The sequence below is a fragment of the Anopheles coustani genome, chromosome 3 (assembly GCF_943734705.1).
Source record: "Anopheles coustani chromosome 3, idAnoCousDA_361_x.2, whole genome shotgun sequence".
In the NCBI taxonomy this organism is placed as follows: domain Eukaryota; kingdom Metazoa; phylum Arthropoda; class Insecta; order Diptera; family Culicidae; genus Anopheles; species Anopheles coustani.
The window spans coordinates 62,040,345-62,328,702 of NC_071288.1; the positions used below are offsets into that span (position 1 = coordinate 62,040,345).

The 288,358-nt window shown below is 41.0% G+C and overlaps 15 protein-coding genes across 20 annotated transcripts; 8 read left to right on the forward strand and 7 right to left on the reverse strand.

Annotated features, from left to right (window-relative positions):
* Positions 1 to 1,097: 1,097 nt before the first annotated feature.
* LOC131261491 (calmodulin) lies at positions 1,098 to 35,202 on the forward strand. Of its 2 annotated transcripts, none has more exons than XM_058263539.1 (5): positions 1,098 to 1,117; positions 2,039 to 2,206; positions 10,429 to 10,603; positions 26,304 to 26,546; positions 32,167 to 32,563. In XM_058263539.1, exons 2-5 carry the CDS (start codon positions 2,204 to 2,206, stop codon positions 32,193 to 32,195), a joined length of 450 nt encoding a protein of 149 aa, XP_058119522.1. In that variant the 5' UTR covers positions 1,098 to 1,117; positions 2,039 to 2,203; the 3' UTR covers positions 32,196 to 32,563. The 2 variants fall into 2 exon arrangements, 1 of the variants encoding a protein (XP_058119522.1); XR_009178181.1 differs by lacking the exon at positions 1,098 to 1,117 and adding an exon at positions 34,014 to 35,202 and having other exon boundaries at positions 1,503 to 2,206; positions 32,167 to 32,744.
* Positions 35,203 to 45,810: 10,608 nt separating this feature from the next.
* LOC131261486 (uncharacterized) lies at positions 45,811 to 47,382 on the forward strand. Its single transcript, XM_058263531.1, has 3 exons — positions 45,811 to 46,266; positions 46,341 to 46,778; positions 46,842 to 47,382. The coding sequence occupies exons 1-3, from the start codon at positions 45,997 to 45,999 to the stop codon at positions 47,115 to 47,117; spliced, it is 984 nt and encodes a 327-aa protein (XP_058119514.1). The 5' UTR covers positions 45,811 to 45,996; the 3' UTR covers positions 47,118 to 47,382.
* Positions 47,383 to 48,656: 1,274 nt separating this feature from the next.
* Positions 48,657 to 50,966, reverse strand: LOC131261489 (protein preli-like). 4 transcript variants are annotated; one of them, XM_058263536.1, is made up of 4 exons: positions 50,699 to 50,966; positions 50,420 to 50,541; positions 49,709 to 49,922; positions 48,657 to 49,640 (listed from the first exon to the last, which is right to left on the reverse strand). In XM_058263536.1, the coding sequence occupies exons 2-4, from the start codon at positions 50,509 to 50,511 to the stop codon at positions 49,296 to 49,298; spliced, it is 651 nt and encodes a 216-aa protein (XP_058119519.1). In that variant the 5' UTR covers positions 50,512 to 50,541; positions 50,699 to 50,966; the 3' UTR covers positions 48,657 to 49,295. The 4 variants fall into 4 exon arrangements, with proteins under 4 accessions (XP_058119519.1, XP_058119518.1, XP_058119521.1 ...); XM_058263535.1 differs by having other exon boundaries at positions 50,681 to 50,966; XM_058263538.1 differs by having other exon boundaries at positions 50,667 to 50,966.
* An 833-nt stretch (positions 50,967 to 51,799) lies between these two features.
* LOC131261492 (protein LTO1 homolog) lies at positions 51,800 to 52,279 on the forward strand. The gene has a single exon (XM_058263540.1). It carries the CDS (start codon positions 51,833 to 51,835, stop codon positions 52,277 to 52,279), a length of 447 nt encoding a protein of 148 aa, XP_058119523.1. The 5' UTR covers positions 51,800 to 51,832.
* On the forward strand, positions 52,263 to 54,021 carry LOC131261483 (probable methyltransferase-like protein 25). Its single transcript, XM_058263527.1, has 2 exons — positions 52,263 to 52,895; positions 52,967 to 54,021. The coding sequence occupies exons 1-2, from the start codon at positions 52,263 to 52,265 to the stop codon at positions 53,813 to 53,815; spliced, it is 1,482 nt and encodes a 493-aa protein (XP_058119510.1). The 3' UTR covers positions 53,816 to 54,021.
* A 189-nt stretch (positions 54,022 to 54,210) lies between these two features.
* On the reverse strand, positions 54,211 to 64,446 carry LOC131264671 (uncharacterized). Its single transcript, XM_058266945.1, has 13 exons — positions 64,106 to 64,446; positions 63,865 to 64,012; positions 61,372 to 61,792; positions 61,196 to 61,302; positions 60,467 to 60,742; positions 60,118 to 60,395; positions 58,135 to 58,267; positions 57,596 to 57,948; positions 57,153 to 57,300; positions 55,888 to 56,308; positions 55,713 to 55,819; positions 54,984 to 55,259; positions 54,211 to 54,912 (listed from the first exon to the last, which is right to left on the reverse strand). Exons 1-13 carry the CDS (start codon positions 64,444 to 64,446, stop codon positions 54,631 to 54,633), a joined length of 3,291 nt encoding a protein of 1,096 aa, XP_058122928.1. The 3' UTR covers positions 54,211 to 54,630.
* Positions 64,447 to 81,367: 16,921 nt separating this feature from the next.
* Positions 81,368 to 93,461, forward strand: LOC131261488 (uncharacterized). Its single transcript, XM_058263534.1, has 5 exons — positions 81,368 to 81,510; positions 91,720 to 91,919; positions 91,995 to 92,272; positions 92,432 to 92,610; positions 92,682 to 93,461. The coding sequence occupies exons 1-5, from the start codon at positions 81,453 to 81,455 to the stop codon at positions 92,771 to 92,773; spliced, it is 807 nt and encodes a 268-aa protein (XP_058119517.1). The 5' UTR covers positions 81,368 to 81,452; the 3' UTR covers positions 92,774 to 93,461.
* Positions 93,462 to 98,326: 4,865 nt separating this feature from the next.
* Positions 98,327 to 191,096, reverse strand: LOC131261487 (protein N-terminal asparagine amidohydrolase). Of its 2 annotated transcripts, XM_058263533.1 has the most exons (8): positions 191,086 to 191,096; positions 113,304 to 113,664; positions 106,252 to 106,477; positions 106,025 to 106,154; positions 104,936 to 105,118; positions 99,233 to 99,441; positions 98,992 to 99,153; positions 98,327 to 98,905 (listed from the first exon to the last, which is right to left on the reverse strand). In XM_058263533.1, the coding sequence occupies exons 3-8, from the start codon at positions 106,372 to 106,374 to the stop codon at positions 98,780 to 98,782; spliced, it is 933 nt and encodes a 310-aa protein (XP_058119516.1). In that variant the 5' UTR covers positions 106,375 to 106,477; positions 113,304 to 113,664; positions 191,086 to 191,096; the 3' UTR covers positions 98,327 to 98,779. The 2 variants fall into 2 exon arrangements, with proteins under 2 accessions (XP_058119516.1, XP_058119515.1); XM_058263532.1 differs by lacking the exon at positions 191,086 to 191,096 and having other exon boundaries at positions 113,304 to 114,022.
* Positions 132,118 to 134,062, forward strand: LOC131261484 (probable cytochrome P450 6g2). Its single transcript, XM_058263528.1, has 7 exons — positions 132,118 to 132,344; positions 132,410 to 132,740; positions 132,812 to 132,999; positions 133,077 to 133,213; positions 133,283 to 133,377; positions 133,436 to 133,719; positions 133,780 to 134,062. The coding sequence occupies exons 1-7, from the start codon at positions 132,118 to 132,120 to the stop codon at positions 134,060 to 134,062; spliced, it is 1,545 nt and encodes a 514-aa protein (XP_058119511.1).
* LOC131264682 (pickpocket protein 28-like) lies at positions 134,570 to 136,600 on the reverse strand. Its single transcript, XM_058266956.1, has 7 exons — positions 136,574 to 136,600; positions 136,367 to 136,485; positions 136,037 to 136,294; positions 135,675 to 135,962; positions 135,533 to 135,554; positions 134,916 to 135,463; positions 134,570 to 134,840 (listed from the first exon to the last, which is right to left on the reverse strand). Exons 1-7 carry the CDS (start codon positions 136,598 to 136,600, stop codon positions 134,570 to 134,572), a joined length of 1,533 nt encoding a protein of 510 aa, XP_058122939.1.
* Positions 149,435 to 151,610, reverse strand: LOC131264693 (pickpocket protein 28-like). The gene is made up of 6 exons (XM_058266966.1): positions 151,486 to 151,610; positions 151,156 to 151,413; positions 150,748 to 151,081; positions 150,258 to 150,566; positions 149,779 to 149,789; positions 149,435 to 149,705 (listed from the first exon to the last, which is right to left on the reverse strand). The coding sequence occupies exons 1-6, from the start codon at positions 151,608 to 151,610 to the stop codon at positions 149,435 to 149,437; spliced, it is 1,308 nt and encodes a 435-aa protein (XP_058122949.1).
* On the forward strand, positions 155,208 to 158,394 carry LOC131264704 (pickpocket protein 28-like). Its single transcript, XM_058266978.1, has 5 exons — positions 155,208 to 155,311; positions 155,378 to 155,653; positions 155,737 to 156,184; positions 157,580 to 158,112; positions 158,190 to 158,394. Exons 1-5 carry the CDS (start codon positions 155,208 to 155,210, stop codon positions 158,392 to 158,394), a joined length of 1,566 nt encoding a protein of 521 aa, XP_058122961.1.
* LOC131264714 (uncharacterized) lies at positions 172,256 to 183,389 on the forward strand. The gene is made up of 2 exons (XM_058266987.1): positions 172,256 to 177,331; positions 183,330 to 183,389. Exons 1-2 carry the CDS (start codon positions 172,256 to 172,258, stop codon positions 183,387 to 183,389), a joined length of 5,136 nt encoding a protein of 1,711 aa, XP_058122970.1.
* On the reverse strand, positions 186,024 to 187,151 carry LOC131264725 (trypsin 3A1-like). Its single transcript, XM_058266998.1, has 4 exons — positions 186,894 to 187,151; positions 186,479 to 186,825; positions 186,232 to 186,416; positions 186,024 to 186,067 (listed from the first exon to the last, which is right to left on the reverse strand). Exons 1-4 carry the CDS (start codon positions 187,149 to 187,151, stop codon positions 186,024 to 186,026), a joined length of 834 nt encoding a protein of 277 aa, XP_058122981.1.
* Positions 191,097 to 215,249: 24,153 nt separating the features above from the next.
* On the reverse strand, positions 215,250 to 256,983 carry LOC131261480 (roundabout homolog 2-like). The gene is made up of 13 exons (XM_058263523.1): positions 256,911 to 256,983; positions 231,552 to 231,845; positions 231,010 to 231,128; positions 230,659 to 230,842; positions 229,031 to 229,300; positions 227,964 to 228,241; positions 227,084 to 227,297; positions 218,282 to 218,364; positions 217,729 to 218,148; positions 216,520 to 217,575; positions 216,255 to 216,417; positions 215,621 to 216,173; positions 215,250 to 215,545 (listed from the first exon to the last, which is right to left on the reverse strand). The coding sequence occupies exons 1-12, from the start codon at positions 256,981 to 256,983 to the stop codon at positions 215,998 to 216,000; spliced, it is 3,330 nt and encodes a 1,109-aa protein (XP_058119506.1). The 3' UTR covers positions 215,250 to 215,545; positions 215,621 to 215,997.
* Positions 256,984 to 288,358: the final 31,375 nt, after the last annotated feature.

Sequence of the window (288,358 nt, forward strand, 5' to 3'; positions counted from 1 at the left end):
GGGAGAAAGCTTGCAGGCGATTGCTGACGGGTTCGTTCCTCCAAAACGAGCCGAGCGAAGAATGAAATATGGACACACGGGTGACGCCATGACGCGGCGCAGTAGCAACACTACCAACAAAATAGTGTACTTGTTGTCAGTGGTAGTGGTTGGCGTAGTTCATGCTTGGATGCGCTAGTTAATACAATGATCGGAGCATGAGACTAGGAGCAATGGACGAACGAGGGGCCCAGGGAGGTGTGGTTGATGGCTGGGGACAGCAAAGGAAGCCACCCGCAGGCTAAAGACGAGCCCCAAAATTCGTTGTTTTATCGAATATGTAAAGAAGGAAGCGAACTTTTGTGTGCATTGCGACATTTCTGCGCAGTAATACGACAATCTACCGATTTCGAGGACCCGGGATACGCATACCACCTTACTAACGCAGGGCAAGTCCTTCCAGGCGCTCCACACCGACAACGATTGGCGTCGGTGTAGTACTAGGCCACCCCGTACACCGAGCACCTCAAAGGACTTCCACAGTTGATCTCTGTCTCTCTTTGGCAGCGATCCCTTTCTGGGCAATTATTTGTTCTCGTTATTATTTGCCTGTCGCATTGGAAGCTTTTCCTGTTCAAACCCATTCTCCATATCCGTTGGGGAGCGAAATGGCTAAATACGGGGATACGGAGCATGAGAAATGCGGAGATGTACTGTGAGAAAGAGAGTTCTTATTTGTTCGTGTGCACGTGTGGGTATGAAGGATATTCTGTAAAGCGGGAGGAAAATTAAAGGAAAGTTCTTGGGGTAGTCTATTGCTTCCTGCCGTATCGTCATGGCAGCAACGAACACACGCGCGTGGTCTAGGCGTGTGTAGAACACGAAACACTGCATCCTCTCTTCTAGGGCAAAAAGGTACACAAACACACCGCGAGCAGAAAACGATCTACGCAAGAGGGCTGCTAGAGGAAAGGTACCATGCGCAGGAGCCGGGCTGCGGTGTGTTTCCGCGGTGCACTAGATCTAGACCTCGAAGCGATTGAGCACTTCGAGAGCAGTTGAATTTGAGTCGTCGTGGAAAACGGTTCTGTGAAAAGTTCAAAACAGTCCTACGTCCCGTGTTTTTCGTGAGTCTTTGGTACGCAGCTGTTTGCATCCCGTGTTGTCAGTTCGTTTGTGTCCATTAGAAAGTTTGTTCGTTTCTGGCGTGTGAACAAACTGGCAACATCTTTTCATCTTTCCAAAATAAGACTTACCAGCCGGCCCAATTCAGTACGGAATAGTTTATCAGCTTCACTTTCCTTATTTATTGTACGGTTAGAGAAAGCGCAGCCCCAGAGAAATTGGTCCATGCATGAGATGTAATAATAATTGCCACAGTAGGACACAGTAGAGACAGAAATTGAAAAAAAACTGCACAAAAAACGTTTGGTAAATTTGTTTTCCATTTTTTAGTTGTCCCATCCTTACGTCCTCTTTCCCATCGTTTTGTTTCTAGTTTCTCCCGGAAAAGGCAAAGAATTCTCGTCTCGTTACTACCGTGTAGAACGCAAAAGGGATCGCTCTGGTTCCGGGAGGCGGTGTGCTCTGCTGTGTGCGGTTTTTAACGTGTTTTTCCCGTGTGCAATCCCCCGGGCTGAAGACAGTTGTGTGAGTGTGCCTCCCGTGCGCCTCACCTGTCATACCCCGTGCGCTAGCGTGTTTTCGTGTGCGTCTTCGCGTTTTCTGTGCGAAAAGAGATCGATCGCAGAGAAGATCCAAGACGGCCGAACAACGGGCCAAGAGTCGGTAATTAGAAAAGCAGCAGCAAATCGCGCTAAGTAAAAAACAAAAGGAAGAAAAAACTACAACGAGCGAGTTGAAAAACCTCGTCGTTGGTTGTGTTGGAACAAGCGAGAGAACAGATTGATTTGTGCCCGCGCATCCTTCTGAGTGTGTGGTAGAGAACCAGTGTGCGAGAGGGACGAAAGAGAGGGAGATAGAGAGAGAGTAAGAGAATTATTCTCTCTCACTATCTAAAAAAGAGAAAACATCAGTCAAGGTATTTCGCTCATCTCAGCAGCAGCAGCAGCAGCAGAAGCAGCAGCGCAAGGCAGCAGTAATTTGTAAGCCGCAGTAGTTAGCAGCAGTCGTCGCAGTTCGCAGCAAGCGCCGTAGCAGCAAAACCCCCAGTGTCAGCCAGTTTTTTCGCGCAGCCACACCACTCCACCTAAAAGCATCAAAAATGGTAATTACTACATCATTTCAACATTCCTACATTTGTTTCTGCAATGCTTTCTTCCGCTAGCGTTAAGCAAAATTTGCAGTGGGTTTTTATCAGCAACGCCCGGTGTGTGAAAGTGCCGCATACTAGATAGTCCTTAATGGCGTCCTATTCGCAAAGTGTGCTACTATCACCAGGAAGAATAGTTGGCCTTGTTGGGTTGGGAATTTTTCCGTCGAAAGACGAAGATGAAAGTGATTTCGGTTGGCTGCAGTGCAGTGTAATGTGTTAAGAGAATGGCGCGGGTGAACCGTGAGGTGAATTAACGAGTGCTACGAAATTGGCAAATATTATCCCCCCCTCCCCGACCTACCTATCTACGTCGTTTTCTTTTTCCTTGCGTTTGAGTTCGCTGGAACTATTGGATCAAACGCCCAAAGCTTTTGGGCTGTACAAAAAGCTGCCCAGTCACCCTGTTTCTCGTTCCGGAACATCGATAACGGAACGGTCGCGTTGCGGTGACGTTTGGCCCGAAACATCCCACATCGGCGTACCCCGCGGGCAGCTAGGAGAAACCGATCAAATTGTGCCAGATTGTGTGTCTTGAAAGTCGATGGGCAGCTACGTTGAGGTGTGCGGCGGAATAGCACACGGGTTGACCCGCTGCCGACGTCGTCAAACGGTTGGGAACCCTGGTGGTAGCGGCCATCTGCACGCAGTGTGTGTTTCATGGTGACGTTTACTTGTACCGGGAACAATGTCACAGCAAAAGCGGACCAATCGAATGCGTGCCGTCGTGAATCATCCCTGCTCGAGGGACTCTGCACACGGTGGCGCTGCTAACCTCACTTTTTCCCTTAATTCAAAGTGAGTCAATTCTAGCTTCTTTGGTTACACCCTTTGGCGGTTTTTTTTATAACGTGAATAAGAACGATAGTATGGTGGCCGAAGGTTCCTGGGTGTATTTTATTCAGCCCTCGACATCTTTTTTCTCCGGTACCCCAAGGAAGCCGAGCGAGAGGGCAGTCGTTACTTTTACGGTGTGTGAAACGCGCTCCGAGCTACGCGGGGTTGCGGTTTGATTGAAAATTACTCTCCCTCTCTCTGTCTCTATCTTTATTTCCCGGAGAGAATATTAAAAATTCTCACGATATTCCTTGGAACTCTGCATTGCATCACGAACACGCTGGCAAGTTGTAACCGTTTGGCGAGGGGCTTTGAAGTGTGTAAGTGCGCCACTGTGCGCAATTTGCGTACATTCTCTCTCACTCTCCCGTCGCTTGCCATCCATAAACATCGAAGTTTGTGCACTGCGGTAGAGGGAAACATGAAGGCAACGATCTCTTTTCCAACATGGCTCGCCGAGCGAGACCGGGTCGAGCAATTCGCGCGTTGTTCGGGGGCTCGTTTTACCGCATTGCGGGTTTTTTCTCGCAGCTCTTCCGCTCTCGCTCTCCTTTGGAGCATCGTAGGCAAATACTACTACAAATCGCTATGGCTCAAATGGATCGTCGATTAGTTGATAGGAATTAGAAACGGGAAGGAAAGCAACAGCACTGCGATGTTCGGTGCATTTTGTATGCAAAATTGTTGCCATTTTTGAGGTTTCAGGTTTTTTTTTAAATGGTGATCCTGGGCGTTTGAGACATATTAGTCACAGCGCGCCCTTCATTTCGTTCAAAATTGCATTGGAAATGCTTATGCTCGTATAGGTATTCCCGTCCCGACCAGCTTTGCATCATCGCCGGTGACACATGAGCACTTAAAAAGGGGTTGCCGTCACCATGATTTGAAGGCTCCATGTGTGCCTCGGTATGCGTACAGCAGATCGGCATCGGCAAGAGAAACAGTATTCAAACGCATAAGAAAGAGAAGTAGCATCTTGCATCACCGGAGGTTATCTGCCGAACTCATTTAGGAGAATTCAACAACTTTTCATCTTCATAACTATGGCAGTTTTTGGACTTACGATAAATTATTTTGATCTGGGTGTCTCCACAGCGGAGAACTTTGTAAGTACTTAGCTTCTGTGAGGCGCAATGATTCCTGGTCTAATTAATTCGAATATAGATAAGAAACTGCAATCGAATCTGTATACGGTTACCTCCCATACCAGAGGAACTGCGATAATGAAGAACAACTCCTTTGAAGTTATAGTCCCATTTTGGTATTATGTTTTGTTAACATTGATTTGTTACTTGGTATATACCGAGTTCTTATTTTATGTAGTTTGTTAATACTCCAGATCAAATATCATCGTCAAACGAATTTTTTTGTTTGCTGTTGTTGATAACTTGACTAGTGTAAATTAGATTACAATTACTTCATGTTTCCATTCTTCAGCCATTCTGCCAATTTACATGATCCGTTTGTGTCAGTCTTCGGGACCAGGAACTTTCAGCATTGCAGTATTTCCCCGTGGTTTCCACTTCTACAGGCGTGTTGTGAGGCGAAGGCTTTTCCTCTTCCCATGATTGAGTCATTCTGCTTCCGAACGAAGTGAACGAAGGTGACATTCACCAATGCGATAATTAACGACAGCAGTAGGAGGAAAGGAACACAAAGCAACGTCCGGCGAGGTCGTGGTTTCCACTCCGGTGAAACCCGACCAACTGTACGGACTGGCTGGACTTCCATTCCACGCGAGAAATACATCACAGCAGCATCGGCCTTCGAAATCCAATTAGAACGTTAGAAGAAGGCCCGGTGCTTCGTAAGCTACAAACGAGGGAGCAACACTGCTGAACGAACGGAACTCAAGTTTAAGTTTTTGATACTAATTAAAGCGAAAACGTGGAAAGAAGGGCGCTGATGTATAACACTACATCCAAAGTTAGTTTAGTGTTGACTTTCCATGTAGCTGTGGAGCATGCACTTAGTTAATGACTCGAAAAGAGTTGGGCAAAACCCGATAACGAAAGGATTTATCTGATTCTTCTATCCTGCTATAAGCCTTTCCAAATACCGTTGGTGAGTGCAGTGGAATGTGGAGGACACAGTGGTTGGAATCTGGTTGTCCAATACGGAATTTCCTGTCCTCCATGTTTGCTCCCTACCTCTGTCAAATACTGTTTATAAAATGCTGTGTTTATAAGCAATGGCGACCGGTTCCGATTTTCTTTCAAGTGGAATTTTTATGTCAAAGTGGCGATTTGTTTACTTTTTGCTCTGTTGTTCGCAACAGATTTTCTTCATTACTCTAGGATGAACAATGCTCTAAATTCAAACATGAAAATGATCAAATAATTGCAAAACCCATTTTGTGGAACTTTGCGTTATTACACGAGCGGACATCATTTTTATTTTGTTCGCGCGTAGGACGTTTTTGGGACGATATTTCGAGCTGCCTAGTGGGCAGAGTATTACAATTGACCATGGCGGATAATATCGATTATTGACCCAATCATGATGAAATTCGGGAAGAGTAAACGTTTTGGTATTGTACGGTGCGAGAGAGCTATTAGGAGGGTATTTTACTGCATTCAATTTAGGGTATGTAATGTATCTCGCAGACGAATGTCCACAGTTTTATTCAGTTATCATGCTCATGCTAGTCATGCTAGTAGAATGAAAAAGAACAACACTTCCTCCAAAAATCCATGAAAAATCAATTTCAGTATACTTCCAATGTCGATCGTATTTCAGGCGATCCTCTTGAAAATACATGCACCGGCGATATCATGTCGATAAACAGTCAAGCTAGAATGTGATTAAAACGCAATGTTCGGCAAACTCCGTTGCACCGTTATTGGATCTTTCGCTGCTCCGATGACGTCGCACGAGACAACCCGCTGCCGTCTTGATGGAAACTATTGCGACGTGTCGATGTTCACCGGTCGTCCCAATTGATGGTTTCTGAAGCGCACAAGAAGCCGCAAAACCGGCCAACCAACCAACCACCACACGCACCTTTCTTCCTAGCCAGCAGCATGCTTTGGTGCGTTTCGCTGCAGTTGGAGATGAGTTCCTCCACCTCCGATCGACTCTAAGGGAGAACGGAGTACGCGGAGAGCAGGGGTTTTGTTGTTGCATGTTTAGGACCAGGCACAAACCGCTGCTGGTGCTACTGCTGCAACGGTACCGGCAACAAACCGCCGCGCCGCTGTGTGTGATGTGTTGGAATGTTATTTTTGGGACACCTTCATCGTTCGCCGTTTCACGCTCTATGGTGCCTCCACCGGCGCACTGGCAGTGTTTTTGTGCGCGCCGCGTGGCAAGCTATCGGGAAAATACGTACGACCCGCCGGTTGTGTTTTACACTCTGCCGGTGGGTTTTTGGGAAAGGTATTTTCGATTTTTACGCCGGCGACCCCCGTCGCTGGGTGTGCACCGAGAGGAGTTTCGCACTGCAGCTGACTCACCGGGGTGTCAGCGGTGGTATATAGAGTTCTGCTGTTTCGTTGTACGCACGCTTTGATGTTACGATTTATTCGCCCGTTCGTCCGATGTGCAACGTGCAGCATGTTGAGTTTTGGACGTGCCAGTTGCTGCATGCCTGTTGCAGTTCCTGCTTCTTTGGTCTCAGCGGAAAGATTGTTCAATACCATTCTCTGTGATAATGGGCAGGAGTTATTCTTGTGCTTGCGCTACCTATGGCCACCACCACTCTAGAACGGTTTTCACCATTTCTGACGGAAACCGGGCACCCGCAGTGCAATTGATATGAGGTCAAGAACAACTCAGTTGCTGTCATGCGTGTAATATAAATAAAATAAATCATTCTGTAACATTCTGGGCTTGATTTAGGAGTACTCCGTGTGAGGTTAGTTTTATCAATAAGTGTCGACTGCGCTAATGCTTTCCATCAGCTCGCTGAAATTCATTCGTAGATCGTATTCCGGACCAATTGTAATTGGATTAGAATCACCCGAAGTGAGAACACCTGTTTGATAACTGGGCCTGTTGCCATTGGAAAACGGATTTGTAAAATATATTATCCATTATAATGCCTTGGTAAGGGTGCAGCATGGGCCAACAAATTTGCAATCGATATAGCATATTTTGGTTTGTTTAACACGTTGACTGCCATGGCTATCATTTTTGATAGCCAGTTATCATTAGTTCTAAAAGGTTGTTGTCCCATAAGTAAAAGAAAATGCAACCTATAAGTTATAGTAATATTGAAAACTAATGTATTTGCTTAGCCTTAGAATACCGTCGGTTGTATACAATGTATGAACAAATTTAATCAGAAAAGAGTGTCAGATGAATCAGATTCATGTATCTTTTAAATAGAGATTCATTAATGTTTAAAAAAAAAAACAAAATTAAAGACCAAAAATGGCTAGCAAGACCCTTTTTTTGTTTTTGGTCGAATGATATACGCCAATGAAAAAATCTTGAAAATTCGTGAAAGATTAATCAAAGTGTCATGAAGATTCATAAGGGTTTCGAAAGATTCATCAACATTTGAAGATTCGAATCCCAAATGATTCATGAACCAATCTGAATGAATCTTAGGTGAAAGGTTCATATGAATGAACCTCGCCTAAAGATTCATAAGGAACATCACCACTAATTACCACTAGGGATGTTCTATCACATAAACTGAGTTTGGAAGAATTAGTTTAGAAAGCTCTATTAATCGTGTAGTCTATATAGATCGCAGCTGGAAGAGCTTAATTTCTTGCGTGGTCTAAGTTCAATTCGTCTGTTTGGAACTTCATTTGTCCCTCCTATCATCACCATAAGCTATCCAAGTCATCTGTACGTATGGACTTATACTTTATTCAAGTTCAAGAGTATACGTTATTAGGGGTTATCATGAAATCGTCGTTTCGTTTTAGCGGTCGCTAAAGGCGCTCATTCGTCGCTAAGGGTGCTCATTTGTTCATTATAATGAACTTTTAGCGACTGAAATGAACAAATGAGCACCTTTAGCGACCGCTAAAACGAAACGACGATTTCATGATAACCCCTATTATGTTGCAACTGGACTCGCCTCTTCTGCCGCCCATATGTAATGATTCATCTTCAAGCGATGACGGCATAGTTTGAACATCGTGATGCTAACGGGTATTCCTCCGTAACACGAGCTCGTGTTGGTGTTGGTTGCGTTGGATAACATGACACCTACTTACTGTGCTGCTTAGCTTAGGTATAAGCTTTCAGATAGTAGTAAAGTGGAGGATGTTAGCTTGAACAACTTTGACAAAGATGCAGTTTTAAGTTGATGAGGTGCCTGATCGATCATTACTCATACATCTGCTGCCATAAGGTACTTGATAATACAGTTCTGGCGATGACACGATTTTTAGCTCGTTCTTAGTTTCTTAGAGGTTTTGTCCTTTCTTTATTTGTCTCTAAGCCTAGCTTCTTTTGGGTTGTTTGCTGAGTGTACCGTTGATGTTGACACATGGCTCGTTACGTTAAGAGATGAAGATCATGTTACCTGCAATGATTTTAATTATCAAGTTATGCGTTATTTAAAAAAAAACCTTACAATTCATTTTTGGCTAAAAGAACGAATGGTAAAACGGAGGATGCTGAAAAATAGCTGCTCCTTATGTTGTTGCTTCATTGGAATGGTCAATTAAATCTTCGCACTCGTTTGAATCAACATCGGACTCGCGGAGCTAACCTTAATGGCCGTTCGCAAGTGGCGCAACTGATTCGTATGTGTTGATTAAATTTCACGTCTGAATGTACGTGCAACGGTGTTCGGCTCTCGCTAGTGTTAAGATGGGGCAGGTCCATGAGAGCCTTCGATACACGACGGTGTAGCGCATGATGATGGGGTACCTCGATGGTCACGCTATGGCATGCATATAAATAATGTTTAATGATTCTCGAATAACTTGTCACCGGTAACGGTACACACCTTATGGCCGTGTTGGCATTTTGCTACTTGTTGAAGATGCCCCCGTTGCGAGTTAGAGTTTCCTTTCACCGCCTAAGACGCTTTGCACTTCTTTTTAGATGTCCAAAATTGAGGAAGCAGGGTCGACGACGGCGGTGAAGACTGGCAGGGATTGCTTTTTATGGTACACAGCGTTCCGGCGTCACGTGCGTTTACATCCATCTATTCTATTTGAACTCCAAAACAAACACACCCAACCAACTGAAAGACCATTTTCCCAACGATGGGAAAATTATGGCATTGAGGTGATTGGTGGTTGTTGTTTGTTTGATGGATGATGTCGTTTGTTAAAGCTGATTCCGAAGATGCATGATTATTTTATTGCCCTCCGCCCCGCTACCTCCGTAGACGCAAGCGTGCGCGCACCGGATTAGCGGTTGGCCATGGAGACGGTGGTTGGTGGTGGTTCGAAATAGATTTGGTTGGGGCTTTCGTACGGCAGCATATGCCGCCCGCGAGATATCTCATGGGAATGTTAGCTTTGACATGGACTGAAAAACATCACAATCCCATTCTCACGATGTTGACCACGAACCGAGCGCGCTTGAGAAAATATGTCGAAAAAAGGCAAAATGTGTGCTGGAGCGTAAACTAATGTCTTCCGAGTCAAGGTTCCAACACATTTATTATAGAATGTAAATCGCTGCCTTTGGTGATATGGTGAATCGGAAGAGTATATCCATGCTGGCGGCGCATAGATTTCCATACCATAATAAGCTCCCGTTCCTTCGCTGGTCCGCTCTTCAGGCAAACTTCAGGTGCTTGAGTGGTTGATTTTTCCTGTCCACGAATGACAGGGAGCGGGGGATTGTTTGATATCTATTCTTCCTGGCCAACTTCTTCCCCAATGGAAACGAGCCTCGCATTAGTCACGATTGATTGGTAGCTGCTGTGGCATGGACGTGTCTGCACCCCTGCTCTGGCCCAGATCGATCAGGAACGCGCGCTCGTGTGTGTGTCTGTCAATGTCTGTAAAGAGGTGAGAGAAGATTTTTCAGCACCTGTTATAAATTTGCTCCAATCAATCAACCTCAGCAGGAGCAGGAAAACAGGTTCACGAATACGCGGAAGCTGAGCGATTTGAGGATATGTTGCTTACATAGTGCGGAACAGGCGGGAGAAATTCTGCCAAGCGTGTGTTAACTTAGCATGAATGATTGCCCTGGAAGAAGCACTACATGTGGTAGCCAAAATGTTACATACTTCCGGAATGGAATGATTTTAATTTTATTGTAAGGAAGGAGTCGTTTTAAACGATGTAAGTTGGGTTACAATTAGTGGATGTATTATCTATTGCTTAACAGCTTCATATAGTTCTGATAGTGTAGCATCCAATTCATTATCAAATGACGCATTTTTAATGCTTTCTTGCCCGTTACATTTCCAGGCCGATCAACTGACGGAAGAACAAATCGCAGAGTTCAAAGAAGCGTTCTCGCTTTTCGATAAGGACGGTGACGGCACAATCACGACCAAGGAATTAGGCACCGTTATGCGATCGCTAGGCCAGAACCCCACAGAAGCAGAACTGCAAGACATGATCAACGAAGTCGACGCGGACGGTAAGTGTTTTATTTTTCGGACAGGCGTTGGCCACTTCCCAACCGACCCCACCTGAGGTTCCTTTAATTAGGGTCATTAGGAGGATTCCATTTCGATGCGATTGCATTCGTGTGGCATTACTGACACGCTGGAAATTCACGCGCCGATTTACTTCGTCGACGTTGTTCGATTACTCCTCAGCCCTGCTGTGTGGCGATGAGTTGGTGACATGTCGCGTACGTAAACAGCTGAAAATTAATGAATGTTGCCAATTTTTCTGGTCCCCTTGATATGATTAGTGGTTAAAATGTTGCACTGGGCAACGTTTCGGATTTGAAGCAGCATTTTTGAAACACGACCGGGATCTAAAGTATCACCATATGGTTACCAGCAAAGAAGAAGAAACCCGTTAAGATTAAATTCACAACATCCCCTGCTCGAATGAAGTATCGATATTAAAATTTCAGTTTTTCACCCACCGGTTGTTTCACTGCTAATTTTCACTAAATCAAAATGATAATGAACCAAAAGCAAAAATGATTGGCAGAATTTTAATGAGTGACAGGTTGCTATGCCGACTCACTTCTTTTGGTATGCAAAGCGGGTAAAAATAAATATATTTCTTAACAAAAAGAATTGAAGTTTTGTTAGGAATGCTGAATATAATTTTAATGAAGGGTTTAGCCATGGCAAGAAGAAAGAAAACATGGGCTGTCATATCTTAAGCGTTTCTACCAGCGTTTCTCAATTGTGTTTGCCAAAGAAATGGCTCTTTATGCTAAATATTTTGGGGTGGTTGTTTTGTGTACACTGTTTTCCACTGATTTCAATTTGAAAAGGTCCCGATTCTTTTGATAAGAAATCAATCAAATCATTTAAGAACAGTATGGGAAATGGGAATAGAAAAGACGTTCACTCTGATTAGACCCTTCTCCAGGGTGATTCCTTGCTTTTGTGTGCCTTACACGCCATCGTAACATTAATCATCTTCCAAGGAAATATGTATTGTTTTTTTTTTTTTCTGGGCTATGGCGCACAAATCTATTTTGCTATAAAATGTGTACTGTAATGCTCCCTTTCTGGAGGAACATGATTACCATGAGGGGTTGATGGTTGATTGTGACCTTCGATAATTTGGAAGGTGGCGAGGAAGAAATCCATTTTCGGAAATGAACGTTCGTGCCGTGGGTCATTTTGGAAAAATGGGTTGCGCGAGGGACTTTGGCTTATTGCTGTAACTACAGGATCTTTACTTGTTTAAACGGTAATGCTCATTTGCTGCTGACAATGGGGGAACTGTAATGTGTTTTTTTTTTAATTTTTCTACTCGTGTCCCTGCTCAATGTCAATTCTAGTGATTCCTGTTCGGAGAAAATACAATCGGGTTCTCAAGACACACATTCTGGTATCCCGGTAGGCTATGAGTAGTGTTGCTTTTTTCCATGTTGAGTTCAAGGTTCCCTCGGTTTAGGGTATGGGCGTGACACAAGGATGCTATTAACAGAATTGCTCTGAAATGAAGCACAGTTGCGAATGTCCTTGGTGCGAATACAAACAAATTTTCCCTGAGCTATCTAGGGTGGCGGCTACCCTGTGTTGTGTAAGAGGTGCGGAGAAATTAGATCATCCTGCTGTAGCAGTGGGCTGAATTTGGGTGAGGAAACTATTTGTCGCACGGAAGCGCTTTCATATCCTGGTAGAGAGGACCTGTGTCAAAGTGAGAGCGTGCGTGCGTGTGTGTGTCCCACGTCATCGCAAAGGGCAACGAATGGGCGTAGTAAGGATGGGGTTAACAGCATCATTACCATTTTATCCTTTACCCGAGGGAAATCGTCCGTTTTTTAACATAATGAATTATACAGTTTTTGATCGCATTTTGGGTCGAAGTATGTGGCATTTTTTTTTTTTTTTTTAGTTAGCTCTTCAGGGAAATCGTACCGAAAAACACGTGAAATACATGGATACTAGATATCTGGCACACAAAAGTTTCCTTTGAACGAAGCAACGTGTGACTTTTGTAATGTTTGTACAGGATGAAATTTGTGAGAAAACAAACAAGATGAATTCCGAACCAGCCATAAGTAACCAACCGTCGGTCAGGTAGCACGTTATAAATTAAGCCTATCCCTCATGGTGGCAAAAGGAGGGGGTAAGGGGGACCGGTCGCAGATTTACTATCGTTACCTATCGCTGCCACCCGGTTCCAATAAAATTAATGGTTTCGAATGCGAAAATGGATGGCGCCTCCGGTCATTAGGGATAACATTATTTCTTCGGGCATAAATACTGATTCGGGCAGCGAGATAAAATAAGCGAGAGAGAGTGTCCAACCCAGCGGGGGTAGGCGAACGGGGGAAATTTGCACGGAAAACCCCTTGACCCTATGTCATGGACGAAGATAAAAGAGGTTACGTTTTAGAGATAATTGCCTCCAGTTCATATCTTAATGAGGATATCATTATTCTCGGCTCGGGTTTACCAGACCCGGCAGGGAAAAGGGGTACCACCGAACCGCGAGGGAGGTAGCAGCCGGGGTCTTCGTCCCGTAAGAAGCCTCTTTCATCACGTTCTATGGGAACAGAAAATGTAACACTTGTGTGCGTGTGTGTGTATGTGAGATTTATCGCCGCTGGTAAAAGATGGTAATACTGGAGCCATTTCTATATTAAGTGGGGTTCAACACTGTCGTTGTTTTTTGAACAAAGTCCTTATTTATGGATGAGTATCTTGGATGATTGATATTTTGGACAGGACATTTTTATTCCCTTCTTTTTTGTACTACTAGTTGAATTAAACCTTTTGAAACGTGTTTATCTCGAAGAAGAAATTCGCGCACCGATTCGTGGTAGAGTCCACAAAAAAGATCAAAAAACCCCAGCTTTTGGCTTATATTATGTTGTGATAAAATAGAACAGGTATCGCTTTGTATGATATCGATGCTAACAGTAGTGATGTCAGTATTATAAGAATAGGATGAATTGAATCATCTTTTTTCTTAGCGCGCAATAATCATTGCCTTTTGCTACTGCAGTGACTTTGCGTTTCTGGAATGTTGTTTTTCGAGGCGTAATATTTTTCCTTTGGGGCAAAGCATTATGTGGCAAAACTCCAAAAGTGGTGGTACACACGCAAACGAAAAAAACGAGAAAATAAAACACTCCTGCAAGCACAGTACTAGCATTTATTTCTTCTTGGTCATGTGTTTTGTATGCATCATCGTCGTTATTATCGTTGGTTCAATGATGGATTTTTGTGACGATGGCGGCGAGTGAAGTGAATTTTCGTTTATTTTTTGAGCACCACCTGGTAATGTGCACCTCTCTGCCCTGTTTGCCATTGGAAAAACGGGTTAAAGCCACCGCCCTAGTTCGGTGCTGGCTGGGCCTCTGCCACACATGTGTATGCAAATTCTCTCTGCCACTTTCTCTCTTTCTCTGTCTCTCGTTCCCCCCATGTTTTGTACCCACACGTGCGAATCCTTCTCACAATATGTGTGTGACCATGTAGGTGTGTCACGTTTGGCTTCGTTGTTAATCCACCCAACCGTTATCAGCTTTTTTGCTGCTGCCAGCGTAACGTGCCATTGTCGGCACCCCAACATACGATGAACAAATGGCCATTTTATTTATGCATCGCGCAATCCAGTAAAATGCAAATCTTTGAACAATTTTCTTTCTAGCAAATTGAAAATGCAATAATGAATAATTGATGCATCGATTGCGTTTCTTTGCCAATGTTTTCCGATGCTAAATTACATAACTTAGAAAGACGGGCAAGAAGCGAAGTGGAAATAGATGGGTCAAACGAGATTCCATTAGAATATGGTTGGTACAGAGATACGATAATACTACTGCGAAGCAACAGTGTGTCCTTTCCGAGAGATTATGAGTTGGGTAAACGTGGGTGGACACAGGAGTAGGAGAAAGCGGAGAGTGGTAGCAGATATCGATCGCCTTGCCCAGTGCTGCTCGTCGTATACAGGTATCCGGTAGCAGTAGCAGTAGCAATAGCAGTAGCAAAAGCAGCAGCAGTCAGCAGAACATACACACCGATACAGCACCACCGCAATCGAGGAAGTATTGTGCGCACGCCCACCTGCAGACAGAGCCTCATGGTGGTAGAAACTTCCAGAGATAGCCCCCCGGGGGTAGTACTCGACTCGAACAAATCACTACAACCACCAACCATCCATAGTGGTTCTATGCTGGCTGTGAGAGTGTGTTGCTGTGCTTTTTGGTTGTTTTGTGTTATTAGTTGGCAGGCTTCAGCATTTGGGCTTCCGTTCACAGTGGGTTCACAATTTACTCACACTGTGCGGTACGACTCGTAACACATAAAAAAGTAACTGATTTTGCTTCATCAACAGTTTGCTCGAACGAAAGCGCAAACGAGGTCTTCCTGTTGGGACTATGTTGCTGGCTGGAAAGACAACTCCTGAATGTTTCCCAACGTAAAACGATACCTTGTGTTATCCACAAGGAAAAAACGTTGTTAGCTATCTCGTGCTATCCTACCGATCCTAGTCCTGTGTCTGAAAGTCCATGATGAGATGGTGTCATCGCTCCAATGGATGCCGTTCACAGCATTCCCAGGACTGGGAAACCAGCAGCAGCAGCAACAACCAAACTCACGCTGAGCATTGAGGAGCCCGTGAGGTTGTGTTCTTCTGCGCAATAACGCACACAAAGTTGCTGCATGCACCGCGGCGCCACTCACTGGGAACAAGAAGTAGGACAGGATAGAGAAAACAAACAGCTCTGACTCTTTGCCGACGACCCGCCTCTGCGCACGATTCCCATTTCGACTTCGGTGGCACCCTCGCTTTCGACCACTTTCGGCGGGTGCCAGTACAAAACGAGATGGAATTGGATGTATGAAGCACGTTCGTTCGATTAACAAATGACGTCGAAGGCTTGACGCTACAACGGTGTCGCGGTTCCCCGGGTGGTGGCGGTTCCTAAGACAAGCGACGTAAAAAAAAGCAAAGCAAAATGAAAGCCGCACCAGAACGCGTTTTAATGGTGGGTAGTTTATTTTTTCCTCCCCTGTTTTTTTTATTAATCCCGCTTTAGTCCTTGTGTCTAAAAAAGGAGACGACCGACCTGCCTACTCCCTCGATGTGTATGGAAAATGTCTTTTTGTTGATATGTACTTCCTTTGTTGTGCTGCACGACAATCGTTTCCTGGACATTAAAACATATTAGTCCGTGCTGTGTTTGTTAAAAACAGCACAAATCCTTTTGGTGCTCCATTTTTTTTGGCAAAAGAAAGGGCAGTTGTGTTCACATTACGTGAGCCACCGGGCGCCTCCATCGGGCCTTTGGTTTATGTTTCCTAACTAGCTTGACGCCCCGGCGTTGCTCGGTGACGAAGGGATTGAGAAAAGTATTATGGTTTTAACTAATACTTGAAAGATATGTTTGAATGTAATAGTTACAATAACGACATATTTAAAATGTTTGATATTTCATCAATTTCCCCGTGATGTATAAAACTGAGTTTAAACTGTAAAATTTAGATGATTTTATCAAAAATTAATGATCAAACAAACCTTCAACAACATCTGCAGTGCTTAAACTTAATGTGTGAAAAGTTTCAGAAGCGACGGTTCAGTATTGATCGAGTTTTTAGTGTACACAGAACTCCATACATAAAAAAAGCTAAAATATGTAGTAGATAAACGCTGAAGAATTGTTGAACGTGTTTACTAAATGAGCAATAGTTTTGAATGAGGATGTACAAAGGATTCAAGCGTTGTACAAAATATGAACGACTTGGAGAGGTCTATAAAATAGGCACACGGGCAATAATTTTCTTCGTCAAACCGATCTCATACAGATGAATAATTATTCCCAAGAATTCCGTACCCTTTCCCTGGGGGGCTCAGTGTCGCTGCAAGTGGCAGGGCAGGGCAGCGAGGGGGAAAGATGACGTCATTCGTGTTGCTCCATGGCGATCCAATTCTGATCGGGCTGTGGCCTCATTTCGCAGCTGAATTTCGTTTCGCTTCGTTGCTACACCCCTGAGTGGGGTATGACAAAAGGGACCTTGTTTCCGTTTGTCGACGACCCACAACCAGCCATGGTCAACCTCTAGGCTGGAAGTTTGGCTGTTGTTGTGGTGTGCATCGTCGCCAGCAACTCTCCACCATACCATCATCACCACACCAACATCGTTGCTTCGCCACTCGAAGCGAAGCGATAGTTGTTTAGGTCGATAAAAACGACGAAATTTGTACCCCAAGCCACACCGCCACCCGGTGCGAGGGACTCGAAAATGTAGGGGACGGTTCTGTGGCCCAAGAAAATGCCTAACCACATAATAGTTCTTTCAATATCTTCTTTGGGCATACTTTGCGTCCTTGTTGGTCGAAAGAATTGACCGTTGTTGGTGGAGTTTTTATGTTTCTGTACGATGTACAGCAGTTAATGAGTTTTGAAACAGTCTCTCGAACTCTTGTAGATCGGTTCAGTCACCGGAATATGCGCTAGGTAAAAGGATTTCTTGTGAAACCCGTGTCCAGATGACGTTGCTGTTCGTGTCCCCATAGAGCGCCATCACCGGCGTTTGTGTCATGCAGCAAACGTCGCTTATCTGTTTATCGCAATGCTCTGCTGTCATGAAAAATGGGAGTCTATTGATTTTTCCCCCACTTTTACCTTTCCCTAGGACAAATTTGTCAGAAGGTACTTGGTCGGTATATACGCCACTTACGAACTAACCATTTGCTCACTTCCCTTAATGGCCAAACCCATAAATGTAGTTCGGAACGGTGCCTTTCAATTTCGGAAAGTCGATTTGTCTTCCTCTCGGTGCAAGCCCTGGGGAGCTGTCAATGTGTTTGTGGCGAAGAAGTTGCCTTTTTCCTGTTTATCGTTTTAAAAAAAAGAAGAGGTACGTAATATGAAAACAAGAGAACGAGGAATATCATGGGACAACAAAGAATAGATTAAACGTTCAAATCACCATTCCATGTCCTCAAAGGACATCACGTGAAAAATAGGAAGATCTTGACGATGAGAGCGACGAGAAGCAAACGTTGTCACAGTTCGTTGAATGTTAGTTTCGTCCGCCTCTCACGTACGGCAATTTGTTGCCCCGAAAGTTTTTTTTTTAGCCTGATATTGGCATCAGGCAGCTTTATCGGCATTTGGTTTTCGCTTCCATTTTACCATGTCAAAGCGTCAATCAGCCGGGGATGGCAGCTTTGTTTAAAAAAGAAATTTTTCACACTTGCGTAAACTACAAAGTAGTAGTACAACAAGGAAATACTCAAACGTTCCTAACAAACCTGTAGTGCTGTAAAAAATACGGGAATAGAAATTAAAAGGAGCATAACAGACCGCGAGTCAACAGTTAAAAAATAATGAATATGCATTCGACAGAGAAGGAAATGTGCGGCAATTAGTTGAAGAAAATGAGTCCCTCGTCGTAATTACGACGAAATGGGTCCGCTTTAAGGTGTAGTTTGAAATAATGGTAAGAAAGCTCGTTATGATGTTATAAGTTGTTTTATTTAGGTCCTTCCCATTTTTTTTCTTTCTAACTGTTGAGCGCGATTCAATGCTTTTTGTGCACTCTGCCGTGCTAGAACTTTCTCCAAAGTGGTGGTACAATGCGAATGGTGAGTCCCCGACTCACGATCCTTGGTTCTGACGGGGGCAGAACGGGAATTTCATTATTGGTTTATCGCATGGTGGTAGTGGTGCTAGAGAAGTATCCATTTAAAATGTAAATTATGACTTGTTCTTTCAAAGCGCTTGCTGTACGTCGACGATATATCCTGCTTATTAAACAGTTTTTAATCTGGAATGCAAGGCAGGAACATGGAATGAAACTACGCAGTTGCGTGTCAGGGACGAACGTTAGATTTTTTTTTGTTTTACTCGGCGCAATTCCGCAAAGCACAATTTTAATTATAATCCAAAGCCTAGATGTAATTTTCCTAAACTAATGATCCAACCCCAACATTCATTGTAGTGAAAAAAGATCCTACTCAGTGGAATGGTGAGTGTGAAAAGGAGAAGCAAAAATAAATTAGGAATGTGCTCAATCGTAGGATCTCCTCGATAGACATGGTTCGCCAATCCTTTGAACCCCGCAGTATAAAAGGCTGACAATACTTCATACAACAACATTCGGAAGGAAAGCGACAGGCGGCGGCATGTAGGAGGCGTGTATATTTACAATGACTTGGCATCTTTATCCTTTCCTCCGTCCCCCCGTCCCCCACACTATCTACCACAACCACGGAGACAATTATGAACAACCTTTGACACTCGGGAAGAAAACGACGGCCATTACGAAACCAACCACCACGCAATGGAAAAATCAGGTTGTCCGGAACGTGTTTGCGATAAGGCCCGGCGGATGAGTAAAGGGAAGCAGGCAGGCAAGCAGCTCGAGGAAATGTCGTGTACTCTCGGGTATTTTTGTGAGTCGATGCGGCTGTAACCTGGTACCACCACCAATAACATGTCCTTTGGTGACCACAATCTTTTCTCCTCCGGGGGGTCACCCGGCGTGTCTGGGCATTTCGAATGTCGTTGTTGCTGATAGTCCGTGTCTGTACCACAGCACGTTGTCTGCGCAGGACGACGTTTTCGTCGTGTGTGGTCGTTGCTGCATGCGGGTCACGTTCCACAATAATCCTATCCGGTGGCGGTGCCTAGACCTTCGTCTGCCTGTCACTTCCGTCTTTGCGAAGGCGGTCTAGCCTTGCCTGCGTGTACTATATGTTCGTGGCAGCCGATAGGCGTTAAGTTACATTTTCGTTGAGAGCGAAATGTGCCCGTTGGCGCCCCGTTACGATACGCCTGGTGAGATCAGGACTACTAGATCCCCATGACCACGGACGGATGTTGTGACCTCAGGAGTAACGAATGGGACGTGTGACCCTGCTCTGTGCTTTCCACGCTTACGTAACACCGTAATTTGACACGCACGGCTAACGGATGTCGACGGGTGAAAAAGGATGGAAAACCTGATGTCGAGCATAATCCGAACGAATTGTGTATCATAGACGCAATAAATTTTATCGGATAAACGACCTGAACGAGGCTTGAAGTTACACCGAAAAAAACACTTTTCTCCCGGTGTCTGATGTTTGTGTGTTAACGTAATGAAAATCCTACCCGAAGAATGATGTTAATTTGAGTTATGGCAAATTAATCTGCGCAAAAAATTTAACCTAATGCTAGATGATGACTGGACCTAACATCCATCTGCGAAAGGATGTTTAAAAAGAAGTAGGTACTTTTTTGAAAAATAAAAGAAGGATGACAAACCAAATCCCTCCGCTTAATCGAGTTTGAATATATTTCAACACAAGAAAGAGCCAACCGTCAGCCAACCGGTACGCTTTCCAAGGCCGAGAAAAATAATTCTCAAGAAAGGCCTGCTTTTGGCTTCGAGTGGCTCAGTATTTTTTTAGTTTTCTACTGATTGTAATCAGAAAAATCATGTTCAACCCAAGTAGAATCATAAATTATCGGCGAAAAAAGCAATGCCAATAATGGGGGGGATGCCTGGCTGCTGACACCGTCACTTCGACTTGCCTGTAGTCAGCCTTGTCTCATTGACGACATTTTAGCCGTATTGGGCCCAGGATCTAATTCTATTGGTTTTGAAGTATCCTTATCGAGTGTGTTTTTTATTCGCTAAAAGAAAAGCATCAGAAAAATGAGTAAAAGATGAGTTGTCGGTTTCTGTCGTTTGTTGTTTTGCCCCGAGCATTTTTAGCAATGGAGGAAGAGAAATGTGTGTGCGATTGTAAATATCGCGTACTCTTCATCTTGGTGGTGACGCCTGACACTAACCATGATTTGATGATTGTTCGCTGATAGCAGAAAGGCTGACATGCGAAAACACTGAAAGCAAATTTTCTGGACGAGTGCCAGATTGGTTTGTACTCTTTGCCATAGTTCGTTCTCCATTGTCAAAATGCTGACGTAAATCTTGATCAAATAACGATAAAAGATACTAAGTTAGTAAGAAAATATATTTAATTGAACAAATGATGAATTGTACTTTCGTCGTATCAATATGAAATGTTCATTTAATAATATTAGACATGTTATGTTATACATTCCAAGCGTGTCGTTATCATCTATTCAAGCTGACTCATACTATTTGTATAGTATTCGACATAACATTATGCCTCCGGAAAATATCCAGTTCGTGATCGTTTGATTTGGTGACGTGGAGGCAGTTTTCTGATCTGTTTTCGTTTACCTGTGTAAGCCAATGCCGTTTGCGTCAATGCAAGTTCAAGGTAGCGCTTGTGGTTTAGTGGTGTCAACAAACCTTCCGCGCTCATCTGTTTGCCGTTATCTTTGACGAGTGATTATGATACCTCCGATTGTAGGGTACGTCAAACTAGTGATGAGAATAACAACTCTTTTCAAAGATTTGAATCAGAGTGAACAATCATCACGAGGGTTTGAATCCGTAAATCACTCTTTTGTAATTTGAAACGTGTAAAATGAATTATTAGTCGTTGCTGAGATTTAAATCTTTGACAGGGATTCTCGATTCCCAAATTAATGAATGAGTGAGTAAAAGGGTTACTAATCGCCAGAGAGAGTCAAATCCCAAACTGAGCAAATTTGCAAGTGCTGTCAAGAGTTTCCTACCAGTTTCCTACGAGTTTCCCGTCTGTTGCGGGAACCGAGTTTGTCAGTTTGTCAGAGGAGAGTGCGCTATGTGGAGATGAACAGTTATACTCGCTTTGGGATTCAAATCTCTATGACGGCAAACAACTCTTTTACTCACTCATTCACTCTTTTGGGATTCGAATCCTTTGAAGGATTCAAATAAAAAAGGAGTAACAACAACTATCCGTTAAGATTTAAATCAATCATTCAATAGTAAGATTCAACTCAATCACACATTCCTACTCAGTACGCACATCATTACGTAAAACCGTCGGTTGGTTAAACTTTTCCAGGTTTTTCTTAGTTTTTATGAAGTCATCACACATTGCTTCCTTTCGGGTGTAAGATGTAGTTAATTGCATCAGCTGGTTTTGGAGTTTTATAGTCATGGGTTATAGAGTGTTATAGAGTAGATTATCAATCATTTTTCGGATTTTTATTTTCAATTGTAATATATTTAACAAAAAGTTTTTCTTGTTACAAAACTCATATTATGTCATTTTGTAACAGGACATGACCAAGTTTTTCTGATCTCATTGCGTTTGCGGAGTTAAACCTCGCTTTGACATTTCGAACAAGCGATGGAACATCAACTATATGCTGTTACGTTTTCTGCTATTTGCGCAATTGTGTTCTCGATTTATGATTGTCTGGTTCGTAATGAGACCTTCTACTCCCAATCAATGTCGAAAGCATTTAGGAAAAGCGATGACTTTTTAACTCCCTATGTGTAGGTGATATCTAAATGTCAGCCATAGGTAGGACGCGAGCTCTATATCTAGATAGCAATATTGAACTCATGACGAATTCTTTCGTGCGCCTGCTTTACGTCTACGACGACTTACGGCTGGTGCTGTACGGCTATTGATTTTCTGCCTTTTATGCTGTCTGGTAACACTCTATTGCGCTCCAGAATTTCCACTAATGCAAAGCATAAATAATTCAAGAAAAAGAAAACAAAGCAGCTTGTAATGTGATGGTCAACCTTTGCTTGACAAATATTGACTATTATCACCTTTCGCAACGGATTGCAATGCTCGACTCTCGGATAGTGATATAAAGAGGTAGCCCGAATTATGCCCATAAATAATCGATGGTAGTAAATATAAGGCGGGATGGATATCGCGATGAAATTTATGGTGTAGGATTTATACCACATCATCCTTCATGAAAGCCCAGCCGTCTCGAGGGGGTGATTTTGGGCACCGTGGTGGAATATAAAAAGTTGCTTATGGCGTTTTTATCAGATCCCCTTCCCATCAAACAGCATTTCCAGCAAACATTTCTCTAGACTCGCCTCGAATGGATAACGCAAAAATTTTTTCACGCTCGCTACTGATTCCGTTTCCATTTTTTTTTGGTACGTCTGTTGGGTGATGTTATTTGAATAAAGTTTTACCTTTCACGACACGTTCGTAAATCGTGAAAGTTTTGTTTTGGATTTACGTCTATGTGTGTGTGTATGATATATTTGATGGTGCTTCATTGCGGATATCCTTGGTTGCATCTTGCTTTCGCTTTTACTTCGTGCTGACGGGGAAGATATTCATACGAAATCTGCTTTTCCCGCACCTGATTACCATATATTTGCTCGAAAGGATAATATTTATTGCCCAGAACGGGCTGCGGTACGCAAAATGGAGACGATGGTTATCTGTTTTTTTTTGTATTTCGTTTGGATTGTGTAAGAATCTTGTCTTTCTGCTCAACTTCGTTGACATTCGTTGGAGCACTACTAGGACAACGCCGCTGTGTGTATCGTTCGGCAAGAAAAAAGGCATATCTTGCGTAACTGTCTCCAAAATATCGTGGGTTTTTACGACCACCACGTAGTGGCCACATATTATTTGAGCAATTTGGATCGATGTTGGATATTTTGCTTTTCTTTTTATCCTCGGCCATCGTCGCAGTAAACAAACTTTTTATGATCACTCCTCGATGATACTTGACATTTGTGTTGTGTGGCCAAGCCCGATTTCAACACCGCCCGAAAGCTGATGATTTGAACTTTCCTTCAATCAGCTCCTTGAATCAGCACACGATGATAAGGACTGTGGAAAAATGTAACCACAAAAGGAAACACACTTCGTTTTAGCCTTGTGTTTGCTTGTATCGAATGTATTTTCTTCTTCCGTTCTTATTTGTTCGCTTCCATACATAAATACAACTGAAAGCTTATTCGTAATCACGATAGTTTGACATAACATTCCACACCCTTTCCCGAGGCGCCAAACAAATTTCCCAACTCTTTTTGACTGACTACTACTACCACCAGCGGTGGCCAAAATTTCTCGGACGCTCGACTGTGGAAAACTTCAGTTCCGTGCGGCTTGTTTATTGCCTTCGGAATGTGGCGTGGAAACAAAGGAGGAGGAAGGAAAGCTACATAATGGATTGTATGAGAAAATCAGTTCCTCTTGAATCGAAGGACATTCGCTCCAACTCCTCTCCTCTATGTGGTGTGTACTCTTCTTACTTGCAAGCAAGCTTTTGCTTTACTACTATTAGGAATAATACAGTTCCTGGGATGGGTGAAGGAACCGGTGGCAATGGTTAACGTTTGGCTGGTTGGTGGTGGACCTCGTTTGGGGATTGGGACCAACACTCAGCCAACAGTGGATGGACGAGGGTGCCTTCAAGCGTAGGGTGCGGGCCGGATAATGGTGTAAAGTTTGGTGTAAAAGAGCATGGGGACTGTTTCGGGCTTACGCCTCGTTCGTTCGTTTGGGGAGTGACCACCTTTTTTTACGGGCTCGCTTTCCGAAAACACATCGAACGCGAAAGCTTAGAAATTGTCCTTGGCCCGAAGCCATTGCCCCCCCCCCCCCAACCTAAGGACGGTTTGGATGCGGGTTGCACAAACCCGGTTGGAACACGGAGGAGGGGGGACATGAGTTAACGAGGGGTCGATTCTAGCGGCGTTCAGTGGTGTGATTGCTGCGGTTTCGCTTGTGTTCTGGCAAACCGAACACGGACGAGAGTTCGGAGAGAGATTAGAAATCTGATTAGATTCTGTTCGTTCCGATTGTGTGGTCACTTTTTAAGCGAAAACCACACCCGGGGCCACAGGAAATGGATTGGATGGTGAGTGAACCACAATCATCCAGAGGATCTAAGTCAAACAATTACATTCCCTTTGAGTATGTTGTGCACTGTTATGTCTCTGTCCTGAATTTATTTTCCTATACCAAAGGATGCTCGGCTGGTGTGTTATATTTTTCTAACTTAACAGAATATCAGAAACTGTGTTATCGAATACAATTATAAACATAAAATATTTTAAATTCTTATATCTTCCTAAGTAATGATTTATGGTATTCACAATTGCGAATGGACGGGACAAAAAAGAAGAAAATCCAACAATATCCATGAGGCGAAGGGAAAATCGGATTGAACGGTTACAACAGGACACACCTCATCGTTCCCAACGTTTGTCGGAATCTATTGAGAATATAGATAGGGTTGTAATAGCGGGTTGGTAGCGAAAGTGAGCTGGTTTTGTGTTACGCGACGGTTCAATCACGTTACCGTTTGTTCATTAATATTTGAAATGGAAAACGCCTAGGGTGTCGGGCGGAATTGATGATCGTTCCCGCGTGGAAGACCGACCAGCACGGCAAAGCAGCAAGGAATTGTAGGTTTTCCCCATCGCGTTTCGACGAGTATAAGCCTGGAGTGCAGGAGGGGAACAACGTGCGGGAGACTTGCTTTTCGGTGAGGCTACGGGAAATCGCGCCGGTTGTGTTGAAACACTGAACAACGTCCTGGTTTGGCAGGTGCAGACGATGGAGGCCACAAAGAAGCTGTTATGAATATCGATTTCGGTCCTACAAGTAAAATAACAAATAAATACTGTAGTGGGAAATATGTTGCTAGTTATCGTTCGCTGCGTACTCTAACTGGCTTTGTTTCGTTACCCACTCTCCCGCGTACGTTGCGTTGGCAGATTTAATGCTTTCAGTCCCCGGGTGTAGGGAGAAGCTATAACATATTCAATAAGCCTGTGAAAAGCTACACCCCCCCCCCCCCCCCCCCCTCCCCCTCTCCGGCTGCTATAGCCGGGCTTAAGACCTTCGAGGGAAGTAAACATGTGAGCAGGCCGCCATGAAGTAGCTTACAGTTCCCTTCTTTACTTCCTTTTACCCAACAATCGGGAAAGGGGATGGGTGGTAAGCGCAATTCCCGTGGCACTCGGAAAAATGGATCCTTTGGGATGGTGGATCCTTTAGCATTCAAAGAGCGCGTGTGTGCCCTCCGGTGTAGAAGGGGCCGAGGCGTGTTATTTGTGGTCTTGTGGCGAAATGCGTACCCAACCAAGAGCCTTCTTTCAACAGCCTATAGAAAAGCGGGTAAACTTGCTTCGAAACACAAAATAAACATTCTTTTCCTCCGGTAGGCCGGCAAACGCTTTTCGTTTGCAATGGCTTTTTGTTGTTTTCCGTGAATGATGAAAATTAATGAATTTCTCAAAATTCCATTGAGTCGAAAACATTCTCATATAAATGCTGCCCGCTTTCGGGAGCAAGCAAACCGATTGCTTTCCACAATGGAACAGGGATACAGCAATCATTCTGCACAGAGTTCGTTTTTCCTTGTTTTTATTACAGTTTATACATTTCTTTGTTTTTGAAGGTAATGAACGAAGTGTATGCGATTATGTGATATTTCCGTATCTTTATAGAAAAAAAAAATAGAACGGCATATTCCACCACGACGAGGATAAGATGGGTTCAATTTCTATATTCCTTTTTTATTATAGTCAAAGCCGTCCGTAGGGATTCTTTTAAAACGGAAAAAATCTTTTCTAAAAGGGAAAATATAATCGATAAAAGGAGGTACCAATTAAAAAATAAATCTCTTAAAGAATGGGTAGGTGTATTCATTTAACAAAATAATGGTGGTTTCATAATCCTTCTCGATGGTGTTGTGTATCATCCTGCTTTTTTTGCATCATTATCCATCGTCAGGAAATATGTTATCCCTTCCCAAAAACAAAAAATAAAATGCTACCTCGTACCATATCATATAATATTTTCTTTTTATTCGCTCCATTTCTCCCTCGCAGGCAACGGCACGATCGATTTCCCCGAGTTCCTCACAATGATGGCTCGAAAAATGAAGGACACGGATAGCGAAGAAGAAATCCGGGAGGCATTCCGAGTCTTCGATAAGGACGGCAACGGTTTTATTTCAGCAGCTGAGCTGCGCCACGTCATGACTAATCTCGGCGAAAAGCTAACAGACGAGGAAGTCGACGAGATGATCCGTGAAGCCGATATAGATGGCGATGGCCAGGTTAATTATGAAGGTACGTGTAACCGACGGTGACCGACGATATCCAGTTGCTGATTATAATTGCATGGCAGGAAATTTTCCGGGGCGAAGAAGGTTGCCTTCTTTTTACCCGCAGAAAATGTCCCCGGCCAAGAAGTGTATACACTTCATTTAGCAGAACGCGAAAGAAACCACGTAACAACAATATCGGCTTTTTTGTTTTTCGTGTGGGCCAAAGCTATCGAATCCGTGTTTGATCGATAGAGGACCAAAAAACGAAAAGAACGAAGCGTACCTTCACGGTACAGCAGTATCCTTGTTACCGATTCCCTATTGCCTATGGATGACCGCGCGACGCGGAGGAGTGCGCGGTGAGGAGTACTGCGCGTCAGCACTTGAGCTTGTCAGGGTCGTGGTTCAGGTTTTGCGTCCATGACTCCGCGCTTACTTGCGGATGACATACCAGGCTAGAAGGGATGTTTGATTGAAATTCCCGACCCATTATGTCTGCTCTCTTATGGGGTAAGGCCAGAATCAAGTTTGAAGAACCATCACTTTTTTTTCGCGAAAAAAGAGCTCTTTCGATCGAAGAATGAAAAAGGCACAAATGAAAAAAGAACGGGCTTGTCGGTAGCGCACCATCCACCAAGAGCTTTTGGGTGATACGAGTTGATGAAACTCATCGCGTGGCTCTGCAGCCGCCACCTTCCTTGAATCTCGCTCACCGTTCGTTATGACGGCTGAAAGTCGCATTTCTATCATTTGTTGACTCGGGCTCTGGTCTTTTCAAGCAGCTCCCGTTGTGAGCAGTAGTCACTGTTAAAACGCAAACATACGCCTCACGCCTTCGAGCCTTTGCACCAGCCAGTCAGCTTTGCATACATCTCGCTTTGAAGTTTACAATTGTTCGCGCATACCATATATAGTCCCACTTACACCAACCACCCACCATGCTGAGGTACTGGCGTTTCTAGAGTGGATTAAACTTCAAAAGAAAATGTATACGCCGAAGAGAGAGAGAGTGAGAGAAAGTGTGTATGTGTGGGTGTTCTGCAAGCCGAATAACTGTTTTAGGATGAAAGGTCCTTTCCGGGCCCTGTGTGTGTCCTCCCTGGTTGTCCTCCTGGGCATGGTCAGCGCAGAGGGCGTAAACTGAGCGGAAGAATAAAGTTATGCTGTCCTAAGCATGGTGCTTGCGGTATGCGAACGAGTAAAGAAAAGTTTGTCCCGCCCGATGGCCGCATCACGTCTGTCATCTGCAAGTGGAGTCGCCCCATATACCATTCGGCTGTAGAATGTCATCAAGATCATGAAAAGCATTCTTCAAACCTACATCCAGTTGGGGTCGTGTGTTCTGCACACTACTACACATTATCGACTCGTGTCAGGATCATAATGGGCGGTGGTTGGTACTTCATCGTAAGCTCCGGCTGGCAGCAACGAAGACGGCCTGAATATGATGCTTTTGTTGGTGGAGGCGCTAGTATTTTAGATTGATGAATTGCGCTCGGCTAGGGGTTTGCGTGCTGCATGCAATCTTTAGCGACTGTTGCGATAGGCACGAATGGAAAGAAAAGCGGCCGCAAATCATCCTCGTGCAAGACAGCAGCCACGCCACGCGATAAGATGGTAGGGAAAGCGCCACACGTCGTTTGCTTGGAGGGCAAGATGTGTGGCTTTTGAAGAAGGTCGGTCTTCCACCAAATACGAGTATATGAAAGGTGATTAGTAGAGAAGTAACTCCACTTCGGTAGTGTTGTTAGTCTTCTACTTCAAGCAGATCGGCATCGCACCTAGACAAGAGTAGGAGGAGGAGCATAATCATGGGGGAAATAATGGCATGGCGTTTGCAAAATATATAGCATGTGGGATGTTCCTCAAAGTTTTCATGTTTGCCGAGAAACATGTAGAGTGGTAACATGCGAACCCATAAATTCGTTTCGTAATCGGCACCCGTAAACACTAAGCAATAACTCACGACGATCATGAAAAGGAAGAACAGAAAGGTGATTGCATTCACCACCCCCGCATTGCAGTGTTGTTACTCGTTTTACACGAGAATGTACCACTGTTTGACAGCCGCTTTGGTGATTTAAAGCATGCCTTCATCCAGAACTTACTAGTGAATAGAAATGGTTAGTAGCAAACAAATACACATCGTGCTATCGATCAAACGACATCGACAGCTTCCCGAACTATGACCAAGGCCCCGTATAAAACAGATGTCTACTTGATGTTTAGTCATGCATTGCTAAGATCTAGCGATCGCGTGACCACACACGACGTGGGGGTACTTTATTAAGGGTGTTGCTTGTTCTGAAAACTAGTACTATCACACTAGGTAACTTTGTTTTTCAGCGGAAGACACTACCGAATGGGGTTTTGTGCGGTGTATTGGTGATGAAAACGTCACGCGAATGATCCGGTGATCGTTGTTTTCGCTACACTACGATGAACACACCCGATTACACTTCGGTGTAATGCGCTGATGAGTCGAAGAAATCTTCGATCGTTGACAATCCTCTCTCTTTTCCACCTTTTGGACTGTGATGTCACCGTTTTGTTGCGGTTTCATTGAACATTGCTGCCTGCAAACAATCACGATGGTGTGTTAATCACGAGATGGGTGGATATTTTTGTAACCAAATCACGGGATGATCCGTGTTTGGCTGGTTGGTGGTGTGGAGCTGTTGTTTGTTCCCAACGATGGGTGGACTACGCTACGAATGACAACGATTTTAAGTTCCTTCTAAATAGGTTACGAACCAGTTTGCGGCTGAGAGTTTAATTTATTTGTTTGTTTAGGTTGAGATATACCAAACGCGAAAGCTGTGATCGTCACATGTGCACGTTATAATTTCACTCACCAGCGATGTTGATTGCAGTTTTTGCATTGCACTTTCACGCAAACTCTGGATGCAAAGAAAAATTTAGAATCGTGCCGACAGATGACCGCAACATGAATAAATAAACTACTATTCCTCTATCCGCAACGTTAGAAGATTAATTACCGTTTCGCCTGCGGTATTCTCGACCTAACGCTGAGCCAGCCAAAATATGTATCGAAGGAGGAAGTTGCAGAGATTATGGATGCAGTTCTGGTTGGTCCTGGATCGGTTGGTCGCCAACCGGGAGATAATTATTACGTAAGCCGAAGCGCACATACTGCGTCTCAGAGCGGCGCTTACTTCCGTCTTACGATTTGTTTACGATCCCAAATCTCGTACAAATAGTCTTGTTAGTATGGCTGAAGCGGAAAACACACGACCGGTAGAACCATCGCGACATCGTCGGGGTAGAACTGGTGCTCCATTGGCTCAAACCGGTGTGTCTAATTTGCGCAAAACAGTAAACCATACAGGGTTAGACTAGACGCCGTTTAGGCTGCCGGCAACGACGACGGCGCTGTAGAGGTTTTTTTTATGCTGGGTTTATTTTGTTTACATGGTCATGTGGTGGGGCAGCCTACACCAACTCCTTCCATGTATGGTCTTCTTTTGTATATGTCCTACCGCAATCTGCATGCAAAGCAATCTAGGTGACGATCGCTTCATCGGAGCTTCTGCCTTTCGTTAAATTTGTGATAAAAATGGTCCAGTGCATACCCGTCAGTTACGGGAAACCTGTGGGATAACATCGCGTTGTTAACCGCCTCTTCTCTTGCTCATGCATACGAGGGCCTCAATTCGGAGTCTACTAAAGCAAATGGTGACGTACGCTGTGTGTACAATACCGTGCTAGCAGCGGGAGGGCTCTGCAATCAATAGATAAAAAGAAAACTTCCCGTAAGTCATCGCGAATAAACAACGGTACCATAAAGATAATGCTGCGGTTATTTGACGATGGTGTTCAGATATAAATATTTGAATAACATTTTGCGTTTGTCTGCTGGCAACCGGATTTTGGGGACACGAAAATCCGATGCCGAACGGAGTAAGAAACTATGAAGTAGTTTCATATTAATATTGCCGCCTCATATCGTCTGTATATTAACTAAAAGAATTGCAGCCAACGACGGCAATTTTTAAAATGCTTTCCAGCCAACCATATAAGGGCACGTTTTACTTCTACACAAGTGCTACAATACAAAATTTATTTATTTTACTTAACATGATATTTTTTCTGTTCCGTTAACCCCTTCACAGTTTTGCCCGGCTCGAGCCTGGCTGGGGTAATTTTTTGTCGCATATTTTGTTTCTACTTTCGTTGCGCGTCGTTTATTTCGAGTGTACCTGCTTCGAAAACATGTTCTCGCGTGTTTATAAACTTTTACTCATATGTTTGACACTAATTGACGCAATTGAAATAATTTTTTACTTATTATCAGAAAATTATTGCTGATCATAATCATAAATAACATATACAAACTGCCTATGAACTGACATCATTTAAACAATAAAATCCCAAATTTTTTAGAAAAATATAATTTTTTTCTTGAGTTCTAGACCAAAACCTATACAAAAATGTAAAAAAAACAGTGTGACAATTTTTTGAGTCATTTTCTCAACTTGGCAGGACTGTGAAGGGGTTAATGCAAATAAGGGCCGTCGGTTGTCTGTTATTTAGATTCACATTAGTCATACACTATTTTTCATTTCCAGTGTTTTACTCAATGTGGTTTACAACTATGGACTACTTTACAGTACCGTTGGTTGGTGTTAGCAAAACTTAAAATATATATTTTTATGGGGGTCCGCGACAGCCGGGCGGTATCACCGATTAGAAAATCAGCTCACGAGCGCTGAGTGTCACGACGGCGTGGGTTCGAATCCCAACCGAGACCGGACTACCCTCCCCCTGTACGATAAGCGGTCTGACTATCCACGTACTCAAACGGAATAAGTCTTGTAAGCCTCCAATGTGGCTAGCATGAGCAAATACGGTCGTTACGTCAAGTAAGAAGAAGATTTTTATGACATTGCATTTGTCAGAGATGAGGAACTCGCTCTCCATGTAGATCACAATATATTTTTTCTTATACAGTTTCACAATACGGTTCAACGGAGCAAAGCAAAGGAAGGCAAACCTGTCCAGTGACATGTTGTAATACTAGCAATCGCTCAAATTCGCACGTCTGCTAATTCACGACATGCTTCGAGCGTTTCACAACACGTATTTCGCCTCGATAATGGCATTTTTCACGCGTTTCGCGACCAATTACAATACCCTCCCTTGTGTCGTCGGCATTTGAACGGTTGTAGTGACGACAATTGTTTGAAATTTCATCACAATTGGTTCACGAACCCACGCAAACCCGACAAAGATAAACAAAATATAATTTATTCCGTCCGTGTCAAGCCAGGAATGGGGGAAACCATACCGATGGAAACCGTATAAATTGTTTGTTATTTTTTATCACGTTTATCATATGAGGAGTATGCAAATTTATGGACAAACGACAGTGTTTCTTCTACTCACTTGGTAACTCAGGAGGGTTATCGTGTATTAAGGTGTTGAATAACTGCTACTATGCAACTTTTTCTGCAATGATAAATAGTATACGTAAACTTTTTTATATAGAGTAGAGACAGCACATTTATTCATTTGAAATACTCACCTCCCTCTTTTATTTGATATTTCAGTATGTTATTTTCGTTGGTAGTTGCATTTTTAGATTTGTCTTTAATTTGTTTTATTTTCATATTCTTTTTCAGAATTCGTAACAATGATGACATCGAAGTGAGCTACAGGTCGATACATTGCGCCTTTCTATTTGTTTATTAAGAAGACTGTAGCCACGCGCAACACCAGCTGCGCAACGCTATCGCTATGGATTTAAAAGGAAGAAAATGATGAAAAGCAGCGTGGGATGCAGTGGAGACAAGAAAGCAAGATGAAGATTAAAAGAAAGGAAGGAAAAAATACAAAGAGTAAAAATACAGAAAGTAAAAAAAGATTAACATTAAATTTAACTTAAAAACAAAAGAAACAACAACACAGAGCATACAAAAACGAAAAGCGAGAATGAAGAGAACACGTACTACATTTACTGATGGCAAAAGGTGAAAAGTCAAATAAAAACACAACAGCAACAACAGCATCTTAGAAGAACATCTTCAGCAAACAGCTATTACTACAACTTCTACAACTACAGCCGCAATAAAAATAATGAAAAGAGCTACAAACAACAACCAACAACAGGACAGCCACAAATAAACTTCTTCATCATGCCACTACCATCACAAGCGACACGACACACCCTCTCCCACGCAGATGAAAGAAAGAGAACAAGGTAAAATTCTCATTTTCAAATGAAATCCTTATTGCAAACGATAAACGTAAACAATGGAAAAGGAACAACAGTCGACAGATAAAAAAAGGCAACAAGTATAACTTAAAAGAATTTTAATTGTAACAACCACAATTATAAATAAGATAAATAAAAATGGTAAAAGAAAGAAAACAAAAAACAAAACAAAAAGGGCATACAATCAACTCCTGGAATATGATATATGCGGTTTCCATCCGCGCCACCAAATTTGTTCAACCCTTACTACCTACAGCTACAGCTATAACCACCAATCACCGCGCTATTATTCCACTTCTCTTAAACAAGCAATTAGCTCTTTGACACACTTAACCAGTAACGTATCTCAAAAATGGCCTCCTCCCTACGCGCTGTAATCTTTTTCTCGCAACATTTGAGCATCACGATCAGCTTTTTGAAGAGGAAAGACAAACAGAACGAGGAAAGGAAAAATTACATTAGATTAAATTTAAATGCTATCCTTAATCTATTTGTGTAAATTTTTTGTAAAAATAAAAAAATTAAATCTTAAACAATTGATTTCGATAAATGACGCGCCTAAACGATGTTCCTCCAATGGATCAAGTCAACGTAAGAGTCAGCATTTACCTCTTCCAATGAAAACAGAAAGAAAATGTTGAAATTTTCGTCCATTTCGACACGAAAGATCATAGCGAGAAACGATACCGGTAGGAAGGGAGGGTTTTCGTTATTAAAAAATAGTAGAACTTGCCAACAACCATTGAAAAAAATATTTTCTTGTTATAACACTCTTTCAAGCAAAGTACAATACTTCGTAGGGTTAGAATAAGCGTAAAGGTAATTGAAGTTGTTCTAGTTAAGCGCAAGAAGGCATTGGTTATATTCAACTAGATAGTCTTATGATCGGTGGTGTAGCTATGTGTAGTTTTTTTTAATGATTTGTAGTCCGGAAAGAATTCTGTTGATACGGCTGCAGGTGTCGGTTTGTTAATATCTTTTACATACAACGGGACTACATGACATTAAGTACGACACATATTCGAACGCTCGCTCACAACTATGTTTCGCCAACCGTTTAGCCTGACTGGTTGTTGCAGAGGAATTTAACCCAAGACAGTCTTGGCACAAAACGGTTTTTTCTCTCCTACATCAAGCTTTGATAAAAACAGTATACAGATGTAGTAAAATATTATGTATTGTTTTGCACTGAATGTTTCAAACACTAACAGCGTAATGCAAATCTAACATCCTTCACTCCTCCACTTATTTTAGTGCGTCCAAATCAAACTAACGTTAAACTAGCAGAATTGCATCGGCGGCAACGAGATAGCAATATGGCAACTGGCAGCATATAAACGACAACATCGTGCAGAAGATGCAGCATCAATCAGCAACGAGCAGCAGGCAGCGCAACAGCACCGACGGCGGCGGCATCAGCGGCAACAGCAGTGCAGCAGCGCAAGCGACGGCTTATGTGGCAAAATACTACTTGGCAGCAATAGGGTTGTGGATCGTACGTGGTCTGGGTTTTGGGCGAAAGAAGTACGGGCAGATTTGTGTCGCTTCTATGGCACCCGTTTGCAAATCTGCGGTTAAAGAGGGGAGCTTAGTTTAGAATGGAGAAAGCGTGGAAGTGTCGGCATTGGAGAATGGCGGATGTGCATGACGTTGTATTCGATAAAAGTAACAGTAAAAGATCTAACCACCGCAAATACGGTCGAACTCCAGCCCAAACCCAAAGCATAAGAGAGGAAGGTGAAAACGAATGTGGCGTAGCAAAGTTGGTTTTTAGCTGAGCACTGTCGGAATGTAGAGCACTTAAAGATAAAGAGAACAAGAGAAAAAAAAACACACAAGGTTGAGAAAGATCATAAGAGTAGTACATACAGAAGAAGCAAAGAAAATGAGAACAATGCAGCGATAGTTATTGCAGTCAACATAATTGATAAAAATAAGAGCTTTTCACTAAGAACTACTACCAGCAGTAAGCGAGAGAGAAAGAGTAAACATAGTTTATGAAACAACTTACATGATAAAGAAACAACAAACAAACAAACAAGCAAAACAATCACAAGCACACATACACACACATACGGTACACAAACACACAAAACATTCACAAACAAACACATACACAGCCAAACGGTAAACCAACAGAAAACGAAATCCAAATGAAGGACACTTTCTTCCTTTCTTCCTTTCTTTCTTTCGTCGTCGTTGTCGTCGTCGTTGTCGCGTTTGTTAGTTGAAGAAAAAATATTTGAAACAGCAAGAACAAAATCAAGCAACCACTTACAATTAAAAAATAAAAACCGAACAAAAAAAGTCTAAACCCAAATATAAGACCCTCTCCCTCTTGTGAGGAGAGGCTATAAATAACAATCCAACAAAAGAAAAAAAAAAGATCTAGCTTGCACACCACAAAACATACACAGACAAACACACACACACATACACAAACTCTCACACAGTTACAGCAAATGGTAATATTTGATAGAAACATAATGGCATGCAAAGTTGACGGGGGATTGTTGTGTTTGGTATGCACGGTAACAAAGATGCAAGAAATGGTCACACTCGAGGAAGAAGTAACAAACAGAAGAACACTGGAGTAGGACTTAAAGGATAACAATACAAATACTAATAGTTAATACACAGAAGAGAACGAAACAAAGCAAGCAGCTAAGGACGATATAACACACATATATATACATATATATATACATTTATATATATTTGACTCAATAACCCCACCACGCCAACACACCACTTCCGCTGCTACCACCACCTCCACCACCACCCAAACCAGTCGCACAGCGAAAGTGTGTGCGGATGTTTGTAAGTGTGTGTGTGTGCGTGTACGCGCTTGTATGTGTGTGTGTGCGAGTGTTTGTGTATGTGCGTCCGTATGTGCTATATCGTACGTACATGCGTTCGAGCACCACGTGTAGGATTAGTTGGCAGTGAAGCAAACTCAACAACTACTCTAAGCATAACACAAACCAACCGAAACAACACAAAACCAAAACAACTGAAAAACGGAACTACATTCACAGTGGAAAGTGGAGAGGGCGAAAGCAAATGGATTGGGCTGGACGTATAAGATAGTAGAGAAGAGGTGCATGCACATAGGGACACGTGTGCATGCGGAGAATGTGAATGTTAGACGTGGGTAAGCTGATGTGGGAGGAGTTGTCGGGGGGACGCTGGATGTTGAGGGATTAACACGTGTATCGACAGGCGGACGAGATGAGATGAATATTAATAATAATTAATAAACAGCTGTGCAGCACTCTCTACTACTACTTCTCCCCGTATTTGTTTCTTCTGTTGCTGAATTTGATCACGCGAAGGAAGGATAATGCAAATCGACCGCTGAAAATCGCATCGATAGTTCCAGCGTTGTGTTGCGCTTGAGTCTTGCACACTTCTCTCATGATTTCCATTTTATCCCTTCTATCCTGCTCCGAACCGACTCAAACACATGTTCGGAGCTTTTGAGAGGCGTGTCAATTGGAACTTGTTGGGACATGTGAAATGGGCGAAGCGTTAAATTATAGGGATTTTTTCGACTACTTCTACTTCTACTCTTACCTACAATATTCCATTTCCACTCTGCTATTGAATCGTTTCCTTTGAAATAATATTGATTGCTAACCACTATAGTAGGTGCAAGTGATAGTACCACCATCGCCGATTTGAAAACCAGAACATAAGAGATACCCAACCCAAAACACGTGTTGGCATTAAGGGTAGTCTGTGTCTAGGTAGGAAACGATATACGCGACAAGACCGAACAACAGCATACGAATAATTGATAAACTGGACAACATACATACACCCCTTGATTTGAAACCCATGGACGGAATTTGGTACAGTTCTAGGTACCAGTTCATCCGACTCTGCCATTTTCTACATGTTGCTGTATGGAGCATTTCTACCGCAACACTAAAGGACAAACGATGCGGTATTGCTAGAGCAAATGAAAAGAAACATTCACTGTGGAACATTGGGACAACACAACCTATGCAGACACGTATGAACTCCCTAAACTCCTAAAATATTGCCCGGTCCGTTTGTCTTATATTCCTAACGATTATGTACTTAAAAAGCTGGAAACAAAAAACAAACAAAAAAGCAAAACACTATTTATTAAAATGTAATTTTTAGTCGTTTGAATCGATAGTGGCAGAAATCAAAACAAAAAAAAAACTAAGAAAAACACACTCAAACCAGCTTGTTTCTTTCTTGAACCTACGTTTATCTATTATTAGGGGTTATCATGAAATCGTCGTTTCGTTTTAGCGGTCGCTAAAGGCGCTCATTCGTCGCTAAGGGTCCCTACTACCAATTTTGAATGAACTTAGGCCTATCCCCGTGGATCGGAGCGAGACGCAGCGACTGACTTGTGCTCCGTCGCATTCGCGCTGCAGTGCCGAAATTTTTCAACCCGCTCTTGAGTGAAACTTTGCATGAAGAATGAAATAAAGCGACGGATGGAAAGCATAAACCGTTACAGTTTGAACGGAAAGTTTATTTATTACCTTTGGATGGCACCGGCGCTGCCAACAACGGTAGAACATTTTCCAATGTAAACAACATTGACGCTTTCAAATCTATTATCGATGCACAATAAAGAGAAGAAATAAAACAAAAAAAGCCCCTTAATGGTTATTCCTAGCCAAGTGCATCACTCAGAAAAAAGATAGTCCCACTAAATACCTATGCCATAATATTTATATCATCTCAATCGCCTCAGAAATGATTGTGTTTTAGATGATCAAAGATGTATGAATTCAAAAGCATTCGAAGCATTCTCGTGCGGTCTCTTCAAAGCAACACTCGATAGAATAAAGAATCCTTCGACAGAATTTCTATATGTGGGTATGTTTTCATTTACGTTATTACAAAATCGTGTAAGTGTTACATACCTATAATGACAACGAGAAAATAGACAAATATAATTCAATTTATTGATGATATTTATCAGTTAGCTCGGAACGATCTGTTTGCGCATGCACATGCACATGCATATCAGCAATTCCTGCGTTAGGAAAACAAATTACAAGTTTGCCAGTTGCTGGCTCAAGTTATGTTCTAAGAAGGGTGGATGCGATATTTTTTCTCTCCCGTATTCAATTTTTACTCTTCTCCCGCAGTTGCTACCATTGCTACCGCTGTACGTTTTACACCTGTGAATGCATATCAAAGGTAAACGAATGCATATCAAACTAACATATGTTCGGCTATTCACAAAGTGTGTCCATTATATTCAAAACATCAAAAATATATCTCAGCAATACATTGATCTTTTGAATCAATGATCTCGAATGGCAATTATTGCGAGGTGTTTGACGTTAGAGATTAATGTTCGCCATTTGATATTTGAAATATAGAATTCTTTTTTGAGTTTTATCTTCGGGCGTGAAAGATGTCCAACAGTGGGGCGTTTTATTTTTTAAATAATCGACATAGACTGTCCTTATACCGATTAAATCTTGATTAGTAACGAACGTTTGCATTTCGGGAATAACGTTGACATTTAAAAAATGAGACAAATTTTAACGACTTTTCATGAAAAAACGGAACACGTTAGAAACTTTCTGTTAAAAGCAAATTAAAGAGTAGCATTTCGTTTAAATTTAAAACAAGTTTGACAACAACCATCTACGTTTGATTGTGTGTTAAACATCCAGCTTATTAGCGGACCACGTGACCAACGATTGTTTAAAACCAGATGGCGACAAGTGGTTAAAAAGCCTAGTATTTTATATTACTTTTGAAGCTTGTTACAGTAGTTTTAAAGCCAAAATTTTATGTTTTTTTAATATAATAAATTTTAAAAGTGAAAATCAGCGAGAAGGATTTGCCCAAAGTCGCTGTTCTTCCTGTCAAGACTTCCGGCGTATGGAGAAGTGTATAGTGTGCAGTGTCTTCCGGAATAAATCCACTTTATCAGAAAACACGATAAAGACCATTCAGTGGTTTGGACATACATAGCCACAGTAAATCATGCGTAAAGAGGATCGGAGGAGTTGAATGGGTCAAATATAATTGAAATATCCCTATCAACTACAACCAATCGAAAAAAAAAAACATTTACAACAACTGAAAACATTCCTACATGGTTGGTTTGGTTGGCTACGCCAAAGTTTCGGCCAAGGCCAACTGGCCGTCGGAAGTTATTTTGAAAGTACTAAAATCTTAATCTTACAATAAAATTTACTTTATTCAATATGCTGGGTTGACTTTTTTCTTATCGTCGACGAAATTTGTCTATTTTTTAATGCAAACGTTAAGGCCGTGTTTCTCAGTTCAAAGGTTAATTACAAAGTAACGGTAATCTTTGTCCGGTAGTGGTTAATTTTCTATCCAGCTGAGCAGTTGCTACACGAGTTTATGTATTTATATTAGGGTTACCAGCATTAAAAAAACGAATGCATTTTGACTAAGGAGTGCCATTAACCTGCTCTCTTTTAAACTGTCAATACATGATTTCACCTTATGCTGAGAAACGAATATGTTTCCGGCGGAAGAAGATGTTGGAGCGCATTTTGCACACAAAACTCGCTTTTGATAAGAGCTAGATTTTTATCCGTTACTTCCGAATGCTGTCTCCAATCGGTGTATAGATCTGTGTGTAGATCTTTACTAGTTTCCAAAAGACGTAATCTCATGAAACAATCAAATGCTAAGCAATGAAAAATGCGATGCGACATCGAAATCTGAAAAAAAATCATTGCAACTTGCAGTTGGATGTAGCGGATGTGGGTAAGCTGTGCAATTAGTTTTTACCAGATTTTGGCATGGCCTATCTTTGTAAAAGTAATTTCTTATCTGTAACATATTGCAAGCTAGGTATGAACCAAAGTTCGTGGAGGAAAAAGTACATCTTTGATCATTCGTATTGTTCTTTGCTCCGTTCTTTCGTTTTGCATGTTCTTAACGTATAAAGCACATGTTACACAAAAAACATGCAACTTAGTCGCTTGGTCACTGTTAATGACGAAGGCAGTACACTGCGCCTAGCGCCAGTTTGTATTTAAATTTAAATCAAACATTTTGCGGTCATATTTTAGTACATTTTATTACATGTTAAAAATGTGACGAACAACTGTAATGATAACACAAAGAAATTCCATGCGCATATGTATATTTAATGCTGCGCGAAAATATAACAAAGATAATCATACGGTGCGATCGGTTGTCGCCACACCAGTGTGGCAAAACAAGAATCAGCTGGTTCTTGTTAGCGGTTCTATTTACAAGGTCAACGCGCGTGCGTTATACACATGTGTGTATCAAGCGACGCGTGCGTGCAAACACCAAAGCGATTAAAGAAAACCCTAGTTAAACCCGAGGGTGTACAAGAATCTCGGTGGACTACTGGAACAATTCGAGATTAACACCTCACACGCTTCGGACTGGCAGAATCAAATGGTAAGTAAAAACTTTAATAACAAAGACAAATATATACATCATTCACTCTCAGGCAACATATCCCAGCCAGCCAAAATGAACGCAATTCACCCGCATACACCCATAAAACGAAGTATCTATAAGAATTGCTATAGCAGTTGCACTAGCCTTTGCTATACACATCCGGTGTTCATGAAAATTCATCGGGAATTCATTCCAGCAAAACATGAACCTCGCTTCCCCCTTGGTGGCCCTAACTCTTCTCTCGCACTAACGCCGCCGCATGGTCTTCGTGCTAGCTATCTGCATGCTCCTCGCTGTGTCTGCGCTCCTGGTAGTTCCTTTTCGTTTGGGTCTTCAGATGTTCGTGGCTGGAGTCGAACACTAACCGGTGGCCATCGGTGAATACTGAAAGTATAATACACGATACACGCGTGGCCAAAGCCCGCGCCTGGATTGCATGGATTGTAATCGACTTTTTATCTACAGGAGTGCCCACGCCCAAAACGTTTAAAAGTCTTTACTATCACCGGAGTTGTTGGACAAGAGTTGGTGCGTGATGGATGCGCTAGTGCCCCATCAGTTTCAAATAATGGTTAAAACAATTATGGTCGGTTTTGAAATTCTTAATTTATTGTAACATATTTTTGACGGGGCCAGAGTATACTAGGGCTAGCTTGACTTAACGTTATAACGGCAAGACAAACATGTTCGCCATGTCAATCAACTTAATTTTGTTCATAACGCATTGCCTAACATTTCTACTTGATGTCGTTAAAAACATACAGCGAGTTATACCAAATATGCTAGCAATTATCAAATATCGAATTTCAGTGCAACAAATGCCAGCCAGCTACAGCGGGGACTCTTGCAAAGCATGAACCGGATTTAGCCACTCCGCACCATGAACACTTGTCTGGACAAAATTATAAAACTCAATTTCTTATTCGCGTTTGACAAAAAATGTTTGTTTGTTATACAGAAAGAAATATACAAATATGCCTTTTCAGTTGGGCACAAATGTGTCACTACAAAATGTTCAACTTTGATTCAAATGTGGAACATTTTACATCAATTGTTATTCGCGGCATATTGCATTCTGTCCGTCATGATGCCCAAAGTACGGGTCGGCGCATGCGTGGGACGGCGTGGGTTCATGAACGTCTGTCGGCGCATGCGCCGAATTAACCACTCCGCACCATGAACACTTGTCTGGACAAAATTATAAAACTCAATTTCTTATTCGCGTTTGACAAAAAATGTTTGTTTGTTATACAGAAAGAAATATACAAATATGCCTTTTCAGTTGGGCACAAATGTGTCACTACAAAATGTTCAACATTGATTCAAATGTGGAACATTTTACATCAATTGTTATTCGCGGCATATTGCATTCTGTCCGTCATGGTGCCCAAAGTTCGGGTCGGCGCATGCGTGGGCCGGTGTGGATTCATGAACGTCGGTCGGCGCATGAACGATTGGATTTACGCAGTGAACGTCCGGTCTTACAGATACTTCTTTTTATGGGTGTGTGCGTTGTTCACTGCAGTGAACGCGCGAGCGGTCTTATCGATTATTCTGTTTAAAGATGTGTGCGGGTTGTGCGCTCCCGCGTCTGCCAGAAAATGTTCACCGCAACGAATTCACCGCTGTGAGCCCGTGTACAGATACCCAATACATCCAAAGATCGAGCGATTTTGATGAATTTGAGGGTAAATCATGAATTTTTCTATTCATTTGGCTGGCTGGGTATCAACTCCCAAAGCCGAAGGAACGGCGGAACACCTGCTACCAGGCGAGCAGAACACATCAGGAGGTTACAAGAGGACCGCAGAGGGGAGCGAGGCAGCAGAACGAGAAAGGCAGAACAGAACAGAAGAAAGAGAAACAAACGGAACAAGAGTTGTGAAATGTTTTTTGAATTTTTTCACATTGTTTTGCAAAGGTTCAAAACAAAGCTTAAATTTGTTGAATTATTTCATTAATTATTTCATACGCTTCAATTATTTCATGAACTCCGGTGCTGCATCAGAAATGAACGGAGCTGCTTTAATAGGAAAAGTAGCCGAACACTTCACAGAAAAGCAGCGGTCATTTTCCATAGCGAAATGTTGGTGGGGGGTGCTCATTTGTTCATTATAATGAACTTTTAGCGACTGAAATGAACAAATGAGCACCTTTAGCGACCGCTAAAACGAAACGACGATTTCATGATAACCCCTATTAAGTGTTTTTTTCTATTATGCTTAGTTTACACGATGCGCAAAACTCTGAAAATCCAGGCGAAAATATCATTTTTTCTGTCACTTTTTTTCGCTTCGTGTAGACGTTCCTATTCGTGAGCCGATGCAGATGTAAGCGCATTCAATGATGTTTTGATTGTTTTATTGTAAAAAAACAGCACAGAAGTATTGTGTACACTGCAGTCTTATCAACAACCACTGAACATTATCAAAAACAACTATTTTCCATCCACCGGCACTCTATACCAGGTGCGCAAATCTATTTTTCACTCGCCGACCGAAAAACAGATTTTCGCTTACTTTGACAGTTGACTGGTCAACTGACAGCATTTTACCGCTAACTCACAGCATTTTACCGTTTGCAAAGGTTGCTTTGCGCTTCGTGTAGACCAAGCATTATGCTTAGTTTACACGATGCGCAAAACTCTGAAAATCCAGGCGAAAATATCATTTTTTCTGTCACTTTTTTTCGCTTCGTGTAGACGTTCCTATTCGTGAGCCGATGCAGATGTAAGCGCATTCAATGTTGATTTGATTGTTTAATTGTAAAAAAAACAGCACAGAGGTATTGTATACACCGAAATCTTATCAACAACCACTGTACATTATTAAAAACAACTATTTTCCATCCACCGGCACTCTAAACCAGGTGCGCAAATCTATTTTTCACTCGCCGACCGAAAAACAGATTTTCGCTTACTTTGACAGTTGACTGGCCAACTGACAGCATTTTACCGCTAACTCACAGCATTTTACCGTTTGCAAAGGTTGCTTTGCGCTTCGTGTAGACCAAGCATTATGCTTAGTCTACACGAAGCGCAAAGCAACCTTTGCAAACGGTAAAATGCTGTGAGTTAGCGGTAAAATGCTGTCAGATGGGCAGTCAACTGTCAGAATGTGCGCAAATGTGTTTTTCGGTCGGCGAGTGAAAAATAGCTTTGCAAAAATTTGCGCACCAGGTATAGAGTGCCGGTGGATGGAAAATAGTTGTTTGTGATGATGTACAATGGTTGTTGATAAGATTTCGGTGTGTACAATACCTCTGTGCTGTTTTTTTTACAGTTAAACAATCAAATCAACATTGAATGCGCTTACATCTGCATCGGCTCACGAATAGGAACGTCTACACGAAGCGAAAAAAAGTGGCAGCAAAATTGACATTTGCGCGTGTATTTTCAGAGTTTTGCGCCTCGTGTAAACTAAGCATTAGAACCTTCTTTGTTTACATCCATCAGAACTACTGTTTACTAATTGATATAGTAAAGAAAACAGTGGACTTGAAAGAAATTAGGTAATTGGATTGCATGATGACACGCTCTTTTTACTACCTAGTTTCTAAGACTACAGTCTGTTCCCGAGTTACGCGGATAATGGGGACCAGGGAAATCCGCGTATCTCGAATTTCCGCGTATCTCGAATATTGCTTGACACATAGTTTATACTAGGAGTTAAGAGATCGAGCTCTTGTGTACACGTATCATAGAATATTCAAAATGTTTCTTTGTTCATTAATATGAATGCAATGCAAGCGTATTAAAACAACATAAATTGCAACAAACGAAATAAAAAGCGTAAATTATGCAAATGTGTAATTTACATATTTATTCGTGTGGTTGTACATCTCAGGAATTTAAATCGATGTAATAAACCCAATCTACTGTCAAATTTTGAAAACCGCGTATCTCCGAATCCGCGTAACTCGAGAACCGCGTAACTCGAGAACAGACTGTATTGGAAATTATTTTCCACCAGCCGTTGTACAATTTTCACATTGCATCATTCAAAAGTGTTATATGTACAGTCTGTTCTCGAGTTACGCGGTTCTCGACTTACGCGGATTCGGAGATACGCGGTTTTCAAAATTTGACAGTAGATTTGGTTTATTACATCGATTTAAATTCCTGAGATGTACAACCACACGAAAAAATGTGTAAATTACACATTTGCATAACTTACGCTTTTAATTTCGTTTGTTGCAATTTATGTAGTTTGAATACGCTTGCATTGCATTCATCTTAATGGACAAAGAAAAATTTTGAATATTCGATGATACATGTACACAATAGCTCGATCTCTTAACTCCTCATATAAACTATGTGTCAAGCAATATTCGAGATACGCGGAAATTCGAGATACGCGGATTTCTGTGGAACGCAAAAACCGCGTAACTCGGGAACAGACTGTATACCACAATTAGTATGCATAATTCCGACACGAGGAACTGCACACTAGGTACAGTTGATATCCGGATAATGGGGACCAGAGAAACGGACTTCTGAAAAGAAGGGTAAAACAATTCTCTTTATACTTGCGGGACAAATGTAGATCAGGAGGATCAACACCAGCGACGTACAATTAACTCTCTCAATTTTCACTCTCGGGCCGGTTTGCGCTACTTGACGCCTTATACCGAAAACGTACCCACGCACGAAATTGAAAACATCACGATTAAATGAAACTATCACGATTAAATGCACACGATTTAATAAAGTCACAAGTGTACCACCCATGTCTCAAAGTTATTTTAATACACTAAACATCTTTCCTCGGGCCGGGTTGTATCTAATGCACGTATGAACATTATTCCTTTATACACTTTTTAATAATAACCGAACCGAAACCGGTAGTTCACAGTTCCACATAAATCACTGGCTTCACAAATTCCGTTCATTTTATAAATAAATATTGTATAAATAATTCATCACATTTGCTTTGTGATGTCGGCCATTGTTGAACTTACCTACTTCCAGGCTACCCGTTGTCGGAGATATAATCTCCATCTCCGGTTCTACTTCCTCCTCAAGCTCCGCGATATATCGAAGTGCCTTTCTGTATTTTGATGATCTTGATGCCATTTTAAGTTGAATATTCTTCGTTCTACAATTAAAAGGAAAAATTAGTTTGTTCTGCTCTGCCTTCTTGATTGCTTCTCACCGCGTCACTGAACGTGTCAAATTGCCGGCCGAAGCGTCGAGCAATTCTTGCACCAACACAAAGACAATGCACCTGTGTAAATACACGGGTAACTATTTTTCGCACACCATATTGGATCGAAGCAGAACTTTCATTACACAGAAGAGCAAGACAGAAAAAAATAGTCTGTATGAGTAACAGGGATGGCATGTTCAGTGTCTTGTGTACAAGGTGGAAAGTATAGGTCAGGGGTGGTTGCGGATGGAGGAAAGTACTCGAAATTGTCTAGCGGGACGGACGTAAATCTTGATCGTTCGGATCTCGGATTAGGTCAGATTGTTTCGAGACGAACGTTCGCACATCCTCAGTATACATGGTGGGTTCGGAACGAACTTATCAGTTCAAGGAAGACCCATGCACAATAATGGGTGCAGATCAAATGTCCCAATACTAGCCTTGGCAGAAACTGTCATTTGAGAAGCAAACGGATTGTTTTTAAGCGGCTTCGCAAAATATTCTTCTGTTTTTGCTATATCCTAGAAGGTTTTCATCAAATAACTAATAGAGAGTGTGCTTATAAAACTAAATTTTAACGCTGGTTTCCACAGACGCGTGTATTTCATTTGGTGTGGGAACACATTTTTCAGTTTGTTGCAGTGTCGGTCACAACACGTACAAACATGGATCAAATGCTACCAAGTCCGGGTGGTTTTTCGATCCCGAGTATCGGGACCCCACTGCATCAACCCGAAGAGGATCAACAGATTCTTCCTCTTGCGTACCAGCAGCAACAGTCGATGCCACACATGACGCCGATGGGTGGCCTCAGTTCGAGCAATTACAGCATGGGAATGCCGGCGATAGGCATGGGCTCGTCCTCGGGCAAAAGCATGCATACGTACGCTCCCAGCTTCTCCACACCACAAAATATGATCCAACCGCAGACCCCGGTGAGTTTACCACCGGATTAAAGACGTGTAGGAGGAGAAGTTTAGAATGATTCGCATGTGTTCTATAATTATAGCAAAGTCTCATGTCGCCCATGGTGCCGATGACGGAGTCTAAAGCGGCATCAACGCCCAGCCAAAATCAAGGGAGTGGAAGCAGCATACGCGATCCAGAAAATATAGGCAGCGTGAACATTCACCAAACGATGGGTCCAGCAACGCCGATGACGCCCATGACGCCTAGCGAACCGGCCATCCTTCCCCAGCTACAGAACATCGTCTCGACGGTCAACCTGAGCTGTAAGCTTGACCTCAAGAAAATCGCCTTGCACGCCCGTAATGCCGAGTACAACCCGAAGCGTTTTGCCGCCGTTATCATGCGAATTCGGGAGCCCCGTACGACGGCATTGATTTTTTCCTCCGGTAAAATGGTCTGTACCGGAGCCAAAAGCGAGGATGATTCACGATTGGCAGCGCGCAAGTATGCGCGTATCATACAGAAGCTAGGTTTTACGGTAAGTGCTTCTTTACCTTTAAGAAGAAGAGTTAAACTGAAATGTTTTCTATTCACTCGGTAGGCTAAATTCCTCGACTTCAAAGTACAAAACATGGTAGGCAGCTGTGATGTCCGGTTTCCGATTCGACTAGAGGGTCTGGTTCTCACTCACGGTCGGTTCAGTTCGTACGAGCCGGAGCTCTTCCCCGGCCTCATCTACCGTATGGTGAAGCCCCGTATCGTGCTGTTGATATTCGTGTCCGGCAAGGTCGTCCTAACGGGGGCCAAGGTACGGCAAGAGATCTACGACGCGTTTGAAAACATCTATCCAATTTTGAAGAGCTTCAAAAAACAGTAATAGAACTAATTTTTTGTATGGAACGTCGGATCTGTGGCGCTCGATGACTCGTTCAATTTATTTTATCCTCGAAAGCAGCGTTGTAATCTAACGCATACGCACATAACGCATTTTTGCTGATGTTTCTTCTGATTCATGTGTTGCTATCGACTTAATGCTCTAGCTTACCGTATTGTAATGTAAATATTTCTGTGGTTTGAATATTTTTTACAAATAAATCGACTACAATACATCCTATTTCGGGTGTTTTTGGTAGGAAAATGAATATGGGTGCTTCGTTTTTAAATGTATATCTAATCTTTTACCACTTTTCGAGAAGCCATATCGAAGTAACAATACTATTTCCATTTACTAACAGAAACAGTCATATTTTAAAATAGTTCAGCGTCTGCAGACAATAGTTCTGCTTTCAGCCCTTCTTCACAAATTTTATCTTAAAATCATTAATATCTAAATGGCACTATGGTTTAAGGCATCCTACTACCCTGCATTCAATTAATCGAATGTTAATTGGATAAATGGGTGTCCGCGACAGCCGAGCGGTAGCGCCGAGGCCTACCTCCTCGACGGCGTGGGTTGGAATCCTAACCGAGACCGGACCCCCTCCCCTGTACGAGAGAGGACTTGACTATTCACGTACACATAGGGTAAAATGTCTCGTAAGCCCTTAACGGGGCAGGCATGACCAACAACGTTACGCCAAAAAGAAGAATTAGATAAATGCGCTTTTTTATTAGTCTTTATCGCATTTAATGTTTGTAAGTTTTTTGTTTAAATTCCCTAAAATAACATAGTAATGACGCTGTCTTAGTCATCACGAAGTGGTATGACGATGTTCTAGCACAAAAAAGCTATCTAAAACACATTGAAAAAATGAATGATTTCACGCACTTTTACAAACTACAGTTAAATCTAAATTAAAATATAATAAAAAAAACAAAAACACATTAGTATATACGCTAAAAAGTACGTAAGTACAACGATTTTTTTTTATTCTATATCTTTTTAGTATTGTTTCAGAACAATAAAAGTATTGCCGGACATACTGGCTATGAATAATAGTTTCGTTCCGCATTGGTAGTAAACTGTGTGCAATTGACAAACCTATAAATTCAATGGTAAAGAACAGTTCGTAAAAGCACTACTCCTTACAAACATCATTATCGTATCTTTTTTACATATACTAAAGTAAAGAGCCACATGTCTATTGTATGTATTGTAGTTCACAGAAGTATTTTCTTTCAGACAGCTCGGGTAACTCACAACAAAATATAACTTACATCGCAATTTATTGTTACTTACAATTCAATATCCTAAATTAATCCACTAGATTATGCCTTCCTTGTTTTCTAATATTACATCGTTCCTTTCCCACAATTGCAAACATTCTCCAGGAATACAACCACTTGCGTCCTGTTCGATCTTCCATCTGGTGCGATGGCTCTTTCTTGACTAATTTATGTTAGCAAATAACTTGTCTTCGCTTGCTTATGCTACTACTAGCTCCCACCGCGAGTCAAATAAAAAAAAAAGACTGCGGTTCCCATGACGTCTGTGCCTCGCATTCATGTTGGTACAAAATACTAGCGCACAATTTGTATTTGGTTTTTTTTTTCATTAACTTTGTTGCGACAAGCCACGAGAGTACAGCATTCTACAAGCACTAGGAATGATCAGTAACCGTTCGCGTGAATTAAAAGTCAAAACCGTAGACGGTGAAGTTGCACTGTTTCGAACACAAATACCGTACACCATGTTTGCAAGTGCGTGTGGTATGGTCATGTTTAGCTTACCGGCGCCTTGTTTCATGAATACTGTGCTATACCGGAAAGGGAACAGGAGGTGAACGTGTCATTCGACCCGCGATCGTGAGGCTTTATACGGATTGTCTCACTAATGACTACTTACTACTTATCCTAAACTCTAGCACAGCTCTGGGATCAACAAGATGCTGTAGAAAACGGGGGGAGGAGGCGTTAATTGAATGGGCTTTATCGTTAAACGAACCAGCGCACTCGATCCGAAAGGTAAAGTAAAACTGGAATATTTGCACGATCATATCCGCCTCCGACTCAGTTAGTCGATCGATGCGTCGGGGTCGAATGGTGGGTGTTTGCCTCCCACCACCATCATCACTGGTTCCTCCTCCTGGGTTTTCCCTTCCTTTGTGCTCCTTCTCTAGCCCTTGACGGAGAGATTTTGTACCAACTGTTCGGCCTGCGCCTTCATGTGATCCGACGCATGCTTGGCTGCCTCGCGAAGCTTCTGCGCCTTGGAACCGTGGTGATCTTTGCCGGCGGCGGATGCGACCAACGCTACCGGGTTGTTAGGGAACATGTGCTGCAGAACGTGGTTGAATCCATTCACCGTCTTGGCACAGTTTTTCTTGAATCTTTCCAGCCCGAACGCCCGTATGGCCGTACCGAAACCGTACACCGACGAGTCGATCCACGCCGATCGAATTGCGATCGTTTTGCCCGGTTGATCCGGTAACGATTTGTACACGACTTGTTCCACAACGCTCTGGAAGGAAAGCAAGATAAATAATGCAAGTAGTATCCCCAAAGTTTTCGTCTATTTTTGCTACTAACCATGATTTTGTTGAAGCCAATATTTCTCGTATACGTTACGAGCGTCTTTTCCTTCGGATCCACCACCGACTCCTCGATGATATTGACCGACTTAGCTTTGAAAAAGCGTTCGCCCCACTTCGGCACGTGGTTCGTCTTCGTGAGCAGCCGCTTGCTGTGCAGCTTACCATTTCGAATCTCCCGGGTGACGGTATCCTCGGAGAGTACGTGCGTACTGCAACGTAGTCCGCAAGCCCCGGAGTGCGTGGTGTGGTGACGTGTGCGCATGTGTGTGGCGGATGCATATCCGTACCGGCATCCGATCGGGGTTTAATTGTGCGGCGTCGCACATGCAGTGATCGTAACAAAGGCCATAAGCGTGTCGGCGGTGTAGCGGCAGATAGTCCACAAAAATAGAATGAAACGAGAAATGAAACGTGTAAGTCTTACCGGCATATACCTCTGTAGGGAAAAAAGCACGACTCAGCGCATACTATGCTCAGATGGGTGATGTACATTACATAATAAATGCTGTGATGGTATTGATGGTACGCGGTATATTAGCAAGTGTGGCCGTGGGCAATGATGATTCTTCAACCTAATTACTGCGACTTTTTAGCTAACAAAAACCCAGGCCGCTGTACTTTGCTCCCGATAGTTCGACCGTCTCGAACGAACGTTTGTGGTGCAATTGCTAGGAATTGTTTGTTAAACGCAGCAACAACAACTCACCTGAACGGATTCGGGTAGCGATTCCAGAAGCCCTGCGTAACTTGTTCCCAGGAATAGTTGAAGATGGTTGTGCTTTCATGATATTTTGCCATCGTACAAACTGAACACTGTCTTTGTGGAAACTGCAGGAAGAATGCGATGGAAGGTTGAGTGTAAAGTCCCACGCAGGATGCTCCGTATCGACAACTGTTTCGCGTACTGTTCCACACGGGAACAGTATAATTTGAATAACTTATACACGACTCACTTTCAATTGATTACCTTCACTTAAATGCCAACCGTTGCTACACGGGGCGACTTTTATCAGCACCGAATGAACCGTTCACAGATAATACGGGTGCAAAACCCTTATCACATTCGACAGACTTGGGGTCGATTGGTACCTCAGGACAAATTCAGGAATGACTGATCAACCTTCTCGTACTGTGTGTTTCGTTTTACGTTTGTTGGAAGATGTGTTATTAGAATTTTCACACGGTAACTAATTTAGCGCACGAAATATGAAACATCCGCAGACGACACTATCGATTTGTGATGCGGCGAATAAAAAAATCCTCAAAACACTGCACATCTATTTTTGCCCATCAATTTTGACAGTAGATTCTGGAAGGTAGGACAGTTTTCAAACAGCTGATAGTTTTGCTCACTTTTCTGTATAACAGATGGTTTGTAGAGGATACTTCTTCAATTTAATTTTGCAAAGAAAATCCACTTGAAGTCATTTAATTGATACTAGTATATTTAATGCAACTTTTACTTTCAAACCAAATACATACAGAACAATTATTGATCTTCTATTTACAAACCGATTCAATGAGTAGCTCATTTTGCTCAGATTATTTTGACATTTATGGAAACACGCGGTACTAGTGATGGGGAAACTGAATCCCTATAGGGATTCGAATCTTTCGATTCAAATCCATTCCGAGATCCGGATCTTTGAATCCGAATCCCAATCCGAATTTTTCTAGAGCCAAACTTGCAAATCCGGCAAAAAACTCAATCTATGTCCATTGGACATTCTACCCAGCGTTCGATTTGAGTAAACTTAAATCAATTACATTGTCTCTAGATCGACTAGTTATGTAATTAATTCGACTCAAATCATTGAAAGTCGATTCAAACAGTTTAGGATCAAGTCAGAATCGAATCAAATCGAGTCCCAAACAAATCAAATCTGATTCGAATCCCAATCGAATCAAATCTTTAGAATCTGTCAGATGGGATTCGAATCTTTAGAATCCGTCAAATGGGATTCGAATCTTTAGAATCCGTCTAGGGATCGAATCTTCGAATCTTCCGAATCCCGATTCTGCCAACACTACGCGGTACATAATAAAAACGTACGGTTTATTTACATCCGTATTGGCGTGTGACACATTTTCTCGTAAATTATGAATTTGGTGGTCAGTTATGTCAAGCTTTGAGATAGAGGCACGAGTTGGTGCCGAAGAAATCGCCGGAGATGATATAAATGATGTTTTTGAGGATATTTTCCTCGCGGAGGAGCGTGTTATCGAAGAAAGTTTCCACCAGGGTCTAGAAGACGGTCGGCAGGAAGAGTCTGTGAAGGAGGCGCAAGACTACGGCTTCAAGAAGGGCTCAGAAATTGGACGTGAGCTGGGCTTCTACTTCACCATTGTAACGGACGTAGCGTCTCAGCAGGAAATCGCTACTAATGAAAAGGCACATACGATCCTTGCCGAGCTTATCGACGCCATTGAAAAGTTCCCCAGGGTCAACGAGCCTACTGTGGACTTGTTCCATTGCTTGCAACAAATTCGCAACAAGTACCGGAGGCTGTGCGCCTTGCTGAAGCTCCCCTATCGATTCGCCGAAACGAATGTCCTTTCGTTTTAAAACGATCGCGATGGAACGAATCCGCCAGCAGATTGATTCGATCTTACACTTCCTAGAGCCGAACATGGGGTTCATCAACTGCCACATGGTGGATTATCTTACGGAGCAGCATTGGCAGCAGTACGTGCCAAAGGCGATCAGGAGTGAACTGGAAACGTACGAAAACTATCTGCAAGCGAAAGAAGTCTTCTGGAGTCAGTTTAATCAAACACAATCGTACCACAAACATTTTCCCGGAGTGACGGATTTCATTACCGCAGCTAGCAGATATCGTTTGGGAGGTAGTGAAGTTCTGGGAACCTCGCTTTCACTGGAACAGTTTAAAGACGCACTGACGTGCTGCCGTAAGGAAACGCGGTTGAAAATGACCGAACTGATGAACGTAAAGAAATGTCACGAAGTCGAGATCGCAGCTGCCGTTGTTGCTTCCCTGTGTACGGCAATGGCATCGTCGATAGCGGAAGGAACGCTGGAGGATGTTGTAGTTATAGATGCTGGTGACGGAAAGGGCTACCTGTCCTCGAGGATTGCGCTAGAGCATGGTATCAAGGTGTTGGGGATTGATTGCAACGAAGAAAATACAAGCAACGCAGAGAAACGCCGCGATCGTTTAAATGTAATTTGCAGATACCTGAAGAGATACTAATAATTACTAATTCACTTATTAATTACTGTTTTTCCGTGTAGAAAAAGATCCCAAAAGCCGTCAGAAAATCGCAGCTTGAAGAAGATGAACATTTTAGTAGTCTATTGAACGAAGGGAAACTCGATACACTGTATAAAACTACGACACAGCTAATTGATTTCGATACCAATCTGATCGAGCTCGCTAGTAAACACTTCCCTGGAGGCCATCGAAGCACGTTTTGTTTATGCGGCCTACACACCTGTGGCAACTTGGGTCCGAATTGTCTACGGCTCTTCCACCAGAACTCAACCATCAAAGGCGTCTGCAATGTCGGCTGCTGCTACCATCTAATGCAGGAGGAATTCATCATCGACCAGTTCTACAATCCGACTAAAGTGTCCGACAATCCGGGATACGGTTTCCCGATGAGCTCATACCTACGAGCGCAACGGTTTGCGTTGGGACGTAATGCGCGCAATTTGGCCGCTGAGTCGATCGAAAGGGCGTGCGCAAATCGAGAGAACCCCAGCGACAAGCTGGGCCATCGGGCTCTGCTGCAGGTAATATTTGTTGAATGTGGGGAGAAAAAGTCGCACCAGGTCGGTCGACTTAAGTCCGACGGGTTTGTGGATTATGTTCGAAAGTCCGTACGACGTTTGGGACTGGCGGAGCGGGTCACGATAACGGATGAAAGTTTGCTGGAGTTGGAGGCACGTTTTCGGGTCGAGCTGGAACAGTTGAAAGTATTTTATCTTATTCGACAACAGTTTGCGCCGGTGGTTGAAACGCTCATTTTGTTGGATCGTTTGCTTTACCTGCGTGAAAGTGGCTATGAACGTAGTTTTCTTGTAAAATTATTTGAACCGGTCGTTTCTCCTAGATGCTATTCACTTATTGCAATGAAATAATAATATCGTTAAGTTTGAAAACAAAAGACATCAAAGTGGATTTATTGATATCACATATCATCTTTTACCAAGTCCGCGTGCAGCCCTCACTCACGAGCAACTCACTGGCCGGCAAAAACGATGATGTCTCCATTAATATCCATCGCTGATTGTGTCCGTCAAACTTGGGCTGTCGTGTAATCGCCTGCGGTCGTAGCGTCCCGACGAACAGAAATTCCATGAACAGAGCTCTGATGAGTAGTAGTAGTAAGTATGTTTTAGAGAGGCTTTGAGCCGGGTGGCCTCTTTCACCTCTCAGAGCTCTGATGACCAATCTGATGGAACCTATGAAAAGTGCATAAAATCGCGTGCGAAAGGTCCGCGTTGCGCTGCTACCAGTGAGTGTAGAGTGTGCGTGGATGGGAATTATCGCTGGTTCAATCTATTCACCAATACTATGTATGACTTAATTAACTTGATACTACGCATTAACTTCTATGAAAAAAAAAACAAACAGATTCAAATCTCTACTCAACTGTGCATGTAGAGTCCGTACCATAGAACATGTTTTGCTTGTTGACGTTATTTTAAAAAACAATTATGTTTTCTAACAAAGCTTGCAATTTGACTGAATAGAACAAATTACGACAAATATAACCCATACCTAATTTTAAATGACTTTTACGTCATTACGTCGATGTAAGAGGCAATGAACGCAGTTTTCTTGTAAAATTATTTGAACCGGTCGTTTCTCGGAGATGCTATTCACTTATTGTAATGAAATAATAAGAGCGTTAATTTTGAAAACAAAAGACATTAAAGTTGACTTATTGATATCACATATCATCTTCTACTAAGTCCGCGTGCAGCCCTTCGTTGGATTGTAGAGTAAACGCAATTTTCTTGTAGGTCAAAACCTCTGGAGTGGATGGTGAACGATCGATGCGATACTTGGAGAGCAACTTGACGAGTGCGATTTTTATCTGTAGCGTCGCAAAAAGGGATCCCACGCAGGTGCGCGGCCCTACACCGAACGGCATGTACGTGCAGGGCTGTATTTGATCCAGGTTTTCCTTAGCGAAGCGTTCCGGGTCAAACTTGAGTGGGTTGGGGAAGTACTGCGATTGAAAAATCAAAAGTAATAACGAAAATTAATAAAAACTGTACGCGATTACGGCATGTCGTCTACCTTCGGATCGCGATGAATGGCATGGATCGGTATCAGCACGGGCATACCGTTCGGAACGACAAACTCGTGGAACGGCTCCAGTTTGTAGCCGGATACCCCTTCCGGAAGCGTACAACGTCGTTCGAGCAATGGCAGGGCCGGGTACAAACGTGCCGTTTCAGAAATGACCATACCGAGGTAGGGCATTTCATTTGCCAACGCTTCGTAGGGGATGTTTTTACCATACTTATCAACCATGTCGCGTATTTCCTCCCGAAGACGCGCCTGTATGTCGGACTGAAAAGGTGTAAAACACACGAGTAACAGTTATGTTTTATTTCCTTTAGCTTGAAACGGTAAATTGCAAAATATGATGTAGAGGGTTCGAGACGAATGGTTATAGAATATTTAAGAAAGTTATTTCTCATTCATATTCCTTTTCGTTATTGTTTTCGTAATAACATTCAGCTAAATCCGACAGCATCTAAAAGGTTATTTTGTTGGGTATCATACAAAAATAATCAAGATTAGTAAACCTCCAGCACGAAATAAAATTACGGTTGTTGACCGATTGCTTTCTTGTTTCGACATCGACACTACGTTTTCATCTTCCTAGTTAGTATTTATTGTAGGCAGATTTATGCTAATAATAATGTTACGCAAACATGAAAAACAATGTTCTTAAATTTGCTGTAAAATTTTGTCACGCACTCAGTACTTAGTATTTAGAATTATTTCACATTAACTTACATGTTTTGTAAGCTCATATAGCGCAAAAGAAAGCACCGAAGACGTTGTTTCGAAACTGGCCATGTAAAAGGTAGCTGCTTGGGCAACAAGTAGATCTCCTTTGAGCGCTTAAATATCAAAAAAAGCATAACATTAATTAAGCATTTCGAAAACATTTTCCGTACCATCAACTTACGTATCTTCTCGTTCACACCGATGAATGCATTGTTTTTCTGTAGTGTAATCATGGAATCGATAAAGTCTCCTCTGCTTTCGCCGCTCGCCTCCCGCCGAGCGATCTCCTGCGTGACGATCGATTTAAGGAACGCTTCCGTGTCTCGCGGGAACAGTTTCAATCGAAGGTAAGGTACGATTTGCGGCATGAAGAAAAACGATGCCATCGCCATACCACGCGCCGGTCCGTAGTTGAATATTTTACGACCGTAGTAACGAAAATCGGAGGTTTCGTCCTTAAGGCAGTTCGCTTGCATGCCGAAGAACGTACTGGCGATGACGTCGGTGGTGAAGCGTGCCGACAACTCCTTGAATTCCGTCTCTCGAACACTTGATCGGATTATAGGCAGCACATTGACCGACCCGACCATATCATCGGCGACCTGAACAGAAGTGAAGGTAACATTTTTATTTTCACCTGTTAACACCTGCTTCACAATTTGTGTAGAACACCTGCTCTATTAGTGGCTGCATGCGCCTCAACTGCGCACTAGTTACGGAAGGCGATAAAAGCCCCCGGAGCTGCTTCCACAGTGGATCTTTGATCATGATCAGGTTGAAGTATCCAATCACGTCATGAAACTGATCGGCACACATTTGTCGGTTGAGAAAGTAATTCGCATCGGTGCAGGTGATTTTCTTTAACAGCTCCGGATTTCTAATCACCAATGCAAGCCGGATGAAAATATGACATTTTTATCTTGCAAAGATATTTCATAAAATACCAGGCTAAGCATGGTTTAAGTTTTATTCATCAAAAGTTGGGTCAGTGACGTTCTCGCAAGCAGCAGCATGTATTTAGTTATTGATGGTGTCAGAGGCAACGGCTTGTAGAACCATTTACTCGATTCAATAGAAACTTGTCGGAGTCTTCTTCGGAAATGAGAGTAAACCATTCGTGAAACCATTTGGACTTTAATAGTGCAATAAAAAAAATGAAAAAAATACACTTTTACGAGAAATCTGATGTTGATTGTAGATATCTGAATAGATCGTAGATCAGGTACATCGTGCTCTAACCTGTATTGTATTCTTTTTCGTTATAAATTCCTCAATTTCAATATCATTTATAAAATGCTTTCCTTTTGAAAGTATGAACGCCGAACTCCACATGACAGGCCTCGTTTTTCTAATTTTTCCGTGCTTAAAGTTCTTATGTCCGTCTTAAAGAACACGATTGAAATACGTATAATTTAAAAGGGTTTATGCTAAGAGTTTGATACATACCTGCTCAAGCAGTGGATACATCTGCTTCAATTTACTTAAACTAAGTGTCGGTGTCAAGTAGGAGCGTAGTTGCTTCCAAGCTGGATTTTGAATCATCAGAAGGTTGTAGTATCCGATCGGATCGTTATGCGGATCGGTGCATACGGTTCTGCAATAAACGTCCACCAACAACAACGGATGGTTAACTATTTTTTATCTTCTTCTTCTTCTTGGCGTAACGACCTCTTGGTCATGCCTGCCCGTTAAGGGCTTACGAGACTCGTTTCCCTGTTGTACGTGGATAGTCAGTCCTCTCGTACAAGGGAGGGTCCGGTCTCGGTTGGGATTCGAACCCACGCCGTCGAGGTGGTGAGCCCCGGCGCTCATGGGCCGATTTTCTAACCGGCACTATTTTTTATCATGAAAAATAAAATGAGATTCAATTGAGATCGAGCAGCTCCTACCGGTTCATGAAGAATGTTGCATCTTTGATAAGCATCTGTCTGATAAGCTCCGGATCGCGCACAATGATTGTAGGTGTGACCAATCTACACACGCCAAACAAGCGGCTGCCCTTGACGTGACTATCTGTATACAGTGCCTCCATCAAATCGAACATTGATTTTCGCATTAGAACGGCTTCAAGAAAATTTCCCACGACCGGCCATCCTACGATGTAGGGCAACTGGGCGTGCTTCCAGTAGCGTGTTCCATTGGTAGCGCCAAACCAGAGCAAGTACAGAACCAAGCATATCAGCACCAGCACTACATAGCTCGGCGCTGAGTCGGTATCGACAAAGATCATTGTTTCGATCTGCTACTAGTCAAGGAAACTGTCCACTATTGTACACCGAAACTGTCCACTATTCTAACCGAAACCGACACCACTGTTTCTCTGGACGTCTTGCTAAACACTGATCGCTCAGACACGCCTGGATGAGGTCAGCTAAGTTAGCTCGAATTCACTGTACAATCCGAGAGCAACTCGCTGGCCAGCAAAAACGATGATGTCTCCATTAATATCCATCGCTGATTGTGTTCGTAAAACTTGAGCTGTCGTGTAATCGCCTGCGGTCGTAGCGTCCCGATGAACAAAAGTTCCATGAACAGAGCTCTGATGACCAATCTGATGGAACCTATGAAAAGTGCATAAAATCGCGTGCAAAAGGTCCGCGTTGCGCTGGTACCAGTGAGTCTAGAGTGTGCGTGGATGGGAATTATCGCCGGTTCAATCTATTCACCAATACTATGTATGATGCGAGCTATGGAAAATGCTTCGTCATGGGTTCCATCTAGTGTTGGGTCAATTGATACTTAAGTAACACTTTTTGATGTGCCGTACTGTTGTACCACACACAGTTTACTGTGCTGTGCATTTGTGGTAGTGTCATGCAGTCATACAACGTTGATACATACAATGATATATTAATATATAATGCATAAGCAATTAGAGCCAGTGTTTAAAATATGTTCCTTATAAGACATCATTAGTTTTTAACAGCTAATCTATTCAAAAATCATGCTTTTGGAATTTTATATTTTTGGCGTGTTTATTTCAAGTATATTTGTTCCTATTCGTAGCTTTTTTTCGTATATTGCAGTTTTTTATACAAATAATAATGTAAAGATGAGGTGACAACAATGTTTAAAATTGCAAAGGATGGTTTATACACTTTATTCCTGTACTATAGTAGTTATGAATTTGGTACACTAAGGAACCAAAGAACGGTTCATACAAATTATTGGTATAACGTTATGACGGTAAAAGAGTAAATGAGGCCCCGGGCTAGATTCTCCTCTTCCTACTGATTCACATTAAGCGCCTGAAGCTATGCAAAGCGCGACACATGCATTCGTTTCGAATTTTTGAACGCTAACGGTTCGCTTAAAAGGCCATAACGGTTTAAACTAATCCCGCAGTGGAGGTTGAATGCGGGTTAATATACTTTTACATGTTAAGTTACTAGTAAGTAAACTAAACACATGATGGACAGCATGAAACAATGAGTTTAGTCGAAGAAATGAGTTGGAAACGGCGGCGCGCCCGCAGCGAGCGAAGCGAGCGGACTGCGCTAGGTCTACCGAAAAAGAGAGTTTGTTATTGTTTTGAGAAATAAGGGGGGCCCGTGGGCCCCCCTCATACCGCACCCCTAGGTTGATTGCGTAGCCGAAATTAACGGCACACACTACGGTTCAAATACTCGTAGGTTGAATTTAACGAATTAATGTATCACCAATTGCATACATTCAGTTTGAACGTCCACAAGAGGTGTAGCCACGATCGAAAACATGGCGGCCGGGGCCTCATTTACTCTTTTACCGTTATGACTGTACTTATTGGTACAACTTTACTGTGGTACCACAATTTTTTTCTGTGTCGTGTGTGGTGCCACACTTTACTGTGCTGTGTGTGTTGGGTAACACAGTAGCACACGACCCAACACTAGTTCCATCAGATATCTGTTCATACCATGATCAGAGCTCTGATCAGAGCAATTTTGTTTGTCGGGGTGCTCGACTAGAACAACATCTATCCAGGCCGACTACAACTTTGCGTTAATGCTATGGACGTAAACGTCTTTTACTTTTGTTTAAAGGCGTTCGATGAGAACCGGTTTTGCGTTTAACTTAATACTACGCATTAACTTCTATGAAAAAAAAAAACCAACAGATTCAAATCTCTACTCAACTATGCATGTAGAGTTCGTGCCATAGAACATGACTTGCTTGTTGACATTAAACAAAGTTGTTTTCTAACAAAGCTTGCAATTTGACTGAATAAAACAAATTACGACAAATATAACCCATACCTAATTTTAAATGACTTTTACGTTATTACGTCGATGTAAGTGGCAATGAACGTAGTTTTCTTGTAAAATTGTTTGAACCGGTTGTTTCTCGGAGATGCTATTCACTTATTGCAATGAAATAATAAGAGGGTTAATTTTGAAAACAAAAGACATCAAAGTGGATTTATTGATATCACATATCATCTTCTACCAAGTCAGCGTGCAGCCCTTCGTTGGATTGTAGAGTAAACGCATTTTTCTTGTAGGTCAAAACCTCTGGAGTGGATGGTGAACGATCGATGCGATACTTGGAGAGCAACTTGACGAGTGCGATTTTTATCTGTAGCGTCCCGAAATGAGATCCCAGGCAGGTGCGCGGCCCTACACCGAACGGCATGTACGTGCAGGGCTGTATTTGATCCAGGTTTTCCTTAGCGAAGCGTTCCGGGTTAAACTTGAGTGGGTTGGGGAAGTACTGCGATTGAAAAATCAAAAGTAATAACGAAAATTAATAAAAACTGTACGCGATTACGGCATGTCGTCTACCTTCGGATCGCGATGAATGGCATGGATCGGTATCAGCACGGGCATACCGTTCGGAACGACAAACTCGTGGAACGGCTCCAGTTTGTAGCCGGATACTCCTTCCGGAAGCGTACACCGTCGTTCGAGGAATGGCAGGACCGGGTACAAACGTGCCGTTTCAGAAATGACCATACCGAGGTAGGGCATTTCATTTGCCAACGCTTCGTAGGGGATGTTTTTACCATACTTATCAACCATGTCGCGTATTTCCTCCCGAAGACGCGCCTGTATGTCGGACTGAAAAGGTGTAAAACACACGAGTAACTGTTATGTTTTATTTCCTTTAGCTTGAAACGGTAAATTGCAAAATATGATGTAGAGGGTTCGAGACGACTGGTTACAGAATATTTAAGAAAATTATTTCTCATTCAAATTCCTTTTCGATATTGTTTGCGTAATAACATTCAGCTAAATCCGACAGCAACTAAAAGGTTATTTTGTTGGGTATCATACAAAAATAATCAAGATTAGTAAACCTCCAGCACGAAATAAAATTACGGTGGTTGACCGATTGCTTTCTTGTTTCGACATCGTCACTACGTTTTCATCTTCCTAGTTAGTATTTATTGTAGGCAGATTTATGCTAATAATAATGTTACGCAAACATGAAAAACAATGTTCTTAAACTTGCTGTAAAATTTTGTCACGCACTCAGTACTTAGTATTTAGAATTATTTCACACTAACTTACATGTTTTGTAAGCTCATATAGCGCAAAAGAAAGCACCGAAGACGTTGTTTCGAAACTGGCCATGTAAAAGGTAGCTGCTTGGGCAACAAGTAGATCTCCTTTGAGCGCTTAAATACCAAAAAAAAGCATAACATTAATTAAGCATTTCGAAAACATTTTCCGTACCATCAACTTACGTATCTTCTCGTTCACACCGATGAAGGCATTGTTTTTCTGTAGTGTAATCATGGAATCGATAAAGTCTCCCCTGTTTTCACCGCTCGCCTCCCGCCGAGCGATCTCCTGCGTGATGATCGATTTAAGGAACGCTTCCGTGTCTCGTGGGAACAGTTTCAATCGAAGGTAAGGTACAATTTCCGGCATGAAGAAAAACGATGCCATCGCCATGCCACGTGCCGGTCCGTAGTCGAATATTTTACGACCGTAGTAACGAAACTCGGAGGTTTCGTCCTTAAGGCAGTTCGCTTGAATGCCGAAAAACGTGCTGGCGATGACGTCGGTGGTGAAGCGTGCCGACAACTCCTTGAACTCCGTCTCTCGAACACTTGATCGGATTATAGGCAGCACATTGACCGACCCGACCATATCATCGGCGACCTGAACAGAAGTGAAGGTAACATTTTTATTTTCACCTGTTAACACCTGCTTCACAATTTGTGTAGAACACCTGCTCTATTAGTGGCTGCATGCGCCTCAACTTCGCACTAGTAACGGAAGGCGATAGAAGCCCCCGGAGCTGCTTCCACAGTGGATCTTTGATCATGATCAGGTTGAAGTATCCAATCACGTCATGAAACTGATCGGCACACATTTGTCGGTTGAGAAAGTAATTCGCATCGGTGCAGGTGATTTTCTTTATCAGCTCCGGATTTCTAATCACCAATGCCGGCCGGATGAAAATGTTTACGCCGAAAAAATCGGCCAGCCGAGTCCGTGCATGGTGATAGATGTGCTCGATGTATCCAAAGGTGGAGTGCCTTTGCAGGAAGATCGTGCTAAAGTTGCCGATCACCGGTATTTCCGGTATGTAGGGGACACCAACGCGATTCCAGTAGTTTTGCTTACGCCAACCGAAATAAGCGAATATGACCAGAAGTAATGCGAGCGAAAGGTCACTTATTGCTAGCGGCATCGTTACTGCTGTTCTAACCTTTTCTAGCAGTACAAAACCAACGAGATTCCGATTGAAACTGGTTGACAATGATGTGGAATCGGGCAAATGGATACACACATATTTTGTCACACAGCTCGATTAAGGTACTGATAATAGTGATAATGCACTTCATTTTGATGCACGGTTTAACGACGGTCGTCAAGAAGGCAGGTTGAGGTCAGATTGGCTCGATTTTGAGGATTATTTGTATAATCGATTACACGTGTACGATGTTCACCGGTATGATTGCTTATCATTTGTTCCCATTGTTCAGTTAGCCGGTTTTTCGATAAGCAATAGCATGTATTGAGAGCACGAAATAACGCATGGCTTATGAGCAACATTCCTTGATTACGGTAAAGGCGCGTATACGCTGCCGTTATGACCGTTCTGTCCGACCGTTTACGAAACTTATTCCTTTTGCGTAAGCAAATATTCAGTTCTCTCGTACAGCTCGTACCTATTTAAATAACAAATTTATAATAGTTATCCTTTTCAATAAATTTTAAAATCTTATATATCCGATTATCCGCAGCTAAGGGGTGGCACCGTCACCACAAATAAATCACAAAGTGTTAAAAATATTAACAATTTCATGCAAATCAGCTAATGGCGAAGAATTTTGTTAGAAAATATAAAATTACAAAGCTGGAGTTGGAAACGACAGTATTTAACCTGGTATATATATGCTATATTTATAACGACAGTATATAAACTTATAAAACCTGGTATATGAGGACATATTTTTAGTAGCTTGAACATTTAGTCCGTTGGCTTCTGGAAAGCAATTCAACTGCAGTTACATTTGATATGACATTTTTTCATCATTGCCGTGCGTAAATTCTTTAAAACACATACAGTAAAAAATAAAAAGATCTGGGCCAAAAAAAAACCCAAAACGAATAATCCGCTAGCGGATAATGGAGACATGCTGACTGACGAGACTGCACAAGCAAACACTAGTAAAAGCCCAAAAAAGCGACCGAATATGACATTTTTATCTTGCAAAGATATTTCATAAAATACCAGTCTAAGCATGGAGGTTTTATTCATCAAAAGTTGGGTCAGTGACGTTCTCGCAAGCAGCAGCATGTAGTTAAAGATGGTGTCAGAGGCAACGGCTTGTAGAACCATTTACTCGATTCAATAGAAACTTATGTCAGAGTCTTCTTTGGACATGAGAGTAATCCATTCGTGAAACCATTTGAACTTTAATAAAAATAAATGAAAAAAAAATACACTTTTACGAGCAATCTGATGTTGATTGTAGATATGATAGATCGTAGATAACGTACATCGTTCTCTAATCTGTATTGTATTCTTTTTCGTTATAAATTCCTCAATTTCAATATTATTCAAAAAAATGCTTTCCTTTTGAAAGTATGAACGCCGAACTCCACATGACAGGCCTCGTTTTTCTAATTTTTCCGTGCTTAAAGTTCTTATGTCCGTCTTAAAGAACACGATTGAAATACGAATAATTTAAAAGGGTTTATGCTAAGAGTTTGATACATACCTGCTCAAGCAGTGGATACATCTGTTTTATTTTACTTAAACTAAGTGTCGGTGTCAAGTAAGAGCGTAGCTGCTTCCAAGCTGGATTTTGAATCATCAGAAGGTTGTAGTATCCGATCGGATCGCTATGCGGATCGGTGCACATGGTGCTGCAATAAACGTCCACCAACAACAACGGATGGTTAACTATTTTTTATCATGAAAAATAAAATGAGATTCAATTGAGATCGAGCAGCTCCTACCGGTTGATGAAGAATGTTGCATCTTTGATAAGCATCTGTCTGATAAGCTCCGGATCGCGCACAATGACTGTAGGTGTGACCAATCTACACACGCCAAACAAGCGGCTGCCCTTGACGTGGCTATCTGTATACAGTGCCTCCATCAAATCGAACATTGATTTTCGCATTAGAACGGCTTCAAGAAAATTTCCCACCACCGGCCATCCTACGATGTAGGGCAACTGGGCGTGCTTCCAGTAGCGTGTTCCATTGGTAGCGACAAACCAGAGCAAGTACAGAACCAAGCAAATCAGCACCAGCACTACATAGCTCAGCACTGAGTCGGTATCGACAAAGATCATTGTTTCGATCTGCCGAAACTGTCCACTATTCTAACCGAAACTGACACCACTGTGTTCCTCTGAACGTCTTGCTAAACACTGATCGCTCAGAAACGCCTGGGTGAGGTCAGCTAAGTTAGCTCGAATTCACTGTACAATCCAAGAGCAACTCACTGGCCAGCAAAAACGATGATGCCTCCATTAATATCCCTCGCTGATTGTGTCCGTAAAACTTGAGCTGTCGTGTAATCGCTTGCGGTCGTAGCGTGCTCGACTAGAACAACATCTATCCAGGTCGACTACAACTTTGCATTAATGCTGCAGACGTTGAACGTCTTTTACTTTTGTTTAAAGGCTTCCGATGAGAACAGGTATTGCGTTTAACTTAATACTACGTATTAACTGCTCTGAAAAAAAAACAAACAGATTCAAATCTCAACTCAACTATGCATGTAGAGTCCGTGCCATAGAACATGTTTTGCTTGTTGACGTCATTTTACCAAACAATATTGTTTTCTAACAAAGCTTGCAATTTGACAGAATAAAAAAATTGCGATAAACACAACCCATACCTAATTTTGAATGACTTCTATGTTAATGGCGTAAATTATAACCATTACGGTTGCTTTGTTACACACACACACACACACACACACACACAATAAGGAATACAATATAGAAACGGAGTGTCTTGTGCAAGCAAAACATTACTGATGTAAGGCATGTTTACATTTTAAATACTTTTGTATTTCTTGTCAATGAATTATTTTTTATTAAACTCTATTAAATTAAAAATTTAAAAAGTTATGAATATACCGAATGACAGTAATCTGGGATTCTGTACAACATATATAAAAATATGTACAAAATATTAAAATATATAGTTTTCTTTTAGAACATGCCTCTAGGGCAGCTTTGCTTCATGTTTCTGAGTAACACAGTTGGAAGGCTTCCTAAGCATACATGGGCAGAAGAGAGATTATATTTCAGTGGTACGCATTGTACGTATGTATGCGTGAATTTTTAAACGACACACAATGAATAAATGAAAACTAATGCTTCGTTAAGTTTACGCATTGGTTTGTTCGGACATGAAGCAGACAAATGTTGCGGCAGGTACTTGCAAATCATTACCAGCTCTATCAGGAGAACGGTGCCTTGTAATCTGACACCAGATAAGGGAGAAGATGCTGATAAAAGTTTCACTCATAGGTCACCTCAGTGAAGTAACATTAAATTGCCGGTCGTTTACACTTAAAGAACGACGGAGAAGCATTGGGAATCAATTAACATTTAAAGATTCATATTCCTTCTTTTGATACTCGATTGCCAACAATTTATGTTGACTTATAACTGTTGGAGGAGGTGTTAAAATTGAAATAGTGTGAAAATATGAGTTGGTGTCATTTTGTTTTGGTTGAAAGCCGCTACACGATTCGAAATTTTGCTATGAATCTTATCAATCTTTTCATTATCACGGTGAGATATGGAGTTGGATAAGAGCAATAATTTTACATGAGAAATTATTTAAAATTTATTTAAATTAGCCACAAACATTTTATAGATTTATAAAACAATAAAAAAATTGTAATTAAAGTTGTCCTCCATACGAGGACAGAATCAATAGCATACCTTCTCAATGTATGAGTCAGTTTTCGAGATTAAGTGAGCTACTTGACGGGCATAAAAAAGATCGCCGGATCACCTTTGCCCGCTTAGTTGATAGGGAGGAATGACCGCGATCGGCTAGCGATCGTCGGTCGGGCGGGTGAGAACCGAAGGAGAAATAACATAAATAGGAGCCAAGAGGGAAGAGGGCTCCACTCTTGCCTCAGATGGGATAAAATAAAGCGAAAGCTTTTTTAACCTCCCGCATTTCTACGAGTTAGAAGAAGTCGCTTACGTTGTTGAAGTTTTTTATCCGAAATCTGCCCAAGAGGTTGCCAGAGTTGCAACACCATGCCTTGGCAATTGAAGCTGTCATGGGTTCAACGATGGTACTAGAACGTTCACAGGCTTTAACCTGAGCATGTAATCATGTTGTTTAATCCAAAGGATTCAAGTCCGGGCTGGTGGGAGTTCAAATGCAATTGCCCAAAATTCCATGTTTTTCTTCAGCCACGGTTCGGTCCTTTTTGAGGTACGTCAGGGGGATCCAACCTGTTGGAAAATGACGTGTTTTTGTACTCCAAAGTTGGCTTTTATCCATGGCAGAACGTGGTCTTTCAAAATGTTCATACTAAAGTTAACGCTTTACTATGACTCTGGACGAAAATTTTAAGTCATGTTTGATCAACCCATACATAGTAGATTTTGAAATATCGGCTTCATTTTTTTTTATAAAACATACTATTTATTTATAAAATAGTTTACTTGCTTATAAATATGGTCTTTACAATAGTATTAAAGAAACAATGTACATTTAAGGACAGCTAGATCGATCGCAGTATCATTGTTTCCAATGATATGGATGATGTAGTTCGCATACAAACGAAGCACTTTTACTCGTTGCGCAGTACTCATTCCGCGGAGTACTGGAAAACGGAGACATTGAAACGAGCATTGACACCAGTCAAATTGCACTGCTGCAGCAGGTTCCAGGCGGCAATAACGCGAGTGCAAGAGGTGAACCTATGTTCCAGGGTGTCACATTCAACACAAAACATACAGGACGATGAGGATGCGCGTCCCATCCGCATTAGCAGATCGCCATGTGGGACCTTGCCGTTCACCACAAGGTAAAGTGCCGACCGCTGCTCCGATGACAGCTTCGGGGAGTGGATGTTCTTCCATACCATCTTCGAGACAACATTTTGAGACTGTTCCTGGATTTTGGGATTTGGGAACCGTTGCACTAGCGTCTTGCGAAACGCTCTAGTGGACGGGTGTTTCTTAAGTGTGGAGGGAACGTATGCGAGTGTCTGGATAACGCTCCGAAGGCATGGGTATGTTGATGGGATCGCTGCAATGTCAGGCGGGTTGTCAGCGTATCGTATGTGGTCAGCACCAATCCGCAGGCACTCCTGTTCCACCACATACCGGTTGGACATCAGGGCTATCGTAGTCACAGCTGGGATGTGGAGGTTGAGTCCCCCACGGTTTCGGGGCAGCGCCAGTTGTTGGAGTGGGATCCGTATTCCGCCAGCACCACCCGCCAAACGCCTCTGAAGGAGGAGGATTTCCCCTTTTATACGATTAATATTCGACAGTTCACAAGGATCTGCCAAATACCGATCATATGAGGACCTCTTAATCAACGGAAAAACGAATATTAATCGATGCGATAATGATCGATTTCAGCGAATCATCCATCTCAACCAATTTAGAGCGAGTTTCGTTCTGTCGGCTTCGGGTCTTGTGTCGGGGGTTTTTGCAGCCCGGGGTTCTTCGGGGGACGGCCAGGCTTGCGCTTGGGCGGCGCCTCCGTCCGTCCTCCCGGTCCGTCTGTCTCTACCGTCTCGTCTGATCTTCTCTTACCTGTCACCAGCATGGATGATGTGGAAGGATTAGGGGAAGGGATGCGAGGGGCGAGGAAAGGCAGCGACGAAGCCTGGCACTGCTCCGTTTCCATATCTGACTCTGCTTCCGATGTTGCTGCCGATCTCGAAACTTGGTGGTTTTTGGCGCCAGATGACAAGTTCAGCGAACTTGCTCGCAGCAGACCGGAGACGGCGGGTTTAGGTTTAGCGCCCGGGGGCGTGTTAACGACGCATGGAGATCAGGGTGCCAGGACGGCCGGTGCGATCTCCGTGGCGGTCGGTGTGCGCGCCGGGACAGTCGATGTGCTCGTCGGGACTGTCGGTGCGCGGACGGCCGGTGCGCTCTCCGGGACGGTCGATGCGGGCGCCGGGATGATCGGTGTGGTCGATGGGATGTGCATTGTGCTTGCTGGAACGGTCGGTGTGCTCACCGGGTCGGTCGGAGCACGGACGGTTTGTGTGCCATTCTGCACCGCTGACGCATACGACAACCTCTCGCTGACGCTCGTCTTCTGAGCCACAAGTTTCCTGCCTTGGGTGCAGGTCATCCCATGGTGTGCAGCAAGCCGGCATGTTCGACACGTTTTCTGCTGTCCCCGGTATGTTATCAGCGTCTCTTCCCCTCCAATCGAGACGTATGACGCACCGGCTTAGACAAGACCGCTGTGACGTAGCGGTATCCGTCAGGGATTCCGGCACACGGGTATGGCTTCGCCCATACTCCGGCTCGGATTGACCGGACTTCTCCGTAGCGAACAAAGAATTCCGTAATGCATCTGTCCGTGATGTCCTCGGACAGGTCGTGGATTTTGATGACCACTGAATTGTCGACCATTGTGATCGGAATCGGGAATTTTTTCCCGTCGCATTCGAGAGAATGCTTGCCGTCGTTCTCCTCGACGGTTCTTAGAGCAAGGCTCTGGTCCTTCACTCGGATGTGAAGGAAGTGGGATGCCGGCTTCGTCCGGATTGATACGATTGAAGAGCTGCTTAGACCCAGCTTGGTCATGGAGAAGGTTGTGGCCTCCATCAAGGACGGCCTTTTGGGGAGCTTCGAGAAATCCACCCGCAGGGTGCTTCTCGAAGCAGCCATGGTGTGGCTTGCTCTTGCACTTTTTTTTAACACTCTGTTTTGTAAAAAAGTGCGTCCGATCGCAATGAGTCTCGGAGAGGAACTAGCCATTTCCAGATCGATCTGACACGATTTTGCCTCACTTAACCTCTCATTGATCTGATGAGCTTCAGCGTGCAAGTGGACCGTGGATGGCCACTTCCTGACTTCGTGGAATGTGGTCCATCAAGCAGTGATCGTTGGATACGGTAAACAATAGCCAGGTGGCATCCTGCGATCGATACAATATGTTTTACGGGCTTTTTTACATCATCTTATAGTATACTACCAGATGATAACATACACACACACACACCCAAAAATAAGCATTGAAAATTTTCGCATTTTTTTATGGGACATATTGTATAGTACAGTACATGTTTGTTTTTTCATTGCAAAAGCTCTTGTAGTTCATCAGATTTGTTCGCTTATCCAAAAAAATCTATGTAAAAACCCTTGTTCATATTCACCGCCATATACAGTGACCGGCAGGAAAAAGTGCCCACTTCAGTTATTCATTATTATACATAAAAATAAGAAATAATAAATGCATTTTGATATTTTATGTGTTCTCTTTTAGCTTTTACAACCTGCTGAAGGCGCTTTGGCATGCTTTCTACTAGGATTTTTAGTTTTTGGGGACTTTATTCTTCTCAAGCGCGCATTAGAGCTTCAAAATTGTCGTTTTTATTCGATACATCAGTTTTGTCCACCCTGGCATCGAAAACTGCCCACAAATTCTTAATCTCCGGGCTCTGAGGAGACAATTTCAACAGTTTTGTCCGACAAGACGGGAAGAAAGCCTTCGTCTTCTTGGCAGTATGTCGAACTTGGCCCCGCCGGGCTGCGTCGAACTTGCCCCCGCCGGGAGAACGAACTTCTCTTCAAGGCCCGTCAGGATCAGTGAAATCTCCAGATTTTGTTGCAGGATGTGTATGTTTATGTTGTAATCTGCAATCTTAACACCGTTAATGTTCCCAAGGCTCCCCACTCTACTGGACGAAAAACAACACCAGACCACCATATTGCCTCCTTCATGGCATACTGTGCCCTGGATGTGGCGAACCTGCAGCATTGCCTCCTTCGATCTGCACTGTATACGTTCATGCCATCTTCGATTAAAAAGTTCAAATTTTGATTCGTATGACCACAGAACCGTTATCCAGTAGTCTAGAGGCACAGCAGCATGTTCCTCAGCGAGCTTAAGACGCTTGGCCTTATTGGCCTTGCTGATATAAGGGCGCCTCCTATCAAATCTGCTCTTGAACTCGTATGCAACAAGCCGGCGACGAATAATTCTTTCAAAAACTGATGGCTGAATTATTTCCAAGATCTCCCTGACAGTTACTTTTGAATTTTTCTTGACCTCACGAATGATCTTAGCGTCCATGCGCGCATCTGTTTTGCGCTTGTCTCCTCTACGAGGGCGATCCTCCACCGATCGGTGCGTTTAAAATGTAACTATGAATTTTCCTACCGCTGCGTTGTGGATTTCGTGCTTTGAATAAGTTACTTTAATGTAGATAAATGCCATAAAACATATTTTATGCTATTTAATTTCTTGTAACACTCAAATTAATGAGATACCTAAACCTAATATAAAAAAAATGTATATTTACAACCAACATGAGTTAAACACGTGATCATACGTGTATAAATGTCAGAAATAGTGCTAACAAACCTGAAAAATATGAAAACGCAATAAATTGGTTACCCCTCAATGCAAAACTTTATGCAAAACTCGAAATTTCAAAGTGGGCACTTTTCCTTGTCACTGTTTTTTTAGATACTTTTTTTTAATTATTTTTTTCTCAAAATCAAAATATGTTTGTTTTCGCTTACTCATTAGTGGATCTTATATGAAAAATGTAAATCAATATACAAAAAATACTTGCAGTATATTTAGTTGGATTGAGAAAAAAATATTGAGCGAAAATCAACAAAATTCGAAGCGGGCACTTTTCCCTGCCGGTCACTGTATGTCGGCGTGATGTGGATCAATGATACGTCCCAACTGACTGCGACATGCAACATTGCCCCGTTTCCACAGATTCCTACCCCCGCGAGTCCAGAACTGTCAGCTTTCTCTTGCACTCCTTGTCTTCCTACTCGTTCTAATGATGAACCGGCGTGCTAGGGGAGAAGTCACATCTGCCCTTTCACATCTTCCCTTTCAGGCTGACACATTGCAATAGCGGAACCGATCGTGTAGCATTCCCACACTGCACAGCGACACGCAAATGTGTTCGTGCACTTTATGTCGGTCAATCATGTACAGAATAAAAAGTACGTTTGTATGAATGCCATCACGCACCAACTGCCAATAGCGGCGCGGTGAAGTTTTCAGTCTTCGAAACATCCAGCGCCAGAACAGTCGTGTTGAAAAGTGTAAAGTGTTTTTCCAAAGTTCATGGTGCCCAATGGGAAACTTATAGAAGAAAAAGTGCATCCATCAACAAGTCCGCGACGGCGTCAGCTCATGAACGATCTGGTCCTTAAAACGGATGAGAAGTTTGATCGTTTAGAAGCATCATGGAATCGGTAAGTAAACAGTGTGATAGAGCAACATCATGCCCGTTTATAACAGCGATTCGTTAATTCATTTCCTTTGTTTGTTTCGTTCAACAGAAATTACACCGGAGGAAGAAGCCGCATTTAGTGTTCCGGGAGAGCAGAGTGTAGAAGTAGAGTCCAAATTTAATGAAGAATATAAATTTCCGCGTCGACGGATTGCGCAGAACACAACACTGTTTTCTCATTTGATATCCGAAACGCATTATATAAATGTGTGCATGCCAATCTGGTGAAATAACACGCACACCATCATAACCCCCTGTTTGGCACTAACACCACCACAAAATAACCGGTTTAATGTTGCTCCCCCACCCCTTTTTTGGTGCAACACTTTGTCTTGTTATCCGCCCCGAAAATTAACTAACAACATGGTAACAATATGATAACAAGACAAAATCTGCCAGTTGGGGTGTGACTTTCGTTATAGAAATCGTTATAATTGACGGTGATTCAGTGCTCATGGTCGTATGAAATTCACAGTTCGTGGAACCACATTCACAACCAATTTTTGCCATTCAAAGAAAAAGCCAATACTCAAGGTTTAAAATTTTAAATCTCTTGACATATCTGTTCAACATGGTTTTCAACCTGTGGTCACAGCTTTCCGCAACCGCATGCGGTTGCGTTTTTGATCTGTCAAACGAGCACAGCTTTTTGCCAAAAATAATACTTTAATGTTTGAATATACCACTTATATGATCATACAATCTCATTAAAGTCTACTAGGAACAATATTTACTGTTGACATATAAAAACGCAAGAGTCTGCGGCAAGAATCAAACTCGTTTGATTTTTTAGTACAGAAACCGCAAGGTCTTGCGTCTGCGGTGACAGCCCATGACAGCTCCTATCTCTCCCATGGGAAAAAACGCAACCGCATGCGGTTGCGCAAAGCTGTGACCAGGGGTTCAGCGATTTGAAGCCGCATAATGTTTGGGATGTAATCCAGCCCATTCCTCGTTCTACTGAGGCATCCTATGAGTTCGTCGATATACTATTTCGACACAAATCAAACGGTGTCACAGTCCGCTTCGTAAAACCTTGAGTCGGGATTTGTTTATTATTTTAAATTTCTTCATAGATTCGAATCCGGCCGTTGCGTGGTCATAAACATTGGCATGGGATTTTTATTCCAGATGTTTAAAAAAATTCGATTAAATTTCGAAACTACTCAATGTTTCTTCTATCAATCATATTCAGCAGTAGGTAATGTTTAGACCGGAAAAAGATGCGAAACAAACCAGCAGTGAAGTGAATGTTTATTGACGCTACAACTTTCAACACGCCGTAGCACAAAAATTCCAACGTTGGTTGGGGGTGAAAAAGTATGCACCAGTTTTCCCAAACCATCCTAGCCACCACGGCATTCCGTTTGTGATTTACGATCTATCAATATTTTCCGCACGAGCAAAGAGCAAGCCGGTAGAAGGCAGCAAACCGTTTTCACCACCTCTTTTCGATCGATGGGCTTAGCAATTAAAACATATCAACAAGTTGCCATTGCGAGTTTTGCTGTTGGAGTGCAATGGACAGTGGAAGCGAAAGTTTAAGAAATTGTTACGAAGATAGCGGCAACGCAATAACGATTGGCTAGGAAGTAACCGCTTGAGTTGCTGAGTATTTGAATCTTTTATACCCGATTTTTTTTACTTTATTGCTGGCCGTTAGAACTGATTTTGTGTGTGTGTATGTGGTAATTAGAAGTTTATTTGAAATGAGTATTTTTCAAAACGGCAAAAATTGCGCACAAATGAGACGTGCAGCCATGTGGTATAGGAATCACTCGATCGGTGAGCACACGAATACGAAACGTTCGTGCTCGATGCTGTATCTGACAGTAAACTATGACGCAAACGCATGGACGCGCATTTATTATTCAAACTGGCATCATAAACTATGCTCTTGGACCGCCAAGGACTCGATGCTGCGCTTCTCGCGCTGGGAATGATGGTGGCGTACAGTTTTATCGATTACGTCGTCGACGCAGCTGTGTCTATCCGGTTAGGGCGGATCATTGGTAGTTCTAAAAACGAATATTTTTAGCTAACCATTTGCAACACAAGTGTTCCATGGTGCGCTCAAGCTAGCCCACCACAACAATAATGAAGCGCCGCAAAACGCGGCCCGAACGATGAAAACATTTGCCTTGGCCGCAGTTTTGCATGGCTGCTTTAGCGATCGCTGATAAACGCAAAAAAAAAAAACACAAACACAAACGCCAATGGGCAAAATATTTCCACCAACCTAAGCGCCATTGACTTTGACATTGAGAAAATTGTGCAAACCAGCCTCCTTCGCCCGATGACCATCCCGTGCTGGGCCGTGTCCGCGTTGGTAAGGATAGGGAAGAAATGTTATTTTGAGACATCATGGGCCAAAGTCATGGCATACAGCTCTCCATGTATGTCGGAAGGTGTGTTTTTGGGTGGGTTCTTCTTTTTTTCTCTCTCTCTATTTTGGCTACAGACCAACCGTCGAAAGAATGCTGGTGGAAATGAGAAATAGAGCATCCGTCGTTTCTGCTCGCGTTCGATGGTTGTTACAATTTGCATCGTCAAATTCGTCCTTTTCTCCGAGCAACAGTTTCTTGAATCTTACAATCATCGCCAAAAGTGTAGACCGAATGATGTCATCGAGCTTGAATTTTGGTTAATGGTGTTTTCGAAAAGCGTTTGATTTGACGTTATAGATGGGTTAGAGCGCACTTAAAAAATTGATTACCTACATCGGAGCAAAGGTTCACTGCTCAAACATACTTTTGACCTCCAGCGCTCAGCTCATTATTACAACACACTACTGTTCAACAACAAGAGAGTGAAAATGACCAAAACATCCTTGAATTGGTACTGATAAGAAAATTTGCTATAACAAGCGTTACAGATTTGTTTGGCAAAGATTGTCATGCTATAGTGTAACATTTACTGGGGTTTCGTTATAAAGTGACCGGCACAGAAAAGTGCACACCTCGAAGTTGTTTGATTTTCGCTTAATATTTTTTCCCAATTCGACTAAATATACACATACTGTCAGGGATATCCTGGAAACACTTCAGCCATCAGATTAAGGATGAACTATCCGTCGCCGACTTGTTGCAGGAGGCGCCCTTATATCTGCAAGGCTAATATGGTCAAAAGTCTTAAGTTCGAATAGGAGTATGATGCTAACTCTCTAGAGTGCTGGAAAAAGATTATGTGGTCTGACCAACTCTCTTCATTTTAACTGGAGTCGATCTTCATTTTAACTGGTTAAGATATATTATGGTTATTCCTGCGTTGAAAGTATAGGTCATGTATACATAGTTGATCATCGACTTCAACAAAACAGAATAATTCCAAATTTTGTATAGTAACTCATTGATTAGAATCGATTTTGTTTTTTTTAAGTCACGAAAATGTTTTTATCACCCTGTAGTATACCTATTGGGGGTCCGCGACAGCCGAGCGGTAGCGCCGGTTAGAAAATCGGCCCATGAGCGCCGGGGCTCACCACCTCGACGGCGTGGGTTCGAATCCCAACTGAGATCGGACCCTCCCCTGTACGAGAGGACTGACTATCCATGTACAACAGGGAAACAAGTCTCGTAAGCCCTTAACGGGCAGGCATGACCAAACAATGTCGTTACGCCAAGAAGAAGAAGAAGAAGAAGTATACCTATATCCTTTTTCGTTAGAACAAAAAAACTTTTACAATATTTTACAACACGACGCATTCGGCATTCTGTTGATGTTTAATGCAGCATCTACGCTATGGTGTAAACAAATCGGATTTTCGCCATTGTTAGTAAATCCATGACCCACGAAGAAAGGAAACTTCAATATTACTGAATTTATCCGTACAGAATAGTATCCTAATAGTAAAATAAAATGTATAAAATACAGTATAAAATAATATTTGCTTAACTTATGATCATACAACACTTTAGAAAGAGTAGAGGTAGCGATTGAATAATGTAAATAGGAAAAGGACAAGAAATTGCACCGCGGGCAACAATTCAAAATGAGTAATGGCACAACTTCTGGGGTCCGTGACAGCCGGTTAGAAAATCGGGCCATAAGCGCCGGGGGTCACCACCTCAACGGGGTGGGTTCGAATCCCAAAAGAGACCGGGCCCTCCCCTGTACTAGAGGACTGACTATCCACGTACAACAGGGAAACAAGTCTCGTAAGCCCTTAACGGTCAGACATGACTAAGAGGTCGTTACGCCAAGAAGAAGAAGAAGAAGAAGAAGAAGAAGAAGAAGAAGAAGAAGAAAAAGAAGAAGAAGAAGAAGAAGAATGACATAACCTTGTGGTAACCTGTACGGCACTGAAAATGCTTCTAATAACATGGACGTTGTTCTTTTCAGTTTTAGTATTTTAGTATTTGATGGAAGAATTCATTTGCTTAGCGTATTGATGTAATGAACATGTGTTGATCGATGCCAAAAAATGTTGACATGATATTTATATAGACATTGGCCTTTATTTAAGCTGAAGCAAAGATTCTCTCGTGTTGTTTATTTACGTGCTCTTGCGATATATCACAACACACATTACCTAAATTAACCTATTCCCAATCCTCGTCCGTTCGCGAAGAATGTTGAGCACGAAGCAAATCATACGAATTTGTTGATTTATTTAATCATTGAACGTGAGCTCGGCACCTAATCCAAACAGTTTAAACCACTGGCATCTGTAGCTGTATTTTTCTTCCTTCAAACATCCACTAATTCAATATGTGTGAGTTGTTTAGACTCAGGGTAAAGCGAACGAATGAAATTACGGGCACAAAAAAGCAAGCAAAAAGTCAATCAGCTCGCGACGGTCGGGTCGTAAGGAAGGAACGAAGGTGTTGCTAGGTCATGAATTCATTATGAAGTATGTGAAACAGGTGCGCAGCAATGGCACGCATAATTGTCAACGCGAGGGACATCTTATCGAAATTTAAATTTTGCCTTTAGCTTCAAACTTCAGTGCGGAAAGGCGTTTAAAAAAAGGCAGTGCGGAATGGCGGGGGCTCCTATACGCCCTACGTTAAACAAACAGGTGATCTAGACGTGACATCATTGTTTGAAGCCATTTTGGTTTTGGAGCATTGTTTGGGCAGTGGGTCATGTTGCGCTAGCTGTTTGTTCTGTAAAAACCTAGTACCGAGGTCGCGTGCCATCTCCACGAGTCTGACGCAACCGACGAACGTTTGTGTAGAACGCGGCAAATATCATCCGAACAGCTTTTTCCGCCGAGGGGCCGAGATTTACTTCCTTGCCGTACCGTTGGCGAGCAAAGAAAACCAACCATGGTGAGCTGAGTGTGATGTATGAATATATGTGCACACAACAGACAGTCGGAGATCAGGGGTGTATGGTAGGATGGCCACGCGAAAGCGACGGTCCGTGACGCTGCTGCTGCTGCTTCACTTTACGGACTACGGTTTTTGTGTGTTCCGGATCGAATGCATCGTTGATTTCAAAAGACTTTTCCCTCGTAACGGGTGGCCGCCCGGGAGAGGCGTCCCGCGTACTTATCCGTCGATGCGGGCCGCTTTTCTGAGCTGGCGGTATCGAGAGTGTTCGTGTTTGTTAGATTGAAGATTTCTCAGAAGATCAGATCCCAATCCTGTACTATACCGACAGTGATGATTCTTTTTAAAATTAGGGAAAAGTGTGCAAATATACACTCCCTATTTTAAAAGTATCAATTTCTCCACACTTGAACCTTCGAAACACTTTATCCATGCCGAAAATCAATTCTGCTCAAACTAGAGGAGGTGCTGCATTATTAAGTAGTCGACAAATATCTCAGCAAATCGTGACAATGATGAAGAAATTGTGGAGTTTTATAGTTTTATAAACGTTATATTTCCTGGCAAGGCAATGTAAACTGATTATGAAAACCTCACTCAAAGACTAATTCTCAGAACGAGTCTTGAGTTATGTAATGGTATAGTGATTGAACTATCCTGATAATACCAAATTTAGGCATTTAGTAGTCCAATAAAATAAGAATGAGGTATGATTGTGGTGTATTTTGCTACAACTTGCCCTACTGCCTGCCTCAGAATCACAAAAGATTTTGTAACATTTAGTTTCAACACGGTCGAAAATGCTGAGTGTGGGTTGGCTCATTTAGTTTATACTTTTGTTTAAAAACTGCTAGAAACAAAAAAGCTCTTTGCCACCTAGGTACATAAGTTTGTCACCTTTCGTAAAATCGACTTCTTTAAACTGATTATCACTAATTTGTACAACTATCATCGTGGTTAATTGACTCTTCTAACTATAGACAAGGGGGTGCCCATGGCGCAGCGGTAGCGCGATGAAACACCACACCACAGGTATGGGATCGAATCTCGAGTCTGGCACCCCCCGGTATTACGAACGGCTGACCACCGATCTATAATATACCGACTTTTCGGTCACACAAACTCTCTTCGGAGAGAGGCCTTGTCCCACTAGGGGATGTCGTGCCACATAAAAAAAAAAAACTATAGACAAATTTATATATTATTGGACGATGAACTGCCGAAATCAATTGGACGATGTCTTGATGTAACAGGCAAAAGATTGTAATCTCTCGTCATGGTCCAGTAACAGTCCTCATTGTTTACTGGCACATGCTCGCGTTCTCCAGCGCAGAAGGTCACCCTTATGCCCCTTTTTTCGGGTCCATTTTCACGTTCACGATCACCTCAGGCGATCAACCTAGTGAGCATGGGCTCAACGGTGTTATTAAACGCTGGCACGTGCTTCCCGACAGGAAGACCCTTCAATCATACCTAACCCAAACACGACGTGGCGTCTGCTAAGCAACAAGTGTTTCGTCTCGTCCAATAAAGTTTACACTCCCGAGGGTTGCTTGAATCAAGGTAGAAAGTTTATAGCAATAGAATAGAATAATATTGTGGCATGGTTCAGTGTAAAGTATGTTTCTTTACTCTTTGAAAGAATATAGAATTGTGTCTCTTTTTAAATTAAGTAATTAGATATTTTTTTTATTTACAACACTACGTAAACTATTTACTCTCTTTTTCTCTTTTTGGTTTTGTGGTTAAAAGAGTTTTTTATATTGTTGAGCTATTTTTAATTTTTGTTCTTATAACCTTTTCTGTATTATGACTCATCTTGTTACTCTTCTCTGTTTCACTCAACGCATTCTATCTTAAGTTTTCATGTTTCCCTTTTTCTCAATTTCTCTCTATTCTTACTCTTGCTCCATATTCTCTTGCCGTGTGCTTAAATGTGTCTTGTAATTTGCTTATTTTTCTGATTTTTCCTTCTTGCCCCCACCTTTGCTTCTCTGCTACTCCTCCGGGGGAAAATGTGCAGTTGATGTGTGGCAGGAAAATTTTCCCTTCACTCCTTCCATACGGGCCTTCCCATCCTCGCTTCAAAGCAACACCGTCGGTTTGGGGTGTTGCGCGGGAGAAATTGTATACCATTTTTACCAGTTGCTTATTCCTCTTTTTTTTGTGAGCGAATCGCGTATGATTGCGACCGTCACTATCAACCGGAACGGTAGCGGGGGACGCCACGGGGATGGTGGCCGGGGGGCCGCTTGTCCGGAAGGAAGGAAGGAAGAAGTGCTACCGTGGCCGGGCCGTGGAAAGGGTGGAGGGAAAGAAAAGTCAAGTGTAGTGTTGGTGCGATGCTCGGACTTGGGCGGCCGTCTTTATCTGTGGGATGCGGCTTTGTAGCTTCTGCCTTCATGGCTGAGCTCACGACGATGATGAGGTGGACTGGTGCGGCTCACGGTGCTTGATTTCCGTCGGCGGGAAATATAAAACCCATACTTCACCCTCGGCCGTGCCTTACCAAACACAGCCGGTGGTGTCGCTGTGTTGGTGTGTCGGATAGTATGAAACCGTCGGCAAGAGTCTCCAATGGGGCCGCTTGGTGTTGCTTCCTGCGCCAGCCAGTTTCTTGTCGGAGTTCGTACGGATCAGTCCTACCGTGACCGTTTGCGTAAGTGGCGTTTATACTGGGTCGTTAAAAAGGGATTTTGCTGTTCTTGCGATCTGTGACTGTCGAACGATTCTAATCTACACAAATAAACCCCGTAAGAGGAGTTATAACAATCATAGTGCGTGATCCTTACCACTCGAAACGTCGATCGTTTGCTACTTCCCGACGACTTGAGGACGATTCCTCGGGGGTGGTATAGAACGTGAAGCTGGTGAAACTGGCAGTGATCATCTTTCTATAGTGTGCACTGGGTCGGCATCGCAATTTGGAAGACCGTGAGCCAACCGACCCCTCGTACCAGATCCTCCCCAGGTCCTTGCGAAATAAAGTGTGAAAAATAATATACAACCAATTCAGTCCACCGCGGCGACACGATCTTGCGGCCGCTTTCCTTCGGAGATTTCCCGATCTTTCGGTGGCAGAAATTTTGCACACCATGCGAATGCTGGCATACGCGTGAACGTTTGCCAGGAAAAGTTTAGGGGTCTCTCTTGGGAAAACAAACAAGTGGTGGTTGCCGTTGCACTGCACGTCGGGATGTACTAAAAATATCGGAGATTTGTGAAGCAACTTTACGGGGTACGCCGTCGGTGTTGGAATAGGCAGTTTAATTCGTAATTCTAGTATTTGTCCAGTTTGTTATCGTTTATAGTCAGTAAGTTTATTTTCAATTAAGAATTTTTTACGTGGTCTAATAGATTGCGTTTTCTTAAATTTAACATCGGTTTAGTGAATTTAAGTCAATATGCCTTTTCCAAACTATTATGATTGAAGTACATTTTCTAAGTAGTTTTACATTAAAATACCACGAAGATTTTGCTAGCGCATTTTTTTTAACGTACTGTGCATTTTTCTATTGAGGAAAAACTTGAGTAATCCTTTGAGTTCTGTGTGTGTGTGTGTGTGTTTATACTAGGCCTTGATTTGTGATGTTGTGTCGCCGTGCATAACGGGAAGCGGAAGTGAAAAAGAAAGCGAAAAGAGCAGCGGAGGAAAGGCAAGTGTCCTCGGACGGAGGGACGAAGATTGAACGTATAGTAAATAAAAGTTTCACGTTTCCCGAGGGTGCAGAGGTGATACCCCGGAGGGGGGGCTGGGACGAACATCATAAGGCGACCGAGCGTGATGGTTTATTGATGTGTTATTTTGGGAATGCCGAACACCGGACGTGGACTCAGTGAGCGAGCGCGCGCGAAAAACCGACCGCATCATCCGAGAGTTGTGCCATCATCAACATCACCATCATCACCATCACTGTCATCAACAACATCATCGTACCACGTGCGTCATTATGGTGTAGTCACAGCGTCGTAAAAGCAGAAGGAAATCAGAGTGCAAAGCCAGTATCGGTTGCCCGGAGCCAGGCCGGAACTGGTGGGGATCGACATATTTGTTAGTTGCTGGTGTCAACCGGAGTCCTTTCCTGGTCCGTTGTGTCGATACGCGCTAATTGGCACGATTGGTGAGAACACGGATTTAGTTGCGGGGGGAAAGAAACGATCCCGACGAGTGTAAACACACACACACACACAGAATATAACACCTCGAGCGCAAAACTCAGAGGAACGTCGCCCGGTGTTCGAGTAAACAAAATTAAACAAAATAAAACCATTAAAATACGCTATCGTAAGGGAGATTAGTGGTGTCCATCGGGTCTATCTCTAAGGTCTTCGCACTACAGGAGCGGTTAATGTGAGCGTGATCTGTTTTGTGTGTGTGTGTGTGTGCGTGTGTGTGCACGTGCGCGTGTGTTTGACATTAACGTCGGGTGCACAAACAGCCTATCATCTTCGTCGCAGGGTCGAGTTTCGTCCGCCCTGACATTGTCCCGCAGCGAAGGAAAACCGCCCAAGGAAAACCCTACCCGGCTAATCGGACGTAACGTTTATAGGATCACCGGGGATAACCGGACACGTCTCGACGATGGATAAACAGCGGGGACTTATTTTCGTAACCGGATTAACGCTTCTTTTCCTGCAAGGTAATTTTAACGCCGATGAAACCGACTTCACGCTCTAGGAATTCAGCGGATAGTTTCAGGGGTGAAAGGGCGAAAGCAACCTTACATTCCTTGGGAAGTGTGGATTTTTTTTTCAACAAATCGGGGGTGACTGAACCGACCAAGCCACGTCCGTGAAAAACTTATCGGTTTTTTTCTGATAGTTTTTTAATTAGACCTTGAACCACAAATTAATTTGTTTTCGACCAAAACGTGTCACAGCTGAATGTTGGTACGATAAATCAGAAAATGAGTTTCATGTATTTGGGAAAGCATATTGTATGGCTTATTTGCGTCATTTTTCAACCTTGAATTTTTTTTTTGTTTTATTTATCACATTTGTTCAGCTCAAGTTTATTGAATGTTTTCTTATTTCGATCTGAAGCATTGGAATGCCTCTGATGTGTTTTTAAAGAAGAAATCTAATACTTTTGGCGTTTATGCTCTGTTATGCAAAGTGATAAAAAGTTAGCTGTAGATAACACTAGACTAGATTGCAAACAACGTCCAATTTGACCGCGACGAAATTTACGACTTTAATATCTCGAAACGGCTGAATATTTAAACAAAGCTATTCTTTAAATCCATAGCTACATCTAAAACATTTCCTGTTCGATCAGTTCCCGAGAACCAGAGTGCTTTTTATCGGTCATTTTGACTGATTATTACACGTTATAGCTTCGCTGTTTTTTAGATTTTTCAAATCTGTAAAAGGGTACTTTTTAGTATGTTTATTGAATATTGTTGGCGTTATTTATTTTTGGATGGCCTCTCTATTATTCCGCTAGCTGCTGATGTGAAGCAAAACAGAGAACTTTATTTCTTTTATACATTTATTTTATTTTATTTTATACATTTATTAAAATAAATCCGTAAAAAGTGTGCGTATATTTATTGTATGATATAGATCCATAAAAATATACGAATCAACATTTAAATAATAAAAACGTGTTTTTGCAACTACACGACCTAAATTCGACCTCAAAGATCCATAGTCATGCTTATCGCATAACCCATCGAAACACTCGCGTGCGGAATAATGGAACAAAGCGCAAAACAGGAACCAATCTATGGAAAATTTAATTCACAACTTCAAGCGCCATAATTTGTGGCGCTATTTGTCATCTTAACAATATCAAATTATGTTTTACAGGTGACTTTATGTATGAACTTTTTAGCACACACTTTTTATTTTATATTTTGAAAATATAAAAGTTGAAAAAGAATTCAAATTCGGTTCATTTCGATCTTTTTTGCTTTACACCGACCTACAGGAATGACCAAGAGGTGTACCAAAAAATCAAAACTGCCAACCGATAACCAACAAATATACTTAAAAGTAGCCGTTTACGGATTTGAAATACCGCAGTTATAGCGTGGTAAAAGAGTGTTCAAAATGACAGCAAAAATGCATTTTGTCATGATTTCAAAGCAATGTATTCTAGTATGCAGAAAGATAAGTTCACCTCGGTTATGATGTTTGAAATTTATGTATGATAAACAGTTTTGTGTTTGTTTTCGTGTGTATTCAACAGCTTGTGATGGAAGCAACATTTAAGGGAATGCTAATTTTTGCATTGCAAAAAATTGGTTTAGAAGTATTCTTCGTAAATAGAAACAAGGCTCTGTTTCTCTCTACTTGGAATTTGTTAACCCATTTTCTCGTTACACATCTGGTATAAGTTAGTTTGATGCATGTTAGAAGGAAATTGTAATAATGTAACTGTAATGTAATGATTGTAACTCAAGCCGATGGCGATTTATAGTTTATGTTTATGAACATCCGAATGAAATACTCCGAATCCGAATGAAAAAAAAACGGTGTTGGAGCTCAAACGACTATTCAATGAGAGTTGGTTGCAAGTGCTAATTAGTTCAGCTATGGTTTTGTAGCTTGAATGTTGGCAAGTTCAACGGTGTGATAATTAACATTTACCTTTGAACATCTAGTTGTTCTGTTCACGTTGGAAGATTTTCCAGGATGAAGTCATGGTAGAACAATCGACCCGTGTCTTGTGTTGAGTAAAATGTTAAACAAAAAATCTATTTTTATCTTTCAACGTCACCTTTAAATTAGTCCCTCCACACGGGTACAACCGCAGAATATAATTTAATTTTCAAATTTGTAATTACATATTACATTTTATGAGAACTTATACAATAATCAATGGAACAATTCAAAGAACTGTTTGCATCAAGTTCGAATCATATATTGTCTTTTTTATTTATACTTATATACAAAAACTAGGACCAAAAAGAATAAAAAACTAAGATCCAATCAAAAGGTATCTTGGTGTTGCATTGACACATCAACGAAATCCCCGAAGGCTAAAATTAAAATATTTCACAACAATTTTCATACAAAACTATCAAATATTTATGCTAATTGCTTAACTTTTCCTTGAATTTGAATCACTTTATTTTTCCGGAATCGCTGTTGCAAAAAAAAAAAACCTAGTATAAATAACAGGTTACACGCTCCTGTCAAAGGCAAGATGAAATGTTTGCTCTGGAATAAACTTGAAGTCAATTTTGTCTTCATCTATGAGAAAAACCCTCTGATATACAGATTCCAAATCTGACCTGCCCTCAGAATCCTTCGATATGGTACGATGGTACGGAACGGATTTTGTTTCTACCTAAAAATAACACGCCAAAGTTGGTTTTGAACCCACGTTTAAGAGTAAGAAGTTATTTATTTGAACAATTTTCATACCTAGACTTGCTTAATGTTTCGTTGAAAGTTACATAAATATACATACGGATGCCATTTGGAGGCAAAATAGATTCCTTCACAATGTTAGTCCATTTGTTTGTCTTGTAAACAAACATACAACCATTAAATATTTTCCTCGAGTGTTGTTAGTTAAAATGTGCCACATTAAAGGCATATACATTTTTCGAAGAGCCACTATAGAATTCTAATTGTATACCATAAAAATAAATGCGGTTTACGAGAATCTTTGTACATTCGATGATTCTACTACTAAACCGAGCAATTTGACTGTGATCATAAAATTATGAAATAAATTATGCAAGAAACGGGCTACTTCTTTAAATGATTAACATAATTTCCATCATCACGTATGTTTATTTTTCATACTATTTCCATCCTCACGGAATTAAACGCGTTCAGCAAAAAGAAGTGGAAATTTTGCTCTATTTCTCGAAAAAAATTTGCACACACTTTTCACAAACTGCCCCCCCTGTTTTCTTGACTTTACATTTGCTGTAGAAGCGTGCGTTCTTCGAGTGTGTTTGACCGGAAGATGGTTTGGAATTGTCGTTTGCGAAGCTTATTTTTAGAAAATTCCCCGCACTGTGAACTGTGCTACGATCGGTAGATTCGCCCGATCAGGGCATGGAGAACTCCAACGGCATTGAGGCCTCCCTAAATGGCCTCTCGAAGCAGCTCAATTTATTCATTGGACTGGTATGCTGTTCACTCCCGATTCGAGACTACTTTTGCGACAAATGCGACTCCCACGAGGTAAATCGATTCCGCATGCACTCGTATTTGTAGATTGCATCGGGGATCTGGCAAATCTTGAGCCGCGCGATGCAGTCGGGTGGATGAGTTGCCCTTCGATCTAGGAAGTGATAAATTACCTTTGCTTCGCCAGCACTCCCGGTCATCATTGTTGGCAAACGTATATTTACATGTAACGCATTGCATGTAATTGCATGAGCCGAACCCATTTTTCTCGCCGAGCGCTTTTCCAATCGCCCCTTTTGCATCGGTACAAAGCCCGTGGAAAATTGTTCAAACGTGCCATAATAACTCATCGTCACCTTGAGGCGTTACGTAAAGTCGCTAAATGTTCCTGCCTCAGCTACACAAACTTAATGTTGTGTGTACTATTGCCTTTGTGTGCGAGTTGATGACTTTTCGAACAGAAGCAACAGATCCTCGGTATGGCCGTTGGAGAAGCGTTGGAAAACGATGTACACTTGAACACCGGCCAACGGCGTAGTCGTTTTCCCGTCAGAGCGACCGGAAAATTCGCTCAAACCATCTGCTAGCCAGTGATTGCTCACTTTTCCTTCGCCCTCGCTAAGTTCCCGCCGACCGCAAGGAAACGAGGGTTGGTCCGATCGGTAAAAACCAACCGTTCTACGTCAATCATTTTCGATGTGAAATTTATTACACTTTCCGTTTATCTTGCTGTCGTTGTAGGATTGAACATGTGGCCTGGATGTGCTGGAACATAATTAAAGAGGGTGTGCGTTCGCGTGACCTTAATATACCGACCGACGAAGGAGCGAATTGTTGCCGGAAGAAACCCCTTTGCCGTTCCATTAGCGATATTTTGCTCACTTCGCCCATTTTATGGTGTCATTTCCGTATCCACCTGCATTTGGCGCTGAATATTGTAGGCTGTAAAAATATCTTGCCCTTTTCTAGCCCGAGCTGGATATTTCTGAAGCGACGAATGCAGAGCACAAAATAGTACCTGAAGCGAAATGGAAACTGTTGGCCAACATTTGCTTCAAGCGTGTCTTTTTATGGCATCGTCCTAGTTTTAGATTTCCTCGTTAGCAATAAGCATCTGAATCATTGTATGAAACGGTCCACGAGCTGTTTGTTCTTATACGATAATTATAATCTATATTGATAAGAAAATTTAATTTTGAAACTCAAAATAGCTAAAATTTGCCTTCATGGAAGAAGATATATCATCTTAATGGAGCTACCTGGTCTTTTACTATCTTTCTTGTTAATGTTAATTGTTGACCAAATTTTTAACATTTGAATTCTGAAAATTTTGGAAAAATTTGATAAATAGGATATTCAATCTCATTCAACAGTGGATTTGATCTTGTTTGCGATTCGAACCCACGCTTTTGAGAGAGTAACACATTAATCTAACGATTATTGATTTATTCAAACGGTAATCCCTGTCGAGGGGAATGTTAAATTTTCATGAACCTAACGTCGAAACCATGTTTATTCCCCTTTTTGATGTGACGATACGGCGATATAATATTGAAAACGATTTCGATCGACCGTGTGTAATAATTTCTCTTTCTAAAGTTGTTGCGTACTCTTCTGCCACTACCTAGCGAAACTTTTCACTTCGTATCAACTCGACGTGTTATTGCGTTTGATTTATGGTTCGCTCGTAACACTCGGTTGATTATTTGTCCATCCATTAGTAGCTCTCTATCCGGATGTTGTTGGCTTGCTGAATAATACCGTTCGTAGGCACTCTTTTGGTGTCAGAGAGGGGGTAATGTTTTTACAACTATTCTAACCAAAGTTCACAGCTTGGCCAGTTGCGCGATGCTTACCGATTTGGTTTGAATAGTTGTTACGCTATTTTCGTCTGCTGCAGCGGCTCCGACTCAGTGTCAGTCTTCAAACCGGTTATGAGGCAACACATTTTTAATGGATATGAATTTCTAGACATACATCGTTAGGGATAGTTGTTGAATCATTTGACATGAGTTCTATTTGATTTATTATTGAAATTATGTCATTATGAAAATGCTATAATTGAGATCATTTATACATCAAATATTTTTCTAGAATAAGATACCGAGTATCTTTAGTTTTGTTTATTTAGAGTGTAAACTCAACGGACAGACAAAGTCCCAATGAGTAATTAAATCTATCTTAAACGCGACAAAACAAAATACATACTTCTTATACAAAATTTGGGTCCGTTGTCAGGCGCATCTTAAAAGTATTAATGTTATCACAAAAATTGAAGGCGTAGTAAGCTCTATTGAAAGTGTAGCTCATAGCGGTCATTGGAGCGAACTGGCCATAGCGCGTACTATTGGCGGTTGTTCTTAGGACTTCCGAGGTGCGGAGCTGTCTAGAGGGAGCATTAAAGTTAATTAGTTCCAGAAGATTGGGGGCGTCAATCTCACCCTGAATCAGTTTGCCAATAAAAAATCCTGGAAAAACTTACTCATTGTTTTTTCCACAATTTTTTTTTGAAGTGTAGGTGCTTTATAGATGGCGCGCAACATATTTGTTTATTCAACTGATTGGGATTTTTCAATTGACTATGATGTTTGAGCATATAAATCTATGGTAGGCCATTTAATTTACATGCTTTTTGACCACACTTGCTGTAGCCAGGCGATAGTTCTTTTCACTAGTGTCTGAGCTGAAGGATTACTAGAATCTTCCTCTAATGGTGCTGTGTTGCATCCTGTTCCTAGCCTCCACAGTATCATAGTGAAGCATATATTCCGTATTTTTCCGTGTATTACGACCCCCTTTTAGTTCAAGAATGTTAAAAGTTCGTTTAAGGGGGTCGTTATACACGGGTAGTAACTTTTCGATTCGATCATAGAGTGGAGGTTAAAACACGTATAACATTGTTACAACTGTAGAAAATTAGAAAAAAAATCAATTTGTTTCATAAACATTGAATATATTTTTTTGGAGGGTCGTTAACGGACGGAAAAATACGGTACTATGAGCATATAACTTTCGGTGTAGTTTCGTAGTATGGAAAAGATAATTGTACTAAAAACTTGAGTATTGCATATCTTTGTTTTCTTATTATTAATTTACGATTGATTATTGGAACTATCCAATCCATTTTCTTCATTACAAACTGCACATTTTCTAGCCAAAATAGATTGTTCAAGTATTGTTGCTACACCTAAACAATACTTGTATAATATGTAAATTACGTCCAATGTTTTTTTCATACACTTTTTTCATCGAGCTGTAGTGAATACGCCTTCTCTGCATATTTTAAAAATAATCTATGTACCGTAGATGTACCATATTTGGCGCAGTTAAGGAAATTCTGCATAAAAAAATTAATAACAAAAGCAATGTTCCGTCAAATCATACCATTTTTTGCACAGTGCTGGCCTAACTACCATAGAATATAAGAAAAATAAGTGAGAAACTCTTAAATTAATATTTCTTCATGTTTCAGAAACTCTTTGTGTGGTACATTATGTTCCTAACTTGGCGCACGATTTTTTCAATGTTCCTTATTTGGCGCGATGTGTTCCTAACTTGGCGCACTCAAAACAAATTGGATGTAGGTTCATGACATACAACAATTTTATTCAAAAGTCAACTTAAAACAATAGAAACACATTTGAACAGCAATTAAAAAATCAAATTGGCTTTTTTTGCCGGGGACTTTGGCTTATCTCGCGCAAATGAAACTATCTCTTCCCTAGCTTTTACAGTCTATCAAGAAAGTATCCGTACAGTCATCAATTTCAACTTTAAGCCTAGTTATCTCAGCGACTACGTGACCTAGGACAATTATTTAAACGACATCCCGTAGATAAACTTCTATTCTATCCAATGAGGTCTTAACATTTCAAAAAAGTTACTTGTAGGTCACTTTGCTCTAACGAAACCCCAAAAAAGGATCAAAATCGATGACAAAAAAGTATCCGTACATGACGAGTATTGATGATGTGCCATCCGTACATGATGTGCCAATATGGTGCAATCAATGCCACTTGCCTCAATAATAGCCTGTAAGTGCCAAGAAATAATTTCTACCAGTTTTCTTTTCGAAATATGCTGGAAATTTGACCCGATTCCATAATAGTTCTAAAGATGTCTACTAAGATCAGGATAATGTTCCGTTGATGGTAGATCTAGGCATCTTTCGACAAATGTTGTATAGAGATCGATTCCGGACACTTTTCGACTATCGTCAACACTTGTATGATCTCATAAAGTGGTCACTCTTGGACAATACATGACCTATTCTTAGGATCGTTATTTTACTCAGAGAGAACATTGTAGAACATCTAAACTTTTACCAAGGGTTGGCTTGTCCAAAGAATAAAATGGGCGAAGTAGACCATGTCCTACAGATGATTTATAATTAGTTCAATGTTTCCAGTTTGATTAATGGCCTCCGAGCACCATAACACATACTCTCAACTACTGTGTTTTATAGTTGGAACAACGTTGCTCATATTGATGATTGAGTTCGACGTTACGTCTCTATTGTTGTTCGTTTTTTTGGCCAAAATTGCTTAATTTTGTATGTATGAAGTCTGTATATAGTGTATAAAACACTGTGCCGACACGCCAATGGTATCAAAAGAAACGAAATCTTAGAAACGAATAATTTGCAACATACAATTATGCAATGTTATTGTTATTTCCAAAAATCCTTCTTAAGAGTTGTAATCCAAATCATATGATTGGTGATCTAGACACTTCGTTCGTCATGTTTGAGAACTCTAAGTATGGAGGACTTCATAGCTTTTCGAGCAATCACCCCCTCATAGCGATTGACTAACCACGAAAGATGTCTGTTTGCAGGGTTTAGTCTAGTTGTACCCTGGTTAATTCGACAAATTATAAGTTCCTGAGACTTAGCATGAGATTTGCCACAGAGTTCATCAACTTGCCATGTTAGGTTCCCTTGACATCACATGAAAAAGATAGCTCTCTATTGGTTGCAGCTGTATGCCAAGTTTCACTGGCCATTTCACGTTGAATGATGATATAAAATTGATGCCGCCATTCTTTTAGACCCTTAATAACTCGAAATAATAGCTAGGTTGATACTTTGACTACTAGAACCTCACCAAACCGGTGTTTTTGGTCAAGAAAGCCGGGTGTACGAATACTTTTTTGTCATCGATTTTGGGCCTTTTTTGGGGTTTCGTTAGAGCAAAGTGACCTACAAGTAACTTTTTTGAAATGTTAAGACCTCATTGGATAGAATAGAAGTTTATCTACGACATGTCGTTTAAATATTTGTGCTAGGTCACGTAGTCACTGAGATAACTAGGCTTAAAGTTGAAATTGATGACTGTACGGATACTTTCTTGTCAGACTGTATAATCTACATTCATCAAAGCCTTCTATGATTCAAAAATATCTAGCAGCGCAAACATTCATATTCTCCACGGAGAATAATTAGGAACATTGTGTGCCAAACTTGGCGCAAAATGTTGTCGCTTCAAATTAGCATAAATATCTCAAAAAGCACCGAATCTAACCACGATTCAGTGGAAATACTTACATTTTAACAGTTTCGGTTAAAAAAAACATTGATAATATTTGTTTTGCCTTTAAATTATTGGAAACAGTTGAACACACTCCTTAGCAGCGTTGCTAACGCGGGTAAAAAATGGCGCGCTTGTAGGATGGAATTTTTCATTTAATTAAATTTACATTCAATAACCAAAAATCAATCACATGTTTTGATGCGGAAGTATTGTACAAACATAAACAAATATTTGACTACATATTTTAGGCTGAAATGTTTTGGAAATAGTCTAATATCGAAGAAAATATTAGAAAGTGCGCCAAGTTTGGACCCGCGCCAAGTATGGTGCTTCTACGGTAGTTGCCATTCATTATTCAAATTTAATAAAAGATCAAAAGTTCCGCGATGAGGTGAAACACGTTTTTATGACTTTCTGAAAGAGCGTTTGTCTTTTTCTATGATAGATATTTGCCCTGTAGCAGCAGTTCCAGAATGTTCAAAATAGGCGGTTGCATAGGTGTAAACATATTCCTTATTTTAATAATAAAATTACCATGAACTTACGCAGGTATATTTAAAAACAGCCAACACCGCTTGTTGTTACCCAAATATGGTAAGCACAACGCTTTTAATTCCATAATGGTTTTTACAGCAAAAGAACATTGAAAAAATTAAGAGGAAAAATGATAAGGTGCTTAAACACCTTATAACACATTTCATTTGCTCCTGATAACTGATAATGGGCGAATTTGTCTGACTTTTATCTAGAAAGATAGGCTTCTCAACTTTCCAGATCTAAACCCAACTATTTTGATACTTGGTGCTATTAAATGTAAAAAAAACAGCAAAACGTGTCTATTTTCGCACAGGTCAATGCCGGATTCCCAATTTGAGAACAAATAGCGATGGAAGTCATGCTTGCCGCATAAATCGGGTTTGGAAAACATTGGAAGCTGTTAAAAATAAATAAAAACAGCATTAATAAAATAGTGCTATAATTGATTTGTAAAATATGGAAAAAATAAATCAATTCAGACTTAGTGTTATAAAATTACTGGTGCTTGAATTTGCAGGAGAATATATTGAATATCGTGTATAGTTGAAAGTCATTTGATATTATTATGTTTTTTAAACCAAAGTTATTAATGTTCCCTTCTGTTACATTGTTTTATATTGTACATTTCATTATTATGTTGTAATTCAATTAAACATGAATCTTGTTTTTCTTCGTTTTGTTTTTCAGTCGCTACCTGCCTTCAAATCAGCGACCTACGGGTACCGGCTTCCTTCATTGTGAATCGGGAAAATAGTGAAAGCAATCCACTAATCCTGGGCTGCGATTACGAAGTCGACGAAAGCGAAACGAAGGGTTTCGTGCTGAAATGGAAGCACAACGATCTGACGATCTACCAGTGGATCCCGACGAGGAACCCCGTTGTGTTTGTGAGTGAAGCTACTTTGACAACGGTGTAATTGTATTTATGAGTGATTGTGATTTTTTTTATTGGATCATTTCAGAGCTCTTTCAAAGGACACATTGACATAAACTACTCGGAGTCGGACGATCGGTTGCACAAATACAGCTCCCTGAAGATCATCAATCCCATGGCGAACTATACCGGAAACTACACCTGTCAGGTCCAAACGTACGCCGGTCTCGACACCAAGACGGCCCATCTGAACATCATCGTCCCCGAGACCGACTTTTCGTTGGGCTACCAGCGGGAAACCAATGGCAGCACGGTGGTGTTCTGCAATGTTGGAGAAATATATCCCCTGCCGGATGTTTCCTTGTTGTAAGTATGAAAATGACGGGATTGCTCTGAACATAGAAGCATAAAGATTTATTCCACTATTTGGATAATTTTTCAGCAATAGAACGGCATCTTAAAGGCCCTTCGTAATGAAAACTTTGCGTTGCGAAATAGCTTATTCTATTGTTTGAATCATTTCAGGATCGATGAACAAAAGGTATCGGACGTCGTTGTGAGCGAACAGGTTCAGGATTATACCGGTTACTACAACGTTAGTGTGCAGTACATACTGCCGGATCAGAACAAGAATATGGACATCGAGTGCGTGGTGACGATACCGACGACCGACTATAAGCTACAAACCAGTATGCCTTACGTTGGTAAGTCCGGCTCGAACTTTCACGTGTTTGATCATTTTCTGATTCCAATCCAAAATATTTCTTTCGCTTAGGTGGGGCCTTCCGTGTGAATGCGGCCATGCTCCAAGTGTTCGTGTTCACCATTACCACTGCAGTATTTGCGCGAATGCTGAGCATGTTCTAATAATGGCAGATAGAAGAAAGGCGCCGCTAGCCCTCTCTGGGACCCACCTTAAAGAATGCCTTTTAGCGTCAAGTAGATGAAACGTTTAGCCTAAATTTGTCTTCCCGTTACTTTCTCCCAAGCGATGCTACGACAGCGAGGACTGTTGCCATGTTGTTTTTCGCTCCTTGCAAGATCAACTGTTTACACTGTTCCATCTCATGGTACCGTCTAAGGATTGGCGATCCGTTCACGTCATGGGTCGTTTTGGTGATTTTTGCTTCTTATTGCGCTTATAGTATGTTTCGTCAAACGAAAAGCTGTGTGCCTTGGGCCGGTTGTTTTAGCACAACGAGATCCCGGAATGGAAGCGTGAATGCATGATTCAAATGTAAATGTATTTAAAGTATATTTTTAAAAAGTTTAAATTATTAACCTCTGTGGCACAAAACGGAACGTGGCCAAAAGAGCTATGTGAGCGGGAAAACCATTTGTTACAGCATAATTACGGTGAAATCTGGAATATAGGAATTAAGGAGAAAACCGTGTCATCGATCGGACTAGGTGTAAACGAATGCGACAGTACTGCGCTCGTGATGACAGATTGTGTTTGTAGTTAAATCTATTATCGTAATTACGACAGTGCGATGATAATTTTGTTGTACATTACATGTTACCGATTACAATAAACTAATCTATAACGAGACAAGAGTCATAAATTTGTATTTATTTCTCAGCCTATATATACCGCCTCAGCAATCCTCAGCGCCTTTGTCCCCTACTAGGCGCCTCCATTATGAAAGGCTATGCGTTGTATAACGTAATTTTTTTATTAATATACAGTGCGATGCAAATGTTTGGCCGCATTTATAAACTTTGTCGTGATCGTAACAGTTCGGTGCAACAAATCAAATATTATATGCATGCAGTAGTGAGATCCGTTGCCTTGCTTACACACACTAATAACAGTTTTCTAGCGTTGTTTACTTGGTAGTAGAATTATGATCATATTTCCTGCTTTAGTTGCTTTGCAATCGTTTAGACGCAGTCATTTTTATTGAGATTTTCTTTGAAAGCTCGCAAGATGGCTGAATATGTTATGCTTTTATATACCTCACCTGGTATTTATGTTGTATGCTGTGTTTCCTGGATTTCGCAAAAACAGTTAATTTGTCATGGTATGGGAAAGGCAAAACGCTTGAACGAGCTGCAGAATATCCAAATCCAAGTTTTGGTGGATACTGGTCTCAGTAATTGTGATTTTGCCCTGAAAATCAATAGATCTGAAAATGCTGTTTGGAATTATCTAAACAATCCGTAGCAGTATGGGATTAAGAAGCGAACAAAAGGGAATTGAACGAAACTAAAAGTTCAGGAAAAAGGACAAATTCGAGAGGAAACTACCAACAACCACATGAGTGGTCGCCAGATTATTGTCGAACTCGATCTTGCAGTGCACAAAAGTATCGTTGGTGGCGTTCTGAATGTGTGTCTAAACATGAAATGGACAAAACAAAAACCTAGAGTTACGCCAAAGCACAAATTAAACCAAATATGTCTTAGGACTGACAGCCTTCGATCTCGTGGTGGTGGTGTCCTCATCGCCTGTTCGTCCAATTACGTATCCTCATTGGTGCTGCACTCGTTCAACTCACTCGAACTCCTGTGGGTGCGTTTAAAGCTTGGGCGATCCTCGCTTTACGTTGGGGTTGTTTATATCCCCCCCACCATCAGATCCTCAGAAGCCGTTTGGGATGATCTGAATAGCTGCATCGAGCATATCCAAGCAACGATGGTAGATCGCGATATGCTGCTGCTGTTCGGTGATTTTAACTGCCCATCACTAGGCTGGCGCATTGCCCCATCCTCACCGACCTCCTACGTACCGCACCGCGTCACTTCCGGCAACTTCCGGCTTGCCGACGATATGGCTCAGAACGATCTGCTGCAGTTATCGGGCATCTCAAACCTGGAAGGCCGGCAGTTGGACCTGATCTTTGCTAACGCAAACGCAGCCGCTGTTTACTCACCCGTTACCCCCGCACCGCTCCCGCTTGTCCCTGAGGACCGCTACCACCCGGCCCTCGATGTTACATTGCTGATTCCGCCCGCTACCATAGCGAGACGTGCGTCCACTCGCCGTCGTGAGCCACGATCGCTTTGCTTCCAAAAGCTGGACAAAGCGAAGATTAACCGTTTACTCCTCAACACCGACTGGTCTTTCCTGGATGATGCTGCAACGTTCGATGATGCTGTCTCCACCTTTAACTCTGTATTAACATCGCTGTTTCCTCTATGTTGCCCGCCTCTAGTCCTTTGTGGTCAGATAGACATCTTCGTGTGTTGAAGGCCGACATGAAGCGTGCTCAACGCGTTTATCACGCTTATCATACCCCGTTCCGTCGTGAAGTGTTTAAATACGCCGCCTCTGCTTACCGGTCATACAACCGCATCCGTTACGGGTTGCACCTTTGTCGGTTGCAGGCTCGCTTCACGTCTAACGCCTGGTCGTTCTGGCGCCATGTAAACTCCCGTCGGGGTAACTCCCAAATCCCCCCTTCCTTATCCTCTGGCTCATCTACTGCCTCCACCCCTTCCAGCATTTGTGAGCTGTTCGCAACACACTTCTCGCAGGGTGTTCGTCGATCCCGCATGCTCTACGGCGTCCCTCTCATTGGGACTTGCTCGGATACCTTACTCCGACATGTCCCTAAATCACATTACAATTTCTGAGGAGTCCGTGCTGACTGCCCTAACTAAGTTGAAGACATCTTTTGCTCCTGGTCCTGATGGCATCCCTTCGTATGTGTTAAAGAGCTGCAAGACTGCTTTCGTCCCGATTTTGGTTCGCCTTTTCTCGCGATCTTTGCGAGAAGGGGTGTTTCCGGTGATGTGGATGGCAGCTTGGTTAGTTCCGACCCATAAGAAAGGATGTCGATCAACTCCTTCCAACTATCGAGGTATCTCCCTCCTATCTTCCGTTTCCAAAGTCCTCGAGTCTGTTGTTCATTCCTTCCTGCTCCCTTGCATCCATTCCTTTTTATCCTCTCACCAGCATGGTTTTATGCCCCGCCGTTCTACCACCGCAAATCTTATGTCGCTCATGGTTCGGTTGTACCCGGCCATCTCCTCTGGACGCCAGGTAGATGTGGTCTATACAGATTTTAAGTCTGCATTTGACTGCCTACCTCATAACCTTTAGTTGGCAAAACTCGAGCGACACGGTGTGGGCGATCCATTGCTTTCGTGGTTCAAATCCTTCCTCACATATCGCTCCTATAGGGTTAGAGTGGCGAATCATCTCTCTCTTCCCTTTGCGGGTCCTTCTGGGGTCCCTCAGAGGAGCGTCCTAAGTCCTCTCCTGCTTTCCATCTTCATCAATGACTGCGGGTGTCCTTCCTGGTGGGTGGGTGTCCTTCCTGGTGAGGGGCACTTACTATACGCCGATGATGTTAAGATTTTCCTCCCTATTTCCTCCCTCCAAGACTGCCATTCCCTCCAAAGATCCCTTGACGATTTCTCAGCTTGGTGCATCGTGAACGGCCTGGTGCTCTGCCCGTCCAAGTGTAACGTTGTGTTGTTTGGCCGCATCCGAGATCCGATCCGTTTTGATTACGCTCTTTGTGGCACTCCACTTCCGAGAGTATCTGTGGTGAAGGATCTCGGGGTGTGGCTGGATGACCGACTCACTTTCACTGACCACATTAACTCCGTTGTGGACAGAGCGAGCAGGGCACTTGGCCTAATAACGCGCATGTCAGTGGAAATACGGGACCCCTCTTGTCTGAGGGCGCTGTACTGCTGCTTCCTGTGTTGTGTGGACCCCTGCGGGACTTACAGCAATGAACAGGCTGGAAGGTGTGCAGCGTAAGTTTACGCGCCTTGCTGTGCGACGTTTCGTAAACGACCCCACAGCTCCAATTCCCCCCTACCCTTCGCGCTGTCATTTGCTTGGGCTCCAAACCATTCAGCAACGACACGGGGCCTCCCAGTCCTTGTTTATTGCAAACCTCCTTCTCCATAACATTGATGCCCCTCTCCTCCTATCGTCCTTACCCTTCTACATCCCTTCGCGTCACCTTCGCGATAGACCTCCTTTCCTACTTCCCACTCGCCGGACTACGTGTGGCCAGAACGACCCATTGCTTCGCTCGCTGTCGGCCTTCAATGCAGTGAGTGACCTGTTTGATTTCAACATCTCCATCTCCCAATTCCGTTCCCGTATCCTCTCCCATGTCCCTCAATCCTCCTAAGCTAGTGTTAAGCCATGTTTTGTAAAGCCCTAGCGGCAAACAATTGTTTAAATAAAAATGTAAATGTAAAAAATGGCGTCAGGTTATATTTTCTGATGAGAAGTTGAGTCTCGACGGCCCAGACCTATTCATCACCGTGAATGAGTTGAAGGCATGCATCAAGGATTGCTGGGAACAAATTGGCTAAGAAACTATCAAAAAGCTGGTTCATAGATGCTCAACAGAATCTTTGAAGTTATCAAAAACAAAGGAGGAGCTACCAAGTACTAAATCCACTATAATTTGGAAATGCTTGGATTTTTACTGAAGAGAACTTGGTGCGGTCAAACGAATGCAACCCTTTGTTCTTATATTTTTCTTATTTTAACAATTTAAGACCAACTATTTTTGAAGAAATCGGCATACATAAAATGATTGAAAAATGAAACGATTCAACGAATGTTGTTTTACATAAAACTTTAAAAATCCATCATATTCACCTAAGCAATCTAAACAAGTTGAAAAAAGTTCCTAAACTATCCGAAATTTACTGTTCCTTATGGACCCCAAATCACTAACCGAGCTAACATAACCTTGTTTAAAACTGCTTTTTGTAATATTTTTTCTCGATAATTTCATTTTTTTTCTTTTTCTTTTGACGCATTAACATCCATTCTTTTGTTGATAGAGTATATTTAATGTAAAGTGCAAATAATTACCATTGATTTTTTTATTTTTTTATGGTCGCGCAATTAATTCCGTTTCGTTTCGAAATCGTTTTCCAACGATAATAAAAATAATTTGCATGGGTAACAATACAAGCCGTTGCTCTGGTTGTACTGTAGTACAACTGTACTTGTATTGCTCTTACTTGTTTAAATATTCATGCAATGATGTAAATTCATGGTGTATTATGTGAAGGGGCCTCATTTACTCTTTTAACGAATTTGTTAATATTGATGATGTCAAGCTAAATAATAAATTATTCTTAAAACATGCAATAATTTGCATAAACCCAATAAGATGTACGCTCAAGTACGAATAATGTGTAATACATAAATAAAGCGAAGTTCTTATTACAATATTATTTCACTTATTCAAACCAATGTTTGAAACAATCAATTGAAAATTGGAGCTATGAAAAATTCTTTTTAAGACTGCAGCAGCAACAGTGCATGTATTTTTTACTATCTATCTTGAAAATGGTGATTTTTCTACTACAACGTTTTACTACATACACTACTATTTCTTATGCTAGTGCGATCACGTAATGTTCACAAATAATGGTAAGCAAACTGCCGCTCAATAATGTGATATTGATTGAAACTACCAGTACCTTCGGTAATGGGAAATATGTTTAATTTATTTACGATCTGTTAAATAATTTGCAAATGATTAGGCATCTGCATAGCATACAATACCGATCGTGGACACGTGTGGACAGTCAACCAATCGGCCCTAGCCGCAAAACATGTTTACTCCTACCTTATTTAATTCTTTTTTTCTTTTGCTAGGAAATAACAGATACAATCTATCTGTTGCATAAACCAAACGAGTTCTTATTTGTCACTCAGTTTAGTATTCGCGTTGTGCATTTATTACACTAGCGAACGAAAAGAGAAGAAATTAACAAAAGGCACAATTTACAGAGGCAGCAAAGAAAAACATCTAACGAGGAGTTGTGTGATTAATTAGGAAAAATAGCAATGAAGTAGGTCCAACGTCAAGTGGGATTAAGAATCGTAGACATCATTCAGAGTGAATCCTTCAGTGACAAATCTTGCTAATTATATCTTCAATATCGCACCGGTGACCAGCAACCCGTTGTCTCATCCCGCCGGAAGTAATGCGGATTATTATTGCGGAAGACGGTGACGGCCGGAAACTGGTTGTCTTGAATGTATCTAAGAGTGGCACGAACCTGTGGTGAGAAATGAAAAACAGGGATAAGTATAAAAATTGAAACGTCCAGTATTTCAGCCTGATTCGAAGCAATCTTTTTGTCACCTGCATGGCAAAGTGTGGTGGTTCCACATCCGGACTGGTCGAAAGATGTTTCAAAATAAACTCATCACTTTGCGCCAGCCAAAGATCAACTCCCCGCAATGGGTCGTAATTGAATGGCCCAATCCGAAGCATCCCGACTGCAGAGTCATAAATATCGAGCACCTGCAAAAGTACGGTGGATTATTAATCATCGATAAATTTGATAGGATCTCATAACACATGGTGTGGCTTTTCCTCCTACCTGATGACTGCCGGTAAAGTGCCGCGCCATCCGAAGAGGAAGGTCAGGACCTTTGTCGGGAAATGTGGCTGGAAAAATTTCGCCCGTTTTGATGTTCACGCCGACGCCGTAGATAATTGGCCAGTTGATTTCCTCGCGTACAATTGTGTTCAGCTCTCCAACACACGACTGAGTAAGGTCTATCTCTAGCGGATGCTTGTGGAAAGATTCTATAATGGAAAATGAAAATAATTAAAAATTGCTTTCAAATATCAGGGAATGGTTTTAATGAAAGAAAAAACAACGTTTCTGTTAACGATAGGGAAAATCATAATTTTAACACACCCCGGTAAACTTTAGACGCAACCTAGGAAAGTCAATATTTGTAATAACTTTTATACTTGTATGTTGACTGTTGATTGCCTTTATTTTGAATTCTGTGTTTGCATTCTTCGAACGATAATGGTTTTACGGAGAAAGCATAAAAATTTAACGGCCTATAATTTTCTGATAAACAGACATTAGAAAAAATGGTCGTATCAACATGTACAAAACGACGTATATTTGCTCATATGATTTCATTAATGAAAGCAATTGATTTACAGATCCAGATAGTTTGCATGCTCGCTACTTTGTTAATCTGGAAACGTATTTTGAAGCAGTATTGTATTAAATTTCCTCTCAAATGATTGGAAACATGAATAATGATTGGCAAGACGATAGAAAAGAGTTTGGTTTGAAATACACTGATTTATTGAAACGTTATTGTGCTAAATAGGGTCAACATACTCCAAAACGTTAGATACACTGGTGTAATTAATTTATTATTACTTCTTTATGTAGCTTGACATCCCTTAGTGGAACAAGGCCTCTCTCCGAAGAAGGTTTCTGTGACCGAAAAACGGTATATTATAGATCGGTGGTCAACCGTTCGTAATACCGGACTCCAGATTCGAGATTCGATCCCACACCTGATTTTAATTTATTTATAGAAGGCATTAAACCGGTGCCTTCATTAGATTCGAACGATTTTAAATGTTTTGGCATGAATGATTTGGTTCATGATATCGAACAAATAACTAATGTATACATTACTTAAAAACATTTAACAACATGTACTTACATGAAGAAGTACAAGTACATTTCTTATAACGAAACACCCTAAAATGTTGTCAATCGATATTTTTGCGTGTATTTTCATTTTTTGTGCTTCACGCAAACTAAGCATACAGCCAAGTCTAAGCCAAAGGGATATTGGTTTCGACGATGCATTATGCCCTGATGTTGATGGTTTGAAAACGATATGCATCATTGCGAAACGTTATGCATGAATGCGATATGCATCGTTTTGGCCTCACGCACAAAGGTGCATATTGTCTTAAGCGTAACAATCAAATCATCTAACTTATTTGGTACGACGAATTGTCTGCAGTATAAACAAACATCTGCATGGCATGCGCGACGATGATATCTGGCAACGAATATTAATCGAAATATCTACAATATTGATTATCAGTGAAATTCCAGGATGTTCAAACACATTTACGAAGTACACAGCACTGAGCACAAGCACGCCGTTCAGGCTGCTGCGTTGTTTCGCTAACTAGATTATCGACATTGTTGGCAAAAAAGATAGTGTAAATGATCTGAATATGCTCACATGTGCCTTTTCGTCGTAAACTCACACTCTCACGCCAATACTGTTTTCCTTACTCATGGTTTTAAACAACGGATACTTAACTAACAAACCCATTTAAAAAAAGGTCAAAATACATATTAAGAGCACGGGACGATAGTAGGCTAAAAAATAAATAAAAACATATTTTCATGATTTACTTACTACTAAAGCTGGCTGTAGACGTCACATATTAATCTGTGCAGATCTTTGACGTCTACAGATTTCCTTTGTTCTCTCGTACCCATCGTCTGTCAAACATCCCTCCAGATATCCCGAATATCTCGAGGGATGTTGGAAATAGCTAAGGAAAGGCTGTAGACGTCAAACATCTGTGCAGATTAATATGTAACGTCTACGGCTTGCTTAAGTCTTGTTTGGAAAGGAATCAAACCTCGATGACAGAGATTCGAGACAACAAATGCTGTGTAGTGCCATCGACTTTTTTCCATCTTATGTGGCGTTATCTCGGAACGCAAACAGTTAAGATGTAAGTAATTGATGTTCTTCTTATTCTTGGCGTAACGACATTGTTTGGTCATGTCTGGCCCGTTAAGAGCTTACGAGACTTTTTTACCCTATGTGTACGTGGATAGTCAGCCCTCTCGTACAGGGGAGGGTCCGGTCTCGGTTGGGATTCGAACCCACGCCGTCGAGATGGTAAGCCTCTGTCGCTCATGGGCCGATTTTTCTAACCGGCGCTACCGCTCGGCTGTCGCGGACCCCCATAGTAATTGATGTTGTAATCTACAATTTCCTATCGTTGAAAAAAATCGTTCATAATGCCTTTCCAAAACAAAACAAAACTCATACCACCCATATTCACCAATTTCCGAGTGCCGTTTGCACTAGAACCAGTTTGTACGATTCTCTGATTGCCAGCGACAACCCTCAACATGTAGCACTGGCCTGTAGTAAAGTTGCTTGATTGGTGTCAATTTTTTGATTTAATTATTTTCTAATTGACCTTTTCTCAACCCTCGTCTACGGTTGCTGCTGACCGCATCTCCTTTCGGTTGCTCTTTTTCCGAGCGGCCACGGTGGTTGGCAGTTAATTGAATTAAGTGGCCATTAGAATAAAAAGCCTACCAGCAGTCTGTATTTGAATGAGAAGATGCCGCTGCCTGCTATTGCTGTACTTGAAAACCAAAGTGGCAGACGCATGATAACCAATGTCCGTACTTGTTTTTCATTCACTTTTCTTGGGCAGTACATCGGAGGAGTGCATTATTTTTCATTCAATTAAAACCGAAGCGGAGAAAGGGCGGATGAAAACGCCGACTAATGCCCGTGGAGTGGGACTCTAGGAGTGGATAAAGAGGATCGTTCGATGAGAGGATGATTAACACTTCTCAAGAACATCTCCCTCCTGTTCGAGTGATACAAAAATGACGCGCACGATGGTTATGAATGAGCAGCCGGGTGCTTAACTGTTGCGTGGCACAGACCAGCATACTGAGAACGGTCCCCCCGGCTGGCTGCCTGGCTCGGCGTTCCGGTGGTCAATTATAATTTACGGGACGCTACAATCACCATAATTAAATTTCTTACCACACCCGGGGTGGACAGGGTCATGCATGTGACGATGTAAGGCTCGCGGTGGTCGCGGATCTCGCTCTGGGTGGCGATGGCAGCATTCGCAGCCCGCCGGAATGATGAATGATAATCAAGAAATTGTACACCCCCGGCATTGGCCATTTCTCGGTGCTGCGTGAAGGATTCGCTTGTGTAATAAATATCTTGTCGGAACACCTCGTACACCATTTCTATGTATGTACGATCGGTGATTATTGGGTGCTTACGTGTTGAATTTTAAATGACCGCAAAGCACACATTAATTGTGGTATTATTGATTTATTAGACAAATGGACACCTTGGGCGAAAAAAAATACAATAGAATTTAATCGGTACATTATTTTTCATAATAAAAAATAATACTTAATCTTCTGTCGATTTCAAAATTTTTTTTCATAAAGACGTACTTTCAATAGATAAATTCCGCCCAAACAAATAAGACTTGCAATGAATTCATAATCTGTCTTACATTCTAGATAAGGCCAATGAAACATCTCTTCAAAATAGTTATAATCGATTGAATATCACATCGACGGACTTTAATCTGTTGGTATGTTAATTAAGTAAACTCCATTTGTTTAGCAAAGAAATATTTTTTTATGTTTTATAGATATTACTGTTTCAAATCCTACACCGAATGAAATCAGTTGCATTTCAATAAATTTAAGTTCCGAGTAATTATCTGCCACACCCTGTACACCATATGTTTTATTTGAAAATCGTATGAGCATCAAAAGCGTATAAACGAAAGTAAAAATAAAACACTACACTAACACAATTTTGGAAACTGTTAAAATTGATAAAAAATAACGGAGACAGCAAGAGCACCATCGGCTCACTTTCAGCAGTAATTACTTAGCCGAAAAGGATGAGCTCAGGAGTGAGAAGTAAAGTGGTGTGGTTTGCACACTTATTCACCTTTTCTAATCCATGTTCACAGGAGCACCTAAAAACCACCTATATACACATACAGGATCCACTTCATTCCCTATGACATGGTTAAAAATAAAGGTGATACTAATGGTGTTATCTAATCTCCCCCTATCATCAATTTGCGAAGGATCGTTTTCCCACAGGAGGCGTTGGAGGAGGATGGCCAGTTTTTCGATAAAATTCGTATCGGTGAAGCAGTTTGGTCCTTTCTCAGATTGCGGCCGCACCGGATCTTTGCATCATCATTAAATTTTGACCATCTTTTATGGATGATTATGGATTTTTCATACGAGTGCAATGTGAACGATTCGGGTCGTATGATCATTTTTCTTATATCGATATTTAATTAAATGATAAAAATACTCACACAAAACACAATACAGCTATTCTAACACCACTGTTGTTCTATGCATTTGCTAGGAGTATGAAAAGCAGCAACGCTTCACGATTGCTATCCATTAAGCACATCAATATCAATGAGCTAGGGTTAAATCTTACGGGAAAAAACTTATTATTCTTTTCAGGAACGACAAGACTCTCAAAGTACATCTAGTGCCGTTTGTTTCATTTAAGTTAACATCTATCAGAAACAGAGCATTGAACAAAACCTAATAAAACATTTAAGAAGTTTCCATTTTTGTAATTCAACTCAATTATATCATTGGATAAATGTTATTGAGTTATATGTTGAGTGTTATATTCATTGTTATATATATATATATTGAGTTGAGTCTTATATTCAAGTTGAATAAAAATAATCGGTTGAGGATCACGTATTACCAAAACTATTAAAGAAACGAGTCAAACTTAGGGACATAAATATTAAACGTTAATATCATCGAACGATGCCGATGCTCTCGTTCCATCCGTACTTCTACTATTGGATCACTTGATGAAGAATGGTCAGCACGTTTATGGAACTGGCGGCCCCTTTTTGTAGGACGATCGTGCCCTACGGAAAGGTTTTGGACGGTATTAAATTTCACCCAGCACCCATCGCTCTTCTACTCTTCCTTCCCTTTGCCCACTCTTGTCCGATGGTAGACGAGTGTTTAAATAGGTTTCGATTCCTCAATTGTGCCACGGGGGATCGCTAATGTACGAATAATGAATCACCGTGCTAGTGATTCACCATTTCCCCTCTCGCTAGGAGCCGTCGTTCGTAAAAGGTGCCGTTTCTTTTTATGGTTACTTTAAGCTCATCCTGCGAAAGTCAAGCACAGGCCACCTCTGACCGACAAACGATAAGTTTCGCGAGGCGGCACGTCGCGATCGCGGTTTTCGTGATGAAAGATTTCGCAACGTATTGAATTAGAGAAATTCCACACCCTTCACAATACTGTACTGCCATCTCAAATGCTCACACGAACGGCGAAGGAAGATGATTATGTGCGATACCGAATGCCATTTGCTTTGACCGGGGTGCTTGGGCGGGTTAATGGCATAAGCGGAACCGCCATTCGATTCAATCGTTGCAGCTGCTATAAAACACTAAAGAGACTCTCGGGGTTCCTATAGCTGTCGGCGCACGAAACACTTACGCATTATATTACTGAACAGGTCTTCCGCGTAGCCCTGCGGGTCGTTGAAGCCACCGATCAGCTGTAGCTCGATGCGCCCTTCGGGGTAGCCAAAGGCGAGCTCCTGTACGCGTGCCACCATCGCGGACACTGCCTCATCTGTACCGCTTCCATCCAGATGGGCCAACGCTATTGCTCCGGATCCTGAAAAAATGAAAACGAGAAACAAATCATTCTGAGTTTTAATCGAATACAACAAAACAAATTGCAGTTTGTAAGGGACTTCCCAAGTGGGAAGTAGTTCCCAAAACTATGATTCTTCTTCTTGGCGTAAGGACCTCTTGGTTATGCCTGCCCGTTAAGGGCTTGCGAGACTTGTTTCCCTGTTGTACGTGGATGGTCAGTTCTCTCGTAGAGGGGAGGGCCCGCTCATGGGCCGATTTTTCTAACAGGTGCTACCGCTCGGCTATCGCGGACCCGAAACTATGATTACGCATCCCTTTACGAAGAAGAGTACTTTTGAATGAACACTGTAACACACAACCCCCGCAGGACTCAATTGGAAGGAACTTAGATTGGTGGAAGATTCCAAGATAATTTTATAACAATCTAGTAGAAGTTACAGTAAATGAACCAAAAGAAAACCATACTAATTAGTAAATCAATCAAAACAGGAAGAAATTGATCATGCTCCGAAATTTTAATGAAATCAGTGTAGGATTTTCTTTTTAAAAAATTAATACACAAGAATCTTTACGAATATTTAAAGGACACATTGCAAAAAAAACAGCAATTTGTCTTTAATTTTACGTTTATATTTTTGTTCTGGGATATGTAACAAGCCTTTTTGTCGAAATTGGTGACAGTGTTGATTGTTCATCATTCCACTTATGTATGTATAGTAGAACATAGAAATTCAAACAAATCCTGCTATTATACATTCATTGCTCAAGCTCAATAAGGAGAATTTTTGAATAATTTCTTTGTATTTTCAGAGGAATGTAAAAACTTATACTATAAATCTTTGTAAATATAGAGGACGGTAATCGCTAGTGTAATCGTGAATTACGTTGGTCTATCAATTTTATTATTAAACAATATTCGTCTCACCTGAGTGCCGCACCACCACGATAATACATGTGGTTGCATCGTCCGAGCCGATAATGTTGACATTCCTGTCGTGGGGTGCAACGGCGGCCATCTCTCGCTGACACACGTACAGTAATCCTTGTGCGCCAACCTACTCGCGAGGAGAAAAGAAGGACACACGGGTGGGTAAATAAAACGACTCCTATAATAAGATGTACATTCGGATTGGGCCTAAACCATGAACTAACCGTTTTCGTCGGTATCGAGAGCAGCTGTGTGGCCGTTTCACGGTAGACGGGATGCTCCAAGAACAGCGCGTGGGTATTGATCGGACGCTCGTCCTGTATGACGCCGTTCAGCACCAGCACCATGGTGGTGAAAAATGGGTCCTTCTTTCCCGACTGGTGACTGTTTAACTGATTGGCTGTTGTGGTTTTCTCCACGCTTCCGGAAAGGGATACTCCCGGGAGGGATCTGAAATCAAGAAAAGGAAACGAAAAACGCGAATGAATACAAGAGAAAGCTTTTTCAAGATACCGATCTTTGACGAATTACGTTGACGCTTTTCATTCGACGCTGTATGCCAACTATCGGCCCGAGCTAGGGGCGAAGTGGAGATGGAGGAGGAGGAGAAGGGAGAGGAGGTCCTCTGTATGTAAACGTTGAAAATCATAGTCTCCAGGTGGTTTGATTTGATGTTTTGATTAATCATTCATGCTGCTTTGGGATGTGGTGCGTACTCAAACACCACGGTGTGAACGATGTAGATTAAGAAGATGGCGATCATGTAGCTGATGATGATGATGATGATGCAAACGAGTCACCTGCGAGGTCGTCGCATCAATCTGGCCGCATCCCGGCATGGTTAGGTGAAGCCACAGCCACACACATGCACGCATCGAGTTTTGTCCCTCCCGATCGGGTTTTGACATTTATGCCACAAAACCAGCGAAACCAAGCTGGAAAGTCTGCTGGTGTACCACTGTGGAGGTGTTCTCCGGGAAGAAAAAAGAAGGAGAATGGTTGAATCGATGGGTTCGCCTTGAAAGTAAGCAGCGCACCGGGCGCACCCTTGCTCGGTTCGAGCTGTCATATTGCGTTTTGATGGTTGATTAAATTATAGAGATTACACGGTGGACTGCGATTCAGTGAATTTTACCGCCGCCTCTAGTCAATCTTGGAGCCCGGCTTGAGAGAGGCCTCCTCTATATCCCGGTACGGTACCGATGATGGCCGCTGTTGCGGTATGCTATATAATAGCGCAACGTGTGCCCACCTTCGTCTTGGGCCACCGGACCTTTTTTCGTCAAACCCGGCGATGATTAATGATGGAAAAAACCAACTCCATGCAGGAACCCAAGCATCAGCAGACGCACTCTCAAACATTGGCTCGTTTTGGAAGATCCTAGGAGTTCCCTCGATCGGTGCCTGTCATCTCTTCGTTGTAGTGTGATCGGTCTTTTTCTCTCTATCTCTTTCCTCCTTCTGTCATGTTTAAATTTTCTACGCGGAGTTCGATTTCCCCATGATTTGATACCTCACGTGGACGGTATTATCTTAAGATGAGAACAGTGAACGTACATATATCTTATGAATGAGAGGCTGAAGATGGCTAAATGGTGAATGCCACGGCAAACCATAATTCACTGAGCGCGACTATCCCCGCCAAAGATTCAGCAGCACTCTGGCGTACCGACTTAAAAACAGGATAAACACTGTAACAGCTAGACATCGGAAGCCTTTTGATCGTTTGAGCGGAATTCAAGCCATGAAAAGTGCAGAAAAGAGGTGCAGCAGCAACTTAAGGGTTTTGCAATATATTTTTTTCTAATGATAGTTGGCCGAACGAGGGAAGGCAAGGACTTGAAAACTTCACCATAAGACGGATAGATACAAATCATTACGGTGTCGTCTGTTGTCATGCGGAGAGGAAACGATTAGATGAGTGCATTGTTGGTTTGTCGACGCAATCAACCGTGCTTCTATTGGTTGTGCTGATGATGGATTGCAATCGCCTTTGTACACTCGGAAGTGCGAGATAGCAGCAACATTGTAGTTAAGGCAAACTAAACAAAATAAAATTCTTCATGTCGTTAAAGAATAGGAATTTTATTCAATCAACAACGAAAAATAAGATATATCAGCAAGTGCTGACATTCAAACAGGGTTTTAGGTAATATTCTTATTTACCTACTATGTAGTTTAAAAAATCTATTTCTCACTTAAGGGATAAGTAACTCCCGCATCTTAAGGTGTAGAAGAAGATGCCCGTCTAACACAATTTGAATTTGCAGTTAAACTAAGCGCTTAACGCACCAATATTCTAGGCTTTGAACAAGTGTCCTTATGGAATATTTTTAAGGAATAAACAAGAACAAATAAAGAGCACTGTATCTATACCTTTTCAGGAAGTTGTTAGTGTCCACTTTTATGTTATGAATTTTCTCTTCCCATGTCCTTGCAACTAAAAATTGTTATTGCAAAAAACGAAAGTAGTTTGATAAAGTACGTGAATATGGCATAAATAAATGAGTTTCCAATCTAAGCTAACTTATACAACAGCTAAAACGTAATTAGTTTTAATGTTTTAATAATGGCTATCCTACAAAACCAGGATCCGGTCATAGGAAGAACTGAAAAACAATTTCGAACGAATCGCCCGTTTGTCGCTTCGGCTTGGCTACCAATTAAGTCCATATTTGATAAACTGATGCCATTTATTCCATCATTGGTTTCATGAACCGAAGATTGTGCGATTTAGCCACAAATGGCAGTGGCTAAATTAAAAATGTTTTCGCAACATAGCAAACGGCGTAACAAAAAAGAAACCGGAGGCCACCAGAGTTCGCCGGTAATTATTTAATTAAAATTCTGGCTTGTGTGGAGCTGCTGTGGAACAATATCTAAGAGTTCATCAAGTAACAAATGAAAAAATAAGAAAAATGTGTTCCCGATGATGGTTGTCATCCATCGTGCGATAACTTTAAATTTTTTAATTTGATATTGTAGAGATAATTGTGGATTGGTAAAACCAACATGTCATTGATACGCGAACTTTAATTTTCCATGAGTCGACTAGGATACGTATCAATCAGGATTTAACGGGAATAAAATGACTTTCAATAAATAAGTTGCAATAACAAATTAACTAATTGTGCTACTAATTGTGCTGTTCAAGAATCCAACTCTCATTTTCTACAAATCTTCAATAAGACAAAACTCCCTAGTGCATTGATATTTGTAACCATTGAATCTTCGAGTTATTCGGTTTGGTGCTGCTCGTATGTCGTCAACTTGAAAATTGAAATTGGGGTTCAAATTTATGTGAGTAGGTGTGTCAAAAATTCAATTTTATGTTAAACATGTAACGCAAACGACAGCCTGATGATGATTCCTCCGGACGCTCAAAAGCGACAGTTTTCGTCAGTGCAACGATGCATCAGCATTTTCAATTAGCCCCGATATGTCCGGTGCGCCCGGTGGGCTAATCATGTCATGTCGTCATAAAGTATCAATGCTAGAGAATGCTAATTATAGAGTGAGGGTCTGAGTAAGCCATTATCTAAATCTTCGTTGCAATCGTTATCCCCCGCCGCTCGCACCAAGCGTCCCTGGCCGCATCGCCCACCATCCGCTTTGTGGGAGATGCAGTTGCATTAATCCACTGTCATCTTGGCTCCATCGTTTGCCGTTTGTCTTGCCTTTCGCGTCCCGGAGCATTATTGTGTAAATTTACCCACTGACCCTAACCTGTCAAGCCATTGTTAGTACACCGATGTGGCGCAAGAGCAGCCTCGGTGTGGTGGAGGTGACGGTGGCCCGTAATGAAATGCACTCAAATCAAATATCTCACCGTTGTTGTCTATTTTATGCAAGACGTCGCGCTGAGCCGAGGTTTATCCGCTGGGCGGAGATGCCAAGAGGTGCGCTGTTATCATTAATTCCAGCCGATTTTCCCTTCCTTGAAACGACACCCCAAGCCTCTGTCCCTGCACTTTCCTTTCCTCCACTGCTTCATGCACCTTTGCGAATCGGAAAGGGATCCGTCTATCCCTAATTGCTATATCGACATCGACTCGGAGTGATGGGCGGAGGATCATAACGAATCGGTTGCGTTTGGGAGGAGCAGTTCTTTTGGTGTACGGCAGCGGGTAACCCCGTGTGCGACATCAACTTGACGACGAAGGTAGAATAAACAGACGTTCATTGCAGATTGGGTGATGGGAGGAAGTCGGACGGTCGTGCGCGGCCAAGACGGTGATGTCGATGAGGTGTGCAAATTATATGTTGTTGAGACGTCAACAACCGAAACACGCTGGGAGCGGGGGATTGAATGGGACAATTGACAAATACGATGGAGAACAGTTTGATATGTGTAGACGAGGTTTCGTCAAAAATTGTAGGCGATAATTTATGATGAGTGCAAGTTAAGATTATAAATGAGAAGGATTTTTATTTACTGAATAAATCAGCATGCGCGTTTATTTGATTAGATGCTGGTAATTTGAAATCTCGTTATATTCGAGCAAATTTTAAATTTATAATGCAGTTCATTTTTAACGGCACACCATTTGGTATATTTGTTTTGCTAAAAGGCTAAATTTATAAAATAAAGGCTAAATTTTATTAAAGATAATAATTTGTCGTATGAAATCGATTGAAATTTGTCGTTTGGGCTAAACTAACTATATGTGGCTTTTTGATAAAACAGATCAATATTATTTGTCTGAACATATTATTTTCAAAGTAGCTCAAACATAGCTTAAAGACAAAACATCTAATAGAGTGGAAAAAGATTTGCCTTTTTGTAAAACTCGAACATAGTTCGAAGACAAAACATACACTAGAAAGAAAATGACGAACCGAGAGTGATCAACAACTTTGAATAAGCATGGAATTGTATAAAAATGGAATTCGACAACAAAAGCGTGCAAAAACAAATCGAATGAAAAATGTTTTCCAAATTTCATTTATTTTTAAAAATCCCTTTTGTGTGGATTACATTTGGTAATGTCTTTTTCTTTCATGAATTTATTACACATGCATGACACGAAATTTTGTTTTAAAAATAGGAAAAAAACACGATCACGTCAGTTGCGTAAGAAATATAAACAAACATAACATTGGCAGCAATGATTAGAAACATCAGCCCTACTCGAAATGTAGGTGAACATACAGGGCCTCCCGTCATGTAGTTTCTCAGGTTTGATTCCGGGTGATTGAGGTTGCAGAGGGAAACGTCCAGTATTAAAAACGAATATAAACAGTCAAGTAGCTTTTCGTAGTCAAAACATACGAACAAGACGAAGATTAACACTACAATTCTCTCCTTTTTATAGATTGAATTTAGGTAAATTTAGGTAAATCAATGCTGATAATGTTCGCATTCACACCGGAGACATCGTCATTAGAAAAATTGTATTTAACGAAGTCTATGCGACCACCTGCAGCTCATCATCGTAACCAGGCCAAAGAACCGCCCATGAACTCGTCACGGAATAAGCCTTCCTTTCTGTCTGTTTGCAGTGTGAAAGTCCAGTAAACAGTAACATACCAACCATAAATCATTGATTCAACTCGAACGACACGACTGCTCGTCTGTAATTCGATGTGAGAGGAAAAACTAAAGGTGTGTATAGGTTGCGCTGGGACTTGATCCGTAAGATGTTAACAAACCGCAAATATTAAATAACTATGTAAATGGTTATGTAAATATACTTTTGCGAATTTTGGTCCAAGGTTAAATTTTCTATGCGCATCGCTACTTATCCAGTATAGTTTGGGATTAAATATTTATTTGCAAAGATGATTAATTGTAAGGATCTGTGAACTGATGCTCATCGTAAAAGAAATTGATTGCGTAAATAAACAAGGATTGAAAAGGTTTCAAATGGTCCCACAAACAACTAGCACTTTGTATGATCTCTCGCAATATCCCACCGTGAAGCCGACGGTGATAGACTTGGGATGGTTGCCTTGTTAATAAACATCTTCCGAGAGGAAAATCTAGTTGGAAAAGTTTTGACTGAGACCACTCACGCGCGCACGAGTAACGAATCTGTGCTAACGTTCTCATCTCAAAGGTGATCTTCGTTAGATAAGCTTTGTTTTTTGCGCACGGTATGGTAATTATTCATTTCCTGAGCATCTACAATCGAACCACGGGTACTGCCCGACCGATGGCAAAAGGCTCATCAATCTACCTCCACGGGTTGAGTTCTCGCTGGTACGATCATCTTAGGTCCCAGGTATCGCACTCTTCCAACTACCGATCACCGTGACCAAACCGCTCGACCCAGATTCTGCTTCTGCACGGGCGGGCGAAACTAATTAAACGGTTCGAATCGAACAGTTTAAATCTATTTCATTAATCAGTCCCGCCTGGACTGGACTTTCTCGAGCGCCGTTCCAGTGTCGTAGGTCTTGCTTTGGGGCGCTCGCTTCGTCGCCTGCAGCGGAAATAGGTTGAGCGTTGTGGCGACACGAGCTGCAATGAAGATCGACTGCCGCCGTGGTGGAGATACTCCCTGGCCATTGGAGTTGGTGGTATACTGGTCCTAGACCCAAGAACTGGCGATCACGATCCCGGAAGAGTTTTCTAAAGAAAAGCAGCCCCCATCGGCCAACCTTGCGGATGTGGCGATCTGGAATCTGGAGCTTTGTGGCCTCCAAAACATGTCGTTCTACAAGTACTGATCGTCTGGTCGTTAGAAAAATAGCTTAGTCAACGTAGCTTTGCTTTAAGCCTGGCGTTAACTTAAATCTAATCTAATCGATTACACTCTGCAACAAGGGATTTTTAAAGTTGCTTGAGTGGTATGTAGTTCTATTAAACTGTTCGTCGATTATTATTTTACAACTATGTTTTCAGCAACCAACTTCTTTAACCTTTTATTCTCCAACATACCCTTCTTTTTGGCGTGACGACCGTCTTGGTCATGGTTGTCCTGTAAGGGTTTACAAGACTTTTTCCCTTTGTGTACGTGGATAGTCAGTCCTCTATTAGTCAAACAAGTGAAATAAACTCGCACAAGCTGTTTTAAATGACTGTTTTTTAAAACAAGAATAATGACGTTCACAAACGGAGTGACTTAATAATACATTTTATATTCACCTTCAATCTATGATGGAGGTGTGGAATTGAATTGAAGCTACTATCAATGGCATTCAGATATTTTGTTTGTATATCAGCCGTTCGAGATTCTCTTATAACACGAATCAAACGGTAACCGCGAACTAGGTGAAACTGCATCGTCGATTGAACTATACTAAATATTTAACAAAAGCAAAAAATACTTACATGATATGTATGACGTGTTCGACTGTATCAGTACAACTTTTCAATTGAACAGGAAAAATAAAAACTGCCAGCAAGCTAGTTTAACCAGGAAACACTTCGAAACACTTGATTATATTTACAAACACTGATTATTCGATTTAACTAATACACCCACTAACACCAGCTTGCTTATCACCACTGATTAGTTTACTATTAATCGCGCGGACTGTTTCTTATTACTGATTATTTTAAAAATCATAGAATACGCTATCACAACACACGATCGATCGGCACTTCACTTTCGTTACAAGAATAGTAGTTACGAGACTGACGCGACAGGTTATTAAAGCTTCAAACTGGCGGACACTTTTTTAAATCTACTCTAGATCTACTCGTACACGATCACTTCCATGCAGTACACTTGATGCTCCTTTTTGCTAGAAACTACGATGCATCGCAATTCAACATTCTCGTTGCTATATGGAGGGTGAATAAAAACGCCAACTAAGTGTTCCGGGAACGATGCTCATTCGATCGCGAGCGTGGGTTGACTGCGAGCTGCTGCTGATGCTGTGTGAAGATGAAGCTCGCCCTCGGCCGGTCGTTTCTTCGTCGTCGTCGTGGACCGCGTGTGTCGATGAAACTCACACACAGCTGACCGTTCGTCCGTCGGCGATTCGGACGCGGCGACGCAGCACTGTTCGGTAATATCACGGGGCGTTCACGGATGCGATATGGCGCGCCTGCTGCAACGAAACGAAAAACTTCAATTAATGCGAGATAATGTATATGAGTAAGATCAGTCCAAGAGGAAACATAGTAAGGTGCACTTTTAGATGTTACTTTTTTAGAATTTCGATGTAAATGCTTGACTGGTAAGACTGATTTTTGTTTGGTTTATGTTATTTCGCAAATATCAAAAAGCATTTTGATATCAAGTTATGATGAAATAGGAAATATATTAAAATTTGTTACGCTTGTTTTCTTCAATATGTTATTATGGTTATTGTCTATTTTCTAATTTTGAGCCATCCACTTTTCTCTTCGACAATTACTTTTCAAACTTTGGAGGTTGATAACCAAAACTCATTTGCAACATGTACTTTGGTTTTAATTCTAAATTTGTTAGGAGTTCTCTGATCCTTACTTGCCTGCGCATAATGTTCCACGTTATACGCATATATTTTTTTGTTCACTGAGCAGTTGCTAATTTTTATTGTTGAAAACAAATTCAATGAAGATTGCTTCGTTCGATTTATAACTTTTATAGTTTTTTTATAATTTTATGTATTATTTTTATCAACTTTAATGAATTAACTAAGAATGAAATGATTGTCACATATTTTTAATATAGACACATAGGATGTATTTACAACTCTCCATATGCCCTTAAGCACCAGCACTTATACGTTTTAATGAAAAATGGTACGAGTTTGGTTGTCTTATATTTATTAATTATTAATTTAGTTTAGATCAATGTTGTGTTCAATCGTGGTTTTCAATCATCCTTAGAACTAAGAACGAAAATACTCTTACACCCTATGGACTTTACTCATTGACTTTTACAACTCGAATTTATGATCAAGTGATTGTTGTATTTGATGACAATTTTTTTTAATTTATTTAAATTTAACAACAACAGAGTTGACCATGTTACTTGTTTCACACTGTTGCAGTCCAGTTTTTAACGTTCGTCATCACGCAGAGCGTTGACGGCATATTAATCATTGTTTGCGAAAGTCGCCCAAACGGCAATCAGCGAAAGTATAATCAGCAAAGCCATTTTCTTCGCGATATGGGACTGCATGTGTTTTGAAAATTGTATTTACAGCCAACAGAAATATCATAAACGGGCCTATTTGCTGCCCGCTATTGATTACTGTTCTACCTCATTGCCATTTTGTTTGTGGGAACGAACGGATGCCCAGCGTGGCGAGATATGCTCTGCTCCCCTTGGATCCGGAGCTTCCCGCGAATACCAAAACAAAGGTCTTATCAAAGACAAACGTAATCATCGTGCTGCTAGAGGCCGAGGAGAAGCCAATCAGTAGACCCAGGAACGATTGGCTGTTCCTCTATTTTTTTTTTTTGTTACATGACAGTCCTATCTGGTTGTTTGGAATAACCGAAAGAAGCTGTCAAACTTCCTTGCGGTCGATAACACGTGTGTGTTTTTCGATCAAGCGAGCGGTGGATTTGATTCGCCTTACAAAGTGTTTGAATGTCTACGGGAGGTTTGTTATCTTATCACAGAGCGCTTCGGCGTGCTAAGATTGGGGCGAGCGGGTTGTCCAATCAAGCGAGGTGCCGTATGATCAGGTTTATGAAAAAAAAGTTGGGCGCCACCACTCCCCATCTGGCGATGGATGGGATGCTCAAAGACGAACGATAAAGGATTCAAATTTAACTCGAAAGAGCGTACCAGAGATAACGTACCATCGTAAAGCGAATGTTGGTGCAGTTGATAACATTAATATGTTATTCTGTCTAATCCCCAACGGTCTCCATCCTTCCGACTACAGTCAAAGGCCAGGAGCGTTAGGTGGCGAGAGGAAAATTGAGAATTGAACATGTCAACCGAACCAGGTGGTTTCGCTCAACTGGTCTTCTGATTTGCGGTGGTGATGGTGGTCAATCTTTCCATTGCCCGAATGTATGTACCCACTCTTCTGCTCGTTCTTCTTTGGCCCATCAGGAGAACAGACAATACCATCCTTCCCTTCATGACATGGCCATCCTGGACGAACGTAAGACGAGTGACCGGAACCGGACCAATGACCACCATTTCGAGGCGCTCGTGAGCGGTACATATTTGATTAATATATTCCCTCCGGCGAAGGGCGGTGGTTCCGAGTCTTAAGTTACACACTTCGAGTTGGAGTTAATTAAACATTACGGCGGTGCAACTCCAAATGGAATTCATTAGAATACATTATCAGGTTTCGCTAGGATCGACTTCAATCGATGTCCAGAGCCGGCGCCAGCGGCGGGAAAAGGTAGGTATTTATCAGGGGGATGGTCTCGAAAAAAAAAAAAACCCATCGGCGGCCGGACACGGGCGCTTTGCATTTCATTTGCAAAATCATGTGGCCCGTGTTCTATGTATGCTGTCAGCTGATGTCCATTCGATTTGGTCAGCACGATGCGAGGGCATGGGTAGAAAAACGAAATCGGTGCCGTCGAATGACGTCGAAGATGTTTACACTGCGTTAAACGCATTATCGTTGGGTGAAAGTTGAATCACTTGCTTCGTAAGCTTTCGAAGTGAAACATATGCCGGGATTCTACTGAATGTGCTGAGATAATGTTATCTACTGCACAAACATCAATTTGGGATTGGTACTATCAAAACAGACAAAATGGAATATTTTGTGCAAAATGTTTGCATATGAAAGAAATGGTTCATTTGAAGGAAACGACTGATGCATTTTTGTGAAAATAATCATTTTTCAAATAAATAAATTCTACATGAACAACTATCTAACTATTATTATTATTATTATTATTATTGCTAACGCATTTGCTTTCCTAGGTAATCAAACAAACTTTTAAAGCTTGCTTTTCAAAAAAAAAATATCTCCAATATATTACCAACTCCAAAGAATTTTTTTCCATTGATGAACAAAACACTAAAAAACGCGTTGAGACTGAGTGCATCCTTGTTATGCAAGAATTTTGATCTACAATAAAATCAAAGCCAATTTACATTAATAGCATATCGGATTTATATGTGTAGGCGAGTCGACATGATACTTCTTCTGGCAAATAGTGCTTAAATTATCTAACTGTACTTGGCGCATTAGAACTAGACGCGTCTAATGAACGCCTCGTATTTGAACGCAATCGAAAGCCCGTGGGCATAGAGAATGTTTGAAAAAAAAAACCCGACTGCATGTAAGCTGAAGATAAAAAAAACTGATCCAACATCATCTTCTCTTAAAATACACCCTTAACAGCTCGGGAAACCAAGCAATTACGGACGTGGGACGAAGGTAGGGATCGGTCCGAGCGAACGTACCGTCGCGGACCGAGCACAAGTTGTTTGCTTCTCATGTTTGTAATTTTATGATTTCACGTAATAATAGTAATGATTATTAAAAAAATGATCCCTACGCCGAGCTAATGCCTCAAGCCATCGCCAAGCCTCGGTGAGCACACCGGGGCGGCTCTCCGGCATCGTGGTGCTACGAGACACACGGTGGTATGACAGACGGCCGGTTTTACGACCATGCGAAATATGAAGCGAGGCCCATAGTGGCCGCACCGGCAATGAAATATCATTTACTTTGCGCGCATTATTATCGTCTGCCGTACTTTTGTCTGTGCGCTGTTGTGCGCCTTTCTCACTGCTTCTGCTACGCCTTGGCACGTTCTCCACCGGTGTGAAGTGCATCGAATGCACCGGATCGTCGGGTCGTTCGGTTTTATGCGTCTTCGCTGGCGCAGGGGCTTGCTTCGCATCCCATTTCCGTGGGATACCTGCTGGAACGTCCGGGATTGGATGCCTGGGAGAGGCATTCGGCCGACCCCGTTTCGTTGCAAACGTTTCTTCACACCGGGCCGGTAAAACACGTGCGCATTCGGAAAAAGGATTATCGCAGTGAGGAAATCACAGCCGTTCGCTCGTGGATAGCGAAAATGGCCAGCGAAAGAAGCGAGCGCTCCGAGCGCGTATGGGAAACGCTGAACTGGATAAGAAGAGGAAAAAAATTAACACAAAATTAAAACACATACGTCGCGAAAGAAAGCACAAACTGTTACCGTGGCTTTGGCCGAAGATGTACGTCATCGTCACCAACGACGTTCATTTGAAATTTAAAGGAGCTAGTACTTTCCAGGCCACGGTTGCATCATTGCAGAGGAGTTTAAACAACTGACATTTTGTCTTCGCTAGTAAGGGAAAAAGGTTTGCTGGTTCCAGAATTGCCAAAGGCCTGGATTTACTGGTTGGAAAAATAATCATTTTCAATACAGAGCATGTATATTGATTAATTTTATAATTAAGCAAAAATACTAACAACCCGTTGCACTTTAATGAAATGCCTGTATAGGTACTTATTAAAGTACTTTTTTGCAAACAAAAATAAAGTAAAGTCAACGTAAAGTGATAATCGTTTGGTAGAATACATTTGCATTGAAGTTTTGAAATTTATGATCCTATTTACTTTTCGATTATTATACATTGTTGAAAAATCATATGGACCTTTTTTTATAGTTTAGCTTGCAAAGCACTTCACTATTCCTTAATTTTATCACAATTATTCCTGAGAAATGCGTGCTCCGACTCGATTAATAACCCTCACGCCAAATGGTCACCGAATCGCCGGTTTAACCTTTTTATTAAAATGTTTAAATTAAATAAAACATAAGGCATGGTCAATTCCAAACGATAGTCAATTAAACCACGAAAAGATGTGTTGTTTTATGGCAGTCTCGAAGTTAAAAGAAATGCATTCAAAACAAAACAAACACATTATACGGAATGATGGAAACACCAAAATTAAATATTTTCTTATCATAAGATTCATTTGCTTTGTGGTTTATAATGGTTCGTTTTACTCATCAATCTAACATTCAACAGATTATACCTAAAAAATGAAGTATGCAAGAGCGCTTTTTAGGTTTGGTTTATAATGATACCCATCAAATGTATGCAAAAAATCTCAAAATTCCGTGTTCTCAACAGCAGAGTAGAATATTTCAACTAGAGTTTCTTCATCAATATCAGTGAAATAATATTAAATAAGCCATGACCGTGTACCACAAGCAGCTCAATATCGTTTGAACAAGCGCTTCCTCAAGCGAAGAGCAGTTCAACGGGAATGGTACAAGTGTCGTGGGAACTACCGGAAAACCTAATCGGGCGTAGCAGCACGTACATCTTTGCCAGCGTCTTTGGTACACAGGCGAAGCTTTTGAACCATAATCTCCACATAACCACTGTCTAGGTAAAGTCTTGTGTTGAGAAATCGATTTAAATATATCGTTAGGTGAGAGGGTAGAGGAAAACGCATACACCACCCTTACAAATTGCGTCGTCACATCCGATTTTACTGGGAAAATTTGTCTATTTAACGATGACCATCGATGACCATTTTGGAAAAATACTGTTCGATCTCGCCTCTCAAACGACAAGTGCTGGTTCATTGGGTACTGTGACGTGAAAAATTAACGATTGAGTGGAAAGCAGAATGTAGAATTGAAGGATATTCATGAACCATTTAGAATATCTGATAAGAGTTTTCGATAAGCATCAAGAGCAGAGTTCATTTTATTGCATTTAGCCGTAGGAAAGAACAGGAAGCACTACAGCTAAGATAAACCTTTGCAGACTAGTACACATTCTTCCATTTTTTATTATTAAATTGACAGTTCTAATCATAGAAATACGATGACTATATTCTAAAAAATTATAAGCTTCAGCTTATGACGGTGTCATATTTTGTCATTTTCAAGACATTCATATAATTTTATGAACAATGACTCTTTTTAACAACATACAAATGATGAAAATGAAGATAAAGTTTAGAATAAACAAAATTATCATTTCACCGTGTATTGGAATTGCGCTTGTTACATATCCATATGGCGACCCCATTCATTGAATAAAGGGAAACGGTAACTATCCGTGCTTCATCTCTTCCAACTATTACAGCCATTTCGGAATGTATGCTACCAGAACAACTGGAGCCTCATAAATATCCCGTTGCTTTAGATTTACTAAAAAAACGTTTTTCCTTAACACGGTCAGCGCGACGTGGTATCATCCACTGTGGAATGTCATATATAGCTCCAGTAAAACATCATCCAAGCAGGGTGGAGCTTTGGCTCTCCCAGGACCATCAAATGAACTTTACTATCCGGTGCACCAGGGCACAACAATGCATCCGCGATCGGGTGCTAGCGGCCAGTGCTCGAGGAAAAGGTCAGCGCAGAAGTCGCTAGGGAAGGCGTTCGATTTGGAGGAAGTAAACGATCGCACTGGAATGACGGCATATACAGCTAAACGGAATGAAACGGATCCAACCCACCACCGGTCGCTCGATCAGCTCGGCTGGTTGGTTAACATCTTCGGCATCGGCGGGAAGCGCAATGACCAGCGGCGCTTGCGGATAGCTCGATCCTGTGAGAAAAAGAAGGTGGTTGCTCCGTACTATTAAAACCCTTCTGCCCTTTGAGGCTCTTCGCAAAAGTGCACCATAAAAACCGCGACGGTGGGTCAAGAGTGCAGGAGAAGGTTGTGGTGGCTGTGGGTTCGCAACTGATCTGTTCCGATAGCAACGCAGGAATACGCCGTACCCGAACGGTTGTACGAGGGCAGAAAAGCCAGAGCATCGAATGGGTACACAGCCACGTCCGCAAGGAACACGAACGTTCCGCCAATACGGGATTTAGACGCGATAAAGTATCGCACGGGAAGTCCTATGCGTCTAGGCGACGCTAGACGTTCAACTGCGACATGGGTGTCGAACTTTCAATCACTACATGAAGTTGAACGCGAAAAAAATTGATTTTTATTACAGCGTTAGAATGATGTATTGTACTTTAGTTGCCCTTTTTCTTGGGCTAAAATATAAATAAAGGGGTTGAGAGGATAAGGGTCAATTGAGATTTAATCAATTTCCTAAGGATATCTAAACACTCGAAGGGTATGAAAAGCCAGGGAGATTCCGAAATTACTTTCTCAGTTGATATCGGATATCGGTTGATAGTCTAACCCAAATCATCTAATAGACAAGTGAAGTTATAGCTCTTAAAGTAAACATACATTCAGACTTTTGAACTAGCAATTTTGGCTTAATTTTTACACAAGTCTTTTTGGCTGGGAAGTCAGTTATTTTAATATGAAAAAAGAATAATTAACTTGCCTTACTTTTGTCATTAGTTTAAAATGTTTTCTTTGGATCGAGCAATTTTTTTTTATCGAAATGGTGAAAGATTTTTTAGTTCGTGGTTGAGAAAATGAATCGATTCGAATCAATATGCTTGAAGATAAAAAAAATTCTAATGTAGTAAATGACAATGAGAAAATAGTTATATTAATAGCAATATAAATACATGAAATTGGTTTGAAAACCATTGAGGATGAATATTACTGTTCATGATAAAAAGAACGTTTTACATTATTTTTTTATTATCTCGAAGAACCAAAAACAAAAAAAAACAAACTAGGGATCATTAGAATTCCTCTTATTAGTGGCCTATGTTTTTTTATTCGTTTTGTTTACGTTAACATATGTACCCAAAAGTTTGCCACCACTGACTAGCGGTGTTCTACGCTCAAAACCACGGTTTACGCGAGTATTGGAAAACTTCTTTCGGGCTCGAGGGCGTACTGAGCATTGGCTGAAGGCAAGTAAGCAAAAATAGGAGCCGTGTTTTTTTGTCTTATCGCACAAGACGCGTCCCGGCATAGGTTGGTAACGCGACTGGTCAGAAGATCGTCCGGGATCCGCGATCAGCCGGCACGAAGAAACCACACTCTCGCGCAGAACGACGTTGGGAGCAGCTAGCTGCGCAACAGCGTACGACGATACAAGATTGCCAACCAAAGATTAATTGCGAATATATATTTCATTGCACGCCGCCGGTAGACGCTAGCGTCAGAAAGAATTCCCCCTCGCGGCAGTGGGTTGCGCTCCACTCCCCGGTCGGGCAGGAAGGGTGTGTTGCAGGGAACCGGCTTGACTAATTTTTATAATACTATTAGCTGTTTTCATTACTTTTTCTTGCCGACCACGGGACGTTTCCAGGTGGCTTCTTGTTTCTAGCAGACGATGCCGATGGCAAGAAAGGGAAGCGGTTCCCTTCAGACTTTTTTCCGGTTTGGCATTATAAATTATCAAATTAACTGACTAGCTCGCGTTTGGCGCGTTTAATCAAACTTTTCCAAGTCAAACGTCCAGCCAACCGGTAACTTGGATAGACTTGTGTGTTGCCGACTCGGTCCTCCAGAGGCTTTGTACTATGAGCAGTTGCAGTTGAGACAAAAAGATCGAGCAACAACCGACTAGAAATGCAGAAAAATGCTACCTAGATGCAGCATTCCCATCCCATTAATCTTTTCTCCCGGCAGTGGGTCGAGGGAAGAGGGTCGAATCGAAGCCATTTGTGGTCACCGGGTGAAATTACCGCCGAGGCGGGGAAGAGTTAGCGAGTTGCTCGCCGTTAGCGTTTTTCTTCCCTGATGATTCTTCCTTTCTTCAGCCTCCGGGGATGCACCCGCAGTGGCATCGTGCATAAATACGTTCGCGCAAGCGACCCAGCGGGCCCAAACTTCGGCCCAAGTGAAGGTAGCGCACTCGCGTCACCGTGCCGGGGCTGTTGTGTTTTATTTTATGGCCACTCATCTCAACCCATTCCGGTTATGCGACAACACACACCGTTTGACGACCCGCTCTCAAGTGTCTTTCAAGAATGGTCATTCCTCGACGGCTTCCGCTGGGGAGACGTGTGCATGGCAGTGTGTTATATCGGAGCTGAGGGAATTAAAAAAGAAGCAAAAGCCAGAAAAACCAACGATGATCTTTCCTGCAAGTGCCGCCCCGATTGTATACTCCAACGAGTCAACGATATGGAGAGGGAAAATAAAATGTAAGGCTTTTCCCGCTTGGCGCCGCGTTGAAATTTCCCAGCAAAGATACGGTGTGTTATGCTCACTCTAATGTATGCGTCCAGAAAATACTAGATATCAATTTGTTTTTTATAGATCAATGATTTTTTCTTGACACTTTATATTTTTTTTAAATAAAACTAAGAAGCTTTACCCTTATCGGGATCTATGAAACAGGCATATACTAGATAATAAATTTGGTTGTTTTGCATTTACACTGATTCAAGACAATATTAAGAATAGTTGTATAAACATTGGGAATTTTGTTGCATTAAATGGTATGATTCACCCTTGAATGCAGGTTTAAAATGTGACTAAGACGTAATTATATCAACGGAGAAACCCTTTTAATGAGATTGAAAGAATTGAAATATTGAGACATAGCTTTTAAATAAAATTGAACTATATGCTCGTCTGTATGTCTTTATGTGGGTTGACTAGAGTGAAAATGAAATTAGCAGGAAAAGATCTCGATTTTTATATTAAGCATTGTATTGGAATTTATGACATGCATGACAAAATCAATAATGCTAAGATAAAGAGCAAACGTTTGTTATGCCAAAAATCATAAAAAATACAAAAAATAAGTTAAGAATACAGATATTTTTGCAACGGCAAAAGTATGCGAGAAAGGGGATCGTTTTGCAGTTCGCACAGTATCACAATTTTCCATTAATGACAATTACTACATTTCTAGTACGGATAGCATAATTTCCTTCGGGCAGCGAAGCAGATGAGTTCTCGGTTGAATTATTACTGCACCAAACCGCGGCATCACCGGTACAACAGTGCAATTAGCGATACCGAAAGCAGCAAAACAAAAACATCAAAAGAAAAAAACCCTCAGCTGACGAGCCGTCAAAAGTGATCGCTATAAACTCCGCGCACAAATCATTCCCGCTCGTCTTTCACATCGAAAACGAGTGCGGCCGGGTGCGATAACAGTCCGTGGCTTTTGGGAGGACGACACGCCAGGAAGAAGAACAAACTGAAGCGATGCCAAGAGATCGGTTCGCCCCGGAGGGTTGATAGAGATGGTGCGCAAAAGCAGAGCCATTCCCTGTGGCCGCTCTTAATGCCTTTGCCCCAAGCATGGCGGCACAGCCCGTACGTGGAAACTCGGCTGATCCTGGTGTGAATTGTGTTTCGTTCTCTTCAAACTGTTCAACCCCACGATGCTGTGCGCAGCTTTTACAACCCACCGCTCGATTCTGCTCCAAAGCTGACCCTCCCTGATGGGTTCCTTCTTCCATTCCAGCGGATCCCGGCAACCAAGGAACATTACCGTCGGCTGCAAAGCATTTCGTTTTCTTCTCGATCGTCTTGTGGCTTGAGGCTCGGCCTGACTCAGATCCCGCAGATCACTACGTGCAACATTGCTAGCCACAATTCTAGCGAAGACGCGACAAATAGGCATGGCAGCATCAACAACACACCGTCTCAGATCAACGCCATCCGCAACTGAAGAAGAAGAGATAAAACAAAAACCAAACCGAACATATAACTCGCTGGAAGAGCAGCAGAGCGAAAATATGTTAAATATTATTTACTCTGCGTCCAAACCAGCCGCAAGCCGACAGGGCAAAACCACGAGTACACCATTGTGCATACTCGGGGAAAAATGGGCAACGTAAGATGATTATCGTCCACCGCGGAGCGACAACGCCCGGCGTCTTGCCTTCACCGTCGGGGAGGTGTGGAGTTTAGTACCGCGTTGGCCATGTCTTATTTTTCCACTTCCTTCGTTTGGTGGGCTTTTGTTTTGCCCTTCTTCTTCCGTGCCGATCCAACACGACTAGACCGCCAAGGTAGCCACAAGTCCTATATCCCGCGGAACCCCGAGATGGTGCATTACAATGTTCAATGGGGGTTCGTACTTGCAGTAGGGAGTCAGAGTGATAAAGCTTGCTTAAAGTCTTTCGCGAGGAGTAGTTTTCGAAAAAAAATCATCCGTTGTAGGGTAAGTAAACGACACTTAATTCTAATGGTTTGTTGATCCATTTAATGTTTTTAGATTCACCAGAATCCATTTATTGTTGAACCAACACAACCTCTATTCAAGATATAAATAGTTTTGCAAAACAAGCTTGTACGAGAAAAGTAGGTGCACACTCATCAAAAAACAAAATTATTTTCCGGTCTACCATCCCTTCAAAATAAAGTGTATAAACCCACTGAATGGAAAGAAAACGTTAAAAACTAGTCTCAGCAGCTTAGTTATAAAACAGCTTTTGGTGATCTGAAAAAGCTAGCAAGTGTTAGCCATGCAATGTGCGTAAATATTTATAACCATACACTGAGCAGCAGCAGACGTCAGATCGCTGATCTACGAATCTCGTCGACGCAACAGTCACGATCACGATCAATTCGAAAAACACTTAAACTTTCGATAATAGCCACAACAGCACGTATGACAAAAGGGTGTACGTTTGTATCGAGCGATTGGTAAATGTAGTGCACTTTATGAAACACGATACCATTTCCCGATGGTTTGCAACATATACGACTGCACAGTGGATGAACTGCCGGGATAACAGAAACGATTCCTGCGCGGTACAGAGTGCCAAGATCGACGACCGTAACGCAAGCACTTCTCGTGAAAAGGCCTCCGGTTAGCAGCAGTATCGGACAGCAACTGACGAACGAACGAATCCGTCGCACGGAACCGCGCCGTGGTCCGGATCGTTTTCTTCTTCGTGCTGTACGGCGCATTCACGACTACAAGGCCAGTTCCGGGCGGCGCTATGGCGATGTACGGCGCGGAGCTTTGAGACTGCGCGGACACACACAAAGGCATGCGGCGAGCGTTCGCGTTCCTACCGGCGCTGAACTGACCACCGGCTGGATGTTTATTCCTATCGTGGCAGAATCAGATCGACCAGTGCCGCTTATCGGCATCGAAGCAACGTTCCTCGTTGATGGGAGCGTGTCCCTGGAAGCTGTGAAAATAGCCCCGTTCAAACCAAGTATATGCAATTGAAGACAAATATGAGCAATCATTTTGTTAACCAACAGATACAATTTTTAAAGTGCAGGAAATAAAGTAGGAATTTTAAAGATCGCATGTAGAAATTTCGCATTCCGCATGGCTTCCATTTTTATAACATAATGTATTGCCCAACTCGAGGCCCATGCTATCCTATTAAAGGAAGACAGGAAAAGTTCATATAAGGTTTTACACTATTTGCGAAAAAATACTGTTTTAAAACCAGGAAATTGTATTATTTTGCTTTTTTATGACACAAAAAGCACACTATTCTTCAATCAACTCTGCGTGCAGACTATAAAAGGATTTTACACATTTCGATTAACTTTCAACAAGACCAATCCTATACAACAGACTTCAAGATCAAATGATTTTGATAAATATTGACACACTGAATTATAAAATTAAAAGTTTCAAATTAAGATTATATTACATTATTTCAATTTTTTAATGTTTTTCATATTTTCCTAAGATTCGGACAAATTACAAAAAAGGAAACCTTTTTATCATGAAATCTAAGTAAATACACTGCTTTGCTTGCCATTCATTCGAAATGCAAAAAGACATAGGCCGAGTTATGCGAAATGAAAGTGAACACCTGCTCTAATAAATACGTAAAATAATGTGTTAAGTTAAACATGTAGGCAGAAGTTGGGCAACGGTTCAGTCGATGGTAAATGTAAATGCAAGGTAATGTGAGGTACGATACACCCCTTAAGCGAATAACATTACTTTTTTGCTGTCCATTCAAGCAAAATACTCCAAAGTTTCACAGAACTCTTGTACTACCAATAAATAAAAAAGTCGTGGCAACTCTCAGATTGTTATTAAAACGATTAAGATTTTTGAGAGCATGAAATTTAAAATTGTGAGGCAACATGATTTGAACTATTTATGTATCGTGATTTGATATTTTTTTCTGTTTTGCCTAACATTGACAGCACTGAAGAGGTTGGTTTAATTTTTGTTTCTACAACTAGAATGTAATGATTATGACACCAATTCTATTCAGTATTCGTTAAGTGACTTGACGTGTGATGTTGAGGTACTTGATCAATGTCTGCTTGATTGTAATATTTTATGTTAACACTTGCAATAGCTTAACCTATTATAGGGAAATCTTACAAAAATGACTTAACCCCTTCCCAGTCTCAGTATTTTTTTTAGATTTTTGTGATTTAGATCAATACTGTCTTAAATTTTGTTCAATTTCATTGATTAGTATCGCATGAATGAGTTAAAATGTACAAACATTCAATGACATGTTTTTGAAGCAGGTGCACTTAGAATCAACCACGCACAACGAAAATAGAAACAACAAGAAACTGTGAAGGGCTTAATTCAGTTTGAAAAAAGTGCACTCGGTGCATTTGACCCTACACAGGGCATTTTTCAACACATTCCCATACAAAACAGTCTTGTCTAAACACGCTATCGGTGTGTGTAAATTTATTAAAGTATAATGTGCCACGATCATTCGATTAGTCCTCGCAGGCGAAACGTACCTGTTTGAATATATTCGCAATATTACTATACAACAGGTAAACAAATAAATAATAAAAAAAAGAACAAATGTAAAAGATACCTCCATATGCACATATACACTAAAAAGAGTAATAGTACAAGTAGCGCAGCAGTGATGGTACGCATGGCTAGAGTAAAGTAAACATCAAAATAACAAATGTTGTTTTAACTCTTAAGGCTCCCAGTTTGCCATATTCCAAATAACCATCCTCGATGGGTTCTCCAATTACAATCAGAAAAGTGACACTCATCAAGCGAACCAAAAATAAATATCAAGGTAAACAATCACTATGATCTTTTCGCTAAGCGTAGGATGAAAGACAATTCGTTTTTTAAGGACAAACAATAACGGAAGGAAATAGTAAAAGCTGGAAAGATAATTTGACCACCAAGCGCTAAGCGAATTCCGAAGCGCAGGTCGAGCGAACATGCAAATCATTGTTCCACTGTAAATGAGGTGATAATTTTACGTTCGCCAGCAAATGGAGAAGTGAACATAATTTACCAGAAGATGCATTCGATCGGTACCGAATGATTTACGAACAAGTTCGATCTGATTGTTCGAGTTGGGAAGGAGTAAGCGGTAGAACCGAAATTGCTTCACTGAACGAACGAATGTAAACTTTAGCCCTTCATGGCCTTGGCGTGAGCAGTTTCCTTCATGGATCCGACCGTCAATGGGGTTTTGCGGTGAAAAATCTTACACCCTGACCAGCTGCAATCAGCAGCTCTGAGCGCATGGAGGTGCAGCACACTTTGCCCATTGACCGCGAATCGCCTGGAATCGCTGGAAATGCTGGATGTTTATCATTTAGTGTAATCTTCGGGAACATATTTGGAGTACCGTCGGCGTTTCTAGTGCCTCACGTGAAGTGGAGACTTACGGTCTCCGCTTTGCTCAGGTTCGAGAGGAAGCGGCCGTACGTGAAGAGCGCACAGTTCGAGCGATATCTTGAACTGGGATACGGCTCATCACCATACGCCACACTACAGATCGAAAAGGCTCCTTTCAAGAGGCACCATTCTACGGCAAGTGAACAAGGTCACTCCGGGCCAAAGTCTAGAAGTCGTGTAGGTGGCGAAGGCAAAATGGTGGACACCGCAGGCCAAATCAAATTACTTTCAGTCAACCCAAGGCGGCGAAGTGCAACTGCTCTAGGAGCGGCTACTATTTGCTCATCTACACTGCTGAGTATGACTGCATCCGTAAGTACGTTCGAATGATATCGAACATGAAAATCAATCTTATCCCAAGGGCTGTAAAACCACATATTGCAGTTTACGATAGCGTGACGCTGCAATTGTACGGCAATTGTACTCGGTAATGATGCATAATCTTAATTATATTTCTAATCTATTGCAAAGTGTTTCTTTTACATCACTTGTAACACAAATTTAAAAAAACATGCATATTCCTTGAGCTGGAGTAGAGGGCTGTTTTTAAGGAATCTTTTCCGATGGACATTTTTTTGTTTAACACATTTTAAAATATCTGGAAGTTTTATAATTTCATCGTTGATTTTTCGTTTCAAAGCATGATATTAAAATAAAAAACATTTTTTTGTGTAAGAAAGAGACACCGAAAGTATACCAATTACAAACGTGTGCTAAAAAGAATCAATCTATTTTGAATAGCTAATGTTTTCATTACTATTCCAGTAGGTTAGTTAACAAACCATCTTCTATCTTTAACATTTTCTATACTATTTCGTATACCTCCGACCATAGCTTTGTGAAAGCAAACCAATAGCCCAGATTCCGTAAAAATAGCAGGAAAATAAACCTTTATAAATTAGTTATGAAAAGATATTTTAATTTTGAGTACTTTTAATTTTGCTATTATGCTTTTTAGTCATCTGAAATACTGAATTCCAAATCACAAAAGCTACATTGCTAAATTTCAATTTCAAACCTAATCCTGATGAAATTTTTACTCTCGAAAGCGATGAACAACGGAACGGAATAATCCTAGTGTTTTCATGCTGGCACATGAGTAGAGTTTATAAGAAAAAAAAGGAAATCACAAAATTGATAGTCCGCATGATTTGAAATAACTATTTTAATATTAATTTTCACATACCTTTGTGCTTCGTACAAACTTTTCGTGAAATAGTCTTACTTGCTGAAAGGTTTTTTGTGATAATTTTATGACAAAAATACATAAAAAAAACCGAGCAATTTATATTAAAAAATACCCACTAACCTGAAAATGGCGAAAATGAACACTCAAATTGACATGTCAATTTAAAAACACACCTTTGTCGAATATTGATAAAAAAATTGCGGCGTTCCATAAATATTTGACACAATTGGTGGATCAACTGATTGTTGATTGTTTTCTGATAATTAATACTTGGTTTCCACCACGAATTAATTAATTTAGTGCGTACTATTTTCTTCTTTTTATGGGGCACAACATCCCTCAGTGGGACATAGCCTCTCTCCAAAGAGATTGACTGTGACCGAATGACGATATATTATACATCGGTGGTCAGCCGTTGGTGATACCGGAGGGTGCCAGACTTCGATCCCACATCGTGGTGTTTCCTCGCTAACTCTGTGCCATGGGCTCCACCACGGGAAATCCATGGGTTTTCGTACAATACGAATGTATTAATCACAAACATCAAATTTTAGAATCTTGTCTTATGTCAACGCAAGGCGCAACAGAATAATGAGGAATGTACAGTACCATTTCCAACAGCTTAAATTTTAAACAAACTTTGTGACATATCATGACAGCCGCCACCGTCGTCGCGGTCACTTCCGGTGCAATGCCGACGGATTCAAACAGAACCCATTTATCGAACGTTCCCAATTTTATTGACCGTCCATTTCCTGTCCGTTATCTTAGTTCCTTGCAGCTGGACGTCGGTCAGAGGAAGAAAAAAACAGATATGCATCCCGATCAGTCGAAAACAACACATAGAAACAAAAAACGGTTGCATGCTTCAGATCAATGCACTTTTAACGGTATTCGTTTCGGTGTTTGTCGTTTACTTCTTGTGCTGGAATTTCGGCATCGAGGTCGCACATCGAAAACAGTATAATACCATGCGTGAAGGAACGGTCGAAATGGATTTTACTTTTGTGTCCACCTTTCCGATCGATAAGACTGATCGAAGGGAATGATGAACTGTAGAGGGCAATCGCCAGGTAACCGAATCGAAGGATCATTACCACGATAAGTGTGGTTTACGCTTTCCTTAATGTATTGGAAATCAACATCCCGTCATCAAGTTAAACTTCCAGGGTTCTTTTTTTTCAGAACAGGGCATTCTTACGGAGCAACTGTCGGTAATTTATGGGAACGAGTTCATCCGAAGTAGTCTTGGGGTTTTCCACCAACTAACGATTGTATTGTTGAACATAACTTTCCTAGTCATAGATTATGTAGGCAGCGGTTATTTGCTAAGATTAAAGAGGAAAAAGACCGCTATCCTGGTTAGCTGGATTCTTATGGAATACTCTGATGAAGACACACTATTTCGCAAGACGTTTGTTTGCAGAGTGATTACATCCACCTTGTAACTTCTCTGCGATACGAACACATAATAAAAATAACTAAAACAATACCTTTAAGTAGGACCATTACAGTTTCATTACCTGAGGGTTTTGAATCACTTCATCTACTTCAAACAACACTAGAAATTACAGAAATAACATTAATCACACAAAATTAAAAGGAAACTTGCAAATATGAAACGTAAACAAAAACAATCTGATTTGTCTTTGCGTAGAGATGTAAAGTCGGAGCTGGATTGATTTGCTCCCTACGGGAAGCTTTGCAATTCACTGACTATCTAGAACATTTCAAACAATTTGGTTTGCTTTAGTGCTTCGGAGAATAATTATTTTGTTTTTATTTATCAATGTTTTTATGTAAAAGGAAAAAAGTCCGTAATAAAGGGGCAACTTTAAGTGTGAAGGTAGTGACAGGATGTACACCTCTACCGCAAATGTGATCCGATCCATGAGCTACAACTCCCATCACTTTTCAACTTTTCACCTTTCTGACAGCGGTATGTATATTAACCTTTTGATCAAGGTTACTTGAACAAAATTCAACCATGAAGCGTTACAAACTGGCTCCAAATCATAACTCTCTATTTTTTCAATCAATTCAAACAAAAAAAAAACCCTTGTAATATGCTCTTATCGAGATAAAAACTTTGCAGAAAGGCTCGGTTCCTTTGACGTATTATGCATCGGTTGTGGGATATTCTTGGGCCAATGCAGCGGTCATTGGACCGATTCGTATACCGGCTCACCAACCAGATTGTTTGCAACAATGCATACAAGTTTAACGGATTCTTGTAATTGTAGCGATTTGAAAGCTTTTAAAAAAAGGTGAAAACATAAAAACTGTTTAAAAATTACATGTTTCTCAAATGAAATAGTTAAATTTATGTAAAGCACATTTAATAAAATATTCTTTTCTTCTAACGCCAATCTACGTTCGTTAGTATTCATTGTTTTCATTATTCCAGTAAACAGATTTTGCACAGCTTATCAGCTGGAATTTAAACTTTCATTTTTTCCGATAACGGTAATTATCTTAATCAGCATTATATCAGCCACATTCTATTTTTAACATTTCAACCTTAAAGTGCCATAATCTTATCTATTCCTGCTTTTATGCACAGCAAATCGGTCCCGACGCCGAAGCTACTGACCGTTTCGTTCAGTTCAATTTTAGCGCTCGCCTCGAGATGATCGTTAGTGCTCTACTAGTCGTGGGCCTTTTCTACCACAATCCGCTGACCGCAGTGCCGGTGGTGTTTGTGTTGGGACTTTTGTACTGGACGGTGAAATACAACTACCGCTTTTGGGAAATCGATGGAGTCCCACATCCGAAACCATCGATGCTCACAGGTAATTTGGCGCCAGTACTCCTGATGAAAAAACACATCTGTCAGCTGGCTAGCGACTGGTACAAGTATGTATAGCTTAAAAAGCATCTCATGAACGAGTTTTTAGTAATAGCTACCCTATCGCTTACAGTGCATACCCAAATGCAATGTTCGTAGGTTATTTTAAACAATTCACACCCGCAATAATGGTCCGAGATCCGGAACTGGTGAAAAACATTCTTACCCGCGATTTTGAGTGTTTTGCTTCGAACGACTTTGTGGTGGATACCGCACAAGATCCGCTGCTCGCTCACGATGCGTTCTTTGCAACCGGCTCACAGTGGAAACGGGCACGGACGCTGCTTACGCCGTCGTTTACGGGGGCGAAAATCAAACAACTATTCCCAATCATGAACTCGGTGGCGGACGCGTTCGAGGCATACGTTGGACAGCACGTGGCCAAAGAACTGGAGGCCAAGGAGGTAAGCTTTACCCGATTAGATTATCTGTCCATTAGCTCTGTGTCCTAATCCATAGCGCCCGTTTACTAAAGCTAGCCGCACGCTTCACTACCCAAAACGTGGTGGCATGTACATTCGGCATCGATGGCGAATGTTTTGCTGAGTCAGAGAGCGAATTCCGGCGCATGGGGAAAAGAGTGTTTGAGACGTCACTGCTGGCGACTATCAGACTGATTCTGAGTCTGTTCCTGCCAGCGATAGCGCAACTAATACCCGTCCCGTGAGCAGACACAGTTCCAAGTGGAAAAATCAAGCGTTTAATCAAAAGCAATCTTTTCTTCCTTCCTTTATTATTAGATTTCTTCTAAAGGATGTGGATCAATGGATAAGATCGCTGGTGGCTACTCAGGTGCAGACACGATCTAAATTGGAGAGTGAAGGCGCATCAAATAATGACTTGCTACAATCACTCATCAACAACAGGGAGAAACATAGTACGGCAAAACACGTTATATGCGTTGAAATACGAGTTGTGTTGTAATTTTATTTGAAACACATTTTAGACATCTCTCAAACGGAGTTAACTGGACACGCATTAGCAATATTTCTCGAAGGATTCGAAACGTCAAGCGCGGTAATTGGTTGTGCGCTCTACCAGGTATGTAATATAGAAGTAACACAACGATAAAAGTTGAAACATTTATGTTTTCGTTTAGCTGGCAATAAATCCCGAGGTGCAAGAAAAGCTATTTCATGACATTAAAAAGCAACTGGACGCCAACGATGGCAAGCTGGACTTTGATGTGCTGCAGAACATTGAATATTTAGAATGGACGATGCTGGAAACACTTCGTATGTATCCGCCGGCTGCCACCATGCACAAACTGTCGACAAAAAAGTACATCATGCGAAGAGGACATCGTGACAGTCAAGGGCACGATATGGGTGTCTACGTTCGGGTGGGAACACCGATATTGATACCTATTCTTGCAATTCACATGTATGTGGAATGTACTAGCAATGTACAAGGATGCTCATACAATTTCTTACTCCATTTCAGGGATCCAAAATATCATCCTGAACCGCAAAAGTTCGATCCTGAACGATTCAGCCCCGACCGGAAGGTAGAACACCGGGGTACGGTCTATTTACCCTTTGGAGAAGGTCCTCGAATGTGTCTGGGTATGAGATTCGCGCAGGCACAGGTGAAGCTGGCCCTAATGAAGCTGATCCTAAGCTATCGCGTAAGAACTGGTCCAAATCATAAGCCGTTCACTGTCGATCCGCGATCCATCATCTACCAGTCGAAGGATGGTTTACGACTGGTGTTTGAAAAACGATAAATCAAGGAAATCGGCATAATGTGCATGTTACTGCTTCTGAAATAATAAGCTTCTTTTTCGAATGTTACAAAAGACTCATAATAAAACTCCTTGAGCTGTAAGCACACATTTAGAGCGTTATGCGAAATCGATTTAATTATCACAAGCATACCAACCAGTTTACTAAAAAAGCTAGCTGCGGACATTCGCCTTTAAACTTAGTATAAGAGTTTAATGTTTTTTTTTAATTTTCGAAAAATAGAGCTTAGACAATGCTGATTTCAATGTAAACTTCTACTTCACCTCTACTCTACTCTTTTTAAATGGCAAATACATTAAATTACTCTTTAGGATACTTTGGTTATCTTCTTCTTTGAAAATGAAATATGGATGTCTTTACATTAACACCAATATTTTCCAATATCAATAGAAACCTTCTTCGTTTTTGATCAACATACTTGGGCTAAATATAACAATTTAATTTTTTATTAGAAAATTTGATTGAATTAGCTTCTGAATGAATCTTTCCTAGTCAAGCTTTGCTGTAACAGATGGAAGTTTGTTGTTTCTGTTCCTATCCTCGGAACCGTAACCTTGTTTTCTCTTTTTCTTTAGGGAAAACGGGTGAATCGTAATGTAGTAGCATATTTCCAGCAGGCTGAGAATGCTAACGCCCATAAAGAGACCCAGCAGACCTCCACAATTTGCCAGAAAATCGACCATTCCGTACAGCTCCGACCGTCGCGATGTGATGAAGTGCGATTCTTTGAAGTAAATTTCCAATTTTGAGACGATGATGCTATATTCGATGTTACAACATTGGATTAGTTGTTTAAAATGTATCCGATTGCATTACATATTTGAAATGAGGTACCTTTCAGCTTCTTTGTCAAAAATGCGATTGGCTTCCAAGTATTTTATCATATCCATCGCGGACTGCGTGACTTCCAAGTCATACTGTATTGAGCTGCAGGCCGGAAGGCAGATGCACTCCGTAGCCACATTTCCTCCATCGTTTGTTCCGTGTTGAAGGGATGCATCGGAATGATTGAAACTTTCCCTGAAAAAAGCTCGTGCTTGATGCATACAGAACCACATCTCAAGGGAACATACATCTACACCGGGTGCCCGTGGCATTGAGAATCGAACACAACCGCACACGGCCAGTGTTATGTTCGCCAGACATTCTAGCTCACAGTTTTCCTGGTTGTAGATCTGGAAAAATCTGAGACGACGCTCGTTGTCGAAGAAACATTGTCGTTTGCTCCAATGGTAATCGGCGGCGGACTTTGACGTGGTCATCATCTGAGGCTTCATGGCAATGGACATCTCGTGGCCCAATGGAATGCGAATGTGACGTTTGGAAACTTGTGGATACTCGCTGGATTCGTGCAGCATAAGCTTATAGCCTTGCGTCTCACCCTAAACGGTAGATAATGGCGTAGGCGTAATATCTGTAATGACGTCTCGTAGCCAAACTCATAAACCTACCGTACACAAATATTCAATATTCCTTTTATCCGTTAAAAGATGAATCGTCAATCCTGCCTGCAATCCTGCGCCAGTAGCATGAAAAGGATATCTGACAGCTTCCTCGTCGTCATCGGTGTTATCGTATCAATCCTCCATGTACGTATGCTCGTTGTGTAAGGCATTCTTACGAAATATTTCTTCCTCGGGCAACATGTTGAATGAGTAGCAGAGACCATTTTCGGTGACTGTCTCCTTCATATATCGTTTGCACGATCGTGGGACATCGTTGAAGCGACACGATGAGACAACTCTGTCACGATCGAGCGATAGATTCCTCAGTATGTTTACTGCGTTTTTTTCATAGGTTCCATTCAAATGGGATGGGTCGTAATTTTTGTCTTGAACAATCGTATTACACACCTGAGCGACAACCTTGAGCTTACCCACACTGTGGAAAACAGAACTAAATAAAATTTGGCGCGAAACTTCGGAGATAACATGAAGGAAAGCTATAACACTCACGTGTCGGCATTGTGAGTAATATTCCAATTATCACTGTTCTCATACAATGCATTAATTTCAGCGGTTACATTTAGTTTGGCTGCCTGCACCTTGGTTTCCGGGCAGATGGTGACGGCTGGAAACTGTATTTCCCAAACAGGCGTAGTTTTCTCAGAAAAGGAAACTATAATTGGAGCCTGGTTCCATTTGATGTAGGTCTTGAAAATCATCGTTCCACAACCGGCCATCGACAGAAGAAACACAATGATCCACCAGAACCTTGACGGGACAAGACACGAGACATCGAGGTTAGTTTTACCCATAAACGTCTTGCAGAACCGTCACATGCACCTTTCGCAAGACGTTCGTTCTGTCCGGTCAAAGTAACGTACGCCATGGATGGAGCTTCCGGCACAGTACTCGCGAAACACTTCCACTTTAAGGGCATTTTTTGACTTCTTTGCTGCAGACTTTATTGTTGCAAATCTATGTTCTTACTGCTTGAATACTGGGTAATGACTAAAGGACTGTTTGATTTCACTGGCCTCGCATAGCCACAAATGCGTACAAGTCTGCGTCCGACATTGCGTGACCGTAATGTGAGTCAGGAGTATATTGTTGCGCGGTTACTTATTTTGATACACTAGAGGCCATGGGCGGTTCTACTTAATTGTTGTACAATTTGCACATATACAGTATGTCCCATAAAAAAATGCGAAAATTTTCAATGCTTATTTTTGGGAAGCTTTAAACGTTATTTTTGCCATGGTAATGTGTGTGTGTAATCATCTGGTAAAGTGTCATCTGGTAGTATACTATGAGATGATGTAATCAAAAAAGTGATTCTCGAGTATTAACTTTAAGAAAACTGTCCGTTAAGGAGATTGTAACTGGTTTACTGATCACCCAAAAGCCCGTAAAACAAATTGTATCGATCGCGGGATACCACCTGGCTACTGTTTACCGTATCCAACGATCACTACTTGATGGACCACATTCCACGAAGTCAGGAAATGGCCATCCACGGTCCACCCGAACGCCGAAGGTCATCAGATCAATGCTCTCATTGAGTGTTAAGTTAAGTGAGACAAAATTGTAGCAGATCGATCCGGAAATTGTCTAAGGAAGCCGATATTTCAAAATTTACCATGCATGGGTTGATCAAACATGACTTGAAATGTTCGTCCAGAGTCAGAGTAAAGCGTCTCCTTGTAACAGACCGAATCAAACAGCTAGGGCTGGAGTTCTCGACACGTTTGGTGTTTAGTACAGAGGTTAATATGAACATTTTGAAGGACCACGTTCTGCCATCGATAAAATTCAACTTTGGAGCACAAAAACACGTTATTTTCCAATAGGATGGATGGAGCCCCGTGACGTACCTCAAAAAGTACTCAACCGTGGCTGAAGAAAAACATGGAATTTTGGGCAACTTCATTTGATCTCCCACCAGCCCGGACTTGAACCCTTTGGCTGAAACAACATGGGCACATGCTCAGGTTAAGGCCTATGAACGTTCTAGCACCATTGTTGGATCCCTGTTAGCTTAAATTTCCGTGGCATGGATCTCGAAAAATGATTCATACATAGAGAAGTTATGCTCTCGATTCTGTCCCCGTATGGAGGAGGCGATCGAGAAAAATGGTATTCCTAATTATTAATGTAATCACTAAAGGCTTAAAAAACGATTACTATTTGTTTTATTATTTTGTTTGAAAAAAATTATTTGAATCTAAGGTACTGATTTTCGCATTTTTTTTATGGGACATACTGTAGAACCATGACTTCATGTATGAGCTCAAGGTTTACTTGACTTTGCTCATTAGCGAAAAGCGAAAAGGAGCAAAGGATGTGACAAATGTTAGACGATTAACAGGATCTCACCAATGATTGCCACACATCTGTTTGACTGCCTCTGTTGAATTTAGAAACCTTTCTTGACTTTCAAACGAAATATAATAGTTTTTCGTGTTAAGTAAAGTGTGGTAAATAGCTCTCCTTAACACTTTGTTAACTCGTGTGCACCGTACTACAAAGCATGTGCTAAAACATAGCTTCGCTATCGAACAAAAACGACTATTTTGAAGCTCTAGTGCACGCTTCGGAAGAATTAGATCTCCAAAAACTAAAAATCCTAGTGGAGAGCATGCCAAAGCGCCTTCAGCAGGTTTTAAAAGCTAAAAGAGGACACATTACATATTAAAATACATTTATCATTGCTTATTTTTATGAATACTAATGAATAACTGAAGTGGGAACTTTATCTTATCTTGCCATTTTATAATAAATATATGTTTTTATTATTTTTTTCTCAAAATTAAAATTTGTTTGTTTTCTCTAACTCATAAGTGAATCTCTTAAGGCATATGTAAAACAAGATACAAAAACTATTTGCAGCATATTTAGATGGATAAAAAGAAAAAAAACTGAGTGAAAATAAAAAAATGTCGAGGTGGGCACTTTTCCGTGCTGGTCACTGTACATATTTTCACTATTGCCATCAAATTTTTATTTTTATCAAAAGGAATAAATTTAAACAGTATTCTGTTTTTTTTCTACCACGGAAAAATATCAAATATCAAATTTTAATTGATCTTAATGCGATCAGGAAATAAACTTTGAAATTATGCAATATAGGTGAACGTCGATTATCCGGGGATGTCGGGACCGGGAGGTCCCCGGATAATCGAATTCCACGGATAATTGAACATATACTAAAAAAAGTTTAAAATACCTTGTTTAAGTCTCGGCTAGTTCACTTTTGATTAGTTCCAGTTAGTTGATTAATCATAAAAAAGTGTTTGAATTTTTTTTTATGGTAATTTTTATTGCTACTTTCGATCCGACAAAATTTATTTGACACATTATTGCTAAAAAAATTTGTGAACCAACCTGATATTGATGAACACATTTTAACCCGGGTTGTTAGTTGCAAGACTCCCGAATAATCCGCCCCCGGATAATCGTCGTCCGACTGTAGTTTGAAACTGTTTAGTTACAACTTCAACAATCTAGTAGTCCGTAACGCGCGCTTCTTGGCGTAACGACCTTGTTGGTCATGCCTACCTGTTATACCCTTATTAGACGAGGGCTTTTACTGTCATCTTGGCCCAGGATTTACTGCCAAAATAGGCTTTTGACATAAAAATGAACCCCGCTCGTGTAATAACGCAAATTTGCTTAAGTTCCACAAAGTGGGTTTTCCAGTTAATTGATCATTTGTATGTTTGAATTTAGCGTATTGTTCCGGCTTCTCATTCTCGATTTTCTGACAGCAATATTGCAGTCAATGGCCGTTTGACACTATCTTTCAAAATCGACGGACAGAAATATTCCTCGTCTAATAAGGGTATTAAGGGCTTACGAAACTTTTACCCTATGTGTACGTGGATAGTCAGCCCTCTCGTATTGGGGTGGGTCGGGTCTCGGTTGGTAATCGAACCCACGCCAACGAGGTGGTGAAGCCCCGGCGCTCATGGGCCGATTTTCTAACTGGCACTACAGCACAGCTATCGCGGACCCCCTGATCATTTTGGTTCAAAAACGAAGTAAATTTGTTATCAACCAGTTGAACTGATTGACACGTTTACATTTTATGTCATAAAACCACAGAGAACCACAAAAAAAACAAAGAAATAGCAAATTACAATACAAAACAAGATGAAATATTGTGCTGTGTACTAACTTTTTTTGGTGGATGTTTAAGGTGCGACGGCACAATTTTGAGCATATCTCGGGAACCTAATCTCGTGTCGGTTCCAAATTACATCAAAATGAAGAGGATAGTGCCAAGAACCATAATTCATTTTTACTTTTATAAAATAATTGTTTCTCACAAGGCTAATGCCATTTGTTTTTATTTTATCCTGCTATGTACTAACTTTATTGGTGTAGTGTATAACTAACAGGTTATTGACCCAGAATCGGGAGCATGACAATGATAGACCAGAATATCTCGATTCAAAATTTGAATGATTTTAATTATGAAACCTGGCGATTTCGACTGGAGCTGTTGCTGACCAAGGAATGATTGAGCGACTTCGTGAAGAATGAGAAGCCGGATATCCATGATGCTACCTAGATCGTTATAAATGGTAAGGCTCGTGCTCTCATTTGTTTCCATCCACGTTCCTCATTGAAGGTCCATCGATGACAACCAAGCATGCCACGTACTCCGTTCCGCAACGTTGGGAAAAATGTGGGAAGCTCTACGGAAACATCTCGAACGATCGACGCTATCATCCAAAACCCACTGTCCGAAAATAGCAACATGGCTGAACATCTCGCCGGAATTACGCAGTTGTCCAATCGTCTCTCGGGAATTTTGGTGTTATTTTGGTGTAAAAGAATTCTCTTCACAACTGCCCGCTCTGCTTTTCAGAATTCTTTTACCCCTTCTTTTGCAGCAGATTTCCTACGCAATCTAGGTGTAAACAGAATTCTGAAAAGAAGTGTAAAAACAATACTGTTTACACATGCGGTACACCTCAAAAAAGAATTCTTTTGACAACGTGACGGTGCGTTTATAACACATGTTTCTGACTATACGTGGCAACAAACGTATACCCATTCGCAGAAGTTTGTATGAGCTGGGTTCAGGATATCCTATAGGGTCGTCGTCTCTTCCTGTTTCCTTTCCTGCCCTTTTCCTTCCTTGTTTCATGATGTTTTTTAAAACATTATTCAATAAACTTCACTCCGATTCCGACACAAAAACCCGTAAAAGCGTTCGATTTTATTAAAAACAAAACAAATTTTGTCAATCGAAGGCACATGACGTTTTGTACGGCGATTGTGCCAAATACGCAATGAGGTCTACATGCCTACCAAAAATACACCTTTGGTAGGTGTAAATGTCAAAAAAAGCCTAGCAAAAATACACTTGGCAAGGTTTTTTTTTGTAGACATGTCCACCTTTGATAGGAAAGTGCAGCACGGTTCTCCTTGGGTAGCCATTATTTTATCCAGCCTCTAACATGGCTGAAAAATATCATACGACGTGTTGATCACCGCTCTAGAAAGCCGACCAGATGAGGACTTGAACTCGCAGTTCGTGAAAGAGATGGAATTGGACATGTTTTACAATTTTAGTTGTTACTGTGTGTTGGCGCAAAAGTCAGAAGCAACCTAAAAGATAGAAGAGTAGGTACGTCCAAATGATGAAGAACCAGTTCAACAGATCGCCAAAAGTTATTTGTGCAGATCATGGAGGATAATACTCTTTCGCTCGCCTTAAGAGTTTTTTGAGCAGAATGGAATCTTTCTACAACAGACAGCTATAGTCCACAAAAAAATGGCCGAGAGGAAGAAGAAGAAAGAATAGTTCGTAAACCAAAATAATCCTATGCATTTTTCTGAATCAGGGCTGACCAAGAAATATTGGGGCGAGGCAATATCATCGGCAAATTTACTGTAGAATATTCTTCCAACATCAGCGGTAAGTTTTACACCATTCAAAATTTGGTGCCCCAAAAGAAATCGTTGTCTCGAATAATAATTGTTATGATCCAATCAGCATGAATGGCTGTCGGGAATTCGAAGAGCAACATTTGAATTTCTCTGGAGAATATGACTCAGCTTCAGAAGGCAAACATATCAATAGCCCTCCGCTTGTGAAAAACTTTCGTCGTTCGGAAAGATCAGCCAAGGCTATGCCGCCTAAACCGTTACTAGAAGCGAGCAAGTATGTACAAGCTGACATGGATGTACCAAGAAATTTTAAGGAAGCTTTGTCTAGTCCGTCGGAATTCGAATGGTACCAAGCGATACAGAATGAGTTGAAATCTCACGCTGAAAATAGCACCTGGGAATTAATAAAGTTACCTATGAGGAAGAAAACAATCGGAAGCAAATGGGTATTTAACCAAAATCTTCTTCGCCATTTGGATGTGAAGACCGCCAATCTGTATGGAGCCTAGTGTTGGGTCGTGTGTTACTGTGCTACCCAACACACACAGCACAGTAAAGAGTGGCACCACACACGCAAAGACAATCAACAGACAAGTCGGGTCAAAGCTGTTTTTTGCTCCGCCATAATAGGTTATATTGCATAAGGATTTGTTGAATTTTAACCATGGTTTAAAATAAGCGATCGCCCATTTTTATAGACCTAGGAACTAGAAATTATCCTGGGAGAGTAAATATCGTTTATACACAAACATACGGCCCGCCTGCCACATGCGGCTCGCAAGAACATTGGATGCGGCCCGCGACCGCTCTGAAACAATACATCGAAAGTTTGGATCCTTGAGTATTGGCTTTCTTTTGAATACTATTTTTTTGTTTGAATGGTTTCACGAACTGCGAATTCCAAAAGAACTGAACAAACGTCAATTTAACCAATTTCTATAAGCCATTGACATACAACTTTAATCTACATCACGCCAATATTGACAAGAGCAATAGTTTTACACAGATTTTTCAAGACAAGCGAATAAATAGCGTTCATAGAAAACAAACGTGATGAACTAGGGTAACTATACCAATAGTGGTGCACTTAGTACTGTAAATACCAAATAGGTGTAATTTATGAGTGTTAAGAACACAAAATTCTACATATTTGAATCAATTATGATCGAAACATGACTTTTCTTCTCAAAAACATCTATTTTCACCGTAAACCATACAAAATACACGAAAAAAAGCGTATTTTTCTTCCTAGTCGGTTGCTCCTATTATGGTGGTATGGTTCCTATAGTTGTGGTATCGTGTTCCTATAATGGTGGTAGTACGAAAAACTTGAATATATTTTGATTATAACTTATTTTTGAAGCATATTTCAAACAGAACGGTAAAATACTTCTTCACCAATGCGTTGTCATTGAAAAGACTGTATTGTTTTACCGAAATATGTCCAATTTTAATTCATAAAAAATGCTCTGAATATTGCAGCTAAAACTATAGTATATGCTTTATAGCGTATCCTTCGCCCGCTTTCTTTTTTCTTTCCTCTGCTTCTTCTGCTGAGCCTTCTCTCCAGTTCAGCTTTGTTTAGTTTGTAGAAACAGAATAAAATCACTAAATTTACCTGATTATATTGACCAAAACCGGAATAAAACTAAAATATACTTGTATAAAAATCTATGGCTATTATAGGAACAACTTGGGTTTTTGTGCCTATGGTGGCACTATAGTAAAAAGTATGAAAATATAATAAAATTATGCTAAAATGAACTAAGTTCGTATAAATCAATTATATTGGAGTATGTACGTGGCGAAATCATATGGTTTTAATGATTTTGTAGTGATTTATAGCCTTAAGGAAATCATGACATTCGTTATAGATTCTTAAGGAATGCAGCATGTTGGTACAACCTGTGTAGAAACTATGAATTTTGGAGCTTATATGTTACGGAATGAGATGGTTCATCTTTTTAACACTCCGCAGAAGATCAAAGAACATTTCATAGAAGAACAAATAACTCCATTGTATATATATCTGCGTAGAGCTAGGATTTTATTCTACTACAACCACTATTGGTACTAGCTCCACTATGGGTGCACTTACCCTACACGAGCATTCTAAATAAAATAACAGTTGTTAAGCAAAAAGTTGGCTGTAGTTATAGGGTAAGTGCTCCTATAGTGGTGCTAGTACCAATAGTGGTTGTAGTGGAACAAAATTCCAGCTCTACGACGAAAGAAATACAATGGAGATATTTGTTCTTCTATGAAATGTTCTTTGATCTTCTGCGAAGTGTTTAAACGATAAACCTTCCCATTTCGTAATAAATTAAGGCTCCAAAATTAATATTTTCCAAACAGGTTGTACTAATATGCTGGATTTCTTAAGAATTTATCAAGTATGCCATGATTTACCTTAAGGCTATAAATCGCTGCAAAATGCATTGGTTTATAAGAGGTCTATGAGGCCAATCCATTGGTCTGTGACCTAGAAAATGCATTGGCCTAAATAATTTGACCATTCTGTTTTAAATTTGCTTCAAAAATAAGTCACAGTCAAAATATATTCAGTCATTTCCAAGTACTACCAGCACTATAGGAACACGATACCACAACTATAGGAACCATTCCACCATTATAGAAGCAACCAACTCGGAAGAGATATACGCTTTTTTTCGTCTATTTTTAATGTTTTACGGTGAAAGCAGATGTTTTCCAGAAGAAAAGTCGTGTTTCGATCATGATTGGTACAAATATACAAAATATTGTGGTCTTAACATTGATAAATAACATCATATTGTTAATTACATTACTAAGTGCACCACTATTGGTACCGTTACCCTAATGCACCTTTACTTTTCTAAATATTTACCAAAAAGCACAATGGCACTACTTGATTTTAATATGTTAAAATTTTGAAAACGGTTGATCAAGGAACCTTCGCTTGTACTCGAAATTGTAAATTTTAAAAGAAGTAACATAATATAAAAAATGTGAAAGTGTAAAACATGATTGTCTATTAAGATCAAACCACACTGACATATTTTCATCAATCCAATCAATTATACGTTTTAGCCCGCAAACCTGTTTTGGGTGAAAATGTGGCCCTCGAGGTCGAACGAGTTTGACATCACTGGTTTATACTGATTATAACGACTATTTATTTTGACGAAAACGATTGACAAATACATCCAATTCATCAAAAATGAACTCTAGATGGCAAATTAAACAATTTTATACCAATAATTTGTATGAATCGTTCTTTGGTTCCTTGGTGTACCAATTCCATAACTACCATAGTATACGAAAAAAGTGTATAGACCAGCCTTTGGAATTTTGAACATTGTTATCTCATAATCTTAACATTATTATTTGTATTAAAAACTGCTACTAAACGAAAAAGGCTACGATTGAAGCGCAAAAAAACAAATAGGAACAAATTTTCTTGAAATAAAAACGCCAAGAACCTTCAAAATTTCAAAAGCAGGATTTTTGAATAGATTAGCTTTCAACGACTAATGACATAACGACTAATTTAAACACTAGCTCGAACTGCTTATGGATTATACATTACACGTATGGAAGTGTAAAGGGCTACAGTCCTTATCGAGCATGCATAATAGCAAGCAAAATTATGCACCTTACTCTTGTTGTTCCTTAGAAACTGTGTACCAATTTGGTATTGTTCAATTCTGGGATACTTTTGCATCCTTTTGTGATTTTTTATTTTGCTCACACTGACCATTTTGAATTGAAAAGGAGTCGCTGAATAAATAGAGACGTTGTATGACCGTACGACACTTTACTGTGCTACCACAAATGCACAGCACAGTAAATTGTTGGTGGTACCACAGTAGCCACATGGTTTCGTGGAGAAAGGAAAGGAAGGCTACGTTTGCAGGCTAAAACGAAGCATATATGGCCTAAAGCAATTGGCAAGATGTTGGAACTAGTATTGTTTTTTTATGAACCTTTTGACGAGATTCAATGATATGAATCATTCATATCAAGCGTTTATGAATCTTTCGAAACCTGAATGAATTTTCATGAATCATTCATGGATCTTTCACGAATCTCCGAACTTTCTAAATTGTAAAGATACTACTACTAGATACTTATAAAGAGGCAAAGTTTAACATATCTGAAATTTTATATTTGAACTTTCTTGAACAATTTCATTATTATTGTTGAATTTTGATTTGTTTTTTCAACATATAACAAAAACACCTTGTCCAACAATTTTATACTTCATATTTGGCAAGAAAACAAACCAAACATCGTAAACAAATCCGATAAAAATTAAGATTGGTTTTTTGTATGAAGCACTACTACTTTCTTACGCGCCGGATAAAGTCAGTTGACTTCTTATTCTTTCAATCGATTTAACACGTTGACTGCCAAGCGTTTTTAGCACACATTTTTAGAACAATATTTTTTAATGAAATTTGTTTAAAACATTTATTAACACGTTGACTGCCATGTCACCCAAAAGTGGGTGACAGCAGAAATCAGTTCTAAAAAGTTTTTGACCCATAAATAAATGAAAAAGCAATAATAAAATTATACCCATAATTTGTTTATAAAATTTATTAAACCAACGGGTTTTGAAGGCTAAGCAAAAACTTAGCTTCTCAAAGAATTGACATAAAATATTACTATGATTTTTATGTTGCATTTTCATTTATTTATGGATAAAAAACTTTTTTGAACTTTTTAGAACTATCACCCACTTTTGCGTGATATGGCAGTAAACGTGTTAAACAAAACAGTATGCTCTGATGAATATAAAAGGATTGCAGAAAGTTAAATTATTCTAGCTTTTGATGAAATGTCGTTTGGGACGAGTCAGCACTATTCGGGAAAAAATTAGAGACACCTTGCTGTATAAATTATTTGAAAATTGCTCCTTAATTTTGGATGTACCGTGGACGGCTGACACAATTATGCTATACTACTGCTAAGGGCAAATCTCCACGGTCCACGGGGGGAACACCGATATTGATACCTATTCTTGCCATACACTCGTAAGAGGATTGTCCTAGCAATGTACAAGGATGCTCATACAATTAGTGTACTCCATTGATCCAAAATACCATCCTGAACCGCAAAAGTTCGATTTTGACCGATTTAGCTCCGACCGGAAGGTAGAACACCGGGGCACGGTCTATTTATCCTTTGGAGAAGGACCTCGAATGTGTCTGGGAATGAGATTCGCGCAGGCACAAGTGAAGCTGGCCCTAATGAAGCTGATCCTAAGCTATCGCGTAAGAACTGGTCCCAATCATAAGCCGTTCACTGTCGATCCGCGATCCATCATCTACCAGTCGAAAGATGGTTTACGACTGGTGTTTGAAAAACGATAAATCAAGGAAATAGGCATAATGTGCATGTTACTGCTTCTGAAATAATAAGCTTCTTTTTCGAATGTTACAAAAGACTCATAATAAAAACTCCTTGAGCTGTAAGCACACATTTAGAGCGTTATGCGACATCGATTTAATTATCACAAGCATATCACCAGTTAACTAAAAAATCTAGCTGCGAACATTCGTCCTAAAATTAAATGAAATATTTTAACGTTTTCTTTACATTTTTAGAAAAATAGAGCTTTGACAATGCTTATTTCAATGTAAACTTCTACTTCCCCTTTTATTTCTACTCTGTTTCTTTCAAACGACAAATAAATTAAATTGCTCCTTTCGATACTTAGATTATCTTCTTCTTTGAAAATGAAATATGCTTTCATATTAACACTAGAATACATTGCTTTGGAAACTTGCCCGAATGCTTTTTAGGGGTCATTTCGACCCCTATTCTGAAAACGCTATAACTTCACAATGTTTGAAGATTTTTCAAATCCGTAAACTGTTACGTTTTAGTATTTTATTTGACTAACTTTTGGCGCTTTTAATTCTTTGATGTACCTCTTCACCATTCCGCTAGCTCGGTGTATAGCAAAAAAGATCGAGATGAGGCGAATTTCAATCCTTTTCAACTTTTATATTCTTTCAAAATCTTCTTCTTCTTGGCGTAAACGACCTTGTTAGTCATGCCCTGTTGTACATGGATAGTCAGTCCTCTCGTACAGGGGAGGGTCCGGTCTCGGTTGGGATTCGAACCCACGCCGTCGAGGTGGTGAGCCCCGGCGCTCATGGGCCGATTTTCTAATGGGCGCTACCACTCGGCTGTCGCGGACCCCTTTTGATTCTTTCAAAATGTATCATGTAAATTCAGGAAAAAAGTGTGTGCTGTGATGTTGATATATTAGGCCACCTTTGAAAACTAATTTCATATTTTTAAATTAACAAATAACGCCACCAATTCCCCTTGAAGATGTGGATTTTAACATTTTGCATAGGTACCATATTTGGCGCAGTTAAGGAAATTCTGCATAAAAAGTTGAATAACAAAATCAATGTTCGGTCAAATCATACCATTTTCTGCACAGTGCTAGCCTAACTACCATAGAATATAAGAAAAATAAGTGAGAAATTGTTATTTCTTCAAGTTTCAGAAACTCTTTGTGTGGCACATTATGTTCCTAACTTGGCGCATGGTTTTTGCAATGTTCCTTACTTGGCGCGATGTGTTCCTAACTTGGCGCACTTAAAACAAAATGGATGTAGTTCATTGAATTCAACTGCTATATTCAAAAGTCAACCTAAAACAATAGAAACACGTTTCAACAGAAATTCAAAAAACAATTTAGCTTTTTTTGCAGCGGACTTTGGCTTCTCTCGTGGAAATAAAACTATCTCATCGCTAACTTTTAAAATCTGATTCATCAAAGCCTTCTACGATTCAAAAATATCTAGCAGCGCAAACAGTCATATTCTCCAAGGTGAATAATTAGGAACACTGTGAGCCAAACTTGGCGCAAAATTGTTCGCTTCAAAATTAGCATAAAAATCTCAAAAAGCGACGAATCTAACCATGATTCATTGAAAATACTTACTTTTAACAGTTTCTGATAAATAAAATCCCTAATAATTTTTCCTTTGCGTATTAATTATTGGAAACAGTTCAACCCACTCCTTAGCAGCGTTGCTAACGCGGGTAAAAAATGGCGCACTTGTGAGATGGAATTTTTCATTTAATTATATATACATTCAATAACTTAAAACCAATAACATGTTTTGATGCGGATGTATTGTACAAACATAAACAAATATTTGACTGCATATTTTAGGCTGAAATGATTTAGAAATAGACTAATATCGAAGAAAATATTGGAAAGTGCGCCAAGTTTGGACCCGCGCCAAGTATGGTGCTTCCACGGTAGTTTCCGTTCTGCACTTTGTTCCGTTATTCCGTACGCGAGCGTTTCGAAGCGTTATGCGCGATGCGTTACTATGGGAATTGGCATTATTTTTAATCTTTGAGGTCAATTTGTGGAGTCATTTGTAATGGCAAAAATATGATTTCATTTTTGAAATGTTGCTCAACATTCTAACTTTCTAGCACACACTTTTTTTTCTAGATTTGCATAATAGATTTTGAATGAATAAAAGCTGAAGAAACGCAATTTCGACCGTTTTTGCTATACACCGAGCTAGCAGAATTGAAGAAATGCATCGAAAAACCAAAAACGTTAAAAGATAGTCAACAAATAAACAAAAAAGTAACAGTTTACAGATTTGATTTTTTTTTCAAAAATAGTGAAGTTATAGCGTTTTACAAGTAGGGGTCAAAATTACCCCTAAAAAGCATTCTAGGTATAGTCAAGTTGGTTTTTTCAAATCTGAAATTTTTGTTTTAGATATAGCTTAGGATTTTAAGAAAAGCCTTATTTTGTTTTTGTAAAAATATTCAGCCGCTTTCGAGTTATTAACGAAAACTGCGTTGGGATCAAAATGACCCCAATTTGGATTCTAGTGTTAATACCAATATTTCCCAATATCAATACAAATCTTCTTCTCTTCTTGCATTTCCGGGCCAAACATACCCTGGGAAAAATTCACTAATTTAATTTTATATTAGAAAATTTGATTGAATTAGCTTCTGAATAAATTTTTCCTAGTCAAGCTTTGTAATAACAGATAGAAGTTTGTTGTTTTCGTTCCTTTCCTCGGAACCGTAACCTTGGTTTCGCTTTTTCTTCAGGGAAAACGGGCGAATCGTAATGTAGTAGCATATTTCCAGCAGACTGAGAATGCTAACGCCCATAAAGAGACCTAGTAGACCTCCACAGTTTGCTAGAAAGTCGACCATTCCGTACAGCTCCGACCGTCGCGATGTGATGAAGTGCGATTCTTTGAAGTAAATTTCCAACTTTGAGACGGTGTAGCTATAATCGGGCGATGTTAGAATATTCGATTAGTTGTTTAGAACATATCCGATATTGCTTATTTATATATCACATTGCTTGCCTCTAGGGCAATGCAAATACAGCTTAAGATTAACACAGGTATAAAATTTAACTACATTGACGTAGGCAGAATGAAGTCGGCTAGAATGGAGCTAGATTTGACATAGTGGATCAGAACATGAATGAGGCGTGGGCAATAAAAGAGAAGGAAACCCTTTCAGGATGGAAGTGCATGTGCTGCAAGGAAAGAACGGAAGACAGAAATGCAGTGCAGGAAATCGAAATGTGGTACCTTTCAGCTTCTTTGTCATAAATGCGATTGGCTTCCAAGTATTTTATCAAATCCATCGTGGACTGCGTGACTTCCACGTCATACTGTATTGAGCTGCAAGCTGGAAGGCAGTTGCACCCCGTAGCCACATTTCCTCCATCGTACGTTCCGTGTTGAAGGGGAGCATCGGAATAATTGAAACTTTCCCTGAAAAACAGCCGTGCTTGATGCATACAGAACCACATCTCAAGGGAACATACATCTACGTCTGGTGCCCGTGGCATTGAGAATCGAACACAACCACACACGGCCAGTGTTATGTTCGCCAGACATTCTAGCTCACAGTTTTCCTGGTTGTAGATCTGGAAAAATTTGAGGCGGCGCTCGTTGTCGAAGAAACATTGTCGTTTGCTCCAATGGTAATCGGCGGCGGACTTTGACGTGGTCATCATCTGTGGCTTCATGGCAATGGACATCTCGTGACCCAATGGAATGCGAATGTGACGTTTGGAAACTTGTGGATACTCGCTGGATTCATGCAGCATAAGTTTATAGCCTTGCGTCAATCCCTAAACGGTAGATAATGGCGTAACCGTAATATCTGTAATGACGTCTCATAGCCAAACTTACGTACAAAGCTACTCATGCACCTACCGTACACAAATATTCAATATTCCTTTTATCTGAAAAAAGGTAAACCGTCAATCCTGCCTGCAATCCTGCTCCAGTAGCATGAAAAGGATATCTGACAGCTTCCTCGTCGTCATCGGTGTTATCGTACCAATCCTCCATGTACGTATGCTCGTTGTGTAAGGCATTCTTATGAAATATTTCTTCCTCGGGCAACATGTTGAACGAGTAGCAGAGACCATTTTCGGTGACCGTCTCCTTCATATATCGTTTGCACGATCGTGGGACATCGTTGAAGCGACATGATGGGATAACTCTGTCACGATCGAGCGATAGATTCCTCAGCATGTTCACCACGTTCTTTTCATCGGTTCCATTCAAATAGGATAGGTCGTAATTTGTGTCTTGAAACATCGCATTACACACCTGCGCGACAGCCTTGAGCTTACCCACACTGTGGAAAACGGAACCAAATAAACTTTGGCGCAAAACTTCGGAGATAACATGAAGGAAAGCTATAAAACTCACGTGTCGGCATTGTGAGTAATATTCCAATTATCACTGTTATCATACAATGCATTAATTTCTGCGGTTAAATTTAGCTTGGCTGCCTGCACCTTGGTTTCCGGGCAGATGGTGACGGCTGGAAACTGTATTTCCCAAACAGGCGTAGTTTTCTCAGAAAAGGAAACTATAATTGGAGCCTGGTTCCATTTGATGTAGGTCTTGAAAATCATCGTTCCACAACCGGCCATCGACAGAAGAAACACAATGATCCACCAGAACCTTGACGAGACAAGACACGAGACACCGAGGTTAGTTTTACTCATAAACGTCTTGCAGAACCTTCACATGCACCTTTCGCAAGATGTTCGTTCCGTCCGGTCAAAGTAACGTACGCCGTGGATGGAGCTTCCGGCACAGTACTCGCGAAACACTTCCACTTTAAGGGCATTTTTTGACTTCTTTGCTGCAGACTGCATTGTTGCAAATCTATGTACTTACTGCTTGAATGCTGGGCAAAGACTGAAAACGCTGTATGATTCCACTGTCCTCGGATGGACTCAAATGCGTACCAGTCTGCTGACATTGCGTGACCGTAATGTGAGTCAGCAGTGAGTTGTTGCGCATTTTTTTTATTTTGATACACTAGAGGCCATGGGCGGCTCTACTTAATTGTTGCATAAAATTTGCATATATAGAACCATGACTTCATATGTGATTTAAAGATGTACATGTGTTCATTGGTCTGGCCAGGATATGAAAAATTTTTGACAGGATATCATCATAAATTCATTCAACATTATCGATAAAAATTCGATTGATTCAACCCCTGGTCACAGCTTTACGCAAGGTCATGCGTTTGCGTTTTTAATCTTTCAAAAGAGCACAGTTTTCAGCCGCAAATAATGCTTTAATTTTAGACTATACTGCTTACAGCATTTTCCGGCTGATCAGCATTTTCGGGCTGAAACATGTTAGATATTGAATGTGGCTTTATAGAACGATAATGTTCCCCATGAAATGCCATCGATGATGCGTTGTTGCCATTATAGAGCGCAACTTGTCAGATGAAACCTGAAACTTGTTAGTGTTTTGATGGGACTTTGAAATAAAAGGCCGGAAAATGCTGAATATGAGTATACAATCGTACTAATATAGTTTCCGTTTTCTCTGGGCATACAAAAGGAAATGAAACGTTTTCGTGATTTTGGGGACAATTTCGAATCGAACATTGCATTTACTCTTGGGAAAAGTGGTGCTTCAACGTGATGAAAATAACCAACGCAGAATAAAATTAATAATAAAATTACATCCATAAGGTTTGGCCCGCTAGCCGGGACCTGTAAATTGGCCGTATTACCGGGCCCTGTAAACGGGCCGTGTTACCAGGCCATGTAAACGGGTCCTGTAACTGGGCCGTGTAACCGGGCCGTTTTACCTAGTCCCGTATACAAACTCCAGTAACTGAGTGGTTCCATTAGATAGCACGATTGAGCGATAGTACCGTTGAACGAGCGAAGCGAGAGCGAAAGCGAGATGCACTGTGCTAACGCGTCAGCCTCCCCTATAACGCTATACTGTTGCTAAGGATACCAAGGATGCACGATGGAAGGGGAAATTTTCCATGCGCTCTGATTGGTTGCACGCGCTGTTTAACGATTTTTTGGTAATCGATGGTTACTTTGATGATCGATGGTTACTTTGCTAGAAAATAAAACAAAGCAAAGCGGAAATCTGCTACACAGTTTCATTCAAAGTTAGTAATAGGAAGAAAATGAAACTTTTTGATTTGGGGGACAATTTTTTCGAACATTGCAGTTACTCTTGGGAAAGGTGGTGCTCCAACGTGATGAAAATAACCAACGCAGAATAAAATCAACAATAAAACTACATCCATAAGGTTGGGCCCAGTAAACGGGCCTTTTACCGGGCCCTGTAAACGGGCCGTGTTACCGAGCCGTGTAACGGGGTCCTGTAAATTGCCCGTGTTACCAGGCCACGTAGGCGGGTCCTGTTAACGGGCCGTGTCACCGGGCCATGGCCAAACGAGTTCTGTAAATGGGCAATGTAATCGGGCCCTGTAAACGAGCCCTGTTACCGGTCCACGTGAACGGGTCCTGTAAACGGGCACTGTCACCGGGCCGTGCTACCGGGCCCTGTAACCGGGACCTGTCAACGGGCCCTGCAAGCAGTTTCATTTAAAGTTTGTAATAGGATGGAAATGAAACGTTTTCGTAAATATGGAAATAATTTTTTCGAACATTGCAATTACTCTTGGGAAAGGTGGTGCTCCAACATGATGGAAATAACCATCGCAGAATAAAATTAATAATAAAACTACATCCATAAGGTTAGGCCCTGTAAACGGGCCCTGTAAACGGGTCCTGTAAACGGGTCCTGTAAACAGGTCCTGTAAACGGGCTCTGTAAACGGGCACTGTAACCTGACCTTGTAAACGAATCCTGTTACCGAGCTCTGTTACCAAGCCCTGTAAACGGGCACTGTAACCGGGCCCTGTAACTTGGCCGTTTTACCTAGCCCTGTAACCGGATCCTGTAAACGGACACTGTAACCGGGTCCTGTAACTGGGTCCTGTAACTGGGTCGTGTAACCGGGCCGTTCTACCTAGTCTACTACAAACAATATTTATCACTGATACACGTAAGAGTCTGTGGCAAGAATCAAATTCGTTTGATTTTGTACAGAAAACGGTACGTATGCTTTCGCCGGTGACAGTCCCTATCTCACCCACAGGAAAAAACGCAAACACATGACCTTGCGTATGACCAGGGGTTTACTTGGCTAACGATTTTAGATCATATTTTAGTACAATCAGTTTTGATTAAATTTGGTTATAAAACAAAAACTAAGATTTGTTTGTTATCCAATCACAAATAGACTAAGCTTCTTTAAGCCTTATTTTTTCTAACTGTTATAGCCCTCTACTATGTTAGTGGGGGGTGCCCATGGCGCAGCGGTAGCGCGAGGAAACACCACGCCATAGGTGCGAGGAAATACCACGCCATAGGGTATCGAATCTCGAGTCTGGCACCCTTCGGTATTACGAACGGCTGACCACCGATGTATAAGATACAGTCTTTCGGTAACAGAGACTCTCTTCGGATAGAGCCCTTGTCCGACTAGGGGATGTTAAAAAAGCCACATAAAAAAAAAACTATGTTACTTTATGAGTTTCGTGACCAGTGCCAAATTGCCTGTCACCCAATTTTTCGGTCATCGGCAAGGCAACGTGTCTGAATCTTATAAACATAAAGCTGAGGTTGGCAAACAATTCCTAAAAACGGCCAGATGATTTAAATAAAACAGAAAGCGCTTGCCGAATACCTTAAACGATGCGTTAATGTTTGTAAACTTTAAACAAAGTAGAACCCTTTTGAATGGAGTATCAACTTTCTACATAGTAAAGCTACATAAAAAGTGACAAAAGATAACATATTTGAAATTTTATCGTTAAGCTGTTTTATACAACTGCGTACTGGTTTTCTTTGAATTTTGATTTATTTTTTTAAGATATAACAATAACACCTTGTCCAACAATTTTAATCTTTAGTTTTTGGAAGAAACAAACCTGACATCTTTAACAAATCTGATAAAAATTGAGATGGGTTTTTTGTACGAAGCACTAAAATTTTCTTATGGGCCGGACTTTGCTGACTCCTGGCATAAAGCATTTAGATAGCGAAGCAAAATGTGTCAAACTATAAAATGTGAATTCTGTTTAAAGAAAATTAAATATTTTTTTAAAATATCGTTTAAGTATTTAAGTATTTAAAAAAATAATTGTTAGTATTTAACAAACTACTGCTCCAAGCAAACAAAGTGTTTGGCAAAGTAGACACTGATGAACAATATGCTCCCATTTATGACACGTTGGGAATTTCAGTTGCATGGTGAGTTCGGTAGACATACCACACCTCAGGAGAGCTGACCATCGATCACGAACATTACCGATACACATTTGGATAAACCAGCGAAAGTCAAAAGCATATTAGTTGGCTTCATGCAGTAGGAACGGACACTCCGTCTGAATAAAGTGTGTTGTTACAGATCTGAACATGGATTCCAAACGGGTCAGTGAATTATTTGAAGAATATTGTTCCGGAAGTTCCATCCATGGAGTGCGTTTTTTTGTGGGAAGTGAAAGAAGTGTTTTGGTAAAGTGAGTCCAAGAAAAGCCTTTTGCTTAACTATACACTAAAACTTGTTTTTCTTGTGTTGGTCATAGAATTGCGTGGCTTGCTGTATTCGTACTATCCCTCGTCGGATGTGGAATCATGATACAGCAGGCATACAACAAATGGGACCGAACCCCGGTTATTGTGACGCTATCGGAGGTGCCAACGCCCGTCTGGGACTTGACTTTTCCGGCCGTAACTATCTGCCCCGAAATTAAGGTGTCAAAAGAGCGCTTCAACTTTACGGCGAACTTCAAGACCCTTTTCGGAGACTGGTACCGAGATAAAAATAATTCAAAATTTTCAACCAATGTTACGGATGAAAAGTGCGTGAGCTTTCTACAATCTCATCACAAAGGAACAATCGTTAAACATTGCCTATCTCTTTACCAAACCTGTTTCTCTTCAGTATTGGGAAAGTTAAAGCTATCATCCATCATTGTTCGGGAATTTACAAGAACAGCAAGAACTTCATTTTTAATTTGAATCATATTCACGAGCCTGCATTGGTGGAGTTTCTGAAAAATGTATCACTTGATCGAAGGAACGTGTTAACCTTATGCGGCTCTACGAGCGACAACAAATGCACGAACTACATGCAGGTGTCCTTGACCGACGAAGGTGTTTGCTACTCATTCAACATGGTTTCACAGAACGAGATGTTCCGCGACGATGTCCTGCATGGGGAGTACAAGCATTTGGAACGCTGGGACGAAGATGGCAAGGGGATGAAGGGCGAGGATCAGGTGGACACGGTGCGTCCAACGGAGCTGTTGCGTGTAGCTGGGTCTGGGTTGGACGCAGCCATTGGATTTAATATGGTACACTTTCCACTGAAAATCGATACCTCGTGTGTGGTAAGTTCAGACGGTCGTGCTAGTTGGTACTACTACTGCTAGTAGTAGATGTTTTTAAAGAATATTTGACAATAAACCAATATTATTTGGATTTTTGTTTAAGTTATGTTTCAAAAATGATTTTCAAAGTATGAGCGCATAAACGTCCGCACAGAAAACCCAAACTGCTTCTCTGGATGTTAAGGATTAAGGAATACGGTGAACGTGTTCGAAAGTGGTTCATTAATCCGTTTTTGAAATAATGTAGAAGTGGACTCATTTAGTAGTAGGCTATCATAATTACTTTCAGAGTGCACAGCAGCGGTAGCGCGAGTTTAGCACCCTCAAATATTACGAACGGCTGACCACCGATCTATAATATTTCGTCTTTTGGTCACAGAAACTCTCTTCGGAACGAGGCCTTGCTCCACTTTGGAATATTGGCCACATAAGAAAACAAAAATAATAATCGGAAACCGTTCGTTTAATAAATTTGATAGCCAAATATTGACAAAATTGAATGTGCAAAAAATATATACTTAACACGTTGACTGCCAAGCCTTTTTAGTACACTTTTTTAGAACAATCTTTTTTAATCAAATTTGTTTATAACATTCATTAAACCGACGATTTTTGAAGTCTGAACAAAAACTTGGCTTCCCAGAGAATTGATATTAAATATTACTATAATTTTTAAATTACATTTTCATGTATTTATCGGACGAAAACTTTTTAGAACTAATGACAGCTGGCTATCAAAAATGATAGCCATGGCAGTCAACGTGTTAAACAACGTTCCAGTAAACCTGTTAAGACGTTGACTGCCAAGCGTTTTTAGAACACATTTTTTAATACAATCTGTTTTAATAAAAATCTTTTATAACATTTTTGAAACCAACGATTTGAAGGCTAACCAATAACTTAGATTTCCAAAGAATTGATATTAAATATTACTTCTTCTTCTTGGCGTAACGACCTCTTGGTCATGCCTGCCCGCTAAGGGCTTACGAGAGTTGTTTCCCTGTTGTACGTGGATAGTCAGTCCTCTCGTACAGGGGAGGGTCCGGTCTCGGTTGGGATTCGAACCCACGCCGTCGAGGTGGTGAGCCCCGGCGCTCATAGGCCGATTTTCTAACGGGCGCTACCGTTCGGCTGTCACGGACCCCCCCATTAAATATTACTATAATTTTTATTTTGCATTTTCATGCATTTATGGGCAGAAACTCTTTAGAACTAATGACAGCAGACTATCAAAAATGATATCCATGGCGGTTATCGTGCTAAATTGTACGATCACAATTGTTGTCATTTTAAAACTCTTGAAATGAACTAGTAACTGTTATTTGAGCTGACAAATGTAAGGGACCTTGAGGACCTCTATTATTTGGTTTACTTCATCTTTTTTCCTGGTGACAGCGTGGCCGAGGATATAAAGTTCTCCTGCACGAGTCGACCACATATCCCGACCTGGCTAAGCGTCACATTCGGTTGCCTGTATCGCACTCTCTCACGATTGCGGTCAAGCCCAACATCATGTTGACATCACCGGAGCTGACGAAGTACAGTCCCAGCAAGCGCCAATGCTACTTCGAACATGAGCGTCCCCTGCGATACTTCCGCCGTTACAACCAAGATAACTGTGAGTTGGAGTGCCTCACCAATTACACCGAGAAGGAATGCGGCTGCGTCCATTTCTCCATGCCTCACACGAACGAAACACGAGTGTGCACGCTACCGGAGGCTCGTTGTCCCTCCAATGCACGGGCACTCTTATTTATCCGGAAGCAGAAGAAGAATACTACCGAAGACTACTTACAGCTGTGCGACTGTCTGCCGTCCTGTGCCTCGGTGCGTTACGATTTGCAGATCACGCAGAACGCGAACGACGAGGAGAAGGACTTCCGCTCATCTTTGATGTCCGAGGAGGAACTTCAAGCCAATTTGAAACTGTATGTTTTACATGGGTTGAAGAATCTATGAATTGGACTTATACTACGTTGAAATTATCGATATATTTTCCCTTCAGCCCGGTTTACTCGGTGCTGCAAATTTACTTCCAGGATACGCACTTCATTCCGGCGCAAAGATCCGAGTTGCACGGACTCGTCGACTTCTTGGCCAACTGTGGGGGATTACTGGGTCTTTTCATAGGCGTCAGTCTTTTGAGCATCGTGGAACTGGCATACTACATCGCTGTTCGTCCTTTATCTTGCCGTAACCAAAAGTTTTAACTGATAGACAATTTTATATTACTAGAGAGTCACGTTCATACAGTTTTAAGAAAGATTATAACCATGCGCCATGGACAGGGACTTTGAATTTCTGTGAAACACCGTCGTTTACCAATTGAACCAGGAGGTGACCCATTTTTTCCTAAAAATGATTCCTCCCAGTTTACTCTCACAAACTCATAGGTTTACTCTGTAGAATAGGGTACACGGGCTGTAATCAATATAAATGGAAAACATCTTTTTCCCTCAGATGTTCGAAAAAATGAAAACAAAAAACTTCAAAAAGGATTCCACTTGGCGTCTTCCAAGTTTTAAGCGCACAAATGTTTTATTATATGCTAAAACAACCCGATAAAAATTATAGAACACTGAAAAAATCAGATTACCTATCAAACACACGAATCACAAATCGAGTTGAAACGAAAATGTTTTGAAAAATTCAAAAGATCACTAGTACCCGAACTAAATTTTTTCTTACGTTGTTAGATTAAGCCAAATTACATGCCAAAAGAGACAACACTCATAAACCCTTTTTTAAATTATTTCTACAAGCGGTTTTTTAGTTAAATGCGTTTGACTTCATTTATATACAAACAGATAAAACAAAATGATAAATGTATTAAACATATGAAAAAATAATTACTACCAATAATAAACAGCTCAGCATGCTACAAAATGCTCCTGGTGTGAGAGACCAGGCGCCTCCTTCAAAGTATTTCTGTGGACATTGATCGTCTTACTTCTTCAGAATCAATATTATCGCAGTGAAAGACAGACGTTAAATGAAGGTCGTTCAGTTAGCAGTACCAATTTTGACAATGCAGTTGGTTTTGACGGTATTTCTTTTATGAAACATTACTTATTATTCAAATAAATTTATTCTCTTGAAGTGAAAGATAAAATGGTTAAATCGTTGGACAAAAATCGAAAATATAAAATAATGTACTATGAGCACAATGTCTCTATATCACTGAAATTTATTGCTTCTTTTGTTGAATTTGTTCATATTTAACTGCTATTAGTTACCGAAAATTGCCTGAAAGAAGGATTCCAAAGTGAAATTTAAACTACCGTGGTGATCAATTATAGTATGCGCTTCGTAACAAGGTTCTATGTACGTGGCACGGTTCTTCTATGAAAAGAAAAATAAAACCAAATTTTAATTCCCACGGGTGTACAAGGAAAATTGGTTTCAAACGCTTCCCAGCCCGTCTACTTTCTGTGGATGGAACGAATAATGCACGTGCGGGAGCTAATTGTGTTCAGGTAATTTATTACCAATCTCACGGTTCCGTAATTTTCTGCTCAAGGCAATCTTCCCACACGTTTCGCGATGGTACTCCCCTCTGGGGCAAAGTTCTCAGCTTTATGCTGAACAAGGATTCCTTGCGAGAGAGGGTAGTAAATCTATCAAACACCGAGAAAGTTGTTAGCACATAGTTGAGTAGCAAAGTGCAATAATGCTTAAATTGGTTACGATTGAGTCAAAAATGAATATTAAAGCTCAACACAACTGATCATTTAGGACATAAATGAGAAGAGAATGTTTAAATATATTCAATTGAGCCCATCCCAAATTTAATGATTTAATTTGTTTGTTTAGTGGAATAGACAGAAGAATACAGAATACTCTGGAAGAATATAAAAATGTTAAACAAAGAAATATGTTCAAAGATTTTGAAAAATTTCATTCCTCAATTGATCCATTCCACTCAAACAAAATTGTATTCTATTTGATGCAAATGAAAAACTATTAGACTCTTTGGCGATTCGCAAAGCATTTGAAGATTTTCTGCTTGGGAAAGTCACGGTTCGCAAGAACATTTTCTTTCAAAACTAAATTTCCATTTTCCCACGAGACGTGAATTATTTCGCATTCCCAGGAAATGAAGCTGCACTGCATCTTTGGTGCAAATGGAAAATCTGAGCACAAATTAAGTCAAGATACCCCTGGGGGGTGAGGATGCTACCGAACGATCGGAATGGAACGGAATGTGAGAGTAGGGAAAGCCAAGGGATTTGCTGTGGAGCTTTGACTACGGAAGCAAAGTTGTATGATGACCGTTTTGAATACAAAATTAGTTCGTAAGCGGTGGTCTCCAGTACCGTTGCAGAGGATGAAGGTTGAATAAATATAATCCCTTCTTGATGCAGAAGAAAGTGGAAAGTAGCATTTAAGTTTTGGAACGACACGCACTGGAAAATTTAACGGGTATCAACAAACGTTCTCTAAGGAATGGTGTTGAACGGTCCTGATTTTGCACGTTGTTTAAATGCGATATAGAAGGATGATTGAACACTTGTTAAGTTGAGAACATTGCGCTTTTTTTAAAGAAATAAGGGAAAAGTATGTTCTTAAATTCGGCGAATGTAAATTATTCTTGGGTAAGTAGTTCAATCTGTACGATTTTTTTTACGTTTGGTAATGCTAATATCGCGAGGACACTCCAATGCCGTGCCGTCAAAGAAGAAGACATTTTTGCTAGAAAATATTTGTCTCAAAACTATTGAAATGGTAAAATAAGAAGTTAAATAGTATTACTGTATCTTTTTCTCCGAGTATCGCTTGTACATGTGTTTTTTCCGTGTTGTTAATCATGGTGAGATTAAGCGCTGATCTGTTCACTGAAAAGAGTTAAATGACCTCCTTTATTTCAATATTTAGCACTTTTTATCACTATAATATAATATTTCTATTCTATTCTATTTCCTTAATCTTAGACATGGTTGCGAGCCGTTTCTTTACAAAATCACTAGTATTTCAAATAATCTGTTTTGGTTTTTCTTACGTGCAGTTGATGGACCACAATTTATCTTTTAGTGTTTTCACCGAATTATTCCCGAAGTATTCCAAATATTGGTTTCCTGTTGGTCATGAACAGCGCCTACTTTGTTCTCCCTGTACAGTCGACCACAGCTTGGTTGTGCTTGGCGAGCATTTGCTCTGTTTGGCTGTATTAAATTAATGAGCCTAATTTGTGCCAGTTCTGATTTTCCCTAAACCCCGATACTGTACACAAAGATCGATGAAATCAACGCTCCTACCAAAGTAGGATTGCTTTCGACGGCAGTAAGAACCGTTTTGTTTCCAAATTCCGATAATTATGTTTACTTTTGATTAACGAACTTCATGCTCTCGATCGATCGCAAAACTTTCATCGGAAACAGCGCTACATAAATATTCTGTGTTAGTTCGGGGCTCGAGGTCTAGGCTACCGTAGCAAACTAAACCGGAGCCGCCTGGCCCAGTTTGCGAAGCTCAAATTTGCCGCACGTTGAGCTTGCGGTCAACCGGCACGGCGTCGTACGTTGTGCTGGTTAATTAAAGAGTTTTGATTGATAGCACGGCGTATTGAATTGATAGAGGGAAGGAAGGATTGAAATATGAGCTCTTTCGGCCGTAGAGAATTAAGCTAGCAAGTGGCAAAACATTTAGAGTGGCTCTTTGCAAGAAATAATGTTAAAATGTGTATATGTTTAATTTATCCAAGCAATGATGTGAATAGTATTTTTGACAGGAGTTGTTTTCTCATGCGTACAAAAAGAAGTTTCCTTGTAGTTTAAAGCATTTTTTATTTGAATAATAATAAAATGATTTCTTTAGTTGAAAAGAAACAAATCAGTTTTGCAACACATGTATTTTACATTCCACGATCTCATTCCTTGAGTACAAAACATTGCAAAATAACAATACGATACACAGATGAAGTGCAGTGTTATAGCATTTGCGAGTCTTCTCTTGGGAATAGTAAATTAAAAAAAACCCCAACCCACTACATTTCCTCTTCGGAATGTCTTCCTTGAGCGCGGCTCCAACTTCCACACCGCGCTTCTGAAATCCCCCCTGGAGGACGCTCATTCCCAGACACCGAAAACTACCAACGAAAGGCCCACCGGGAAAGGCTCATTAATCAGCGGCAGAAAAATGACAGGCTCATGAATAACGGAAACGGAAACGCGAAAGTGCTGAATAATTTATCAGCCCTATTGAATCCCGGTTTATCGGCGCGGCCGAACAGCGTGTCCTCCTGGTGCGGGCGTCTGATGGCAATGGGAAAAGTAAAATTGGTTCCAACTCCGGCAACGTTCAGGGTGTTCGAAATCGGTGTGAAAAAATCAATGCCTGTTGACAGCAGCGCATTTTTCCCCCCGTTTGTCAAAGTGCCAGATTTTGTATTAGTTTTTTTGAAAAGTATATTTGTCGCATACAATACGTTCGTTACTTAAAATGGTTTTAATTAATCAAATTGCCCGACGGCTAAGAAGCAGTCGGACATGTGATTCCTAATTAATGTTTCACGAGAGTCATATGCTCTTTTGTTTTGTTTGTAATTGAATAATTGGCAAAATGTATCAATATTTGATGAATAATTATTTTTTCTGGTTCATGGGGATATGCAATCGATCAAATGGCATAGGAAGGTACTAACTATATAAAAGAAAATTTTATTCAACATCCAAAAAAACACCCCACTTTTCATACAAATAATGTTCATAAATTAAAATAAATTTATACAATGTATCACACTTTGTGAGTTCTCTGTTTTTTAAATGTAATGTTGACATGGGCACAAATATACGAGGTACAAAAGTAATCATTTATCTGCAATTTGCTCCGGAGAAATTGGAAAATTGCGTGGATTAACCGTAAAATAAAGTACGGGGTAAGTACCAACCGGTATCTCACAGTTCAGGCATGGAGCTCAACACATATTTACGACTCGGTTCCAGATCGGTCTACTCTTAGGGTAGCTGTTCGGTAAATTAGTAAACACTCCATGTTCGCGTTTCCCATAGCCAAGCGTTCCATTTCCATACTTCCTTGTCTGTCGGCGAGCCAGAATGCTACGAGTAGGTGATTGGCGGTGGGATGGCTAGAAATTTCGATACGCTTATCGACAGCATCGATAAATTGGCAGTGTGCCCCGTGCTCGAAGCTTGCCATATAATTGATATTTATTCGCTTTTGCTTTTAGCGCTTGCCAGTTTCACAAGAGACTGTTGGCGAAAACGCAGAATCCACCCGCGTGTTCGGATGAGGTGATGAACGTAGTCTGGTATTCTTAATTTAATTACAAATTTTACGTACGATCGACCTCACCGTCGGCCCCACCGTCGATGATTAGGGCGTGGATCTTGGCGTGCGCGTGGCGCTTTTTAATGTTTCGTGTTCGTGAACTGTCGATGCTTTGAAAACTCACGCTTTTGGCGGTCCCAGGAGCATCTGCGATGAATATGGTTCCTACTCCACCTCACTTCGTCGAGCGATTGACACACCCAAACGTGGTGGTTGGGAGGCAGAGTGATAAATCAATTAACGAAATTGGGTTTCCACACTGGGCGGTTTAGGCGACTTCTCGCACAACGTGTCGCGCATCATCGCATCATTATGGTGGTAAATTAGTGGCAGCAAACGCACGCCCGGCTTTGCTACCTGACGCAAGTGAGGCCAACTTTGAGGTAATGGTTTAATATATCATTAAATACCGCACCAGACTAATTCAATTGGTGGTCGAATTTTGAGTTTTCATTGGATTTCATCCCGATGAACTGGTCAAAAATCCAGCTACAAACTCAATTGATCTGAAAGATTGCATGGTACGTATGTTTAGTCAAGGACGTTAACTTTTTCTTTACTTATTTTGTGTTAAATTGATACAAACATACGATGAGAGGAAAAGAATCTTTTTTCAGTTCCATCTTTTCACTTGCCCATAGATCGAACAAAATCATCGGATTAAAGCGAGCAAAATATGCGTCAGATTTACCAACCAATTGGTTCCACTCGAGCCGGCTGTCACGCATTTCACGGATCATTTAGGGCTCAGCACGATTTATGTCATTTTAATTCAGTCTTATTTTGGCATCTATCTTGAACGACGAGATAAATGATGTTGAAAGCTGAAGGCACTACGGCGGAGTTAGCAAAAGAAAGAAGACAATGTTTGAGAACATCCATAAGCAGACTTTCCTCAGTATCAAAAACTCTCGCAACCTCGAAGACAAGACAAACTATTATGTTAGCCCAATTTCAGTTAAATTTAAAAATTGTTCAACATTGAAACGAAATTTCCCAAGCTCCTACCAAATCGTTTTGATATTTCTATCAAAGGTAACGTAAATGTTACAAAATAGCGGAATTATTTTCACAACCACATTCAAAGGTTATGGATAATGTGAATGTAGCAACTACAATCGCTAAACCGTAAATTGTTCCGAATTTATGACACAACTGCCCAAAATTACCTAACATTAAATGCTTTATGGTGAATCGTGCTTAAATAGCTTTTTCCTTAATTTTTTCTGCCACGTTTCTGTAACGTACTCGTTTCTATCCAAACGATTCGGCCAAGGAATTTTGGATGCTGTGAAACGGTATTCTGGTAAGCATATGTCGTATTAAAATGCAATCATCATCAGCACATTAGAACGAGAACGCAAGGGGAAAGTCACATTGCAAAGCAGACTCTGAGAAGAACACCCCGCAATCATATGCTAAATCTTTAGTCCACATCCTTCCATATCCGGAAAGCGGAAATGGATTTTTCATATCACCGAACCAGAATAAACCGTTAGCGTGTAGCTGAGAAATTGCAAGAGAGAAAATTCCCAGAATCTCGTAGTTCCAGGCTTTGTACAGGGTAAGACTTACATAAAAATAAATATTTGGTAATGTTAATCAAAACACGTCTGAAAACAGCAGTAGAGACATTTATTTCATGAGATTAAAGCATTGAATAATGCTTCGTAATTATTACAGTAACAGAACAGCTTATTTTATTATTTTGATCACTTTATTTTATCATTAAACTCTTTAGGTTTAAATACAATAAAAAATAAACATTAATAGAACAATGTAGCATTCAATTCAACATATTCGAAAATCTACACAGTTTAACATGTTTCTAACCAATATAGTTTTAGTTTAACTCAAACTGTTATCGAATTTTCTAAACAAAAGAAAACTTAATTTGGATAAAAATAAATCCAGTTTGTCGCAATAAACAAAACAATCCTTTACGGTATCTCAAGAGTATTTAGATGCCAGATTATTCAGATTATTCATTGACGGACACTTTCTTCCAATTGTGTACGAACGAAACGAAGTTTAAAAAACATCAACATAAGCAGAAACTCGATAATCTCGTCACATGAAACAACCTCCATGATGTACTGTAGTCCAGCACATAGCTTTAATTTCGTTGCTGCTTGTTACTGGTAATACCCGTCACATTGATGACTGGACTTCTTCACCAACGGTGATTGTTTCAAACACACCTTCTCTGCTACTGCTGCAACCCATTTCTTGTTCAAAAGACGTATCAGCTATTTCTGCCAAACTTTTGATTTCCCGTCTTGCCAGATAAGGGCTTTTTTCAATTCCTGAACAAAAGAAGGTCGATAAGTAGCAAAGCTTTCCAAAATAAAGAAGACCCCGATTGTTCGTTCGACTGCATTTTCCCCCCTTTGTTTTGCAGAAGTTTCGAGGAGTTCAAAAGGTGAACCAAGATTTTAACAGTTTTAACAAACATTTTTGTTGAGAACCCTGCTTAACAGTTCTCTTTAATATGATTATAAATTACTTAAACTCATACAAAAAAATGTAAACTCAAACAAATGAATTTGAAAATTTTGATTTCAATAAAGTTAAAATAGATTTTCACTTATTATAAGAATTAAACATTTGGCCCAGTGCAATGTTACTAATTGATTAATTTACACCATAATGAAGTTTTGTATAAATAAAAATCACTAATACCAGCTGAATAAAGGTTCATGTTTTCAGTTGTGGTTTAAATGGATTAGGACAATTGAGATCAGTTTCAAAATTGAATAAGTCCTACTCTCAATCAAATCAAAATACACTTCTAAATAAAAGATAGATTCGCTGAAAAAGGTTTATCCATCCAGACGAATAGAAGCTAAGCCGGAAGCTTTCAAAAATTAAGAAAGCGAGCGAAGTGAAATTATATGCTTAAATCCCGCGAGGTAATTTCTGCGACAAAAGCAACTCTTGAAACGTGTCTTTTGTTAGAAAAAAGGTACATTTGCCTGAAGGTGCTCGCAACATCTTACTAAAACTATTATCCCCACCGAAGCCAAGGACAGGTCTTTCGCGCAAGTGCTCCTTTCCGTCGCGTTAGCAAACGGAGGAATCCGACCCGGTAAATATTTATTTAATCACATCTCTTTCGAATGCGCCATCCTGTGAGGAGGTAGAAAGTGCCGTCCTCTTTAAGCGTACTTCTCCCACCGGAAGGCGAATGGAAAACGTGCAAATTCCCCACGTGTCCACGACCGGGTGGAAACTATCGTTACATTGCGCGGGGGGGCGAAGTATAGAAAATCCGAAAGAAAAGGTACGAACCCTTGGCGCTAAAAGAGCTCCATTAAACATATGTCGCAGTTCCTGCTTCGTCCTGTGTGCGTTTGCTTTGTGTAATCCGCCATGAATTCCAAGTACGTAATAAATTGTAACGATTTTCCCCTGACGGTACGCGTTGTTCGCTTTGTCGCAGCGAAATTTTCTCAAGAAAACTGTCGATGCCAAAAGGTCGGTGAATGAAAACTCCCCCCCTCACCCCGCTTCCATGCACCTTTGCTACCCGTGTGGTGGTGTGATGCGGCAGTCGCGTCCCCTTCTCGTAGGATGTAGCTTTGAACTTTCCACGTGATAACACAACACCGTCCCACCGTCATACTGGTTTTAGTTTTGGGAAAGTGGAGGTTGCCGGCTCTTGGTATGATATTTCTTTGCCCATCGTGCCCGCCGAGATGGATGTTTACAGATATAAAGCGAAACTAAACTGTAGCAGGACGACGATTGCCCAAGACACGTGACACGTGGAGTAAAACTAACGCACAAAAGGTTCCACTTGCATATAGCGACTCTTTTCCGCCTTCAAATGCTCATCAGCAACCGGCAAGGATTTTCTTTACCCCAAAGGACATGCACCAGTTTGACTGGCAGCTTTTTTTCTGTCACTAATAAAACGAACCTGGGGAAAAATAGTTCGCTTCGTATGCGTCCCCTTTACGCCCAAGGAAACCGACTTCATCCATCCGGCGACTGCATAGTTGTTCTTGTGGTGTTTGAAGAAACCGAGAGAAAGACTGAAGGTGCAAAGGGATGCTGGTGGCTCACGTAGCTAAAGAAAACTGCCAGACGGTCATTGCGAGGATGCGACCCCATGCCTCCCCCGAATGTCCCATTAGCTATTAGATTATTATTATCGTTCGGACGTGCTAGTAACGTTAATATAAGATGACATTTTCTGTCAACTCGCCAGGGATTGAAGGGCGAATAACTTTGTTCGCCGAGGAAGTGGTAAACCAGTGGTCAGTTTTATCAAAAGGCATGCGTTGCGGGCATTTGTGTTCTTTTGCGATGTGTTTCGTTAGTCATTTTGTTTGAGGCAAGATTTAGAAAAGGTGTATTAAAGACAGTTTTGTGAATCCAAATTAAATAGTGGATGTATATTTTTCCCATAGTTGATACACAAACCTCACATCAAAAAAAAGCTTTTGAACGTCGTTTTTATTGCTCAAAACACTTTGAAACACTGTTTCAAAACACTTTACTTATTTCCCAGTCACGTAGTAAATGCTGGAGATTAATGTATGGAGCTCAAAGAATCGAAAGAATAAATGCAAATCAACGGCACAAAACTTTTTTCTTCAACTGTTGGTGGTGTGCTGAAAAAGAATAAAAAATAGCGACACCCCGGAGGTTTGAAAAGCGAAAAGATAAACCTTTTCTTTTCGGGAAAGTGTCACGGCGGAAGAAAAATTGTCACCCTGACGTAATTCGATTCGTCAATCGGGCGTGAATTATCGACCCGCAAATCGAGTTCACGCCTTCGCCCGTATTTTCCATTCCGACGCGCTGTTCGGTTGCGGTGAAATAATGTCGTTTCTTTGCGGTATAAGATGACGAATGCTAAATTGTTCCCCGGTTTGTACCTTTTCGTTCGGCAAAAAGGCAGCCTTCCTTCACTCTCAATCAAGCGCCCACTGATTGAAAGCATGTCAGATCGGAAAATTAAATTCGGAAAATGAGTCCTCGCATTAGAGACGCGTAGTACGAGAAGGTCGAACGGCCCCAAAAGGAAGGCCCGAGCGAGACGCCGCCAATCGATGCACCGGAATTCAAATCAACGCATTCCGTGGATCCAGATGGCTTCCGGCGCTGGCCAAGATTCGCGTCGTTTTTTTTTTCCTCTATTGTTTCGGACGAAAGACAGACCAAGCTTCCGCTTGGGTGGTTGGAAAAGGCGACGGACGCCCGGGTGAAAAATGAACACCGATCCAATGTCGGCTGAAAACGAGCTTGAGTGGTATGCCAAGTAGTAGAAACGGGTGGATTTCGACGGATGTGAAAAATTCAATTGATTGATTGAGAGGATTTTACGATCGTTTTCATGCTTAACAGTAATTTTTGGATCTACGCTTAAGAATTTCGTATAGACAGAGAAAGAAAATAAAAAAGTAGAACTAAAACAAACCAGCTACTGGCTGGATAGAGAGTATCGCAGACACTCTGATTGAAAAATGAGAAAGATTTTGCATCCTTGCTTTCATCAAACTTCATAGTTGATAAAAACATCCGAATGTTAAGTTGAAAAATTGGAAAAAAACTTATTCTCTTTAATTTTATACTATAAAAAATAGCATTCTAATAAGCATTCTTATTTTAATGACATGGTTATGTTGCATGGCCTAGCTCAAAATGGTTATGATTTGATTCTTCACCCTTAAAGTTTGTGATGAAAAAAACTTTTGTTTATCCCTCAAACGAACTAAAAACTAAAAACTAATGCATGTTAAGTGACTTTTACTTTTACTTTTTCGTTAAGTGACGTATGTATTTTACTTTTTAGTATGTATCTGTTTTTCGTCTTTGTCGTTTTTCGCATAGCATCGTAGATAGCGATCGAACTGAATAACTATTTCATTTTATTTCATCATCGCAAAAATTGGCGTACAGCTCTACGTACGTCACTTCTTCTTAGCGTAAGGCCTTGTTGATCTTGGATGCCGGTTAAGGGCTTACGAGACTTTTACCCTATCTCTATACGTGGATAGTCAGTAATCTTATACGCGTATCTCGAGGAGGGTCCGCGGTCTCGATTGAGATTAGAACCAACACCGTCGAGATGGTGAGCCCCGGCGCTCATGGGCCGATTTTTCTAACCAATGCTACCGCTCGGCTGTCGCGGACCCTCACAAAATTGGGATTGTACGCCACAATCTAAGGACCAAATTGGGATCAAATTAAAAAAAAACACATTTAGTTCGTATTTTGTATGGCTTTCTTTAGAACCCAATACTGCCTTCATCCGTTTTGGCATCGATTCCAATTTTTGGACAGCAAAGACAGCATTTGAACAGGTGTTTAAAAGGGTAAAGATTATTATAATTTTCATAGTATAGCATTAGTTTGTAATTCTCGAAAATAGCCATTATTTTGTTTTCCGATTGTATGACTCATGCAGAAAACGTTCTGGTCAACTCTACTACTTTAGACCATCCTACACCATCTTTGCATTTTAATTACACAGAGACATTTGTAGCAAAAATATCGAGAAGATTCAACTGCCTTCCGTCCTGCACATCGATACAATATGACGTGTAAGTCACGCAAAGCAAGTCCGATTGGAATAAATTGAATAATCTAGGCTTCTTTGAACGCTGGGCAACATTTTTGACAACTGAAATTGGTAGGAAATACGAACAGTATAACATGAACATTCGTTTACGATTATCTCTTTCAGGATCTACATTTTTTTATATGGCACGACATCCCCAAGTGGGACAAGGCCTCTCTCCGAAAAGAGTTTTCGGTGACCGAAAGACGGTATATTATAGATCGGTGGTCAGCCGTTCGTAATACCGGAGGGTGCCAGATTCGAGATTCGATCCTACGCCTGTGGCGTTTTGTTTCCTTGCGCTACCGCTGCGCCATGGGCACCCCAAGGATCTACATTTACTTCCAAGTACACTGCGTCCCAAAATGATAGCCTCACCCAGTTTTTTCATTCATATGCTATTTTAAATGATCGCAAGGTAAAATAAACGACAGAAACATATTTCTTGATCTAAAATAAATGTGTTTCACTTCTAATTTATCAGAATTTAATTATAACATTTTGGTCAAAAATTTAAAAAATGGAGTGTCCAATAATGATAGCCTCACTTCAAAAATCATTCAAATTAACAAAGCAACCCAGTTCCTAGCCACGTCATCAGTTGCCAAAAGTAATTTTTAAGTTCTCTTACTTTAATTTGTAATTTAATTTGAACATTGGAAGCGGACAACAACTCTAGGAACGAGAAAAAAGGCAAATTGATGCTTATCGCTTTAATGGCAAGTCAAATCATGAGATTGGTGTGCTAATAAATAGATCCACAAACGTCATTAACGATTATGTAATAGATTCCAGTTAATATGGGCTTCAGAAGTCTCCTGATCGTCTTCAAAATCTTTCCTCGCGTGATAATCGGAGGATTTTTTAAGTTGCTTTCAATTCAACCAAAGCTTGCCGTAGGACAAAAAACGATTTCTGGTTGAATGTGCACAAAAATGCTGTGTTGCGAGCTTTGAATTCATGTTCTGATATTGTAAAAGAGTCCATGAAGAAAGATTCTGCCCTCAAACTTCACCAAAAAGTCGCTAGATTGGAGTTTGCTACAGAACATATGAAATGGAAGAATGAGTGGAGAAACGTAAATTGTCACTTTGTAGTCTTGTTCAAATTTGAAATTAATAATTCATGTTAGGTGGATTATAATGATGAAAAAAAGTTCATTATTGATGGATCGAATGGAAACATCCATTACTGGCGAGATGTGAGACGATAGCATGATTTTTCTATCGTCGCAATTTTGAAGTGATTCCGTCATAATTTGGGCTGCGTTCAGTGATCTTAGTAGGAGTGAATTGGCGATTAAACCAACACGTATGAACAACGATATGTTTATTGACATCCTGGAAAATCATTTGAAGCCTTACCTGGAAAATCACAACACTCAACAGCTCATTTTTAAGCAAGAAAATGCTGCCGGGCACGCACGCAAGACAACAAGAACTCACCTTGCACGGTCGGGCATCAAAACAATGTCTTAGCCAGCCGTTCCCCCAGACCTTAATCCAATGGAAAATGTTTGTGGGAGGCTAGTTCAAGAGATTTATGAAGATGGGAGACATTACGAGACCATATAGGAGCTTAAACTTGCTATCCGAACTGCTTGGCGTTCCTTATCAGTAAATACGTTAGAAAAATTATGGGAGAGCATACCATCAAGCATTTTCCAAGAAATAAATCGTAATAGAGAACCAACTGATAACTAAATCATGACTTTTTAATCCATTTATGCTATTTTTGTTGATAATTGGATCAAAATCCTAAGTGAGGCTATCATTTTGGGACACCACCGATTTTAGTTTCTTGGTACGAAAGGGATTGTTGAGTGACTAACAGAAGAAAAGTTAGAAAATGGCCAAACGCCGAGAATACGTCACTCACAACTAGTTTAGAAAGAGATGGATAGGACACTCAATAAGTTAGGGTAGAAATTTGCGAACTCGCCTAACTATGTATAAAAAGAGTGTTTCACTTAGAAGTGACACACAACGTAGGAAACCTTCGACCAGTGAACATCGCGATCCAGAGATAGAAGAAAATAAACACCAGTTCTTTTCAGAACTTCCAATACGGAATTATTTCTCTTCTTTGCCATCCAGCGCCGTAGCTCTGCGCATCCGCTTCACTGCGTTTGACGATCACCCAACATTTTGGTGCCGTGACCAGGATTAGGGAGAGTCTAGTTCCAACCAAGCGAACTATCTACGTGTCTCACCATGGCTGAGACAAAAGTGTTACAAGCGAAGCAGGCTAAGCTTCAGTCGTCGATTGTAGGAATGCAACGAGTGCAACTATTCGTCGATTCCTACACTGCGGACCAAAGCAACCAAGCCGAGCATCGCCTTCAAAGGTTTGAAGCATTCTTTGAGTCGTATACTCAAAGCTTCGACGACATCCTCGAGCTAGGGGTTTCACCCGAAACCATCGCATCGCTTGAGAACATCCGGACGCAAGTAGAGGAGCTCTACTGCGTAACCAAAGGAAAGCTCATGGACATACTGAGCGAATCTGCGAAGATAACGGTGAAACAGGAGGCAGCTACCACATCATCGCTTGCCGCGGTAAAGCTGCCAACCATTTCTCTGCCGAGCTTCAACGGAGATTATGACACTTGGCTCACGTTCCACGACACGTTCGAGTCCCTGGTGCATAAATCGAAGGAACTATCGGCAATCCAGAAGTTCCACTACCTTCGCGCCGCGCTGGAAGGAGAAGCCGCTAGCCAAATCCAGGTGCTAAGCATCACGTCGGAGAACTACGACATCGCCTGGACGACACTGGTTGAGCGGTACTCCAACAAAGTTCTTCTGAGGAAGAAACAAGTGCGCTCCCTTTTGGGCTTGCCAAAAATTACAAAGGGAAGCGTTCAAGCCCTACGCAACATCGTCGACAAGTTTGTGCTACACCTGCAAGTGCTGCAACAGCTCGGTGAACCGATTGACCCGAACAGCACAATCATCGTAGGCCTGCTAGCAGACAAGCTCGACGATGCTACAGTAACTGCTTGGGAAGAATCGCTCGATCCCAAACAGCAGCCCACCTACGCTCAGATGGTTCAATTTCTTCGAAGGAGAATACAAACCATGGAGAGCATCGAAGTAAACCGTTCGACATCTTCGTCAAACGTCGAACGAAGGAAGCAGACACCACGCTCTCACATGAACGCCGCAGCTTCAGCCGCAGTGCAGCAGCAGCAGCACCAGAACGAAGCAGTGTGTAGTGTGTGTCGACAAAACCATTCCGTAAACCAGTGCACAAACTTTACAACCGCTAACCATCAGCAGCGACTTCAAATAGTGCGCGATAAAAAACTGTGTGCAAACTGTTTACGAGAAAACCATACGGCAGCACAATGCACCAGCAAGTTTGTGTGTCGCCAGTGCTCCGGACGTCATCACACGTTAATACATCCGGGATTATTTCAACCACAGCAGCAGCCATCGAACAGCTCAGCTCCGTCGTCCAGCATGTTGGCAGCATCAACAACACACCCATCGGTGCAAGGTACGAATTTCGATCGTGCGATCCTCACAACTGTGCTATTGGTGGTTGTGGATGCCAACGGCGGCGAGCACCTAGCGCGTGCTCTTCTGGACTCCGGATCGCAACCCAACGCAATGAGTGAAAAGCTGTGCCAGCAACTTCGTTTGCGCCGGAAAGTGGTTGATTTGGAGATAACTGGAGTTGACAACACAACCACCTCCGCAAAGCACATGGTGTCAGCAGAAATCCGATCCAGGATCGGAGAGTTCAACAAAACCGTGGATTTCATCGTTCTCCGTAAGGTGACCCACGACATTCCCGCTACACCATTCGGCACGACAGACTGGAACATACCAGCAGATGCAGACCTCGCTGATCCGCACTTCAACACCGTGGGACGGATCGACATGATCATCGGGGTGGCAAACTTCTACACCTTCCTGAAGGAAGGACGAATTCGTCTGCACGAGAACGGACCGTTGCTCGTAGAAACCGTCTTCGGCTGGGTAGTTACCGGAAGCCCACCGCCACCGGAGCAAAAGATGGCAATGAGATGCCATTTTAACATCATCACTCCAAGCCTCGAAGACCAGATCGAACGATTCTGGAAAGCGGAAGAAATCGAGACCACGCAGACAGCAGATGAAAGGTACTGCGAAGAATACTTCAAGGATACGGTTTCCCGAGATACGACGGGTCGATACATCGTGAAGCTACCGAAGCATCAACAACACGACAAGTTAATCGGTGCTTCAAAGGCAACCGCCTTACGACGATTCGGAGCCCTCGAGCGGAAATTGAGTAAAAACGACGAGCTTCGCCATCAATACCACGACTTCATGGCGGAGTACATTGCGTTACATCACATGACACCTGTGGAAGACGACGCAGCAGATGGTCCCGCAGCGTGTTATCTACCGCATCATCCCGTCTTCAAGGACACCAGCACCACCACCAAAGTAAGAGTCGTGTTTGATGGTTCCGCAGCAACATCAACAGGACACTCTCTGAACGATGCTTTGATGGTGGGACCTGTCGTACAAGATGACTTGCTTAGTCTGGTCATCCGGTTCCGGAAATTCAAGATCGCAGTGGTAGCAGACCTCGAGAAAATGTACCGGCAAGTGTTGGTTCATCCAGTGGATCGCCCTCTGCAACGCATCATCTGGCGATTCGACAGCAGCCAACCAGTGCAAATCTACGAGCTCGACACCATCACGTACGGCTTGGCCCCGTCATCGTTCTTAGCGACAAGAACACTTCTGCAGCTAGTAGAGGACGAAGGAACTTCATACCCGCTGGCAAGCAATGCCATCAAGCATCACCTGTACATGGACGACCTCATCGCCGGCGCCGACAGCATTGAAGGTGCCATCAGTCTGCGAGAAGAACTGGCCACCCTTGTCAGCAAGGGTGGATTCACGTTCCGCAAGTGGTGTTCCAACGCTCTTCCAGTACTGGAAGGAGTCCCACCAGCACTACTTGGAACGAAATCAGCGTTCAACTTCGACATCGAGGAAAACATCAAAACGCTCGGCATTCGATGGGATCCAGAAGCCGATGTTTCGATCGTCATCAAACCATCGCCACACTCCAAACGCAGCATACTCTCTTCAATCGCGCAGCTGTACGACCCACTCGGTTTAATTTCACCGGTCATCGTGCAAGCGAAATTGATCATGCAGTTGCTTTGGCTATTGGGACTGCATTGGGACGACAAGGTACCGGACGACCTACAACGAAAATGGGACATCTTCTGCGAGCAGCTTGCCAAACTTCAGAACTTCACCATCACGAGGTTCGCATTCATAGCCGGTTATCACCAAGCAGAGCTTCATTGTTTCACCGACGCGTCGGAAGCAGCTTACGGAGCTTGTATCTACATCCGGTCGGAAACGTCTGACGGATCAGTGCAAGTGAGCTTGCTGACATCGAAATCCAAAGTTGCTCCGCTGAAACCCGTCACCATCCCTCGTCTAGAACTTTGTGCAGCACTGCTAGGAGCGAGACTCTACACCAAAGTGAAGGATGCACTGGACATGCAGTTTTCAGCGCGTCACTTCTGGTCGGATTCAACCGTCGTTCTCCAATGGCTACAGGCTCCCGCACGTACATGGAAAACGTACGTGGCAAATCGTGTCGCAAAGATACAGGACGCCACCCAAGGTTCACGCTGGCGACATGTCTCCGGAAGCGACAACCCGGCGGACATTGTATCACGCGGCTGTTCAGTGGACGAACTGATTAGCGATCAACGATGGCAAAACGGTCCAGCTTGGCTACGAGCGCCAAAATCTACATGGCCATCGGAAATCATCTGCACAAACAAAATCGCCGAAGAAGAGCTACGGAAGGACGTCATAACTCTGCCAGTCCAGGTGGTGAAACCAAATGAAATCTTCGAGAGATTTTCTTCATACTCAATGCTTCTGCGAGCCGTCGGCTACTGTCTCCGGTTCTGCAACAACACCCGGAACAAAACTCGACGCATAACCAGCAGAACTCTTCTCGTCAGTGAGCTGACGAAAGCAACTACCTGTCTTGTAAAAATCGTCCAGACAGAAGCATTTCCTGATGAAATTCAACGCTTCAAAAGGCATCAACCCGTATCTACACGGTCATCTCTTCGACTACTGAATCCGTTCGTTGACGGTGACGGAGTGATCCGCGTTGGTGGCCGGCTACAGCAATCGGATGCAGCATACGAGGTACGTCATCCAATTGTCATCCCTGGGTTTCATCCGTTTACGCAGATGCTTCTGGTACACCAACACCGTAAACTACTACACGGCGGCATCTCGCATACACTGTCTGCAGTGCGCGATGGATTCTGGCCATTGAATGGACGCAAGGCAGTCAGAAGCGCCATACGAAAATGTCACGAGTGTTGCAGAGCCAATCCTCATCCAATAGAACAACCAGAGGGTCAACTACCGGTCGACAGAGTGACAGCAAACGACGCGTTCATCTGTACCGGAATCGATTATTGTGGGCCTATCTACCTGAAGCCGATTCATCGGAAAGCCGCGGCTCGTAAGGCTTACATCTGCATTTTTGTTTGCCTCAGCACCAAGGCTGTCCATTTGGAGCTGGTCAGCGATCTCAGCACGGCAGCATTCCTGATGGCTCTTGACCGGTTTGTGTACAGGAAAGGCAGGCCGACCCATATCTACTCGGACAATGGTACCAATTTCATTGGTGCTAAAAACGCCCTTCACGCCATCTACGCCATGCTGAATCACACGAAGAGCAAGGAGCAGATCGACAAACATTTGGCAGACGACGCGATTCAATGGCACCTCATCCCTCCACGAGCACCCAACTTCGGCGGTCTATGGGAGGCCGCGGTCAAGGTGGCCAAAACTCACTTGGTTCGTCAACTCGGCGCAGCATCACTCTCCGAAGAGGAAATGGCGACCGTGCTGGCTAAAATCGAAGGATGCATGAACTCCCGTCCTTTGACACCACTCTCCAGTGACCCGAACGATTTGGAAGCACTGACCCCGGCCCACTTCCTCATCAAGCGCCCGCTGCAGCCACTGCCGGAATTCAACGCCAGCTGTGCTTCCCAGAACCAGCTGGCCAAGTATCAACGTCTGCAAAGGTTCACACAAAGCTTTTGGGATCGTTGGTGCAACGAATACCGCAAGGAGCTTAACATTGCCCACCGACGACAACGCAAAGGATACCAGCTTGCTGAAGGGGATCTGATCATCCTGAAGGACGACCAACTACCGCCAACCCGATGGCCTTTAGCTCGAGTTCTTGAACTACATCCAGGACCTGACGGCATTTCCAGAGTGGCGACGGTGCGGACAAGCTCTGGAATATTCAAACGTGCAGTTAACAAACTATGCCGATTAGAATGTTTAAGTTGAAAAAAATCAATTTTTCAAGGTGGCCGGTATGTTGAGTGACTAACAGAAGAAAAGTTAGAAAATGGCCAAACGCCGAGAATACGTCACTCACAACTAGTTTAGAAAGAGAAGGATAGGACACTCAATAAGTTAGGGTAGAAATTTGCGAACTCGCCTAACTATGTATAAAAAGAGTGTTTCACTTAGAAGTGACACACAACGTAGGAAACCTTCGACCAGTGAACATCGCGATCCAGAGATAGAAGAAAATAAACACCAGTTCTTTTCAGAACTTCCAACACGGAATTATTTCTCTTCTTTGCCATCCAGCGCCGTAGCTCTGCGCATCCGCTTCACTGCGTTTGACGATCACCCAACAGGGATTGTTCATTCGTTTTCTTCAACAATATTTATGCAAAGTAGTCAGTGTATACTTACAAATATTTGTATATTTTTTGAAAAAAATTACATGCTCGATATTCGCCCTGCATAGAAAAAACTAGGTGAGGCTATCATTTTTGGACGCAGTGTATAATTTAAGAAATCACAATTTATCACGTCGCATCGATCGAAGCTTTACGGAGTGATGGACTTTCAAGCAAATTGTAGAGGTCTGCTTGGCCTGTTCACGGGTTTAAGCATTTTTTGGCATTTTGCATTGGAAATATGCTGCTTCATAATAATTCGCCCATTTTCCCTGAGCAAGTAACAAATGAATCCGGCCTCGAAGAAAAGAAAGGACAAATCACTTTGTTCGCGTTGTTACTAAACGTTGACTAAAAAGTTTCATCCAACTATAAAATTAACTTCCTACGGTCAAGCCTCAAATATTTGGTAAATTTTAAAAGAATTAATTGTAAAATTTGCCTTCAATTCAGGATAAACACATTAAATCACAAACAGTGTGTGAAATATTTTAACAAAGCCTCAAATATTGGTAAATTTTAAAAGATGCGTTGTAAAATTGCCTTCAATTCAGGATAAACACACTAAATCACAAACAGTGTGTGAAATATTTTATTAAATTTGTTTCTATAAAAAAAAATTGTTACAAAAATGGTTGTCATTACCATCACAAAGCAAGATACTGTTTAAATCAACTATAGATGAATATTAAGCACAACAAATTTGCAGTGCATTTAACTAAATTAATAGATCGAAATGATTCCAGTTTTTATTGTATCAACTTTCTGTCAAACCTTTTCATATATTATCGTTCAATGCAGCAAAGCATGTAACGTATCTATTTTGTATTCACGCTATCCGTAGCACCAATGGGAATTTATATTTTCGGCAACGACCAAATAAAACTGACCAAATTGGCTTGCAAACATGGGCAAGCCCATCTACTGGAATAAATAATGGAATTCTTTCTTTCTCACTCATATGTACAATGCAGTCACATTAAAGTCACGCAAAAATAGCGAGCTATTACGCACTTTTTCATCATCGGGTTACAGTACCACCATTCGATGCTTTTAGTCTCTGAAAAGCTTTTGATCGAAGCGGTAATAGAACTGTACAGTTGCTCTAATGGCGCCTGGAACTAAAAACCAATTAAAAACCCTTAAGAATGAAATAATTCGTGAATTTTGCGCCAGTAGCTCTATCCATGGTGTACGTTACTTGGACAGCGCTGAGAGAACATCTTGTGAAAGGTACACACGCAGTTCATAAAGACGTCGTATTTGTGGTTGGCTTTAGTAATTGTAGGTTTCTTTATTTTTTTCGTATTTATAGGTTCTGGTGGATCATGGTGTTTCTTCTATCGATAGCCGGCTGCGGTACAATGATATTTCAAGCGTACACCAAATGGGACCAGAACCCAATCATAGTTACGTTTGCTGAGCAAACCACACCAATTCGGAAAATCTCGTTTCCAGCCGTCACCATATGCCCAACAACAAAAGTATCAATGCAAAAGCTAAACACCACCGCAGAAATCTCTAATTTGGAACTTAATAGTACTTATAATTCTTATATGTAAGTATCCCCAGCGAGCTATTTCCCACAGGCATATGTTTCGTTCTAATCGCATTCTCTAATATATTCCAAAGTGTAGATCAGTTAAAAGCTGTTTATCAAGTATGCGGATTCAAACCTTACGTGGACTACTTAAATATGTTTAACACCAGCTATAATGTTAATAACGTAGTGAATGTGTTGAAGAATATATCGCTCGATCGTGACTCAGTTTTATCATATTGTTTGTATGGTGAACTTTGGTGTAAACAGTACATGAAAGAGACGGTCACAGATACTGGCCTCTGTTATTCGTTCAACATGTTTCCTGAGGATAAAATATTTCGAAAGGATTTTCTTCACAACGATCACGCGTACATTGAAAATTGGGAAGAAACTAATTCCGCGAATGATCAAATGCCTTTTAATGCACTTGGTCCTGGTGAACCGAACGGTTTGATTCTAAGTCTCGTAACAAATAAATCAGACATCGATGTTGCATGTGCGGTATGTGACTGTTTGTGGGTTCAATCGTGGTGGAACACGATAGTATCTTTCAGTGCTATGAAAAGAAATTCTCTCGTTTTAATTGCACTGATGTCGTCTACCAGTGACGTAAAAATGCCACTTATCTTATCCGGATGCTTAAGTAACGAAATGTTGCAATGAAATAAAATTTGTGACATCAATTAGAGGCCTGAAAGTAATAAATGTTGAATTGACAGTTAATAGCAACTTTGCTATCGTGTAAAAGTTGTTGTTTGTTTCAAATGGAAGTTGCATTCGTGTTCCAGCACTATGAGATTGGCATAAAAACGTCATCAAAAGCATATCTGCAATCCCTTGTTCATAGTGGATTCAAATCAAAGATTATTTCAAATTCAAGGAATTATTGTTTAAATCTCCACACTTATTACTGTCATTCAGATTTTAACGTCAGATAGTGTCTATAGTACCAGATACGTAAAAGAAAAAGTATAATAAGCCCCTTATACCCTTATTAGACGAAAACGACGGAAATATTTCTGTACGTCGATTTTGGAAGATAGTGTCAAATGGCCATTGACAGCATATTGCTGTCAGAAAATCGAACCGATTTTCTTTCGACTACAATTTTTATGTCACAGTAGCGATTTATTTTCTTTTTGCTCTGTTGTTTGCAACAGATTTTGTTCGTTACTCTAGGTTGAACAATACGCTAAGTTCAAACGTGAAAATGATCAATTAACTGCAAAACCCCGTTTTGTGGAACTTTGCTTTATTACACGAGCGGACAGCATTTTTATATCAAAAGCCTATTTTGGCAGTAAAATTCTGGGCAAAGATGACAGTGAAAGCCCTGGTCTAATAAGGGTATTATAAGGGTATTTATGGTTGAAAACGGTCTTTACGTCAAAAGGAGTGTCAAAAGTGTACATTAGTTTTAGATCAGCACAGACATTATATTGAAATGAAATGAAAATAAACTATGATTTTTGATGGCGGTTTTAGAAATGCCAAAAGAAAATAATGAGGTCTCCCAGTCATAGAACAATCGAGAGTAACATCGGGTTTAATGTCCTATGCATTTTGCTTTCAGATGGACATGCAAGGCTTTTTAATAACATTACATGAATCCAGCGAGTTCCCCACAATGTTCAAGCGTAGCTTCTTTGTACCTTTGGACCACCGAGTACGGATTGCCGTGAAGCCACAGATTACTACAACATCGCCGTCCGCCGCTGGATATCATTGGAGCAAACGACAATGCTTCTTCGACCACGAACGCCATCTACAGTTTTTTAAGATATACAACCAGGAAAATTGTGAAACTGAATGTCTCACCAACGTAACTTTGGCCGTGTGTGGTTGTGTTCGATATTCCATGCCACATGGTCCCGGGATGGATGTGTGTTCTCTCGACAAGTTAAGTTGCATGGCTCATGCAGGAAACGTTCTGATAAACTCTACTGCATTCAACATTTCTCTATTCTCTGAAATCTTCCAATACGACGAGGAACATGTAGTAGATACAACGTCAAGATGCAACTGCCTTCCATCCTGCACATCGATTCAATATGAGGTACAAGTCACGCAAAGCACTTATGACTTAGAAAAATTTGGTAAAGCCAACAATTTCACTCCACGAGATAGGTAATTTATGTTATCATCAAACTATACCACCATCTTATTTTCAACTCTTTCAGGTTCGTCGCAATAATCAGCATTTTCTTTATAGAATCGCAGTACGTTACATCGCGTCGATCAGAACTATACGGAATGGTCGACTTTCTAGCCAACTGCGGAGGTCTACTTGGCCTGTTTATGGGCTTTAGCATTCTAAGTTTGGTGGAAATATGTTACTACATTACGATTCGTCCATTTTTGTATCGAAAACATGCGAAAGGATGGTCTGGACTTGAAGCAAAGAAAGAAGACAACACTTTACTGGCTGTTATAACTAAAATCGATTAAAAAGTTTCATCATACACAGTTTGTAAACATCAGTTAGACAGTTGAGATAATCCTACTTAACACTAAAATACATTGCTTTGAAAACTTGCCTGAATGCTTTTTAGGGGTCATTTTGACCCATATTTTTAAAACGGTATAACTTCACTATTTTTGAAGATTTTTTAAATCCGTAAATTGTTACTTTTTAGTATATTTGTTGACTACCTTTTGGCGTTTTTAATTTTTTGATGTACCACCATTACCATTTCGCTAGCTCGGTGTAAAGCAAAAAAGATCGATGTGAATCGAATTTTAATCCTTGTCATCATTTATTTTTTCTTTATGTACCATGTAAATTTAAAAAAAAAATATGTGCGCTACAATGTATATATATATTAGGCCCGCTTTGAAAAATAATTTCATATTTTTAAGAATACAAATAACGTCACAAATTGACCTTCAAAATGTGGATTTTAACATTTTCCATAGGTTGTTTCCGTCTTGCGCTTTGTTCCGTTATTCCGTTATTCCGTATGCGAGCGTTTCGAAGCGTTATGCGCGATACGTTACTATGGGAATTGGCGTTTTTTGATCTTTGAGGTCAATTTATGACGTCATTTGGAATGGCAAAAATATGATTTTATTTTTAAAAAAATGTCCCTCAACATACTATCTTTCTAGCGCACACTTTTTTTTGTAGATCTGCATGATCGATTTTGAATAAATAAAAGCTAAAAAAACTCAATTACGACCATTTTTGCTTTACACCGAACTAGCGGAATGATGAAGAAATGCATCAAAAACTGAAAAACTTCAAATCTTCAAAAATAGTGCATTGGGCTTCAAATTTTATTTGTTGTTGATGGTTTTTTTACAAGCAAATGTTGTCTTTACAAATACAATGGATCTTGTTTTATTTTGCATAGTAAAGTTGGATAAAAAACTAAGTGAGAGATGGAAGATGCAGGGTTTCTAATCATATAATGTAACGCTTGAATTAGTTAGTGGAATAATTCAAATGGGTATTGGAAAACTACATGCCAGCTCTTCCCGAAGGTATGCAATTATTCGCTGGAGCATTTCAATGAGAGATGTGAAGTTTTATGTAGGATTCCGTTGAAGAATTAACAATTAACGATAAGTGAAATAAGCAAAAGATTGTGCCATATGTTAGAAGTAGTTTGGTTTATGATAGAGTACGTTAGTTAGTTGGATAGAAAGTGTCATATGTGTACACCATAATCGTCAATCATAGATGATGATGATAATTTAGAATTTAACTTACAGAAATTTTTACTTTTGATTGTTTTCTTTTGTAAGAGGCTGCACAGAAATGAGACACGCGAGCGTCAAATGGAGTTGTCTGTCACTCACCTTGTAAGGATTTGTTTTGAGTTGATCTCTACAGGCGGGCAACCTTACGAGGACTGAGTAGTGTGATTCTGAAATCATCCGTTCGTAGTACGTTATTTTGATTTTATAATAAATTTTAGATAGTTTTTTGTTTAATACTATACATGTTCAAGATAATCCGTCTCATCTCAATCCTGTGCAGTGGTATGAGGTGGGCCATCATCATCATCATCATAATTGTCCAAATCAGCTTTTAGATTAACAGATCAAGTTTTCATACTTCAATCTATTCTAGTAATGATTATTGATATAAACATAGTATTTTTACAGTATTTACATTGAATACCACATCGTTTAACCCATTAATCGTACCACTAAAATATAAAATTATATTGATGAGCCTTTCAAATAAAAAATAATCTCGTCGATGCAGTTCAGTTGTTTCATCTCTAAGATTGATAATGATAAATGAAATACTTTTGAAAATGGGTGAAAGAGAGAGCTTTTCGTTTAAACCTGAGGCCAAATGATTGATATATAACCGCCGAACACAAACTTGCTCTTTTTTCTGCTTGTATTTTACATAATTTATCTTAAATGAAATGAAAACTTGCTCCATCCTGCCGAACCAAAAAGCAATGAACTACACGACACCGAAGCCTAGATAATTTCCGTATGATATTAAATTCGATAATCAAAACCCGGAGCTTGTGCCAGGCCATTGTATTCTGGCGGAATTTGATCGAGTCCTGAAACGAGTCCATCAAAGCTATGGTATAATCCAAAGCAGATTGCGAGTCGTTCCGGTGCTGGTCGGACCTGCAAATCGCTGGACCATGCCTACCGAGCCCAACCGTGCTCTAACCAAGGGACATAATCAAATTGTACGCTCGTGTCAATTTGCATAGACAATTTTATCGTCGGGGAGGGAGTTGAAATTTTAATCAGTTTAACAACCATCGGAAAACAAATCACTCAGCAATTACCGGCCCGTCGATTGAGTCGGAAATGGGATTATGACAAACCGCGGACCGAGGCGCCATGTTTCGGCTGGGAATCGTCCACCATAGACGTTAATAGCGGCTAGCGCAAGGATAGGTTGGAGAGGCTGTGTGATGTGGTTGGAAGGAAAGTTCCACCTGATCCCGAAGTTGTCGCCGGTTTGCTCGCCAAAGCATCGCATTCGGGCCAGTTGGATTTCGATAAATCAATCGATTTCCCTGGTGAGTGGATTGCCCCCCCCAGGCGGTGTCTTTGACCCTTTTGCTGCACTGCAGGCGATGTTCCACGAGTGAACTGCCTTTAACAGCGAGCCTGAGTGCGCTTTGCCAAGGGAATCGAAAGATATTTCTCGAGCCAACACTTTTTTCCTAGATCGGCCACAAAGGGAGGAATCGGTCTGACTTATCGAAAAGCGGTGCTTTGGATTGGAGACCGACGGAATCAATTTCCAGCCAAACTGATGTCGCGCATGAAAACCGATGCCGTCCGATCGTCGATGGAAGCACATCCATGGTGCACTTACTGCAAAAAGATGTGGTGTGGAAACTTTCGGTCGCTGGATTGAAAGCATTTTAAGTGAAGCATACAGCAAAATCTACTCCCAAACTATTTCCAACGTCGCGGTTGAAGTGGGAGCCGATGCACCAGTCGCACCCGGACAGCAGCACAGGAAGAGATGGAACCAGGCGGATTTCTGTTTCAGGTCATGTAGACACCGTTTGCATCCGTACGGCGTTTTCGCGTAGCTTAGGCGCTCCTAACCGAAGGCGAGTGCAGCAAGTGGCGCTTTAACTGATGTCGCAATAAATCTTGCCTCGGTCGGAAACTGTGTTCCATTGTCACAATAAATTAAACTAAATGGTCTTAAATACCTTCTCCGAAAAGGGGATTTTCTCGTTTTCTGCTCTTCGCACAGGTGAGTTAAAGAAGGGAATCAGAAGGAGTCAAGTAAAACGTTCCATGAATTCAAAGATCCCTTCTTTTAAAGTTGAAAAAGTAGTCAATTAAAATGGATGTTAGCTAGAAGATGCGCCCGTAAACGAGTTTTGTAAGTAACACTTCCAACACCAACGAGGAACGATTAGGCAAGTAGTGCCATACTAGCTTTACATTTAGGTTTATAAAAAAACATTGAACACAACAAAAGCTTTATTGAAGTAACTGTTGAAATCGCAATGAAAACGTAACGATCACAATAAAAATAAAAGCTGGGGTATTCAACCCTCAAGCTTATTTATAAAACTGCACCTTGGTATTAGACCCTTGTATGCCAATGACCTGCGTAGTAGATGATAGGCGATTCTGAACTTGTTCAGAAACAAATATATTATTGCTCTAATATAGTATCTAGAAAGCTATGGTAAGTGTACAAATTTATTCTAAATCTATTTGTTATGTGCTGGAAAACAAGTCTTAGTATTTGTTTTACAAACACATTTTATCAAAATGATTCTACTTAAAACAATTCTTGGTAGACAAAGAGCCGTATCTCTAAAGTCGTATCTATAAATGACTCACGCAAACATAGGAAATTATCCTTTAAGATGATTCGCACACCTTCTTCAAATTTTGCATAATTGGTTTTAATAGCGCTTAAAACAAGATGTAGATAAAAGATTTTTTATGTAAAAAAAACTCATGCTTGTCAGAGGAAAATGGAAAGGTTTACATTTACATAATGTATAAGAGCTAATAAAAATTAGGTGCAATATGGCAGTAAGAAAGAAAACTATTATTCGTTCGTTTTCATTAATTTTCATCCTCGTTGCGTTGGCCGCGAAATTGTGTGCAAACTCAATAAAACAACAAAAAATGAATTTGGCTAAAATTTTTACGAAAACGAGAGGAATTCTCATAATTTTTCATTCATATACTTTCGATATACACTATAAACTTAACTACCTATGTGGTTCTCCTTGAAAATGTTGCCTGTTGAAGCTGCAGTTTGTTACAAAAAACGAAAGTGAATGTGAAGCGTTTGCAGTTTGTGCAGAATTAAAACAAATCAATCAATTTTCTTGCGGTTTGCATTTTATTTGACTGCTTTCCGTTTTTTCATAGAAGCAACTCTCCTATTATTCCTCTTCAGTCAAATTGCATACCAGTAACAATACTAATAAATTCGCGAACACTATTTGAGTCCACTCTTGTAAATATTGAAGGCAATCTTCCGGTGCAGTACAAATCACCAAGCGAAACGATTCCAGTCAACTGTCCATTGCACACGAGCGGTCCGCCACTGTCGCCTCTACATGAAGTCATGTTTTGAAGCTTGGCACAGATCATTCTGGAAATAAAATAGCTCGTTAGTTTCATTTGCTCACCAAACTTTGGATATGATTCGCTTACTGTGGTGTTATAGTTACTCTACGACCCCACATTTGTTGACAACTGTATTGCGAAACCAAAGGTGTCCATCCGAGTTGTAAGGTTTGTGAAGGAGATACTACTTTTCCATTAGTGTATCCCCAGCCAGCCACAAAGCACCAGGTAGGATTATTGGATGAGTAGCGTAGCTCCGTTGTTTGCAGGGGTATAGCGGCAATATTACGGTGATCGGCGAACGTACCAACGATGGTTACTATAGCCGCATCATTGTTGGCATTTTCGTATTTAAACTGCGGGTGAATAGAGTAACTGCTGACGGAAAATGTGGTACCGTTGCTAGCATCTGAACTGCCACCGAACAACTCCAACTGAAATAGATTAAACCAATGTGTTTTGATTTTGTGTGGAACAATCTTCAAACGGCTGCCAAACTTACGTCTGCAGCATCTGGCTCGAAAAATAAACAGTGAGCGGCAGTTAGAGCATGCTTTGAAGTAATAACGCTAGCTCCACAGAAGAAACGGCCTGCATACCGCAATCTCACAAGAAATGGATAGTCCTCAATCGACACTGTAGTGCCGTTGACAACTCTTCCAGATGCAAATCCTCTTTTACTATCCGATTCCGACTGGCTCTGGGCGAGTGCACAGCCGAAAAGATATACCAAACAAACGGTACCAATTGCTTGCTTCATCGTGATGCAAAAATGTACTACTTCAATGAGAGAGTTTGTGTGGGTTCTTAAATCTCTTCACGTTCAATCGCTTCGAGTATCGTTTTGTTTGCTCAGGTGGCCCACGACCGTACCGGGCGTTCTAGAATGGAAAGGAAGGTCGTTTATATTTACCGATACGTTCGAAAGGACAGCAGTGTCGACTAATGAAGAGAAGACGAGTTCAACAACACGGCAAAAATAGAATGGAGGTTAGCAGTTCAAATCTGTAGAATACTTTCTAGTGTCGTTGACGTCGCGGTTTCTTTTTGAAATGTTTGCAGCTAACTGATTCTATAAAATTTTGCTTTGATCTAACTCATCTCATTTCAAGTGTTTCTAGCATTTGAGGGTATTATGATCCAGTTCCGCGTTATTGCTCGAAAGTTTCTGCATATTTCCTCGAATAGCAACCTGGGTATTTATACAAGTACAAGCTGACCCGACGAACTTCGTCCCGTCAAATAATTATGCAGTTTCTAATATTCTAAAATTTGAAACTTACTACCTGTGAGATATGTTAATTTTTGTTTTAAAAAACTGTATAGAGAAGAAATTTGAATTCATTATATTGGAAATCATTTTATTGTGATTTTTTTATTGCTTTTATTGTAACGCACCTTGAAAGACTGCATTTTTAGTCTTTTGTTCGGGTGCGTAAATGTACAATGATGCCAGTTTTCCAACGCGTGAACATGCAACATATAGCTGGCCATGAGAAAACCAAAGCATTTCTAGATTTAAGCCACACACTTCCAGCGACTGCCCTTGTGACTTGTTGATTGTCATCGCAAATGCAAGATTAACTGGAAATTGAATTCGCTTGAACTGAAATAGCATATCGTTCGATTTCAAGGGAATTCTAGGAACTAAACATTCGGTCCCCTTATAAGCCCCTTTTAAAATTCTTGCCTCTATGATATTGTTCATAAGCTGCGTCACAATCAATCGTGTTCCTTTACAAAGTTTCGGCGTATGAAGGTTTCGAAGCATAATAATTACAAATGATGCTGCGGCATACCAGGCAAATCCTAAGAATTCAGAAATTCCACTGGATAATTCACGGCTTCGTCTTCATTTTCAACACGATCAATTGATTTGTATGATCGCAAATCTCCCTGAATTTGGTTTAGAATTGTCCAGTTGAGGTCATTGACATCTATATTTTTCCACAGCTAATATTGCACGTGAACTCATCCAATCGTTAGCATAATTTTGGGTGATATTTGGATACACATTAGTTATGAGCTAAAGAGGATAGCTGAAGTGAATTGGCAAATGGTAGTCGGAATTGATATTAATCCACTGGATATATTAACCGGAATCTGTCCGTTTCCAATTCTTAGAAGCTCTTTGGAGAAAACTCTTGCGCTTCTATCCTGTTGTAAGTGCACTCGCATATTCATAGTCAATCATATAGTTTTTACGTATTGCCACAAATACGATGATTTGAGACATGCATTTACTTCATCTGCCGGTGTTGATTTTGGAATAACGGGAAGTGTTTGTCTAAAATCGCCTGCTAACAGTACCGTTGCGCCACCAAAACGACCGTTATTGTTCCGAAGATCTTGGAATGTTCTGTCAAGTGCTTTGAGGGGCCGTTTGTGAGCCATTGTGCACTCATCCCACACAATTAGTTTACAATTTTTCAATACTTGGGCCATAGCTGATTGCTATGAAATGTTGCAAACAGGAATTTCACTGAGTTGCTTGTTTAACGGTAATTTTAGTGCGGAGTGTGCCGTTCTTCCACCTTCCAGTAGCGTTTCAGCAATTCCCATGGATGCGAGAGCCAACGCAATACGATTTTGAGATCGTGTTGCCGCCAGAATCAAGGATATTAAGAACGTTTTCCCAGTTCCGCCGGGCGCATCCAGGAAGTATAGTCCACCGTTTCCATCATCGATAACCTTCACCAATGGATCATACGCACTCTTTTGCTGCTTGTTTCAAAGTGGGACATTTCTTAGAACTTGTTGTTCCAACGCCTTTATGTCGTATGCGCACTCACGATTCAATACGTCTTGGATTTGGCGATTTGCCGCTGGCATATGAATTTCTGTCAATAATTTGCCACTTATACGCAAACACTAATCTTCAATCAACGCCAATTCTTCATTGTAGATCTTATCGTTCATTTGTAACTCGAAATCTCCTGTTGTTACTCGAATGCGATGTAAAATGACTTCGGCGATGTCATTTTTGTACGTTTTCCATAGTTGGCGCGGATTTGAAGGCTGACATGTCGAAATGATCTTAGCGAAAAGTGTACGAACTTCAGTGGCATGTGAATCAGCTGCAGCTGCATGGCATCGTCCATTGTTTGATTCCACTGATTATCATGTTCCAATAATTCTAACTGCTGGCATGCTTCTCGAAAAGTTGAACATACGATACGATTCACGGTACGCAATGACTCAAACGATGTTGAACCAACAACAACCGAAGATAGAAGCAATCATCGTTTTTTGGGTGGATTGTGTATATTCTTCCTAATGCATTAGTTGAAAACACAACTGGATTACCGTCTACTGGTTAGCCTCGCTTTCTACGTAACCATTTCTTTGACGATGCATTCCATGAGTAATATCGAGGCATTTCCGAATAAACCAATGTTCTTGCAAAAGGATCGCTGGCGCAGGTAAAACAAAACTCGTCAAAGTTGTTGCTGGTTGTGTTTCGGCTCGTTGTACTGCATTTTCTAGGTTGAAATACACTCTTTGACCATTCTCCAAATGAACTGCGAGATGCACAACAATAGGTAATCGCTCATGAATTGCAAAAGAAAATATTCTCCATAGCGCTTCATTGACAGTTAACGTATCGTCCCATTTGATACTTGCTGATCTCATCTCGCTCAAGATGTAGGTAATGTATGTAAGATAAGATTCGTATTTCAAAATTATTAATTTGAATACTACTTTATGAACAAAAGCCTTTTTTCGAGTTTTCTGATGTTTTTGCTTGTTCTTTAAAATTTTCAAACTTTTCATTTTTCTAAAACCTTAAAATGACCAAAAGGAAGAAATCGGCAAAAGATTTCATTGGAATAAGTTCAGCCATTTTGTATTTTCGTTAAAAATGGAAGGTTTTTTTTACTTTTTATATGGAAAAAAGCCGTTTTTACCGAATTTTCCCATTTTCCGGCTTTTCCTTAGGAATTTTCAAATTCTCTTTTTTCCTAAACCTTCTTTGGGCAAAAAGGTACAAATCATACGAAGACGTCATCAAGATTGGTTCAGCCGATTTTGAGTTTTAGCATCACGAACATACAAACATCCATTTTTTATTTATACAAGTATTTCTTCTTGGCGTAACGACCTCTTGGTTATGCCTGCCCGTTTAAGGGCTTACGAGACTTGTTTCCCTGTTGTACGTGGATAGTCAGTCCTCTCGTACAGGGGAGGGTTCGGTCTCGGTTGGGATTCGAACCCACGCCGTCGAGGTGGTGAGCCCCGGCGCTCATGGGCCGATTTTCTAACCGGCGTTACCGCTCGGCTGTCGCGGACCCGGACAAGTAATCCAAGGTATATAAATATATAGTTTTTAACAATTTTCGAGCACTTTGATTTTTAATCAATTTTCAAAACGATCGAGTTATTGGTGTGTTTTATGCTATGGCTAAATGGCTAAATAAATCAAACTGGCTTGTCAAATCACAACGTTGACCCGCTAGGTAGCTCGAAATATCGTCCTAAAAACGTCCTATGCACTAACAAACGTCTTACTTTTTTGTATGGGCATGAAACAAATGTAGAACGTTTTTCGAGCAATCGTCCTACTTCATCCTACTCACCATACAAAACTGCTCGATGTTTGTGTTACGTAGGACGTTTCTTAGGACGATTTGCTCGAAATCGCCTAGCGGGAATATGAAAAGTGCATCCCGAATTATCATGTTCTTGGTAAATACCAAGATCTATAGAACCCACATATGCCTCGGAAACGTACGGTCTATGGAGATCCATCGACCAGGAGGTGCTTGAAACTGCTCGACGATAACGACGCGCGTCGTTTCGTATCCGCGCATCGTCTCGACACGTAGGTGGCGTCGTTTTGGATCGTCGAGACGGCCAGCCATTTTTTCGCTTTTTTCAAAGTGTTGTTTACCTTTTGTATGGGCCAGCGTCGAGAAGTTTGTCGTTTCCGCGCTCCCAATCGTAATACCCTCAATTGTTTCAGTTAATACTAGCATTAGGGCTTATTACGATACTCTAATAACTCTCTCATCACACGGAAACCGCCGACTCGAACGTTAAGCTGGATTTAAACGTTACATATTAATCTGTGCAGATCTTTGACGTCTACAGATTTCCTTTGTTCTCTCGTACCCATCGTCTGTCAAACATCCCTCGAGATATCCCGAATATCTCGGGGATGTTGGAAATAGCTAAGGAAAGGCTGTAGACGTCAAACATCTGTGCAGATTAATATGTTACGTCTACGGCTTGCTTTAGAGAAAATTGCATTAATGTCACTTGTTCGAGTCGATGAAAGTTTCATCGATTTTTTTCCAAGCGCAACTGTCAAACTGGTGTGAATTGACTGTTACATTTTGTAACAGTAATTTAAAGCGAAAAGATATCTTCGTATGATGAAAACTCTATATTTTACTTCAAATGTATCCTATGTATCAGAATTTACTATTGGAACTCCCGTGAGGTCTATTTGATTGAACTTTTTGGCACTTTCCGTAGCACTAGACCACTACGGATAAAAATTTGTCGAATTCGAGATCCCGTTCGAGAACCGTAATACAATTTTTCCCAAATTGTTCGACAGATTACTTTGATCGACAAAAAATTTCTCGAACGGGAGCCGAACGGAAACTCGAAGATGAGGCATAATGCAAATGCGACGTTCGAGTCGGAAATTCTCGAACGTTCGAGTCTCGTAATAGGCCCTATTATCATGAGACATATCTGACGCTTTCCGCAATGATGGTGATAGTTTTATTATGCTTATTAGTGTTTATGTACCCATTTACTTGTTCTGCATAGAGGATTGTCTTCTAATGTTTATTAACATATTTTCAGTAACATTACAAAATCCATGCATCAACTGCGATTGGAAGGTATCAGACCAGCCAAAACAACTGTTCCGGGAGTTCTAGTGTTCATAATAATATTACAGTTCATCTTAGCTAAGCATTCGTACTACACGCCATGTTTTGTTAATTTCAATTGATAGATTTTTAAGGCAGTGGAAACTTTTCAGAATTAGTATCAAATTCGACTCACATTTCTGCATAGTTATTAGAGCTGATTTTCATTGATAACGCCACACTTATGTATGATTTCAACTTCTACAGCAGGAGCAAAAGCGAACGGATATAATGAAGTGATAAATTATTTTGTGACAAACTACCGTGACCTATCATTTTCGTGGGAAGTTCGCAGTGTGGATTATATTGATAGAGTCTCCAGAGAAATGCTGTAATTACTCACACAGAATGTGACAAATGTTTCTGTGAGTATTTTTGTACTATTACTTAGCTACTTCCTCAACCACTCTCTGAATGTAACTCAATTTTAACTTCCCTGATCATTCTTTGTATGCACATTTCTACTATCATGTGGATGATGATTTAAACGCCTACTTCCTTTTTACATTCACCTCACATTTTTTTATTGTTAATCTCTCTTAGCACTTTGTTGGCAGGCATTTTTTGCAAAAAAATATAGAATGTTTCTTGATCAATTTCAAATTTCCAAATTTGAAGAATAATTAATTCTAATTAAACAAACAGAAGTGCAGCAAAAAGGTAGCTCTAGTAATAATGCACCTTTACTTTTCTAAAATCTTTACTAAAGAATTAAGTTTATTTGAATATAACAAATATCTTCAACACTATTGTCCTTTTTGGTAAAGATTTTAGAAAAGTAAAGGTGCATTATTACTAGAGCTACCTTTATGCTGCACTTCTGTTATTTTATTTAGAATGCTCTTGTAGTTCATCACATTTGTTTTCCATGGACACTATTTATTCGCTAGTCTAGAAAAATCTGTGTAACAGCTTTGCTCGTGTCAACCGCCATATTACGCCGTGATGTTGGTTTGAAGTGATGTTCGTTCAGTTTTCTTGCAATTCGCAGTTCGTGAAACCATTCACAAAAGACATTTTGCTATTCAAATGAAAGCCAATACTCAATGATCCAAACTTTCGATGTATTGTTTCAAAGCGGTCGCGGGCCGCATCCAATGTTCTTGCAGGCCGCATGTTAGACATCCCTGATTTAAGGTATCAAGGCATTCAAAAAACTTGTTTACCTAAAGAACGATGTATTTTAGAAATTATTAGAAATATCACGAAAACTATTGTCATAGAAAAATGGGTCAAATAATTTGACCTATCAATTATTATAAACACATTTCAATGGTGAGTATACAAAAAACGAAACTAGAAATTTTCAAATTCTTGTCTTACTTCAGACAAAATATGGTAAATTGTTGTAGGATTGATTGATACTTTAGGATTGATTTAGCAAGTGTTGAATTATTGAAAAAGATCATCGCCGTAGCAAAATAAGATGGTACCTAAGTTTTGCAAACTAAAATCGTTCACCTTTCACCAACCGGAGGTGCCAAAACGAGGTGAAACTGAACGGAAAATGCAATTTATTTTCCTCAACCCTTTGTACAATCCGCAAATTTATTCCAAAATCAGAGCGAAACCCTGGTTGATGGGGGAGGGACCAAAAAAATCCAACTGTGGTCGCCCATCTTTTCCGTTTTCGGAGCCCCTGGGAATTCTCGGAGCCAAACCGCCGGTGGTGCTTGGGTGTAGCCGCAAAGTTTGCCATTCTCGAGTCCCGGAGCCATTATTTTTCAATTTAGTTTTTCTGACCCGCGCGAGCCACCTGCACTCCGCCATCGTTGTCGTTTTGCCCGGGATAAAATGCTGACATCGGCTTCGGCAAGTGCGACGAAACTGCCTGCTAGTGGTGTTTTAAGGGCCCGGTCGAAGCCAGGGGCAGTGGCAATAGCAAGGGCCACACATTTTGTGGCCACTTTTTCCGGTTCTGGGCCAAGACGTAAGCTTTCTAGAGTCACTCGGCTCGTCGCAATAAAAGTGCAACTTTTAAATTGAATTTGGAGGCAGAATAAATAGCAACTATCGTACCTTTTTTTGTAAGTTACGCTCCCGGTTTCTTTTGGGTTGGTCAGAAGATTGTTGCGGGTTTTTCGTATGGCAAATGAACTGCATTTTCATTGCATTAAGTCAGGCACTTGCAGCACTTGGCTCTTAACATTTATCAACATTCATCAATAACTATCATTTATCTCTAAATCAGGTTACGCAATACTCAGTTTTAGTATGCATTTCAGTACCCTGTATCCTTCAGTAAAATAATATATAGGTAACAATTCTTTATCTACTGTTAACAATTTTTCATCAACCCCAACGAAACGAAAAATCAAAAGGTCAAAATGCATGTGTTTGTGTGTATTTTTTAGTTTTTCCTTCACCGATCCCAACTCGACTGGCAAGGCAGCGAGAGGAAGTAGGATAGAGAAAATTTAGCACTCGAGAGTGTCCAATTTAAATTTCAGCGGTAAGTAGGTACTTCCGGCATGAGTGCTAACTTTCGCCCAGCAAATCTGCTTAAGTGAAATTACTTTTTTTTGTTGACACTCTTTTGCGATGATTCTTGTTTTCGCTGCGAACCGCCATCCGAAACCAGGATGAATTATGTTTTATTTTTGACTTTTGATAAAACTTTCCACAATGTAGTCCACCGTTTTGCGATCGCGGTAGTTGTTGGAAATATGGAAACTTTTTCTATATGCAAAGAGGATAGTTTAGGGAAAATGCTACTAGCGTATGGTATTGAATAGCATCGATGGATTGAAAACTATTTAAAACGATAAAAAAATAAATAAAAATGCTACCCATATTCGCTTCCTTACAAAACCTTACCTTTTATTTTCTGGAGTGAAAATAATTCAAAATTTATCAGTATAATACAGTAGGTCCCTGGAGTACGCTAATGTTTGGGTCCGCACGCTATCGCGTATATCTAGTTTTAGCGTATTGCGGATTTCCTCTGCCATATCGTTAATACCTCAAGTTTATTGAAGATTTAACACTGAGAGGGAACCGCCTATTTAGCATGTCTTCTATTCAAATCACTAATAAGTGTTCCATTCCTTCTATTATCGCATTAAGTTTCCAAGAGGTCTTTTTATTATCTGATGCCATATTAATCGTTTCAAGATTTTACAGCTTAACACGTTCCGTACCGCGTCACCCAAATATGGGTGACAGCAGTTCTAGTTCTAAAATGTTTTAGCTTCCCAAAAATTTATATAAAATATTACAATAATTTTTATGTTGCCTTTTTATTTATTTATGGGTCAAACGCTTTTTAGAACTAAAACTGCTGTCACCCATATTTGGGTGACGCGGTACGGAACGTGTTAATGAAACAAGAACCAACGTGTATTGATTCAGGCTGTTGCAGTCATGGCTGTTAAACGGCTATTTAAAACTGCGTAAAAACTTCATTCTACCAAAACAAAGCAAAATTGACTAATCAGAATTCAAGCAACAACAGTAAACGCTATGAGCTGTCATTTGTAAAAAAAATCGCGTATTGCGAATTTGCGTATATCGAGTATAGCGTACTGCTGGGACCTACTGTAAATAATGCAGTCTTCAGCAAGTTAAATGTAACGTCAAAACGAAACGAAAAAAAGTGACAGCAAAATTGATATTTTGGGGCGTATTTTCAGTCTATTGCGCTTCATATAAACTAAGCATCACGTGTATTTTTAGTCTTGAACAAAAGCAAAAAACTTAAACATGTTTATTATGATCAGTAATATGGGCCCAAGGTGGAAGTAAACTGCCTACGAGGAACGCAGAATAGAATTGGATAATATAACGAAAAATTAAAAGTCAGTTTGACCTTGGGTTTAACCGAATCAATTGTGCATAACATATTGACCCACTTTGAAACATGGAAAGATAAGTTAATAAAGTTAGAAAACAACGATTCGCGAATATCACTAAAAATATGGTAGTATAACCTATTACCATTACAAAAACTTTTTAAATAATTCAAAATCATACAGCAACAACGTGCGTTTCTTGATGTTTCATTTGAGTATCTTTAAACTTACTTAAAGTGCATGAAACAATAAAGATCCGCCTTTAGAAGATAGGGTGACCCAACAACGCTGCAGGTTGAGACCCCGAGTTTATTAGGGACATGTTCTTTTGGGCCACATTTTTTAAGCCTTAATGTTGTTTTATCAAATGCGGAGTGAATTTGTGAATTTATTTTTAAATGAAAGTAAATTAAGAATATGACAATGGCGGTATGATCCAGTTTGTCTAAAATGAGTTTTGATGCAAAAAAAAGTGCCGTGTTTTTGGGTTGAAATATGAGATGATGCACTAAAGTAAATTAAAGAGATCAGTGTACATATTCCATTGAACAACAGGAAACTTCCCACAAAAAAATAAGTATAATTGACATAGATCAGCAAAAGTAATGTCTTGCACATTTTCAAACATAGTCATTTTGCTTTACATTATTCTTACTTTTCTTTTTCAAAATTTCACGATTGTTAATTTTACATCGAATAGAAATATATTCAACTAAAAAATAAAAAATATAAGTTACTTGTTAATTTGGTTCTTGGAAAATGATATTCGTGGAAAATAAAAGAAAAATAAATGCATACTTTGAAGGTCAGTATTCGGTTCCGGGTATGCTGTAGGCTTGTAATAGACAACAGATCGTCTGATTTTATGAGTGTCCCATTTTTATTTATTCCAACTGAAAGTTTCTACAAAACTCTGCCACCCAGCAAGATTCTACAATTCATAAATTAAACGACTTTAAATTCGTAATAAATTAAAATATAATAGTTGACATGAAATGAAAAGTTTCGTATGAATGCTCTCGATAATGAAATCGCTGGTCAAGCAAACATTGGGCCCACATTAAAACTAAACGATATCCATCAGCATCAATAATACTGTTGAAAACCCATGAAAAAGGTTTCTGGCATTATTAACGAATTCTTCCATTATCGCACCTTGGTTAAACATTCGCTGGCAAGATGAATGATGAATGGCTCACTGTATTGCATGTTGTAAATGGTGAACAATTCACTTTACTGCAAGGTTAAGAAAACATAAACACACACACAAAGAGCGATCGTTGACATGAATGATCATCATGATTGTTCGATGATTTCTCCTGCTGCAACGCTGCACTTAACTGCCGACTCAGTAAGTCGGGATGAGGTCAACCCATCTCTGCACTCTTCTTTCTGGGTTTTCGTTGGTTCAGCACTTTTACTCGAATGTTACAGATAAAAGTAACCTTTCATCAATGCTCCCTGGCGCGCGAGTGAGCGACGTGTGGCACCTTTTAATATTCCGCGACCTTTCGGATTTGTGTTTCTCCCTTGATTTTGACTCTGCAGGAGCACCTCACACATTCACATATGCCTGACAGGGTGGTCGGTCAGAAGGCGGCCGAAGAAACATTATCGTTTTGGAATGGATTTCCCAACATTCCTAGGGGAATATTTTAATGAGATCTTATCGGTCAAGAGAACACACTTCGTCGTAACTCTATCGCAACGGATGGTTGAACGGATTAATAAAGATCGTACATCAGTTTCATGGCAGAAGTTGATAAATCCTTTCCATCATCGGTGGTAACTACCATCGATCGATCGAAATTTAAACACATGACTCAAAACCGGCCACTAACTCAGTCCCTTGTAAGCGTATCGAAGGCTCGAAGGTGTAATTCAATATTGTGCAGCCATTTCAACGACTCCGTGCCGGAGTCACGGTCAACAAATCTTCTCCCCGAGGTCCCGAACCGAGCCGCTAAAACATCTGTGTGATCTGTGAGACTCCGAGACCTTTTCCGTCCACACAACGCCCTCCTCCATCGACGGCGATGATGCGGTTGCTTTGCATGGCTGGTATCCCGTTTCATGTAGAGCCCCCCTTAGATGATGATCAACAGCGGCATTGCGTTCGGTAGACTGGTGGACCCACACAACCCACACACACTCTCTGCTATCTGCTGAGTACCCGCCGAGTACCACCCGCTGACAATTCAGCCGCCCGGCTGATGCTTTTCGCGATTCCTCGCGCTCAGACCCTAGCAATGAGCTCATTTTTCCTTCCGAGATCCTCTCTCTCTCAGGTTCGTTGGGGGAGGAAGGGTTGGGGATTAGTTTAACGGAGTTTCATCGCAAATCCACATTCCACAGAGATGGAGGAACCTTCTGGGGGCGGCGAATTCGAAGTTCGCTTCCCTCGTTGCCGTTTCGGCTGCATCCATTTTTCTCCTTCTAATTCCGTTTTCCCGCAAGACGTCGACGTCGACCACCTTCAAGTTTGTTGCCCGTGGGCCCAAGCACGAGATCTGTGGCCGAATGCTTCGGTTGTGGAGTAAAAGCGAGCTCTCAAGTTGTAATTTAGATACACATCGCCAAGATGTCCAAAGCTGTGGCTCGGGACGGGGAAGGAGGAGGCTCACAGGCCGTGTCCTCGTATGGCGTGCAGTGCCGAAACCCGGACCCATTCGCCCGCATGATTCATGCACTTTGCGGCACGGTTCGCGGGCCCGCGAAAATGGGCGGAAGGCGGATATAAAACTCGCGACAAGGTTAAGGTGGTGTCCGGGTGGGTATTTTCGCCATCCTGCTTTCTTCGAATATCTTTCGCCGCGGGTTAAGAGAACCATTGAAATGTCAGCTGAATGCACCCGTACCCGTTGTCGTCCGAGTGCAGTGTGGCTCTTCTTCTTTTTCATCTTTTTCTTGGACCGCCCTTTGGAGCGGGTAGCGCACCGTTGTTCTACTGCCCACCGCCATTGCATGGTAGCAGATAAAGATGTTGACCGTTGCGATACGAAACACGGGGAAAATAAAACAAAATTCAAGTTTGCGTTTTCCTGCTTCCCATACAACACACTTTCTTTGCTTTCATGTCAGATTCGGGCTATAGGGAAAGGTTAACCTTTACGCGAATCATTAGATATTGTGCTGTACTGTCGTTACAATGTTTTAAAGAAGAACCCGTTTTAGATATTTGTCTTGGGTTTGTGAGTTGCACAATTGAAAATAACAAAACTAAACCAAAACATTATTTTTCAGTTCTGTTTAGTTTTGATACATAATAGACCATAGATAATGGAGTTGTGTTTGTATGAATCTTTCAGCCAATTTTCATCTGAATAGATTTACGGACCATTAAAAGTGCTATTTTCAAAACATGGATCTATCTTTCATGAACATCACGAAGATCTTAGTAAATCTTTGATGTGTAAGGATTCAACGAGCAACAAGGTGTTTTCCGTCATACATTTTTGGGCTTCACAATTCTGTTATTGAACCCAAAAATTCATTATTTTCTCAACTGAAACCGATCTCTTACGGATAATTAATTATCTTAACCGATAATTAATTATCTTATCTGAAAGAATCTTTATTCTAATTCATGAATCTGATTTTAAATAACTCAACTTTGATACATAGCATAATAGAAATTTTATAAATTGGGTTAGATAATTGTAAGAAACTAAGAGTATTATTGGCAGATAGATTTTGTAATCATCAGCCCATCGCATTGTCAGTTTGTCCTTTCATTTTTATTCAGTTCTTTCATTCAAGTCCGGCCCGAGAAACAAATCCGACCCGCCAATTGATTTTATCTCGTCCGTAAGAAACATTTAGAACAACCTACAAAAAATCACATCTGAATTCTTAACAGATATCATACTTTTTTTCTAACAATTTACGTTCAACCTGTTGAAGAACATGTCCCAATACCAAGGAACTTTTTCGTTTACTTTTATTAGGCTTTTTCAATCATATTTTTACTATTGATCATTCTTAATAATTACTTTGCATCCACAATAACTACATTCACAGAATAAAAGTCATCACCATTAGGATACATAATACGGTTCATAATATTATAACTACCCCAAAGCTGAGTTATTTTAATTATTATTATTGTAATTCGTTTAAAATGCAACGAACGAAAAATAGGTTCAAAATGCGAAAAAATATGTAAACAAATAATTGAGGGTATTACAATTGGGAGCGCGGAAACGATACACTTCTCGACACTGCCCCATACAAAAGGTAAACAACACTTTGAAAAAAGCGAAAAAATGGCTGGCCGTCTCGACGATCCAAAACGACGCCACCTATGTGTCGAGACGATGCGCGGAAACGAAACGACGCGGCTAGCCATTTTTTCGCTTTTTTCAAAGGTGTTGTTTACCTTTTGTATGGGACCGCGACGAGAAATCTGACAGTTCGTATCGTTTCCGCGATCCCAATTAAAATACCCTCAAATGTTATATTATTTTTATGTTATTTTCCAATTTGAAAAAATAAAAATCAATTTAAAAAGGGTTTGAAATCACTTTCAAAACATGAAAACATTGGTCTTCTAACTCTTGGTTTAGAACTACTTAGTACTTAGTACAGAAAACAAGAAAAGCAGCAACAATTCAATCACCAACAATTATAAGGCACCAAATTCACATGTGAAAATCGTCGCTCTGGTTAAATGCCATTACAGCTTGTTGACTCTTTAACCAGGAACCGCTTTGAAAAATATGCTCATTTCTTTTACTGCTTTAAATAAATTCTAAATCTTAAAATCTAAAACTTTTTCCTCACTATTGAATAATCATGCTGTTAGCAATGCTAGCGATTTATTGAAATACATTTGAGAGCAAACACCAGCTTGTAGTCGTTAAACGTTGCTAAATGACTTGAAAAATGTGTTTATACACTGACTGCACTTCTTTGGATATTGTTTGTTAGTATTTGTAACATTGGTAACAGATATAAAACAGTGAATTAAATAGACTCGATGTTCTTCGCCTTAGTAAGCTGCATCCTAGACCACTGATGGTTGTTTGCAAAAAACGTCTTTGGAAAATTAAAATTTGTTTTATTCCTCAATAAATTTGTATTCTTTGTAGCATTTGTAATTACAAGATAAAATTTTGCCAAACTAGAACAATTTTGCAGCTACCAGCAACAAAGGATGTTTATAATTTAAATATGAAATTTAAACTTCAAACAAGCACATGCTGTTTTTGCACCGGCACCATCGTAACTTAACTCCTCACACATTTCCCTACCCCCACCCCAAGCGTTTCACGGTTGCGTTTCATGTCGTTTACTTGTAATCTTCCGCAAGTTGCTTCTGCCGTCATTACTGCCCTTCGGAGCCGCTGGAAACATACTGTTCCAATAAATCAGCCGTGCTGGCTGGTAGCCACCCCGACGTGGGCAACATCACGCGACAAAACAAAACCAAAACAACTACGGGACCAAAACACACTACGCCACTACGCCGAGGGAGGTCGCTGTTTTCGCAGTTGTTTTGCGCTTGTTTTACGCGCTCGGTCAGTAGCTACTGCCGGCGGAGCACGACTTGGCGTGCTCCAACATATTCCTGAACGTCTACCTAATCTTTACTTTACGCTGGGCGACTCCTGGCGCCTTTCCACGCGCGCCGCGACGACATTCGCATGTATGCATTTATATTTTTACTTTTTTGTTGGTTAGCTTTTACGACAGGAACGACACGGAGAGAATTTTTCGCGTAGGATTAGCTATTCAAACCTGTTTTAGGTTAGCAAAAACATGCTCTGACTCAAAGAAAAAATATAAGAAACATCTACACTGGGCCCAAAGTTAATCCGGACGCTCAAAAAATGAGCATGCGTCCGACTTTGTGGTCGATTTTAGAGTACTTAGAATTGATAACAATGATTTTTGTTCATTGCATCTTCTTGGTGCACCTTCCTACGAAGTACGTGCAAAAAAAATGGTGAAAAAAATCGTACCCAAGCGGCGCAATAAACAATTGAGTGGAAAAAGTCAGAATTTTGACGGCCAATCGCAAAGTCGGACAGTTATATTTCATCGTACTTTTGTTAACTAAAGTGGTGTGTAAGTTAGTTTCGACACTTAATATTTGTTATTTTCGATGCAGGCGACTCTTGGGCATCGTTAGAAGCACTCGGATGATTCGATTTATTATATTATTGAAGTTTTTATTGAAATATTTGTCACACTACATGGTTGGAACGAAACATCATCATTTATCCATCATAACGATTGAAAAAGTTTTTAAAAACATATAAAATTAGACTAACATTAGCAAACTAACAATTTCAGACATCATTAAAAAGTATAAAACTTCAAAAAGTATCGTAAAATCACCAAAGAACTGCTTTTTGCAGCACACATTTCGGGAAAGGGAAGGTAGAATGATTCGATAAACCATTTAATGTAACCCATTTACTATTGTCCGTCTACTAATTCTCATCTACTACCCCTAATATTATGTAATTTTCCAACTCCTTTAGCCTACATGCACTCTCATATTATTAAGGAACCTTCAACAACTCGGACAGTTTTGGTTAAACCCTTTCCCTCGAACGCGCCATATGTATCGCCATCTATCTGAGAAAAAAATGCGAATTTTTGTGTCAACTGTAAACAGGACTTGCACAAAATATCATGATTGTTTAACTTTAACTATCTTTTCGACGTAGAATGATATAATTTGTTCCTAAAACCATTTTATTTATCGACATCAGTTCTAGCAACAGAATCGTAGTTTTCAATTTTTCTCCGATATTAATGATTTCTTTCCCGGGGTTCTGGCGTGCAGCCCATTCCAGTGTAAATAGTTCCAAATAGTTAGAGCACTTAACAAACACTTTTAGTAAAGTTTCTTTTAGATCTACGGCAGTAGTAAAAGGGTTGAATCGATTGGTTCTTCCTCCCATTCCCCGAATTGTGTGCTGCAAAGAGCAGTTCTTTAGTGATTTTACGATACTTTTTGATGTTTTATACTTTTTAATGTTGTCTGAATCTGTTAATTTGCTATTGTAAGTCTAATTTCATATGTTTTGAAATCTTTTTCCATCGTTATGATGGATAAATGATGACGTTTCGCTCCAACAATGTAGTGTGACGCATATTTCAATAAAAACTTCAATAATATAATAAATCGAATCATCCGAGTGCTTCTAACGATGCCCAAGAGTCGTCTGCATCGATAATAACAAATATCAAGTGTTGAAACTAACTTTCACACCACTTTAGCTAACAAAAATACGATGAAATATAACTGTCCGACTTTGCGATTGGCCGTCAAAATTCTGACTTTTTCCATTCTATTGTTTATTGCGCCGCTTGGGTACGATTTTTTTCACCGTTCTTTTTGCACGTACTTCGTAGGAAGGTACACCAAGAAGATGCAATGAACAAAAATCATTGTTATCAATTCTAAGTACTCTAAAATCGACCACAAAGTCAGACGCATGCTCATTTTTTGAGCGTCCGGATTAACTTTGGGCCCAGTGTATGCATCGGTAGCACGGGTATGTTATTTTATTACGGGAACAAGCATTTGCGAAGTTCAATCCAAGAGTTAAAAGGAAAAGTGGAGTTTTTTATTATATTTGCATTTGGATTTTGATGCAAATGATGCAAAAGTTTAACTAAAAACCACAAAAATATAAATAAATAATTGCATAATTCGAACAATCGAGTAATTTTGAGATTGTTTGAGAAGTTATACATTTAGGAGGGAGAGACGCAGAAACAAATGGAAAGCATAATAACCAGAACCATCTGCCATGTTTTAATTAGATTTAAAGCAACAATATGGTTTGAATAAGAAAATGCTATCTAACCTTAAACAAAACATTTTGTTCACAAAAACCAAATACGTTTGTACTGTGCATATGTTTGTACTGTGCGTTTGTACTGTGCCAAAAAGGCGTCGTTTATTTATGTATTCATACAGCATATTGCATTTGATGCAAAATCGTACTGAAACACGATTTACACCCTGCACTAACCCGCAGTAATAAAGTTTACAAGCTGTGTAATCATGTCTCTTAAAACCCCACTCCGGCCTTTAACTAATAGACTTCATTCGGCAAGCAATAAATGGACGAATCGACGTGAAGTTTGCCCTTGCCAATAAACTACAGCCAAAGACGCACTCTCCTATAGACATGCCAGAACCCGGAGAGAAGTTAAAGGCAACGAAGCGCGTTGGCGACAGTGAAGCTGGTACAGCAGAAGACCGAGATCTTGTCATCGGTCGTAGTTTTACGACTTTGCTTTTATCTCTCCACCACTCAGCTAGTTTTGCGCCAGTCTCGAACGCATGCTGGAACAAATTTTTACGGTGTTCCATTAAAGGCTGCGTACTCGTCGTACGCGCCAGATTTCACCAAAGCCGTTAACCCCCTTTAACAAGCAATTACAGCCATTTAATAGTGCTCGTAGAGAAATAATTCCTGTCCAATTGAGCACCATCAGACCAGGAAGCGAAAACGGAAAAGGGTTGAAGAAGTCACCAGCCGCATAATACTTCGAGACTTCAGCAAACGGGAGCAATCACGGTGTCTGATCAATTGCCGATACAGTTCGATAGCTTTAATTTGCAAAAAGCACCTCCCAGGGTGTGATTTAATTGGCCATCAAGGATGGCTGATAGAATGCTTCTGCAAATGGCGACGAGAAGTACTGGACCGGGTATCAAATCGGTTAAGCTTCAACTTTCGCTTTGCGTTAATGAAACACTCAAATATGATGTGATGGCAGAGAGTGGAACTGATTGCCATTTGCTTGATTTACCATCGAACTAACGTAGAGGCTCAATCATATGGTTTGGTCCGTGTTTGCTTATATTTGCCGCTGTTAGGCATCGTATATTTTTATGTGCATAATTCAAATGTGTGAAAATTGATTTACAATATATTATTATTTATGGATGCATCAATTAAATTGGAAACTAGAACATTAATTTTGATCGTGTTCCAATAATTATTCGTGTTCCATTGTCCAGAACCTTTGAGTTCTTAAGCAGCGTTGACCATCACAAACGGTTTTCTCAGTATTAAAAATCATACTCGATTGGAGATATACTTTAAAAAGTATAAAACTTACTAACCATATAATTTTAAAATTTCTCAATTCAAATCATTTTCAATTGTCAAATCAAATTTTCTGTAGCTGACAAATAAATATAATGAATAAAGCACACTCGGGTATCTCGCGATCTTCATTTACATTAACACGTTGACTGCCATGTCACCCAACAGTGAATGACAGCAGAAATCATTAATAAAAAGTTTTTGACCCATAAATAAATGAAAATGCAATATATAAATTATAGTAATATTTAAAATCAATTATTTGGTAAGCTAAGTTTTTGCTTTAATTGTTTTGTGATTTAACAAATGTTTATTTGTATTTATTGAAAAAGTGTGCTGAAAAGGCTTGGCAGTCAACGTGTTAAACCACCTGGTGTCATTTTTAATAAACGGATGAGTTTATGTGAGCAAACATTGCCAAAATTACATATTTCACATTTTAGTTTTCTCAATATTTTAATGAAACTGAAGAATAAAACGGTGTATAACATAGCGATACTTTGAGAAAACTATGATACTTATTTTTAGGAATTAAAAATAAAGAATTAATTGAGTAACTTAATAGAAAATTGAAAGAAACCAATTGAAAATTACATACTTTGAACGTAAGGTAAGCTAACGTCAAAATAACATCATTAAAGTTGCGAACTAGGCTATAAGTTTTCAACACAGTATCACTCCAACAGTTGGTAACTGACTTGCTAATTGAACATTGACCCGAAGAGCAACACAGTTCCAAGCAGTTCATTGCAATTTGTTTGTCTTTCATTACAAACTAGAAAAGCGTGCCCCGTTGAGTGGTGAAAAATGGAGGTAAAAACTGGTTGCAACATTTGTTAGCTAAGGTTCTCACGAAAAAAGGCTACTGCATGCGCGAGTGCCCATTGGAGGCCCGTTTATCTGGGAATCAAATAGCCCGTCGGTTAGGTTTGGTTGCCGAGCACACCGGTCCGGTTGTTGCTGATGAGGCCGGGAATTGAATTCCGGTGGTAGCCAGGAATGTTCCCGCGGGAATGCCGGCGGGGAGATGTCCAATTTATTTTAATTTTTTTATGTCCATGTCCATGTCCACCGCACGACACGCGTGTGGGTTGAACGATGATTTACGGTGCCACACTAATCTCCGATCGCTAGCAGTAATTATTACGAATCAGATTTGTTGAACGTTTCAGTTTTTCAAAGGCCCTGTGTCCCAGGTCTAGGGGAAGCGATATCACAGCTTCGCTTATCACCCAATTAAAATTGAACGTTTCCACATTTCCACGGAGCAGGCGAAAGTGTGACGCTGGGGCGTTGGAGAAATACAGGTGTCAGACGGCCCACGTGAGCCGTCCAAGATTGTCAGACCGGGACGGGATCCCAGCCGTTATCGGTTGGATTTCATCAAACGTATTTTTTATTTACGAGATCAACAGATCAGACAACCAACAACGGCATTACGCCTGTGACAAAAGGTTATGATTCAATCTTGTTTACCAACTCTAACAGCGATTCTGATGCTGAACAAATTCTAGGAAAACGATGTCGTTTATTCTAGTCGGCTGAGTTTCTATCATAAAAATCCCAAGAACACCTAGAAAAGACATATAATAAAAATTGATTGTATGTGAACAAGGCAACCCTTTCCTCTTACGGTAGGATAAGAAAGAAAGAACAGTACAATAACAATTAAAAAAATGCCTTCGATATCTTAAGCTGATTAATGTTGATTTGTATAGATGTTCCACTCAACCCGCCCAAAAGAGATAAGAATGTCAGTGACTGAACAGTCGAAATCTTTAGTTTTCTTTTCCAGTGCAAGTTAAATCAATTTCTTTTTAATCACCTTAAATAAAATAAAGAGAATATTTATCATTTAACTCGGGAAACTTTTTATAATTTTATTGAAAACATAATCGATTTATTATTGTACAACCTCATAACATGTTATATACAATTTGCTCTTCTAAAAACATTCGATGATCATTTTTTTGTGATTTAAATTAATTCAATCAAACCAATTTTTTCATTGACTGGTTCAATTACCAAATGTTCTTCTCTAAATCCGATCGTTAATGACTGCGTTCATCTATTATTGCTTATTGCTTTCAATAACAAGAGCACAAGATTTTGCTCTAAAGTTTCTTTGTTAGTTTACCATATTTTTTATTTATTTATTTATTTATTTATAGAGAATTGGCTTACGTAGGTGAAAGGAATTTTTCCAGCTAAGAATTTCAGTTTGTGATTTATATTTCTTTTCCGAGAATTTCCTAAAGCGTAAGTCTAGAATAGGTTAGATAATCGTTACTTTATTATGTACATTCATTTATTACAATTGTGCAGAAAACTAGCAGGAGGACTAAAAACCTTCAACCATTTCATTTCAAGAATAAGGAATACAAGTGGCTATACAATGGAAAACAACTGGAGAGCTAGATTTTCAAGACAAAAATTGGTTATATTTACTAGTAAATTTCACACACTCAGATTCAATCGTTCAAAACGTAAACGAGAATACAATTTGCAATTGGCTGAAATTAAATCTTGATTTTAGTGATAATGTTTTATACGCATCCGAAGCAGATCAATAAACAACTCCATTCGCGGTATGGCTAAATAGCCCATCGACGTGTTTTGCTGTAGTCGAAATTAGATTTCCATCTACGGTATAATTAAAACATCAAAAGGATCTTATCGTGCCGCATCATTGACGGGGCAAATGAGGCTCGCATTACAAACAAAGCAAACGCCTGTAAACTCAATTTCATCCCATCAATCCAATTTCATCGACAAAATTGTGCCAGCATTCCGAAAATACTGACTGCGGAATAGCGCGACCATTAGAACATGTTTGATGGTGTTCGTTTCACAGGGGGTAGAAATGCATACTTAAAGGAGGAAAGATACGCGAAGTGCGGATACCGGAACCGGGTTGCGCTGAAACTCACTCCTCACACGATACCGGCGATTCCTACCCGCATGCTGGCTCCCGTAATGTGGTGGATAATTAAATTTCGCTTCGACTACGCAACAGGTGCGTGGACTGAGCAATGCGCAACATTCGCCATGGCGCGTCCTACGCCGACTGATTGCGTTTGGGTTCCGATTTTACGACTATGACGACGGAAAATGGGTCCCGGGAAATGGGTCCTCCCCGGGCGTTGTGGCTCTAATGCGAATGAAAGTGTTGCGTGACGCAGACAGGCCACGCCGAGTGCATAAATGCAGTCGCGTTTACGAGCCCCGGTTACGGAGCTTAGCTGCAAATTTGTCGACGAAGCCGTCAGGAGGATGTTCCAAACCCCCCACTTGATGCTGCCTTCTTCCCATGCCCCCGGACAGACCTTTGCTTTCTGGCATGTTGCAGCTCAAGCGACCCGCCGCAGCTTTCCCCGGGGGCCGTCGTTTCGCTAGTCGTTTGCCAGCCGGCGTCTAATTTAAAGTGCAATAAAATACCGTGCAAATACAGCCCGAATAATACACGGGCGATTTCACGCAGTTGTATTTTAATTAAAAATCGAAACAAAACGAGCCAAGCGAAGCCCGGGGCTATGCTTTAATTATGATCGGCCGTTTGTCGGGATGCTAACCGGATTCTCGTCGGTTCCCCGCCGTAAAACATTCCTCCCGAACGGGCTTCCCCGCCCGCGGACCTGTCGACAAACAAGCAACGGTTGTTAGAACTGTGAACACGGTCGGGTCGGGGATGAATTTGGGGTGTAGAATTTGTTGTTTCACCTCAGACCCCGGGGAGAACCCAAGCCGGGAACATGGCCAGCCGACGACGAGAACGACGACTCGAACGAACGCGGATCTCGAATGCGGAAAACTCCACCCCTGGAGCACGCCGTATCATCCGGTGCATCTTCCACAATGAACTGTGTGAATGTGCGTGTGCAGCATTATAATGCAACCCATGGATACAATTACAATATGCCTCCGGGTAATGATCATTAAAATCGAAATAGTCTGCAATTAAATACTGCACGCTCATGATAACAACACATTTGCACATCGGGCACATCGGAATCCATCGCAGTGCGCGATACCGAACATTGTGTGCGCTAATGGAAACATGAGATTCTGGCACCGTTTGGCAATTGCGGGAAAAATAATATAGCGCTATGCAGATAATGGCACGGCCGGGCGTTGGTATGGGACGCACACTCGCGTACATCCGAAGCGTCAAAACATCTCTTTATCGTACTAGATTTGCAGCGAAGCGATCCTTTACCCTTTGTATTAAGCCATATCCAGGAGCTATGCCATGAGGTAAGCTTGTGTGAGTTTGTGCCTGGAAATGTTATACACTTTTAAAATTTTCCTGTTTTGAAGTATTGATTTTGACCATACAATAATCCTGGCAATGCAAAGCCTAAGCGATGTTATAAACTTTTGAGAACCCATCGAAAGACATTTTATGAACAAAAAAACATTTTAGCTCAAAGGAAGCATCATGAAAGGTTTTGGCTTGAACTTCGTAAGATCAAGACCGTTGTGCGGTTGTATCGCAGCTAAAGTATTCAGATAATTGCGCGACAGTAGTATTGATAAAATATATTCTTCTTCTTCTTCTTTTTCTTCTTCTTCTTCTTCTTTTTCTTCTTCTTCTTCTTTTTCTTCTTCTGCTTCATCTTCTTGGCGTAACGACCTCTTGGTCATACCTGTCCGTTAAGAGCTTAAGAGACTTGTTTCCCTGTTGTATGTGGATAGTCACACAGATAAAACATGATAAAATATTAAAATAATAAATTTAAATTGGTTGTAGCTTATTCTGTATTCCTATCAGGAAAAAAGTCGTCGTATAGGATTTTTAAATGGATATGTGTAAAAAAAACATGAAACTTGATTTTGTCTAACAACAACGTGACACGAAATGTTACAAAGTGTTGAATTAAATTGTCTGAAAATAAAAAAAAGTTAAATCAAAACTTGTTGGAGTTGAAAGAGAATTTAGAAGCTCATTGTGATGATGAGTGCGAAAGAATAGTTAGAGCAACTAACGTTGATAAACATGATAAGCCTTTTTTTTTGTTTTCACTTAATATTTTTTTATAAATTAACCTTCATATCAAAACAGCATCTTGAAAGAGTACAAATTAAAAAATAATGGTTTTAGTATTAGTAGTAAAAAGTAAGAAAAAGTAAGAATGCTATGAGAAATATTTTTTTGTTATTGGAGGTATATTATACTGCATAGGAATATTTAATATTCAAAAAGGTTTCAAAAGTATATCCATTTTCAACAACTGATCTTTTTCCACTCCTCAGATCAAACTAAGGTTCAGCAAAGTGATAGGTCATTTCAATACCAGAATAAGGACGAACGTACAATTCGTTAAATCACTTTCAAAATGCCGTTCCCAGAATTGTAAACGATGACCTACAGACTTCATTTACATCCACCCGTTTTCTTAAGCATTCAAGGGAGGAATTGTGTTTCGCAAGTGCTTTAGAAACCCGGAAAACCATCTGAACATCTGATTATGCTTTGGATCTGATAGAAGATAAAGAAGCACGATTTATGACCACGGTCGTCTCGTGAGATAACGACGAAACGGGGAAACAAAACGCTACAGTGAACTGCCCAAATATGCATAAAATCGTTCCTTTCCGCCCGACACACATATTGCCTCTGAATATCAATCCACCCAAACACAGGCCGCCCGCAGGAAAACTTGCCGTACTGCAAGCACAATGCGTCGGATCTGTCAGGACGAAGTCGTGTCAAAATTCAACAACCCACCACGGACTCTTGGCAAACCTCAACACCACGGACGAAAGCGACTATCACGCACAACATGTACGGGTGCGCGGTTCTTAGCCACGACCGAAATCAGTTCCATCTCCAGATTGAACCAGCCCGGACGGGGGTAGTACCCTCGCTTCGTACACCGCGTCCAATATGTCCTACCGGGACGTGCCTGACACCTCGGAGACCGGGCGGCGGCGCACAACAACATGGCCGACGTAATTGCCGTCGAGAATTTCTCGCCATCATCGTCGGAAATTGGATGCAGACGTGGTTCGCATCAGCAATGGCATTCCCATACTCTTCGCAAGCTCTCACCGGGTCGCCGGGACCGACTAATTGAAGAAGATGATTGCTGCCAATGTCGATGTGAAGAGACACAGTACTAGGGTGCATGGGAAGGGTGCCCGAAAAGGGCGAGGAAGCAACGGGGATGGAGAGTGCTTTTCACCCAGAGAGTGTATGTGTGTTATACCGGTTTCACTGGAGTGTATGCAAATTTTTTAATGCAAAAAACTTGTCGTCCAAGCTAACTTTCATCTTCAATCGGGTGAAAATGTTAGCCGGCCAGAGAAACATCAGCCCTCGTTGCAGTGCCGCATCGAGGATCGAAACCATTTGCAGCCTCTAAACATGGAAAAGACATTCCATTGCATTGCAAAAGTCTAACTAGCACCATTTGCTCTTTGGCATCGTCGCTGCTATTCTTAGACCCCTGGCAAATTAACTGAACTTGTTCATAGTTTCGAACGAACGAATTTTCGAACGATGTGTATCTGTTATTTTGTACGTGGCTCTATCTTAGAAGCGTTGTCTGTCTTTATTGTGTGCAATTTGCATATTGAAAATATCGTTCTAGTGTTTATTAGATTTTTCCTTTCACGGCCTGTGTAACAACTGTATGTTCCTTAGAAATTATTTAAACAACTAGCATTGTGTATTTCTACACCTCCAGCTGTTTTAGGCGCAGTTAATTTATCATTATCCGCGTGGTAAACAGCATCATTGTGAGGACCCATTAAACCCATTGCCAGTGCTCAGATGCAGACCTCATCGCATTAATTTTATTCACGTAAAACCGCAAAACAATAAGCGTTTGAATGGGTATGTTTTTCATTCCCGGCGCTTGTTTCTGTATCCAACCGTGAGCATTAACGTTGAATTGTACTCATGTAATTTTATGTTGATAAATCACCAAAAGAAACTGCAGCAGCTAAACGAATGAACCATTTCTATGACAAACTGACTGTTTATAAATAAGGGCTTACAGCGTTACTTTCGACTGCGATATCTAATAAATATTTTCTCAATACATTGGAATACATTCATCGAATTTCCAACACTCAACAACAAATAACAGAACGGACCAAACAGAGAACAACAAAAAGTGTGCTTGTATTGAATGCATGAATGGTTTAATCCTTTTTGGTTAAGTATGTTCGTAAATAATTTGTTGTTGAACTGCCATAATATTCTACACGCATACGAAACAATCGATGACTGCATGGAACCGTAGTTGGTTGTTTTGATCATTTCGCAGTTCATTTGTCACCGCATATCAAACGTAATGGCGACAAGACGTAGCTTTAAATCCGTCAACAAATGGCGTGACTTTCTGGATTACAGCGACAAGTGAATACGACAGCATTTCCGTACCTTTGAATCGACCATTGCTTTGATGTACGAAACGACCGGCGGATATGTCTACTGGATCGCTTCGGAAACGTACATTACTCCATTGCCTAAAAATACATAACATGTGCAGGGGCAAACTGAAACAACTTCTTCAAACATTCTGGTGGTATTGAAATACGCCAATGCGGTGTTAAAAATATGTTCAAATAAAGTGCAGGAAAAATAAGGAAGAAAGCTAAGCGATCTTATTTCTCTTGGTTCTGTTTAGTGATATTCTAAGTGATACAAGGTATATCCTTTTTACTAATGTTTTATAAATTCGTACCAAATAGCTTAACTTATCGAGTTTGTCGAAAATCGTTGGTAGGCCAAGCTCAGATAAATATGAAATTATCCCCAAAAATTTTAAATGAGTAATTGTAATAACAATTCAGAATATTTTTCGTGAATGTTTTGGTATGCAACATTCTTTTCTATATTTAACACTTATTTTACATTTATATTTCGACGATTTGCATATGTTTTAACAATCATATTCTAAAGATTATGTTGACGATATTTTTCATTATACCACGTTTGATGGATACTGGTACGTAACATCCGTGTCTGTTAGATGTTTTAAAATGTTGCTACCATTCATGTTCTCTCAATTCTCATCCCCCTCCAGCAGGGTTATGAAACCATAGCATATGTGCATCTAATGGAATAAAGGTAAATGTGCCTTGGTTACGTAAACCTGCACATTGTGCAATTGGTTTGCATGATTCGAAAGTTAAACCTCTGCGGGATTTGCATGTTTACCTGTTGGAGAACGGAAGGAATGAATAAATGATGTAATATGCTAAATCTATGCTAAATCTATGTAATGTGTAAGACACTATCTTGCTTCTGTAGAACAACGCCTATTAATTTAAATAGATGCATTTTAAGGAATAAAAGCATGCATTCATCTTTCAATTTCAGATATTTTTAACATTATCTATAACAGGTAGAGTATAGAAGTTAATTGATAAAGTTTCATTACTGCCTTTTATAATTATTAAGCCTTAGTACTAATTCAATAGTAAAGTATTAGCTTATTGTGTTAAAATTCTTTAAATATTATTGCAGACCACTGTTTATGATATTTTTCTTAACACAAACGATTTCATTATCATCGGACGCGTTCCAAGTGTATGCGAACGCATTTAATTAATTGCTCTTACAAAAGTCGTTCGATATGGTTTCCTATGTCTTGGGATTCTCCTTCAGAGATATTTCCCTTAAATATTCATGATTGTTGATGAGTTCTAACCCTCTTCCCACAAAAAGGGCAATGGTAGAATAACCTATGAACTGTCGCCGCCAAGTCTGCTGTAGGCAATTCGAACAAGTTTCACGTATTTGTTTGTCGGGATTATGTGTCACCGAAACTCATTCATTCCTCACGAGGAAAAACAGTTTCTCTATCTGCTTGCGGACAAAATAGGCTCATTTCGAAAAGAAACAAATGAGGACCACTACTTTGCAAACTTATAGCACTTTGTCATTCGTGGATTGTTACGCTTACGTTGGATGTTGAGCGACAACGTATGACTTGTAGAGGCAAGGAACATTGGCACTAAAAATAATTGTCTGTACCCAGATATCAACATAATTAATGATGGCATTGGTTTAGGTTTTGAATGCTGATTTTTTAAATTTTGTGTTGAATCGAAAATATTTTTTAATTAGCAAAACCAAGTGCCCCAAGTCATTTCCAATATTAAGTTGATTTAGTTAGAGGAACCTTCTTTTAATTTAATTTAAGGAACCTTTTTTTTAATTCTCGTGTAGGATAATAATTTCCCATACAGACTGCATCAAACGGAACGTAAAAAAACATATTTTGAACTTTAATTATATCATAATTTACCAATAATCACTATTATTTGTACAAATTATTTGTGGACTATTATTTGTGTACAATGAATATCCATTGAAACATGTGGTAGTAAAATGACCCGCCACAAACACAAACTCCATTGTGATGTACAGCAAAACTGCACAACACAAACAAACCACAATTGCACCCTTTCTCGTTAAAATTATGCTATCGGATTTATGACTACACCTGAACAGAATTTGTTTACACCACTATGAGGTTTAATAATGGTTGCGGTTTACGAGGACACGCATTATTTACCGACAGGGATGCTTGTTAAGTTTAAGCACAAATGTACGTAATACAAAAACAAAAAACAGAAAACTGAAAATTAACGACTTATATCGAAACAAGGGATTTAAACAGGTTTATATAGGGCATACATGTTACATTGGATTGAGGGATAACAACATCACTTTATGTTTGGTTTAACGTAGGAAACCGAAATAGGTTTCGATAATTAACGATAATAGAACGATAATTCAACATCTGGTTGGACGAAAAAAGTCCACCAGTATAAACGATAACTCATTTTATGAGGAGTAATAATAATATTTTATCTTAGAACTTATTTTATTTTAGAACTTAAATAATGGCACCAAATTCTTTGTATAGAAGTTTTTACTACAATCTCGACATTACTTCGATCACACTCGACTTTTATAATTTTGCAAGGATAGTAAGAAACAATTACACAAAAAGTAAAAACACCTTTAAGAATATTACGATTAAAACAAACAACCCATCACCTTTTGAAAATGATAATAGAACTTACCACTCGCTCCAATTTCGGATAACTTTCAACGTATTGCACATCGTTGTTATTTTTTCATAGAAAAAATATAATTTATATTCATCACTACCATCTAAAAACTACGAAGTCGTGTCCGGATACACGTCTACATTAGCGTCTCGCGGGATGTGATAAACTTATTTTGTTCACTGATATCTCTTCCACGTCGAAGCAGTTTCTTTTGGCGGCTTGACTCCGAAATCTTTGTCCACCAGAGGTCGTCGTCGTGGCCAGAATTGATAAGAGCCAGTTGCACTACCTTCTTCGAAGGATAAATTCCCGTTCGGACGGGAATACACCAATCCGGAGAAGTTCTACATTGAACGATAAATCCTAAATGGTGTAAAATAAAACAAAATAATAGATTGTCTTTTCCTTTGGCGTTTTCGAACTCTTGGAAATACGTACCCATGAGGATCTTCTATCGTCGGTCGTCTGGGACACGGGAACGCGCCCGGGGTGAAACCGTCCACAAAAATTGAACACTTTTGCGTCTTCCTATATCTGAACGGTGTCATCGCCAGGACGGCCATGATTGGATGTGCCCCAGGCCCGCCGTACCCACTACTGTACGGCGGGGCCACCGTGATATGGCGAGAGGTGGCGCCCGAGTGTGGACTCGATCGCGTCAGCGTGCCACCGTCCGAAACACGTTCGGTTGGTGACAGCGATCGCGTCGTCCTGAGGTGTGGTGTGGTTTCGTATTTGTTTTGCATTTTTGTTCGTTAGTTGGTTTGTTTTGGTGGTATTGGTACTGCCTACCAGCCAAAGCGTGGCACCGGATCTCACTTGTACCCGCTGGTCCGGCGGGAACAGTAGCTCGAGGTTTGCGAACTGTTCAGCGTCCCAACCAGCTCGGACGGGTAGACGTGGCTGAGATGATGATTGATATCCAGCGGCTGCGGTACCGGGGGAGGATGCTCCGGCGGTGGCGGAAGATAGTCGACCCAGTTCGGTGGAACTGCTAAAGAAAGAGTGGATGAAAAGAGAAGCGATTAAAAACTGACGGGATGGGATCGCTAGATTATAATCCCGATCGTACCATTGTTAGCGTTCGGTGGCCTTGGATAGCCGTAGAATGATCGGAAGCTGGATGATGTAGATGAGAAGGTATCGTGACCCTGATAGCCGAGATCGCCGTTTTCGCTGCGCGGTATACCATTGATGATCATCGTGGTTGCGTACGGCGTCGGGCTTTCCGGGGACTGTTGTGCAAAGAGTAGAAACAAAAACGACAAGCTACGAGTTAATTTCTGGCCCCAGGTAGGAAAGGGGGGCCCACCAAACCGAACTTGGGCCCAACTTACCTTTCGATTGTAGAAAGATGTCAGACCGCGAGGATCTACCTCCGCGTAGTCGGTACCGCCGTCCGGCAGAGGATACGTGTGATGCGTCTGGGTGCCCTCCAACAGCTTGATCGAGCTGAGACCGGAGTCTTTGTCCGTATCGCACGTCCGCCAGCCACGATCGATCCAGATACCGTCCTTGCGCGACATGCTGAGGCTCGCTATGTCCCCCCGGCGGGCACCGAGTGTCGGCACGGTAACGACCGGTTTGCCGAGGCTTTGCCGGCGCCGGAAGATCATCACCCCCGCAACGATAGTTACGATGAGTACGACCAACAGCGTAAACACGACAAAGATCATAAACCACGTCTCGTGCAGGAAGCTTTGACCGTGCTGCGGATGCTGTGGATGCCGCCGGTCGCTCAGGTCGTAGTCGCCGAAATGATGGTTGCTGTTGTGCACGCCCTGCGGCACGATCACGAACGACGGGTCCATAACGAGGAAGAGCGGCTTGGAGAACGGGCCCATGCCGAGCCGGTTGAACATGGCCACGCGAATCGTGTAGCTCGCGCCGGTCGTCAGGTTGTTCAGCATCACCGAGGTGGTCGTCGCGTTCAGCGTCATCTGGGCCAGCAGCTTCGAGGCGTTGTTACCCGACTTCACCTGGATCTTGTACCCGACTACTGCCCCGTGCTGGTGCTCGCGAAGCGGCGCACTCCATCGCACCCAGCCGGCCGTTAGGTTCAACATGCCGGCCTGAATGCTCGTCGGCGGCCCCGTCGGCATGTCCTCGAGCGTGCGTACGATCCGCGCGTTGCTCGGCTGCCCTTCCAGATTTTTGAAGTACGGCGTCAGGAAGAACTCGTACCGGGTGTACTTGTTGAGGTTCGTTATGATGTGGCTCTCGGTCTCGCTGTTCGGTATCGGCAGCATGCTGTACCGCTGGACGTCGCTGTCCAGATCGCGGTAGCGCACGTAGAACCCTTCGATGTACTCCTCCGAGCCGCCAATCTGCAGCTGCCACTCGAGCCGCACCGACGTCGACGTGAGTGCGATGATATCGATCAGTTCCAAAATCTGTGAAACCACACAACATAAACACAGCCGTCGGCGCGGCGAGCGATAATGATACGTTCCGGTGAAATATGAGTAAAACCCGCGCATCGGATCTACAAGCCCGAACCACTACACCAACAAGGAAGCCGATGCCCACGGCGGATAAGAACCTACCTTTCCACTCAGCACCATCCGCGCCGTTTCCATCTCCTCCGGAATGGTGACCCGATCGTCCGACGATAGCGTGCGGATCAGTGTCGAGACGGGCGAGGGCGCCGAGAAGCCCATACCGTTTTCCGCACGCACCGAGAAGATGTATCCGGTTTCCGGCGACAGGCCGGTCACCGTGGCCGTGTTGCCGGCAATCTGCCGCAATGCGATCTTCCAACCGGCGTCTACCTCACGATCCTCCGTGCTGTGATACTCGATCGTGTAGCTGGCGATCGCATTCGTACGCAGCTTGTCCTGCCCGCGGGCCCATATGAGCGTCACGTTTGTGTTGGTGATGTTGGCCGCTTTCGGTTGACCGGGGGCCGAGGGTAAGAGCTCCGGATTGAATAGCTGTTGCGATTGCGGCGGTAGATTGTTATCAACCTATTTACGAATGAAACGAGATTAAAATGATTGTGGATAAAGCATACCATTAATTTCAGAAATATCCGTAAAAGCTCATTAATTTTATTTTATTACCAGTATACCTTCTAACGAACAAACAATTTACACTTACGTTTAAAAACGCTGACCAAGAGTACTCATGGTCATCCAGCTTTACCATGCATTTATACCAGCCGCTGTCCTCAGTTTGCAAGTCTGGAAAAGTGAAAACATACCATAATGTGTAAGTAATAATAATCATAGCTAAGGGAATGCAAAATAAAAAAAAAAATATCTCAAAATGAATTAAAGAATTACAGGGTGTCCAATATATTCCCATAACTTTTTTCCATGGAGCCGTAGTAGAGACACTACAGGACATCAACTTTCTACATTTTTTTTACAAAAAGGAGAAACACTAGTTCTTCAGACCTGAATCTAATGAACTATTGTGGGTGGTTTTAGCAAATATGCCAAATATGTATAAACAAGCAAAACATGTTTACTTTGGTGTTGTTCAATGCAGTAATCCTGCCAAATGGAGAGAAAAAAGCGTTGGAATCGTGCGTGCCGTGAAAAGGGTTTGAAGCTGGTAAACAATGGAAGTGATATTATTCCTAACCAAATGTCTATCTTTACAAATATAGCTTTCAATTAAAAAAATCGCAAGAAAAAATTACTTATTGTAATAAATTGAAAGTGAAATAATTGATGAATGAATGTATATGAGAATATATTGGACACAGCGCAAACTGCATCAATGCAGGTCATACAGAAATTGGAAATGAATGTTGTTTAACAGTAGCATGATTATTAGATTAGGGAAATCTATAGTCTGGAGCAAAAAACAATAATACTAGTAAAAAAATTATTCATTGCATTGTTCGACTGTTATGCTTCCAATTATGACTGAAACAAAACATTGCATAACGAAGTAAAAACAGTCAATGATACGTTATTTGATGTTAACAATGTTTAAGCTGATGCATCTTGTCAGTTACAACCGCGCTCGGCATTCAGTGCCTTTTCCAAACAATGGTTGTTCAGCATACCGCCGAGCAGCAAAGACAAGTATCAATAAGTCGTAAGAAACGCCCACCAAGAAATACGACGACAACGACGAACCTTCCCAGCAGTGAACCTTTCCAAGGACAGTGCCCGTGTTTGGTCAAACCATGAATTTGCGTCTGATAATGATACGGTACGTGCCGCAAAAGACGTCGTAAAAGAGTTATGATTAACCTTGGCATGGAAAATGGTGTCTGAAAATGCGACCGCGGGAAGAAGAGAAGCATGGACGGTGAAGATGATTTTTTTACTGTAATTCAACAAACAGACAAATTAACTAGTCAGTGGCGCGAAGTTTGAAACGGAAAAGGTGTTGTTTTGTAAAAAGACAGCAAATGGTCAACAACGATTGAGGTTACTTTTAATTATTGTACGGTTTAAAGGTTAAGCAAATACATTTATTGACATGATACGATTAGGAGTCGTGTCTGATTGAAGTTCCGTTTTAATGTTTTCCCCTCATTTATAAAACCGCCACCAATGTATCAAAACGATTGTTTATTTTTGTCCACAAAAAAATAAGGATTTTGTTCAACACCCATGGATTGTCATTGTCTAAACACTGCTAAAATAAACACACGGTAGCGTAGTATAAATAATCCAGAATTCCTTTAAACACGAGACCGCAAATGTTGCTGCCCAAACACACAATGTAAACATGAGGAAACTTTTAAAAGCATCCGAAAGGCGTCACCATTGTACGTCGGTAAAAAACGACCCATAGAATTGCTAAAAATACATAAAGTACGGTGCTTTAATATGTCGCAGAAAGCCTGCCTTCCCGTGGATCCCTGCCATTTCTCCTAACCTGCCGGCGGAAGTGGGTTGGTCCTGTAGCGCACTCACACTTCAACACCGGGGGATTCTGGAGCACTAAAATCCCGGAAAAAGTACAAACCCCCTGGGGACACACAAATGGTGCAGAGCATGTTTAGAACTGGCCCCGCTTTCCACACGATCCGCCGTCAGTGTTCTTTTTTACTCTGGTTCTCGGATATAAAATCTTTCCAGGTGATACCGCAAACAACATCCTTGAACGAAGTAGAACCTCCATTGTACAACGGCGAAAGGACAAACGGAAACGGAAGGAAAAAATAAAACCACCCGTTCTGAAAGCACAAGGGAGGAAAAAAAAGCATCCTGAAGAGCTACAGAAAATAACACCGAAGTAGCACCTAATACCGTACGAAGTGAAAAGCGCCCACCGCTTTCATTAGGGCAAGTATGTTCGAAAGCATTAAACCACATACAATATGCATATGAGGTGTTCCATTTTCCACCACGTCCCGAAGGCTTTCACGTCTTTTATTTTTTTGTTCCTTGCTTTAGATGAAACAATTGCTAGGCATTGGAACCACTTACTTCCATTCTTACGTCCTTCTGTACGAGTTTTCCGTTCTATAGTTTTCTATGACTAAGTCTAGAAGGAAAAGTTTAGTGCGACAAAATAGAAAAGCCCCTGAAAGAGAGTGTTGTGTATTTTCAATGCATCGAAAAACTTCTCTGGTTGTACTAGCGTTTATAGCGTTCGTGAATCCACTAAGAACCTTGAAGCATACTATTTCAAGCCAAGTAAACGCCATGTTTTGTTTATTGATATTGAGCTCCATACCAGCTCGAGAAAAGTATGTTTAAAGCGAATATGTCCATACCGTACTGTATGGAGTATTGCAACGGGCACAACATTCCCGTCGGAGTTTAATGACTTCTTTAAAGACTGGCAAAAGCTTCGTCTAAAACGAATCTTTGTAAGAAAATTCTTGCATCTTTATCGAAAAAGTAATAAATGATCATTAATTCCCGGTAGCGTGCTAAGAAAGACTGCCACAATGAATTGAATCCGTCTTAAATAAGATCCGCGAACAGTTGGCCCATTAAAACCATTAATTCCGGGACCCCGAGGAAGTGTAAAGCGCGCGGCGAAACGAAGTAATCCTCCGAGGAGCTCATTAAGCTTCCAATTTCACCGCACCACGGAAGATGGGGTAAAAGTTCAAATACCATTATCGTAGCATTTACAATGTCTCGTCCCCACAACAAACACTTTCCGTTCGCCTCTCGTGCCCCTTCCTGCCCTGCTGCAACGCCATCCATGGACGACGATGGACGACAATGAGCCTCATTACCATATTGGAGAGAAAGGACATAAAGCTGTCGGGAATGGGACGGGCAGTACGAGGGTAGTTAACGGTAAAATTGGTCAATTAGTGGTTCAGAAACAAAGTCACAAATATAAAAAAACACACGCACACACACACAGCGGAATTGATTGCAAAGCTTCAACCCGCGCGCGGAGGTGCGAATCTACAATAAGCGATAATTATTGGCCTTAAAACTGGACCATGGAAAGGAGACACTGTAACGATGGGAACAAAACCGATTATTCGTTGGCATCTAATGGCAGAAATATATTCAAGAGAACGTCATGTTCAGGTTGAAAAATGAGTACGCACCAAAACGGCACACCGAGGCCGATATTTTCGACAGCTTTTCACGTTACGTTAAAGTGCGTTCGAGAAGTCGTTGATGAGCGGTAGTCGCTCTTACCGCCGGTAAGCTAGTACTTAAAGCCATCTGTTTTCGGTGGAGGCTACTGTTTGAGGTCTGTTTTTTTTTGGAAATCAGCAGTAGGTACAGCAGCCCAAAACGGCAACTTCTTTTACTGCTGGAGCTACTTCGTAGGCTCCTTTTGACAACCTGTGGTCTATGACGACCCGTACTGTTGATTGGTTAGAGTGCCACTTCGCTTTGAGTTGAGTTAATGGCACGAGACGAGTGCGAGAGCCCTTTGGAACACAACCGTAAATAGTCACCAGAAGGTTTGGATGGAATGAAGGCATTCAAGGACACCTTTCGCTCTCTCTGTCCGACAAGGAGATGGCAAGAAGCGCAGAGACTGACTTCATGCTTCTTAAAGTATGGCAAAAAAAAATAGTGTTGACGAAAGTGCTTTAGAAAACACAAGGCGACGCACTTTCCGATGCTTCGAAATAAAAACAAATACCATTTGTTTCGATCCGCATGTCGTACGCGAGGTTTACGCTGGCTTTTACGAGGGTTTAGGAACACGTCAAGTCAATTTGGAGAGTACCTTTTTGCACTGCCAGTGTCTTACCATTCGATCGACTCGCGGTAGAGGCCTTTACCTGCGCTATCGACCGATCGATAACTCCTAACCCACGTCGGGAGGATAACACGCTGACAAGGCACGAATTATTCATCTTTTGCACAACGCCAAGGAAACGAGTGGTGGTATTTTCGGAAATGATGCTTCCATGCCTGGTGGTGTCGGTTCAGGTTTTCCGTACCCTTATCGGCCCCTCTGACGAACACATTTTTGAATAATCAAATCACGAGTTTGAATAAGCATAATTGAATCAAAAGAACCACAAAATTCTCTCGGTGTACGTGACGAACGAATTTTCACACCCAAAAACCACATAATCCGAGATAAGGTGGAGCGCGCGTATGCCGAGACGATGCTCCCGAAGTAATCGATAAAATCTATGAAACGTTGTCGTACGGCGTTGTTATAGTTTCTTGAGTCAATTTTAATCTAAAACTCATCGCCTCACTACACGAAATGTTTGAAACCAATTATTGAATTAAGCTTCGAATTGATTTAGTTATAAAGTACCCTCTGTTTTTGGAAAAATGAGAGTACATGCAAATATTGGTTGTAAATTTAAAACAGCTTGAAAATCAATCAGAATGGAAAATATATACTTCAGTAGATCTAAGTGATTGCTTCGCAGTGCTTTAAATGTGATTAAGAAACATTCTGAATGATTCATACCCGCGCACGAAGGGACGCTAAAAACCAGCCAATAATATATTTCAATGTCCCTTTATATGCCATCGAAGCACTTCCATCCAAAGCCACCTTCAGAGTCAACGGAGGACAAAGTTTCGCTACCTGTAGCATCAGATAGAAACCATACCGGAAATGATATTCCCCAATGTGCGGCAAAACGCGTGTGCCCGGAAACTTGTACGCTTCGCATCGAAGCGCGAAGGAATTTGCATTTTCAGCAGGAATCATCGGAAACCATACCAATCGATGCCGGGCGCGGAGGATTCATTCCAGTCAAATTTATTCACTCTTTACTGGTGCGCCTTTGCGTTGTGTGGTGCGGTGGATTTCACACATCGTGACGGCGGAGGCACATCGCCATTAGCTCCACGTTGGGCGCAAAATGTGGGCCAAAGGCAGGGCGCACATATTATCGGTGCCCGATTTCGTTTCCACCACCCTTCAGGCGGGGGCAGAAATCGTCGCAAAAACAAACCTTTTCTCGAGTGCCACGCCACTTGCCGGGAACACCTACGCGCGCGCTTGTGAAGAAGCGAACGTGGCACGAATTCGAGAACACTTTCTGGCAGGAAATTTATACGTAAAATTTACGACTTCCCAATCCCGTACAAGTTTTCTTGCGGGAAAAGTTTCGTCGAGTAACGCACTTATCGATACGTCCGTACAGCACGAACTTTGGAGGGTCGATTTTCATCTCAGCCCGTTCCATTGCATTTGTAAGAGTTCCTGTCAAAGATTGCAGCACAGTTTTATATTATGGTTAGTACTTTAAAAAGCTTCTACAGCGATGACACGTTTAAGTTAAGGTCAATTATAAAATGTCTAACTAAAATATGGTTGTTCTATGTTACAAGCGATATTGTCTACTTAATAAATGTAATAATTCAAAATAGTATGAAATGCGACATTGATAATTCAAACCAGAAAATATATAGTAAACTCGCGAATAATATAAATTCGTACATAACTGGTGTGTAACTAAATGTTACAAAAGGGTCACACAATAAAGAAAGCATTTCGTTCGCCAAAGCAATAATCACGTACGGGTCAGTTTCAACAAGGAGATGAGGGCCAAATAAGAACAGATGAGACCAAATTGAAAAAGTTTTTTGATGAACCTTCTGTATTGCTCGCACTTGTGGAGTGTGGCCCGAAAAAGCATATATGCTTGAAACTGAAGTACCCTTACTTTCAATAAGGGAAACACGACATGAAGAGCGCTGCTCGTGGGATTGAGAAGATACACAAAAAAACAACGAACATACGATACCGGACACATTATAGAAAACTTTTGCAATAAGAGTAAGTAATTCACCGAAAGTCTTTCAATAAACAAGCAATCGAATGGAAAATGGGAACGAGGATGAAAAATAACTTGCATGCCAAGATTTGATTGGTCCTTCACATAATCCAACACGAACAGCAACTGGCAAAGGTTATCGTAAAACACCTTTTTTAACTTCCATAAATGATATGTAAAAGAACGGACAGATTTATCGTTTAAATCCATTTTTGACAGCGTTAATTCACCATCGGTTCGTTTAGAAGTTCATCATTTAAGTGTAATTAAAAATGCACGTGCAAAACATGCCGTCCCGTCATAGACAGAGTAAATACGGCGACAGCTTTCACTTTATGTCTCGGCATCTCTACGTCGTTTTGGCACGCTTCAATTTTTTTCTGAATGCATCCACAACGTAAAAGATGCTGGAAGCATATGGGGTAAAAGGTGGTAACAAAGAGCAGATAAACGATGGAACCTCAAGGGCACCAGTTGATTCACTGACAATACAAAAGCTCAATCAACCCTTAAGCATCATTAGCTTATCTCTCTATTGGATCTTTATTTTCCCTACACTCTTCAGCTTTTCTGGTTCCATCGCACGGAATGTCTGCTATCTTGTTTTTTTTTTCGTTCTTTCCAGCCATCTTTTAACTAACTGCGCCATCGACCAAGAGGTATACCAAGAGGTACCCAAAGGAACAGTGATGGTTTCCACTCTTTACCTCTTTCGAGCGGAAAGATACGTTCTAGCCGGTCTTTATGGCTCGTCCAACGGTGATTTTCCGAGCGTCGGTCCTACGAAGAGCGCCAAAGAAAGATCATTTACATAATGACATTTAATTGAAAAGTCTTTTTCAACGCCAAGCGAGAAGGCTGGGCTGGATGTTCTATGCCAATGTCGAAGAGGCTCCGTGACATTGAGTCGTGGCTCGTTCCGTTGAAGCATCTTCTTTGCCGTCACTTTCCGTCTGATGTGTTATACTATGCGCGGTCAAAAGGTGGTTCGAACCCACCATGAAAATGCCGTTAGGCGACGGTCGATTGGGATGACACCACTTCTATATCGCACACCGCCTTTGGTTGATATCTTACCGAGCGAATCTCGAGATTAAAGCATATTTCAGTTGGACTTTCTCGCTCGCGAAGAGACTTACACAATACGGAATAAGTCAAGTCACGCTTGTGTCAGACTGGAACCCGAAGAAATTGACCTTCGTTGTTTGGCCAGTAACACAACGCACACGGTTCTCCAATCAAAACCATAATATCTGGACGCACCGTATGACCTCCGGCTTCGCTGATGAATGGTCCGTTCTCTTTGTGTGAATCAATTAGGTAAGCATTTGCAAAAGCTTGCTGTTCCTTTTGCTTTTTAGCAACAATCACACGATGGGATGAAGTTGGTGATGGCTATCGGAGTGAGCACCCCCTATTGCGGATGGAAAAATAAACTCCATTCGCTTATCCCATGAGGGTACAATTACCGAGAACATAATCTTTCACCGTGTCACTTTTAAGCGTGTCGAAGGGAATGAATATTGTAGTATCCTTATCGGCGAAAGGCGTCCTGGGAAGTGGTTCCATACAGAATACGAAAAGATTCGCTGCAAGCACGTCATGCCATTCGTACGATTGATTGATGATGCAACGAGTGTGTGTGCACTGAAGTGTGCTTTATGGCTGCAGAAAGGAATGTATACTTCTGGCGTGTATCGGGCACGCATTCGACGTCTGGCAATGGGGTAAAAATCCAGTTGGCTCATGCTTTTCAACAAATTAAACACAAAATTGTTCAACTAATTCATCAATCATCTGTGTCCTGATGAAGATCACGGTATGGCGGGCAAGATTACCACGGGCTCCTTGGTTGGGGATTTCCTTTTCGCTCTTTTGTTTAAACCGACACAAGGCTGCGTCGTGCACTTCATGTAATGAAACCGGATATCCTCTCTCTGTCTCATCATTTGCCATTGCATTTACACGATACCATTTGCACAAGATCTCTGTTAAATCGTTGCGTTCTGAAATCTGTAGAGCGCTCTACACGTCTATTATTCCCCGTTCAATGGACGCGTACCAACATCCACTCGTCAATAATTAAGCTTTTGAAGTGCAGAGCGTGAAGGCGTGCTGCTGTTGCATTGCTAGGCTCTTATATTGGTTTTCTGATTTCCAGACGGCACACGTGCATCGTCGGCAGCACAAACTTTTCAAATATTTAATGGTTTCCTAGCTGCTACGGGTCTTTCGTTACTCGCCCGGGGAGTCGGTTTTGCTACCGAGGGGATTGTCGCCGGTTTCTAAGCAAGTCCTTCAAATGGAAGCAACAAAGAAAGAGGTAAACTAGGGGGAGAGGGTTCCAGGGTACATTCAACTCTTCAAAGCTAAGCCAACTGGTATACCCCACTGGGTAGCGTAAGTAGAAATGAAATTGTTTTTAGATGATTGTTAATGCATCAATTAAATCATTCAATGGGATATTACAACCCCAAACCATTCCTGTATGAACCCCTCCACAGTGAGCAGTGATGCTCAAAAAAGGTCCATTTTAAGCAATTGGGATATGATCGGTTTTCGGCATTTAAATTCTAAAATTACTTTAAAACTCTTGATAGAACTAAAAAACAAGTAAGATCAACTCTGTTATAAAATTTTCATATTTAGGTTTATGTTCGTCGTATTGATCAATCCTATAAAATTGTCTTGCTATGCGAAAGTTTGGATGAATAACACAAAGGTTGAATATTTTGTCTGTTAACAAAACTCACCATCTATCCTCAGTGTTCCGCCGGGTAAAAGTTTATAACGCTTTCCCAATCCAGTCTGAAGGGTGCTTCCGTCACGTTCCCATTTTGGCACTGTCGTAGTATCCGATGGGGTAGTTCGGCAGGGAAGAGTTGCCTTGGTACCCGCCGGTAGGCTTTGATTCGATGGAACTTGCTGAAGCACCGGTGGCGGAATACTGTCAATCGGTGAAGTAACCTGTAAACAGTACAGTGAAAGATTTTTATGAACACGTCTCAAAAGAATTTTAAGATTAAAAAAAAGTATGCTGAATGAAAAATCCCTGCAGAAGTTGGTACAATACGGACCGGTAACGGAAGTTAATGTTTATATCAACAATTGCTGGGTTATACAAATAGAAGACTGAAGATTTTGCATGGTGGAAATATAACCGTCGATGAGCAAGAATTTTAAATAAGCTGACCCGACAACAATTCACAAAATTGGAAATTAAAAGATGTATATAGTAGGATAAATTGACACATGGTTTAGTATTGGTGAGGCCCCTGTGGGTGTCATGCAATAGAACAGAAATAAAAATAGTTTATTTTTACACAAAATTAAGAAACATAAACATATTTTTTTTATCCTAACATTTCTTCTAAAACTCCTGCAAACATTACAGCTATGCTGTAAATTCCCAATAAATTAAATTTATATAAGTGTTAGGAATGGCCAGAAGTAATTGTATACCCCTTGAATCTCTATGATACCCAAAGGTTCGATTGTATTTGGATGTAAATGGTCGTTTTACATGAGCCGTGATATTGCTCACCAATTTTGCTAAATTAAACTTCATGGCTACAATAAAACCCGAATCGAATGCAATGCCCATTTGCTAGCCGATTGAGCCCGCTCACTCACCTGCAAATAAACTCGACTCGTAACCGATCCCGCCACGCTGAGTGCGGAGCAGACAAAGTAACCGTCGTCCTCGCGCTGCACACCGTGGATTTGCAGCGAGCCCTGCCCAGTTACGGCCATATTGCCGTAGCTGTTGTTCGGGAACATTAGCGTCTGCGAGCCCTCGCGCGTCCAGAACACCGACGGCAGCGGGCTACCGGCAGCCGAACACTTGAACGTCACGACACTGTTGACGACGACTTTCTGATCCTGTGGTCGGACGGTGAACACGGGTGGAGCTGGGGAGAAGCGTAAAGAGTGAACATCAAAATTGAGTTTATATTATAGGTGCGACGTACACTCGAAGACGTACACAGGAAAGGACGCAGAATTGGGTTGGGGAAAAAAGAATAAACATTGATCCAGTATAAATCTAAGTTACGGCGAGGAAGCGATTTTCGACCACTCATAAACAAGCAGCAAAGAGCAATGGGATTTTTGTGACTCATTGCCGAGGGTTGCGGCCGGATGATCGACGAGCAAGCGAAAAACAACGACCAAAAGTTACACAACTCTTCTTTGCCACAGAAACAACCACTGTATGCAGCATTGGAAAAGCTCATCCGAAAGCGACGGGGTGCCAAAACGATCGCAATAAAATGCCTTAAACTTGCAAATGTGTTCTAAAAATCCTTCACGAAAAAAAAACGAAACAACTGAAATAAAGTCAGCCGAATGTCTCGCCAAAAACCGGCCGCCACCAAGTGAGAGGTGGGTTGTAAAAATACGATCGGAAATTCGTACCGCAATAAAACCCAATAAAGTTGCCGCGGCTCGGAATAGTTAAAAGCTAAATTGTGTGTTATTGCATGCAGTCCTCCGCGTGGTGCAGCACCACAGTAGTGGAGCTATTTCGAAACCACTCGTAGGTTGTGGGATCAGCCCCGACGACGGCTCCACGGATGAGAAAGATAATCCCTACATTGTCATTCGATATTGGATGTTGAGGTGAAACTTTTCCCGCTTCCCCCGTTGAATGTGATTCGGCGCCATAATCGAACGAGCGGCCGTGGCACTCCAATACTCACTGTTGACGGTGAGGCTGGCGCGGGCACTGATGACACCGACGGAGTTTCGTGCCTCGCAGATGTACTGCCCGTGGTCGTCTGCGGTCACGTTGCGGATGATGAGACTCTTGTCCTCCTCGGAAATTTCGGCCCGCCCGACCGGTATGTGGCCGTTCTGTTTGATCCAAAGTATCTGCGGCGCGGGATCGCCACCGACGGCGCACTGGAACTGGACCCGGTGGCCCTCGAGCACCGTCGCATCGACCGGCTCGGCCACGAAGTATGGTTTGACTGTGGGCGAGAGCGACAAACGGGGCATCGAGAACGGTTAGAGCATTAGGTTGGAACGTTATAAATCATACATCGGTGATACCTTAAGACGACAAAGTTGATTAAAAATGTCATAAATTATGCGCCCAAAGAGGTACTGACTAAAGGTGGGTGGCTTTCGGTGGCGAGTGAGCAACTAGTGAAAATTGAAATATTTTGTCCTTGTCATCTAATTAATAAGGAAACAAATCACATACGAATCAGCATTCAAACCTACCATTCCACTATCAATAAAGACCAAGCAAAAAGTCAAATTTAAAAGTCGAAACAGGAGATTTCAACACTGATTAGTCACGCTGACACTTCTCCTATAAATCATTGATTTAAATACTTAAATTTTCCGACTAACTTTACGTTTCGCAAGTATTTTTAGACTCATGAATCTGAATATCTCGTTAGATTGAATATATTTAACTGAACCTTTGAATTTCATGAATATTTGAATTCAACATACACTCCGCGAAGCAAGAATACCATCATCCTGTTTTTGGCCAAAATGTTTGTGATTTCCTTGTGTGAATTTAAGCCTTGTCCATTTGAGAATGTTATTACAATCAGATTTACTATTTTTCAGTCCACAGTTACGATTTTATTGATGTAGTCTATTTAAATTTAACTCGAAAAATTCATAAAAAGGGGGTGAAATAAAAATAGCACCACTGTAAGCTTTTATTCAGAAATTGCTGATATTTCAACAAATAACAAATTGAAATGCTTTGTTAAGATTCTAATGGTGCGCATAGGATTCAAACGTTAGAAACTGAATTTTATTATCATGCTTCGTAAAGTGTAGATTCGACATTGCATTCAAGACTAACAATATTTAAATAAAATATCGGGCCGTCCGCCTGAGCTTAATTTATAACTGGCGTTTCGCGCAATACTTGAACAACATTAGCAAATTTCTCAAACATACATATCCTGGATCGATGATGTTGTTTAATAAAAAGAAAATAATCCTCCGATTCAAGAAAGGACCGTTAGTCCATCGGTGAAATCTCAAAGCATAGAGTTGACAAATCGATTGTAAGGGAATGGACAAAATCACAATAGACCTTTCCTTATCTAGTAACATCAATCATGTGCTTTGTATGACCATCCCAAAAAAAGGCCGGTCAACGAAATGGATCCCTTCGAAACACATTGATCTTCATTTACGTTTACGTCAAACGCGCAGAGATAACTGGATGGAAGACAAAGCCCACTCAAACTTTACAAAACAAAACAAAACAAAAGCTCGCCACCGTAAATCATCGAACATCAAGCGAAAACCCTTTTTTGCTCGATGGAGAAGCCTTTTTCCCGAACCGGACACTTACCCTGCACAGTTAATTTGGCGAGCCCACTCTCCCTGGAGCCAACCATATTTTGTGCGATGCACTGGTAACGCCCTTCGTCCGCGGGCCGAACGTCGCTGATCAGAAGATTCCCACTGTCAACGATCCGTATCCTGGCCAGCTCCTTCGAAGGGCGATAATCGTCCAGCTCCAGAAAAACGTCGTTCTGTGGCAAGCGTTTTGGGCAGCAGCGGTCAAACAGTGGAGTGGAAGTGCGAGAACGACAGAACGAAAAAAGCAACATCAAAAGGGTCAGTCCGTGATAAATTGTGATTCGGTGGATGATAACGAGAGCGCGGCGGGCCCTCGGGTGTGCTCGAGATTCATGCGTACCTTTTTCCAGCTGACGCTGGGTTCCGGATTGCCACGGGGTGGACTGCATTCCAGCAGGGCAGTTTCGCCCGCTGCCACTCGTGTGTTTTTCGGTTCCACACGGAAATCGTCTCGAAGTGCTAAAAGGAAGGAGAGTGAGAGAGAACGAAAAGAGGCATTAAAATCGATACCATCATAAACAGAAGGTTCTGTATGACGGTTATTTTACATCCACGACGATAATTCGCCATTCGGGGATACACAAAAAGTGGTTCATGTATCCGAATGTGTATGGATAAGAGGTGATTACGTGTATTCTGTCCTCAGCTTACATAAATTAAAGAAGGTATCATTTAAAAGGAATCGATCTGGGTGTACCTTATATCTACATTATTTGGTTTGGAAACAGTTTAATAGATACTTAGGGCCTACTTGTATGTATAAAAAAGGATTTTAAAGTGTTACTTCGATTCCTGAGAGACATATGAATTAATGAAACAATTAAATAACTTTGAAAACTTGCAACTGGTAAAGATGCCACCGCAAGATAATCGGACACTTACTTGCCACCTGCAGTGTTGCATTCCGGCTGTATACTTTGCCGGCCGGATTGCTGGCGACGCACCAGTAGACCCCGTCGTCCTGCTCCTTCTTGCTGTGGACGGTGCGCAGGAAGAACAACGATCCCGCCGGTAGCAGGACGTGGTTCGCGTCCAGCTTAACCTCGTCGCCGTCTTTGTACCATTGGATGACCGGCTGCGGTTTGCCCTCGGCCTTGCAGTTCAGCGTCACGGGATCGTTTTTCGGGACGATTGTGTCACTCGGGTTTTCGATTATTCGCGGCGAGCGGAATTGAGCTAAGGAAGACAAAAGAAACCATATTAAGAAAAATGTAGATTTGAAGTAGATGTTATTTTGAATGTTGAAGAGAAAATAAAAATTTAAATATTTTCTTTTCGGTGCTCTTCGGGGATGAAGTGCTTTCACTGTCTAGTACTCTTTGTGATGTTTTATGATAAAGTTAGCCGCTTCCGTAAGGCGCCTTTGGCATTAGCTTCTCGCTGGTTGTCAGCCACAATATGATTTTCTTTTAGCATTTAGGATTTCCAAAACATTTAGGCCAATTTAGGAGATGATCAAGCCAATTTTCTTTCTGTCGCTTTGTGCTATGTTGCACATCGCACTGTATGCTCCGAGACAGAAACCAGGCTTCCAAATGAACTTTTAGCGTTGCTCCATAAATTACTGAAGTCTTTAAAAATCTACATAAGCTTAGTATGGCAGTTAAGAAGAGTTGCATAACATCAAACATGTCGACTCCAACTGTTCAGAACACAAGCGAAATGCTACTCTTTATGATACTGTCGTATGAAAATTACTAGCGTTCTTCGTTTTTACATGAAATTGTTGAAATTGTAGTCACATTTCATAATGTTTTCGTCACTTTAACCACATTATGGCCAACTTTTAATATAACCAGTTAGGAACGATGTGAGAAAACGATTTTCACACCTTATACCACCAGCTCGCTAGCAATACCAACGATCAACAATACGCTCTATTCACGACGGCGAAATGACACCATAATCGCTTTGAATCAGCTCCGAAGAGCCACGACAAGTCGAGCACAAATTAGTCACCAAAAATGTGCAGCCGAGCGGAAAAGGGAGATCATCTCGTGTAAGAAATGAAAAAGAAAAACAAACCAAACAAAACAAAAAAATCCCTTCGGCCTGGTAAAACATGCGATACGATGAGTTGCCGAACCGCGTGTGAACAAACTGGATGGATACAAAACAGCGCGAGCGTACGAAAGTAATTTTTCATGTCACCCACGCCCTGTGGCTGCACCTCCGATGACGATAAAGTCGCTTCCGAAACGAGAGGAAACCGTGAGGGAGGGAGCAGAAAAAAGAAGGAAGAGACACGACGGACGGAAAAGGAAATCGTTCACCCGCAAGAAGTCGTCAGCGGTTGTGTATTAAGGTTTGGTACAAAAATCTCGGTAGTAAGCCTCACAGCCGGGATCTGTGCGCGTTGGTGAGGTATTTGTCTCTCTATAAGAGAGTTTATGTGTTTTTTTCCCATTCTGCTCACAGTCCTTCGGTCGCGGCAAAAGCGGTAGGCATTGACAAATTATGCTACATGCCGGTTGGTTCCTGGCAGGAAGCAATGCCCTGCCCCTGCGGGACAAATAGCAGTCGCTCGATATTAAAAGTTGAAGGTGCATCGTTCTCGAACAAGATTGATTCCAAGGTAAACCGCAGACGAAGCGAACCCTGGGTAATAGGAAGCTGAAGAGCCACTTTTGGGAGCGACGTTGTGTACGAGAAAGTGATGGAAGAATTTTAATCACAGAAGATTATCCTTCCACACAGTAGTGTTGTGACGGCTTCTATGGTTTGTCCCGAATGGTACCTTATCCCCTATAGACGGGACACTTTGTTAGATTTCCCATGGAAAGCTCAGGGATTTTGACAATGTTCTTGCGAACCTCGACATAACCCCAATACAGAATCAAGTAGCTACAAAAATTGTCGTATAAGCACTAAAGGACGTTCTGTTACAAAGTAGTAAATAATAGATGAGTGTGCACCAGACCGAGGTTCGCCGTGATGCAATCAAATGGACCCATTTGAATGACATTTTCAACACTCGACAGGCATCCCGCGGCCAATCTGTCAGCATTAAACGACCATCGAGACGCTCGGCTTTGCATTGATATTGGGGTCTATTCGTAATGGCGCGCCGTTGAAATCACCGTGAGCGTATAAGCAGACGTCGGGAGTCACTTCTCGAGCGCCACCATTCCGTTTGGTGGCACTTTTGATCATCCACCACACTACACTATCTTCTTGTCCACCCACAGAGAGACAGAGATATGCAATTTCAACACGATCGGTGGTGGCGCCCCGGCAGCCTGGCGTCAGCCACATCTTGCACGCCTAGAGCTCAGAAGAAAAAGGGCGGGAGAATGGCGGGGCATGGCAAGAGGTACATGCGATTATCGTGCGAACACCCAGCGCCACCTCTCACAGAATGTCCAAAAAAGGTAGTTTGCGAAGGCCGCTCACGGTCGGTTAGTCGCCCTCCCTCCAGCGATAAGTTCGATCCAGGCTGTCCAAAGCTAGGAACCACAACTGGGGATGCTAATGTCGATTGCACACGATCAGGTCCGGGTTTGCATTGTAAGATTCATGGTTCAACTTCAGCGCGTTAAATTGACGCCCTAAATTGGAGCAATCGACACACTGTATGAGTGATAGGCAGGAGACATACAAAATGAGGCTGTATATCTCGTCGTTTGCGTGTAGGATGTAGACACGGAACACCTGAAGCTTGAACTTAAGTTTACACTCGTTTACAAATAATAAAGCTAAGAAAAATTTAAATGGATGTAAAATCAAACATAAAATAAAGGTGCTTTTGCAAACACCATTACTGTTGACTTCTTTCTTCCGCGAGACATTCATAGTTCAATCAATCCCATGTGCCGGCACAGCGTAATATACGAGAAATTAATGGCGAATCGCAGGAAAACATCAAAAACCACTTCGCAGCAGAATTTACGGCGTACAGATATCGCCAGTGCATGTAATGCTGAGAGAAAAAAAGGGATAGTGGGCGCTTTTAGCACCATTCCGCGATTCAAATAAATCATACCCAACAGCATATACGCCCTGGCAAGAGGCAAGGCGTAGTCAGTCTCCTCCGGCACACCGGGAGAATAAAGAGTGCCCTGCGTCTCGTGCGAAGATATTCTGTTTTGCTTCCTTTGTGGCGCAAAATCTGCACGCGAAAAACAAAAAAACGACCAGGCGTACACCCATAGGGAGGGGCTGGACCCTTTGCCAGTAGGGGGTTGTAGTAGTTTATTGCAGCTGCGTTTTAGCGCCAACCAGCGACCACGATGGATCCAGATCCGTACCACGATCCGGGACTTAATTTATGATTGACACATGGACTCCCCGACGTCTTCGGCGGAGGTCAAGTCAAGTTCTCTTGTTTGCGCAAAGGATTGGATAAACATCGAGGCGAGCGAAAGATGGCCGCATGTCTAGCTTCCTCGTGCGCCGCCGCCGACGGACATTGTGTCATTTGCGTCGGTGCGGCACGCGGTCTTTGTTCTTCCTGCCTGTTGAAAGGCGGAATATGTATATTTAGCAATCAGACCCCCTCAACTCCTTACCGAGGGTGTGGTTGTTTAGATGGACTCCTCCAGAGACCCAAAGCGCCCCCCAATATACCTAAACCCTTTCGAGCGGTGAATCATGCCGTGTGTTGGAGGTGTGAAAAACAGGAAGTGGCGCGTCGTCGGCTCGATATCCCGTGATGCAACTGTTTTGCATACCGAGTGTGATGAGTGCGGATGTCACTTCCCAAGGTTGAGCCATGCCAGTACCATTCGCTGTCAACCAAATTCTATGACTAGACTTCGAAGAACAGTTGTTATATGAACAATTGATCCATCGTAAGGGTCGGCGGGTCGACTCGCCCTTACAAGGAACGGGTTGTTTCCGCCCGCATCATGGACCAGTTATGCATAGAAATGTTTAGATTTATTTTCTCGTGTTCACTCAGCGCAGAACAAACATTTTATCTATTAAATATTCCAGTTGTTTTGTATGAAGTTTTGTGTACACTAAACACACGTCCAATACACCGTTGCTTCTGACACTTTCCATACATCCACACTACTTTAAGCTGTTGTTTGAGATTTGTTTGATCACTGTTTCTTAAAATTTTGGCTTATACAAATATGCTGATAAAACACAACAAATCATAATAATGTGTTCGCATCAATAAAAATGTGTCGCAACCAAAACAAACCGTGGTTGTTTACATCGCCGGTAGGATAGAGTTATACTCCAACATGATGCTAGCGGCAGGTTCCTATACGAGTTTTCGACACCGTACGGCATTCCCGGATAACAAAGTGATACTAAAATCATCTAAATTTTGCATTGTAACTCAAAAGCTTCATGACAAAAAAAACAGTGCCCTATAAAAACGCATCTCGTTACTTTTGTTGCACAAACTAAAAATTATAAAAAAAATTTTACGTTCTATAGTAGTGATTCGTAAAAATCTCGTGTTAAAATTACCCAAATTTTGTATGTATGCATCGCTGGAGTGACATATGTCAAGGTGTATTCATCGATGGTTATACATTTGAGATTCTACAGTAAGAGGGAATCGGTTAAACAACAATCGTTTATATGCTCTAATTCTAACTAATAAATAATTATCACGGAGCATCATTAATGATAAAACACTTGCCACGTTTTTTTAATATTTACTAACATTACCACTTTTTGTTCATTAAAATGTTTTGTCACAAAAGAACTTTCTCAGATATCTCCTGTTACTAGATTGAAGCGAATATTATGGTTTCTGACGAATCATCATTTTACATAATTTCAGCGAATAGTGGGAAAACGAAATTTAACCCAAGTTACGACCATATCATAGTCGACTTTCGGTCGTTTGTAATATACATATTCCATTCGTGTTGGTGGAAAAATCAATTAAGAAGAAAAGCAATCAACTCAATTCAGCATAAAAATGTAATGGCAGATCGGATTCATAATTACATGGCAGAATAAACTAACGTGTAATATGAAAATACCTAAACATGCATGCACCAGATAATTTTCCTAGTTTCTTCCATTTTATTGTTGATTTTCAAAAAAGTGCTAACAGCACATGAATATTATGCATCGATTTTTGACTACATTTTTTAAATACTGTCCACAATTTGCGTGGAATTGGTACTTATTTGATTATTTACAGCACTGGTGGTTAATGACAAATTTTTCTCGATTCGATCTTCTATATGAGACATACGAGTCTCGTTCCATAACAATGGTTATGCAAGATAGGCTTGTCTCATAACTTTCCATGCGAGAGCTCCAGTCCGCCAAGTGGCCTAGCAAAAGCTTGAACTAGGATCCATGTATGTTCTTTGCAGACTGTTCTCGATCACAGCGACACTGGTCAAATGTAATCACACCGATCATAAGTAAAATAAACACATTTATGGCACAGCCCATCTTTAACAAATTTTAATTTTAACCAAAAATGCTCCCGTAGAGGCAACCTGCTCCATGCTGTTTGCATGTAAAAAGCAAGCTAATCATCGTCACGAAATTGTGTTGATAAGCGGGCCAACTATCTGTGTACAATAACAGAATCTTTCCGATAAAACAAGTCTTATCGCAGAGACCGGAAAAAGCTCCAATTGGTAGAGTTTTTTAAAACAATATTTTAAATATCCGAACTTTCACATTTGTATTCGATTTAATTACTAAAATAGCAAAAAAAGATCATTTTTATAGTAGTAAAATTGATGAAATGAATAGTACAGTTCTTTTGTCATAACACATTATTTGATGTATTCATTCGTTAAACAACCTATCCTTGCAGGAAATTGAGGCTGTTTTTAGCTGACGTTATATTTGCATATTGAAAAACTTCTTAATGAAGTCACTACAGTTGTTAATTTGACGCAATTTGGAAACCCTTTTAATATAATTTATTTTATTAATTACGTTCTTCATGTTACAAGTTGATTGAAATAATTTTATGCTGAACGCAAAAAGCGCAAAAGCTTTCTGCTTCTCAAAGCTGAACAAATGGCAATAAACCACTATAATTTGACATTAACTAAGTGAAGAAAATGCGCACCCCGCTACCCGATGTCGTCTGTCTTTCTTGGGCGAGCAATATATTTCTTGGGAAAAACGATAAACATCTCCGCCGTTCTGGAATTTCGTCCGAATTTGCTCGACCGTGCGAGCGTAATGAAGAGATAATTCTTTATTATGCTACCCACGATCTGGTGCGCGCTGTTCACGGTTAAAATATGGCAGCAGCCGACTCGCATCGACAGACGGATCCGGGCAGAATAGGATGCTCGATTGCTACTTGATTACTACTACGAGGGTGATACAGTTCCGCTCCGTGTGTGTAACGGTTTATCCTAATGGAGGCTCGAATTTACGAACGAGAAAGAGAGAGAACCGTGTCGCTGGGCCGTGATCACAATCTATGCTAATCGAAGCTGCTTCCGTAAGAACACTCTATGGACCTTCGCCGAACTGGTTGAAGATTGATGGAAACTTGCGTGATCTCGTTTTTTTGGAAAAGGCTTCCAAAGCCCAATAGAATAATGGAAATTAGTGGGCGATAAGGGAAATTGTGTAACGCAATTTTCGAATTTAACGTGACATTAGTTCTTCCCGGAGCAAAAAAGAAATTGATTAATATTTTCAACGATATTATCTTTATAATTAGAGCAAATCTGTTGGCCATATTCGGAAATATCAATTAAGAAGCAAGATAAACAAACCAACCGAAATAATTGGCCACCTGGAATAAATCTGCATGGCTTTCCAGATATAACATCGACCTAACTAGCAGAATTGTTATTCTTTTGCACATGTGGTTTTTGACCCGACTGTCTTTCTCGTCGGGATGAACTCTACCATCCTTCGAATATTTTTCAGGTCCGGCTAGAATGCTTTTAAAATGAAGATGTTCGGACGAACGAAACTCAATTTTCAGTTCACTAGTTCGTTACGTTAACGTCCGTTTGTATGAGGATGGGCACCAATAGAAAACCCCCGAAGACGCCAAACTACGGGTTCAATTTAACTCCTCAAAGACAAATCTTTGCAGGATACCACGTGTCAACAAAGACAGCGACAGACAAAGTTTAAACAATGAAACGTCTTTGTTTAAATAACATTAGCTGGCAGTCTCGTCTCCTTTGGGCGCAAAAGGAACCGCGACAAGTAGAAGACGCAGACAAGTTAAATGACGCTGCTGAAAACGCCATCGAATGCAGGGCGCACAGCAGGAACGACCGGCATCGTTGGTGGCCCCCGCTTCCAGAGCAGAAAATTGCTGCTCCGCCTCCCCAACTACTCCCCTGTCTCGTTTTGTTTATAGTTCCTTGACTTTCTACTCTCGAATGGTGTGAAAGTGTGAAAAAGTAAATGCATAACAAAAAATGTGGTGGGTTCTTACGAGCAATAAATGTCATCTTCCACATGTGTGTGTTATTCTAATAAAATGTTACTTTAATGAGGCAGACCAAAAATGTGAACAAAAAATTCTTCGATTCACATTTCCTGAATAAGAATTTGTTTAATTGCTGTCAAATAGACAAGGAATGAAAAACAAATGACTTGATTAAAAGTGAAGTTGAAATTAAAAACGATCACAGTGCTTGATACGTTAATTTGCGTGATCTCTTCAGTATTAAGCATATAGGACTTGTGTTAACGATAGCTAAATATTTACAAGTACCTGTATCGGTAGATTAAAACGTGTGTGAATTTTAAATTGCAGTTAAAAATGTTATATTCTGGTTTTCTTAATATTAATAACAATTATTCCTTATAGTTTTTAAAAAAGGTGTACACCTTATGTGTCGTTTGCTTTTATTTAGTGGTATGGTAACTTACACAACCACTTCTGGATGGTTTTAGAAATTCTACAATTCTTGACACAATCATTTCTACAGAAACAAATTTTGTTTAACCACGGCCGCAAAAATAAGACGTAAGTGTTTGGCTGACAAGTGATTGAAATATATTTTTAACAAACCAACAAAAAGTTGAGTGTTTCTTTTGCAAAGAGAAAACAAACTCAGTAAGGTTCTTTATTCGAACCAAACAATATAAAGAAAACAAAACAATTTTTGTTCATCGCGTACATGAGTTACTAATCATATCACCAAATTTGTACGAAAAAAAACACTTAATTTAATTGTTTTATAACAACATGGAAGGGGAAAGTGGCCCAAACAAAATATACACGTCAATTGCCCGCTGGATTTTTTGAACGGACTGGACCGCGTATGTGTGTTTCACTTTCATCCCGCCCGATATCGTTTTCACTTCGCTGTCACAGATCTTGTTTGGGGATGGTGGTTTTATTAATCTTTCTTCTTTTGCTATGACGGCGAATTAACCAGCATCTGCCTCACAAATGTCCCCCCGCCGTCAACCCATGTCGTTTGATTTAATACGCGTTGGAGTACCCACGCGTGTTTGTGTGCGTGCAGGGGGTGGGTGGGCAATGACAAGCCATATCCATAGCTCACGCGTAATTGGTTCAACAAATTATTAAATTGATTTATTTAACTCGCCTCAGTGACCGCTCGTGCACACACATACACACACACGCGCGTGAGCATACGCTCTTTCCGACACGTCCTACGGATGTTCCGCCTTCGGTTTCGTCTTAACACCGGCTCCCCAAAGCTGGCCCCGCAGGATTCTGCCGGAGCTGACCGAAACAAACCGCGGCACTTGTCCACATAACCCATGTGTCCACGGTGTACACGCGCGCTCGGTTTCCGCCGAATGATTGGTAGCAGCGATACACTTGTTTACGGGAACCCAGCCGATGCACAATTGTGCATTTCACCGACGGCACTGGATTGATCAACAATCGCGACCGGGGACAGAAACAAAACTGCCCGACAGTGACGTGAGGGTAATTGAATTTTATAATTTCATAGCGTGCGCTCCCGCGTGGATGCGTCTGTTTTTTTTTTTTGTTTTAGATTGCCTTCTCCAACATGGCAGCCTGCACTGGCCAGCTGACGACAGCCGACCATGATGTATGATGCCGGTTGGACATTTTTATTATTGCACACGTGAAGCAACAAAGAGGCGAAAACTGATCAAGATAAACGATTATATCGACGAACCATAACGCTCGCTTTCTAGTGAAGCTCGCCTGGTCGATGGTGAGGCCTTCGTATAGCTGTAACTTGTTTTTAGGGACGGTTCGTGATGATGAAAGAAAGTTGTCAATTATGACCGGTTTTTACTATAATTGAACGTTATTAAAAGACACCGAACGATACGGGATAGTGATAATGAAATGTCGCTTTCATTTTTGAACGTCTCCATGTATCAAGCAAGAAGTAAACAATGGTTAAGCAATCCATGATTGTCCTCAGAAGATGTCAGCAACATGACAACAATCTATCACTCAAAAAAAAAAAAAAATTCGGAAAACGCTTAAATTTTGTAAATAGTAACAACTTTTGTAAATAAAATTTTCCAAATAGATAAAACAAATGCAGTATTTGTGAAAGGTGAGGCAAAAATAGGTGTAACTGCTTGTGGTGTAAAGCAGCCTGTTAGAGACGATTGTCTTTAACGATGCTCTTCGCGGGAATAAATGAAAGGCACCAGCTTTTCTTGCCTTTTGAAACTAACTTTATTAAATAGTTCGATACGCCAAAAAATTGTCCGGCTTCTCACTGTTTCGCCTTGCAAAGAGATCGAAGGCGCGTCCTTCGATCCTTTTTATGCTTATCTAAAAAACATCGCCGTCGCGGCGACGTTTCTGTTCGGCTAGCTTCGTTGGACCGAAACGTTTCCAACATTCTCCCTCCTAGTGTGACAACGGCTTAAATTTAATTTATGGATCAATCACGATCGTTATGGACCGTGTGGAAACGCATCTTAATCACCTGTCAAAGGGTTCTGTCACCTGCCACCGTTGTCTCACTCTACCTAGCTGCCGAACTTATTTGTTTTGATTAGCTTCTAACATGTGCATTTTCGAACCTATCTAATTGCGGTTTTCTCAGGTAAGTTTAACATATTTCTTACACTTAACGTAGCAATTTCAGTTCCAGGTCGAAACTAATTCCCCTACCGTAACCTGCACGCTAAACATTTAGGTACGTAAAGGTAACCCAAACTTATGCGATCGTGTACGCCTAATATTCTATCGCTAATAACCTTGCCCGATCTTCCTTTAAGGCTATCTAATACGGTCGGAAACTGGAGATCCCTACGATAATATTGAACACCGACCAGCAACTAACCGCACCGCCAACCGCTACTACCTCGCCACCGTTGGTGATCTGTACCGCGTTGATCGGTTCACCGATGCCCTTACTCCACACGAGCGAATGAGACGGGAAGTCCCACAGCTGTAACCGCCTGCCCTTGCTGTCGGTAACAAATAGAGCCACCTGGTGATACGTTGCCAGTGACCTCATGACCTCCGGATTACCGATAATGATCGTGGTCACCCTCATGAGGTCGTCAAAAAGTAACAACCACAGCAGTCCATCCTTGGCGCCTATCACAAATGTACCGTTTCGCAGCGTGGCCAGTGAAACAGAGCTCCAAACGGGAATGCGGGGCAGCGACTCGTGGCCTTTCGTGGCACCGCACTGAGCACTCGCTAGCGGCAGAAAATTACTCCGAGCCTTCTTTCCGTCCACCTGAACGTTCATTGTTACGTAGGTGAGTGACCTAAAATAGAGGGTAAGTTTATTATCGGCGTTTTTTATCTTGATTATCGGCCAACACGATAAGTCAAACAGTTGCAAAGCCCGCTTCCCCGAGGCTATCGATAGCTGCTGACATCCTCTGAACTGCGGCACTTCCGTTAGGCCACAGGCCTTTTTCGTGCCTGTTGCAGGAATCTCGGCCAGCAACTGCTGCTCCTGCTGCACACCACGCTGATGTTTCTCAGCAGCATCATACTGCGTCACGGTACTCCCAAGACGATCCGCCCTGCGTACAATTCCTTGGGTAGATGCGCTTTTACAAGTGTGCAGCAAGTCTTGGACGCAAGTGCAAGCTGCTGGCGACTTCGTGTCCACGAATGGTGTACCGGGATAGAGCTGAACCCCGATGACTGATCCAGAACCGACATGTTTTTTAGCTCGTTCCGCATACTCAAATATTTCACCGGAATCGACGATGCCGCTGGACAATGGAAAAGGGTGTTTCATAAACCCTCGAGCAACCTCAACACACGTATTCGCCGCATTTATCACCAATCCTGGCATACTCCACGAATCCGGACGCTGCACACACGGAGGGTCTAAGTTGTTCCGATACCGGCGGTAGTGCGCCTGTATGAGCCGGATGCCGTTAACCTTTCTCAGATAGGCCGACTGCTGTCTCCGCATCACGAGCGTTGCCTTCCAACGAGCCTGGATTGTTGTAGCTGCTTTCCGTACTCGTTCGTAGTGCCGCCGTTCTTCCACCATAGCAAGGAAGGATCGATATCGACGCTGAATCACAAGCACTGCTTGGCGCAGTGCAATAAAACCCTCGCGCTCCTGTGCCATGGCCCGATGAGTGCGAAACCAGCACTGGACACGTACCGCAGCAAGTTTCGTTCGGATGTAGTCATCCCGCTGCAGCTTCATTATCCGCGTCGCTCGGAACCGTCGCTGGACCCAAACGGTCACTTCGATCAGCCGCGCCAACTCGCGATCAACCCTCGTCATTTCCTGGGTGCATGATGACAACGCTGTGATCAACGTGGTGCTGTTCTGTGGTGACCCGAAAGTGTGTGTTGTGTCGAAAGGGTGTGCGGTTCGAAGCTTCGTGGAATCGTAACCCCTTGGTGACGTTTTACTCCCCGGTCTGCACGTCGCCGAAAATTCTGTTGGTATCCTTTGCCAACCAACCACTTTGTTTTGGATCGGAACCGTGGTGCAGCAAATGTGTGTAGAAGTGTTTGGTGCGCGTGTGGTAGTGTTGATGGCATAAAATGGTGTCGAGAAAGTCTGCGGGGGTTGACCCCATGCGAGGCAAATGATTTTTTCCCCGTCAACTCCCGCGCCGTACTCCTTCGCGTGGCCAAACATCCAAGATTGATGACCTCCCGTCGGGTCATCTACTGTCATTTCTTCTTGTTGGAGTTGTATTGCCATGGTCCGAAACCATTCGCGATACTCCTTTTCGCGCGTCCGTTGATGATCAATCCCGGCCGACGGGTTATCCGTGCTCGCATCGAACACGGTCGCGTTCTTTAACCGGGTCGCGTCGCGGTGATCTTGTGTCTCAACGAACGTTTTAATTGTGTTGGATCGATCCTGTACTTTCCTCCTTTCGACCTCCGCTTTTCTCGCGTCGGCTATTTGGAGATCTAACAGCGCCAAGTCAAGGAGCATTTTCCGTCTCCTTTCTGCTATACGAGCAATTTGACTCATCCGATCATCCGTTCTAGCATCGGCGGTCGCGTCGCTTTTCGTAGATGTGCCGGAAGATTTGCACTGGACAGTAAACTGCTGCCAGGGCCCCGAACTCGCAGGAATCGCGTCACGCACCGTGACGCTCCCGGCGTTGCCCTCCTGTAGCTGTATAGTTAGCTGTGCAGTTGCATTAAATGGCCCCGGGCCAAATGAAGCATTACGGACGCCATCGCGCCGGATTGTTGGACTCATCGTGGGCGAAACATTCTGACCCCACGCCAAACTGTAAGCTTCTTTCACCGGAGTGTCCTGGATCATCTTCTCGAACACTTTCTCACTTGATCGCGATATCGACGTGCTAAACACGGAACTATCGTCACTTGAAAACGAACGTCGTTTTCTTTTCAACGCGCGCGTACTTTACGAATATTACCGCGCGCGGTCAAACCAACAATTTTTTGGAATGTTAGAGACGATTGTCTTTAACGATGCTCTTCGCGGGAATAAATGAAAGGCACCAGCTTTTCTTGCCTTTTGAAACTAACTTTATTAAATAGTTCGATACGCCAAAAAATTGTCCGGCTTCTCACTGTTTCGCCTTGCAAAGAGATCGAAGGCGCGTCCTTCGATCCTTTTTATGCTTATCTAAAAAACATCGCCGTCGCGGCGACGTTTCTGTTCGGCTAGCTTCGTTGGACCGAAACGTTTCCAACACAGCCTTAAGCTGATCTAGATTATAAGTGACTAGATCATAAGTATAGATAAGAATAAAAGTCAGTCTGATACGAACCACGATCAGGTGTGGACGCTTACATTGTACATGGCGACCGTGACAGAGTTGGAGTAACGATCGATCCAACGAGACACAAAGGACGAAAAACGGAGGCCACGAGACTCAACATAACTGCCGCAGTAAAGAAACGATCCGGTAAAAACAAAAAAAAAAGAAAAGAGGACAACGGAGACAACGAGACATCCACAGTGCAGCAGCTTCGAACAATACCGGCACCGATCCAGCTAGTAAAAGCAATTAGTGCACTCCGTTACTACGCACACATACACCACATACATAAAAAGTAAAAAAAAAAAGGTCGAGTGAATATTAAGATAATAGTGCCAACAAGACAGATTCTAATCAAAAATGCGTGTGCAAAATGGAAAGTAAATCTAAATACGTTTTGCGAAGTGATAGTTTAGACAGAAAGGAGGCTGAAAAGAAATTTGAGGTTGGAAGTAATCAGACAAAAGAAGAAACGCACCACGTGGTAAACAAGATGGCGACCTCCATAGTGGATATCAAATTAGGAGCCAGTTTAATAGCTCAATATGATGGTAATTATGATGCGCTAGACAATTTTATAGATTCAGTGAACCTATTCGAATCATATACAAAAGAAAATCTCAAAACGGAAGAATCCTCTAAAAAGGAGGCAGCAGATAGGTTAGTGCATCAATTCCTAATGACCCGACTGACTGGCAAAGCGAGAATGGCGGCGCACAATACAAAAAACACTTTGGAATTAGTTGAAGCAGTGAAGATAAAATGCGGAAGCAAAGAAACGGCAGACTCACTCGTAGCAAAATTGAGATCGTTAAGGCAGACGGATGATTTGAACTCATTTTGTGAAAAAACTGACCACTTAACATCACGATTGAAAAATGCCTATCTGCGAGATGGCATACCTGAGACAATAGCGCACAAAATGGCAACCAAAAACGGTGTAGATACGCTTGCACACGGAGTGCATGATAACGAAGCAAGAATTATACTTAAAGCAGGCTGTTTTCAAACAATAGATGATGCAATTCAAAAACTATGCGAATTAAATATTAATTCACAAAATCTGACAGATACACAAATGTTTCATGTCAATCAATCTGGATCTCGCTTTAACCACACAAATTACAATGGACGTGCACAACGAACAAATCGAGGGTACTATAATGGCTTCAGAAACAAAGGAACGTACAATAGAAGGGCACAATCCTCTTCCCAAAGGGGACGTTTCAACAACTCGAGAAATCGAGGAGGTTTCAGAGGAAATGTGACATCTTATCATGCAGAAACAGAAAATGAATTTCAACATGAAACAAATGATTTAGTGCAAAATAATGATTTTTTAGAAGTGACACCACAATCTATACAATAAATATGCAAGCAGGGAACTACGTATCCTTGATAACTGAACTAACAGATAAACCGTTAACGTTTATGGTAGATTGTGGGTCGGACATATCAATTATAAAGAGTAGCGCAGTTAGAGGAAATTATAATGCCCGAGATACATGCCTCATAAATGGGATTGGCAAAGGTCCGGTAGGAACAATTGGTTCAATAAATTCGAAAATTATGTTAGAAAAATACAAAATATTGCACAAATTCCATCTAGTACAGGACAACTTTCCTATTTCAACAAATGGAATTTTAGGTCGAGATTTTTTAGCATCTCATAAATGTAGCATAGACTACGATTCCTGGCTACTTAATATTAAAATAAACTTTGAAATCCTCAGCGTTCCAATCGTTAAGAAAAATTTTATTAATAACAATATAATCCCCGCAAGATGCGAAGTGTTAAGAAAAATAAATAGTAAATACATTAAAGAAGATAGTTTAGTTATGTCAGAAGAAATTTGTCCTGGAGTATTTTGCGCAAACTCTTTAGTAAATTCACTTAATAGTTACGTCAGAATAATTAATACGAATAACGAAGATGCCGTTATACCTTCTAGTTTTAAACCAACATTAGATTCATTAAATAATTATAACATTGTAAAACCTCCTGATAAATCGTGCCCAAAACAAACATCCTTAGACCGTGTAAGAAAGCTTATGAAAGAGCTTCGAATAGAAAACCCTGATCCAGAGGCAAACGAGTTAATACATAAACTTTGCAGCGAATTTGATGATATATTTACGCTTCCGGGGGACAGTCTAACCCACAACAATTTTTATACGCAAAATATCACGCTTAGCCAAAACAAACCAATTTACATAAAAAACTATAGAATTCCACAATCTCAGAAAAATGAAATTAATACACAAATATCCAACATGCTCGAAGAAGGAATTATACAAAATTCCACATCTCCTTTTAATTCACCCATATTATTAGTCCCTAAAAAATCAACTAATGATAAAAAGTGGCGTTTGGTGATTGATTACAGACAGTTGAACAAAAACATTACACCAGATAAATTCCCACTCCCTCGCATAGATGATATATTAGATCAGTTAGGCCGAGCAAAATATTTTTCAACGTTAGATTTGATGTCTGGTTTTCACCAGATACCCTTAGACAAAATTTCCAAAAAATTCACTGCGTTCTCAAATGACAATGGACACTATGAATTCAACCGCCTGCCATTTGGCCTCAATATAAGCACCAACTCATTCCAGAGAATGATGTCAATAGCCTTAAGTGGGCTTCCTCCACAATGTGCTTTCTTATATGTAGATGATGTAATTGTGACAGGCTGTTCCAAAAATCATCACATCTCGAATTTGCGAAATGTGTTTCATAACTTACGCAAATACAATTTAAAATTAAATCCAACAAAATGCCAATTTTTCAAGAATGAGGTCACGTTTCTTGGACACAGTGTATCCAAAGATGGCATAAAACCAGACGACTCAAAATATGCCACAATACTTAATTACCCGATTCCCAAAAACCCGGATGAGCTGAAGCGATTTATAGCATTTTGCAACTACTACCGTCGGTTTATCAAAAATTTTGCTGATATAACACTGCCCTTAAACAAATTATTAAGAAAAAATAGCACGTTTGAATGGACTAATGAATGTCAGCGAGCATTCGAAAAGTTGCGAAATGAGCTACTTTCGCCACATATCTTGCAATTTCCAGACTACTCTAAAGAATTCACTATTACCACGGATGCGTCAAAGCAAGCTTGTGGCGCAGTTCTTACACAGAAGAAAAATGGATGTGAACTACCTATAGCATATGCGAGTAAAGCTTTTACAAAGGGTGAAGCCAATAAGTCTACAATAGAACAAGAACTCACTGCCATTCACTGGGCAGTTAATCATTTCAGGCCTTATGTTTACGGAAAAAAATTTAAGATAAGAACGGATCACAGACCGCTAATCTACCTATTCTCACTTAAGAATCCATCATCAAAATTAACTCGAATGAGATGGGACCTCGAAGAGTACAATTTCGAAATAGAGTATATAAAAGGTAAACAAAATGTATTGTCAGACGCCTTATCGAGAATTCAAGTTACATCAGAATCACTAAAAAATATGTTCGCCATCACACGATCAATGTCAAACCGCCCCCAAGTAACAGCGGAAAACAAAAACTGTCAAAAAACAGAAAAGATTCTTGTTCATGATGCCGTTAGTAATCTCGATGCGTTCGAATTGCACAAACTGAGTTTCCACCAAAAAGATCCATTAAAAATAGAGATGATTGTATACGATAAAAAGTTTAAAAAGAGGCTAGTTCCAGCAACAACCCTCGCAGTAAACAAAAACTTTTCATCAGAACTAAAAAACGGATTCACAACAATTGAAAAGTATCTCTCGCAAATGAAATGTGGTATCCCAAAAGCACTAGCAATTCAAAGTAATGATGAAATATTCGCATACATCAGCAAAGAACAATTCAAATCAATAGGCAACGTATCTCTTGAGAAAACAGCCGTATTAATTTATGATAAACCTATGCGTATCGACTCTAACGAACAAAGACAAGCCATTATTCAGGAACACCATGATTCCCCTACAGGAGGACATGGAGGTATAAATAAAACGTACAAAAAAATTAAATCTTTGTACCAATGGCCAGAAATGAAAAAAATGATCAGTGACTATATAAATGGTTGTAAATTATGCAAATCAAATAAGCATTTTCCGTCACTTAAGACTAAAGCCGTACGAACAACCACACCGCAAAAGCCATTCGATGTGATCTCAATAGACACAATTGGTCCGTTTGCCCTTTCAAAATCCGGTAATAGATACGCAGTCACTATACAATGTGACTTGTCAAAATATGTAGCCGCCATTCCTGTAACTGATAAGTCAGCAAAAACCATAGCAAAAGCGATATTCGAGAAATGCATTCTTTTATTTGGGCCTGCGAAAGCCATTAAAACCGATCAAGGAACAGAGTACAAAGGGGTATTTGAGGAAGTTTGTAAGCTACTAAAGATCGAACACAAGTGCTCAACCGCATACCATCCCCAAACGATAGGAGCATTAGAGAGGAACCAAAATGTGTCAATGCCTACCTTCGAATTTTTGCAAACGAATGCAAGGACGACTGGGATGAATGGCTTCCCTACTATTGTTTTAACTATAACACAATGCCCAATCTGGCACATAACTACACGCCATTCGAATTATTATTTGGCAGAAAAATCGAAGCATTCGAGCTTTGCAGCAAAACGATAATAGAACCGGTATATAACATAGAGGCATACGAAAAGGAACTAAAATACAGGCTACAAGTAACACATAAAATGGCAGTAGACGCAATACTGAAGGAAAAGACAAAAAGAACCACATTAGCTAACAAAAATGTGAAGGAAACTAAGCTAAACACTGGCGACCTAGTTTATCTAAAAATAGAAAATAGATCTAAATTAGACCCTACCGTTAAGGGTCCCTTTATTATAACTCAAATAGATTTACCCAACGTAACCATAAGCAATAAGGATAAGCAAAAACAAGTTGTACATAAATCTAGATTAATTAAATAATGCAATGCATTTTCTTGAGGGGGTAGGTGTGGTGTAAAGCAGCCTTAAGCTGATCAAGATTATAAGTGACTAGATCATAAGTATAGATAAGAATAAAAGTCAGTCTGATACGAACCACGATCAGGTGTGGACGCTTACATTGTACACTGCTATACAACCTACATACATAATACACACATTCTTTCACGGATGGAATCAAATGTAAACATTCAAATACATTGTGTAAGACAAAAGCAAATTGGAGAAAACATTGTGTAGAAATGGTAAAATCACAAATGAGGCCCCCTAGTCGCCGTAGGAATTCTTCTGAAAAAGCGGGAAAAGCTTAAAAAATCACTTTCTATATTCATGAATATTTAAAATAGGCAAAATCTTGTCGGTCGATATTGAGCAAAACAGCTCTTTTCACAAAGTGAAAAATCGCTTTGCAAACATACAAAAACATACCACAAATAAACGAAACGATATCTACACTATCTATTCAATAAGCATAGAGCTTCGTTAGAGAAATTTTTGATTCAAAATGTTACCTTCTTTTTGGTAGCTTATCAAATTTCGTAAATATTTTGATAAAAATCATTGTCGCGACTCTCTTTTCAGTTATTTCGTTCAAAAATACAAATTGTAAAATATAGTACATATTATAAAATAGCATCGTACATCAAACTGGTCGTCTCACTTTTTCAATACCACGTCCTGGGCCGAACAATCCAGCTAGTTTTATCACCGTAACATTTTGCAAATTTACCAAAACAATGTAAAGTTTCATGAAAAACACTTCGATGTATAAGAATCTTTTCAAAGAGTACGTAAAAAAGCATACAACAACAAAACAAAAACAAAAGAAGCAAGGTCATAATGGAAAATAGAAAAGGATACAATAGCTTGAGGTTGAATAGGAACAAATGTCTGGGAGTGATGTATCCGATGAAAAGAATGAGGTCAGCTTCCTGACCATCAAGGGAGTATACCAAAAGACGGTTTGATAAACCTTACGCCTGTATGTATGCCTATTCCCTCCCATCGACCTATTTTTATCCTTAGTCACCACGCGGCTGATGGCCAATCTATGGAGGTTGGCAACGCTTTAGCAGGGAATATTTTCACGTCCATTCGAGTTGCTCGGTTTGATTACCCTGATTAATGTTTGCCTAGTGACCCACACACACACACACACTCACGCTGCTCCTGCTTCCATGACTCGTTAAATTGGGGACCACTACATCCCAACGGTGCCCACATCCAGGAGCTTTAGCATACATCACTCGACCCCTCCGACCCTACCTCGACCTATTATGTACATCATCGTCGTCGTAATCGCCACCATCGGGCTCCGGCGAAAATCAGCTCCTTCCGAGAACGGATCCGGTAGGGAGCGTTTGCCACTCGACCATCATTATTATCGTAACACCAGCAGCATATAACCAATTATTTTTACATGCTCCAAGATTGCATCATTAATATTCCAATAACCGAAAGCTGATTAATTCTTTACGAGGTCGCCTCATGAAGGCGCAATCATGCGCAATTGTTTCTTCTCGTTATATTCTGCTTATGCTAAGGTCCAGTTTAACGCCCTCAAACGACCAACACATATCGTCTCTCCGATACGGTGCGAGGCGGCCCAAACAGCTTGTGCATTTCGACGACGCAAAACCGATTCCCAAACCCAGAGTGTTCCATCGATTGTTGGCCGGGGTTCGAACAGTCGATTTGCCCGTCCTCAACACATACTTATACCATATCACATCGGCCCCGTATTAACAAATACTCAATGTATCACAATAGAGCCGACGGCCATATCTTAACCGTTCAACGGCAAAGTGTTTCGGAGAGAAAAATAGGAGAAAAGCCCCAACACCTAATAGCACAAAAAAAAAACGATGAGTTTGCAGCAAGCGTAGAGACGTGTTGCGAATATTTCGACCAACACACGCAGGAGATGCTGCAGTCCATGTCCTGTCCGAAGGGACACAATAGTTTTCCCATACCTATCACTTCCACCCAGTTTCCATAAACGGGGCCATACGAGCAAATATTTCCTCTTATCTGGCTTCCCAAGTACAAAGGGATCGAATGGGCTGTTCTCTATTGGCCATAAATTTTCTTGAAATGCCTTTGGACCTTCTGTCGGCACGCACTGAGGAATTGGATATTGCTGTGCTTTTTTTTCGTCCTTCGCAAAGTTTTCCGTAACAAGCTGGTCATTTTATGACAGTTTTTGCTTATGGGCAGATTTTCAAATGGTAAAATGTATCCGCAATCGGCATGTGACAGGAATTGGTTTCGATATGCCAAGAGCAAAAACAGACAAACAGGCAGTGTTGGCAATTCATAGATCAAATATTAATATAACATATTTTCTGGAACGCATTTTACTACCGAATCATCAGATCATACTTGCTTTCATCAGTATGTATCTGAAATAATGGTTTGGATTCAAACCGGCTTTTCAATGAATTAGATTAATGGGTCAGCGCAATTTATACACGAAGAAAGGCAAACTAGTCAACTTTCCACTAAACTGTTATCAAGATTAATTTTTAAGTGCCACAAAATATAGATGACAAATGTGCTTGGAACTTCGTTTAAATGACTGAATTTATGAACTAATTGTAATCAAGCTCAAAGACAAAACTTGATAATTGATCGAAAATAATTTCTGCTATTTTTGTGACGAAAATTTAAATAATGTTCACAAGCGTTTAGATTAAATAAAACAAATGTTTCTTTTCCTATTTTTATGAATGCCATCATCATGCCCCTGCATATTGAGAACACATTGCGTGTACGACTCGAGGAGAGGGTGCCCGATGGAACCGTCTATAGAATTAAGCTACCAATAGCTGCTCATAAACAATCAAACATCCCCACACACTGCCTCGATCCTAAACATCTTCATTCAGAAGCAGCGCGCACAAGCGATATTCCAACGTATAAAATATTCATTATACAGCTTGCATCTTTCGGGGGGAACCCGACAAAAGCGGATTCGAACGTGATTTGAATAATCCACACCGGAGCTGAGGTAAATCAATTGATTGAACAAAGTTACACAAGTGGAACAAAAATTGCATGAGAATCGGATAAAAATACGTCTGAAATTTAATAAACCACACGCCTTATCCAGGGTTGCCAGTCAACATTAACCCTGTTATCGAAACATCCAAACCCACCCACAAAAGAGAAAGGAAATTGATAAGTTAATGGAAATGCTGGCCCTAATCCTGCCCGCCTTTGAAGAAACAAGCTTACAAATCAAGATAATGAATGAAAGCATCCAATTAATTAGAACCGCGGAAAAGCTGAGCCGTTGGAAAAATGCTGGCGCTCTTTTCCGGATAATGCGATTAATTTTACTGGTCGAAAAAAGTTAGTTACTAGGGAGAAATGGGGCTCTTTGTACAAGGTATTAAAGCATGGAAATGGTTTCCAAGGGTTGAATAGTAGAACGTAAGTTCAGCGAAAACGTAGCAGACCGCTCTGTTCTACGAAACCAAATTAATAATTAACAAAGAAATATAATTTGGAACAGAGCGGTCTCGTTTTTCATTCATAAGAATATTACTTGTACTTTAGCTTCTTTGTACCTGAATCCGCAGTTTAATTGCTGCATAGGCTGTTTTAGAGAGCAGTGAAAGTGACTTAAAACCATTTATCCAAGCAGTAGCACTTTTTGGAAACCTTCTCTGCGGTCGTAAATCATAATTTGATGAAAATAGAAAACAATTCACCAGCAAGCGGTCTATTTTATTACCATAGAACGATGAATTCGGTTCTCGTTTTAGAAATAGCCAAATGAACCATTCTATAACATTCGGAATCCCTAGCAGAGCTCAGCTAAACGAACAAGAGTTCATACTGTCTATAAGATGACTTTTCAACGCTACTCCTCCTTGTGTTCGAAGGGTTTGTGACCATTTCATGGACGCAAAATGAGACATCAAATCAAACCGAATCAAACCGCATGTGTTGAAATCAATACAGTTGCCATAAACGAAGTGTTTTACAACTAAGAAAAGTTTTATGATACCGTGTTTGGAAGTTTCATTTTGATATGGAAACAATGTATAGAAAATAAGCAATGACCAATGGAAAACACTCTTCAAAAGCATAGGTTTTATACAATTGCTTCATTGATCATACCTAAATTAGAATACTGTTCAGTTAGTTTAGAAGAATGCCTTGACGCAATTTGCTTCAGAGCACATATTATTTTCTCACAATGTAATATTTCGCCTTGTGTCTTATTTTTTTTATTAACCTGCACGCCATTTACTCAATTAACAACTTCATGCATAACCACAAAAGTCTTGCTTCAAAATAAACAAACACCATCCGGGTGGTTCGTGATACAAGCATGATGAACCTATGCTTTGACGTGCACAATATTTAGTACCGTTGGCAAATTCCCACGAGTTTTCGTCACGTTTTTTTGAAAGAATCACTCTCATTGGAATAAAATATGAGCCGCAGTCAAAACAACGAGAAGAGTGAGAGCGGCAAAAACTAGCGTGGATATTTATCTTCCAGCCGGTTAATGTTTTCTGTATGTCTGTACCGCCGACAAACGAGGCGACTCGACATGTTGACTAACGTGGTGGTGTTGCCGGGTTGGTGCCCAAAAATGGCGGATGCTCCGCAGTGAGTGTTTCCGCAGCGCCCTCTGAAATGATTTCATAATTGGCAGGCACGTTTAGCATTGGATAGCACACGAAAGCCGGCGGTAAACCACAAGTGCCGCAAAACACGCACCGAATTGGGAAAACGGTGGGAAATGGCGCAACCTGGGCCGGAATGGGCTTTCTAGTTGCGCGCACCACACAACTACTACCACCACCACTACCACCAACCGTACGTACCAGAGGTTGAGGCTGGCCTGTGACCCGGCAGGAAATGTGTTTCCACCAGGCGCCCCTTAAAAGCGCAAACGTGAACAACGTGAAAACGTTCCGATGATTTTTTGCGTGCAAATGTTTGAGTTAGGTTCGTTCAGTGTGTGGCATTCGTTGGCTCCGGCATTACGTCACCGTACAGATGCAATTCTATGCTTGTATATTTTTTAGCTATGTGCACATGATGGCGTTAGGAGGGGCGCATGCAAATATAGCCAACAAAAGGACCCCGGAAAGAATTTGTTTAAATTGGGCAAAAAATGGAGGGACCAAACAAGACGTTACACGCTCCAGTAAACATGGTATTTAATTTTATAATTTCGCCAAAAAATGCACCGGCAATTCAGACCGACCAACTTCCGGTGGGTCAAGTCGGCCATAGGGCACGCGATCTCGTTTCGATGCCTGCTGTTGTTAGCAGCTGTTTATATTTGACGGCATATGTGGGGGTCTGTTGGCGATTTTGCATCGACATACATAATTGGCAATTTAAATGATTTTTTTTTTAATATTTGCTAGCATACTAAAGTGGAACGATTAAACCGATTTAATTATTACAAGCTGACATTCTGTTCATCCACTTTATATTTCTAAATAAAAATGCTACGAGATGGAATCATGCATGAAGGCCCTTAGCTGAGTTCTTGATACAATATCAACAAAATGAATTGAAGGTTGATGCAGCCCGTTAGCAAACCTTACTTCTCAACGCCCATATCGTCCACAGAAAGCACAGTTCAGTTCATGTTACTTCGATTTCCGACAATCTCGCCTCATAATCGCAAGCTTAATCATGGTTGCTCGTTAATCCTCAGTATCAATTCCACAGATAGCATTCCCCAACAAAACTCATCCGCCCGTGAAGAGCATCTCTTCGCAGTGTCCTAACGAAGGCCGGCATACCTGGCGTACAAGTTGACATTATCAGCCCTTCGATCTACATTTCCTCTTCATTGGTCCACGGCAAGAGCTCGTAATGAATCTGAACCCCGGCATCAAGCGTGCATCGGAGTACGATCCATATCCGATGACTTGTTAAATTTCAATCCCTTTTTCTTATCAAACCTGTCAGGTTTACGTATAGATGTTCCACGACACGGTAATGCGAAGGTGACTCGTAAATGGAAAATAACCGGACACGGGCCAACATGATTCATTCTTCTATTTTGTATAGAATAATCATCCACGTCTCTGGAATAAAACATTGCTTTATCGTTTACATGGCTCAGATATTATAAAAATGATGTAAAATATAAAGAAAACTAACATTCGTTTTGTCGTTCTATCTATTGATCCGAAGTTCTAAGGATACAGTCGTTGCCACTTATCTCGCCTCTAACCTCTAACCGTGATTGAAATAGCGCATCAACTTTTGTCTCTAAACATCTCATTTTGAAAAAGCTCATACACTTCTGCCTCAAATTCGTCTGGGCTTGTCTCAGCTTTTGTCTGGTAAGCATCTGGTTTTGCCTCCTGATTTCAATTTTGTCGTTATCCCAAAAATTGAAAAGAACTGTAAAGCGAATTGTAAAGAATAAATGTAAAGATTCAACATGAAGATTAATGTTTGTACTAAGAATTATACAATAAAGTGATACAAAATAGAACGGGAGCGCATGCAAACAAACAAAGCCAATGACGTTTGGCACCTATGGAAATACGCTTATATTTACAAATGCATGTGGATTTTGGAAAGCGTAAACAAAAATGATAATTAGCGAAGTTTCGAGGCATAAATTTTGATGTTAAAGTATAATTATCTAGGAAAATCACAATTCCTGTACTATTTTCTTGTTTTTGGTTAGACACAAAAGTAGATGACTACGACGGAAAACCAGATGCGTTAGAGACAAAAGTTGGTGAGATATTTCAAAACATGGGGCCTGTGAGAGACAACACTACCTGCTACCAAGATGAACTTTGGTGGCATGCATTGTAACAAGAAATACCAACAGTTTAATCTCTGAACTGAAAATGAAATAACCGTCGAAAAGTAAACATGAAATTAACATGATAAACAAATCTTCATCTGTTCGTTCTTCTGTACACTTGAAACGTGTAACTTAGGTATCTTGGTCATGATCTTGGCAATGCAATGCACCTCAATGAGTCAAGAAGTTTTAAGGGAAAAAGCACACAATCACGCACTGCTGTGAACACAGTGTGTCGACAGAACGATCGTATTGTTTACAGCCAAGGTTTAAGCCATGCGCATCACACAAAGTGTCGTCATCGTGTAGCACTTCGCTTGGTTCCGTTGCATTAAGCGAAGAGTTAATTAAATCCAGCTCTAGGGAAACGGAAAAGTGTGAAACGCTTACCATTTGCTAGATGTAGTGCAGTCAACGCTATCGCGAACCAAAGCATCCATCGCATGTTACCGTTGTGCTCCATTGTTGCTCGATTCTTAATGATAATCTCAACAGACGAAGACAACAAAGCCACTTCCGCACTTGCTTTCAGTTTTCTCACGTGATTATCAAGACGAACCTCCGGTTGGGGTTTCGATGTTGCGATGCCTTAAAGCGAGTCTATCTCTAGAAGCAGATGATTTCTTAATAGTTGCTACACAATCTTGAGCTTAAGATCTGAAGAGCAATGCATACGAGATGTACCACTGTGTCGATAACTGTGCGTCGTTAGCGGCGATTGATTTTATGATATGTTTCGACCTTCTTCGGAAGCACCTTTCACTTCTTTTCGCACTCCTGCGATGTCACACGTCAGTTCGGCGTGATTGCGTGTCGACGATTCGTGTATGTCAAGCTTTGGATTGATCTCGTCTCGTAGCCATTATTTATTTCCTAGTAACATCCCACACCCGACGGTTGCTTCTTCATGGAATCTCGGGTGCTATAGTATCACAGTGACAATGCTGCTTCAGTCGTAGCTGAGAGGAACAGGATCGGAAACCGTTCGCCCAACGACACACACACACACGGATCCGTGTCGGGCCCAAAGTTACGTTGCCCTAGTAAATGTTTCCTGAATGGCGAGGCTAATTGCTGTTGAATGATGAATATGTGCCTCCTTCGGCGAAGGTGTTTTTCTTTGGTCGATTGTCGTCGTTAGTTCAGCTGCGCGACCCTTCAACCATCTACCTGGCCCTCCACAAGCTGCGTTTTTCTATTCACTGAACCATCAAATCATAGGTTGGGAGGTGGTCCTTCCCGAAAGGTTTGGTTTCCAAAGCGTCGTCGTCAGCTGGTCGAGGTGTCCTCCACCGGAAAAAAAGGTGTTCAACCGGGGGTATGCCTTTATTGTCTTCTGGATCTTTTCTCTTCTCGCCAGGTTTTGCAGGTCTTTTCGTAATACCAGGTTGGGATGGTAGACGATTGGCGGGAATGGTTGCAGTAACGATGAAATTAACAGCTAGCAGGAACCTTGACGCCCTTTCTCATAATACTCCAACAGTAGGGTTTTACGATTTCACAGGTTTTGGGATGCCTTGAACCGAAAATAGTTGAGCCTCTGAAAATGAAAAGAAAGAAAAGGAAACAAACATATCATTAGAGGCTGAGTCAATAGTACTATGTCTTGTATTTAAATATATTCGACCGGAGAGGTCATGCTTCATATTTTGATTACGTTTTCGTCACTTCAGTTCAGTTCACATAAGCTGTCAATTTAGATTTAAATTAGTTACCGTAACGATGCTAGGAAATTACACACCAAGGTTACGTGCGAAACCGAGGCTGCAGTGGAAACGAAAGATCTTAGCGAAAATATTATATTCTGCCCGAAGAAACTTCCAATTCATGCTGAAGCTACTTCCAGCGTCCAGTGTACCGACGAAGAAGAGTAGGGCAATTAAAACATTAAACTCGGTCCATCTCAAATCGGAGACCTCAAGAAATATCATTCGCCATGAGTATGGAAGAGAGTGCTTTTTAGAAACCATCGTTCCGAAATGGAAGCGGAAAAAATCCCAAAGAAATAGAATAGAACCCCATCCTCAGCCGTGGTGAGCATGAAATTTTATTTTCTTTTAATTTCCAGATTTCCACTGCGAAGACAGGAAACTCTCGCTGCTGACGGCGACTTTTTTAATTGCTTTAACCACCACCATTCAGTCCCTCCCCGGATGGGTCATTTTATTTTTTTTCTGCTTTTGAATAGCAAGTTTTTCTACCACCCAAATAAGTGTCTGCATTATCGTCTTCATATAAAATTCTTTTGTGAACCGCAGATTAGAAGCACCGCATGAAACTCCTTCTAGCCGATAGAGCCACCGGAGGAGGAGGTTCTGTGTGGAATTGATTACCATTTTTAATCACAACCCCGCACACACACTCAATCTTGGAGGCTACCGAAAAAGCTGCACAGTTTGGAACATACCGCCGATAGTTGGAGCAGCGGGGGCAGCAAGGTCTCGTCCCCGGCTTTGAGGTTCGGTGTCATAACATTATTCTATCGCTTTTTACTCGGACATCGACCGAAAAATCTCCGTCTTTGATGTAGTGCGGCACCCGAACCGACTGCACCGATAATAATGCTGGTCTATGCGCAGTAGCCGCGATAAGTTCACGCCGGCTGAGCAGAAGGAATGTTCGGGAATCATAAACATTTTTCCACCGAAACCGGAGCGCTCCAGATTCGTCAAAAAGTAGACGCATGGTCGGAAAGAACAGCCTCCGCATCTATTCTCGTACTTCGTTCGAACAAAAACGGTGCAGAGTTTATTGAATTTTGGCTACGGCCACATGACATTAAACGTAACAAAACAACATAACATCTGCTTTCGGTGTCTGTGTCGGCTGTTTTTGAAGATTTTATGCCCCACCATAGAAGAGCATAGAAAAAAGGAAATGATAATCAAATGCAGTTTTTACATCAATATCAAGCTACATCAAACAAACGAGTCTACCAGGGTTGATGATGGTTTGATTGATTATTATAACAACACGTTTGATTCATTAAACATAAGCAAGATAACATACGGGTGGGTAAATCAGTATTTCACACCCGGTCTATAAAATTTGTAAAAACATAGCTTAATCACATTTTGAAACAAAATATACGTATTCTGATAAACAACTTAATCGCAAAAAGAAATACCCACCCATAGCTGGACCATCTTCTATCTAAACCATTATACAAATGGTTGAAATATCCACAAGCAATTTCTTCTACACGCTATCATTCTTCCTATTTAGCCCAACTACCTTTTTTTCTCAGCCTTTTCGCTTTTATCCTGATCAGATCCCTTTTCCAATTCAATACACCGCATCGCATCTGCCACGATCCTTTTCGAAAAACTATCTGCGAAAGACCCGACCACCATTTACAACTTCCGGAAGTTTTTTTCGTCCGATAAAGGTATTAAAAAGGGCGGAAAGCTTAATTGGGTATCGTGGGGAGAAAAATAACACATTTTTTATAGTTTCTTGAAAATCGAAAGTATTAAAGCCGTTAAAAATTTATAACATTTCACTTTTCGATGTTTTTTTTTTTTGTGGAAAACTATGTTCAGTCCAAAGAAGAATTGATTAAAAACACATAGTAAAATGTTTTCACAAAACCGAGAACCAAACGAAAAAAAAAACAAAATATAATAGCGCAGAATATTCTTCACAAAGACGCTACTACACAGGAACAACAAAGTTGTTCGATCGATGCCCGATTTTCACCGATAACGTTGCCATGATGGCTTTTCCCGATTTGGATCCTTGTCCATTTCCTGGTGGTTCCTTCGTAAACAGCACTGCGCGATTGGTTCCCCAATCATCATCAGGCTACCCCAATAACCATTTTCCATCCATTTCCACACTTCACTGACTTCCCTTTGCCACCGGCGTTCGGGGTTCTCGGATTTGCCCCGGCAGCACCACCAGCAGCAGCATGTGATGGCTTTTATAGGGTTTCCTCTCCATTTCACTGATTGTATTTGACATTTCGATTTTATCAGTAGGAATGTTAACCCGTTTCTTTGCGATTCCTTCGCTTTCCTCTGGCTTGGATATCGATGCACTAGTAAGCATATAGCCGGATAGTTCAGCGCATTGCGAGGCGTCTATCCTTCCTCCTCCTGCTCCATGATGGTCCTGGACTTCGACCCCTGTGAGCATTATCACGAATATGGTTTGCTCTGACCGGAGCTACAGCAGCGTGGGTGAAGCGGACGTTCGCCCAGCGAGGCGTACAAAACGTGAAGTCACCAACTGGCCGGCCAATCCTAGATCTTCCCAAACGCTCGGCTGCCACTTTTCTATCCCAGAACGAAGCAAAGGAGAGAGTATTAACGCTAGAATAAGCTTTGATTTCGCTACGTTGGTTCTTGCCTCGCGTTACTCCACAGCACGATGGGCTGTAGAAGTTTCGCTGACAAAACCCGGAGCTTTGCTCACTATCCGCTTCATTTCCAGGAATAGGAGCCCATTTTCTGTTAGTGACGGTTCGTTGGTTGACGTCCGCTCCACAAAGGAGCAGGAATCGAACAAAGAGGCCTGGCGAGCTCGATGAGGATGACTTAAGGAAAAGGCAAACGCAAGCACATCCTCCTGGCGACGGATAATCTTTGGATATCTTATCACAATAATATTCTGCTCGTAACAAAGCCTTCAACCGAAGCTAGTCCGTTCGTCCGCTCGCTAAGTAAGGTAAGGGGATTTGACCATTCCGGATTGATCATACATTTTCTCTGAATGATTAGGTATTTTCAGTGGAATACTAAATTAAGGCTGTTAAACAAGGGAACGAAAGAGGGTTACCCAAGTAAAATAACGTGAGACAAGATGCACACCTTAACCGAATAACATACATTTGTTGCTATCCTTGTACGAAAAATACCCCAAATTTTCACAGATCGGCTCTCTATTTCCATTTCTATTACCAAAAAATAATAATAGACGTCGAAAATCTCAAACTGCTGTCAAAACGAAGATTCAAAACGAAGAGCACTAGGCGATATTGGGACCAGATAATGAGGCGGCAGAACGCGAATTCCGGTAAGTTTTTCCTAATTAGATCTGTTTACCGCGACTTGATATATTTTGAGCATCAACTCCGAATAAAAATATATTATATATACTGCGTATTGCCCCTCCTGATGGGATTGTTATGATTTGTGTCACCACAATTCTGGTTGTAAGGATTATTATGAAGTTCTTTTCAGTATTCGCTAAATAATATATCGAGGTACATGACGATAGTGTGCTAGATTGCAGTATTTTATTTTAACACTTAAACTTGTAGCTTAACCTGCTGTGTGCAAATCTTAGGCGATTTCAGGTATAATTAATTGTATCCTATCTCCGCTTTGAAATCTTATTGTTAAGTCATAAAATTCTCACAGCATGTATTTGACATCGGCGTGTCAAATAAGTGAACAAACATATTCTATTACTTCATTTTGTTTTAAATAACATAATTCGGTTAATATAGTACCGGTTCATATTACCCTACCGAAGCATCTTTACCATACTTTCCTCTATATGTTTCAAAATAAAACATAAGATAAAAAGTCAAAGTTTAAAAAGACTGAGTTTATTTTAATAAAAAGGATTGCTATGAGAACATAATCATCCGTAGAAATTGTTTGGAAACTGTTGATTAAATATTCTTCAAGATCAAATCAAGAAAGTGTCAACATAATTTGACACTTGTGCCACACCTATACTTAGTGGTATACTAGAAAGCCTAGATATAAGTGACAGTGCAACTACTTTGCGGAAAGCTGCACATTATCGGAGGATGATCCAATTAATGGAAGCAAAATCAAAGGGTGGCACCATTTAGCCGCCCAGGCTCGAAGCAAGGGAAACAGGTGCATGATTTATCGGCGTTAGAAACACTTTTAGGACTTCACGCGACCCGACCACTCAGACTCTCGATTTTGCCAGCGGACACATGCACATGGCTTCCAAAGCGGGCCCACCGGTTAACCTTTTAGCACTTTCAAACTGCGCTCTCTTGGCGCGGCCGGTGAAGCCCAGGGGCGTTTCGAATAATTATAAACCTACCGTGAATTGATGTAGCGCACGCCCGGAGTGTGGAAATTGACCGTCGGGTAGGCCGGATTTTTCCAAGTGACCCTTGCTTTAAGCCTCACAAATTACGCTTCCCTGAGGCGGTTAAATCCGAACGATTGGCGAAATAGATTTTTTAATTATGTCTCACTCCTTTTCCTCCATCGAAAAGTTGACACGGCCTTGAAGAAACTCAGATAAACCTTTAACCTACATGTTGATGTTGACCTTAAAGAAGTTGAGGTGAATGCAAAAACAAACTAGGAGGGCAAAGATGAAAACAGAAAGTGTTTTTTACGTTTAGTAGCAGCGACACGCGTTCTTTCCAGGTATATTAGTTTATCCATAAACAGCTGCATCTGATTGTGTGAAGATTATTTGCAGAGTTTTTCTTCTTCTTGAGACAGAGTTTCTCTAGTTCTAGGAATTATTCTAGTGTTGTTAAGTATAAAATAAAGGCATGTATAAATTAAAATGGAAGATTTAGTATTACATATTGAGCAATAGAAAATACCAAACTTGAAAAGAGATGTTAACTCTCCTTTATCGAAATGAGTTGAGGATCCTTGAGTTATAATCAATGCCTTAATATCACTTGGTTGACGGTCGCTAGCCAACTTATATTTTTCAAACTTATTTTTTACATTGAATTCTGACGAAATCGGATGTCAACATCATTTTTATCGTCGGTTACTATTCTATCGGCATCATATCCTAAATTGTGCCCAAAATGGTCGAGAAGTTTATCTGTAACCATTTAAATTTGCTAGTCAACATATTTTGGTTTTTTTTTACATTTTCAGTTTAAATTGTTGATAAACCGATCAGCAATGTGTAATATTTGAAAAACGTTTGTTGATAGCCATTGTACGGAGATGATAGTTCTTTTATGTGGATTTTTATTTCGCGCCTAAATCATGGCTAAATGCTGCAATTGTAATTACATAATTTCCTTAAAAAGATGTTCTGAACAAGCTTCTTCTCATTTTACAAAATTTCTCCGTTACACGGAGATCAAGAGTATTCACATCAACCTTAGGGCCAAGATATTATCAAGACTGCTTCTGAAAGAAAATAAAAATACACAGACCTCTGTCAACATTGTTCCGTCAAACCATTTCTCCAGATCTAAAATCGCTTGTGGATAAAACGAAAAAGGGAGGCAACACTATCACTTACACGTCCGAATTGGCCTAGCCCCACGTCACGCTATAAACGAATCTTTAGACATCCCCCAAGTTTCTCAGGCTCTTTTGATTTCGTCGGAAACCCAAATGTTTCTATTCAAACGCATTTAATAGCTTCACTCTTGACAATTTGGCATGCAAAGCCGACGTTCAGACACACGAGGCGGGGCTGGTGTTTAGTTGGCTCCCACATGGTCTGAGAGCTGCCTGTCCAACATCTGGAGTTCGGTTGGAACGATGCCATAACGCCACCAGAAGGTAGGCAGCTGGCACACCAACTAGCACACAGACATCCGCGCACCGCAGGATCTCGAAACCGATATATCGCAGCGTGAAATGTCAGAAAGATTGGATCAACCATCGCTCCCATCGCCGATGGAGCGCGATATAGCAGCAGCTCGATGGCGCTCATCCGATGAGGCCTTCCAACGATCGATAAAAACCCCCATTTTACAGTGGATCCTTTACCCGTTTAGTCTAGGGTGCTTTTTTCTTATATCTCCTCCGACAACCCAACGGAGCCGGCGGGATGGACCATCCCCCTTGTTAGGTCAAGCGTCAGGTTGTTGTGTGTTCGGTCAGCAATTAACATGTTCCAGGGCCCCGTCAGCGACCAAACGCCGTCGCCGCCGGCTGCTGTCAGAGTTATTGTTTAGCGTTTCAAGCTGGGTATATGTTTTTTATTCCTTTCCTCTCGTCAGGACATCAATTTCTCGTTAAGCCGAACGGCTTCATTCGGGACGGGAAAAGCGTCGGTTGACGTGTGAGGCGAGCCATCACTCAATGGTTCATCTGGACATCGTTTAAATTCCGTTAGGTCGGGCGTTAGCGCTAAAAGTTCACCATAAAGAGTTGCCCCATTTATCATGGGAGCGATTAAAAACGGCGAGATTTTTGCCTTCCAACATGCCAAGTATGACGTGTTTTTGGATGTTATGTTTTGTATCACTGAGAGGCTGCTTTGCAGATGACATCGAATTTCCAGATCGAAATGTAGGTCGGCCACATCCTAATGTAATCACAGCACACGCCATCATACATGTTGCATTGGATGGTAATGCGCTTCCGGAAGACGAAGTGACATCAATCACTTCCGAATAAATAAATAAAATCATTTTCCGGCTCGAAGAGTGTCTGTCAGCCGACGCACTTGTCATGGGAGGGAGATGGTGGTACGGCTCCACGCACCGTGACACATCACTTGCATCAACCACCAACAACACAACTCTCAGCGCCCGGAAATCGATCAATCAATCATCAAACGGCCGGCCCAAGCTCCGCTCTTGGGCGGTGATGGAAATTTTCCGGAAATGTGGGTCATCCTTAAGATCCATTGATGTATTGCGTGACCGATCGGAACAGATTCACAAACTGATGGCCCACACGCACGCCAAGTCGGAGATGTTCTGGCAGATGACCATTAGCGGTGGTGTACGAAAACCCACATCTGTCGAAGAATACAAGAACGATGGAGTGTAGTATTTGAGTATTGGGTTTCACAGTTTGTACAACATTCTCTCCTTTTGCCATTAGGTGGATGATTATGGTCCATTTGAATAAACGTGTCTAGAAATTTTTCTTCTGTCAATTTCTTTAAAGTACAAAATTTTGTCATCCAACCTTAGAGTGCTTAAAAAAAATTAGAGTTGAAATAAATTCTTATTTTGATATAATATTTCATCGCAGTGTTTCAATACTTCATCACCTCCCTTCTTTTATGAGTGAAATGAAATTATTGTAATATTTATAACGAAAGCACATTACGACAAGCACGAAAATGATAAACTTTATTTCATTTCAGTGATGTATTGTCCGAATATTTATGAATAGTTTTCTTTGGAGCCAAATCAATGGCAGCGTACGAGCGTAAGAAAACTACCAACTTATTCCTTAACGGTAAACGAAATCATCAGAATCACAGAGAAAAACAATTGGTGAAACCTGTAAAACGGAAGTACTATGTGATGAAATCAGTTGTAGACCAATAAAACTAATAATATTAACAAAAAATAACCAGTGAAGTATTGCATCCTAGCACCTTAGTGTATTTCGAGGATTATAATACTAGGAGATTATTTTTTGACTAATTGACTTGAAGAAGTAAAAAACAGTTTGATCAAAATCAACTTAAGAGACCGAAACCACAATGCTGAACAATCAATTTTACGAGTAAAAGAAAATGCAAAACAACAACATCGAGGGTAAAAGACACTAGAAAATCGAGAAGAAAATTGAAACGACGGTATCAATAAACCATTAAAATGAGATTGGAAAAAAGTACACCCTTCAAAATAGAACTGTTTTCAACTTTTCGTTAACTTTTTTGTTCCATCCAGATTGCGTAGCGATGAGAATAGAATCCAAAACTCTCAAGGGTGACACTTTGATGTCCGATGACAGGTTACTGAAACAGATAGGCGAGTCGGTAGCGGTGACAGCAAGGCACAAGAATCACGCACTGACGCACTGCACACGTGCTTCAAGCCCCTCCGGGCGCTTGCGGCACGTACAATGTGCGTTATCAGTTCGCGCCACTGGTGGGTGAAGAGAAAAATCAACTATCAAGTTGACAAAAAAAACCCACCTCCTCCCCTTTCGACTGTTGCCAACAAAAAACGTTGTCTTTCGGAAGCCACAATCAATCATAATCGTCCCTCGGAACTGCCGCTACGAGTACTTTGCCGTGAAACACGAACCGTCGGAGGGAAGAAAAGATAATCGAAACGCTGGCAACCGTCTTGCGACGGGGTGTCGCTCTTTTCCCCCTGGAATGGATTTTATAACATTGAAGAATCTACTTTCTGATAGAATAAAACGTTTGACGGATGCTGAGATAACTCCATCCTTTTTGTTTTTGTTGATTCGGGTATATGTTTTATATAAAATCTATCGAATCGAAAAAATTATTTTAGTATTTTTTTGAAACTATAATAAACAAACCCACTAATTCAATTTCTATTTATTGCTTTTTTTATTTTCCTTTACCCCCAAGTTGTCAACTCCTCTCAACATAAATTTAATCTAAACTCTAGTCCTCCCGACATACAAACCAAAAAAAAATCTACAAAACTAGAAAAGCGAGTTGAAAATGCGGTGAATTCCAGCTGGGACAAAGTGAAATATGCAAATTGCATCCGGAAAACCCGTTGCATTCCATTGCTAGCTCGCCCGGGAGAAAAACCTGACGCAGCTTCCGAAACACACCTGACACAGCAAAGCGGTACCCGGGAAAGGACCGGAAAGGATCGACCCGAAAGAGGATACCAGAACAAGGACCGCTTTAACGCTCAGCAGCAGCAGCTGAACATGCTCCCACCGAAGCATACCCAGGTTGAAAGGCTACCGCCGGCAAACGATGCTTAATTTCTATCATCGTTACGCCAGGTGGTCGGAATGAGTTTAAATATGCAGAGTCAGTGCAGACTTGAGAGGAAAAAGCACCCGAGACCAGCAGCTACCAGAAGAAAGCTTCGTAAAGGTGTGTATTCTATGGCTTTATAGTGATTGCGTCTTTTCAGAGTGCAACAAAAGAAGTACCACAATTCGGAAGCTTAGAAGCTGCTTACTGTAAGGTGTTTTAGAGAGTTCCGCAAGGTGCAAAACTACAAGAAAGAAGCATAACTTCCTGTTGAAGATGGGATTCAAGATAGTTGTAAAGCGTTGAGCAGCATTTACAATATGGTCTGTGCATTATCTAACATGAAAAGTGCAAAAATGAAACTTGAACTATGAATTGAAACATTTTAGTTTCAATAAAGTCATGTAAATCATGAATCTAATCTGAGTATAAATCTTTAAATTGGGTGAATAATGAATCTTCATGAAGTTTTATGAATCGCAAAAGATTCATGATTGTTTTTTAAAATAATATAAATCATGACTCTTGAAAAATCTATTTCAATTCACAGCAATTATGTTTCTAAAAAAGATGTCCCATCGCATTTTAAGGCATTGTTTGATCTATAAGCAAACCCTTTTCGTCAAAACAAAAACAAAAACAAATTAAAACAAGTAATGTTTTTCACCTTCTAATAAATAATCATTGGTGAAATTGTTAGACAAAGGCCAACGAAAAAGTGAATGTACAACCTGATAAAAACGTTACGTTTTACCTTCGAAAATCAAAATACCAATTTCACGCAAATTTTCTGTGCAACCAAACGAAAAAAAGCAGCATAACACGGTGTGTTTGGTAGACGCTAGCGCCAGATCCGCACAAAAACGTAATGTTTTGCTTGTGAAAGCGAGTAATTAAACAACACCCTACAGCCGGTGGCGATATATGTTCGACAACGATAGGCCTACAAAACTAAGTGCTAAAAACACCTTTCTCCATACAAATCATGCGCTTTACACCGGGGAAGAGACAATGCAGCATCCAGGCGCTTTGTCAAAACACCGACGATTAAACAGCGAACGGTCGTGGTGGTTTGGAGTGGTTTACATAATCAATAGATTGGGTGGTTCGCAAGCCTAAAATGTAGCTGACGGTGGGGTGTGGGGCAGCGAAAGAAAAGCGTTTTAGCAGGTGCTGTGTCGCCACGGACACATAAATAAAGTGGTTTTCCTTCCGGACGCCGTTAAGCACGGTCAGGGGGTTGCTCCTCCAGTCCGGTCTATGAATAAATGGTTAAGAGAAAGCAGACAAACATGCTGGTGCTGCTGCTGCTGCATCACGAATCGAATCCCGTGGGCGTGAGTTTTGAACTGGCATTCGATCAATCCGAAAGGAGTTAACGTTCCCTATATTGAGCCCAAAGGGGAAAATATAACCAGCTTGAAATGAAACCAGATCCAACTCATTAGTTTTCGACCAACTTTCAAAACTGATGGTGATGGTGGTAAAATTTAAAATACTTTCAGAGGCAAAAATATAAAACAGTAATTTCCTCCAGCACAACATGTTCATTAAAAAGTGAAGCAAAGTAAATCATGTTTCTCGAAAATAATTGGCCATTTATGTTCACCGGGAAAAAAGCAAGGGCAGTCATTTGCAGGTTGACAAACGGTTATTTTATGCAATCAAACTGCCTTTGCCCCCTGCACTGCATGACAAACAGGTGCCTAGCGAGTAATCTCATCAAATGGCAACGGCGTAACTCTTCTCCGTGAAAACGGACGACCGAAAAAAAAAAAACATTGCACTTCGGCAAACATTTGTTCCTGCATAAATTTTGAGGTAAACAAAAGGGCGCGCACAACGAGGGATTCGTATCGGCATCACGATCCAGGGCCAGGGCTGCCGCCCGGCTCTGCCGGACTGTCCCCGTTCTCTCATATCGTGGTCCGCGAGCGCCATTCATTGACCATGAAAGCTCCAGGTTGGCCGGCTGGATAAGCTGCTGGCCGGCTACGACGGATGATGATGACTGGCCAGACACGGCCTTCTCCGATCGCGCTGGCTCCCGGAACATGGTGTGGAATTAATTGAGTTTTCACCCGATAGGGATCTCGGCTAGACGGCGGAATGAGAGTCCCATAGCTGCCGTTCGCTGTCCACCGGGTTCGAAAGGGATGGACTAGCGGATTCCTACCGACCAGCGAAGTCCTGGACTGCAGCTTACAGTATGTACAATGTCATGCTCGTTGGGACCTTGACAAAATGTTGAGAGAGATGTTCAATTAGCACCGACACCATGACCGGGCGTTTGGTGTGGGAGTAAACTACGGAAGTAATTCAGTACTTCGTGTGAAAATGTTCATGAAAATGTATGCGGATTTCCATACGGTAAAGCAAAGGAAGCTACCATATTTCTCCGTGTATAAGATTGTCTTTGGTATAAGATGCACATTCGATTGTGGGTATGTAATTTTAAGAAAAATTGTTTGGTACTAAAGTCAAGGCTGACGGATAAGTTATTAATAGAAACAAATAATTTTGTCCTTTATCATTCCCATCATTTTTGAGAATGATACTGCTTAGTCTTTTCTAAATTTAAGCGTTTTTGAAAATGATAGACGAATCGCTTTGACCAACAGAAGATCCACTCTTCTCATAAACAAAGTTCAGCAGCAGCCAGTACAATCGGACAATCCTTAAATTTGGTTATTTTCACCTCTACAACAGGTTATCTTTACAGGAGACCCTACTTTTCCTCTTTACTAAAATGGATGGATATAATACGGGGTCCGCGACAGCCGAGCGGTAGCGCCGGTTAGAAAATCGGCCCATGAGCGCCGGGGCTCACCACCTCGACGGCGTGGGTTCGAATCCCAACCGAGACCGGACCCTCCCCTGTACGAGAGGACGACTATCCACGTACAACAGGGAAACAAGTCTCGTAAGCCCTTAACGGGCAGGCATGACCAAGAGGTCGTTACGCCAAGAAGAAGAAGAAGAATAGGAAGAGAACGAATGGCAACTTATTTCTTGTATCGTTTCAAAGTTTTGTTTGGAATTATTTCAATGTTTGTCATTGGATGCCTAATTCAAAATAAAGACTTGTTTCACTCGTGAGGGGTGAGGGGGGACAACTTCGTGGAATGATATAACCTCACCCAATGTCAAAAAATTGTCCGATTTTTAAGTGTCCGAATTTGATAGTCTATCACTGTATGAGATGGGCCAGACCTCGGATACTGAAGGAGAAATTTCGGCTTACTGTGTTTGTGTTTCATGAAGAACCTTCGGTAATATAAAATGGTTATAAAATAGTAGGAAAAAAAGAGAGGACAGTTAAAATCACTCAAAATTGATGCTGTATTGGTGGACCAATGAGAGCTTATCTTTTTATTTCGATAGCCTGTCCTTGATAGCAGCTCGACAAAAAGAGAACTCATAAATAACTAGAATCACATTATTTTGACAATCGTTTCAGCGAAAGAAACAGATAGCTGGTGCCCAAGGCATTCAAAATTCAATTGATTTCAAGTATGTAGTTACCATCACACCACACAAGTCTACCGAAAAGCAAACAAAAATACAAAAAAAACAAGTAATAAAAATAATCAGGTTATGTTTGCTTGAGAGGAAAAAAAAGGTAGAATCTTTCGAATCGTAAAAATAAATGTTCCTTTATGATAACAATGTTTCACCGGCTGTTGCCGGAGCGAAGCGAAATAATAAATCACCGGCACAAAATCGTCCGAGTGTGCCTATCGGACACCGGAATGGGTTTGCAGAAAAACCCATTTTCCGAAATTGATTTACGCCTAGCTTTGTCTACTTTTGGGTTCCTTCCTCCAAGGCCGATTGAAGGAACACGAACAATTTTGCGTACGCAAAGTAGAGAGTTTATGGGGGCTATTTTCGCCGAAAGAAAAAATCTTGCGACAATAAACTGTTATTAAAAGGAGGTTTTTAAAAATGTTTAATCTAGTACACTGTAACAGGCATGACGTGGTGCGTTGTGTTTCTTTTCTCGTACGGGTTTGAATAAAATTTATCCAATTGGTGAACTTTGTAACTTACCAAAGAAAATCTTTCGGTGCCGAGGGTAACAGCACGGAACCTCGTTGGTATCGTTTGACAAAATAAGATTATTATCTCCCGTGTTGACTAGAATGTGGCGACTTTGGCGGACATAAATCCCCGGGGGCGATGGGCCGACGTGCAAATTTATTCGACAGCTTGCGGGCGGACCATAGGAAAAATCAGTTTAATGATGGCAGCACCGCCGCCTCCTCCGATTCAAACTGTTGCCGCCGTTTAATGCTTAATTTGTGCTTCGACAATTAAATCTCACTCGTCTTCCCCACTCCTGGCGGGTACTTTCTAAACTCCCTTCCGTCTCCGGAGGGCCAGAGGCGGTGTCGAGGCCTGGCGGGGGGGTAAGGATCAACGGACGTGTTACCCGGGGAGTTTCGGTCCGGACAGATCACCCACTCACACACAATTTACCCCTCACCACCGCCCGCACCAAACACCTCACGACTGGCAGCGGCAGTCGATCTTCAAACACCGAGGCGTAAATTGCCGGCGATTATTCATTCGCGGTACAGAAATAACTCACGCTGGCACCCCGAATCCCGTCTCCCCCTCCCTCCTCTCCGCGCTTTCGATGGGTCGGGGTGTAGAACACTACTGACAGGTCAGGAACGTCACGGTACAGGCCAGAGAAATCACGCAGGAAACGCACGCCAGCAACTGGTCGTGCACGATTGAACGGCGATGACGATGATGGTAACGTCTTCACTTGCACTTCGCAGTCACTTCTTCTCTGCACACACTACTTTCCACACACTTTCCTCAGACCATCAACACACACAGGCACACACGCGCACACTGGGGACGAGAGGATGCTGGCTCGCCGGTCGCAATTAAATTATTAACTGCGTATCATCGATAAATCTATTAATATCGTCGGGAAAAGGAAATGCACCGGGCACACACACAAACATACACGCCCTCTGCCGTGCACCCACAACTACGCGCATCTTCGCTAACGCGCATGCACGGATGCACGACGAATGCACCGCATCCTCGTCGGATGCTGCAGCCTGGAGACCTGAAAATCTCACTGCACCGAAGAAAATGCAGCGACCTTTCGTCCGGTCAACATTCAGCCTCTCCTGTCACTCATAGTCGTCGCCCCTTTCCCTCTCGAAAGATTGTGGTTGTCACAACCCGCGGCCAAGGGGATGGGATGATGGAGGGAGAAAGAAAAGCCACAACTGCGCTGCAGCCCAAAACGATCACTCTGGCGGATGGATGCAGGCGCAACTGGAGGACAAGACGGGATAGCCCTGCCGGAAGAACGGGACGATCGGGGCAAATGATATGAAAAAAAATACCCCGAAATACACACACACGTATACGCACAGAACTACACCAAAAAGAGCTTGGTTTCAAGAAAAAAAAAGCCGCCTAATAACGATGCACACACTCTGTTGTATGATACCTTTTTGGTTTTTCCCTCCGTCCTGCGTTCGAATGTACTGCGTTCAACCGCTTCTTGCTTGCTTTCTTTCACTCTCCTGTTGACAATAGGAATGCAACAGTAGGCTGGTGGTGATGGTGGTGTGAAGCGTTACGACGATTGACTCTTCACCCCGGTTTCGTAAAAAACACGTCCTAAAACGGACCTTTGACACTGACCGTGCGAGTCGATATGCGTTGTGGGAAGAATGTGCTATCACGCACGTTTCGGAACTTCCGTTTCCGTACCTCGTACTGCTCCGATGGTTTTGTTTGTTCCCGGGAAAGCTGCTGCAGCGGCCGGGCACACGCGCAAAAACACACACACACACACCAAGCACCCAACGATGGGCTGGTGCGGAGGGGCAGGGCAACACGCGTTTCGGAACGGTACTCGAACGCCAAAATAAACAACGTCTACGCCATGACCAGCAGTCTTGCGAGCTAGCCGTCACGCACTGAACTGAGCGGCTGCCGGTTTGCGATTCGGCAGTTTGCCGAAGATTTCTTTCGTTAAGTTTTCTCTCGGAGAGTTTCTCTCCTGAAATGAGAAATGAAAATAAAATGAGAAATCGGCTCTCTGTCGCGAGTCTGTGAATCGGTGGTCTACTGTTGCACCACGAATACGATGTCGCATATGTGACGGACTAGATGTAGCTGCGTGCACAGGAATGTTTAAATTTTACCCATACCTGAAGGTGCAGAGGTGTTGAAGAAAAATTGAATGTTGCTGAATTATTTTGAAAATTAATGAAATTTCCTCAATTTCTTGAATAAATTCAACAACATTCTTATGGAGGAAAACAAATTATTGTTTTATCACTTGTGCGTTTCTTCGTCTCAGTTAAAATTTAAATAACCATCCATCAGTTCGATTAAGAGATCCTTTAAATTTGCCATAAATCTGTCTAGATATCTAATTATGTAAATATCTCTACAATACAATACCAAACCATTTTTTTGTCTATTTAACCGAGTAATAAACCATGTGCAGTTAATTGTTTTAATGGCAAACATATTTGTTTGTTCATTTTCGCAGGTATTATCTGCAGACTCACCACCTCGACGGCGTTGGTTTGAATCCCAACTAAGAACGGACCATCCCCTGTACGAGAGGACTGACTATCCACATGCACATAGGGTAAAAGTCTCGTAAGCCCTAAACGGGGCAGGCATGACCAACAAGGTCGTTTGCGTCAAGAAGAAGAAGAAGAAGATCTTTAGATTTGGTTACCTTTTTCAATTGATTAATTGATTTTCCATATTTTTTATCATCGATTATTGCTTCTTAACACGTTGACTGCCACGTTATCTCGCGGGTGACAACACCAATCCTCATCAGCCCTTTGCACTGATAAAGTAGCACAATAACTTTCGATTTGACTATAGTTATTCAAAAAAATGGTTATCTGTACGAACAATGTACAAAAAACTTTACTTTTGCTTGGTTTTCTTAAACCGTTGGTTTAATTAGTTTTCTGAAAACATTTTTTTTTTTAAAAGATTATACTTAAAACATGTTTAAACGTGGGAACTAGCCGAACTGTTTTATTGTTTTTGTTATTGTTTGAAAATTGCAACTTGTGTGATTTCGTATTTAAATACAAGGAATTTCTAGACATTTACCATCAAGGAAAAAACTATAAAATTACATCTTTTATTTGATCTTTCAATTTCTACTGATCGTGCCACCTCTGTGGCTCCCCTGTATATCATGAAGTTTTTTTTTTTGCGAAAAAATGCAAAATATTAAGGTGTTTGTATTGTAGGGTGTTATTAAACTCACGATAATACCTTAATTATATGCTGCACATACCCTCTGCGATTTCCCGGAACAAACTTAAAATCTTCTTCTATCTTCTATCTATCTTCTATTCTATCTATTCTATTCTATATCTTCTATCTATAAATTATAAAATTTAGCAAAGTGTGCTTACAAGTTGTACAGTCTCATGTTGCACGCAATCTCAAGTTGCATGCAAGTGTGCTATGCAACCAGTAACCTCCCAAGGAGAGAAAAAATGGCGTTTCGACCCGAACCCATGAAAGTTCCATACAAAAAAACCCCTCCACAACGGGAGAGTTACCCCGCAACCACTCTTCCACCGTTTGTCATACCCCTCACTTCCTGATGACAATCCAAATGCTGTCTGCTCTATCGTTCCGTCCTTTTCTCTCTCGTTATGTTCCCAACAGCATAGACTTGTGCGTGTGAGCAACAGCCCGTTGAGGAATTGTTTACATTTTGAAACAAACGGTCGTGCAGTGTGTTTAAAATACTTGGTGTATATTTTATTCCATAAATCCTTTGAAAATGTGGCGGCAACCCGAATTAAAACGTTTGCGAAATAGTGGCGTTTTCTATCGGCGATCCGACAATCGTGAAAAAATGTTCGCATCGTAGCAATCTGCAGCAAATATCGAAGCTGTAGCTGTAGCTGCTGTACCTGTGGAAGCAATTTCTGCCAGTTGAAAATCGAGATGGAGTTTATGTGGATCAAATGGGGCTTTCAACACTACTTGATATCGTAGATAATAATTTGGAGCGCAAGCGCAAGAACATTATTAGGAACCAACCGTAAGCCATCGATCGAAATAATGGAAATAAGCAGCCGCCCGTATTGGTATCATGGAATAGAAATTTTTTTATCTGTCCAACTATGGTAAGTTTGTTTCAAACAGTGCATTTTTGAAGCATTATAATTGTGAGTATAAATAGCAAATTTTTATTTTTTGTTTTTTTTTAGCAATGCAACACTTATTCATGCCAACATATATCAATGGATGGATTACCATTGCATGGACGTGGCAGCATGGAGTTTTGGCCAATATTATGTAATATCCATGAGATGCCGAAAGTACCAGTGATTACGAGAACTATTTTCTGTTGTAGGAGGAAGCCGACGAACGTTGAGGCATCTTACGTCTCATGGTCACGGAGATGAACAACCTCGTGGAATATGGAGTAAACATCAACGGGAAACATGTGTCGATACATCTATGGGCCATTATTGCAGACACTCTAGCAAGAGTATTCATAACAGGTTGACTACATAACTTATCGGTAGTCAATTTCACATGTATTTAATTTTTCTTTCATTTAATTTTCACAGGTCACAGCAGTTGCCAGAAATGTACCGTCGTAGGCCAATACGTCAGCATTGCTCGCACCATTGTATTTTCTGGGACACAAGCAACACAATGAACTGATGGAGGATTCAGGCAAGGCGCCTATCCAGGACACCAAAGAACGATGACACCTCTTTGAAATTTAATTTTTTTTACATAGTCCAGGATGTCGTGGTAGCGGATCGTTTGCATCTTATCGATCTTAGCATCATAAAGCGACTGCTGGTGGGCTGGCGAAACGAAACAGTGGTAAAGTAATAATGCAAGCCTTGCAGACTACAAAACTCATGCAACTCATGAAAGAAGAGTTGTTCTCTGATTCACTTACCAGAAATCGATGGCTGAGATGCTGTATGATATGTAATCGTTTTGAAGGTTACCGTTGAAAGCTCCTGCTAAAAATAAATGATACACAGTATATGTCTTATAAATGGCACAAACAAAAAGTTTTATCTTTCTAACATGATTTCAATAATTACCGTTATTTGTCAATGCTGGCGGAATTTGAAAAAGTACACTGTGACGATGGAATGTCCTGAGCCGGTTTTCAGTTGTTTCGGTTGGTTTCTCATGGATTGTCCCGGTGGATGCCGTAGCATGAATACTTTCACTCGTAACACTTTATTGGCGGGTGCTTTCTGAGCAAAACATGCTGCAGTCACTGTCAATCAAGTGTTAAAACCTAAAAAACAGCACAATGGAAAAATCAAGCACATTATTAAAATGCACAAACTTCGTCAAATTTTTCAACTACCAACCTCTAGTTTCATGATTTCATACTGCCTACTTTATTCCGCGCGTTCAATTTTGAGAAAATGTATCCATCGTTACGTAAAATAAAACAGACAATCAACAAGACACTTTCCAACATCGCCGATAGATCAACCTTTCTGCGCATCGTATGGTATGTATAACGATAAGTGTTCAATCCTCATTAACCAAACAATAAAAATTTCTCTTCAACAGCTTCCACCAATGTAATCACTACCACTGTGTTAACCACGACCGTGACAGTAAAAAAACGAAAGAATATCGAATCAAGTGTGCATTACAGGTAGAGGCTAGGAGAGGGAAGAGGAAAGATAGCGGAATGAGGAGGGAAAACAGACCTAGAGAGGATATTATATTTGAACCTAGATTGATAATTTTTTTCGAACCCACTATTTTGAATTTGAACCCACCATCAAATTTGAATCTGACAGCCCGTCAACATCGCTGTCAAATCGGGTCGAAATTTACTGCGCATCGTGCCCTGGACCGACCCGTTTTCGACGCGAAAACGGGTCGGATCAGGCGCCGGAAATATTTCAAAAATCCCCTTGGGGCTGCTGCTGGAATAGGGAAAACTATCCAAACCAACAGTCCCGCAACAGAATAACTGAATTAGCGTCTTCATGATCGGTCCTGATGCGCTTGGTTCTCAGTTTGAAGTCACTAACTTGCCACGTACGTTTAGTATTTTCAGTTTGTCCACAAATATGAAGCATGAACAAAAATATCGAAGCGTATTTTCTTTTGACAAAAAGTATCGACAGTTACATTGCATTGATTGCTATAGCAACCAGCTTGATTTGAGAAAGAGTAAAGATACTTGAATTAACAAAAAACTTTTCATGTTGAAATTTTGCTTTCAGCCAATTAAAAATTTTCGCGCGGCACCGGGCCCGGGCCTTGAAATACGTTCAATAGAGTCAAGTAAAAAAATACTCGACACCGGGTAACTAGAAACGGTCTTCGTATCGTATAAACAAAAAGCACCACCAACAGAAGTGATGGCGAATTTCCTTTAAACTGTTTTCTCCAATACACGAGTCTTTAAGTGCTTCGAAACACACACAAAACACAAATTCTTATAAAATACAGTCACAGACAACACAAAAATATCGCCATGATTTACAGATCAACCAGAACGAAATCCAGAGCTCACTCCGATGGACAAACACGAGGAAACTGAAGGATTTAATTGATCCACATTTCTTAGCAATAAATATTTCAAAGCTTCCTAAAATTAATATGACGTCGTACAATACCGATTTAAATGGTTCGACAAGTAACTTGGACGACAAGTGTACAAGTGATAACTGGACTTGGAATAAAATGTTGAATGTTATATTTAACTAAAATTTCATATTCCACCTCCTAGAAGATAGCTTTCACATAAAAAAAATTCATAGTGCCCGTGTAACCGGGCAAATAAGCTAGTTAAAATAAAAGCTGCGTCGGATACTACCACATTTGTCCCAAATTTGAAAACCATATCAAGTTTATCGATAAAATCCTTAAACAACCCTTGATATTTTTAAAAATAAAATTTTTCTGTTATTTTCTAATATGCTCCTGACAAATGATATCTCTTTTTTGTAAGACAATTGAGACAAACACAGGTACTAAATAATATTAATTTAGTTTGAGAGTATGCGTGTTGTGAATCGTTTTATTCATTACGAAGGCAAACAATGCCAAAGCGATAGTTTCTATACTATTTGTCAACTCGCGGAAGGAGAAATATTAAATTGGCAAACTTTTCCAATCGTGCCGTCGTTCTATCCCTCCACGCCATTGGTGTCTACTCAACCGTCCAGGACCAGTTGGTTTTTGTGATCTCAATGAAGCAAGGCAAAGTGAGGAAAGTAAGTTTCCTGCTGCTTATTATCTTTCACGATCTGCTGGCACTGCTTAACGTTCACTCTTTTCCAAAGTCGTATGAATATCAAACTGCATCCGTGTCATCCACGAAGGATTCCAATTCCACCATTTCGAACCATTTGGATGGAAAACTTACCCCCCTGTGAGGACAATACGCCGCGTTTGATGGTAGTGCAGTAAGAAAATTAACTTCAATTGATGCTTCCCCGTCAACGATGATTGCGTAAGAGAAAGTTTTGGGCTTAAGGAACCCACCGTTTAACGATTTCTCAATTATCGCTCTTTGCGTACGATAGGTTCTTGCAAGATGGTTTGTAACTGACAGGAAGGATTTCGAGAATGTCAAACCGGATTACAAAGTCAAAGCGCGCGAAGTTTCCAACACTTTGTTACCCGTCTTGTGGAAGATGTTCCCTTTTTCCCCTACGGAGAAGAGCGTTTTTCCAATCACTGATAAAGATATAATCTTGTTTCGAAAATTAGCACACCTCCTCTCGGAAAATCGTGGCCCGTTCGAGTTCGCTGTTCAACGTCGCCGTACCGTGTCTTCCCGGCACCGCGAGAAGTCCGAATGTTTTCCGAGGCGTAATGGTCAATAAATTGCGCTGCTCATAACAACTGCCACAACTTACGCTTCCTGTGTATGCTACTGGTGTTGTGTCTCGGTCGTCGGTGTTATGTTTTTTCGCGCGTGCAGGCGCGTGTACTTCGCGGCCAAGAGCATTCCCCGTGGTCCGGTAAACCACCACAGCCGTTGACGAAGTTTTGCTCGATGAAGACAAATAGTAAGACACTTTTTCAAACCAGAAAGATCTTTCTTCTGAAAGAGAAAGATTAGGTGTTTGTTCTAAATTGAAATCAGATGAGGGTTTTCTTTTGATAATTCTTTGAAAAAATTCACTAAAACTCGAATTTCCAAACGCTATTAACTTGCGCAATAGTGTTCCCACAATATTCCCCTGGTGCGCTGCGGACTTTGGAACATGGAATTGGTTAATGCTTCCAGCGCCGTGCTCACAGAAAGCACAAAAACCCAACTTGAGCATGAGGGCAGCCTCGGGAAATGAAGTGAGATGCAGTCGGGACTGGGCCAACCGCTCGTTTTCAACCAGACGCCATGCAGCCGGTAATGCACCCCCGGTGCATCGATGCATCTCGCTGCCCGCATCCTGCTCTTGGCAGAGAGAAGAGCGAAGGCCCTTTTAATGAAAATTGGTTACCTCTGAGTGGCGTGCGTGAGTGTGTGCGTTACGATGCGAACGTTGTTGCCGTATCGTAAATAGTTTACCCACCCATTTCCCATTCTGTCCCACGCCGTTTGCTGGTGGGAGATAATTTTCCCGCCCCCACAACCCGACACATAATGCGTGCCGAAAAGGTGTAGGTCTCGTGTGTTTCGTGCTGTTTCGTTGTCGAGGATACGTGTAAATCGCAGCGAGTTTGTTTGTTTACATTTTTTGCAATTTCGTTACCTTCTATTATGATGCAAATGTAGCAAAACTCAACCTCCAAGAGCCAGGCGACGGGAAAAAGATTTCTTACGGGTTCTGCCGGATGGTTCTCCGTGCGGAAATCCACAGTCAAACGGCACACGCAAGACTAATCCTTAACAATTTCACTTTAAAACACCACTTCCGCACCCTTTCCGTCTTGCGAAAGTGCACCTGAGCCGGGCGGAAAACTTTACTCCTCTCTCTAGACGGTACGTTTGTTGGTTGTAATAAATTTACAACTTTTCGCAAACCTTGCAAAACTTTTTGCCGCCCCATCAAGCCGCGGAGCCATGCCGAAGTCCGCAGCCGCACGAGATGATGGGCCTCGTTTCGGGTTTCGGACTTGCTGCCGGTGTTTTATGTGCAATTAATTATGGAGATTTCGTTCGTGGTCGTGGTGGCTGTAGTCACGATTTCATAGCTATCGTGAAAGAACTTCCTTGAGGGAAGGGCATGTCTCCAAGATCCAAGGGGGCAAGCGAGTAAATTATCATATTGTTTATATTGCATCGCAGACACGAGATAAAATATGCACTTCAAAACTTTTCTTAAAGGGAATGATTTGAATTTGTGTCGATGTAGTTTTGGTCTGTTTAAGACGGTTGATTTATTTGAGGACATAAACTGCTTAACAACAAGAGATTGGCTGAGAACGTGTATGTTTGTAGATGTCTTCTGATCTTCTGATTCTTGTTGAGGTTCGTCGTCACCAAGATCATGAACATTAGTTACCGTTCTCTAACACGATCCGGAACCTTCCCGAATCATTTACCGGTCGATAAAGTGGTCAGCTTTATTTGAATCTAGCCGTTGTGTGTGGTCTTGGTGGGAGCGTGGGGTGGGAAAAGCATGTCAGGTCAATTTTCACATAAACACTGTCGCCTACAGAGCAAGTGTCAACTGAATGCCCTTTGTAACCGGGTAAGGAAACAAGACGCTGATTGTCTTGGTTTGAGGAGTGGCGGTTTGAGTTAATAGTGCCTCAATTAGATTTGCGTGGTTAACAACCAGACACTACCCGGAAAATATATTTTATGTAATGTTTGAAATTGAATTATAAAACGAGCGTTGTGGAAACTCGTTTGTAGAAATTACATTTTGAGTTTAAATTAATTTGAATGGGTATGCTCCACGAGGTGCTCTTTTTCACTTCTATATAACACGATTTTTTTTAAGAAGTACAACAACATCTGTTCAACAACGTTATTTGCTCCTGTTATTTGGCGTGCTTTTTGTCCAATATGTTAATCAAGCCGAATGCATCCCTGTGAGTGTTTGAGCGCAAAGTTTACCAGCGTTTCACAGGAACATCGACACGATTCTTTTGTGTTTTACACCCATTCCTGCCCACGGGTCTCTTGAGAAGCGGCCCGGCACTGAGAGAACCACGCCGAGTATTTAATTATCCACAAAACGACATAACCATAAACAAACGCTTAACCAGCCTACGCAGCCTCCGGGGAAGAAGCGACCGACTGAAATCAGGTCCCGGATGGCAAACTTCATGCAGTATAACGTGCACACAAAAGCCCATATACGAAGGCAAGGTGCGAAGGCGCGAAAATTGTCGCGTTGCATGCCGGGCACATTTACGGCGGGAGACTTAACTCATCGTCTTAGCGTGGGACGATATTTCTTTTTTTGTGACCATGAAGTAAAATGGTTCCATTTCTTCGTTCAGTCATTATTTAAAATATTTTATACACGAAGATTTTATTGCTACATAATGTTTCCCGGTGCCATTGTCATACGCCAGTGACGCATTTGCATTTGCTGTGAACGTAAATCAGGCTTAGAACAGGCTCCGGTCGTTTTCCTTTCTTTCTTCGTTGATCTTACGACAATATGTAGATTTTCTCAGGCGAAGATGAAATACTTTTTGATAAGCCAGAAGCATGGCATTCCGCTTGATATAATTAAAGTTTGGCGTCGGTTTTTAAACGCTAAGCTGTCGTGTACGAAATTTATATACTTCTTCTATTTCTGGCACAGCTGGTTGCTCGCCACTTGCGACATTTGCATTGATTAGATTTTGATAATTAACAAAGTCGTATAGTAAACGTAAGGTACGATTTTTGCTTAGAATCGCAAACTCGTAAGAATTACAATACGCTTTAAAAGGGTCAAGTAAAAGGTATCTACGAAATGCTTAAATTTAAGCAACTCATTTATGATTAAATTTAAAATGACCTTTTTTTTAACGCTCTAGACCAGGGATGTCAAACATGCGGCCCGCGGGCCACATGCGGCCCGCAAGAACATTGGGTGCGGCCCGCGACCCCTTTGAAACATTACATCGAAAGTTTGGATCCTTGAGTATTGGCTTATAGCAAATACCAAAATATTTAATGTAAATTTTTTCACGAACTGCGAATTGTAAGAGAACTCAACGAATGTCAATTTAAACAATTTCAATAAGAAAGTGATATGCAACTTTGCAGCAAAGGTTTAACACAGATTTTTCTAGACAAGTGGATAAATAGTGTTTATAGAAAACAAACGTGATGAACTACAAGACCATTCCAAACAAAATAACAAATGCGGAGCAATAAGTTAGCTATTGTAATTATGTACCTTTACTTTTCTAAAATCATTAACAAAATACACAATAGTGTTGAACTGCAACATATATTTCAATAAACTTGATTTGAATTCGTTAAAATTTGGAAAACGATTGAGCAATAAACTCTCTCTTTTACTCAAAATTTGTAAATTTTTTAAGAAGTAATATAATATGAAAAAATGTGAAAATGTAAAACATGATTGACTGTTAAGATAAAACCACATTGATAAGAACATATTTTCATCACTCCAATCAATTATATGGTTTGGCCCGCGAGCCTATTTTGGGAGAAAATGCTCCCCGCGAACCTATTTTGGGAGGAAATGCGGCCCGCAAGGTGAAACGAGTTTGACATCACTGCTCTAGACCATTCCCGCACATTTATATGCACTTGTAAAATTTACCTAATTTAGTATAACTAGAAGAAAACACTATGGTTCACACTATGGGTGTATTATATACATCCTAGATAATATGATGTTCTTCACTTGATTTCAAAACACTTGAAAATTATAACTCTACAGGCATCTTCTTTAAATCTAGATTTGTACTGTAATAGACAGTCAATAAAATAACCGGTTCCGAAATGCCAAAGTTTATTTTATGAAAAGAATAATTCACCTCTTTAAATATTGCTAGTTGGGAATTGAATAATATGTTAACAACAATTTAAAATAAAATTATGTTAAATCGCTTTTAATTAAAAAATGAATGTTCATGTTAATTTATAACAAAAATTGTTTCTTGTTGTAAAATTGTTTCTTGTAAACCTTATTTTTAATAATGAAAGTTTCACTAGTTGCTTTTTTCCATTTCGAGACATATTAGCGCTCAAACATTCAAAAGGACAAAGGTGATTTGATTTCTAAATAATTGTCTATGGGAATACAAGTATCAATAAACAAGGCAATACCGTTGGAGAACATTTATTGATTAAAAAATAAACAAGCATCATAAATGTCATTTAATATACAAAAAATTACACGTAAAATACAACCTTAGCTCTAAACATTTTCAATGTGGATACATTTAGTGATCCCAAAAGTAAGCGAAGTTCCATAAGGTATTTGTGCAAAGGAATTTTCCTTTTCCATCAAAAAAATGTCGGGTATCTCGTTTGCCTCGTTGCAAGAGAACGAACAAGCAAAGACATATTTAAAGTGAATTCAGTACATTCTTCTTCCAATTAGTGAAACAAGCTAGACCGGTTGCTATTGTATTCATTATCTATTGGTAACAGCAATATCCCGAATGAGATGAATTTTACATGTTCCAACTGCTCTGCCGACTGCGAAGTAGCAAGTGGAAATCAATTCAGTTCATAGAATTTATGTCGCTTCTATTATCTTAACTGCGTATGAGAAAGTTTGAGCAAAACTGGCATAAGAACACCGCCGGACGTAGGGTTCCTGGCACGAATCTAATTACGACAATGTATAGTTTTCGAGTTGTCAATGAGTTTGCTAACTGGCTGCCGCATGAGCCGAGTTTGTCGTCGGAAATCGGATACCATTTGTTGGCCGCCGGGACATTAGTAATCCTTTGTTGCCGGTAAGGAGAGGAGACTAATGCAAAACAAAACGGAAAGAGAAAACTTTCCGTACCAACTCGCAACAGCCGAGTTTAATTAATTGGTAAATGGAATGAGCATAAGAACGTTCCGTTTCAAAAGGAAGAAACATATCGACGTAAGATTGGCTGTTTTTAACAGTACAAATGTGAACATAAAACACAAAGTATAATAAAAGTTGCAAACTTTGATAATCGTAGACAAAATTAAACAAAAATAATTTAGAGTTAAAGATGAATATTGACTATAAATGATATATAAAGGATTATTTAAAATAAGCTCACAAGAAGGCAAGCAAAGGGTAACAACAAAAAACGAAACAATAAAGACTGCAGAAATTATTCAAAATATCCCATTAAATCAGACATAGCAAAATATACATTTCGTTTATGGCAGTTTCATGTTTGGAATTTGAGAATGAAGGCGATTTCTGTTCGGTTGAGTTTTCAAGTTGCTTCGCTTTCGGTAATATTCAATGTCTCCCACGCGTAATTCAAGCGGTGATCTAATCCGATACCGTGCCCGGCTTACGAAGTGTCTCGAACCATCAAAATAAAGTTCATCTGATAATAACCGGCGAAAGTAAGAGCGAAACGATGCAATCCGTTTTTCTGTCCTTTTTTAAATAATACGTTCAGAAAAGTGACCACACCCGCATGCAAATACTTCGACCAAAGAAGAACGAAAGCACTTGCTGCAAAGTTATGGCCACCTATAACCAGCGACGGCACCTTTGAGCGCATTAATCTCCGATTACCCGAGCATTCCGCTTACTTTTCCCCCCGTAGTGCTCCGGCCGGAATCATCCCGAGGCGCAGTGGTTTTGCTACAGTCGGCCACCGAAACAAATGCCAACCGAAACGGTAGCTCATAAAGTAAGTCGATCGTTTGGATCATCGAACATCGAGCGGCCGATATCAAGTGGCCGGTGCGTCCGGGTGCCGTATGTTTGACACGTCCGAGAGACGATATTGACGATGTGACACGGCGATAAAAATAAACATTAACTGACTCGTTTGGTGGGAAATATATTGTGGCCTGGGCCAGGCTTTGGGAGCTCTGTGAGAGATCGGTCAATCGGAGCGATTGCTTGCCACCGCGGACGCTTTCTTGGCGCCAAGCGACCGTTAAATGATCAAAGGTACGGTTTTATAGCAATGAAATTCTTTACGCATAGCAATGTTGTAAGATGTGCATATGACATAAAGACAAATTCATTTCAATCGATTGTTTAATTGACAAACAGATTCAATACATTTTGAACAAGTTGACTGTCACGTTTTCCACTTCACAGGTGACTGCACCAATCCTCATCAAGCTTTTACACTGATATAGCAGGACAATAATATATAAGTAGGTTATAGTTATTACAAAAATGTATCCTTTAGGAAGCTTTGCATTTGCTTGGTACACTGAAATCTTTGGTTTAATAAGTTAATACGTTGACTGCTGTGGCACCCAATACAGTAGAGGTCTTATGTAGTAGTAGGCTATAAGAACTATTAAAATGTATCCTTTGGAATGTCTAGCTTTTGCTTTTTTTTCTAAAACCGTTGGTTTGAGACCAAATTTAACCAAACATGATTTTTATCAAGAAAAAAGGTTGTACTAAAAATATTCTTCGTCACAATAACAATACATTCATTTTCATGTTTTCAAAAGCACTCTTTGCGTAAGACACTAATGAGATTCTACTTAAAAAATGGATCAAAAAACCGAACTAGGCCTTTATTTTTTCCATCTCAAAATGATACCACCAGGATTCAGTTGATCGATAGTATCATACATAGGTAAGAAAAAAATGTCAGTTATAATAACGACGGTTATTGGTTTTGATGGCTACGGAGTGATAACGATGACCAGGATTGACATTTCTCTCCCGGCATCCCAACGCTTCATTTCGCGGCGGCCGGAAACGGAGCTGCCCTACGAAAAAGCGAAGCACGGCTCGGAATTTCATCATCATCATCATGTCCTAATGATTTCGCCCATTACCCAGTCCAACGCGTACGTGATGGACCTGCCAAGGAATGAACAAAAAAGCAGAAAAAGTAGGTTAGCTTCGTCCTTTCGGGACAAACACCGAACATTCTGTACTGCGGGAATGTGCGCCCCCGCATCGTGTTCGTGTGCTAGCACGTGATAATGACAGGCACACATTGGATACTTACAATTAGTACATGAAATCTGACGTATCTGTACCGAGCCGCAAACTAAAGTGTTAATGACTATGGTGTAATAACTTTTAATACGTTCTCCCTGCTGCAGAAATGTACCGAAAATAAATAAACGTTAAATGCGGAGGGAACGAAGTGGCAGGTAATTTTGTTGATGAAAATTAGGAAACAGGAGCAAAAGTTTGAAAATAAAACAAATTTTACTTTAATAGATTACTTAGATTATCATTTAAATTGTAGAACAAAGCAAATAACGTAAGAACAAGGAAGCAATAAATGACAAAGGAATGCAAATATTTTATTGAAGGACTTGTAACAAATTGAATAGATCATTCATACAATTACATATTTGCCCCATCTGGTAATCAATTTATATTTTATAGATGCAGAGAATGTCGCGGAATGCTGGCTATAAAATGCAACCGAAAACATTGTTGCAAAGAGAGAAAAAAATATAACCCGTCGTTCGAAGTAGATTTATTTCAACGCCTGTACACTTTCCCAGCTTGTTTGAAGGATGTTTTAGGTATAAATATTCATTGAACGATCTTTTGCGTTGCAGGAAACGCATTGTCTACAAGGAAATCCATAATGTTTATCGTGTCATTGTTTGTCGCGGGAAAATATTGCGTGCAGAATAAAGAAAGCATTAATTCCAGGAAACATACATTAGAAAAAAAAGCAGAATCCTATCTAAATATTTTAATGTCTTCATATAGGGAAGTGTACTTTAAAAATTATTTCGAAAAAATCTTGTTAAACCCTTTTTCTGATTTTCGAGTATTAGTTTGCATTCCTAACACATTGTATTTCTTAGTTAAAAGATGAATGAGAGCTTTAATATTATGTTACTAAGCTTGAAAAAGAAAATTTGAAGCAATACTTACTAGAATTGTAAATAAGTTGATAATTTTTTCTTTAGAAACCGTATCGTTGAGAAATGATCTTGTTCATAAGAAGTTCATTTAAAACATATGCCACCGATGCTCAACAAATGATGTTTTTCTTGTGACTTTAAAAAGACTGACTTTCCGTTGGAAGAGAGAAACGGTATCCTTTAAGGGTTGGAGGACTTCATAGAAAATCGGTCGTGCTCGCGAGAGCCGTAAACGAGGACCTGACTTCTATCTTCTACTTCCCTTTCCCCCTCCCCATCCTTGATTACCCAATTTTCCCCGCACAACTTTTCTCATTTGCAATAAATCATCCAGGACTTGCCGCGAATGTCTACTTCCGACGCATTCGGCATTTCTCATGTGCACGACTTTCGCTGGTCAACATGTAGTGGCCCAGCTTTTCCGGCTTACCTCGGACCAATGCATTTCGTCTAGTACTTACTCGCTCAGCTTATGTGGGAGGAACTCCGGGGTTGGCAACTGTTGACTAGCCTTTTTGCTTCACTGTTCCCATTCCCAGTCCAGGAGGTCTGCCACTTAAAAGTTTTTATGAATCCTTGCAAGAATCTCCTCTCCGCCAACGTATTCGGCTGACTATGATTTATGATTCAAAGGTAATTGAACACTTTATCACCAAACTTTTCGCACACGCACACACGCAAACAACGAAACAAAAAAGAAACACAACTCGCTTTACTTACAAAAGTTAAGCAGTGGCGCTACGTGAGGGGCTCTTTAAAGAGAAAGATATTGAGTTATATTTGTGGTTTTTTTTAGTATATTAAAACATGGCTCTTGAAGGAAAACGGAAACAACTACAGGAAATATTGAAGGCCTTTAAGCTCTTTTCAGTACGTGTTAATAATTGTTGTTGCGGTAGGATAATAATTTTTGTTTCGGTCACTTTGGGCACACCTCTCACAGTATTTCTTAAATATTGGGCTACGAGAAGAAGAAAACAAGGTGTATGGAACGAAATACGCAACACGAGCAAAGGAGAGCTTGCATTTGTCCTCTTACCAAGATGCAAGCTTCCAAAAAGCATTGTCTTCATGGGATGGCCCTCGGACCAAGAGCTTAAAGGATCTTTCCTATTTTTCAACACTCTCTGCACCAGATGTTGATGCTGCAAAAACAGTTCACTCTATAAAAGTTGGCAAAGAAATTCTCATTTTTCAGGAAGCAATTTGCATATAATCTTTATCGCTGAGGCTCTCCTACCATTTTCCCGACATTGCCTTGGGCGTTCAATGTTTGCTGTTCAGAATGACAGAAATTCCGTTA

Coding starts and splice junctions, on each gene's coding strand:
- LOC131264714 (XM_058266987.1), top strand. CDS start 172,256: ATGGCTGAGACAAAAGTGTTACAAGCGAAGCAGGCTAAGCTTCAGTCG. Junction 177,332..183,329: donor GCATTTCCAGAGTGGCGACG/GTGCGGACAAGC, acceptor AATCCTGTGCAG/TGGTATGAGGTGGGCCATCA.
- LOC131261487 (XM_058263533.1), bottom strand. CDS start 106,374: ATGGTGCTGGTGCTGAACGGCGTCATACAGGACGAGCGTCCGATCAAT. Junction 99,442..104,935: donor CCTGTTCAGTAATATAATGC/GTAAGTGTTTCG, acceptor TTTCCATTATAG/AATCTTTCCACAAGCATCCG. Junction 98,906..98,991: donor CACCACACTTTGCCATGCAG/GTGACAAAAAGA, acceptor TTCTCACCACAG/GTTCGTGCCACTCTTAGATA.
- LOC131264704 (XM_058266978.1), top strand. CDS start 155,208: ATGGATTCCAAACGGGTCAGTGAATTATTTGAAGAATATTGTTCCGGA. Junction 155,654..155,736: donor ACCAATGTTACGGATGAAAA/GTGCGTGAGCTT, acceptor GTTTCTCTTCAG/TATTGGGAAAGTTAAAGCTA. Junction 156,185..157,579: donor AAATCGATACCTCGTGTGTG/GTAAGTTCAGAC, acceptor TCCTGGTGACAG/CGTGGCCGAGGATATAAAGT.
- LOC131264682 (XM_058266956.1), bottom strand. CDS start 136,600: ATGTCGGACGCAGACTTGTACGCATTT. Junction 136,295..136,366: donor GAACGAACGTCTTGCGAAAG/GTGCATGTGACG, acceptor TGTCCCGTCAAG/GTTCTGGTGGATCATTGTGT. Junction 134,841..134,915: donor TTTGACAAAGAAGCTGAAAG/GTACCTCATTTC, acceptor CATCGAATATAG/CATCATCGTCTCAAAATTGG.
- LOC131261484 (XM_058263528.1), top strand. CDS start 132,118: ATGATCGTTAGTGCTCTACTAGTCGTGGGCCTTTTCTACCACAATCCG. Junction 132,741..132,811: donor AAGAACTGGAGGCCAAGGAG/GTAAGCTTTACC, acceptor CGTTTACTAAAG/CTAGCCGCACGCTTCACTAC. Junction 133,378..133,435: donor TTGGTTGTGCGCTCTACCAG/GTATGTAATATA, acceptor GTTTTCGTTTAG/CTGGCAATAAATCCCGAGGT.
- LOC131261483 (XM_058263527.1), top strand. CDS start 52,263: ATGTCCTTTCGTTTTAAAACGATCGCGATGGAACGAATCCGCCAGCAG. Junction 52,896..52,966: donor AACGCCGCGATCGTTTAAAT/GTAATTTGCAGA, acceptor TTTTCCGTGTAG/AAAAAGATCCCAAAAGCCGT.
- LOC131264671 (XM_058266945.1), bottom strand. CDS start 64,446: ATGATCTTTGTCGATACCGACTCAGTGCTGAGCTATGTAGTGCTGGTG. Junction 61,303..61,371: donor CGGTGTGAACGAGAAGATAC/GTAAGTTGATGG, acceptor TTGGTATTTAAG/CGCTCAAAGGAGATCTACTT. Junction 56,309..57,152: donor TGTATCCACTGCTTGAGCAG/GTATGTATCAAA, acceptor ACTTCTGTTCAG/GTCGCCGATGATATGGTCGG.
- LOC131261488 (XM_058263534.1), top strand. CDS start 81,453: ATGGATAAACAGCGGGGACTTATTTTCGTAACCGGATTAACGCTTCTT. Junction 81,511..91,719: donor AACGCTTCTTTTCCTGCAAG/GTAATTTTAACG, acceptor TTTGTTTTTCAG/TCGCTACCTGCCTTCAAATC. Junction 91,920..91,994: donor CGAGGAACCCCGTTGTGTTT/GTGAGTGAAGCT, acceptor GGATCATTTCAG/AGCTCTTTCAAAGGACACAT.
- LOC131261486 (XM_058263531.1), top strand. CDS start 45,997: ATGGATCAAATGCTACCAAGTCCGGGTGGTTTTTCGATCCCGAGTATC. Junction 46,267..46,340: donor TGATCCAACCGCAGACCCCG/GTGAGTTTACCA, acceptor CTATAATTATAG/CAAAGTCTCATGTCGCCCAT. Junction 46,779..46,841: donor TACAGAAGCTAGGTTTTACG/GTAAGTGCTTCT, acceptor TTCACTCGGTAG/GCTAAATTCCTCGACTTCAA.
- LOC131264693 (XM_058266966.1), bottom strand. CDS start 151,610: ATGCAGTCTGCAGCAAAGAAGTCAAAAAATGCCCTTAAAGTGGAAGTG. Junction 151,414..151,485: donor GAACGAACATCTTGCGAAAG/GTGCATGTGAAG, acceptor TGTCTCGTCAAG/GTTCTGGTGGATCATTGTGT. Junction 151,082..151,155: donor ATTACTCACAATGCCGACAC/GTGAGTTTTATA, acceptor CGTTTTCCACAG/TGTGGGTAAGCTCAAGGCTG.
- LOC131261480 (XM_058263523.1), bottom strand. CDS start 256,983: ATGGAGCACAACGGTAACATGCGATGGATGCTTTGGTTCGCGATAGCG. Junction 231,129..231,551: donor TGCAACACTGCAGGTGGCAA/GTAAGTGTCCGA, acceptor CCTTCCTTTTAG/CACTTCGAGACGATTTCCGT. Junction 217,576..217,728: donor GGATGGTGCTGAGTGGAAAG/GTAGGTTCTTAT, acceptor GTGGTTTCACAG/ATTTTGGAACTGATCGATAT.
- LOC131261489 (XM_058263536.1), bottom strand. CDS start 50,511: ATGGCAAAATATCATGAAAGCACAACCATCTTCAACTATTCCTGGGAA. Junction 49,923..50,419: donor CGCTACCCGAATCCGTTCAG/GTGAGTTGTTGT, acceptor ACTACGTTGCAG/TACGCACGTACTCTCCGAGG. Junction 49,641..49,708: donor TTGGCTTCAACAAAATCATG/GTTAGTAGCAAA, acceptor CTTTCCTTCCAG/AGCGTTGTGGAACAAGTCGT.
- LOC131261492 (XM_058263540.1), top strand. CDS start 51,833: ATGTCAAGCTTTGAGATAGAGGCACGAGTTGGTGCCGAAGAAATCGCC.
- LOC131261491 (XM_058263539.1), top strand. Junction 10,604..26,303: donor CAACGAAGTCGACGCGGACG/GTAAGTGTTTTA, acceptor TCTCCCTCGCAG/GCAACGGCACGATCGATTTC. Junction 26,547..32,166: donor TGGCCAGGTTAATTATGAAG/GTACGTGTAACC, acceptor ATTCTTTTTCAG/AATTCGTAACAATGATGACA.
- LOC131264725 (XM_058266998.1), bottom strand. CDS start 187,151: ATGAAGCAAGCAATTGGTACCGTTTGTTTGGTATATCTTTTCGGCTGT. Junction 186,417..186,478: donor AGAGTAACTATAACACCACA/GTAAGCGAATCA, acceptor TTTTATTTCCAG/AATGATCTGTGCCAAGCTTC. Junction 186,068..186,231: donor ATTTATTAGTATTGTTACTG/GTATGCAATTTG, acceptor AACAAACTGCAG/CTTCAACAGGCAACATTTTC.